At 46.3% G+C, this 288358-nt stretch overlaps 13 protein-coding genes, 2 long non-coding RNA genes and 2 other non-coding genes across 40 annotated transcripts; 10 read left to right on the forward strand and 7 right to left on the reverse strand.

Moving 5' to 3' along the window:
- The first annotated feature begins 6457 nt into the window (after window positions 1-6457).
- LOC120897335 (F-box/LRR-repeat protein 7) lies at window positions 6458-76400 on the forward strand. 3 transcript variants are annotated; one of them, XM_040302163.1, is made up of 8 exons: window positions 6458-6549; window positions 8808-9308; window positions 44739-44811; window positions 72833-74019; window positions 74106-74599; window positions 74669-74929; window positions 75003-75182; window positions 75269-76400. In XM_040302163.1, exons 4-8 carry the CDS (start codon window positions 72959-72961, stop codon window positions 75802-75804), a joined length of 2532 nt encoding a protein of 843 aa, XP_040158097.1. In that variant the 5' UTR covers window positions 6458-6549; window positions 8808-9308; window positions 44739-44811; window positions 72833-72958; the 3' UTR covers window positions 75805-76400. The 3 variants fall into 3 exon arrangements, with proteins under 3 accessions (XP_040158097.1, XP_040158088.1, XP_040158105.1); XM_040302154.1 differs by having other exon boundaries at window positions 6464-6600; XM_040302171.1 differs by lacking the exon at window positions 6458-6549 and adding an exon at window positions 6607-6766.
- A 3464-nt stretch (window positions 76401-79864) lies between these two features.
- Window positions 79865-81267, forward strand: LOC120896089 (modifier of mdg4-like). Its single transcript, XM_040299939.1, has one exon. The coding sequence runs from the start codon at window positions 79977-79979 to the stop codon at window positions 80934-80936; it is 960 nt and encodes a 319-aa protein (XP_040155873.1). The 5' UTR covers window positions 79865-79976; the 3' UTR covers window positions 80937-81267.
- A 44-nt stretch (window positions 81268-81311) lies between these two features.
- LOC120896086 lies at window positions 81312-152356 on the reverse strand. 11 transcript variants are annotated; one of them, XM_040299931.1, is made up of 6 exons: window positions 136664-136741; window positions 121720-121885; window positions 117655-117706; window positions 105293-105536; window positions 83792-84092; window positions 81312-83709 (listed from the first exon to the last, which is right to left on the reverse strand). In XM_040299931.1, the coding sequence occupies exons 5-6, from the start codon at window positions 84073-84075 to the stop codon at window positions 81828-81830; spliced, it is 2166 nt and encodes a 721-aa protein (XP_040155865.1). In that variant the 5' UTR covers window positions 84076-84092; window positions 105293-105536; window positions 117655-117706; window positions 121720-121885; window positions 136664-136741; the 3' UTR covers window positions 81312-81827. The 11 variants fall into 11 exon arrangements, with proteins under 11 accessions (XP_040155865.1, XP_040155866.1, XP_040155863.1 ...); XM_040299932.1 differs by having other exon boundaries at window positions 117687-117706; window positions 136415-136707; XM_040299929.1 differs by having other exon boundaries at window positions 136415-136707.
- LOC120896090 (carbonic anhydrase 7) lies at window positions 97118-100170 on the forward strand. Its single transcript, XM_040299941.1, has 5 exons — window positions 97118-97651; window positions 98675-98890; window positions 98989-99142; window positions 99268-99622; window positions 99697-100170. Exons 1-5 carry the CDS (start codon window positions 97579-97581, stop codon window positions 99853-99855), a joined length of 957 nt encoding a protein of 318 aa, XP_040155875.1. The 5' UTR covers window positions 97118-97578; the 3' UTR covers window positions 99856-100170.
- LOC120896088 lies at window positions 100150-101533 on the reverse strand. The gene is made up of 2 exons (XM_040299938.1): window positions 101287-101533; window positions 100150-101219 (listed from the first exon to the last, which is right to left on the reverse strand). Exons 1-2 carry the CDS (start codon window positions 101400-101402, stop codon window positions 100244-100246), a joined length of 1092 nt encoding a protein of 363 aa, XP_040155872.1. The 5' UTR covers window positions 101403-101533; the 3' UTR covers window positions 100150-100243.
- LOC120896084 lies at window positions 108296-115617 on the forward strand. The gene is made up of 6 exons (XM_040299917.1): window positions 108296-108560; window positions 108639-111098; window positions 111165-111294; window positions 111369-113249; window positions 113325-113539; window positions 113622-115617. Exons 1-6 carry the CDS (start codon window positions 108507-108509, stop codon window positions 115461-115463), a joined length of 6582 nt encoding a protein of 2193 aa, XP_040155851.1. The 5' UTR covers window positions 108296-108506; the 3' UTR covers window positions 115464-115617.
- LOC120896085 (disheveled-associated activator of morphogenesis 1) lies at window positions 146824-204609 on the forward strand. 6 transcript variants are annotated; one of them, XM_040299923.1, is made up of 10 exons: window positions 146824-147189; window positions 148788-149108; window positions 191007-191366; window positions 197578-199665; window positions 200183-200319; window positions 200395-200556; window positions 200631-201191; window positions 201265-201436; window positions 201508-201643; window positions 204204-204609. In XM_040299923.1, exons 2-10 carry the CDS (start codon window positions 149061-149063, stop codon window positions 204287-204289), a joined length of 3750 nt encoding a protein of 1249 aa, XP_040155857.1. In that variant the 5' UTR covers window positions 146824-147189; window positions 148788-149060; the 3' UTR covers window positions 204290-204609. The 6 variants fall into 6 exon arrangements, with proteins under 6 accessions (XP_040155857.1, XP_040155853.1, XP_040155852.1 ...); XM_040299919.1 differs by lacking the exon at window positions 204204-204609 and having other exon boundaries at window positions 146825-147305; window positions 201508-203523; XM_040299918.1 differs by lacking the exon at window positions 204204-204609 and having other exon boundaries at window positions 146825-147189; window positions 201508-203523.
- LOC120896087 (poly(A) RNA polymerase, mitochondrial) lies at window positions 204097-206861 on the reverse strand. Its single transcript, XM_040299937.1, has 2 exons — window positions 206570-206861; window positions 204097-206493 (listed from the first exon to the last, which is right to left on the reverse strand). The coding sequence occupies exons 1-2, from the start codon at window positions 206703-206705 to the stop codon at window positions 204725-204727; spliced, it is 1905 nt and encodes a 634-aa protein (XP_040155871.1). The 5' UTR covers window positions 206706-206861; the 3' UTR covers window positions 204097-204724.
- A 296-nt stretch (window positions 206862-207157) lies between these two features.
- Window positions 207158-212898, forward strand: LOC120903823 (ESF1 homolog). Of its 2 annotated transcripts, XR_005739661.1 has the most exons (3): window positions 207158-208024; window positions 208097-211366; window positions 211462-212898. XR_005739661.1 is itself a non-coding variant. In XM_040313467.1 (2 exons), the coding sequence occupies exons 1-2, from the start codon at window positions 207272-207274 to the stop codon at window positions 209690-209692; spliced, it is 2349 nt and encodes a 782-aa protein (XP_040169401.1). In that variant the 5' UTR covers window positions 207158-207271; the 3' UTR covers window positions 209693-212898. The 2 variants fall into 2 exon arrangements, 1 of the variants encoding a protein (XP_040169401.1); XM_040313467.1 differs by having other exon boundaries at window positions 208097-212898.
- On the reverse strand, window positions 210022-211323 carry LOC120903834 (deoxyribonuclease-2-alpha). The gene is made up of 2 exons (XM_040313482.1): window positions 211171-211323; window positions 210022-211097 (listed from the first exon to the last, which is right to left on the reverse strand). Exons 1-2 carry the CDS (start codon window positions 211296-211298, stop codon window positions 210065-210067), a joined length of 1161 nt encoding a protein of 386 aa, XP_040169416.1. The 5' UTR covers window positions 211299-211323; the 3' UTR covers window positions 210022-210064.
- On the reverse strand, window positions 212855-221648 carry LOC120903813 (mitochondrial proton/calcium exchanger protein). Of its 2 annotated transcripts, none has more exons than XM_040313443.1 (6): window positions 221077-221648; window positions 215052-216898; window positions 214731-214976; window positions 214558-214662; window positions 214220-214477; window positions 212855-213766 (listed from the first exon to the last, which is right to left on the reverse strand). In XM_040313443.1, the coding sequence occupies exons 1-6, from the start codon at window positions 221141-221143 to the stop codon at window positions 213569-213571; spliced, it is 2721 nt and encodes a 906-aa protein (XP_040169377.1). In that variant the 5' UTR covers window positions 221144-221648; the 3' UTR covers window positions 212855-213568. The 2 variants fall into 2 exon arrangements, with proteins under 2 accessions (XP_040169377.1, XP_040169386.1); XM_040313452.1 differs by lacking the exon at window positions 221077-221648 and adding an exon at window positions 217092-217611.
- Window positions 221649-223459: 1811 nt separating this feature from the next.
- LOC120896596 lies at window positions 223460-226259 on the reverse strand. Its single transcript, XM_040300814.1, has 3 exons — window positions 225749-226259; window positions 224570-224927; window positions 223460-224479 (listed from the first exon to the last, which is right to left on the reverse strand). Exons 1-3 carry the CDS (start codon window positions 226036-226038, stop codon window positions 223577-223579), a joined length of 1551 nt encoding a protein of 516 aa, XP_040156748.1. The 5' UTR covers window positions 226039-226259; the 3' UTR covers window positions 223460-223576.
- Window positions 225102-225174, forward strand: Trnak-uuu. Its single transcript has one exon. It is a non-coding gene; the product is annotated as a tRNA-Lys (tRNA).
- Window positions 226260-228193: 1934 nt separating the features above from the next.
- On the forward strand, window positions 228194-228267 carry Trnan-guu. The gene has a single exon. It is a non-coding gene; the product is annotated as a tRNA-Asn (tRNA).
- Window positions 228268-228368: 101 nt separating this feature from the next.
- Window positions 228369-233814, reverse strand: LOC120894909 (zinc transporter ZIP13 homolog). Of its 5 annotated transcripts, none has more exons than XM_040297781.1 (4): window positions 233653-233814; window positions 230839-231561; window positions 229783-230316; window positions 228369-229693 (listed from the first exon to the last, which is right to left on the reverse strand). In XM_040297781.1, the coding sequence occupies exons 2-4, from the start codon at window positions 231059-231061 to the stop codon at window positions 229359-229361; spliced, it is 1092 nt and encodes a 363-aa protein (XP_040153715.1). In that variant the 5' UTR covers window positions 231062-231561; window positions 233653-233814; the 3' UTR covers window positions 228369-229358. The 5 variants fall into 5 exon arrangements, with proteins under 5 accessions (XP_040153715.1, XP_040153719.1, XP_040153716.1 ...); XM_040297785.1 differs by lacking the exon at window positions 233653-233814 and adding an exon at window positions 232501-232698; XM_040297782.1 differs by lacking the exon at window positions 233653-233814 and adding an exon at window positions 232278-232464.
- Window positions 233815-240455: 6641 nt separating this feature from the next.
- On the forward strand, window positions 240456-241526 carry LOC120895071. The gene is made up of 3 exons (XR_005738281.1): window positions 240456-240498; window positions 240889-241106; window positions 241312-241526. It is a non-coding gene; the product is annotated as an uncharacterized LOC120895071 (long non-coding RNA).
- A 25762-nt stretch (window positions 241527-267288) lies between these two features.
- LOC120895072 lies at window positions 267289-285539 on the forward strand. The gene is made up of 2 exons (XR_005738282.1): window positions 267289-267375; window positions 285287-285539. It is a non-coding gene; the product is annotated as an uncharacterized LOC120895072 (long non-coding RNA).
- The last annotated feature ends 2819 nt before the right edge of the window (window positions 285540-288358 follow it).

The following is a 288358-nucleotide window of genomic DNA, read 5'->3' on the forward strand; positions in this document are numbered from 1 at the left end:
CCCCGATCGGTGCTCATGTTACGGACAGCATGCATATGCACAAACACACGCACACATTCGCAGCGAGCCAACATTCCACTGCGGCGGATGGATGATTATGAGACTGGTGCAATGTCGCCCGGGAGAATACCACATCCCATCCGGTTTTTCGTTCTACCACCGATCGAGCGGATGGAATGTTTGCATGATCGCTAGAGGACGCTAGAAATCTGCACCATGAAGGCTGCCATATGTGTGCACATGTGTGAGGCTAGATTTGCAGAGTGATAAAATACCAGCTCGTTGTAAAAAGTAAAAGTTTATGAAAAGATTACAGAGACTAGACGGTTGAGAAACACGATGAAAGAAGCAGAAGTTCATGTTCGAAAAATCTATTCATTTTACAAATCTAGCAAAATTGCTAATTGTCTCGACCCATAAAGAAACGATACAGTTTTAGCATCGCTAGAACACGGCACAAATGCTAAGCGAATGGCAAAGGGGCGAAACGTCCCAGTCCGGGGAAGTGCCTTGTTTTGCAGGTTTTACATCTTTATTGAACACCGATTGGAACTGGCAGCAGCCTTACGCGATCGCAAAGCCGGGAACGCAAGCGTAAAACTTTTGCCGAGCTGCACCCCCCCCCCCCCTCCCACACCATCGAGTGTGTCGCTTCGCATCGTTTGTCTATTTATTTATTTGTTTTGCCTCATTGCCGTGTCAACTGCGCGGTATTCTCCCCGGATGATGGAGAGAAAAGGAAATCAGGAGAGCGTACGAAACGTACGAACTGGTTATTGCATAGGGCACCCCTGGTCCAGCTGGGAAGGGCGGTATTCGAGGGGGAAGAAAGCAAGCACAACACCCCGTGTTTGCTGGCAAAACCATTGGAGCCAGGTGTCAAAACAGCAACCAATTGCAAATGTGTCCAATGGTAATGGGCATAATATCGATTGCTTATGAGGTGTGCAGCAGCAGTGCCCTCCCCCCACAGTGATGACTCTCTTTTCGAGTGGGCTTCGAGTGGCCTTGCACAGGTAGCAAATGGGACGCAGCGCGCAGGATGAACATGGCATATTCCGATGCGTTGCGTTCGATTGCATCGCACAGACACAGACGACCGGTTTCCCGGAAGGGGTTAACATAATTATCTTCTCAATTAAAGAAAGCACTAGGCAGAGGCTGGCGCTGAAAATAACATTTGTTCTCTTGTTTTCTTTCCCTGCTTGCTGCACAGACAGGGCGCGTCGAGCTTTTCCGGGGTGTGTATTGGGTGGTACATTGTAATGTTCGCATAACACATAACATTTCCCGTGAGTTTGTAGTCTACTTTGTTGATGTTTGATTGATCGTTTGCGTTCAAATGCGTTTAAATCAGAGATCTCAAACTGATGGCCCGCGGGCCACAATTGGCTTGAGCCAAAAATTTATTTTAATTATTTGTTGAAGCATTTCTGCTTCTATAGTACTTGTCAGTCAATTCAAGACTCCAATTCAAGAGAATATGAAGAGATTTTCAACTTTACAGGGTTTTCTATGAATTGTCAGATCATGCATCATCATAAAACCTTGTCGATTTTTTTCCTACCTTCTCTCTATGCATCTATGCATAAAAAAGATAAGAATTGCAAAAACTGTTATATTCATAGAAAGAAAATCAAACATCGTCATTTTGATGAAACTGAGCTTTCAATTGCGCACAATTTTAGTAAAATGGTTAAAAATAAATGAAAATTATGTTATACCCTTTCCAATGAACAAATTTGCTAGCAACACATATTTGATAAACAATTCTTAAAATAATCAACATACGGTTTAGTTTCTTCTTCTTCTTTGGCTCAACAACCGTTGTCGATCAAGGCCTGCCTTTACCTCTTGTGGGTTTGGCTTTCAGTGACTTATTGATTAGCCATAGCAGGATAGTCAATCACGGTCCATGCGGGGCTTGAAACCATGACGGGCATGTTGTTAAGTCGTACGAGTTGACGACTGTCCTGTTAGACCGGCCTCGGTTTAGTTTCTATCTCATACAAAATTGTGAATGTCTTACTCATATGTATGTAGTTTAGGAAAGTCACTTTTTTTGCTAGGCCATCTATTAAGGCACTTGGCGACCAGTTAAGCAATTTCTATTAGAAAAAGACTTGTACAAATTAACAAAATCACTTAGCCAACATGAATTAAAAACGCAAGCTCTCATAATTTTTTGGCATATTATTTGGAAAAGATCAAACCCATCTTTAGCTATACTAATATTTCTGCAAAACCTTTAGAAATCAGATGAAATCAGACGTCAGCACAAACACGTGTTACTTTTGATAGAATGTTACAAACGATCTCCATCAGCCTCCCATCAAGGCATCCTAGCAAGACCAATGTGATTAGATAAACTATTGGTGGGATTACGACTCTGATTGCAGTAGCCAAAATGAATGCAGATTTCTATGGAGATTGGCAGGAAGGTAATAAAGGGTACTAAAGATTTGTATCCCAGCTTCCACTCCTCTGTAAAATGAAGATCTGAACAGGACTGAACGACCTGTTGTAACTTATGGACTTTAGACAGCATCAAAAGTATGAATTCAATACTTTAATTCCAGTTCAAATATATGGCCCGTGCTACAATTTCCAGTGGGATTTTGGCCCACTTTTGGTTGAGTGCAATGAGTTTGACATTGCTCGTTTAAATAATTCGCTACAAATCATGCAAAATGGTAACGACAGACATTACAGTATTGATCATAATACCTATTCATCGACACGAATTACAGTATAACGAAAACAACAGCGGTATAGCAAAAAAGGAAACATCACAACTAAAGTCTGACCTAGTAAAATGAAATGATAAAAGGTAATACAACCAAAAAACAAAAAAAAACATCTATTGTTTTCAAGTCAGCCAATCAACACCACCGGCTTGGCTCTCTCTCTGGCCAGAAACTACCAGTACCATCCAGTGGTAGGCGCAAATAACAAACATCCCGAAAACAACTCAAAACAACATGCACAACGACAACGACAGCATTAGCGTAAACAATCACCGATGTGACATCACATTCCTGTACCGACACTGGGTGAGATTACGCGGGGAAGAAGGTCTGTTAGGGGATGAATTTCCATCCGCCAGCATGGCGCGAGCGCGCGTGCGACAGGAAAAGAAGATGTTTATTAGTTTTATTGACCACCGTCGGGAGGGTACCGGCCACCTTAGCTCTCCTGCCCCGCGAATAGCCGGGACGGCAGGATTCCGATGTGTTCCCCCGGCCGGCCGGTCCATCGACATTATAGGAACGGGAAAAATGAATGGCAGTAAAAGAGCTAGAAAGAGAGACGAGATTAAAGCATACAAAGAGAGAGAGAGAGAGAGAGAGAGAGAAAGAGCGAGAGAGACCGAACAAAAATCGGACACTGGCGCAGTGATGCAGGACCGTTAGATTTTATTAGTTTGCAAATTGGAACCATCGGGACCCAGTGGCTCCGTATCAAACTGGTACAGATGGACGGAATTGGGCATTTGTCGCGCCATTTCTGCCATCTTCCATTCTTTCCGGGTTTTGCGGGAATTTAGAAATGTGTCTGGTGGCTGTTGTTTGCGTTGTTGCTAATCTCCCTAACGCTGGAAGGTGTGAAGTGTTTCGAGTGTTGCGGGAAACATTCGAACAATGCTTTTGTTTGATGGTTCAAAAGATTGAGCAAACCTTGCCAAAGAAGGGCCTCCCCCCGTCGCGTATGTGGGTCGTTGTTGCACTTTTATTTGTGTAGTTCGGGATAGTTATTTAGCACGGAATAACAAGTAGCAAAACAGACGAAAAGGAAGCATCGTTTCAGTAATCTTCATTGGATGAGAGTTTTGGTGCAATGAAGCTTAACATATGTGCTCCATTGCAGAATAAACTATAATTGTTCTTAGGAAATGAGCAGTATTTCTGTGGAATTAACTTGTTCAGGATATTGGTTTAGTTTGAAGTTATAACAAATAATAACGATGAAACAAAAAAAATCCTATAAATGCAATTCATCATCGTTTACCGGTACGAAAATGGATTGGTAATGGAAATACTTCTACATTCATAAATAGGCAAATGATGTGCCATTTTAGTATTGATAAAAGTACATACGATTGTTATTTGGGCAAGAAAAGTATAAATGAGTAAAATTATAGAAAAATACTGATAACAGGCACAGCATTTTACATGAACAGAAATTGAATCAATTGTATCTTTTATAAACCAATTTTGGTTCAAAGCTGCCTTAAGCGTTAAGATGAACAATAATAACTACAACAAAAACCACACGAACGCCAGAATAAGTGCAATAAATCATGAAATGCCATTGCATCACCGATAATCAAGTTTCCATTCTTTTCTGCTCACCGTCCAGCGAAAGCGAGTGAGAGAAAGAGAGAGGGGGAGAGTTTGTTCGTCCCCGGTACACTAAATCCCTTCCGCGCAATCAATTATCTATCGGGACAGATTCGATATAAACATGTCATTCGTCATCCATGATTCGTCAGACGCGCGGCAGGCACGGCCGCTCGACCACCTGACCCCCCACCAAAACCCGGTGCTGGAGTGTAGTGTTTAATTCACCGGGCAACGGGATGCACGCAACAGGCGGGATCCGTCGGACCCGTGTTTAGCTTGCCCACGTCGATGGCAGCAGGGCTAAAGAGAACCCCTTGCTGCTTGCTGATGAACGGTTATGCAAAACGAGCGGCCATCGATCGATCGATGCCATCCAACGGGAGCAAAACTACCGATCCGATCATCTCGTAGCAAGCGGACAGGCAAGACCGAGGGTTCGGGAAGCAAGCATCAGCCAAGAAAATGTGTCCCCTTCGTACTGCCACGCCGGCCATGGCTGTGGAGCGGGAAATGGTAGTTGCTGTCGTGTGAAAATAGCAACGACAACGACAACAACAACAACAAAATCATAACCCCCGCTAAGCGGTCACCTTCTTGAACGGGTGTGGAATGCCGTAGAACCGTGGTACCTACAGAAAACCAGCGTGTGGCGGGCATGATGAAGTGGGGAAACTCTTCGCTGTGCAGTATAAACCAGAGGGATGGCAGAATCTCAACACACACGCACACTTCCTGGCTGTTCGATATTCTCACCGGGAAAATTCGCCTCATAATAAGAAGGAAAACATCTCTTTCGCCATGAGTAGTACTGCCCGTGGACCGTATTCGGCATCCTTCCTGCTCTTGTGCCGCCGAGAGACGCGACGCGATAAAAATGTGTTCCAAAGAGATAAAACGAAAGGGACACCATGAGACAACGTGCCGTGCAAGCGACAGAGAGAGAGACACGGGTGCGTGCTGGGCAGTGTAGGTACAGCCTCTCCGCACATCATGCTGGCATGCTGGAAGCAGCAATAGCAGAGCATAGCACCACACAAACACCAGCAGACACACACCCCGTTGCACACGGAGCGCGGAGAAATCGCGAGAACGAACCGAAGCATAAACGCGAACCGCATTTAAAACCGCAAACACAAAGAACGCTGGTATGTGGCCAAGGCATCGCGCGGTGCGCAGCAGAGGTCACTCTCCTTGCCGATGTTTGGCTCGCGCGCTCCATCGTCAGCGTGCGGTGAGGCCGCGGGAAGCGGTATCGGCTGGAGAAAGGTTGGGCGAACGGTGCGGTTACGGTTACCGCGGTCACCCGCCGATCATCGCACCGTCCGAACCACCGCAGCGGACACGAAACCGTTTGTCAGGTGAGAAGAATGCTCTTTCTTTGGTGGAATATTTCCTGTTTATGGTACACATGTCGGGCGACGGAACCCGCTGCCCGAGCGCACGAGTGGTCCCGTTTGGTAGGTTTAACGTACAGCTTCAAAAATTTTACGTTGTAATATATCAATTGCATGGGTAGATAATTACATCCAGAAACATATCGATAAAAATAAGTTATGTAAATTTCTTTAATTTTATTAATTATTTATATTACTTCAAACCAACAGCAACAACAAACGTTGCATTCAAATACTACATTTTTATTTCAGAATCATTTAATTCCACGCTATTTCATAAAAAAATCTACATCCAGGTTCCTCGCTTACCGCCGTGCCAAGTCTTTTGATTTCACTTCGGTATCGCATCGCTCTCGGGGCTGCAAAACTGTGGTGCATGTGTGTGTGTGTGTGTGTGCGAATGTGTACTTCTTCGGCCATTCTTTTCCTTCCACCCCGGCCCGCAAACAGCCATGAAAACAAGTCAGAATGGGAAAAAGGAGATTGAGCGAAAAAACGAGCCCAACCAACCGAACGGCCAAGAGTGAAAAAAAAGATCCAGAGTGATCGCAACGGTATCCCGCTGTTGCTTGCAATGCTAGTTCGCTCTTTAAGGGAAGGAAGAGCGTGCGTGCGTGCGACGTGAGAGAATTATGCTACACGCTCACCAAGAGAGCGAGAGAGTGAGAGACAGAGAGGGAGTTCAGCATAGACTCCGTGATGGGACCGTGTTCCTTCAGTCGATCGTAGAAAGCTGATCCGCGAGCTTGTTCGGGGTATGCGTACGCGCTTCGTTTTTTTACCGTCTCGCCATACTTTTCGCCCCAAGTCTGGTTCGTATTGAAGCAAGTGAACGTTCGTTGCGAGAAACGGTGGTGTTATCGGTTTGTTCTTTTAAGATTTTATGAAACAAAAAACCTTACAGCTGCTTAGCCTAACTGACGGATGAAAAGAGTGTGTGTACCATGTGCAATCGAACAGATCGATCGAACATCAATTCATGCAGATCCAGCTGCGCAGCATCGCTGCAATGATGAACGGTTTCGTCCTGTAAGTGTATAGGCTTATGTTGGCGCGCGCGTGCGCCTGTGTGCGTGTGAGAGTAGGTTTATGTATGTCCAGTGGAACCCGACATCTCACTGCGCTTACGTATGCAAACGTGAGCGCGATCGAGTTAAAGTGCACGGGTGGGAATGTGTTCCGCGAGCCTGACATTGTACACCTTTCTCAATTATGTTTCGAAGAGCTACAGAACAAATGTACTGATGTACTTGCTTCTTAACATCAACACGCCCAACAGCTACATTGCGTAGAGTGAAGCATTTGTACCGTGTATTTGTGTGTGTGTGTGTGAGCGTATATCATCAGACCGCAATAGATCGTCGTCGATCGCGAAACACGTTCTATCGACCGATCCAGCGAGAAGCTGCGCTGTAGTGTGCGTTCCATGTTCGCGGTGTTTGTGCGTGTATGCGTTTATGAATATGTTTAAGTGTGTGCGAGTCTGTGTGTGTGTGTGTGGTCGTGTGTCAGTGGGTTTATTATTTCCCTTTCCCGTCACACCTGTGCGTGCGGTGCTTGCTTTCCGTGCCGCATTCCGATCGGAATGCTTCTGCCGTCCCGCTCCAGCATAAACCTGTCACCAAAAATAAAAATGAGGCAAAATTTGATGTGCACTCATCACGGTGGCGGTTGCAGATCTCCCGCAATGCTGCGGAATGCTGCGGATGGAACCCGAGCACACCGGACCAAGCAGATAATGGACACATACACACAGTGCGCTCTGCTCTGCCCGCTTACCATCCATCCAGCCAGCGCAAATCGGGGGGAATGATGCTTCGGGGATGCAGCAGGGCTTCTACGCTTTCACAACACAGCGCCGGACACTGATCGGGGGGTTGGGAAGGCGGAAGGATGGTTTTCAGTGTGCCGTTGCCGTGTGTGCGCATTAATACCGTTTCGCCAAACGACATGTCAACCGTACCCGAACAGCAAACAACTTTCTTCGTCGCTACGCCGTTCCGTGACCAGTGCTGCCGCGAGCTTTAGCAGCCTGATAAAGAGAGCTTTTAAGTAGAGAGAGGTTTAGGAATTATTTTATGATATCGTGATGCTTTGCATACTACAATTACTATAGATGCAACACATATTTTTCATTCAAATCCTATTCTATCAACGCTATGGGGAAAAAGATTCCATGTACATAGCTATAAGCTATCGATATCCCAAAAAGGAAATGTGTTTATCTTTCCTTCCCGGTGAAAATTATTCAGAATTGTCTAGCTGTGTTTGATACTATGATTTTGTATGCAACGTTTTCGCTTTTTCTTTAAAGAAATACCCTTTGGCCCTTTCTTCGTACATTCGAAAGCGCTCGATTTAAAGGATGAGAAAGAAAGCGAACGATCATGGTAGAGATCAGCTCCTGCGAGATGCTGCAAAAGAGCAAGCGGAGCGGTTGGAGAGATAAAGCGAGAAAGAGAACGGGCGATCGCGACACACTGACGGGAGCGATTAAAAAGAGAGATAGAGAGAGTAGTTGTGAAAGCAATCACCTGCAGCGAGTAAGAATGAGAGAAAGCTCAACATAGAGCTCCCGCTTCGACCGGGATTGCGCGTAGAAACAGACCGTGGTGCGTACGCGCCTGCTTTTCCTCCCCGAGTGTTTGTGCGTACCTGGACGTGCGATTGTATGTGTTTGCATGAGTGCTTTTAAGGGTTGAAACATGCGTTTGCTATGTGTTTGTACCATCCAACGAGCTTACATTCGTTTGACCCTGCGTGTATGTGTGTGTTGATTGTTTTTTTCCCTTCTGCTTCCTCCGAACGCGCAAAGAATTCCATACCCTGTGCGTATTTCTTTTATAGTTTTCTTCTGACTGGTTGCTCTCATGGTCAAGAAATAAATGCTTATTTGTACACTTTAGTGCGTAGCGAATTGTTTGTCTATAGTATTAGCACGTTGCAAATTAGTTTTATCTTCCATTATTAAATTCTTGTTGTAATGTGCAACTTGATTTCATTCTAATATTACAGCAAATAGTAGTATTTTTGTAATTTATCAAAAAATCCTATTCCATTCCCACTTTAGGTGATCGTGATCGGTTCTGTTAGAGCAAGCAAATATACAACCAGAAAACAGAAAATCCGCTGAAAAGTGCACCGTTTTGCAATAGTGCCACGCGTGTTTCAATTTGCATGTGAAGTTATGCAAATGTAAAAAAAGTAGCTGTGATCGGTTGGGCCAATCGTTCGAATTGGCCTCGTTCGTGTGCATTACCGTGTGCGTGTGTTTCGTATCTTTCGCCGAAGCTGGTGGTGAAAATTGATTGCCAAAAGTGTGCCCGTCGTGTTTGTATATTTAATTTTATGTATGAAAAAAAAATCAAATTATTCCACGCTGAAAATGAGGCTATAGTTACGTTGAATAAGTGTGTGTGTGTTAAGTGCTGCAGCAAAATTGTGTGATTGCACGTGTTTGATTGGCAGTTTTGTAGCGACGAATTCAGTGCTATAATACATTTTCAATCCCAATCCGAAAATCAACGTACACATCACAAAACTCAACGACCAAGCACAAGGCGGAGTATCGGTAAGAAGTGTTCAATTATTTTTACTTAACTTTAAACATCAACGTTGGATTATTTTGAAAATACTTTAAGAAAATCGTGCCTTCGAGCCACTTGCACAATATTCTACAAGGTATCACAACAGCCCAGCAGTATAATACTTCATCTATTATCCCTTACGTACTATTTACTATCAGCTCCAACGGTCGGTGTCCACCATCGCCTTCGCTCGCTCTCTCCTCGTGGGTGGCGACTGCTGCTGCTGCTGCACGAAGGAATTTCACCGCAAAACCAAATATATAACTGGCAATAGATGGCACACCACCCGATGAGTTTGAATAATTCCAGCCGCACTTACCCGTGGGGCGCGCGGCTTTTTTTCTTTCTCCATAAACCTGGAACCCAGCGGGAACAGAAGAACTGTGCACCTGAAATATTGCACAGTTGGGGGAAATCGGGCGTCTGTTGCCCAGCAGCTGCCCTGGGCAGCAAGGAGGTGCGCAATGTGTGTTTGTGTGTGTGAGCGCGCATTTGGATGAGCTTCTGTTGCCCACGCAGTGTGTCAAGTGTCAAATTTACAATAAATTGGTGAAGCTCTGTGGTGGCACAAATGGTAATTATACGCACCGTCGGACGTGCGGGGGGAGTTGGCGTATTAAATATGTTACTGTAGAACTATTAAACTCCCTGCTTGAGGTGGGGCAATGGAGGGAGGATGATGATTTGTGCTGCGCAATAAAAGTGTAAAACGCACAGTTTTGTAATTTAAATTGAATTTGCGTTGATATTTCAACTAAATCAACGATGCTATAAATACGAAGGGAAGATTGATACTCAGTTGCAAATAATCCAGTAAAATTAGTTAAGGAGAAAAAAGTTTTCTCTTTTCAGTTTTATAATTTTTAATCATTAAATCAAAGCAATTGATTTTTGAATTGTTCTTGCCCATTATATCAAAGACATTATTCATATTGAGTTTGACAACAAGAAACAATCTAGTTGGAAAAAAAGTCTGATCAGTTTAATTTTTGCTTTCCACTTCACCACCGCCGAATGCTACTCGATGCACAGTCAAAGGATTATTTGTTTTGCCTTGCCTTTCAACAGCCACCCCTTCTAGCATGGATTTATGCGCGATTGCCCGTCCCGGATGCGTGAAGAAGTGTGGCAAGAACTTTCAAGCCAGAATGCTACACGCACGCTGCCCCGGCGCGCTAAGCTCCCGCGACGCACTTCGGCGGTGTGGAACTTCCTTCCCAAAAACCCTTAATTGGGTGCGATAAAGTTAAAGGACATTGCAAACGGCAAAGTCAACTGGGTAGCAAGCAGCGAACAACAAGAACAACAAAAAAGCACACTCACACGAATCGATTCGATTCGGATGTTCAGCTTTAGCGCGCCACTGTGGGCCGCCGCCCTAAGAAATTAATTCCCTTTTCGTATGCTAGCGAAGCAAGTGTGAAGCATGGAAGGTTCTTAATTCTTCCGCTCACTTTTGGCACTGTTTTGGGCCGTGTGGCCGCATGTGGTCGGAGGAGCGCAGCCATGGGTATCCGCGGCTAAGCCGGGAGCGATTTCCTGTGCAAACCAAACCTGTGCGAGCGTTTTATTGCGACCGTTTGACACAAGCGAACGCTCCTTGGCAATTGATTTATATTCTGCTCGTGTTCGGTGCGTTGTGTGAAGTTAGCTGTGACAGACCCTCTTCTTTCCAGCGGCACCGATTTACAATTATTATCGAAAAGGGTGACAACCGCAATGGAAAGTTGAACGCAGCTTGCGACACAAAGCGACAAACCCGATTTGCACAAAACAAAAAACAAGTCAAACATATTTAATTATGAAATTATTGCCATTGTTTCAGCGTCAACCCACTACCTTGCACCGACAGCGTGTACTTGCTTACCGCCAATCGTGCGCGCGCCCCAATTGTTTACTTTCACCAGCACATTCTTGGTCCAAATCTTGACCTGCGAAAGTCATCCTCCATGCATGATGACTTGCCGCCGCACAGTTTGCCGGCTGCTTATCGATCCGGCGAAACGAAGGCCAGCCTCGTGCGCTGGTGGGGGGAATGGCCTCGCAAACAAAAGCACCAGCGTGTACACTAGCGGCGGCGGCGGCGGCGACGAATTGCATGATCACCAGGAGGGCGGCTTTGGGATGGGTAAACGTCCGGGAATGCTGGTACCAGTTCGGCATGAGATGGAGTGGCCCCTGCCCCTGCCGGCTGAGTGGAGATTAAGTGAAACAACAACAAAAAGAAGAAGACGAACCGATCACGGATTATTCTCGGTCGCCTTCGATGATCAAGCGGGATGTGCAGGGTTTTGTTAGCGTGGGGCGCGCACACACAAACGATCGCTTGCTACGGATTACGGTGAAAAGCGCTGTGACAGCGTAACAGCGGGGTTACGCGGGCGAGGCGGGGCAGGTTCGGTACACAGCGTGGACAGCGTGCAGCACAGGAAGCCGAATGCAGCTCACACGGCGGCATCGAACGGTTTGGCCTTTTGGGCAACATTGTTGCGCGCCCGTTCGGACGACAGGCCACGGTCAACGACGAACATGGCGTGTTCTGCATGTTGTATCTTCCCCTCCCGCGCTGTATTGTGCTTTCCTCTGTATTCTTCGTTTTGCTCACCAAATCCAGAAGTTGCCATCCTCTTCCTCCCACTCCTGCCCTCATCCGTTCGAGCGCGCGTGTGTGTGTGTGTATTGATCGATTTTCTTGCATCGCCGTATCGGTCTTCCGCACTGCCACTTTATCGTGGCAGAAATCGTTCTCCCCCGGGTTTGCAAGACAACATTCGTTTTTGACTATTTATGGATTATAATTTATGATCTCTCGCGAAAAAAACTGGAACGGTGGAACGGAGCGGTCGAACAGATAAGATGAACGGACCGATAAACGGATCGGAAGATGCTGTTTGCCGGGCTGAGCTCCGGATTGTTGCGCCGGTTAACTATTGACACTGAGAGCGGTGACGTGATAATGTAATTAGAAAAAAAAACTCCAGAATTTCTAGTAGGATGAGTGGACTGTTCTGCTATTGGAGCGGTTTATGATCTTCAATAGCTTTTTTGGAGTTGGAAGTTTGACGTTTACGTTAAATTACGTCAACACTTCATACAAACACAAGCGTCAAACTATCAAAAGTTTATAACAAGTTCGCAAATTCGTAGACAAAAAAATCATAAAAACAGAATACAAGCGTCTCGTATCATATAATCCAAAATATTACACCCACATCAAATCCAGCAAACCTAAAATGCATTAATCACACGATTATCCGATACAATGGTCGCTAGTCATCCTGCTTAATACACACAGATCGATTGCGCTTCGTCAGTTTTTTAAATTAAAGCGCTCAATAGCATCACTGGGGTACGACATTCATCCCGGTTGCCCAAACCGCGGACACACAATGCACCGCATTGTAACCATTTTACACCAAAGTCACCTTTCGGGCCGGAATCGGAATGACTTCATAAGCCACACGGTCGGCTGGAAGCCATACAGCGCAAAAAAACGACCCGTGTACCGGTATGAATCGCGATTCATTAGATTGCATTCAGAGTGCAACTCAGCGCGTAAGCATTGGCCACCATTAACCGAAATGCTTCATTACTTTGGGAGGCGTGTTGTAAGAAACCTTTTAGCCTAACCGCAACAAAAAAAGAAACTCAAACAACAGCTTCAGCTGGTCGGGAACAAGGAAACGCTTGTTTTCGGCACCGATTCAAACACACCACACACACACACCGGTGTACCGTCACCTCCCACGCCCGGTTTGGGATGGAGGTTGTCTTATTGCTTTCATTGGCTGGTACGTTTTGTTCAGCTGCGTGTTTTTTTTTTTTCTTCTGTTGCGCTTTAGTCCCGGCCAATCCTGACATCAATCAATCGAGCTGCACATTCGGTTTTGCATCAATCTGTTTCACGCACCTTTCGCTGGCGGGATTTTGGGCAATCGTTCATTTATCTGGGAGGATGACTCTTTGTGTGAAGCGCAAAACCGCACAGGAAGAAAGAAATAACAGTGCTGTGAGGATCGTCCTGCCGAGGATTAACGCAGCCAGTAAAACGGCCAATGCGGACGCACATGCCACATCCACCATGTGGACGGAATGTGGCTGTTACCTTCGTTTTTTTTCTCTTCTTTCCCGCGCAGCTTAATTTGCCTTCAAAATGGGTGAGAATTCCAACAGTGCAAATTTTGCAGCACTTCTTATTCATTTCATTGCCTCGCTTTTCCCACCAAATCAGTCAACTCATTCTGTGTGCGGGTTTTATTTTGCGCTATTCATTTCCTTACGGTCGGTCTCGGGTTCGTTGCTTTCGTCGAAAAATAAATGACCCGTCAAAGTTGCGGTGGTGCTTGCTTTCGGTGCGCAAACAGAACTGAGTCCTGCTCGCCGGTCCTGCCCGGTCGAATCCATCAGCCATCAAAATCACTTCAATCGCTAAAATTCAGAGCGCAAGCGTGCGTGCATCACACATTGCAAGCACGCACGCGCAAAGCGGAGGGTTAAAGAGGAGGGGGGAGCGGACGGCTTTTAACCTCTCCGTTATGCATTTTTGTGTCGGTGCCTATGTGTGTGTGTTTAAAGGGGTGGACAGGAAAATGCAAATGGCATTCGGTGGGCGAGAACGGCGAACTCATTACTCATAAGTCATTTGCAGCTGCATTCAAACTTTTGGGGGGTTGACCTGCTCACCATTCCGTTTCGGTTTGCGTGTCGATTGATCGAAGTTGTTGACGTGTGTGAGATAAAAAAAAAATGAATGCTATACACATGTGCGATTGGTACGGGGATCTGGTGTGGGCCAGCTTTTTTGTTTGGTATAATCATCTTCACCATCGCTTACTTTTGCTTTGTGATAGCGATCGCGGCGCGAGTTTGCGATCGTTGCCTTTAACTTTCTTGGTGGCTTAAAATGTTGCATTGCTCATGCGATTTGAACGCCAGCAATTTGAGAAAGAGATTACTCATACGGGCGGGGGAAAGATCCGTTGGACAGCAGGCCATGGGGTCCGTTCGTCTCTTTGGAAATTAAAAAACAATGATTTTATTTAAGGACGTTCACTCCATATTTTCTGAAAATTCGAATTCTTTTAATCTAAAATTTTACCGCTTATCTGAACACAACCAAACATAAATCATAACGGAAGTGAGTAGAAGCCCATGCACTCAGCGAGCGCGCGCGTGCTTAATTGCCACTCATCACGGTTATCAAACCAATGCATATGCCGATGACAGCTTATTGCGATACAAGCATTTTTGCCTCATCTTTCTGTGTCCTTTCCGTCGTTCGAAATCCTCGTCTCAGCGCGGGCAGATAACACAACGCATTAAACTTGTTTTGAGAGCAGTTTTTTTGTTCTTCGTCTGTGCGAACATCGGCGCATCGTGGTAAGGAAGGATTGTTTTTTTTTTGCTGCTTTTGTTGCCGTTGCCACTATTGACAACCAAAAACGCATGTTTTTCACCATTATTTTATGCAGTTGCATGCAATTTTAGTTCAAAACAGGGGGGAGGGGGGTTGAAGGTTGCGATGTACCCATGCAGCTGTGGGAACAAACAAGTTTTCTTTTGTAGCAATGTTCCCTTAGCGGTGGTATGTATTTTTTTTTGGAAATTGTTGCTGCTCTACTTCGCATAAGTAAATTTAAAAAATGGGAACAAAGAGGCAAATTAAAAACATTTGCATAAAAAAACACACACATTTATGCTTAATGGTTTGCAAATAGTCAATGATATAGTTCTTTGTGTCCATCTACACATTCAGACTTAAAAACGAATTGGAAAGAAGCTGAAATCCCAAAAGAACCGAACGGGACAAGGTTGCTTATCAGTTGCACGTACTTTTCTGCATTTTTTCTTCTCATGGTACGCATTCCAGCATATATAAGCAGCTCACGCAACAACCTTCACTTGTCCCGAAACTTCCCTCGAGGTTAGAAGGTGTTGGCCGGTGCAATCGAAACGAAACAAGCGAATGCTATAAAAAGATGCTTCTGTTTAAAAGAAAAGTGTGCAAAACAGCAATACCCCATTGCACGTAGCACAGGTCAACCACATTCGAACGGCCACGGCATACGGCTAGCGGTACAAAAGGCGTGAGGCGTTGTGTAAAGTGTAACAGTTTAAAGAAGCAGCAGCACAACAAAAGGGGATGCACTTTTGCACCGACGCCCGTATACCGTATACGCCGTTAGATTGTTTCTCGTTGCTGCTGGATGTGTGCGGGATGGAGCTAAATGCGGAGCGAGAGGCGAAAAAGGAAAGCAAACATTTATATGTACGGACCCCGATCAATAATTAACAGTTATTGGGTGAGGTAATTTTAAGCAGCCTGCTAATGGGTTGTTGCAGGTTGTTTTTCCTTTCCTTTTGTTTTGCGCGCGTCGAGAAGAAGGAAGTGGGCTGCGCTCGTGTTTTTTTTCGTGGTACATAAATGTGGCTTATGTTACCCAAAAAGTGGAACATATCAATCGAAAGCAATTATTTCTTCTCCCCGCTAGGTGTCTTTTATGCTTACTGCAAGTGATCGTGCTCGAGCGTAAAATTTGTAGCCAATTTTATATGGACCAATATCATCTAGCGGAGCTATTTGGGAGTAAGATGTGTTGCAAAAGATATACACAGTGGACTTTGTACCAACCTTCCCTATTTGCATGCGATCGTAACGTAAGTCAGTAAGTCAGCGCGCCTTCTGCATGACATCGGAAACCGTAGCGGCTTATTGCCCTGCCACAGCAGCTGCTTGTGTTGCTGAAGTTGATCGTGAACATTGTATCACTCGACAACGAACAATTGAAATGTTGGCTGGCGCTTTTAATGGTGAAGGAAATGAAAGTGGTCGGAAAAAGTAAAAGTGAAACACTGAGCTCTTCAAACGATACGCTGATTTGGGCCCGTTGAGTGGGAAACAACTGGAAGAAGTGGAATACAAAACTCTATGTTGGGACCCAATTTTGCCAGTTAGGCAATGGTGGACTAAGAAATAATTCAATTTTAATTGTTTAAAAAAATCTAAATTGCAGTTATTTTTTCTTTATAACATAAGAAATCTATAATTTACCAATAAGAACAACAAGCGTTCTACATCTATTGATTTGAATAGTTAAATCTTCAGTATTTATGAAAGCCAAAAACGAGATTGCCTCACATACTTGCTTATGAAACTGCATCGAGGCACTCGTTTCTAATTAAACTATTTACATTCAGGACCACCTCGCTCCCATCCACACCCGCAGGCCATCCTTTGCCAACAATCGTGACAATAGAAAACATAGAAAACAGCTTACCAATCCCCGCATCAGAATCCCTTCCCTCATCCGAACCCAGGCCAAACCCAGCTGCATTCTGCCTGCAGCAGAAAGGGGAAATAATATGCAATTAAGCTTGATTTTGGGTCACGAAAAAGAATAATGAAACTTGGGCGAAAACTATCGGAGAAATAGGTACAGTACCGAACGCCACTTTTGCCGTTCAATAAGCAGCAGCAGCAGCAAGCCAAAGAGTACGGCATGGAAGCCCTAATGTTGCACCAGTGTTTGCAAAGTTTCAAATTTTCTAACCCTTTCGGCTACATTTTCCCCTCTCTCTCTCTCTGCGCTGCATGCGTTCAAAAATCCACAGCTAATCACGAACCGACTGCACCGTGGCTAGGTTTGAAGCTTTATGCCAGCGGTAAAGTAAATACCTTGCATCACCACTCGCCCAGGCACACATTTACCATGCCGGGGTCCCCCCACCGCGCACCAACAAAAAAGGGGCTTGGCGTCATGAATTTGTCAGCGTGTCATGTATGGTACGCTGCCTAATGCTAATTAAGAGTGGCTTCGATTTGTGCCGCCGTTCTGGCCCGTCTGTTTCTAGTCGCAGGAAGAATTTCACAAGCAACGGCCACAGTGGACGGAGCTCATGACGATCGAAACAAATTGCTTGAAGGTGCTTGAATATGATTATAATTCGAGCAATGACGAGAGAGAGAGCGAGTAAAAAACCCCGCAACAACAACGCAAAACATCGAATCGCTGTCGATGCTGTCGAATCGAATAAGGAATGAAAAATGCGAGAAAAAAGTGTTTAAATTAATATTCATTTTTTGCGGCCTTCTCGTATTGCACCGTTTCACAAAGCCGGTGAGCTGTGGCCCCAGAAAAAGCTGATTCGCGTGACCCGGTTACCTGTTCGTTTATGGGTTTTTATGGACTTCAAACATATTGATAGAAAAAAAACGATTAAACTGGTGCAAAAATAAAATGTTCTTTAAATTATGTGATTATTCTCCTAATAAAACATGCGGAAAAATGTCCTCCTAGCCATTGGTTACATGGGCCGCACTTCAAACTACGACAAAAGAGATTTGTCAATAAAGGCATTCCGGCTGGTCGTGTGCAAAAACTGTTCAAAACTTATGCAACATCCTACGGAGCGCCACCAGCCTCCTAGACAAACGTACACAAAAGATCGCGATCGTGATAGATGGGAGGCAGCCCCATTGCGATCCCTTTCCTTTTGCAGGGTACGCTGCGAGAAACTGATCCTTCGCACCAGACCGTCCAGCCACCGATCCCATGCTGCCCATTGCGACCTCTCGTTCGTCCCACCAAACCGTGCGGCGATGATCTTTTTCAGCTCGCGCTAAGGTCTCCGGGGCCGCCGGTTCAACCAATGTTTATTTTGCCTAGTTTAATATTTATGTTGTTTGCTTTACTGTAGCGAACGTTGAGGAATTTAGGAATTTTACCACCACCACCACCACCACCGTTGGCGGGGCGGTTGGTACGAAAAATTGAAAACCTTTCATCCAGCGAATGCTAAAAAGCGACGATCGGGGAACGGTTTTGACGATCGATAGAAAACACACTACAGCGGGGCTGTTTTATTCATATCTCTCTTTTTCTCCCACCCTTTTTCTCTCTTGCTACCATCACCCATTTAGGGTGGCTCAATGGTACAACAGCCCTCCAATGAAATGGCAATCACTCGACTCGGTTTCCTCTTGCGCCGCAGCAAATAATGATGTTTGCTTTTAATGAAAACGAACACCATCCACCACTGATCGCCCACACACACAAACACTGTTACGTCGCTGGCCCGTCCCGGTCTAGCCCAGACGATCTAATGTGTCTATTTTCTGCACCCGATACGCCGTCTCTCGAAGCTGCAGCATTATGCTTTGCTCGCAAACTTTCGCTTTTCGCGGGAGTTTCGCGCAGTCCTGCTAGCGCGCGTTACTTATGCAACGAAAAGTTTGTCAGACTTTTAGCCTTTAGCCCTCCCTTCTCAATCGTCACCGAACCGGGATACTACTGCGCGGGATTCGGCCCGGTAGCTCCTTTGCATTCTCCTCCCTCGGCAGACACACGATCGGGGACACCACGATCGCCTCCCCGCTGTCGCCCGTTGACGGTTGCTTGTCAGGCGAGCTAATTGGACGGCATTTTCGCGTACACATATGCCTTTCAGAGCCTGTCCCCGGGGCGGTTCAATGAAATGATTATCTTAATTCGCTACATCAGCCCCGCCTTGGAGAGAAGAAGGGTAGAGACGCAAGGAGTGTGAACAGGGTAGAGTACATTAGGGCTCTAAATGGGACCCCACAATTTCCGATGTGGCTACGGGTTTTCTATCAATTAAATTAACTCGCGAAATCAGCTGTTGTTGCCACAAAAGGGTGGGGAGCAGCTAATCAGTAGACTTGTTTTTTTTCTCTCGCACTCGTATCACATGTGAGAGGTTTAACAGCTCGCTATCGGATAGCAAAGAAATGCAATGAAAACCGCATTTGATCACAGCGACTACTTCATGGCAACGAAGCATCATTTTTGCATATAATGTACATTAAATAAAATTATTTTTTAGGCTAGATCTATCATTAAAGGTTAACGATTGTGTTCTGAGCCGATTGAAATGTCTTTGAGCATTTCTATATAAATAAAGATCATCAACAAAACAACAAAAAAAGAAAACACCACCTTACACCACATCAACTGTCCCGAGTTGAATTCCCCCATTCACTTGATGGAAGCTTTCCCAAAGGTCGGCTGCTAAGTTTTCCGACTCGTGTCTTGCTTTCCCTTGTCAAAGCGATCTCAGCCAAGAAGCGAAGTTCGGGGTTGAAATTGTAACAACATCATACTACGGGCCACCCTAATCATCAGATTGTCACAGTGTGTGCGACCGCCCGGCGCACAACCTTTTCCGACCTTTTCCTATTAGCATTAGCTTAGCCCGACCTCGTTTCCTCCCCCCATGCTTCGCCTTGCCTTTTCCTGTTTCCTCCATTTCCTCTTCGCTCCGCTAAACCAATTCCCCCACCTAACCCCGCCGCGCGTGTGGAATAACTTCATCAAATAGACTCGTAACGCTCACTTATCCGGTCAATTTTCGCTTCTTTGACGCGGAGCGTCTTCCACCATCAGGGTTCGTTTCCCGTCCTGCTTTGGCGCCCTGGCTTTGGCATTTCAAAAGGCCACACACACACACATACACCAGTAACCTCCACACTACCATCTGTGAATGCATTCCGGCCTGCTGGCGCGGGCGCGTTACGATCACAGCGACATTTATGTTGCCGCGTTATGCAAATAAACCGTGGGGAGGCGGCATACAAGCTCGGGCGCGCCGTGTGCGACTGGCTCGAGTGCCGCTGTACTTGGGAGCGGCGCAACATAAACAAGACGCTTCCTTTGCAAACACCATCAACCGGTCCCTTCCGGTTTCCGGTTTGCAAAAAGAAATAGAAGAGCATCGGCAACAAAAAAAAGCTGAAACGAAACGTAAAACGATCCCAACACCATCGGGCGCCTTTCTTCAACTTTCGCCCCTCGCAACCTTCCTCATTTTCACCTGAAGTAAAAGGTTTCCTGTACAAGGGATGGTATGGCTGCAGCCGTGTGTGTGTGTGCGGCTCATCTAGGAAACCATAAAAATTTGTTCACCCTTCTGCCACTCGGCAGGTAAAGTGGAAACGCCGGAAGAGAATGTTGTTAACTTTTATATTTGACCGATTAGGCCCCAAAAGAGTTTACTTTTTTCTTTTTTTTGTTTTGCTTTTGCGCTTGACACAAGTCGGGAGAATGAGAGGGTGAGTTCGTTTATTTTTACCTCCTTCTCTGCTCCACGTTACCCCCAACTTTTGCCTTTGGCGCTTGATGACGCTCGTCCAACCGAAATCGAATCAAATGCATCATGTTCGCACCGCATTAAGTGCTAATGTGTGCCGTTCCATTACACAGCGTCCGGTTTGCCGTTGTTTTTACTCGTTGGCCGGGTTAGTTTGTTTTTAATTTCAGCACCCTAAACAGTTTGCTTTTACTTTCATTTTGCTGTCGGTGTGTTTTAGTTGTTTTTTGTTTCTCTCTGTCGTCTTCAAAGCGTGTATGTCAGAGATGCGTTTTTTGGAAGGTTGCATAGCGAAACCCCGACTTACCGCACTAAAACCGACCGCCCAAGAAGTGAGCGACTAAGACGACCGAAAACACTTTCACCCCAACCAAATCAAATGCCATCAGAAAGGGGGTAGAGTATGGCCCAGCAGATTTCCGGCTGGTGAAGAATTTTTCATTTAAAATCAACATTAGCAACAAAAAGCCAGGCAAAAAAGTGGGATAACAAAAAAATCCCTCACCCGACTAAACACACACAATCACCTATCGCAAGGTGTAGCTTGAGATTCCCAACCAGTGCATCATCATCATCGCCATCATTGGCCGGCATGGGGCCAGCGTGAGCAAATAAAGTGTGGATAGCGATAGCGCGTGAGCCTTTCTATTTTGCCACCCGTAGCCACCGCGCATTGAGGGGTGTGGCCTGGTTTGGAAAGTAAAATAAAGCATCTAAAATCACCTGTTAGGATAGGTTTTTATGTGTGCTTTTGGCCACTTATGTCAACACTGGGTTCGGGAGCCGTTTTACCGCTATCCCTAAGCAAGGGTTTTAGTTCGCGCTCCGGCTCAAAGTCTGGTGAAGTGATTTCTAGTATCTGATCACGGAGCCTGATAGTAATGAGTGGATTTATGTAAGTAAATTATGTAAAGAATCGAAAAGGGATGGTGATGAATGATTTGATTGGTGAAAAAAAGGGAGAGTGCAACTGAAAGGTATATTTTAAAATTGTAAGTGCCTTTCTAATCATAGTAAAAGAATTATTTTTGTCCTTGTTTTTAGCAGGTTGTTTGGGCTATTTTAATAGCAAGGCAAAACTACATGAGCCATTGTGGGATACAGTGGTTTTATGCAGTCTTTTTTCTTGTTGCAATATCATTTATTTTGATACATTATTATCATTATAACCTTTCGATCGGATAATGCTGGCACCTGCGGACCCTGCGGTTATTATAAAAAAAAAGATTGCAAACATTTCTACACATTCAACCAGTTCAAATGTTAAACTTCACATGAGTTAAGCATTTAGTACGCCGTTTTTTTTAACACAAAATGATTGAGATGGAAATTAGATATGATTTGGAGATTTTTTAAGATTCACTCTCTAAAGTGTAAAATCAATCGTCGTGTGCCTTTAGTCGTTGCTCTGCCCAGTTCCATTGTAAAACAAGCGCAATCGTGTTCCCTCCTTTACAGTTACAGCATTTGTGAGCAATATTAATGTCATTTAAATCCCTGTGCATCTTGATCACTATCAGCTCGCTACAACCACGATATGTCGCTTTAATTACAACGTACGAAGCAATTCCCGCCAAGCCAAGGCCAAGGCCCATTCCCAGGATTCTAGCCTGCAAACTATCTGCGGAATGTTGCCGCCGCGTGCATGTGCTCTGCAACGTTGTAAATAACGTTTAAATTAGAGCGTGATAATCGTTAAAACTGAAGCTTTTGCAATGAGAAAATAAACCCCATCGAAGCCCAAAGCCGTCGGCACACCCGCAAGAGTGTGCACACGGTCGTTCCCGAGCCGACCGATATTAAAAAGCTCGCGCCAGCAAGACGAGCACTCGCACACAATCAACACAACACAACATGCACTTCTAGGCATCTTCGTCTCGCCTGTGTATGCACACGCATCGTTGGCAATTTTATGAGCTCATAATCCATCCCCCCGTTCCCTGCCAATATCCTTTACCGGCGGGAGCGGGCGGTAGAAGGGTGGTGTTGACGCTTTCGCAGCATTGAAACGGTTCCGTCCCATAGTGCTGATACCAATTCCTACCAGCCCACGCACAACCGCTGCCCCATGCACGCTGCCGGTGTTGGTTGCTGGCCCAAGCAAAACAGCCGTTGCAACGGGTGTCGGAGAGGAAATGAATCGGGACAGGGACAAAAAAAAACACACACACAACTAAGCGCAAGCGAATGAAGCTGCCATTGCGAAAGAGATTTATTGTGTTGCCCCGCACAGGGAAGAAGGACGGAAATCCTAGCACTGCAGCAGTGGGCAATGTAGACGCGGCGCAGAATGCGACCGACCAGATGGTCAGTTATTGAAATGTTTGCCCTACAAACTCACCCCCGTGCCCGCTGGTGGTGGTCAGCGGATGATGAAATTAAAAAAGCATGGCAGTAGTGCATGGGATTTGATAAAGTCAAGCCCACTGCGTGAACGTAACAGTGAACGTAACGAGTTCGGGATGGGCTTGAAACACTTACATTTATTAAAATTTCTGTTTGAGTTAGATGTACGCACAGCAAAGAAAACATGAGGATTAATTAAAAGATGTATTTTAAGCACAGTAAAGTCTCACATCATGGTTCAAAGCGTGTGAAGACATCTCTCACACATGCCTCGCTGGGGGGATGAAACACAAAACAAAAAGTGTCATCGATAGGCAAAAACCAGCAAATAACATTCCAATGTCCCTCTGTTTCCCCGGGACTGAAACAAACCATTTATCATGCGATCGAAACGACCGAATCGATAAGCCATTAGTCAGACGGTGCCGCGACCGCGGGGTGGTCCGGGTGTGTAGCAAACCAAATCGCCCGCCATGATGCGTAGGCCAGCGCGAATTAAGTAGTAACCAATAGACCTCACACCTTGGTCCAGTGAAGGGGCTGGCACCACCTTTACCCCGCAACAGCAGATCGTTCGCTGTTCGTGCATCACACATACATACATACACACACTCCTACCCTGTGGCGGATCTGCGCCAAGAGCAGCTTCATGGTTCGATCCGAAAGCGATCCGTAAAAGAAAAACCTTCGAAACGCAAATATAAATAAATAAATAAGCTTGAGTTCGAAAATGAAATGTGCCCCTGCGTTCGATCGCCGGATCGTCGTTGGAAACGGGTCAGTCTTGGGATTACACCCACACCAGTAGGAATCTCATCGCGTGTGTATGTGTGTATATCCACATGCCTACAGCATCCAGTTCCCAAGACGCGATCACGTTCAAACACCCAAAGCTCTTTTAATGCTTCATGGGTGGAGTTGGTCGGATTTGTGAGTTTGTTTTCTTCTTCTAAGCTTAGCGTGTCTCATTTCATTGATTGCTCAATAATGTGTGCAGTCCTCCAGCAGTGTATGACAGTACAGGGACAGATGACACTCATCACCGGCTAGGTGTGCAATTGATAACTAAATAGACGCGACTGATGGAACCTTTTAGCTCGGCTTGGCCACACCCTTGGCTATAGAACCTCTGCTCCAACCGTAGAGTAGCTTAACGACCTCCAGCGCGTTTTGCATGCCTCGCTAGCACACTGCACCCAATAATCGACCCCAGGTTCCAATCGAACGCGAATGATTAACGGCACGGTGATTAGGGAGCAATTTTCCAAATCCTATCGAAGCTCATTGTTGACCAGTTATTACTGTTATTGACGCCCATTAGTCACAGGAAAAACGACCCTACCCCTGTCGTCCTCTGCCGTTCGATTTGCTTCTTCGCTTCTTGCCCTTATTCTCCCCCCGCAGGTGCCATCGCAACCTGCAAACACTAGCATGAACATATTGATCGAATAACGACGATAGTCAATCGGAGTAATGAATCGATAGGCCGGCTCATCGAATGGATAGACGCACCATTCGGCACATGGAAGGACACGACGGCCCGGGGTCTGTTGACTCCCGGGGACACATTCGCACGGGTGGTAAGCGAGCGAGCGTGGTCGAGGGTGGCCAGAATTGACATATGAGAAGAATTTCAATATTTCTTTTCCATGCGCATTAAAGCTCACACACAACGCAGGCAGCGACACTCTGTCCCTTTCTGGTGGTCCCCGTAAAATATGACTTCATATCGTAGCTTGCAGACTGTAGCTTAGGGTTCCATGGGTGCGAGATAGCTAGCTCACTCCTGTCACAAGTTAATAATGCGGTTGCGGTGGTGTTGGAAAGGGTGCAACAGCAGCAGCTGTTTTGCTGTGGCTATAAGCCCGCAACCGGCCCACCGGTGGGTCCGGGTTCGTTATGATTAGTTGGTGACTTCATTCGATTCGATCATCGGGAATCGATGAACGGTAGTGAAATTCCAATGGGAAAGCTCCACGCCAGCGGCTGAAAGCTAATGCATCGCACGATCGATTGCTAAACTGGGTTTAGAAAAAAATTATTTTAATGAGTGTGTTCATTCGTAATACAGCGACTGATGAGTGTTATTAATTCCGGTAAGCGATGGATTTTTAATGCGCATTGGATATGCTGGGTTAAGAGAGATCAAATGAATACCTATGTTTACTGATTAGTTTTATTTGATCGATACAAATCTGACTTATTTAATTTGAAATAATTTCGAATTCTGGTGTTTGTTTTTTTCTTTCTTGGTCAATGTGCTTATTTCTCACAGGAAATGTTTCACAAAGTTACGAGATTGAAGTAAGCGGAGCATACCGCCCATAAAAAGGCCCATACAGGCGTTCAAAACCAACACGCCACAGTACGCATCCAGGAAACTGGTTAATTTATTCCCACCTTTCCCACCCCTACAAAGGTCCAAAACCAAACCAATGGAAAAGAAAAAAAATTCCACTAAAAAAGCGGGATGGAATCCGCGTACAATCCACTGACCATCGTGGTGAAATTTGGAAGTCATCGATAGGTTTCGATTAAAAGTGGAAGAATGTTGGTGGACAGTCATCGCGCGCTTCACTGTCCGGAGCGACGCACAGCGACGAACCTCAACGTTTGCCACAGCACAAACCGACGATGGGACAGAGCATGAAGAAGAGCGGGTGACGAGGGGCGATCGGAATCACACGATACAACTTTAACGAAATAAAACACACTCATACAACAAATCGGATAACGGACTCGGGAAAGAAGTGCCCAAGCGATCGCTGCGGGAAATGCGGCAACACTGGCCGAGGGTAGGGGAGAGCCGGGGACCAAACTAATAAAGCCTAATAAAAAGACACCTTTCGGGAAGATTAGGTTACCCACCCGGGGACCGGTTCCGTGCGCAAACGGCGAAAGCTTCTTGATTTTCTCCCATTCTCCCCTCCCCCCCTAGCTGCTCGCACCGTACACGATCTCTCATCTTCACTGCTCGTTTGATGCGAGGGGCCTAAAGTCTGGAGAGACAAATAGGAAGGTAAAGAGCGAACGTGAGCGATCTTCACCCAAGGGATGCTGTGCTGTCGCGAACGGAAGTGCACTCTCGCGATCAGTTCGCACTCGTCACTCGGGATCGCTAGGCCGGGACGGACTCCTTGGAAGGAATGGTAGGAAAACGGGAAGCGGCGAAGAAAACTGTTTTGATCGAGTGCCAATCCGGTTCGATCGCACTGATCCGGAGCGGTCGCTCGCGATGCTGGGGGGAGAGGGATCATGGGACATGACACTTACACACGTTTAGCACCGCCCGATCGGGAAGTCCATTTCTCAAGAGCATTCGCGTTCGTTTCGTACCGCCTGCCCCTTCTGGGACGGTTTTCTCCCAAGCGATCAGCGATTGGTGCGTCGTGTATGGTTGGGCAGCGGCACTTACAACTTGAGGTTACTGAGCTGAAATTTGGAATTGATGTTTGATGGTTCATTTATTAAAGCACAAATCCACGAAAGACAATGGATCACAAAAATGACGCTTGAACTATTGAAACTTAAGTAGGATAAATAAATAAAATTATTCTGTTTCCAGAATTAAGATATACATGAGTCTGCCAGTGTCTTTAATAATTTCAACTTAGAAAGATTTCAGAAATTCAATGCCCGTAACGGTTATGCATTCCTTTACGGCACCTCAAAACTACGAAGTCGTTCAATTAGAAGCAAATGAAATTCAATTGCTTATTAGTATACATATTATCGCGTGGGGTCGATTTTTCACGTTTCATTAGCCAACACACAACAGGCAATATAAAAAAGCTCCTAAATGATTCCCTCTGCTCACCGTCCCTCCTTCAAATGCTGCAAAACTTCGACAACGCAGCGAGAGAAAATGCAAAAGCTGGCCTACTCTGACCGACGAATTCACACATTTGCACCTTGTTCACACCTTTGGCACCATTCGGAACATGTGGCGCTAAAACTCAGTCAATAAACGCTTCATTCAGCCGGGTCGTCGCGAAAGTGTTGGCACGCGATTTTGGAACACGTGTGTGTGTGATTTCCGCCTGGCTTCGAATGGCTTCTCGAAGTGTACAATATTGCCTTGATAACGATGTCAACTTTTTTGTTCAACGCGAGAAGCGGTCTTATCGATCACGTAATCAAGTACGGGCGACGTTGCACAAATGCACTCTTGTTGGCGTCATTGTAAAGCGAAAAAACACACACAAGCACATGTATGATAATATGATAAAAAATGAGAAGGAAAGATCCCGTTTGCTTCCCCGCTTCCGCGACATGCCAAAACGCGTGCGATAATCGACCGACTGCCACCAGGTTTGATCTTTTATGTTCGCTGTCGCAATTTTTCCCTCCCTAATTGACACCAAGCTTCAGTGTTAGAATTGGTGGACAACAGCAAAAAAAAAAAGGTTTGCTCTCAATCAACATGTTGTCGGGGTTGTTTTTTTCTATAAGTTAATCATTAACGAACCCCCGCGCTTTGCATATATTGCCAGTGCCTTTGCTAGCTGCTAGATTGCGCCGCTTCTCTCGTAACCACATCGGTCAAAGGCAGCGCAAGCCTACACAGTACAGCTGGTAACACACCGCACACATGGCGTTGCTGCTCGCGTATCGGGCCAGTAATTTTGCCATTCCTCCCCGAGGGCAGAAAAGCATATGGATGGCAGGCAGGCAAGTCATCAATGCGGCGTCGAGCTGGATCGGTTTCTGTCTCGACCTGAACTGTCGCTCGATGCAACAATGTTGCTGTACCATCGTTGCCGGCGCAAGTGAAGAGAAGATAAGGGAAAACTGGGTACGGGAGGGAGAGAATAAAAAAATGCTCTACCGCCTTCAAACACATCCCGCCTATGCCAGGGCATACATTCGGTCTTTAATTGAAATAATATCGGTTTTGCGAACGAAGAAGCAGAGAGACGGTTACGATAGAAGAGCGTATGTTTTACGTGTGCAAAGTAAACAGAGTCAATGTCGCTTTTTTTAAACTGAAGTACACGTCAAAATACTCCCAAGTGCTTGCTGTCAGTGTTTGTGACGGACAAACATTCTCCCAATGGGAATTGGGATCCAGCACTTGGTGGAATAATTGTGCATTCCATTGGGGTTAACGCTTGGTAAGTGAAAAATGGGATTTTTTGTATTTTTATTTTTTGCTCTATCCGCAACATGATAATCGTTGTACTATGGAAACTTGAGAGTAACAAATGAAGACAAACAAGTAAATTTAAAAAAAATTTAAATCCATTAACAGCAATACAAATGACATACTGCGCTTAATTAATAGTAAATTGTTGTTAAACATAAAAAAATGTTATGTTAAATGTAAATGTTAATAAACATAAACATAAACATAAATGACTTTCCCCTAAGAGCCAATAGGAATTGCTGGATTACTTAATTCGTATAAGATCACAGGTCTAAGGGGCTGGTCTCGTGGTACAGTCGTCAACTCGTGCGACTTAATAACATTCCCGTCATGCGTTTAAGCCCAGATTAGATGGTGTCCCCTATTAGTAGTACGTAATAAATAAGTCACTGGAAGCCAAGCTCACAAGTAGTACAGGCAGGCCCTTAACCAAACAATGGTAGTTGAGCCAAAGAAGAAGAAGGAAAAGATGGGATGAGATCACAGTTTCAAATGCATTTTTTTGTTATTGATTATTGGTTTGCAATCAGCGATTATTATGTAATTTTTTAAGGGGTTTTTAGCATCTTGTTCCATTCAGAATAGCCAGAAAAATTAGCATCAATCCGAAACCGTGAAACGTTTCTAACGCGATACACCAATAAACATAAAGCTAGTTGACAATTGTTTAGCACCATTCTTTCTTAGTCCTCACGATAATTGAATACTCAACCGTTTCATTCGCTTGCACTCTATCAGAGTTAATATTCAGGATCTTCTCACGCTCTCACGGCACAAACCGTTACCGCTTCCAGGAAGAGTAAAATCCAGCATGACGCTTCACACCGTGCCTACCTCACCACCCTTAACCAAACCTTGCGAAACCGTTTTCTATGTGCATTGTTGCAGCAGCACTTGTCAAGCGGTACCCCAAACACGTTCCCGGCTTGGCCGAATAATTTCGCCGAATGCGACGTGGCCGTGCATATTTTGTCTCATTAAAACGGACAGCCCCAGACCAGACGCCGCATTCGTGAGCCGGCAACCGCACGCTGAGTGACGGGAGGTGACACATTTCCTCCTGCGTCAGTCCCCGTGCCCTTTAAGAAGCTGAAGCGCTTCGAGCATCAAACGTCTTTGAGCTTCACCTTTTCGGGGATGAAAAGAGTGTGTGCGTGTGTCCACCCACTTCTCGTTATTTTCTTCTCGACCTTTCCCTTTCCCTTGGGTGTCGTGATGCAGGTTCATCTCTTTCGTCTTCTTTATTTTTGCGATGGAATGTGCTTTTGCGTAGGTGCGCACTCTTCCCTTGCGTATGCATATTTGTGTGAGTGTGTGTGTTGCGTCTTCAGTTTGAGGCCAATCCCGTTGGAACGGGGTAAGATTTAAACCGCCTGCCGGCGGCACATACCAAACGTTCCGTGTGTTTCACATACCCGTCGGTAGGATTTTGTTGGCCGGAGGGAACACGCTGCCATCCTGCAGTGTGAAGTTGTGCAAAAGTTTTTCTTGTACTGCTCCGCCCGGAAGTACCCTGCGATGGGGAGGTTACGTCTGATGGTGCACGTTTAAAGCATTAGAACCGTTCCTGCCCGCAGTACGAGGCTCTATCGCTAGCAATTACACTCCAATCGTACAGCTGATGTTTTCTGACCCCACAGCGCTGCGAAGCAATCCTTCTTTACGGGTACCTTTCACGCCGGCAAATGCACAATTCCAGCCCGCCGGCCAACGCATTGCACATGCGAACGGCACCGATCAAGAGGGTGCCCAAAACGAAGGTGGGAAACAGCAAAGCGAACCAAGTGTAAACTGCCGGTGCAATGTTAATGATTTGCTGCCGCATACAATGTTGTGACCGCAGTAGATCGATCGATCGTACCACGGGGTGTGTGGCGGTGAAGCGAACCACGACACAACGGCGAAGAAGAAACAGAACCCCAGATGGGGAAACATAGATACTCGAATGATGGCCGCAATGGTGACTGCTGGTGCTGGTGCCGGTGAGTACTTACATTCCAATTGCAGCCATCATCACCGGGTGTGTTCTGCAATACGCAATCCCGAGAATGATCCACCATGCGGCACCGGCGGAAAACGGAAGCTGATCGTAGCCCACCTTGCCCGCCAGTTGTTGCCGGTTGTGGTTGTGGTTTGTATGTGTGTTTTTTTTTTGTCTTTACCTTGCTCTGTGTCTCACATTGTCTCTTACCATGCTGGCCTTGCAGTGGACTCCGATTGGTCAAAGTGGTGACTATTTCCCACATGTCGCTCGGAATGGCTACCGGACTGGAAATGTCGTCCACCGAGACCGAACGCGTTGATGAGACCTCTACGCGGTCTGTTGTGTGCTCGTGTTTATGCTTTCTCAGTGGCTGCAGTTTGCGACACTGTTTACAATGTTGCTCCCGGCAAACATGTGCATCGACATGGATGTAATAATGAGCCTCATCTGGTCAGGTAGCACTGGGTTGTTCGCCGCACGAACAGGAATGGGTGTAAATTGATTCAGTTGCAGCAGTAACGATACTGGTGGCATTGGTATTACAACTCGTGCTTGCTCCAGAAACGTCATTTGGGAAATCACAGATTAAATTAGCTGCACTTCTTGAAGAAGTCTGCTCAATCGCACCTGCACCGTGGCAGCATTGAATGCTGGGGTGGGCAGCTCTAATCACAGCATAAAAAGTAACATCGCCACCGGGGAATATTGAATTGTCTCTCAGCAGGTATATCAGAAGTGAGGCATAGAATCGTCTTTGATTTATACAGGTGCACCTAAGGTTACAGACTGTACGCGTTAGACTTTACTACGGGGTGACAAGTCTGGATAGGATGTGTCTCTTGAAGTTGTGTACCAATCGTATTGGGACTATGTGCGTCAAGAAAACTAAACTAAACTGAGATACTTTATTTTCAACTTATCAAATGGAGGCCCTAACATCTTGATTTGAAGAATAAAAAAATATCGTATCATAAAATAATATTTTACAAAGATAATTCCAAAGCAGTGCTACTTACAAGCCTTATGTTTGTGCCATAAATTACTTCCTGCAAGTGCAAAGGACGGTAACTTGCATTCCAACTGTCACACTCTACCGGCTTACTCAATGCAGAAGAATACTTTATTTCAACTGACATCATTTGCTGTCACCTGCTGCAACCCTGTTCCTCGCTTCAAGGGGGAAACGAATTCGAAATGGACGGTAACTGTGCAAAGAGCTATTTAGCTGACGGAGTAAGTAAGGGTTGCAGCGCGAATTGGCACCTGTGCCTACGCTATGTTCATCACTTTCTCTTAATCATAAAACCCAGCCCCACTGGGCTCGTACACAACAAACCGTGCAACTGTGCCCGATTCCCATCCCCAGAAATATCAAGAGACAAAGCGGGTGAGCGTTGGTGGTTTCATCTCATCTCGACCACTTTAAACACTACCTTAGAAAAGACACATTAGGAAAAATGCGGATCGCACCGCGGTATGGCGTGGAATGCGGGGGACACATTTTCTCACCTACCTTCGATGTGAGATTGGGCATTGCAGTGCAATGATCATGCTCGGAAAAGAGGTGCATAATTATTACGTTTCACTGCGCACATGTGCACATCGTACCCATTTCCATATGCTTCGGGAAGCTGTGTGAAGTTGAGTGGTTGAGTGATTGAAGAGGTTTCATTTTCGGTTAATGGTTTGATAGCAGAGAGGGAGGAATAGAGAGATAATGAAAGGGAAAATTTTGTTGGGAAATTGGATTACTATGGGATTTTATAGGTTCGTAAAGTCCGTGACGTCAATTGATGTTTAATTGACGATAATATTGATCAAACTGACATTCCCATATGACGTTTGCCAACTGATTCTGTGAATGTGTTAGTGTCGCATAGATTTGTTTGATTGAGTTTTTCTTTTTATGTTTAATTTATTTAAATTTACATTATTACGGCTTAGGCCGTATTTTCATAATTTTTATTTTTTGTTACCATTAATATATTTCAGTAATTTAGTAACTTGCATCAAATAATAAATGGACCCGAGCCTCATTTTCATAACCCTCCAAAGCTACATTTTCTCACAGCGACCTTTCTGTTAAATTAAACATAAACGGTTATTATAGCTTAAGCTTATTTAAAGCTCATTTACCGCCGGTCGTAGCTCGTATCATTTTCCCGTTCGTTTCACATACACACACACACACACACACATACAACAAACAGGAAAACCCTTCCTTGTGAACAACCAAAACCATGCACCATGCACGACCGTAACAATATCGTTAACTGATCTGAAAAGTAACACGTTTTATTTTTCTTACACGTCAGTCGCTCGTACCACGCTGCCTTCCATCCCAATTACGTGATCGACCGTTGGGGGCTGTGTTAATGAAATTTTACGACCCACCGGGCGGAATAACGCTTCACAGAGTTCTTTTTGTTGTTGTTGTTGTACTCTCCCACTCCTGCTTCCCTGATAGCTGGTGCTGGTGTCCACGTTCTCGGCCACACTTTGGTGCGGAGGATCTCTCTTCAACTCTTCAACCACCACCATCATCCATCGAAGACGTCGTGAGCAAATATTTACTTTATTACCGTACCCACCCAACTGCCGGGGCCCGGAACACCCTTCCCGCGTGTGTCGCGCTTGCTGTTTGACTCACATCGCAGCACTTCTCACCCATTCACCCATCACCCCTCGAGAGCACGAGAAAACAATCTGAGTGGACCTTAATCATAGCACTTAAAATTAAGGCTATTTATTTAAACGACATAAGGCGTCTTTATGGAGCGACCCCGGCAGTGTGGCGAAACTTACCACACTTCATAAATTTAATATTTTTATTACACACGACTCCGGCGCTCTGGAGGCCCCGGATGGAGGGGGGTGGTTGATGATCAGATCGTCCGCGTTCTTGGGATGCGAGCTCCTTGAGCGCACTTAGGTCATCATCGGAAAGCTCAGAAAAGCTAACGAGAAAACAAAAAGGAATGGATACACTGTGTACAGTGGTACAACCGCAGGCCCGATGTCTAGCTTTAGCGCAAGGCTTAAGTGCATCCATTTTGCCACTTTCGTGGCGACCAAACGCACTCCAACAACGGCCAAACGGGGGTTCCGCGCAGCAGAAACAGTTCCAGAAAAGGAACGGATGAATGGCGAATTATCGAGCGGATAGTCAAGTTACCAGCACCGATCAACTGCAGCAACAATTCTCACTGCACTCTTTCACAGGTTAAGTTAATGATTAAATTGAAGGCTCGCACACACACATACCACCATCACAACCACCTCCACTGCGGCCGCTCGCAACGGGGTCCAGTGTTGCCTTTTTCGAGTGCGCCATGCGCGTTTGCAATGGTTCTTTGTTTAATTCGTGCTACATCGTGCTTCCTCATTCCTCAGTGCTCCCTTTGCCTTACAACCGCCTTACGCCTTGAGTGCGAGATGATCAGAATGCACCGATTGGCCGACCGTAGTTAAGAAACCCGCACCACGATCGACAACTGTGCAGAGGACGCTGTGCGGAGGGTGAAGTGGGCAATAAGACTAATAAAATTATTTCTTGCCACCAAGCACCCCACACCAATTGGAATAAACGAGACCTGGGCAAAGCCTGCCACCGGTTTGTGTTCGATCAAGGAACGTTCCTTTTTTTTTATTTGAAGATTGCAAGCGACTAAAAAGGTTTGCAGCGGTAAGGGTACACAAATTATACTCTAGTTTATGCGAAATTTTATTCGCAAACAGTATAATTTAGATGTAGACACATTTCAATCAAAAAATTCAGTTTCCAAAAGCTGAAACAAATGCCCTGCAATGTTACCAAAAACGAATGAGAAACGAGGCCTCGCTACTCGCTTTATTACACATCAAGCACCCGCACATGCTTTCGTTCACAGCTGGCCCAATCTTGGCCAACATTCCCGGACCACTCGTGCCTGAGCACGCATTGCCTTTTCAGTTTCACCCCATCACGGGTTAAAGCATCTCACCCGATACAAACGAACACTGGCTCTCCATCACCTTCCAAAGCATTTCCTTCGCACGGAAGTGACCACTTTACTAACGACCGGTTCAATGGTTTTGTGGTAGTGATCGAGGCGCACCCGGAGCAGAAATTCCAGTAGCGGCAAACGCATCCTCATCGCAAGTTGTTCGCTTTTGGAGCAAACGTTTCACTTGGGTGCTTTCCTCGCAGCATCACTTGGGTGGTTGTTTTTTTTCGTTTTTGGTTTTTGATTTCTTTCTTTTGGACCAATCTTTCAACCTCGCCTTCTTCCGCCAGTTTGACTATTTTGATTTTCCCGAGCTTTTGCCGTTGGAGCTCCACGGGCAAGCACTGATGTACCTCTGGTAGGATATCGTTGGTGGTAGAATCATCGGCCACAACAACATCAACAACAACAAAACGCCACACATTTGCTACGCAGCTGTACCCCTCCCCAGTGTGCCGCCTTCCACTCATACTAATTGGGTTGCTAATTAACACATATTTGTTTCCTCATCGGCGGCCAACGTTTGCGCCACCAAACCGTTCAGTCAATTCAGTTCACTCGCGTTCGAACGGGTGCAAAACTGTGCTGGCTTTTCTCGTTCACTGTGCCCTCAGCCGGTTGGTTCGATTTTTGGAACAGTGCGCATTTGTTTGGTGTGCGTTTGTTTTCGGGCCACCGCTAGGCGTAGAAAAGTGAGGAAAAACCAGTGCGGACGAGAGCAGGAGGGCAACATCGTACCGTCACGCAAACGCTTAGATTTGAATGCCAGTGAAACGCGATTTCGTGGCTCGTGCACACACCTAACGACCTAACGAAATGGGTAGAAAATATTTCGAGGAAACAGCTACATTAAGCGCCAGTTTCTAACGTGCTTTATTTTGCACTAAACAAGAAGCAGAGAGAAAACACGAGATTAGTCAGCATTTGGTTCTGATTTGTAGTGCAATACTGATACATACTGGGGGTCTTTAACGATACTAGCCAGCTTTTTTACATGGAGTTTGGCAGTTGGAGGCTGAAATCATGTCTACACTCCATACAAAACCACACACAAAACTAGCCAGCAATTTTTAGCCTAGATTATTTCAGCATCAAAGCTGGAATCAGATTCTCGATAACATGTCAAAACAAGATCGTGTTTTTCATTTATCTCAAGGTGCATTAAAGAGATCAGGTGGTGGAATCTAGAATCAAAGTTTAAGCTAAACTAAACTAAATATGAACGTCACTTTTTTATTAGACGGGTAAAAACTTTTGCTGAAAAAGGCTTTCTGGTAACTTCACAAATATACAAAAAACTCTTAAAATCTTCATTCGGAAGGAGAAGCGAAAAAAACAACCTTCTAAATACATTACATTACACCAGTTCATTAAACCCACATATATAGCTGCTCCACAACTGCTATACAACCAAAAAGCTGATAAGCTGAAACTTCAGCTTAAAAATTGCCAGTAAATCGATAATTTCCATGATTTTATGAATGTTTATAGACATGATATTTATTAATTAACGATAAATCTTTAGTAGATACAATCATTTAATTCAAGCATAGCTTTAAATAGGTATGAATCCTTTGAGTCGTTTAGATTTAAAATGCATATCATGATACAAATATACAAAAAACTCTTAAAATCTTCATTCGGAAGGAGAAGCGAAAAAAACAACCTTCTAAATACATTACATTACACCAGTTCATTAAACCCACATATATAGCTGCTCCACAACTGCTATACAACCAAAAAGCTGATAAGCTGAAACTTCAGCTTAAAAGGAAAAGGGGCCCATTGCCAGTAAATCGATAATTTCCATGATTTTATGAATGTTTATAGACATGATATTTATTAATTAACGATAAATCTTTAGTAGATACAATCATTTAATTCAAGCATAGCTTTAAATAGGTATGAATCCTTTGAGTCGTTTAGATTTAAAATGCATATCATGATACAAATAACTCATTTATAATGATTCATACTATACAATCTCTAAATCTACTTATATCACAACACAAGTATATCTACATAGTACCACCTCTCGAGTTAGTCATCTCATACCCTAGAGGCCTTTCCTAATTGTGTGTGAAACTGCAGCCAAACTGTGCAAGCCCCCCTCGAATGCAATCAAATCACACTGGTGTCTAATTTGGATCGCCAAGATGTCCCGCGGAGACGAAAACAGAGTCAGAGTCTGTCAGTGTGGGACAGCTGTCAGGGCCTTACCAAACATACAGCCAGCTAATCAAATGACACTCTCTCTCTTTCTCTCTCTCTCTCATTGCGGCCCAAAACGATCAAGACCATTGCGGCCAAACTGAACTCCACACAGGCACACACGGTAGAGCAAGCATAACTTCAGTCAATTACTGCCACCATATCGCTCCAATGCGCTCCAACCTCTTCAACCCAAAAAAAAAAGCGAGGAGTGCCGCCTCCTCCGTCGTACAGATCAATCACTATCACTACTGCATCGGTTGCCGATATGCCGCAGTCACCCATCTATCCTAAGCGCGTACTTGCGCTTGCGTAAGCATCGCCGCAAACGTAACCCGTGTCTGCACAGTCTTCAGGCGTTTGAAGCTTTGCTACGCACAGCCAAAGTACACGAGCGATTGATTGGCACGCAAGGCTTCCGTTTCTAGGTGCGCTCGGGTGGCGCGCTGCTGAGAAAATGGCCCCAAACGTCGTTCCAAAACCGTTCCAGCCGCCGGCGGCACGCCGAAACTGAATCGGTTCAGCTTTCCCTGTGCGCCCCCCTGCTGCATGCGGTGCCCTACAGAACGCCGCCAACACAAACCGCTGGCCGTGTATGCGGCCGAAGGGCTTCGCTTCCAAAAACTCGCCCGAACAGCTGGACTGCGTGCAGCGTACAAGCATCCTACGGCCCGACGGCGAGTTTGCGCGAGCCGCGATGAATTCATGCTGTGCAATGGTCCATAAATCTCCCGGCATTGCCCTTTCCCCGGCCGCGGCGCTGTCGCTAACTGCGCTCGGCCATGCGTAGGCAGGGAACGTACCCGGCTACGGCGGCGTATATCATGTTTGACACTGCATCCCGGGCCCCGGTCCCGCCGTGCCGTGCAGCTGTGCCGGCTGCTCCCGCAGCGGTCGTAACGCTGCAACGAGCACCGTACGCGGTACGAAACCCGTTGTGGTATGCGCGAACCACTTACTAGACGCTCCAAATTTAAGCAACGCTGTCATTTGCTTCTGCTGATTTTGACGATAATAAGATTTTGCATCGCTGGTACGGGGCCGTACGGGTAGGGAATTATAGATCGCGCTGATATGCGGTTTACACCACCGGGCGGCCCCCTCCTCTCCGACCGTGCCGAGGCCGACCCGAGCCGACGAATCGTTCCAGTTACGGCAGCGACAATTGTACGAATTTTCATACCCGATTGCATTCGATGTGCGAAAGCGGGAAGCGTTCGCGTTTCTTCCCCGGCTAAGCCAACAAACAGCTGCAACGCGGAACGCGGCGTTGTGTGCATTTCCTACCGTCGTCCCGAGCTGGTGACGCTTGATCACTCGATCGTTCCATTTTCGCTCGCGAGTTGACACCAATTCCACCAGTTTCCCCCCAGAGCAGCAGCAGCAGCAGCCGTGGCAGTTCGAATCGGAGTTCCGAATCTCTTGGCCATGTTTGACACTCCGTTCCCATTGTATGTGTACGGGGCCGGAGAGCTTGAAGCGAATGTGCGCATTTCAATTTCAAACCGGCGATAAAGCGCTCGAAGGTGTTGCAAGGAATGTACACCGTCACTCACATACCCACATACAAACACACACACATACACACTGATCGCTGGTCTAGAAAGGTGCACTCGCAGTGATACGACAAAACTAGCCGCCGGGAGCTAGCCTGCAAGGCGATAGAAATTCCATTAGTTCGATTTAATGCTCTTTTCCCCTTTTTGATGGCACAACGAACAGCAAGAGCGCTGCAGCGTTACTTTCGGAAAAAAGTACACCAACACAGGCAGCCGCATTTTACGCTCACCGTATCAGGAGACGGTATTTGCTATGCATAAACGATTGTTTACGCATTGCCACGGTTTTGTGTGTGCTTTCATTAAAGCACTGAAGAAAAATTCAATCATTGTGTGTTACATTGCGTGCTACTTTCATTGTAATACTTAAGACACTTAAGGCACGCTCAAGCGCAGATTTAATGGTAATCAACATTGTACGGGTTTAATTGTATCATGCCATATCAACACACACACACTTGTCTGGCAGGAGTAATTTAACGCGAGAGCTTTGACATTCTTTTTACATTCCATGAAATGTTTCACAGCCAGCCAGGTAAATCTTTCAAAAAGCAGCTGTAGATAATGTCACTTTCAACACCGCTGCTCTTCAACAAATGGTACGACAATCTGCCAAGTGTCAATTGCACCACATGTGACCTTTTTTATTCGGCACACACAGCATCAACTACTGCAATGGTGGATCTCGGTTTCGTTCGTTCGTCTGATGTGGCTTTGCGCAGCTAGACACCATCGCACTCAGGATCTTTAATACAACCTTAACCTCCTTTTGAGCTGCGCTGTTTGTAGCCCTATTAGTAGCTTCACGGGGAATGTGCTGAAATTAAATCTAACCGCAAACCGCCAATGTGAGGAAAATGTCACTTTGCAGGCAAAAATTATGCAGACTTGCAAAGTACGGTTACTGCATCTGAGGTACTGGTAGAGCTTCTGAGAGGACGCATTAGCTTATGGAGCTTTGTAAGGAAGGTGCCACATAATTGGAGGATTGAGTTTGTGATAAAATGGGATTTGATAAAAAATCTTGGAAATATTTCTTAAGTTGTAAATATATTAAATTGTTTCAGATATTTCCACAAAATAATTGTACTTTTTTATGAAAACCCTTGCCACTCTAAATATCAATGAATTCGTGAGAACCCCTTAACAAGAACAAGTCCAGTTTTGGCTTGTTAAAGCATTTCAAAAGACAAAAAAAACTTTCGCTGCTTTTTTTTCGGTGTTGTTTGCTGTAATTCCCCCCAAAAACCGTGATGTTAATTACCCTTGCAACGGGGAAGCTTAGTCGCATGAAGAAGCGCTCTTCAAACCATCCCTCTGTTAGTTTGGGCTAATTCATTCCCGATCATTGCTAATCATAGCTTATCATCCATCACACCCTCTCTGCAGGCGCTAGCGTCGAGTGTCATATCTTTGCTGTGAAATCTACGCTTTGCGCATTCATTACGGTGTAACAAAACGCCTAAACCGGGAACGGGTACAGTCCACCAAAAACGCTAGCGCACTTCTACTCGTTTTTGTTACCGATGGGTATACGAGAAAAAAATAATGCTAGGCTCAGAGCAAAGCAAAGAAGGGTGTATACAACACAATTGGGTAATTAAATTAATTCAATCAAATTTTTCACCAACCGTTGGCAGCTCCGCCTAGTGGTTTGCTTGACTTAGTTACTGACGAGAGCAAAGAGCTACACACTTTGCGGGTTTATGAGTGTCACTCCACAAACGGTGCGATTGACCATTGCGATAAGTCACACTGCTTAGCATTGAAATAGAATTTTCATTCATAGTTCGAGAATAGTTTCCTAAAAAAAATAAGATCATTGTTTTAGTATTAGCAAGTTGGGCTCAAGCAAAAAATAAATAGAAAACAGTATTCCCAACTCGAAACAGTCATTTGATATTCATTTGATAACAGACTAGCTGAGCTCCCTGCGTTCGGTGGTGAGAAAAATTGCTCATTAAAACAAGAAGCTATGTCCAAGTTGAATTCCATTCCTTCCTGAGCCTCGTTACAGTTCCCATGTGACTTATGAAGAGTTTCAAAACACATCTTTCAAAAACATTTTACAAAAACACAATTCAGAGTTTTACCAGCAAAAAATCCAAAAAGCTACCAACATAAACCAATGACACGTAATACTGGCCCGAAATTTTCACTGGACGAAAAGCACCACCAGTGTGGTGCTGTTGGTAATTAATTTCATTAGCACTCCCACCAGCAATGATTTATCGCGTATTTACGCCAAACGCAAATGACACCGGCAACTCCGCGCGGCAAATCCAACATTCCTTTCGGTTGGTAAGATCTTGGGAATCTTGGGCATACGCTGCACCCGTCTGATCGCTATCACGTTAAACGCGGATCCAACTCTAAACAGTGACCTGAAGAAAATCGTCGGATCGTTGCGTTGGACTGACCCAACAATCAAACCGATGGGCACAGCGCTTACACTCATGAATGATACCCCAGCGTTTGGGGTGTGAGAGCTTTCAAGTATCATTTTGAGCCTTTTGAGCGCTTAATGTGGGGAAGATTTCTCAACTGGCCTACCAACTTCAATGGATCGAGCAGATAAGCAGCAGAGCGGTTTAACGAAGGTCGGGATGGGATTAAAAAAATGTCACCAAATATATGGAGAGGGGAGGCAGTGGAGCCTTCAAATTTGATATCCATGGCCACCGCGAACGGCGAAAAAGACACTGTTACCAAAACCATACAGCGCCAGCGGCGGTCTTGACAGCGATGACAGTGACGTTTTGAGTTATGGCGCACTTTTCAACTTCCATTACGCGCACCGCCTCGCCTCGGAATAACGCTCGGAGCGACCCTGGAAGGTTGGTTTCCATCGCTTACCCAATGCGCACCCATTCCGCATAGAAAGAATGCGACTGCGTCGCTTTAAATAAAACATTCGGTCGCAGAAAAAAAGAGCATCCAACATTAACCAGCAAACAAATAACAACGCAAAGTGTCACACATATTTTACCCCAACCGTGCCAGTAGTCCTCTCCTTTCGGAAGCTTCAGCTGTTTCTTACGAACAAAAAAAAACCCCAGTAACGGGTAAGCGAAGACATTAGGATTGCGTTAATGCTGAAAAGAAACGCTTTCGTTCCATTCCGTTTGCTGGTGCTGCTGTGCTCTCTTTGTACGATACCAACGGTTTCATCGTGCTGTGGTATCTTTATTTCATGCATTTAATGTGATGGGCCCTGTACATCTCCCCTCCCGCAAGTGCAGTTCTCAAGAGCGAACCCACACACAAAAAAAAACAAAACAAACCGAAAACTCAAGCCAAAATTGCTTACTTAATGCAAATGATTCACCGATAATAAATTGTCGACCATAAATTAACAACCAAGGGTCCGGAGAGGAGGCCGGAAGGCGTTATTGCGACGGGGCAGAATACAAGCGTTGCAAAACACAACACACACACACACAAACACAAGGGGAAACAAAAATGTAAAACCAAACCTACGGCACAAAAATATTAGGGAGAAACCGGAAGCACCCGAATGAAGACATGAAAGTTTTTCCTAAGGTGTTTGTGGTTGTTATTGTTAAAGGTGGTCTCGCCCTCCCTCCCGTCTCGTGGGGGACACGATTCCTTCAAACAGATTTTGCTACCGCTTATCGTGATCGAAAGCTGGGAATGAACCCTCCCTTTGGCTACCCATGGCTTGACCACAGCCGACCGTTCTGGGTCGTTTTGCAGAAGTTTTTTGTTGTTGTTGTCGTTTCGCGTAGTGCAAGTGGCCTGAAAAAGTCCCATGGCCTGTCCGATATCTGTATTATTCACTCGCCGCCGCCTAAACGCCTCCCAAACGGAACGTCATTTTCGGTGAGCTGTCAAAATGGTTTATTTATTTGAGATAATTGGATTAATTTCGTGGTCAAAGTCAACTGTATGATCGGGCCGTCGCTATCTGCTCGATGGCAATGGTGTGGCAGTGGTCAACAGACCTGGGCTGTAACAATAATACTTTTTTTAAATGTTTCTATCTTGCACGTTGGGCGTAAAATGTATATTTTTGCTGATGGTTTGTATTACGTTTTCGTTAAAATGCTTGCAGAATTTTAAACCGCAATAATGTAAAGAGCTGGGATAAAAAAAAAACCTTAGTTGTGTTTGAGCAAGAATGGTCGATGTTGAGAACTTAAATGATATTCCCTCCTTCCGGGGATTAATTCAGGATAAACGCACCCGATGCACAGATGAAAAATAAACTGTTTTAAAAACAAATTAGCAATGTACATGAGGGAGGATTAACATTTAAATAAGTAACACGTTAACGCGGCAATTCAAAAACTGACCCTGCATGTTTTACATAATTTGAAGCAAAAAAATAATTAATTACCAACAGAACGGTTTCCACTTTCGATCCGCGCTTATCAAACGAAATGTATGCAAAACCTGCCCCTAAAAGACACATCTACACCCTTCCCCTCTTTCACCTCCTTGCCCCACCACATTGGCGCAAATGGGAAACATTCCATTCCCGTACGAAGGTGGCTGAGTTGCTATTATGCCGGCCAACCGAGCGCCCAGGCCAGCGCCCGAGTGCGAAGACACCGAAAGAATGTTGATGAGCACTATAAAAGGATAATGACAGTAGCGTGACATTTTCAAATCGCAAACGCATAATTATGTTGCCAGGTGGGGTGGATATACCTTCTTTTTTTGTATCTCCCTATCTCCCTGCTGGTCCTACCACGCGCAGTGCATCGGGACGATCGCCGGGACGCGGATTGGCAAGTGTGCCTGAGTTGTCACGAAGATGGGACTTTTTCCCAGGTTGTGTTCGATTATTTTCGTCCTCTTTGAGGGTAGGAGGGTGAGCTGACCCGGTCGGGAACTTTTGAGCAGGAGCCGGGATGAGCCTCCGCGTGCCATTCGCACGCAGAGACAATTCATTTTTCACCCATTTTCAACGGCGACATTCGTCCACCCGGGAGCTGCCGGGCCAGCTCCTTCCACTCACCAATGCGATTATGATCACAGATCGTCAGACATATCGCTGTAGCTGGAGAGCCGGGGAGGAAATCGACTACATCAACCCGCGCAGACCATTTGCCAACACATTACGCCTAAGCTGATCGTACTTGTCGGCGGCAGCCACACACGGAGAGAGAGAAAGAGAGCGAGGGACAAACCACGGCAGCACTGCGACAAAACAAACAAAAAGCACGAAACCGCGGGAGTACTAGCAAGCCCGGACGGAAAACAAAAGCATTGTGCATCAATTCACTATCACGCCCGGCCCGGCCCGGTCCCGTTTCCCCACAAACGAGAGCCGCCAAACGCACCACCGGCGTTGCGGCCGGGAAACAAAAACCCGCGATACCGTGTGCGCCCGCGTCCTGGAGCATCCTTTGAAGCCCCCGTGAAACGCGAACCGCGTGCGAATGCGACGATGCAACGATCGGAACTAAAAAGCCGCCACATGCCGCCCAACTGCGGCGCGGTGAATCTGTCAACCCGACAGGGTGCGCGCGCGCGAGCGCAAGCGCACGCCCTTTATGCTCGGTGTGTTTCGCCTTTGCGCGATCCTTTGCCTGGTTTGACGGACGAAACGGAAAGCAAACGGAGCCAAACACAACGGGCGTACGTACGCGCGTGAGCGCTCGCGTAAAACAGACAAACAAACAAAAAAAAAACGACCGCCGAGAGCAGCCCTGGGTGCGCGCTGCAACGCCCTGGGACGAACTGCATTCAACCTTCACGATCATTTGTCAAATTGTCAATTTGATAGGATAATTTACGATCGAGTCCGGTAGGGCCGATGGGACGACGACCACAACGCACTGGCCACAGACGCAGTGTGTGCGTGTGTGAGTGTGTGCGTTCAAGGGTCCAAACTTGGGGACGTGCACATTTCGGTACTGCGATCGATTGTGCCATGTTTGCAGCGGAAGTTTTCCACCCGCTTCCAACGGGAGAGCTTTATGTCGAAAGGCTCCCAGCATTTTAAATGAATGACGCTCTAACCAGGGAGCGACTTTTCCAGCAAACTGAAAGCCTAAAGATCGTGCGCTTGTAATTAAGCTGGAGATCGCTGGCTCGTTTCGAACGCCACGCTGGAGCAGAGTAAATAAATCCCTTGTTTTTTTTTGTGTGTTTCTTTTTCTAAACACCCATCATGAATAGACGCGAGTGCGAGCAATTCAATTTCCGATGCCGACGTGCGTCCGCGCGTACGCTGGCTGATGGTCCGTACGTCGGCTTCTTTATAGTTGACCGCATCGTTAAGTGCAGTTCCTTATTCGGTAACCTTTTGCCGCTGAGGAGAGTTCTTTATTCTACGTTTTTCACGTTGTCGCGTTGACATTGGGGTTCTATCGGTAGTAAAGCGGGAAGTTTCTTTTGTGCCCTTTCCTTACTTTAAGGGAAAAAGACAGCAGAATAAATAGATAACTATTTTGCACGTTACTAAACCCGGCAGAAAGGAAGTGAAAGATGTGGCTCAAAATTTGCCCAGCTTTTGGGGTTTTAGCTTTAAGGTACCAATGTCGCTTTTTGTATAATTTGAACGAAGGTCTCTTGAAATCATAATAAACCTACGAGAACTCGAACTCGACTTAAGAACGTTTATCAATAGCAGCTTAAGGAAATAACTTAAAGATGCCCAGTGAGAGACTGCTTGTGTGTTTTATTCCTATAGACTTATTAATGATTCGTAGCGACATTAATCATGATTTGCTACCAGGAAAACAACCACACACAACCATAAGTCTAATTTTCGAATAAACCACACGCCCGCGCACATCTAATTTATGTAGATTTCCACCCCAAAAAGTAATAAAGTAGTTTTCTTGCATAATATAGCTCCACTTCCACCACTCCAATCGAAACGCAATAAATCAGCCCAAAATCCATAACGGAAAGTCGCGAGGGGACACCGCGACAAGAGCATTATGTTTCACCTCGGCACAATAAACTAAACAGTCCTCAGTTTGGAGGGCCAAACATCTTGTCCACAACTAAATCATTCGCCCCAATTCTTCACATCTAATTCTCACTATCTTAATACTGCCCGGACTGCCATTTATTTTCCCATTTCCTTTCTTCCACAGACACACGCCTGCATCGATCCGCAGCTCCCGGAACAAGCGCCCAAACGATCACGATGATGTTCAACTGCTATCGGTAAGTTTTCAATTCCGCCGCCATCACGGCTGCGCTAGCGGAAAACGGTGCCAAGATTTAAATGATTTATTCCTTGTTTTTGGCGTTCCAAAAAGGGAAACGTAACAACCAAAACATTCACCTCCCCTATTGTGAGCATCAAATTGTTGCAAAATCTTACCAACATGGACAACAAGAGCAGAACGCACCCATCTTTTCACATCCGTTACACTGTCAGTGAACTGCACGAATATGCTGCTGTTTTCAAACATTTGCCACCGTTAAGATTAGGGGCTATTAATGCATACAGAAGCAGCAGCTTCCACGAACCTTTAATCGAGCAAAAGGTTACGCTTCCGGGGTCAAACGGTAGCCAAGCAGAAAAAAAGCAAAAAAGGGTTAAGATAATTGTTCTTACGCTCAACCTGCCACTGAACTTTCGATTCAGCAAAATATCAAAATTCCCGTTGCGAGCTAGTGTTTTTGTTTGTCCGAATTGATCAAACGCTAAGGCTATTTGTCGAATTCTCTCGATCACATCGTTTAAATCAGCTCTTAATGCTCGCTAATAGGGCTTTAATCCGATTTAATGACTCGCAAGCTTGTGGCAGCATGGGAGTGGAATTACTAATTTTGCGTACCGGTCCGCATTCGCGCCAACGCTTTGCAGCGCGTGCGTTATTATCGTTAGGGGTGGGGTTCGTAAGGGTTAAGTACGATTTTCCGGGGACTGTAAATGCGTTTCCGTCTTTGGGCGTGCCTCCATTGAACGATTCGAAATTGTGAAACGCTGTGCAAAATGAATGAATCAAAAAAAGGAACATCACAAATAACGTTTTCAGTTTGTTGTCTCGCGTCCAAAATGGTAATAGGGAGGTTCGATGTGTTGCTTACACGATCACACGATCTGTGTTTTGAAAACATCTGCATCGGAGATCCGTGCAAATTGCAGCGGCATTTTATCATGCTTTCGTAATTGTTCAATGACCAATTCAACCGTTGTAATAAGAGGTGATCATCATTTTCTTAAACCTGGACTGGAAATCACAAGCTTCACAGGGCCGCCCGTTCCGTCTGCATTAGTTGTGCTTGCGTTTTGTGGAGATATAATTGCAAATCAATCCAACCAGAAGGAGTACGGAGTTTGGGGGCGCTTCCTGTTGGGTCCAATCGGTTGCTGCCTGTGCCGAAGACAAATGTGTAGTAAACTACTCGTGGTAATTAAGTTCAATGTACGCTTGAACGTTTGATTGGTAATTGGTTAAGATTGGTAACGTACAACATGTGTAGTTGCGTAACTGAAGAAACCAGTTGATTTTGATTTCATATTGCATTGCATTCAACAACACAGAATATGAATCATTCATGTTTTCATGAGTATGTAGTAATGGAAAACAACAAATGCATCTCTTAAAACACCACCAGTTCATCCAGTGTATGGGCTCTTCTCTAAATGGTTTATTTTCTGTACAGCAGATTTAAATCATTATGCGCCACCAGGTGGCAAAAATAATACCTTCTCCTGTCGTTAACTGTTTTGAGCAACTCGGAAAACCTAATCATTCTATCGTCAGCTTCTTTCCCCTGTCAAACCATCACACTAAACATCTTCGTTGCGTGAGTTACACAAAGAGCGTTAGCAAATCAATTTCAATCGCACACAACGATCACCATCTGTCTCGAGAGTAAAGAGCAAAACAAAGAGCACAGTAAAAATCACATCGCAACCCTAAAAAGCATAAACACATTACGCGGCAAACACACACACACACACACACAATCGACAGTTCGAGGGCTGCGATGATAATTGCAATGACCCAAATGGAGTGTGCTTTGCGTTTGAGGCCTTTGTGCCCCAGCCAGCTCATCTTAATTCTCCGCACCCGATAAGCATCAAGCACTGTGACTGCGACTAATGCTATCATATTTCGATTGTGTCCCATTCTGCGACCCACAATGCTATATATTTATAGATGGGGGAACAATAATGGGGATGCAATAAAAAGAAAACGATGAGCAATTTCATCAAATTGCCATTCAGGGGAAGTAATTCCTCCCGGTAGAATTGGGAAAGGGTAGTGGTGAAGAATAAACATACCAACAAAAAAGCTGTAAAAGCACACTTTCCTGCTCTCATTGGATGGTTCCACTGGTATTGACAAATCCTAAATCGATTAAAAAACGGCACCTTACCTTCCCATTTTCCTTCCTATTTCTGGAAGCTTTGCCAAGTGGAGGCAATTGGCGAAGGTAACGAGTCACGACTGTTTGTATGTGTGTGAGAGAGACTTTAGGAGAGAGGCGTGATTGAACTTATCGGCCAAATCAAGATGTAATTGTTCATCAAGATAAAACCCTGTCCTTTTTTTGTTTTCTTGCGCAGAAGATTGTTTTTTTTTTTGTTTCTTCAGCGAACCAAAGAAGTCTGCAAAACAAAAACAAAACATAATAACGAGGTTAAGATGATTATCGTACCCGCTTACAGTTATGTGTCCTCTCGATGGTTGCGCGCTTTGTTCAGAGAACAGTACGAACAGTACAGCCCCCGTTTTGAGCCGTTGTGAGATGGTGTGCACCGTTTATCCCCTGCTTTATTATTACAATCCGCTAATCGTACGAACCAGCGGATGCGTTTATTTGGCGGAGAGCTCATTTTCCAAACGACATTTTCAACCCCCGTTGTTTGTTTGCTTGATTTAAATCACTCTGCGCTGTTTCGCCATAAAATCTACAACCATAACTCTCATGCATCTTTACAACGGCCATCTCAACGGTTTCCGAAAACGAAATAAAGCTTGTCGGACAAACAAACGTCCGTGCATCATCATCGCACCGGTGAAAGTGAATCATTTCCATTGCACGGTCGTTATGGTTGTGGTGTAAACTGTGCTGCTTGAAGCAAACCAGCATGTGCGAGTAGTTTTACTCTTAGAGTTGGGTATGCTGCACCAAAATGAGCCGTACCGTTCGCCATAAGTTCCCACGATTATAACTTAGTGGTTTCGCCTGGTTGTTTGCCATTCGTATACGGTAGGTACGGTTTTGTTTATTACTTGCATTTTTGTTTGCAGTCCACTTGAAAGTAAAATGACCGTACTACCGATTCCGATGTGGTGTGTGAAATGACGCCATTGCTGAGAAAAAAACTTTTATTTCAGCTTCTGTTGTCAAGGTCAACTTAGGGATGCAAATACATGAACGAGATATAAATAAAAAAGAGAGATTATTTAAATCCAGTTTAATTGCAATTGTTTCCGCATGTCGCATTCTTTGTTAAAATTCGTTTGTTTATTATGACTGGTCTGTTTATTCGGGTTCATCGCTTACTGTCACTTCCAAAGAATTTTTCTCACTACACCACATCGTTCAAATCTAAGGGTTTTTTTAAATACAAATTTAAATATAATCTTTGTCTACATCATGTCACACACAGCACGACACACAAAAGGCAAACATTACTGGGCCGAGACCCAGAGAAAGCGTGCAAGAAACAACACATTGTTGAACCATCTAGCAAATGGTTCACGATTTGCGGGAGGAGAACGGAAAAAAGCCCACGGTGTCTTCCGCTTCTACGGTTCCGATAAATTACCAACCGTTCGCGCCCGAATAGGCCATTTGAAGATAGCTGGGTCACCGTAAAATAAGACCTTACCTGTAGGTGCGCGAGCCTCCTACCCAAAGCCCGACAGAGCGCGATAGGCCGCCGCGCACAGCTAAACTATTAAGTGCAATTATCGGGGAATAAAAATCGGTTAGAAAATTGCGCGCGACCAGCACACCAACGGCACCCTTCTTGGAAGGCATTAGTGGCATTGGCTGAGGAAATAGGTAACAAAAAAGCACACACACACACACACACAAATCGAAGCCAAATTGATAGAATCAAAATGGCTTCACATCACGAACTTCACGCGACGCGCCATATTGCAACGAAAGCGCTGATAATTTCGGAAGGTCTGAAGCAGCGAACCACTGAGAACCAGCGTACCTGGGGAACGTTTCGGTTCGAAAAGTTTCGAACACGCAACCACACCGCTTGACCGTGCGATGGGGCAAATGTTGTGCACAAAACCGTTCAAAGGCTATCTATCGCGCGTGGTGATTTACTTCTAATCGAGGTTGGAGTGGAAAGTTGTTCGAGGGTTCGAGTTTATTGCCGAAAAGGATGGTAGAAACAATCGAAAAGATTATAAGCTGCATTTCGATGTTGCTAGCATGGGGTGTAGTGTAGCGTGCTTGATTGATAAAAAAGAAACGATTGACAACTTCCTGGAGAAAACGGCTTTGAGACATTTAGTATTTCCTTTTTTCAATTTTACTATGCGATTATGGCGCTCAGTCACGACAAGGGGGGACAAGCTGCATTGAAGTTTTTGTTGAGTACCACTCATACAATAGAACAAAAATCAGCGAGGACTACCATTTATAGTTTTGCCTTCAATCCCACCGTGAACAAAAAATAAACAATTTATTGTTGCAAAAAAAAGTCCCTGACTTATGTAAAAAACACACAAAACCACCCCACACGACCGCTGGCCATGATACCATGACATTTCTTGGTAAACTTTCACAGCAATTGCTTTCTTCTGCAGGAGATTAGCGTCGGCCGCTGGTTGTTAATCCGCCGCGGTGCATTACTGATATCCAGCTCGCCCTTGACTACAGCACTACACACCACCTTTCTCCATCGCTGTAGTCGACTGCGTATGAGAGATGATGTCATATCTCGTGGCAAATAATCCCTATTTTCAGTACCGGATTGTATCCCTACGCACGAATGGTTACCGAATCGCGAGCCAGTTCCATCAGACTCACAGCGACTGCACCTGTGTAAGGATTTATCAATGCCCTAAGAAGAACCGGGCTGCGTATGCGGTAACACTCGCAGCACACCGGCACAGAATACTGCCAACAATAATAACAACAGACGACGGCACCAACTGACAAACACAAAGAGCAAAGCGAAGGAACCCGTACAAAAACGGCACAAAAAAGATCCCCTGCTAAATCACTGTCATAAAGGATCCTTCCCCTCGTGCACGATCCTCGAGGAACGTCAGAATTGGAGTGGCGTTCGCAGAGGAGACGGCAAAAAAAAAACACGGGGCGCGATACAGCGAAGGACAGCGAAAAATATACCACCCGGTTCGAAAGCGTACCGAACCACACCGTTCGCTTGTTTGTTGGCGTTACTCCTTTTGTTCTCTTGCTTCTTTTGCTCTTCCTCTTTACCGCTCGCATACGAAACATTTCTACCAACTTGTCACAAAATATTTTGCATTTTCCTTCGTTTTTAATCCTCTTATATAATGCCATCAATGCCGATAGGTATGTTTTTCGGCATGCCTGGTGCCGAGGAAACGAAAGCTATTACGAAGCAATTTGCAAGAATCGGTCAGCCAACAGTAGAGGCGGCAGAGGGGGGCGACCTTCACCAAAAAGGGTTGGAAAACTGAAGAACAAATACTGAGAAACTACAAAATTCCCTTCGGTATGATGCCTAGGCATGGACCAATGTTCTCCCATGTGCCGCCGCCCAACAGAAAACAATCGGGGACAATTCGGAACAGTCAATCTCCGCACTTCCCACTGGGAGATACGCGACATATTTCGGCGAGCAGTAAATTATCGACCTAACAACAAAGGACAATCAACAGGCCATCAACCGAAAACTACAAATATTTGAACAATCGCGTTCCTTATGGAGAGTACCATCAGTGGTCCTACGAGGACACACCAACCTGCAGTCAGCACACTCCCGGAGCATGCGGTAATTATACCAGCGCTTCCGTGGAACATCGTCGACGCAGTTGCTTCTAATTACATTGACTCAATCAAACGACTGTCCACCCGTCCACACACACTGACTCATGCTCTTGTTCAATAATTGGACAAAACTCCCCATTTTCCGGCGAACAAGCAGAAACTCAACATGATTGATTCGCATGAATTCATTAAAACGCTCAAACCCCGGTGCACTTCTGGATGCTTTTACTTTACAACATGTCATGGCCGTTCATTTCCACACGTTCATGCTTGGCGATTGTGCGAAGCTGAAAAGCGTTCGGTCAAGCGATACTGCTTTTGGATTCCACGGGCGTGGTTTGCAGCACAGCACACCCCAGCGCAAGGAATCGCAATGGGAGCAAGTGAACATGGAAGCACCCACCGACTGCAATGTCAAAAGTGCGTCCACCGTGGGTTAAGCAACAACTTAATTAGTTCCAAATAGTTTGTACACGAGATGGTAGCATTGTATGATTGGCCCATTGCAACGAACCAATCGGGAAGGGCTACGACAACATTCAGCAGGGATGTACCAGAAGGATCGACCGATCGCGAGTGTCATTCCTGGTAAATGCGCATCCCGCATCCGTCTGGTGTTGCGACCGGTCCGAGTGGTAATGTGGAGCAATTATTGTGGCACACTGGGAACAGGCTGACAAACTGATCCACCATTTAGCAAGTGAGAACGGTGCAATGATGCCAAAAAATTCGGCAAGATCCCGAATTGACAACATTCCTACCGCTGGGGTTTCGATCAACCTGATCGACCGCCTCCTTGAGGGTTGAGACCATGGAGGATCTCCTAATTAACGATCGTATCTCAATTACTCATCATGGATCAAGTCTGGTGGCGACGAACTTATAGAAAGCTGGAACTTAAAGTAAACTGAGCCACATAAACGGTCGCCTCAAATTCATCATATGCCAGTGATCATTACATTGCCCATGGCGTCCTGATCCAGATACCATGGCAAAGAAGGGAACATGAGATTTACGGTAGTTTGTGTGCGCATATCTCAACAAAACCCTTTTGCCGCTCTCACCTCCGAACAAGCTGAAACAGGCTTCCTGGGAACATATCGATCATCTCGAGTTAAGACTCCCGAAACAACCAGTTTTGAATTTTTGCCTAGCAGAAGCCTCTTAACTGGAGCAGCATACACACACACGAGCGCGCGCGTTGAAATGGAGCTACCATTTCCCGTCCCCCCAAAACAAAGCAGAAAACGATCGTAATTATTCATGGCAAATGAGAATTAACGAGAATTAAAATATTTCAGATACTCACCCTCTCTCTCGCCGTAGCGTTCAGAAATTTATTAAATTTCCATTTAGTAAGAGGGAACGCACTATAGTGAGCTCTGCCGGTAACATTTCTCCTACATTTCTTGCCCGCTACAAAAGGGCCCGTTTGAATATTATTGGTTCGCCGAAAACGATACCACGTGAGGTACAGCATTCATCCGTATTGCATATTGACTACCGGTCCATTCCAGCACAATACAGAAAGAAACTGGGAGCCCTTGTTGCATGCACACACTTACAGGCATACGTGCGCGAAACAGATGGCCACATGTCAATCTGTCAGATTATGTTACCCCCGATTTGTTTCTCGGTAGAAGGCCCCGGCTGTCGGATAAGGCTCGCTGCAAGAGAGTCCGCGGCAATGATCGATTCACAGACTGCGCACGGGAGGAAAGGATGTGAAGTGTTTTGCACGCGCGCGCGTCCGCGTACGGGAGCCTTTCGGTTCGTAGTTTGTGCTGTGCAGGGGTCGCCATGGCAAGATCCCTTCGAGCCGCACTCTTTCCGTCGGTCCAAATTTTGACAGCCGGGACACCCAATTGGGATGTGAACGCGGGTGGAATGTGGCTTTACAACTCCACTCCAACGGTTTCGACTGCCGGATGTTTTCGTGGTCTGCATGTTGTTCTCTTTGCTTACCGACGCTTATAACCGGTACTTCAAGCCAGTGCTGCTGTTGCTGATGTTGGTGGAGTGTAAGATTTCATCCGGCTTCAAGATAACAATCAAAAACGTTTGTTTGATCTGTTAATTATTGATTCGGTACAAACTTGCAAACCAGGTCCTGTGTTTGTGTGGAATTGGGATAGGAGACGTGGATACTATAGACGGGTTAGACGTTGTTTGCCAATTCGGAATAACTCTTAGATGCTTTAAAGGAAAGATTAGAGTAGATAGCTTCGTTTTCAATACACATCTAGATTTGTACCCACTTGTTACTTCACACAACTGACAAAACCCAAACTTTTGAGACCCAAAGACTAACGGATAGCTTCTTGTAAGATCAACAAAACATCGAATATGATCACTCGTTCGCCAACTGCATCGATCGTCGAATGCATCACATACCTTCACACATACACACACACACACACGGTTCATCATACAATGACTTCCACTACTTTTTCTTCTTCCCATTTTCCCCATTGATGTGACGGACCGAGAGAGAGTCCTCTCGGGTACCTGTTTTCTGAATTCGGAGTCGGGTCCGAATTTCTGCGCTTGAGGCATGCGGGGAAGCAAGGAAACTGGAACGGTTCTACCTCACGCTTTTTTGGTCACGTTTGCCAAATCGTTTCCAGTGAGCAGCAGCAACAGCAGGGACAACCGGGGATAATGCAGAATGTGGTGTGGCCTTCCATTCCTACGCTACCGTGAGCGCAACGCAACTGATTGAGTTTGTCATCTTGACTCATATCTCATATCGAAGATTTTGATTGCCAATCTGATTGTTCGGTTTGCTGGCTGCCATTTCTTCCACCGGGCGAACCGGTTCGGCTTTGGACTGCGGCTTTTGGGGGGGGGGGCTGTGGTTGCCCCTTTTTTGATTCGCGTCTTATTCACACACACACATCAGTACTGCAGTACAGACATTCTGAACCGGCTTCGCATTTGCGGTGATTGAGGGTTATGTTACGGTTTGTGCGGTTGCTATTTTGGTGACATTCCCCCATCCTCCCCCAAAGCCCATTGTGTTGCTTCGTTTGGAACTGTTACCTGTAACTGACTGGCCTTTTCGGGAGCAGCCCAGAGAGGGACGGTACAAACACATTCTTCCCTCAAGTTGATGGATAAAGAAACTAACTTTCTTGCTTATCCTTTGATTAACAAACATCGCGTCATTCACTGTGCGGGCTGTCGTTTATCCGTTTCTTCCGGTGTGTCGTTCACCGTTTCATCAGCAGCACATACACATTTTCCCCGTTCGAGTTGCTCTTCTCACTCTATAGGGAATTAGGTGAAACTTCTTGGGGACGGAAAACAAACTTTTAGCATTGGAAGTTGCGATTGATTTACTCTCCCAATGGTATTGCATCATATATACGCTTCTTAAGTCATAAGTCATGACTACGATGTTGCATGTTGAATACTAATATCAATTTAAGCTTTGTATTTTAATACAAAAGATAGATATCAATGTGTTTGTTTCATCATTCGTATCCTGATTTAGTAAGAGTAAGAGATAATATTGACGTTCTGCTTTAGTATAACTTCAAACAGTTATAATATCGAAAGATCAAACGTAAAATTTTCATTTTATCCCCACAACTGAATGAAGAAAAGCCGACGGTTTCCTTTTAACTTCGCAAAGAACCTTCAAACACCCCTCAGACACCTTGACAAAGATAAATAATACCATCGATGTAAGACTGCACACTGCTCGGCCGATAAGTATAGGATAAACATTAGAGGATCATCCCTCGGGCAGCATGTGTAAACACACTTTTCGCTCGTAGTATGCAAATTGTGCACGGCCGAACAAAACACGGCTCATCAGGCGTTTGGGGCGTTTGGGGCGTTTCAACCCACTCCGGATGCTAAGCAGTGGCTTTCCCGCCCAAGATGGCGGCCGTGCCTGATACGGCCTTATGATGCCCTAGGACAAAAGCTTTCCCGAGAAACACCCCTCTCCCGATCCCGACCATAGCGAAGATGACGGACCGAGGGCAGCGGAACCGCATTCCATCACAATCCAAACCGAACGGAACGGAGCGGAGCGGCTGCAAGTAGTAACAAGTGTACAGCCCGACGAATGGGGCAGGACACCACATACCTTAGGCACGGGAAGGACCGGCAGGAAAGAAGGAGGGAATGGCCCTGCCGCTGTGTTCCGTATGCAGGACGCATATTAGCACCGCGAGCTAATGTGGGTTTTTATTAATGAATTTTTGATATCCATGCAAGGTTCCCGGCCGACCGATGCGACCGTGCGGCCATGATGGTTGTTGTTCTATTTTCTCTCTTCTCCTTGACAGTCTTTTTGTTGTGCCCCCAGGGCAGACACATTTGTTCGATCGCGAAATAGCGAAATAGCTTCGTTGTGCAAAACCGTACATGATCGGTCAATCGATCTTCCTAGAGAGGGCCGGAAATGTACAGGAATCGAGGTACTGATATAATTACTGTATACATTATAGCTGTACCGAATGGGGCACATTACATTATTTAGTAAATTATTTAGTGTAATTGCTTGATGGTTATGTAAAAAAACACAACAACTTCAGAATTCATAAAGCAGCCTTTATGTCTGTAGGATCTTCCTTGCGAAAGAGACGAATTATTCTCTAAATAAAATTGATGCAATGAAAAGTACATACACATACACACACACCCAGTTGCGAATTAATTTCAGTTTTGTACAATTACACATTTTTACCCCGTTCCGCAAAGGTTCTTAATAAAGATCGCATCATACGCGGTGCGCGGCATTACCATTCCCGGAGCGAGTGGAAAATAAAGCCCACAACACACCAAGCGCACCCGGGAAAGCACTGGGCGAATTGCAGCAGCACAGCGCTCCGAGCGCACTCACGATCGTGGTCGACGACGACGGACCTTGGACAAACCGTCCGGCCGTCCCTTCCCCCGCGTATGCCAACTATGGGTTCCCAGCCTTGCCCATGTCGCCGTCCCTATAGCGACTGCATTCCTGTACGTCCCGCGTGCAGACAATGGACACCCCGAGAGCCCTTCCCGGACGGCAGCGAACGAGTAAGAGCGGGCTTGGCAAGATCTCGCGCGAATCTCGCACGCTAACTGTTCCATTTGTTAGCCCAGCCATGTATGAGTTTTTATGTGCGTGCTTTGTCAACCGCCAGCGGGCTGAGAGGCGTAAATGGCCTCCTTTTTTTTTGCTTGTGCAAGTGGTTTACGTGCATTCCGCGTGCTGCCGTGCACTCTCCACGCTAGGTAATGGCGTTGTCTCGGTACTAGCAGGATAGGTGATATCGCAGGAGGAGGAGGAGCAGGAGGAGGCTGCTGATGGAACAATAATTTCATATCAATTATCAGTCGATGGCACAAAAGCGGGGCTATGAGGAGGAGGTAGCTGCTATTGCACCTCACCACGATTGCTGAAGGGCAATCCTAGTTGGGTGGAGGGGAGGCTAAGGCTAATTAGTAGAGCGCGTTGCGTACCGCGAGGGGTACGAAGCAGAACTGGCCACGCCAAGAATTGAGACGGATCGGTCTCGGTAAGGAAGCGGCCGTAGAATCAGCATTCCAGCGCACGCGTCATCTTCTCGACTTCCGCCAGTGCCAGGGCCGGATGTCCATTTTGGGCCCGGAGAGTTCCTGTCGTCAGGGGGCTCTCGGTTGATGGTCCACTAAAAATGAAGACCTTCTCTCAGCCCGTTGATGCCATTAGGAAGACGTCGGAGCGTCGGAGCACATTGTTGTTACGAGCCTTTATTTGGAACTCAATAGAATTGTGCCCGGACGAGCGAAACTGTGCGCGCTGTGGAGGGAAAGAATTGAATGCCTTTGTCCACAGCTGTTATAATTAGAAACGAATCATTACGGTAATTGGCTTTGATTGGTCCATATGCTAGTTAATTAAATCTAATTCATTATCAGATGGCAAAATATTACCAAAGAATGTGGTTTGCCATTGAAGATCTTCAGGTCCAAAGTAGCAGAGCTAAGCTGTCTTCTATAGAATTGGTTGGAATTTTGCACTTCGTAGAGTGTTGTCATCTTATTCCATTAAATACACGACCTTAAAGACAACTCGTCCCCCAAACACCATAAACTTTGATCAGTACTTTACTAGCTGAAGCATAGGTTAGATACAAGAGGTACAACATACCATCTAACAATGTCAGACATCGCGTGCCTGGGAAAGCGAGCGTCATAAAACCATCCTGCTGAAAGGTTCTGATGCCCTCGGGGAACGGGGGAATACGATGCAGCCAATCCAGCATCATACTCCAAGCCACGCCAACTCCCATACAAAATCCATAAGTTACCTACATTCTGCGGGCATCTGTGGTCACACTCCCGCTGGTCCATGCTGGCGAAAGCATCGAAGACACCTCCGGGCGGTATGATATACGTGTATGGATGTGTTTTTGTGTGCAGATATATCCACCTCAACACATCACGTTATCCACCGTGACATTCCCCACCCGGGTGCGGTGCGGTGTAGAGAGGTATGTTTCGATAAGTAATAATTTCCCACCAGACCCTTACCCCCATGCGACAATGCCATGCGGTGGGAAGAGGGTGACCACGGGGACAACCTTTCACCGAACCACCGGCATTTCGATCGAGATCGGTTGATGCGTTACGGCGGCGAGATGATCATGCCCCGAGATCGTTCGCGGGATCTCTCCTGACACGAGTTTCGGCGGGATTTGGATTTCGGGGAGTTTGTTCGTTTCTCTCATCCGACCCCCATTCACCGTATCAAAAAAAAAGGCACACTGGGAGACAGCAATTCCGCCCCGGAGCTATGTAGCGAGAGTCCATTCGGATCGAGCGTCTTAATCTTCCACCGGCATCGGGGCGCGCACACGATCTTGGACGCATTTCTTTGTTTTCCTTTCCTTCCCGAGCGACTGCACCACCACAACACGCGGGCAGGGAGAAAGCCCTGCCCGCGGGACGGGGTTAAAGGAATTCCCGCGAAAGCGAACCGAAAGCGGAGGAAATATTTGTTCACCCGTGGCCTGCTTTTTGGGGTTTGTTTGTCGTTGCGCCTTTGCGTTTCCAACGAGATCTGTTTAGAGTGAAGAGACGGTGGGTTTTGTTTTTAGATCATTCTAAGGTGCAACTACATCACAAACACAACTAGCAGCAGGTCTCTTGCTGGCTCAAGACGGCAAACGCATCCTCCCTCCGATGAGCAATGGGTTCGTGCAATTCCCAGAACCTGGAGGATGTTCTTTCCCATCTCCAAACTAACATCCGGACCACGAGACCACGGCATCGTACTGGCGCGCCGAAAAGGAACGCGCAGAGAAGCAATAAAACGCTCACAAATTTGTCAAAACAATTTCAAACACCGCCCCCAGAGCGAGAGAGCTCGGTTGGAAGACACCGCGGAACAGGTGAAACCCTTGTTGTTGCCTCTCTACCGCCAGCGTCATTCTAACAAGCACACAACGAACGAACAACAACAAAAAAACACAGAAAGCAAACCAAAGCGTGCGATCCTTTGTCGATCGTCGTCGACGTCCGCAGGAAAGGATCTCGGCAAGCGAAAGGTGTTTCCCCCGACGGGGAGAAGCAATGGAGAACAAACACAACACGGTAAGGTATAACAACAACAAAAAACCTTCAAGAACGTGGTATTTTAATATCCGCCCTAAAACCGTACAACCAAACCGTTCTTGTTTCGGAATGAAGGAACGGAACGGTGAAGGTGGAAATCGCGGGCCGTGTGGTTTGATGATAGTTGGCGTTTCCGTTGTTTTGCACCGAACCTGCCCGCGACTCAGGGTGGATTATTGTTTTGTGCCTCTTTTGTGATGCTGGTCGGCCTTTTCTGTTGTTGTTGGTATTGCTTCCTCGCGCAAACGTGTCATTTTTGCATCAAAAATCAACATCTCAACCTTTATCATGAGAGCCTACCTGGTGCAAAGGCGAAGAAGCGTTGCCCTTCTTCTTCGTGTCTGTGCATCAAAGCTGCTGCTGCTGCTACTACACCGTCTCCTGTCAGTTGAGAACTACGTCCAGCTGTCATTCTGTGGCGGACTTAGTACAAACCCGAACAGCGCAAAAGAGCAGAACAATGACACACCGTCACCGGCAGCGTGTGTGATGACTGCGCAGCAGCACGGTACCATCGACGCTGACGGTGATGATGATGACGATGATGGCTGCCGTCGTTCTCTCGGTACGAGTCGAAACCCGTTCAAATGACATCTGATCCGAATCTTTGCGAAATATCGTTCGCAGCAAGGCATAAACAACAACCGGGCAAACAAGTAATGGCCCCTTTGGATCACGGCGTTGCAAACCGTCTTCAGGCAAGGCGAGGATGAAAAGCCACAGAATGGGAGATGCAATTTACCATACGCAACCAGCAGTATCGCAGTAACCACCGCACACAGATTTCGCTTTGGATGGCCTGGAAGAGGGGACGGACCACCACAATGGACACAGTTTGTAGGCAAACGAGAAACAAGTAAGCAACTGAGCGCAATATCTTTGGGCGTCCTTTTTGTAGACGGTCCTTACGAATATCGGATTTGTCCAAAGTGTGTGGAATTCGGCGCACGCTCTTGACAGACACGGGAAGCGACGAACTTCCCACACCTTTCGCCCAACGGGCGCGCAAACGAAACTCGCTCAGTATGGAGGAAATGTCATTGGATGTCAAGGCGGATCCAATTTGTCTCTCCGGCTACGAAAAGCTTGCGCCAAAGATGTGTTGATGATCGTCACATCATCCACCTGGAAACTTGCGCTATAACATGCAGTATAAGGATTTTTTGGACACCGAACGGGGCTGGTAGTGCCGCTGACAAGCAGGGTGACAACTTGTTCCATAAGATGGGTTTGGGGATTAACTCTCAGCATGTTGGCTTCTTTTTCTTTTAAATGGTACAACAATTGCAACGAGTTTATAGTCTATTTTTGTACTTGACACAACTATACAACACTCAAAAAACAAAACAAAAAACTCCCAAAAATCACACCAGAGGGGCTATTATGCTGGTGGTTGGGTTTTTGCGTGTCTCACTAATTTCCTGCGATTTGCAGCCATTTTTCTTGCGCGCGTTTATGTCGTTAACTTTAATGCCAGTCCGGTGATACAGGCCCCGTTGTGGGCATGTGTTTTTGGTTCCGTTTATGCTTTTTTGCGCATTAAAAAAAAGCTGAACATGATCCGTGCGATGATTCGGCGGCTAAGAACGATACGGACGGCTCTCCTCTGTGGTATTCCGCGCTAAAAGGAAATGTTTATGGTAGGCAAAACTCAGCAGTCCCGGGCCGTAACGACCGCGTGTATCGTCGGTGCAACAAGCAGCAGCCAACCGGGCACAACAATCACACCCGGAGGGCGATCACGATGATGCTGCTGCTGCTGCTGCTGCTGGTGCCCTTGCTGCTACGAAACAAAAATCGGACAAATCACATCGATGCGGCAGATAAATCGCTCACCGTGTTTCACGTTTGTGTGCACGCGGGGTTTTGCATGCGCGCGGAGATTTTGCCAGGAGACGCACACCGAAAAAGGAAAACAATATTTTAACTCCCAAAAAAAACGAAGCAAAACACCTTGAAATGACCCGTTCATCATGGAAGCATCGCAGAGCACTGGTGTCCACAAATGGTGGACGCATGAATGAATGAATGATGAAAGCGATCGACTGAACCAACATCTCCTTCGCCCTGCTACCTTCCCCCCAAAATTCCACTGCATTCGGTTTTGGTGGATAGCTTAAGGCAAACTCCCAGCATTCGCTTGGGTTTACGGAGGGAAAAGAGTAGTAAGGGATGTACGATGGGAAAATAATAATGTTCCTGTTCCGAACTTATCGGCAGCCATCGTACCGGTCGTGCGATAGAGAAGACCTGGTCCTGGTCGACATGCAAACATTATTCCTACAAAAGGCCGTCCCGGTCGTCAGCTTCGCAATGACTGAGTTTTAGCTTCAAATCGAGGCCGTGAACGTCCTTCGGGATGATGTGATATTTCAACGGCAGCGCCATTCATCATCAGCAGTGCACGTCCCTCACCAACACGCTTGACTGCGGACGTAATCGCAACGGCAGCGGCAGATGGCATCGAAGCACGTAAATCGCTCACTGCGTACAAGCAACACAAGTGGTACTGCAAAACTTATCCCATCCAAGAAGCCGGAACATACAGGTACATCCATCAGGGCACGCGTATCGCGCTCACTTAATCTACATACATTCCGTAACCGCCGAGTGCGCCACCAAAGCAAGCCAGCTTCCCGTGGCTCTAAACCTCTCGCAGCTCGCGTTCACAAACATTCCGATCCAATGGGAAGGGGCGAACCCTACAAGCATAAACGCATAAAGCAGCGTATATTATTATAATTATTCTACCATATTATACGATTATTACCAATGTGACAACGCGTCGCTTTCGGTTGTCCATCGGCACCCACGTGGAAGACGAATGGGTGTGTCCGACCACGACCAGCGTTCTCCAATTTCCGTGTGTGTGTGTGTGTGTGTGTTTGTCGCTGCCAGCACCGCACCACACCACGCAGGATGTGCGAAAACCGATCCCACTTGCTCGCGCCAGCAAGGGGTAGCCCATAAACTATGCGCCTTAAGCGTGCTGGCGCGCCGATCTTAGATTAGGTATCGCATTCTATCGCACCAACCATCCGACCGACCGTAGCAAGAGGCAAGGCCAGCGTCAGTTTGGAAACTATCAATCGACAAACTCCGCTTTGCTACATTTAGCACACACACACAGCCCGTCGAGGAGGTAATTTTGTTTTGCAAAATATTGCAACGGTACGATCACCGGTAAGTGTGTTTGACGGAGTTCTCTCGGAACAAAAAACGATCGGAAGAGATCAAGTTGTACCGTGGGCCGGCACTGGATGATTAGCATCGCACGTCAACGCAGCTTGTTGACATCCAGCTGCTGACATTTAGTGGATGGGCCCCACGTTTGCCTAGTCTGTCCTAAATAGCCGCTGCTGCACCGGGCCTTGCTATAAAGTAGCAGACGAATGGCCGTAATCAAAAGATTTCCATCTGAAAAACATTCCTTTCAAATTGCATCAGCGACACGCACGATAACTAACGAAAATTAACACCACACACACACGCGCGTACGTCGAAGAACGGACTCGGGTAGGATGCCATTCCTTCTGCGCTTTCTTCTAAGACTTCAGCAACGAACAAAAAAAAAAACAAAAACTTTCTCGCCACTCGCGGAAGCTAACGCATCGTTTAGCCATCTCTATCGCAGATTAGTGCCATCAGTCACAATTTCGTTCCGCAAGAAAGCCCGCTGACGAAGGTGGAAGAAACCCTTTCCGGAGAGCCCCCACTCTGGTGGCGATGTTGGTAGTGCGCAAGAAGAAAAAGAAAAAGGCCCCGAGGTCAGTTACGGTCTCAATTTTTATCGTAATCACAGTACGGAGGTCCCCGCACGACCGCTCTCGCGCTACACTCTCTGTTACCTCTTGCCATTACAACAACGCACACAGCACAACACGCTCGGTGTCTCGATCCCTTTCCCTTGCACCATGGTCTGCACAAGGGTGTGCGGGATTCTAGTTCGTCCTGCTCCCTGCCCCCGCTCGAGAACATCGGCCACTTACAAGTGGTTTCGCGCGTTTCCCATTGAATTCGTGCGAAAAATGGAGCCCTCGGCCGGTCGACCGTGTAGTGCGCCGTCGTTGTGCCTCGTCGCAATTGGCATCCGCGGTGTAATGCACCAACAACACGGGTCGTCCCCGGCCCCGGTGCACTGGGTAGCTTCGCCTTGCACATCCCGGCTCAGCTCTATTACCTCACAGGGATGGGGCAGGAATCGAGGAGCATAATGCGGGCTTTTGCAACGGCAAACGTGCTGCGCAGCTGCGAACATACAGCAAGAGCATAAACACACACACTCACACACGGACTGGTGGCTTCTCGATCGGGCGAAAGATGGCCACAGTGCCCCCGGGCGGGCTCGTTCGAATCGTTCAAACGTTTCAACGTCCAACGCGTATCTGCTGCCTCGGTCGCAACTACACCCTTTTGCCTGTACGTCCGAGTTGATGTTTGTGCGGGTCCGGGAATCAACCGAAGTGTAGGGGGCAAGGATGGGCAAGGGGGGGGAGAGCAAAAGCAACGCGATGCGAGAGAAATGAGGTCGTATGCATGTGCATGCAAGTTCGCGTTGAGCACGAGAAAAACCGCTCGCTCGCTGGCTCGATCGCTCGCGGATGCGTAAGCGTTTTCTTCAACAATATTTGACGCCAGTATCCACTGTACCCATCTTAGTTCATCCGCAGGGTACGGAGGGGAGAAATAAAGAGAGAGGGAGAGGGGTCATGTATCGACGATCTTGCCCTGCAAATGCAAAGTGTTCGTTCTGTTCGACAGCGAGCTCCTATGTAAGCGATCTTCCATTGCCGATTACCGACAGTAGCTGGCAAGGCACAAGAGCGAAGGGCCGGCCCTAATGATGGAACAGGAACACAATTATCAGGTGGATGTAGTTTCTTGTGCTGCGACATAAAGGGAAGCGGCAAGCGAGGAAGCCTCATTTGATGGCCCTTTAGAAAGCCTTTCATCTAAAGTTGAATTGTTTATGATTCTAGCTATTTTATGTGAAATAACGCATCGGACACTTCGAGCACTCTCGTCCACTTTCAGTTCAATTAAAGATGCATCCGAGACCAAAGCACGGACCGAAATGCAGTAAACCTGTGAAGTGAATCTAAGTGACAGAAGAAGCAAAGGGATACGTCGTACAAGAGGTCTAAATGAACATTGAAAAGGATATGATTATGTTCAAGACAGCTCAGGATCAGTATAAAAATGTCAGTTCGTCACAAAACCCAATACGAATTAATTTCAGATAAATCAATCCAAAGTCCTTATCTCCCAGAAAACCTTCCTGCCATCACAAACCTTGGAATCTCTTGGAAACGGTTACTCGTTAATTCGATTACAACTTCAAAGTATTATCAAACATTATTCTCACAATCATTTTGCAGAACTACATGCTGGCTTTTTCAGAAACGAAATTTTTAAGAAACGAAATGCTCTGCAAGATCACCTTAATTGAGCGATATTGGTAACGATCGCATAGTACAACCACTAGCCACACCCAGGCCTTCTGTCGGCTTTTTCAAGAATGGAAATCCTACTTAGACATCAATTCCATAACCTTTTGACCCTCCCTGTGCTGCCGCTGCTAGGAGGAGTGGTTGCGCTACAATTTTGGTGCGGCCGGTGTTCTTCACATCTTCAAACGCCCGAGTCCCGATGCTTATCCGTCGCTCCAAGCCTCCAGAAATTCCACCTTCAGCAAAGAGCCCGTGGCGCAACCAGCACACCAGCAAAGCTCTCAACTAGGACAAATAGTAGTAATGCACCAGCCGAGCGCGTACCAATTCCTCAGTTGTTTTTTGCAATTTGCTAGCCACCATACCGTCAGCGATCGGCACGATCTCACCAACCGACCGATCCACCTGGCATGGTTGCTGGCAGGCAGGTAGTGTGAGTGGCGACCAGAATTGTTGGACATAAATCAAAAATTTGTTACACAAACTGCCCCGTTCCACATGAAACGGACGTGCGGCGGCCAGTTAGGATAGCTCAAGGGGAAAAGGGCAATTGCAGCGAGCGCACACAAACAGTGGAACTAGCGACAGGCAGCGGCACTGGCAACTAAAAACAACAACAAAATAACCCAGAACGAGAGCACCAGCCACTGCTGCTAGGGTGTACATCACATTTTTCACGCGCACCTTTGATCTGCTGCTGCTGCTGCAGTTTGCTGCCCTGGTACAGTTGCGCCGCCATATTGGGACGGTAGTGCTCTCTAGACTCTCCTCCCTAGGATCCCATTTTGGTTCGTCGCACCGATACCGGTACCGGAGCAATGTATATCGTGTGTGATTAGTACGATGGGGCTAGTCAGGCGGGAAGTGGATTATGAAGGAGTTGCCCGCCCGCCCGTTGCGCAATTGCCAATGCTCATTTGCATAAAATATTGAGCGAGACAAGTGGCGGCCAGGTTGGCAGCAGGATGGCATGCGCCTTCGGCACAATGGTGTGTTCGGTGGCTGGGCGTGAGTGATAAAGGAGATAGCGAGTTGGTACACTGAAACCAAACACTTCGACTTACGTCCACTCTGGGCAGTATAAAATGTTTCATTTTTGCTGCCTCCAATTTATCAGGTGATACTAATAGATGAGATATATTCTGCGACCTGTTTTTGTGTGTTCAACTTTTACGTACACCTTGCGATACATTTCTTGATGTAGTCTATCATGAGTACTGACCGAAAATGGCGATCGTTGCTTGACACAACACATAATCTCAGTGGTTATGCGTAGCAGCGACATGTTAGGTCACAAACACAATATCACTTTTTGAGTAGCTCATGCACAATTATATTAACACTAAGAATCTTACACACTAAAAGCCTTAAAAAAACCTAAACCACGTTAAAAGTTTCGTTGCATTATCTTTAGAACAGAACGTTGCAAACAACGGGCACTGTTTTGCAATCACTTTTCACTAGCTGTCATCAGCAACTTCCGCTATTGGCTGCCAGTAACTGGATACTCACTACACTCACTTAGTATCTCAAAACAGTTCGAAGTCGATTCTCTACTACTACATCGACATTAGTTTAGAACACCTGTAGCCAAAGTAGTAGGGCATAGCACGATCACAATAATACAAACTACGAGCGAATATTCCTTCGGGCCATTTTAGGGAAAGATCTCAAGCAATCGATCGGTCTCCGATACAGATCACACACATTTGATACGACAAAGTTCTAATCTGCTTTAACTTTATCTCAGTCTGATGTGCTCATTCACATGCTCGCAGGATCTTCTTCTTCTGCTTTGGCACAACAACCGATATCGGTCAAGGCATGCCTGTATCCAACTAGTGAAGTGAGCTTGGCTTACAGTGGCTTATTGTTACCATAGCAGGATAATCAGTCCTACGTATGGGGCACAGTCTATTCAGGGCTTGAGCCCACGATGGGCATGTTGTTAAGTCACACGAGTTGACGACGGTACCACCAGACCGGCCCGAACTATGCTCGCAGGATAGTAGATTTTATTATTCTTAAGATATCGCAAACACATGTTATTTGTATAGTTATCAATTCGCATATAAAGGACCACTTTTCCAAAAACAAATTTGATCTTCTAATAGAATCTGTTGTCACTTGCAGTGCAGCAAATATTGCTATAGATAGGCGGTACATCTGTTTACATATTCACATGGCCAAGTTATCATACGGAAATCGTAGGATAGGATGCTTGGTGACTATCACCAAATCTCTAAAATCAAACAAATATATTCTTGACATTGGTGGCTTCTGTTATCTTTAACATGAATGAATATTATTATTTGACACAAAGACCGCGTTTTTTGCAAAATAGGATAAGGCTATGATGATCTTACTAATAGTAGGATTCAAAGACAGTTCGTTGTGAAGTCTCGATTATAGTAAGATTTGATCCATGAAAATAGAAAAGTTCTTTCAGGTAAACATAGGCAAACAAATATCGAAGCATACAAGTTTTCCAATATTCAAAGGCATGGAACTTCACCACGAAACCGTAACTGTGTACATTAAGTAGGATTAAAAAAAACACAAACCACATCCGGAGTATCATTTCATCGACATTAATTGAACGTTTTCAGCGAGTCGGTACTTTCAGGCAGTTCTCGGTATTCATTATCGTGATTAAAATTTTAATTAACCCACCCTAGAAGTAATTGTACATCGAGGCAAAGAAAAACAAAAGCCAACCAACTCTATTGCCGTTCACTATTTCTGCCACACTAATTAGGCACACATCAAGAAGACCGATGTTTCATAGACACATTCTTAATGCGGAGGGTAAATACGCATAAGCGCCTCGAGCACTAAAGGCACTGGAAAAGGAAAAACCTCCATTTCACTTTAATCCACCTGACTATTTCGCTGGCAGAAAAAAGAAGGAATGAAACGCATCTTACCACCGGAACACCCCAATAATCCCGAGGGAAGATGCATTTAAATTCACATCTGCTGCCTCGTCCTCGTCGACCCTCCACAGCCCTATAATAGTGCAATTGCTACAGCTACCTTGGCACTACTTTTCCATTGTATTTCGTTCGGTTTCCCTGCCACACGCCGCAGGACAAGCGGCAAAACCGGCGGCCAGCGGTCCGATCTGCCAAATCACCCCACCCGATGGTATCCGGATCCGCCATTCGGATAACCGTTTGCCAGTTTCCTATCATCAGCCCGGTAGCGATAGTATCAACGGCCTTTCAGCGTATGATTACCCGATCGCTGTGTGATTCCTCCGGAATATTACTCAGCTCGGATATCGTGATGGGTTTGCCTGGAAGGGTCGCTCGGCTGCTAAGATCGCTTCATGTTCGCTCCAGCACCATACGCTTTTGACGAACGATCGCGAGCGAAGGTGGAATTTAATGTACACTACTCCTGCAACCTCGCCACAGCATATCTACGATCCGGGATACGATCAATCAATCCATACGGTGTTGGATGTTGGAAAATAAAAATAAATGGCCTATTCGGGCCCACGCGGGCATCACACACCGCACAGAAAGGCGGGGGATCAGGGATGAGCCCTTTATTCTGCTACCGCAGCTGCTACCGGTGATGTGATCGAGCGGACGGTAATTCAAGCCCGGAAGGTCCGAGCAACCACATTCCTTCGGCTGCGGACGATGATGATGATGATCCATCCGTATGATAAATTGTGCCCATCGAACGGCCTAATAAAAGGGGCATTAATCAGTGCACCATCCCCGGTTCTTCCATCCAGCAGCATGTTTGCTATGTTTGCAGTACGTATCCGCGTCAAAAGGGGGATTTATCGGCTGGCGGATTTGCTGTTCAATGTTCAGGACCGGTAGCAACAGTGCCGCAGCGTTTGTCTACGATTGTACTTCCCCTTTAACGGCGGAATCAACTCCCGCTCCGTGTAACCTTTCGCTACCTGATCGATTGCAAAGCGGATTTCGGTGCCGCTGGCAGACGGCCTTGCCCTGTGTCCCTATCAATGTCGGATCCGGTCCAGTGGATGAGCCCAGCTCAGCGACCCGTTGAAAACATTGTTGTCCCCTTAGGGGGCTCCCGATTCATCGTTGTTACCTGGCTGTAACTGTCCAGCGCGATCAGCGATCAACACGACGGCGAGCCAATGCAAATCCCTCCCAAGGCGCCTTAGCTGCACAGCTTTAGCAATTCAATTCTGGCGTTGTTTGTGCTGCATTGCGTGTAGGGACGCGCGTCCGCCGCATTCTATTATTGCACCTCTGATGCAATCCGCAACAAAGGAAAATCGATGTGCTCTCGCTCACAGCAGCGCTCAGTGCGAGCCCGCACCTTCACGCGGCTTGATGAATTATGAGACTGTTGGGTGGGTGTGAGTGGGTGAGAAAGGGGTAAGAAAGCTCCTTAATCCTTCCGCCCGGGGATGCGCTTGAACGCTCCCATCTGCCATTGCTACAATGTAGCGCGCAGCCAATGTGCTACAGCAAACGGTGGGATACAAGCTTCCTTCCCGTTTCTTAAGAGTCACCCACCCAAACCCCCCCCGCCTCCCACCCCGCCCCCTTCCAGACCGCCTGACGTGTTTATATCAAACTGACAACAGCCTACGCCAACGCACCCGCGCGCTGATTTGCGGCACGTAAAAATGCACATCGGAATGCACTACCGCCGGCCGGATCGATGGCTGCATCGCAAACCTCCTCCCGTTTTGCTTTCTTTCCCTACGGGCACCAACGCATCGATTCACGCCACGGCCATTTGTCGTTTGAATATTCATGCGAACCGATGGGGCAAAAGGGGAAGGAGCTCTGCAGAAGGAGCACGCGCGTGGTCTCCTGGTTCTTGTTTTTGTTTTTGTTTTTTTTTTTATCTTGTGCACCATTGCATCCAACCGTTACATACGCCTCCTCTTACACTGCCTTCCAGCGAGATTACAATCTACACACTGTCAAACGTTGTGCAATGGGCGGGCGGTGGCGGCGACGGCCTTCGCTGCGGGAATGCGCTAATAAAGTGCTTCGAAATCACAAATCTGCAGAAGGAGAGGGGAGATAGCGCGAGAGGAGAAGGGTAAAAAAGGAGGTTAAGTCGAAGGCATCTTCCCTTTGGGATCGCAAACACGTGGTATTTATGTGAAAATGGATACACTTTACATATTCAATGATCGTTGAGCTGGCGGGGTCGATTCGCGTGACGAATGAGTTAAAATCGATACACCCTTTTCTAATTGCATTGGAAGCTTAGGATTAGCAAAAAATCGATAAAGATCGTAGCTTCTTGCTTATTGATACATTGTATATTACTTGTCATAAATGTTCTATGGTGATTGAACCGACAATGAGATAATACAATGATATTCCCTTAATAAATAAAAAATATAAAAAAATATAATTCTACTGGGAATAGTATTAGTATAAGTATTAATAAAAAAACAACGACAAGTCATTTATAGTTTTACCGACGGCTGTTGTAAATCAAAAGCTTGCCTTTAAAATTGGCGATTTTTTTCATGTTCCACGAACATCGTTTGAAAAGTAAGTGTTTAAGCTTACTTGTAAAAATAAATCTACGACGGAATTTTAAAAAATAAATACGGAATTTTCGTCACGTCAGACGAACACATTCGTTGAGGCACGATTTTTACAATCTACCGACGATTTATATCAATTACTCCTCATTTTTCGCGACAAAATTATTGGAGTATAGCTTGTAGATTATGTTTCTCCAAAAAAATCGAAAATCTTCTGAAATTCGCCTGAAATCATCGCATTGAGTTTTGGCGCCATAGCTTACCGCTGCGTAGCCAGTGGACGCAATTTCTTCTTCTTGATATGTTTCTTCATGTTTGCCAGGTACTATTTTACTTTTTGGTCGGGTGCATCGTCCTCCACCAACGCAGCGTTCTTTAGAACTTGTTGTCGCTCAGAGATGTCGACCATTCGGAACTGGGCTTTCTTTCGAAGCTCTGATTGTTGCCGAATAGTGCCAAAATGTTGTAGAAGCCACAAATAGGCTTATGCGACGTCCACAAACTAACGCACGGAGTCGGTTTTAGACGCTACGGGGTGCCGTTCTTTGATCGCGTACGCTTTATAACGAAGTTTCTTCAATTTCATGGCATCACGGTTAGAGTTCGACTGATACAAATACCAAATTTTTGTCTGATGACTCATGGGATACTATTATTGAAAGTTCATTTAACGTTTCGTTAGTATGGGTGAAGATAAACCCATGAAAAATCGACCAATTTTGTCCATTTTTTGTGTGCAATCGTTAATATGAAAAATCAACATTGCGGATCTTATCAGGTCTTTTTGTAAAAGACGGTTGTTTCTAAGAAATCTTTTTAAAAAATGTCCTAGCTACAGTCAATTCTATGCCACTCATATTATAATTCAACTTTCTAACAGTATTCTCTCAGATATATAAGTCACTTGATAGGTTTCTCTATAGTAATAATTTGTATGTTATTTATTTAAATCAAAGTTATCGGGCAGTATGCCTAAATAACTTAATGCTTACAGAGTACAAGTTTAAATTATGGCCCTAGAACTAACTTGAATATGCTGACGCAGCTGACTAACGGATTGATTGAAATCTGCTGATAACCCTAACCTATTATACACATCAATCATTTTGAGCAGTGGATCATTGGCACCAAAACCAGTCGATCTAAAAGGGCTTCTTAGTCCCCAGGGAGAGGGGGAGTTATGGGATGCAACAGGGATTTTTATACTAACGTTTACTTCTAATGATAATAGGATTCTTAAGAGAATGCTTCGAAGAGCCTCGATCACTTAAAATGCGAATTATGTTTGCATAGTACATATTTTTTTACATGTGGTTCATTTTAATAACTGATTTTGAATCTGTGCAGTTGTTTTAAACATTTTTTAAACATCAATGTCTATTTAATAATATAAAACGCTCACTTACCTATTTACTGGACCAGACTCCGCCGCAGTGCTTCAAAAGATATCAAAAACATCATTTTCGTCGCGATCTTTGATCATTTTGACAAATCTCCCCATCAAACGCTGCCCAATGCTAAGGCAAATAATGTGTTGCATTGTTGAGGGATGGAGATATTCTGTAAAAAAAATAGCGAAGACCTGATAATTAGAGATTTTCTTTGAATGTGGTTCGCTGGCAACAATTTTATAAATAAAACAAAAAACATAGTCTATAGTACATCGAAAGCCAACTCTTGATCTATCCATTGATTCATTACAATTATTTGTCATGATTTTGTGCAATCATTACCAACCCCAAACGATAGTTCTCCGCAACTATCCACATACCATGCTGGTTGCAACAATTCACATGGAAAAAATTCAATCAAACGCACAATGCAATCGCTACTCATCTGAAATAGATCTCTTTTCGCCTTTGAATCAGACCATGTGCTGGAAGCAGAACAAATTTCCACCACTACCACGTCTACGTCTCCCCTTAGTACTGGGACCCGTTTTCTGCACTCGAACAGGTGAGCGGTGGCCAATGCACACCAAGATCGAGACCACTACCTGTCCGATCGTTAGTAGTAGTTAGATCGATAGATTGGATTAAAACGCAACAAAAAATGTAATGTACGATCAGCGCTCGATTGCACCTTGCAGCATGGGAATGCAAAATAATACACCTTACACCATTCGGCTCGGCACTTCGTCCAGCAAACCGTTGCATCCGTTCATCATCATCATCATCATCATCATCATCCTGTTCCAAAATGGCATGAAATGGTGCAACACCGCAGCAGCGTGTAGCATATCTGCCCGAGGGTAGAGATACGGACCGGGAGATACCGAACCCGCTCCGACCATCCGTCCATTCTGTCCGAAGAGGAAGCCAGCACTTATCGAAATCGGATCCGTTCGCCTGTTACCGACGGTCGGCGAAACGCTTAGAATGGCACAGCCCTCCCGGACGATGTGGTGTGCCGCCTTATTTCGGACGGCGAACTGCCCGCGAAGTTTGATCGATCGTCCGATGATGGACGGCGACACATCGTAAACGGTTTCGCGGTACCGAGCGGGGCTGAAATATCAAAGATCAGACCATCGGGCGAATCGGGCAAAAATCGGTGTGCGTTTCCGCCCTGACAGGCGTACCACCCGCTCCGGGCGTCGTTGCACAGGCCGTCGATGCTGCGCTGGCTGCAGTGCAATTGCAGTTTGTCGCACCGGCTGTGACCGTGAGTGACTGTCCGCGATGATTTACGATCGTGAGAGAGTTCTCGGATCACTCGGAGCCGCAGCGGGAACTAAACTTACGCAGCGAAATGTCAAGACGCGTTGCACGGTGAAGGAGGCAATTCCTTCCAGCACAGCAGAGCTTCACAGCACTCGTGCGATCTGTGCAATGTTTTGCGCAGTTTACACGAGCCCCCTCGATGGCTCGAATGGCCCCTGCCGTACAGTTGACACACTGGATCGGCGGCGGAGGCGGCGCCGCCGTGCTACCCTACCGGTAGGCATTGCAGATCTTGGTCCGCTGATTGCACCCTCCATTAATTCGTGAACTTAACGCGCGCAACACCAATTGCTGCAGAAGAAAAGGGAAAGACAACAACCGAGAGTGATGGAGGAGCTAGTTAAGACCGGGGCGTAATTTTCGTCCTCGTTAGTGTCGGACCATTTGACGCGCTACGCGGTACGGGAAGTTATATAAAAATTAAATGTAATTTCGGTTTGATGCTCACTCATTTTCAACCCATTTGTCTTCCGGGAAGCATTGCTTGATGAACGGTGGGTGCGTGTGTGTGTGTGCGTTGCATACAGGAATGTTTTAATTTTTATATCAGACCAACATCAGAGCAAGAGGGAAGCAATGTAGCACACACTAAGTGCACTTGTAATGCTACACGCACCCCGAGGATGATCATGATCCAGTCCAGCGAGCGTTACATTACATCCCTGCGAGCGTTGGGCGGGTAGGTGATGATGTGTTTGCGATTGCTGAAAGATAATTTGAATTTAATTAGCATTGTTTGCGAAAGTGCCGACCGTTAATCGTGCGTTCTCGGGAACATTTATGAATGATCATGCGTCTGACTAACTGCAGTGTTTGAGAATTAAAGGCAGTAAACGATTTGCGCTTGGTGAGCAATTCATCATCCCATTGATTATGGTAGAAAAGTCCTCACTAAACTGCGCCATTTAACTTAATAAATGCAAAAAACCTTTCCAAAACCATAAACCATTTCTTACCCTATTTTATTTCTTTTTTGTCTTTCTCCACCGTAGATAAGTATCATCCGCGTTCGGATGTTCCTATTCCCGGCCACGCGGAACACTAGCCAGTGCCGGCACGAATAGCGACACGCATCCAATCGGAGACGGGAACCACGGAGCAACCACAGCAACACAGCAATGACGCACCAGCAGCGACGAGTTGCACCGGTCGAGTGTCCGCTCGCATCGCTCGGGCGCAACACACCCTCGATGGACACCCGCCAGTACCATCATCCGCTCAGCTCGAGCCCGCTCGACCCGCAAGCCTACCAGATGTCCCGCAGCTCGCCCATCCTAACGCTGGACTCCGATCTGTACCCGTCCGATTGCGGCAAGCCCGACCAAGGCCCGCCGGACGGCCTCGTGCCAGACGGTGGCGGCGGTGGCAGTGGAGGCGGCGCTAACGGCAACGGATCGCTACTCTCCCGCAGCTCATCCTCGTCGCTCGATCAAACCGGTTCCTTTCTGCGGCAGGCACTGCCATTACCCCTACACCCACCGCCCACCAACGGGCATCACGGGCACCGGCGGGACTATCGGCCGGTGCGACCCCGCACTTACACCCCGATCGACGCACTGCTTACCAATACCTACCAGCAGCACCACCAGCGCCTCTCGCCGGTGCTGCGCGGTCCACCGGGAGGCAGCGGCGGTGGTGGTGGTGGTGGTGGCGGAGGAGGCGGCGGCGGAGGCTACCACCACCCGGACGAGCCACAGTCCGCGCTCGGCGGGCTGTCCGAAGCGGACCGGTACTTTCTCGAGGAGAAGATGGACGCGCTCTACATTCAAGGTGCCATCCGACGCAATGCCAACGCGACCCCGTCCAGCCTGACGCGCAACCAGTCGAGCAGCAGCAACAACACCGAGCGGTACTACCTCGAGAACGAAAACATTGACGCGATTTACAACTTCTGCCGGCGCAATGGTGGTGGTGGTGGCGGTGGGGGCATCGGACCACCGTCCGGTACGGTGGCGGCGCACAACGCACACAACGCCGCGTCCAAAGCGTCCTCCGCGGCACAGTCGCAGGTGGACTGTCTTGACTCGAGCTCGCCGCACCTGCTGCGCCGTGCATCCAGCCCGGAAACGAGCGGCTCGGACCGGTACCTGCTCGATCGGATACGCGGCTCGCCGGCGTTCCAGAGCCCCCGGGGGACCCACCTCAAAGCGGTCGGGTCGGCAGATTTCATCGACGGACGGTAAGCAGCCGCCGTGTGCGGGTGGCCGACCGACGGTACGCCATTACTCAGCCACTCAATTTTCCTCCGTTTTTCCTTTTCCCCAGAATTCCACTCACCAAATCGCAACACTACACCGACGGGCTGTCGCGCTATGGACGCTTCTCGCCCAACCTGGACCAGGGCTACCACACGCTCGTGTCGCCGTCCCCGTCTGGCCAGCAGCAGTCGACGATACCGGCCTCGTGGACCACGGGCGGCACGCACGGGTCGGGCGGTGGTGGCACCAACTCCACTTCGTCCAGCCACGGCAGTCCCGCACAAACGAACACACCCGTCGGGGGGAACGGGGGCAACGCGAACGGCAATGGACCGTGCGGGCGATCCATCGATGGGGCCACCATCCTGACCAGCCTGGGGAACGGGCACGGCACCAGCCTGTACCGGGCGGGACCACTGTTCGATCGAATGCCGGACGAGCTGATGGTGCGCATCTTCGAATGGCTGGACAGCAGCGAACTGTGCAATATTGCTCGCGTCTGCCGACGGTTCGAGTCCGTCATCTGGAATCCGGCGCTGTGGAAGATCATCAAGATCAAGGGTACGGCGAGTTAGCGAAGGCACTCTTCCCCACCCACTGTCGACTAATGCAAGCCGTTCTTACTTACAGGAGAGGAAAACAGTGGCGATCGTGCCATCAAAACCATCCTCCGAAGGCTCTGCGGTCAAACGCGCAACGGTGCCTGTCCGGGGGTGGAGCGTGTGCTGCTGGCCGACGGCTGCCGGCTGACGGACCGGGGGCTGCAGCTACTGTCGAGGCGCTGTCCGGAGATCACCCACCTGCAGATCCAGAACAGCGTTACCATCACGAACCAGGCCCTGTCGGATCTGGTGACCAAGTGTACAAACCTGCAACATCTAGACATTACAGGTACGTATTGCTACACTGGAAGAGCTGGAAGAGCCAGTTCCGATGCTAACGAGCTATCATCCACCTTTTGCAGGTTGTGCCCAAATAACGTGCATTAACATCAATCCGGGTCTCGAGCCGCCACGAAGGCTACTGCTGCAGTATCTCGACCTCACCGACTGTGCATCGATCTGTGACGCTGGCATCAAAGTGATCGCGCGCAACTGCCCCCTGCTGGTCTATCTGTACCTGCGACGGTGCATACAAGTAACAGGTATGGCGGCGCGGAAGCACCCGTTCAACCGCAAGTGGCCCGTTTTGCTAACTCTCCCAACTCTCGCTCTTCTCTCCAACTTCCAGATGCCGGCCTTAAGTTTATTCCAAATTTCTGCATCGCGCTGCGCGAGCTCAGCGTCTCGGACTGCACCAGCGTGACGGACTTTGGGCTGTACGAGCTGGCGAAGCTCGGTGCGACCCTGCGCTACCTCTCGGTGGCCAAGTGTGATCAGGTCTCGGACGCGGGGCTGAAGGTGATCGCCCGACGGTGCTACAAGCTGCGCTACCTGAACGCACGCGGCTGCGAAGCGGTCAGCGACGATTCGATCAACGTGCTGGCCCGCTCCTGTCCCCGGCTGCGGGCGCTCGACATCGGCAAGTGTGACGTGAGCGATGCGGGCCTGCGAGCGCTCGCCGAAAGCTGCCCGAACCTGAAGAAGCTAAGCCTGCGCAACTGCGACATGATCACGGACCGGGGTATCCAGTGCATCGCCTACTACTGCCGCGGGCTGCAGCAGCTCAACATCCAGGACTGTCAGATCTCGATCGAGGGCTACCGGGCGGTCAAGAAGTACTGCAAGCGGTGCATCATCGAGCACACCAATCCTGGGTTCTGCTAGCACGTTTGTGCGGGCCACGTTTTTAGTGCGACAAGTCGTTAGTTAATTGTTTTTTTTTTTATTTGTTTTACTGCTGATGTGAGTTGCGAAGAAGAAGAAAAGCATTTTAACAAACCGTTAGAGCTAGTTAGGAAGTGAGATAAGGGGGAAAAGAAACGAGTCCGTTTGCTTCACGTGCGCATACCCGAACGTTAGATGTTGATAGCTAATCTGATCCGTGTTGCCAAAAAAAAAAATATTAACGGACAAAACCAGCAATTACTGAGATTGACCATAGGCCGCCAATTCCCCTGGTGCGGACAGTCTGTCATGGGGCTAGGTGAGCGAATGAGTTGCGGTTTGCGGGTTTGCACAAGACGTTAGTTACACATTTAGGCAAAGCATTTTTTTTAATTGACACCTGGTACAGGAAGAAACATCGCACAGGTGTGATTGTGTGTTGCTGAGCTAGGCGTATACTGTACATGATCGAAATTCGGTTTATTTTATTGTTTTATATGGAAGAAATTTAGCAATCCGTTTAGAGCCTTTTTTTATTTATGTAAAAAATAAATGAATATACGATATTTATTAAATAAATTCAACCTGTGAAAATATTCTCGATGGTATTTGTTTTCTTCAAGTGGATTGTTTATAATCGGCCAATTTTTCGATGTAAAGAGCCATATTTTATCTAAAAAATCAAACAAACACACACATATTTAGACAAAAAAATTGCATTCGAATTATGAGCCGTACTTTGCCGGTCACTAGAGTTCACTAGGGCAATTTACATTGGCACTTTCGTAACTGCTCTGCTACTTAATACATCAGTTATGTTTTGTGTTGTTCCTTGCGATTGACTTCGTTGCTTATTCAAATCTAATCCAGTTTTCAACCATGTTCCATCCAATGGTTTATTTACATATTGCCCCGTTGTTGAATAATTTAATAGTTTATAGTTTAATAGTTTAATAGTTGAATAGTTTAAAATTAGTGTGACACAGACAGAGTAAATGCCATTTGGTCACGTGGTCACGTATTTACTAAATCGTATCTACTGAACTAGAAACTTCACGCAGTCCAGAGACAGATTGTTTGAAATGTCTCAAGAAATATTTGCTAGATGGAAATGTTGGAAATGGAACACATTCAGCTCGGTGCTGATTTTCATCAACTTTCCGTTCCCTCGGCATCACATATGCTGCTATACATATGGGTAGCGTAAATTTGTTCGCAATGTTTACTGCATCCCCAGCAAAAGACCAATAGCAGGCCCTGCCGCCGGCATACGGGAAAGTTTACTGCCATCGAACTGAACGTGTTAACGAAGAATTTGGCAATACGATTTTTCCACTACAATTTGCGATAAAATATCGCGACTAGACTTTGCGACAAAATATTAAAATCAACAATTTTGCGACTAGTATCGTGGACCGTGTGAAGTCTAGCCTGGTATCGAAATCGTTCACATTCACGGCCATCTGGTATCTGGTAACTCTGTAATAATTTAGACCACTTGTAAAATTTCTTTTCAGCATTGCTGCATTGCCAAAGGCTTTCTGTACTGAAAATTGGTTACGCAAACAAATGTTTTGCGAGTTCTTTGCGCAACAAATGTGACCACCGCGGAAAACGAAAAGGACACTCATAGCAGCTCATAAAATCAATCGTATTTCCTTTCCGGATGAATATTTTGACGTGTATCTTGACCGATTTTGGAAAATCAAAAACACATCTCTTTACATCAAACACATCAAACATTACTTTTTGGACACAGTAGTAAACTAGTTGGTATTTAAAAAAGACGAATTTTTCTTGTCCCCTTAAAGAAAATTAAAATTCCTGACGATATATAGAAAAAATGGGTAGGTATCATTTTTTTTTTTTTTCAATTGAAAGTTACCAATTATACCAAGTGCACCGATTATAGCAATATTATATCGTCAAAATACAGATTTCACTCCTGTATAAATAAGTATCAGGTATAATTTTTAAAATGTATATGTCTTCTTGCAGCCTAAAATGCATAGAACACCAGAATATTTTTTATTTTGACTCAGTGTTTATCGCAATAATACAACATTTCGTTTAAAAATTGAATCTCAAGGCACCAATGTTAGTTATACTGTTCCTAACAATTCGCCATAGCTGTACCAATTAAGGCTGTAAGCCAAAAACACGTGAATATTTACATCCGTTACAAATCCGTCCGATTTTAGTACGCAACTATTTAAAGAGAAAATGTTGTTCTCACTTACCTTAGTTCAGTTTGAACATTTAAATCATACACGGGTATCCAGTCGCAGGGTTGAAGGTTAATTGCACCGTCGATTTGTCTGGCATTTGGTTATAGCAAAAAGAAGACAACATAAATAATGAATAAAATAATTAAAAGCTGTCACTACTCATTTCATAGATACATATTTCATTCATTTCATGGATATTTGCAAATGTTTGAATAAAAAGTGCCATACCAAGCGAAAATTGTATGCTTTTGAACTTGATGTTATTCTTTCTGTTGTTCTTGTAAACAAAACAGTGACTGCTTGTATAGGAAATTCAAAGAGCTGGTACTAGCTTAGTGTGGCCCAAAAATGTTCGAACGATTGCTTATTGAGTATTATGCACTGGATTTTATAGCATAAATCATAAACATTTCATGCTAAACGCACTAAAACACATTTTCTCCACGACTTTGGTGCACAATTCGAAAACATACATTTCCCGCAAACTGTTGTCAACAAGCTCTTTGACAATTCAACATCCCAAGCAACACATTCCATCGCTTCCCAACGAACAAATTGACAATTACCGGTTCAACATCAAATAAAGATCATATAAGCGTCAAACCGGTTCTGATTTTCCAAACATTTCAATTATAGGGTAACTGTACCAGTTTTCGGCAGGCTAGTGCAGCAGTTTCACAAAAACTCCTCATATACCTAATTTTTTTTCATGAGAGTGATGTTAAATTGGTTGATAAACTATCGTAATATATTATGCTATTTTTGGCAGTTGGTTCCTATTTTCGCCAAGCTGTGTTCCTATTTTCGGCAACCAGAATATGGGTCAAAAATCAATTTTTTATCAATTTTCGGCAGTATTTAAAGTGAAACATAACTTGTTTATCGTGATCTTAACATGCCGAACAAGTTAGGATAAATTAAACAAGCACAAAATCTTTAATATACACCAAACAAACTTTCAACTTCCGGTTTTAGTTTTCTGGTTCTCTTAATCACAAAACATGCCGAACTATTGGCAGACAGCAAATCTGCCGAAAAATGCACAATTTATTTGATATCTTGGAAAATACGTAAGGAAATGGTGTGAAACGTCGTATTTCAATAACGAATGAGTATACTTTTATTACAAAATTGTGTTTTGTGACATTGTTTACCACTTTTGTGCTGAATTTCACGTTTTTAGCTACCCTTCCCAAAATAGGTACACTGCCGAAAACTGGTACTGTTACCATACTTGATGTTTTAAATTCGATGTACAGGCGGTCCCCGAGATACACGGTACCTCTTATACGCAGATTCGTAGATACGCGGATTTCTAAATTTGACAGTTTTTTGAGCAATTTATACTGATTTCACACATCCATTGTCAAATACCAAATAATTTCATTATTGATCGAATGTTAAAAACCATTTGAAAAGGTTAAAAATTGTTAAATTCAGTCCGAATCATATCAAATAATTAATTTGGTGGCTTAATCCACCCTTTATTTGCAAAATTACACGAAGATTAGTGATATTTTGTGGCCGTTTTTGGTCTCCATTTACCGTTAAAATAGATATAGAGCAACAACGTCGCCCGCGACAAAAAAAGTAGCTCATAATTTCACTCCGCGTAGATCAAAGTAGCTCATTTGGCCCAGTCAAGCTACACGCTTTTTGTTTAAGAACATAAAAAATTACTTATCAGAAATGTCGCGCGAGACGAGTAGCTCTGTTTGCAAAATTGAGCTACTTTTTTTGTTGTCGCTCTGTGTCTATTTGAACGGTAACCGTGTATCTTGGGGACCGCCTGTACAAAAGAGGGGTAGGAATATTTTATATTCTGTCAATAGGGTCATAGCTGTCAGAAAAAGAGCGGTCGAATAGTGCAATCGCTGTACACATCCAAAACAACACAAGCACAAAGCCGATAAAAAGTTATTTTTTGCAGGAAAACTAGGTAGGATGAGCCCGCAACCGTCTCTGCATTTGCGATGGAACAATTACAAAGCCTTCGTGACGGGAGCACTCGATTCGTTTCATCAACAAGATAACAAGATGCTGGATATAACGCTGTTTTGTGAGGGGCGCAAGATTCGCGCCCACAAGCTGCTGCTCGCCGCCTGTAGTGCCTACTTCAAGGAGCTGTTCGAGCTAGTTCCTTTGCAGCACAATCACATAATAATATGCTCAAACATTTCGCACGATGTCATGATGTCGCTGGTACAGTTTATGTACCTGGGCGAGGTGAACGTGCCCCAGGAGCATCTTGCAGAGTTTTTCCGTACCGCCGATAAGCTGTCCATCTGGGGACTGACATACGACCCGTCGGACCAGCCGGCGGCGACTGCGAGCGTCCAGCAGACATCTCAATGCGTTGCGGTGCAGGATCAAGCTAACACCACAACAAACAAGGTCGAACCTCCGAATCTTGTTGAGGCTGTACCGCTAATACAAACGCCTTTGGATACTAATATCGCCACGCAAATAACCGAATCGCGTCTATCAACCGTTTCAACTAGCAACCAACAAAAAGAGGATCGCTCACCTCAACCAGCTGACGATGGGCAACGTGAACACACGCCCAGCTATGCTCCGGTAAAGATCGAATCGTATTCGTCCGAAACAGATACTCCCAATGAGGACACTGAACCGCAGAAGGTTGTTGAGATACGCAAGAGGCGTACTTCCCGCAGGTCAACCTCTGTACCGCGGATGTCTAGCGTGTTACGTGCCGTACGAAAACCGCAGCTTTGTCGCAAATGCGGACGCAGATTCGGGTCCGTGTTTGCAATGAGACAACATTGGTATGCAAGGCATTTTCACTCATGGTGCCCTTATGAGTGTCCCGTGTGTATGGCTAGGTTTACGACCATACGGACGTTGTCACTGCATATCCTTCGATGCCATCTGTCTGCGCAGTAAGACACTGAAAGTTCTTTTTGCTTGGTTTGCTATATTTTTTATGGATTTTTTTTTTTCATTTTTAAATGAATGTACTGCACTATGATATGAAATTACTCACAATACACATCAAATGTGTACATTCCTTGAAGGAACTACGAAATGTTTGAATACGTTGATCGAAACATTGTTTAATAAACTGCAATATTTGTAATTTAATTCTCTACTTACTTAATTCCCCACCAGCTTCCGTGTATTGCGACAGGAACCACTCACTGTCTAGTTTATCTCCTGCAGACTGAACGTAACTGAAGGCTTACTTTGCCTTGGTAGCTTCCATAGCAACGACATTCAAGCGACGGGTTCTTTCACCTCACACACATCTTCCAGCCTCGATTAAATGTATTCTCTTTATTTTCCCTATTTCAAACTAGATCGGTGTGTTTCTATACAAAAAACGAGGATCGTTAGAGTGCACGATAAGTAAGAGGGCATTAAAATCATCTGTCCTTGCCCTCTCTACATCTCGACGGGGAGATATACAACTCCAGCTCCTTTTTCTATTGTCCCGTATCCGTAAAGCCTAGTTATTGGTCATACCCACCGCCGCCGCTGCTGCTGTGCAATGCGAAATCTGCCTTCTTAACTTCTTAACTAGTACCTGAAGCCACCCTCCTTTCCGTCCGTTCGCGGAAAGAAGAATAATAAATAAAACGTGTTAATTTAGTTCCTACATCTCATCTCTACTAAACGTACACACAAGGAAGGGATCTATACTATGTACACACGCTTGCTTGCGGAACCCCTCGAAGGAAGAGCTATTTGCATCCTTTTCCCGCCGTTTACTTTTACGCGTTTTTACAACCCCGGGCTCTCGATGCAGTCCGGAACGTTCACCGGAACACACCCCCTCTACGGCACGGTGACCGGTAGGAAGCGGCTAGGATCTCCCGCCCGTGGGTTGTACCGAATGATGACCTTGTTCGGCTCTTCGCCCACCTCCAGGAACGTGTTCCAGTCGTACAGGAAGTAGAACCCATTGCGGCGCGGTGGCGGCAGCGGTTCCTCATTCACGGGATCACCGGCCAGATCGGACGAGGGGAACGAGTCCTCCAGGGCAGCACTGCGGGCACTTTCCGTCGTCGTGCTGGTGCTGGTCGTGGTAGTGGGCTCGTTCGTTGTCGTCGTGTCTACCACCTCTGTGGCTTCCGTTGTCGCCGTTGGCTGCACCACCTGTTCGGTGTCATCGCTACCGCCTGCGTTCGAGTTAAGCTGCAAGCTAAACCGGGTCGGACTGTCGCTTTCCGTGACCGATGTTTCATCGTCCTTCGGTTGTACCTCTGCGGTAACCGTACTGGCGGTGGCCGGTTCCTGGCGCTTCTTGATCTCGTTCAGCCGTTCCCGTGCGTCCAAGCCTTCGAGCAGCGGATCCGGACCCTGGGCAAGCAGCGACGGGCTGAGATCGTAGTGCTTCGGGTTAAGCACGTCGAGCGAATCGTCCGTCAGCGTTGCATTCAGCTGCTCGAGCTGCTTCACCGTCTGCCACAGCTGCTCCAGCTTGCGGTAGTCTTCGTTGCTGACACGCAAATTGGCGGCCGATGGCGTTTGGTCGGCGGGTGGGTCCAGTTTGCGGGATGTTTTCTCACGCCGTCGAACCAATGGCGCTGGGGTGGTCGTTCCCGTCGATGCGGGTAAGCCCCCGGAGGGCTTCATCTGTATGCCGAGCGTGTCTAGCACGGACATTAGCTGGGGTGCGACCAGATCGGCATCGATGGACGGGACCGAGTTCATTACCATCGGTGGTTTTTGCGTTGGTTCCGGATGCATTGACTTTTTGTTACGAGCGCCCGGGCCTAGCAGACCGAAAGACTTGAGCAGTGCGTCCAGCTCTTCGTCTATTGGCTTAGCATCGTCACCATCGTCCGTGGAAGATCCGATCGATAGAGGCTTAAAGGCGACGTAGTCATCCGGCTTTACGTTCGCCTGTGTTAGTCCTCCCGTTTTAATCTCGATAGCGGGTTGTTTCGATTCCTCGACCGTAAAAGGTGTAGATTCTTCCACCTTCAACGGTTCGTGCAGGACCAGCGCCGATGGCTGAATGTCCACCAGACGTTCCGCGTGTGGCTGTGGACTATTCGCACTGGCATCGCTGTCCGCTTCCTTTAGCAAACCGAACGAACGCAGCAGCTCCTTCAGCTCCTGTGCCACCTTCGGATCATCCACATTGATCGCATTGTTCAGGGTGTCGTCAGCGGTTGCCGGTACGGCTGGAAGGGAAGGCGGTATCGTCGTCATCGTGGCGGGCAGTGGACGGAACGTTGGCGGCGTCGAAAGTTCCTCCGAGCTTTGGGTCAGTCCGATCGATGCAAGAAGATCGTTCACATTCTCCTTCCGGAAGGAGGCATCACGCATCCGCTCCGGGAGTGTCGGATGGAAGGTGGTTGGACGAGGAGTTGTAAATCGGATCGTCGTTACCGGGATGGCAGCGGTCGTGGTAATACGCGGTGGTACCGTTGGTGCCGTCGTGGTGGTGGTCGCTACAGATCTTGCCGGCGTCACCGGGAACGTATCGGTGGCGCCCGTTTTCATGTCTGGGGAAGCAGCCCCAACGATGCGCGTCACCGGTGGCCGGGTGTAGATTTTTTGCATATTTTCCGGCGACATATTGTTGGTGTGGTAGGGTAGCACCAACATAAGGGCACGCATGTGCTGGGCCCGATTATGGTCGCCGGCGCGGAGCGATTTGGCAAACTCTTCTCGTGTCACATTTTCAAACAGTTCCTCGATTTCTCCCCTAAAAGCAAAACAAAAGAAAATGGCGTTAATGAAGCGTCACGGAAGAAAGTATCCCGCCTGCCACCTTGTAGAAGCCTTACCTTGTTAGCCTGGGAAGCGAAGGATCGAGGGCCAAAAGTCGTTGCACTTCGGCGATCGTTTCGTGCACATCGTGCATGGCCTTCCGTGCCTGGTCGACGTCCAGATCGTTAACGTCCCGCGGGCGTATGACGCGGTGCAAATTGTAGGCAACGAAGTCGTTCCGCCTCGGCAGTCGGCGTAGGTTCTGTGGCAGGGGTCGCGGGTACGGCCATCCATCGGCCAGGGCTGCCAGCAGCAGTAGCAGCAACACTGGCAGCAGCGATGCAATCCGAGCGGACTGCATTTTCAGTGGATCCGTTCCTGTGAAGGAGTGGCGTAGAGACGAAGAGTGTAAGTAATGTATCAAAATACACTAAATAAACTAAATAATTTCCAGCAGGATATTAATGGATTACGGCATACATTCTTTTTGGGATAAAAGAATATCAACAAAGGTAACATGAATTTGCATTTCTAATCCATCGAGAAACTCAAAAGACATTTAAGAGACTAAACGAACTTGAAAATACGAGATTTACACTGTTATACCCGTCAAAACATCTTAACACTTAAAGTAGGGTGTATTCGCATAGACCTTGTCAGTAATGACATATAGGATTATTCTAGCCACCTTCTTCTTCTTCTTTGGCACAACAACCGATATCGGTCAAGGCATGCCTGTATCCAACTAGTGAAAGTGAGCTTGGCTTTCAGTGACTTATTGTTACCATAGCAGGATAGTTAGTCCTACGTATGGGGGCACGGTCTACTCGGGGCTTGAACCCATGACGGGCATAATGTTAAGTCGTACGAGTTGACGACTGTACCATGAGGCCGATTCTAGCCACCTATAACTTAAAATTTTACGAATAACCCGAATCTCAAATATCAGATCTACTCTTGTACCTTTCATCCTGCAGTGAAGAACTACGAGACTTACACAACACCTGGAAATATTGGTATCGTATGCATGCATCGTATATAATATATTACATGATCCAGTATCCGTGAGGATCATCTCTTTTCATAATTATTCCTAAACGGAGATTGAAACACCACAGCGGATATCCTACTGCTGAACTGAACTTTTACGAGCAATAAATCTTTAAAATAGAGGCGAATGGTTTAAATAACTGCAGAATAACGAAATACTTGTATCACACCGTAGACTGTAACCGATGTGTCAATAAATGGTACCGATAGGTACCGAGATCTGTCGGCTATTGACAAATAATTTAGAACCCATATGCCATTAGTCCAAACAAATTCGACATACACTTATCTGATGTAAATATCATGAAACAATCAGAGGTTTTTTTTCTAATTTTCCCGATCTACTTCAATTCAGGTAAAGATGTACAATCCAAATACGCAAAGCGTTATAACAATCAGGTTATTGAGTAGAGGTCAATCGATCGGAACCAATGTATAATTCGTGGAATATTGTTACAAAACAAATCAATAAATTACTTACTTACTTACTTACTTGTAAATATCATTATTATGCGGCTTTCCTATGTTGTTGTATGTTGTAGCCCAATGAAGGATTAATGGTCTTAAAAATGTATATAAAGTTTATGAGACCAAGATCAAACAGATCAATTCATTGATCTATGTTTAAGTGAATTACATTATTTCATGGGATTAACAATATAATTTTGATATTTACTGCAGAATATGCAGGAAATATGGGATAGGAAAAGACGAGGAAATATACACTAACCAGTTTCAAACATGAGGTGTGCCGAATACTGTTACCCGAAACATTGAAATCAGAAAACGCTGTGCACTCAAATAAATGACATGGAAATGATCTCTTCGCCACGGATCATTCTGGACAAAAAACCGAACAGTGAAGGAAATGCATTGTGCATTCGAGCTAAGATTAGATGTTGGTTAAGCCCAACATAATGCAGCGGAGAGTACAAGAGGGAACATTTTCTCTGCACCCTCTCTAACGTCTGGGTAGAGGAAGACAGACCATACATATAATACGGCCCAGCGGCTTTATTTGCAGTATTAGATAATAATAGCTGTGGTTGATATTTGATTTTTATTTATTAAAATTCAACAGATCGTAGACAGCCCCCGGGATACTGATACTGAATACTGATTCAGCAATCAATATAATTATTATAAGCTTTTTTGGGGGGTTTTCTAACAATAAAAAAATGTATCACAATATGTATCCTATACCATACAATTTGGAGCTTTAAATTTTACATTACGTGGGGTGCTTTTTTTGTCAACCACAAACCAATGCTCACAGTGGGTATGGAGAAATGGCGAATTACGCAAACCAAACTGTCTGTCTGTCCTCTTGCATTAGCTGCACAAACACAAATTCCATTCCTTAATGAGCCCCGTCGTATGCGTCGCGGGTGGGCGACATTTGATGGCAAAGTACCGTCCCCAACGACCAGGGGGGCTCTTGACACAATGCTTTCCCACATACTGTGGTCACCGAGGTTTTCGTGTCCAAGACCTCCGAGACAACATAAACCCATTGTGTGGGGGGTAACAAAACAAAACAAAAGTGAAATTGTAACTCAAAACCTAACACTTCAACACTGCCCGATGGTGTTGGAATTCGAAATTCGTGTGTTTCTCACCGTAGATTGCTCGTTTGGACAAAAGGTAGCGACACCCCCAGCAACGGATGAAACCAGCTGAAGAATTGAGAGGACGTTTTCGGGTGCTAGATTATTAAGGCCCCATTTGTTTCGCAATCTATATTGTATACAATTTGCACCGGCGAACCATAAAACGGCACTCACAAAAAAAAGCTGGCTCTCCTTACGTCAAAAGTGACGCAACACGGGGAACATCATCACACACAATCAACTGGAGGTTACCATCTTCCAAAAACACGTGCGGCCTCAAAACAGCAGCCTCGGTATAATATATCTTGCAAATAAATAACATCTTCCGGAACGTTGATAACCAACAAACACCCCCAATGTCGCTCGTCTTCCACTGTTGCAATAAATGCAGGTAATAAAATGAACAAACCATCCGGCTCGCCGTTATTTAATCTACATAAATTATGTTCCATTTTTACTTTCTAGCAACACTTGCTTCGGTGGCAACGGTGTGAAAGAGGTGGCAGCAGCGGCGGATTGGACCCGTCCACGATGGGTGTTTTCAATTTCTTCGGCCTATATCTTCCGCTCCCAAACTTATCCTACCGGGTGTATAAAAGAACTGAAACAAAGTCACCCTCTCTTCTGCCCACCGTTCCATTCCTCACCAATGCCTATTCTCTTCTGGTGTACATACAAACACACAATCGACACAAAAAATGTTACTTTTGCTTGTGCAGTCAAACGTGGTGCCCGTTGCTTTTCTACGTCTGGCCGAAGGAGACTCGATGCAACTGCAACGAAACAACATAAAACAACACCATTGCGCAATGCACAAATCGCAACACATTTCCCACCCGTTGGATCGATCCCCACCCGAGCGAGTGGCTTGGGGCGCGGCTGAACACGTGAAGGCGTTGCTGCCGAAGGTTACCCACCAGCCGTTTGTAAAAGTAGTTCACCAAAAAAAAAAAAACACACATGTGCTCGCCGGATCGTATCCAGCCCAAATCAAGGTGAATCGAAACGTTTCGGGCATGGGTGTAGAGAGTTCGATCGTCAAAGGCTGCAGCAGTTTGGTGTGATCGACATTTTTGAAGGAGATGAAACAAACGCCTATCAAACCGGGTTTCTAATTTGATTTAGCAAAACTGAATTCGCCGAAGAAGGTTGCCAGGGGTAACGGCTGCTTTGAAGGTTATAGCTTCATTCAAAAGAACGAAGATCACAGCTCGGTAAGTCTGGTTGTTTCTCGAACTAATGAAGTACGATCGTGTATCATGCTGCTAAGAATACAACGTTGCAAATGTTTTAAGCTAACGCAGTATAACAAGCAACCTCTTCGCTTTCTTTACATCAGCAATCATAATCGACCTACATCATCTGCGTCCTACCGATAATAGGTGTTAACTGTACAGGCAAAGCAAATTATTTCGCAGCACAGGATATGCAAAAAGCCTACAATCACGGGTTTGCATTCTGCAAATCGCTACACCACTTAGACCGTTATTTAATTTTAGCGCCACCTCCCCTTCACCGGAACCATTCCGTATCAATTCAATTCCGTTGTATCATTCGAAACGGATTGAGCGATCAATAAGTTATGAGGGAGCCAAGCCAAGGAAGCATGGTTGAAATATTGTAGGAAATTTTACATTTAAAATATGTGGACTGTTCGTTTCCAAATACTTGTGAGTAAGTTTAATAAAGTGTCTTTAGGATTGAAACAAAATGTGGAATAATAAATCACCGTAAATTTTCAATTTAATGAAAAATTCTCTTATTTCCAATGCAACTTAATATCATTTTTATTAAAATGTACTCACTTTTTGAGAATGTACAATCAAATTCCAAATTCTTGATTTCGCTTTAAATACAACATTTGTCAGTGTCATTTCACATAAATGCGGGAAATTCCTTCAAAATTCTTACTTGAAGTAATAATTCATATTAAAGTTATTAAACAACATTGATATTACATGGCAATGATTAAACGTTGCACATTCACCTCTTGGAGTTAAGAAGATTTTGTCTTTATCAATCACCTCACCAATTGATAAAGACAAAATCTTCTTAACTCCTTTTTTAAATTAATTATAATCATTAGAGCAGTAAATTGATCATGATCATAAACCAGTGCATATTTTGCGTTGAAAATGATGAATTCTATTTTAATCCGCTGTAATTTAACCACCAGTCCTCATTTTGCTCCCATTTCCCCTACATGTATTTGCAAACAGCAAAATATCGCATTATGCACTCACAAAAACTGTAATGTCCATTGCTTTTCGCACACTACACTACAGAGCTCCAAATCAATTCCATTTCACACGTGGGGAGGCATTTAGACAACAAATTGAGCACACAAACACACACACATACATCCACTCACACACGAACATCCTGCTCACGGAACGGCAGCAGCAAAAAATGGTTCAATTATGGGTTCGAGGGATGTGTTTTGTACAGTTTGATGCAGTCAAAAACTTACTTTCCCTTCCTGTAAGTGTTTTTTTGGGTAATGCTCGCTGCACAAATTGCGCTTAGTGAATCTTCGTCTTTATCAGTTAACGGGGGTTTTGTTGATGTTGTTATTGTACACGTGTGTTTACGGTGCTATCATTCAAATGCAACCAAAATAATCTGATCTGATGATTGCGACCCTTCAATCTACGCAAGTACTACTCTTGGCAAGTAATAACAACTTCACCTCTTTGTACCAATTTCTCTTGTTACTTCTTCAGAAATCAACACGAGAATGGCTCTTGAACACATATCCGATCTTTCACTCGCGATCACTCGTGATCGGTACACCTTGATAAGCTTGCGTTGCAATAAAAGATACACAGGTTATTGACAGGGCGGGCGTGCTAAACTTGTCCTGTCCTGGGCATCCGGAACGCAGCATACGCAGGTTCAATCGCTTTCCTTCCATAACGCTTTCTTCCCTATCACTGCACCTTGACTACCTGTTGATAGCACGCGATCTTCCTGCAACGACCAACAACTCCACCGTACTGTTATCAATCACCACAACTCGCTCTGCTCGCCACCACCGTCTGCGCCGCGCTGAGTCTTACGCTTCTATTACGTTAGGATCTTCCGCAACAACCGGCTTCGCCTGATGGCGTAATAGAGAAATTTCCCTCTCCCGTGGCAGCTTGCCGCCTTTTTTGCCAATAAAAAAACCTGTTCCAAACGGCGCTTGCCCATGAGCGAGCCATGAGTCAGGGGGATCTTCCACAGCCCAGCCTTGTACGACCGGTGTGTGAGTGAGTGTATGGATCCGGCACTGTTGCTACTCTTGCGTGGTGCTCAGGTGCTCTTAGTGGTTCTATTCCGGTTTGTTTTTTTGCACAAACACGCCACCACTCTTTCATCAACACAGCTGTGATGAGGTTGTAGCCTTCCGCGTGACTTTGAAGACTCAGTGTCACCAGCCTTCTGTGTTTTTGGTAGGGTCGTAAAGATCGTGTGGACATCTATTCCACGCATAATGGTCAATGTCTGCTACTTCTGTGCCGTCGCGGTAGGGGATTGATGATCGTTTCCAATTCCACGAATAGCCCATCGAATGAAAACATTAGCCGCGATCGCCGCGACCATTTCGAATTGCCGTGAAAGCCATGAATGGCTCGTGAACCATTTTGCCCGATATTTGCTTGCGTGCTTTCAAGGGTGAATTGGATTTGGCACGGATCTATTTTTTTGTTTTGCCTGTGCTGAATGACCAATACACACATTTCGTTACACTAATAATACTAGTCTCAGTGCCACCGGAATTAGCTTTATGCACACTTTCCCGAAGGCACCACACAACATCGGAAGCTTTGGTATACAAAGGTCATATTTGAACGGATATTCTACGGTAAATTGAGCATTTTTGGGGCGGACTTTGTTGTAAGTCTGCCACCTTTCTACATTTATCACACATAGAAGATCTACGTCTATCACATTTATTCACCTAAAATCTTTGACTGACAACCGTTTAAGACTCCCCTTAATTTGATATTTTGAATGGTCTTCAGTATTAGAGTAGTAGAATAGTAACTTCTATGAATTATTTGCCGAATGTTAGTACCTTTGGAGGTTGCTTATGTTCTTAATTGACTCTGCGAATCTTATATTTCATGGTGCTGAATGATCAATAATCAGTCAAAAATTCCAGATATCATCAAAATTTGGAAAAATGCATTTGGAATTTGGAAGGATACATAACATAACGGAACAGAAGGATATAGGCAAGTTTAATACATTCCAGTGAAACACTTCTACTACAAAAACTCATCAAACAGGAGGCTTTTTATTCCTCGAAACATTTGTAGTAAAAGCAAAATAATTAGTTCCGGAGTCGGCATAAATCTAATACAAAAGTGAAAACACAGAAAAATTGCAGAAATGTCTATAAATCACTCAACAATCAAATATCATAAATCATTATGTACACACACAAGCTATACCAATAACATTGTACTCCATTTACTCATTTTCCTATGTTTTACTGTTTCTGATAGTTGAAATAAAAGAATTTTCAATGTTTTTATTGCCTTCAATAGATGTTTCCTTTCGTATGTTATCAAATTTAAAACTAATATTCTATGCAGTAACGAAGAATAGCGACATTTTTACTGATTGTTCACGTGCAAACCAAAGAAGAAGCTATTTGTTTGCCCATAAGTGCTCCAAAAGGCCCCAAAGTTCGCAAGGTGTCTTTCTCATTGTTTAACGATGGCACATTAAAGTCGTATTTGCGCTTTTCAGCTAGTCCACACGATCCATACACGTAAGACAAAATGATATTTAAACCAAGTACTAAGATCATTCTTGCGCATGGAAATCATTCTCTACACGAGATAAGAACCAAGTACGAATGCACAGCACAAGGCGGCACCGTAAACAAGTTAAACTCATCTTTACATTCATTGGCCCTAATTTCCTACCATTTCCATTAAGAGACGATTGAACAATGGTCTGTGATTGTGATTTGCAACGGTTTCCACAGCGGAAAACATTACTCTCTACACTCCTTTGCCAAAGCAAACCCACTTCGACCACTCTATGTGTGCAAGGTAGTGGTCGAATGCATTTATTTGCAAAAAGCACATACAAACCATGGCTCAAAATTGAACATGTTTGATGAAAGCGACAGCAAAAAGAGAAATGCAACATCCCCAAATCTGTGTCACTCGAATCAACCGTATCCTCACACTCCACACGACGCTAAGTTTACGAGATCCAAGCGATGATCCGCAATATTGTCTTCCGCCAGCCATACAGCCCGTCATGTGCGCCACATATCTATCGCAAAATGATGCTAATCTGTTCGTCGCAGTTCATTGCCATCGTTGTCCCATCGGTGTGCAACGGGGAGATGCATCGTGCTGGAGTGCATCCCACATTATCACCGGTGCATTACCGTGCGGAGGCCACGGTCACGTGAGAAGACAATGGAGCAGTGTGTGTGTACCATTGTGCCGCCGTATGGCCGTTGTGACCGATAGGGCAGCCACGCCGCTGGCGGTTGCGTGAAGTATGCAATTAGGCAGCTTTCACTCGCGCCCTTACTTAACCCCGACCCCGGCACGTGAAGGGCATGGACACACGCAGCCATGTGTGGCGTGCTGCTGCTGCTGCTGCTACTAATAACAATAATAGTGACGAAGCCATCCAGTCATGCCGGCAGAGGAAAGTTCAAACAGTCCGCTATGCCGCCACACCGCAAGAGGGCGTTGAGACGTTGAGATTGTTCGTTGCTCGCTGTTTGGTGGGCACTTTTTCAACCCGATACTGACGGCAGCCGGTCGCCCCCTCCCCTCGCCAAATCATTGCAGTGCGTAAGCAACCGTGACCGCTTAAGATAAAAGCATTGACCAACGCACAGAAATCGGTGAACCGAACCAGGAGAGCTCTGCCGAACGGACAACCACCAGATGCCCGTCGTGGTGATGGCCCCTACCGTACGAGCCAAAACTTTCCCCTCCAAGTGGATATCACCGGGGGATGCGTTTTCTTTGTTGTGCTTTGCGAAATTTGACACTTTTTTCCCACTTTGGGTTGCTGATAGTGGCAGCCAGGTGAAACTCGGTACTCGGTGTTTCTTGTGAAGTTGCAAGCAAATTTTTAAAACTCTCAAACGGACGTCTCATGTGCCGCAGAAAACTATTACAGCCAAATTGACCTAAGCAACTGCATTGGATCAAACTGTGGATCACCAATCGGGCCAAAGACGATCAAAACAACAAAGGCGCCACTTGCACAGAGCTGTAGTACTAACCAACAAGACTCTAATAGCATCCTCACGAACTGGGGGTGAATAGATCATCATCAAAATATGTTGTTTTGTACCATTTTTTTAAGTCTCGTGACATGCTCTCAGTTTGGATCATGTCTATCGATCTACTTGTTGTGCGCAGTGATCAAAACAAGCATCTTTCGAACAAAAACACATAAAAAATTGATAGGAAATTGAAACAACAAAACACTGGTGAGTTGCGGAAGATGTCCAAGCCAACCAAGTTCACCTAAGGGGTGCTCTGCACGTGTTACGATCCCGGTCAAGAGGAACGCGTCACGATTTCGCACCATTCCATCTGCCCTGCTCACAGTGATGCAGGCTCGAAGTGATGGGCGGACGTTCCATAATTTTTCCATAACCAATAAACATAAAAGATCATGATCATACTGTTCTCAGCGAGTTTCTTAAAGTAAGACAGATGGCGCTACTATACAATGTGTACAGATGGCGCTATTGTTTATATTTGCTAACCTTATATTTGGTTTCCCAGTCACTATTGGCTATAGAGTACTGAGAAAGCAGATAGTATGGTTTAACTTAAAAATATTGTTGATGCAATATTGTTGAAAAAGGACACATCTAGGAGAAATTTACTGCAAAACTCTTATAAATGTTACTAAATGTTTTGATTCATTAATGTTTTAGGTTTATCCGAAAAGTCACAATATACATAAAACATATGTGTGCACAGTATTCATCAAATGAGCTGTTGTACAATTACTCCGCTGTCAAATTCTGACTAGAATTTGAGAAGCAATGCAATGCAATGAACATGTCCACCCATTGACCCATCGTGAGGAACCAGCCGGGAAACGATAGAAAAAGGGAAGTTTCAGCTCAACCTACACCCTTCACTGTATCTTCTTACCCCGGGCACGACACACGCAAACACTTGAAGGTGTAAATGAGGAAGTGCCAAATCATTATCACATGTGCTGTTCCGCTCCAGTATGAGTACATTGGGCGTTTTTTGGTTGGTGTTTGTTAGTGTTTTAGCTTTCGAGAACTTTCAAACCATGTTTCCAGACTTTATGAGAAAATTGAAGACACAAAGACATATATGCTTCACAAAAATTGAAGTTTGTATCGGATACGATTTGCTGTGGGAAGTGCCAGCACTCTTAAACGTTTCTTCCCGGTAACCTATACTTCCCTCCATGCTCTCTTCACCACGTGAGCCATTTCTGTGACGTTGTTAGCCGTGTTGTGTAGTAGTAATAGTGCAGGTGTTGGTTCTTATCCGTGAACCGTTAATTTTGCGGTAATGCTTTTATCAAACATAACGTACCGCCTCTCCATCTGAAGACGCTTTTTTAACCGCCAGATTCAATCACAAATTGCGGCAAACGATCTTCACTGTTCTCGTTTTCGCACCGTGCTCCACATCTAAATACGAGGGCGTGAAATGGGTCGCATGGACCGACCGAATGAGTGGCCGGACGAGTCGAAGCTTTTAATGCCATTATCGGTGCTAATCGGTAGCAACGAGCCGCGATCGGCGCTGTTTAATATCTGCTGCTGCTGCTGCTACTTCCAGGATCGGATTCCAGAAGCACGGCACGGGCTCGCTTGTTCTGATTTCCCGCGCCGGAAGTGGGTGCAGGTTCCTCTCTCCATGCCTCTAAAAATTGCGTTAGAAGTAAGGCGATTGAGCGAACTACTTCACTGATAGGTTTGCTGAACGAGCCGAGAACGCACCTATTAGCCTATATTTATAGCTCGATAATCGTGTGCGCGTGTTCCGTTGCTGCACCGAAATGCGTCAAAAACGGAAGGTGGAAATGGGAGTATAAACTGTTTAAATATTTCACCTTAAAATCTCGATCGCGTGTGTGTTTGTTTTGATGGTTTGGATTCTATGCGTTGTCCCGGTTCCGTTTTGTGGGTTCCGGCTACTTTGGCAGCCACCTTCTTTTTTAAGACCAATTTAAAACTACGCAATCCAGCACAGACACATTTGCGTTAAGTAGCCTGCGTAGATGAAGTAGATACGGATGGCTTTGGTGCGGATGATTATTCGCACAAGTATGCGCCGGTAAAGCACTTGTAACTATAATCAAATTAAAGCCATGGTTTGAGTGAGCTACTGCTACTGCTGCTACCGGTTATCTGTGTAGGGCCGGCGACCCGAACAAGCAGCTCCCGCTCCCTCATTCCACACACGTTCGGTAGTAAAGTTGTGATTTTTATGTCAGCATATTTCAACGAAAGTACACCCTCCAATCAGCATAATAATGAACGATCTCTACCTCGATCGCTGTACATACCGGGACCTGGGGAGGCCAATAATACATAGCGCGGGAGGTGTAGCGGAAGAGAAACAGTAACTAGGATTGGTGCTGGTGGCGTACGTCTTGTGATGGCGCCTGCTATCCCCACTACTTCGGATCGAATCCGTCGAATCTGTCTATTCAAATTAGCGCTCGGTAAGCTCAATTTGCCCATTTTATAAGGCGTGTATACCGTACACAAAACGGTCCTAGAATCGATAAAATATGTTAGTGGGCATCGGCGGCCCGTCCATCACGAAGATGCAATATAAATTACAGCCGTAATCATCGAAATATTTTACACCGCACCCAAGAGCCCTCTGGTTCCTTCGGCCGTACCTCGCGAATGTCTAGAGGCTCTCCAATATGGCACGAAACAAAAAGAAAAGAGAATGTATCGAGGGCTATACGCGGTTGAGGGAAAATCCCTACATAGCGGGAAGTTCACTCGGAGCGCTCATTTTCTTCGGAAATGAACGTTACCTTTAATGACCTTGGCAACAAGGGAAGTGGAGATCATACCCCACCAACATTACTAACTTCCTTGCTTCAATGATGCTCGGGTAAATCATCTGACGGAGACATTTTACAGCTGTCTACACTACACAACCCGGCACTACACCAACGAGACAACCTGTGTGTGTGTGTGTGTGGGGGGAATTTCGATCGTGCTGGAAAATAATGAAAACAGTGTGACGGTGAAACGAGGTGAAAAAGCTTCGACGACGACTTCCTCGGTGGCGAGTGTCGCGATTTCAATGATCGGGTAATTTACACCTATACCTTATGCCGTCGCAACGCCATGTTTGTCCCTCTCCCGGCTGCCCTTGGTAGATTGACTTCGTGAGCGGCACTTAATAACCCAGCAGCAGCTGCAGTCGACAAACCAGTAGCTGTTAGAATAACCCTCGCGTTGATTTTGTATGATGGTTGTTGAGTACTAAGCGGTACAAAACATCCAAAATTTAAGATTCTGAATGAAAAATTGGTCCCGTTAACTCGATCCTACACAAATTCTGCAATCACTGATCAGTTCAATTGAATGATCATGATTGATCGCCTTTGAAGACTAGGATCTGCCTTCAGGAAGGACAACATTCTTCAGGAGATCGAATTTTTCCTTTCAGCTTCCGTATCTTTCCATACTTAATAACGATGTTATGTTATGATTAGTCAATAACGTATTATTTTTAGGGTCCAGTAGTCACACAACTAATTCTGACTCCGAATATTGGTAGTGAAATTCATAGCATTATAGCGATCGTGCTAGACCGCCCCACACGATGTTTCAGATCGCTAACATATCTTGTCTACTATTAATTGATTTCTAAACACAAGCATAGGGGCTTGTATCATGTCAATGTGAAATCTGGTTAAAAACCCTATCAAATAAATGCACCATTTTAACGCCATTACAAATTCAACCTTTCTGTCCCAGATCGTTCGCTGCCTTATCACGTTCAAACTCCCATCAAGGGCTTCGGAAAGCAACCGAATTAGGTATGCTTCTTCCGCATCTGCGCAGGAGAGGATGACAGTGTCGCAACTCCCTCACTAAATGTCTCTTAAACAAAAGATAAGACGCACATTGATTTATGTCCATCCATCCATCGCTATCCTCCCTTCCTCAAAACCTAACACCCCCCCCCCCCCCCGCAAAAGGCACGCAACTCCAACCACAGGAGGTAATTAAAATTTGCCCATCGACACTCCACTGTTCCCTCCCCCTCCCTCCCGTTGCTCCCATCCCAATCAGCCTCGTTGAGATTTACACCGTCCTCAGGGCACATCGTACACGGGGTCCACCGCGCTAAACACGTTGCGCCGAGGCGCCGCACGTTTTCGAGCAATTAATGGTCAAAAATTCGCCCCAATCCGCCTATGGTAAGTAAGTCTGAGCAGGCCATCTTGGTACGGAATAATTCTTTACTTGCCCGCTGCCCACTGGCGTGGCATTCTCAAACCGTGGTGGCAAAATTTTAATGTCCATTCCGAAGACGTCCAACAAGGAAAAAGGGATAAAACCCAAGCGTACACGCATACACGCAAGGGAGCGCTCGCGCGCTCGCTTTAACACCTCCCCCATTATGGTGAGTGTCGGTTTGTGTCCACCCAGGTATTCTGCACGCATCGAGGCGAGCTGCTGCTCTTCTATGCACACGATTCTATAAAACACTATCAGTGGCGCGCCGAAGGTACCAGTTTGCGGTCGGGAATCGGTCGAGACAGACGCCGCCGGTACAGAGCGCTGTAGGATCGTGCACATTACAACAGACAGTCTGCTGCTGCTACTGCTGCTCTCTGTCATCTGTCGTCGAAGGTGCAATTGCGCTTTTCTGTGTGGGATTTTCGATAGTGTCCGGTGGTGGTCATCCCTTCCCATCGGTGCTCGCAGTATCGCCACGTGTGCTGCAGCCGCAATCGCAAACGCAATCCAGACTCGCGCAAAAGGAAGAAAAGCACGTTCCCGTTGCGTCCGAAGCTCAGTTGCGCGCGAACAGTTCTGTTGCAGTCCCACTCCAAACCGGTCGTTAAAAGCATCCTTTTTGTGAACTCTGAAATCGAAATCGTGCCTGCAAATAACGATCAGTGAGAGCTCGGCGCAAAGTGAAACAAGGGTTGGAAAGTGAAACATTACCATCGCTAAAAAGGTGTTCATCATGCAGTTGTCGATTGGATCGAGGTGCTGCCGGTCTGTTTCCTCGCTGCTGTTCGCGCTGCTGCTAATCGGCGGTAAGCTGTGATTCTAGATTAATTGCTAAAACATTGATAAGAAGCACACGTTCGATGGGAAGAGTGCACACTTGAGAGAGTGAAAGATTGCGGGACAACCTCTCGCCAGCGTGCGATTGTGTAAACGCACCTTCCCTCCTGCTAAATGTGAATAGGTGCTCTAATGCCGGGAGGATTACTAGAGCACTGCACTGGCTCTGGTTGGTTTTGGAGGGGCGTTTAACGGAAGGGTTTGCCAAACGGCCAGTAGTGCTCACATGCGCGCTCATCCACCGAAAGTCAGGCGTATCTGTTTTGCTGCTGCTGCTCACCGCGGAAGCAGTGACCTCTCGGCACACTTACACTAGGAGAGCCGCGGCCGCACAATTGCACCCATAGGTGTAGCAAAATAACACCGTAAACCAACCCCCCCCCCTTCCCGCCACAGGCGGCAGCCGAGTTTATCTAACTGCAAGCGAGCGGAGCACGTGGCCCGTGTTTTATGAGCGGTGATTCTCGGGTGCATCTCGAGAGGGGCAATCGTTTGCGGGCTGGCCGTTGTAAATGGTCACAGACTTTGCTAGAGGCCCGTATCATATCGTACTTGCGAGCTAAAACAGCAATAAGCACTCTTTTCGCTTTCGGTTGGAGGTGTGCTGTAACGTTAATGGCTACTCATATTTGCACATTACTATGTGACATCGTTTGAAATTGTTATCGTTCGTTTAATTTCCTCTAGTTTCACGAGTAGCTAAGTTAAAGTTGATTTGCTAACAAATAATCTGTTTCAAGTTGGTTCCTTTTGTACAAATGGTGTGGTTGTACATGATTGTTTAAACATGCTATCATCGTACAAGGTTTACGGAGGCAAAAGAGGGTTAAAGTACACGATCACGATGGCGTGGTTTGCCAATTTTGAATTTACAGCATCCCTCTATCTCTCTCTCTCTCCATTCACATTTAACATACATGAGTTCCGACACGCTAAGTGCCACAACCAATAACATTTCGCTATCGTTCGATGAACGTTTTCCTGCCCCACAGGCTGGTACGACGGTGCGGATGGGCATCGGTTCGGCTACTCGAAACCGGACCAGCGACGTTGGTCCAAAGCGCACCAAAGCTGCGCCGGCGCGCATCAGTCACCGATCGCGATCCATAGCCATCGGGCCGTCCCGCTGTACATGCCGGCGATCGAGCTGGTCGGATACAACAATCTCCTTCCGGGCCCGATGACCATCCACAACAATGGCCATTCCGGTAAGTATGCTGGCTGGGCGGAGGGCGCGCAAGTTCTTTCATTTACAGCCCCCTTTGCCTTTCTGTTTTCGCGCTCTGTCCCTTTTTCCGTCCCGCAGTGTCCCTCTCGATTCCGAAAACGGACCCAACGAGCGGCAAGCATCCGTACATCTTTGGCGGCAAGCTGGAGAACGAGTACGAGCTGGAAGGACTGCACTTTCACTGGGGCGACAAAAACAACCGTGGCGCAGAGCACGTACTCAACGATATCAGGTAGGTGTGCGCGTGTGTTTGTGCGAACCTTGTGCGCTCTTGCACCATCGCCTTCACCAACAGCACCAGACACTGCAGGCCGGAGAGATTTATTATGCATTTGTCCTTGTGCGACCGTTCGCTAGGTATCCGCTCGAGATGCACATCATACATCGGAACAAAAAGTACAAATCCGTCGGCGAGGCGCTGGGCTATTCCGACGGTCTTACGGTGCTGGGCTTTTTCTACCAGGTCACCGAGCAGGACGCACCCAGCATCAACACACTGGTGCGCTCGTTCGGCCAGATCGTCGACTACGACCATACGCTCCAGCTGAACCACACCTTCACCCTGCAGTCGCTGATCGACGGGATCGATCTGACGCGCTTCTACACGTACAAGGGTTCGCTCACGACGCCGCCCTGCTCCGAGGCGGTCACGTGGGTCGTCTTTCCCGATCTGCTCGAGCTTTCCGTCAACCAGATGAAGCGGTTTCGTACAGTGAGTGTTTCGCGGGCTGCAGTTTTAAAAAAGGAATCAAATTAAATCCATTTCATTTCGTTTCTTTCTTTTAGCTCGACACTGGCATTCACGGTTCGCCCATGGTTGATAACTATCGGGCGCTGCAACCGATCGGCAATCGGCGCGTTTTCGTGCGCAAGGTAAACTCACGCTACACCGGGCTGGACGTGTTCGAAGGCAGACACCACAGCAAATGGGACTGGGTGTACTAGGGCGGGGGATTGCTACCGCCCGGTGCCCGAACTTTTGGGTAGACGTCGCGATGACCTATTCGTTCGTGGCTGAAACATACCCGCAAATCCATTACACAACACCCCATGTGCCATCGTCCCGGACTATCGTTGAGAAGGGGACATCGCGAGAATTAAACCACGCGCTAAGAAACTACACTACTAGCCGGCTTCAACCTCGGTTTACAGCAGAAAATACTTTATGACTACTACACGAGAAGCATATGTTTGAAAAACGGGTTTAAAACAAGGCTGCAAACAAAGCGCGAGCATAAATTATTCATTCCAAAATCATAATTGTCAACACTTATTATTAGTAGGCTCACCAGTGCCGCATAAAGTATTTACAATCGATTTTAAGTTAACTGATTTATCGTTTCATGCCGTTTGTTCGCTCTCTAGTGTGGCCTACTGTTTTCTGATTAATGGTTGATTTTCGCAAAATTCGCTTGGAAACGTTTTTACGAGTATTCCGACTATCTTTGACCCCCGCTTGGCAGACGTTTGCGTTTTCATCATTGTACAGTGCGGAAGTATCTGCACTAAGGACTACCCTCCGATCGCCTGTCAAATCCTTCCCGGTGGACATTCTTCTCTGTTTCGCTGACGTAGGTGCAGTGATGGAAGAAGGTGCACCTAGCTGCTGTTTCCGGCGCATTTTCACGCCTATATTTGGCCCACTGTTGCTTCTCAGTACTGGAACGCCAACGTTAGATAGTTTGTTAAAATGTTGCATAAGTTTGTCCGATAGCAGGGTAACGTTTTCATTCAACCCTATGCTTAACAAGGCTTCTCGCGTTGACCTGACAACCGGAACATTGCCTTGAGTATGGCTAGCCGGCACAGCTTTTGGGGGTATAGCGATATGCTGCTTGATATTCTTCCCTAAACCTTCGTTCGATTTGGCGACACGGTTCTCCTTACCATTCTCACGGGACACTTTCGGCTCGCCTACGCCCATGAGCATCAGGTCAAGCCGTTTTCCGGTACCGTCTAGTGCTTCCATATTGTAAAGTTTCTGACGATCCGTTCCAACTAACCACTCCGGTAGCTTGGCAGCTGATGCTGGCTTTGGGTCTAGCTTCGTACCCAGTGAAATGCGCCACGAAGGACGTCCAGCGATGGTGCGCGTTTTGCACACCGTTTGCTCCTTGGCTTTGGTGACTACAGCCGGCTCTGACAGACTGAGCTTATTGAGGCCGCCACCGAGCAAATGGGTGGAAAATTTCGTTCCAAAAATGCAATTAAACAGTTGCTTGTCTATCACCTGAAACTCCTCCAAGCTGCAGTTCAAACTTTGCATTGCACACACTTCGTAAATGTCGTCCAACGTTTCACATCCAGCGCTGTAAATGGGTAGAGAGAATGTTGCACAATCTCGCCATCTTTTCTTGTTGTCAGTTTAGCACTTACGGTTCATTGTCCTGCGTGGGCATTAGAAGGCTGAACTGATTCGCCGGTACCGGCACGCTGAGGAACGCTTCGCGCAGGGAAATATAACTCGAAGAAATAAACGTTATATCTTTCATAATGGAAACTTTTGATCGACACCTTGCACTCTCGAAACATTTAATGGGGTGCGATTTCTGGTACCTGTGCCGTTCGGCGGTTTTTTAAACCACAGCTGATTGTTCTGACAGTTTGTTATTTGACAGCTCGTGTAGTGATGCATTAGGCGGTGGTCTATCAATGTATCGCATGCATGCTTGCTGTATGTCGATACATCAAAACAAGCAAATCTGATCTAATCGGTAGTACAGCGCTGCTCGAATGATGTCGCCAAATTTTATAACAAATGCAAGTTATTAATGCAAACAAATACGTCATACAAATTATTTGTGTGGATTTAAACATTTGTTTTAAATATGTAAATAAAATGACTGGTATTTTTCATTGAATTTTGGTCATTTAATTCAATCCAATATTTTTCCAATAACAAAATGATGAAACGTATTATTATGTCTCCAAAAACACCTTTAGAAAGACTTCAAAATATTGTACATGAATAGTGATTCGGGATCTTAACGCAAAAATGGAATATTATTATTTTACAATTATTATAATGAATTAACAGATGAGTCGATATGAGATTACCCTTCCGACCGTAGTATAGTTTTGGTTTTGCTAAACAAAATTATAGTTTCTTTACTTTAATCCACATTCGATGCGAATCTCATCCAACTTTTTTTTTAAGCCAACTACTCTCTTTTTCTTGCAAGCCAACTACATTCAGCGTAAGACATACCCTTACGCCTCCTCTTCCCTCTTCAATCTGATCGCATCACTAAACGTATTGCATATCCAAGGCCTCTTGTGTCATGATCGTCAACAATGCGGCCGGCTTTTTTTTGTTTGTCTCTGTACACCTAAAAGAGCTTCTTGCGCACGATTGCGTCATAGTGGTAAACGTCCGAACGGCGGTATCATCTCAACTTTTACGACGACTCCTTCAAACGAAAGCGTACCGAGCCGTCCAGCAATGCTTCATCTAATAGCAACCATTACGTCCCCCACCGCACTATTCATTTCGTGCCCTTTCTTGAACCATCCACATCTCGGAAGATTTTATGTAATTTTTATCAAATAGAGAGAAACAGTCTTCCACAAGCTTTTCAGATGTATCATGGATAAAAAATGAGGCTTGTACAGCTCGAATGACCACTAGCGGTGATTAGAGGGATGAATTATGTTAACGAGTTGTCAAGATGGTAAATTTATGGCTAGATTTAAGTTACTCAACATCTCTTTAACATTATCATTTAACGACGGCTCAAAGGTGCAGAAATAACAAAAAACCCGTATCTACTAAAATACTATTTACAAAATTAGACCACATTCAGCCGTAAATAGTGTTTGATTGAGTGGGACCAACCTCTTTTTTGCACACCAACAAAAAATAATAACTATTTTGAAGCAAACTAATTAAAACCTTCATATAGTTAGCAAACAGCCGATTAACGTTAATGATGCTGAGGCACGAAGCCTTTATCGGAATTCTTTTCTTTTCACTTTCAGAACCACACGATCGCTTTGTATGCTAATATATATCCAATTCCAATTGACACAGTTCCCACCCGGCCATAGACAATCTTGACCACAGACAACCACAACAACAGTAGCAGCAGCAGCATCAACGTTCTTGGCTCATTAACAATTCATCGCGTTCTAAAACACTACACCAAACCGCTAAGAACAAGATTCTCACTGCTCCTCCGGTTGCTCGTTGTCGATCGTCGAAAATATTTTGCGTGCGAATGGCTCATTTTTATGGCGAGCGGCAATTATGAAGACGTGTGATGAATTTGCATTACCACTACATTAAGGCGTGCGTACGAATTCTTTTCATCACATTCTTGACCCACATCAGCCTTAACCTCAGCGGTAACCGAGATCGGTAGATGTTTTCGCACCGAAGCTAGGTGTGATCAAGCGGTTGCTGCTCGATCGAGACTCGGTAGTGAAAACCATCATCCATAACATCGTTACCCTCTCTCCTATCGTTTCGAGGCGTACAAGACTGACCTTCTTTTTCGTTATTCAACTCCGGTCCATACCATGGTCCTGTGCACGCGTTCGAGAGCTCCACGCGTTGCAAAAGTGGCAAACGCGCGGTGCGCATTCGCGATTAAAGCAACGAAACAATAAAGTATCATCATTTCACCTCCTTTTACGGTAGTTGAGGTGGAGGTGAAGGAGTTACTAGCCAAGTACGTAATAAGTTTGCTTGTGTAGGGTATGCGCGTGTGTGTATGTTTGTGTTTAATAAAGTAACCCTCACACTGTGTAAAACGGTGTACTTTGAACGCCAAACCAATCCCACAGCTTCGTTTGCTTCCTTTTAATATGCATTAAGTAGACACATTAGCGTTTGATTAAATTTTAAATATTTTTTCCTCCTACAAACAACCAGTTAGCAAACAGATTGTGTTCGGTTTTAAATGCGTTTACCCATTCATCACGCTACCCCAAATGCCGCGGGTGTCCCGCGAAACCGCCACTGAGCCTTAGTCCTTCGGACAAGTCAAGGTAATTTACTTTCAACGACGGCCCCTCACCCGCCATCCAGCGGTCGGAATGAGACAGTTTCTTAGAGTGGTTCTTGTATAGGTGGTGGAACTCGAACGAACAAGGGTAACATTAGCAACCTTCCAGCGCCATCCGGGAGGACAACCGGTTGCTTAATAGTAGCTGCTTGCTACTAAGAGCTTGTACACACTTAAGCTGTTTACGGTGAAGCCTGGCAATAAATGCGCAATCGACCAACGACACCTCGGCTCGCTCGTATAACGTCTGACAAATTACAGTTTTAATTTAAAACTTCATATGCTAGACACAGGGTTCAGCTCATCACTAATGACACAGGCAACATTAAAACACACTCCAATACATGGGGCTTGCAAAAACTTTCATTGGTGCCAGCCGAAGAATGCCGTTGATCCGTGGTGAGAGGTGTTAGTTTACGTCTGTGCATATTCATCGCACAATTTGCAACGGTGAAATTTGGGACAAGCGCAGCGTGCTTAAGTGGTTTTGTTTATCTTGCTGCGATGATCCGAAAGAAACCGAAATCTACCACAATCGGGGTTTTTCCTTTTGCCGAATGGGTTTTTTTTTGGGGTGCGATTTTTTTATAATTATTTTTATTTTATTTTCTGGTTTCTATTTAAATTATTTCTACTTAAGCCGTAATTATCATGTCTAGTTTAATCTGCGATACTTTCTGCCAACTTTAAAAACATTGTTGACAAACTTTTTTCCTCCAATACTCGGGAGATGGATTAAATTGAAAACAAAAATAAATCCCTTTTAAGTGTCTTTCTCTTTTTCTTAACAAACCAGCTCCATACACCACACACTCCAGTGCAACACGAAATATCACCAAAAACATGGATCAAATTTGCTCCTACGAAAGTTTAGCGGAAAATAGACATAATTTGTTCGATTTTTTTTATTCGGAGCTGACCGAAGATGTGTGTTTTGTATGACAACATAGACAGAAAAAGAGTACAGAAGCTGATACACGGTTAGGCGTTAGGCATTAGCGCCTGCATGAAGGTGCTACAATCACCGAAACAATCTATTTTCTGATCTGAGATCGGTACTGTCTAATACTTGATCGTTTGATGCCAGAGATTGACCTGACACGACCAAACGACATAAAAAAGTTGTGTAGGAATTGTAGAACACCAATTCAAACCACATCTTTGGTTTGTTTTTAGAAACTCGAAGGGTATTAAGCTAACTTTAAATGACAACAAATATAATAAAAATCACGTGATACTAAAACATGTTTTTTTTATAAAAAGGCTTGAATTTCGCGCTGAAATGCTGCTGCTTCTTATCACATCTACTCAGGTTAACTATTACAAGCTAACTTTAAATTAAATTAAATTAAATTAAGAATAATGCTCCTACCTACCTTTGTAGTGTTGTTGTTCCAATGATCCCGTTTTCTCAACCACGATCTTCCAGTTCACTTGCGCACAACGATTGAAAATTTCATGTGCTTTCAATTTCTGCACTGGATCGAGATGAAGTGGTCAGCAACAAAATCAAAGCAAAAAAATAGAACAGCTCGAAGCAAGAAAACAGCAACAGAAAAAAATAAACACACACAAACAATCACGCAGTAAATTTACCACTAAAAATAACTACCACTGCCACTGGAGAAGGGAAAATTGAAGAAAAAATATATGATTGATTAGCACCCTTTTGTCACTAGCCACTGGAGGAAATGCACGGTCGAAAGCAAAGCACGGTGCTTTGCAGATGAGGACGAAATGCACACATACACACACGATACACTTTGGAACGAACGAAAGTTGTTCGAAAAAATTATCGCTTCACTTTCACAAAAAAGACACAACAGACACACCGGCGAGAAGCACACTCGACGCATTGGTTCGCTGATCACCGGCTGTGACCATTGGTGGACAGACACTTCGAACGCATTACTTTTGGGGTCATCCACAAGTAATGTCGATGAAATCCTTGTGGAAAGATAATCCGTTTTTACACTTAAAAAAACCGAAAAATTGCATCCGGTAACGGGTGAACGCAATGGCGTACGCGCAAATATGCGCAATGTTCGCGTAATCGATTGGCAAATGCACGTCGTCACATCGATGAAGTAACACGCCCCGGACCCCCACACACCACTAGTTACAGGTTTTTTACTGGGTCTTGCTGTACGCTACTCACTGCCTCGCCAGTCAATGGGCCAGCCAACGATCGGTGGGGACAAACTGAGCAACGACGCAGCAGGATCTTCATTCACTGACACATGAACCCTCGGGAAGGGCTACCGCAAACCACTTTATCTTTTCACTTTCAGTCTACCCCGGGACCTTTCGAGAAGCGGTGTCTGCCCATGCACACTGTTATTCACCGCGATCCTCGGGATTCCAGCGACCAAAAGGTAAACAACGCCCCAGCGACAACTTTCTCCGGCGTGGATAACTTGCTCGCGGATGCTCGACGCGGGAGCGGGAGCGGTACAGTCCGAGAAGAGGGGACAGATTAACGTACAAACCTGTGCCGCTGCTGGTGGATAAATGTTTGGTTTATCGCGCTTGACACCTCAAGGCTGTGCGTGCGAACTGCACGAAAGTCTAACACGAACAAAGTCGGAGTTGGTTGTGCGCGGCCGGTCCAAACTTCGTGCCGGTGCGGTGGCCGATCTCCTCGGTGGCCGCGCAATAATCCACCTCATCGTGCCGTTTCACTCCGTTCGCTGCACTGGGCGCACCTCTTTCACCGTCATTCGTCTACCATTCCTTTCACTCACGTTTCCGGAATGCAGTGCTCGATCTCCCCACCCGCCGTGGAGCATAAGATCACCTGTGGGGGGCTCCAGGGTAGCATAGGCTTATGCTAGTTATGTGAACACCGTGGGAGGGAATGGAAGGCCAGAAACACAGGTGCAATTAGCTGTAAGTGTGAGTGGGTATGGTGTGATAGACAAGGTAAAGTAGATGCATCCGGGACTTGAATGTGGTAAAGCATCGAACGAAACAGCTGACGAAAGGCAGTTGGATTGGAAACAGTCAATGTGATCTAAAGCCGCAATTGCATGCAAGCTTTATGCAAGTTCAGTTTTTCAAAACGGAGTTTTAATTTAAGTTTTGTAAGATAAAAATCAATGGGACTAGAGTAAAATTTTGGATAACTGAAAGCAAGATAAATGAGAAAACTAATTAGCAAAAAACCCAGTGTATTATGAAACATTTCTTTTTTGGGGATCCTCACTTACACACATTCCTCATTTCACACATTGAAAACGCAATTAACTATGATTTTCTGGCCAAAAGAACTTATAACCCAGGTTGGACGCAAGTCTTTAAATTGCATGCAAAAGTACTGAAAATTTTGCCCTGATTGATAAATAGAGCACGATGAAATGAAGTTGGTTTTAAATTTTAATGATTTAACATAAAATACGTTTAACGTAATCCGTGCTCCAATCCTGATGGTATTTTATTCATTTTGCATGCAATTTTAAGTCATGCGTGCAACCTGGGTTATACGTTATTTTTGGTATAAGTTCTTTTTTACCGATTTTCATGACTATATTTAATATTCTTATTCTACGAGTTGTCCTCTCCTGCACCTTCGATTTATTTACTGTTCATAAGAATCAGAGCAAATTTCTGAAACATTGTCCAATATTCGATTACAAGAACATTTATCTGTTCGCTTATTAACATTTCGCGTCTACATCATAAAAGCTGCATAAAAACCTAAACTGAATTGGCAGCTTGTATGAACGTAGTTTCTTACTTCCCTTTTATACAGAACTGACTTCTATATAATAAGCTATCAATTTAAATGTACATTACTATTAGCTACCACATAATTGTTGTTAAAATTTAGGAATAAGTAAAACAGTACAGAAAATGGTGTAATGGTCAAACATTGACGAATGTTGCTGTTGTTATTGTTGAAATTTCATTTTATTTTTCACTTTAGTACATAAACATAGGATTTACCAGATTTAGCAGTAGCTTTTCAACGCGGTCATTGAAAATAGTGCCTTGAGGCAGTTTAAATCGTTTTATAAATGAGTGTTTGGAGAAGAATGCTCTATAAAAATACGTAAACATCGACGAATGGAAAATGGATAATTTCAAGTTAAATTCAAGTTTCAAATTAAAAATATAAACTCAATTTGTTCAAGTAATACATTAGTCACACCCAAACTTTTAAAATTTAATTTATTTATTATTACAAAATCTAAAACCTTCTTTTACAACAAGGATTAATAAATAAGTGTACGATCCTGCCTTCCATTCTCTGCACCATAGTGCATCGCGATACCGTATTGCATACATTTAGGCGCTAAGCTCCGTAACGGCCATTTGCATTCGGATTGCGTAGTGTTAGTGGCCAGTGCCTTTTATTCACTCTCGCCAGTTCACCTAGCTCAGTATTCATAAGCATTCGGCTAAGTACACCTTCACCAGCAGATTCTGTGGCTATTTCCTCTTCCAGTATCGTCGTGTGCACATTATCGTATCGTCATCCCACAGTTAAAGTTTTATCGTAATCATGGTGCCATCGGTTTGAGTGCGTTCGGTTGAAATATTTTAATTCGTATCCTACAAACACATGTTTTATGCAAAACCGTGCCCAACATGCAGTGTAGCTCGTTTCTAGTGCTTTCCTTTGTGCTCTCTATTGAGCTGGTGGTAATAACCTTTAACAAAGCGTCCTGCAACCCCGTACCGCTTCCTAACCACGTGTTCTCACTTTCCCCGCTTTACTAGCTTGTAGTGCATAGTGATGGGGAAAAAAATCCGCTCGATCCACAGGGCCAAATGCGAGGGCCGGCCACCTTTCCGAAACAGGAACCTCACAACACAACGCACGATTCCGCGACGGAATCAGCTACCCCTTCCGCGTACGAACTAAAGCGCCAACAGTTGCTAGAACATCCGGACGGGTTCGACGAGGCGGAGCTGAAACCGCTGCGCGAAACACACATCAACGTGCTGCACGAAGCGATCGATGCGAAGCTGATCGATCCAAGCTTCATCCGTACGTTGGGCGCCGTTTCGGAACCGCCGAAGGTGCACGATACCACCCGGGATACGCTTTCGATACGGTCCATCGAGGAGGACGTTAACTTTACGCTCGGCGAGCGGGTAGTGCGCTGGAAGACGATGAGTGCGATCAACGTCGATCGGCACGTGGTCGTGGGGCTAACGGCGGCCAGTGCGGTGGTGCTGCTGGAGCGCGACGGCCAGTACGTCCTGAGCCAGGAGCTGCTGCTCGAGTCGGCCCCGATTGCCTTCGAGGTGTTAAGCTTCTGGGACACGGAGCATGCGTCAGCGGTCGGGTGTGTGGTCATATCGATGGGCAACTTTCTCGTCTGGTACACGCTGCGCGAACAGTCGGAGTACAAGCTGGAGGAGGAATGGCGCTGGCCGCTGCACAAAACAATTACGCAAATTAAATTCTTTCGCCAGAAGGAGGTTGATGCGCTGCTGCTGATAGGTCGGCATCCGAATCGGCACGAGTCGGTGTCGGCCACCGTGTACGAGTTTTCCTTCAACGATCGACAGTTTTGGTTGATGCAGAAGCTCGGCCTAAAGCATCCCTGCACATCGGTAGGGCTAGTGGCCGCCGGGGAAGAGTATTTGGTTGCGTTTCCGCAGAATACGACCGTAGAGCTGTACACGTTCCGTGTCGGGGATCAGAACCGTAGAAAGTTTAAGGCCGTAGGTAACTACAGCTCGGAAGCGCTCCGCTCGGTGTACGCCTTTCAAATAGGACGCTACGCGTACGTTGCTATCAGCGGCAAAACGCCGGCCGTTTTGCGCTACAAGCGGGGTAAGTTTTACGAGCAGAAGATCCCCACCGAGGCACTGGAGATAGTGGAAGCGTTCTTTGAGATACCGGCCCGAACGTACCGGGACGATATGGTGCTGCTGGTGCAGCATCGTATGATTTTTGCCACGCACGAAATACAGCGCCTGGAAGCGCTCGTGTGGAACGGTGTGTCGTTCGACCTGGCCACCAACATACCGTGCATGGTAGGGAACGAGGTGATCGACAACGAGGTCAGCTGCATGCTGGATCTCGACCGCACGGACGGGTTGTTCGGTGCGACGATAGCGCAGCGCGGCAAATCCATATCGATCATTGTGCCGCGCCACGAGGCACACTCCAGTCTGTACCGCATGTCGATCGAGTTGCTGTCCGGGGAGCATCCGATTTTGATGAAAATTCAAGAAATCCAGGAAACGATGGACGCGTTCACGAAGATAATCGACTACCAGAATGCGGTGATTGAGCAGGCCCAGTCGTACGTTGAGCTGATGGAAAGCGATCCGGTAGTGCTGAAGCGCCAGAACCTTAGCTCAGTCGATACGCCGCTGGTGCGCTTTGCGGAGGATTTCGATCTGGCCGGGGTGAAAATGACGATCGGACAAAACAGCTGGCGCGAGGCAGACTTGCAGGCCGATCTGACCGCCACTGTTAAAACGGTGCAGGACGTCGAGCTGAGTGTGGATGCAATGCTGTCCGAGTTGCAGTACAGCGTGCGGCGGGATGCCCGCTCGCACGATCTTCAAATCAACGGTACGGTACAGGTGACGGGACGGCTGTATATCGACGGGGCGCTGCACGCGGACGATATGTACATACAGCGCTTTGAACAGCCACGCATGGACCATCTCGTACGGTTCGGTCGCGATGTGCACGGCCAGGAGGTACCGACGATGCAAGAGCTACACCTGAAGGAGTTGAACGTGGAGCAGCTTCAGTTCGATCGTTTCAATGGCATACCGGCGGAAGAGCTACTGTACGACGTTGACGGCAAGGTGGTGCTCGATGGGGAGCTCGTCCTCGGCGGTGATCTCTACACAAACACCGTGCTGCTTCCCGAGGGAGGCACAGTGAATGGGATCGATCTAAGCGAGGCGTTGATTTACTTCAACTGCAAAAATAGACGTTGGCGGAACCTGACGCTCGATTCGCTGGAAGTCATCGACGATGTGCAGGTGGCGAACAAAGTCAACGGGGCCCGCATCAATCTGCAGGAAGCGGAAAGCTCGCTGCGCAATGCAATCGATGAGCATGGGCGTGTGCTGCGGTCAAAGGCTTTGCACATCGAGGGTGATCTAAGCTTCGAGCGCATCAACGGTGTCCCTTGGAAAACGTTTTACGATGGGCTCGTTTTTAAGGATCGACCGATGCGGCTTGGAATTCTTAATGTGGAAGGGGTGAGTTGGATTGAAATCATGTTCATTTCAATAGTGAGATGCATTTTTCTTACCTTTTATTTACAGAATGTGACGTTTGCAAGCCAAACAATGGTACAGTTCTTGAACAGATTACGCTTCCCGGAGGATTATGTGCTACGATCAGGACCGCGCGAATCGATCATTACTGGCCAGAAGTATTTCAAGGACTCTTTAAGTAAATAACGATCCATTTTTTCCTATATACGCTAAAATCGGATGCTTCTTACACTAATTTAACTCTTCTTCCAGCAATGGATGCGCTCGACATTGACGGTTTTGTGAACGGTATCAATCCGTTCGATTTCATCACACTACACGACGATCAGTATATCCCGGGCAATGTGACATTCGACTCACTCGAGATTGAAGAATCTCTCGATGTTCGCGGTGCCGTCCATGGCAAGCATATGGATAAATTTCTCGACAATCCATCCCTTCTCCAAACAAAGCTGCTGGAAGCGGCCTGCGAGTTTAACGAGGTAGTCGTTAACGGACCAATCTACGTCGATCAGCTCGATGGTTACGATCTGGACCACTTCCTGCAGAGCGTTGTGTACGTAGACGAACAGTACGTGGAAATTAACGCATCGAAACACTATCGCAGTCTACACTTTTACGAACCGATCCGGATCGAGTCGAACATGATCGGCGAGATACATCTGGACGAGCTGCTGACCAAGAGCACGGATCAGACGATCAACGTGAGCATGGTGCTGGGCAACGTGTTTTTCAACCGCGTACAGGTGCACGGCCTGTTCGGTGGCATCAACGTGACGGAGTGGGATACGAATTCGATCAAAATATTCGGCGACCAGCACACGCAGGCGACGCTAGAGTTCTGCCCTCAGTATTCCTTGCTGTACGCAAAGAACCTTGAGATAGTGGGAACCCTCAATGGTCAACCGCGGGCCGCGTTCTACGACATGGAGGAGGAAATCGTCTTCCGCGATCAATCCATCTACATGAGCGAACTGTACGCGAGCTACCTATCGCTTGCGGGCAGCGAGATCGATGGTCCCACGAACACGTTGAACGACGTCCACCTGCCCACGTTTGACGCGTACCGGTTCAGCTTAAGCCAACCGCAAACGATACAGCACGATGTGCTCGTCGACACACTGTACGTTAGTAACGCGTTTGCTGCACGTTACCTTAACGGCTTGGATGTAGTACGGCTCCAGGAGAATGTGGAGACGTACCTGAACGATGATTACATGCTCAGCGGTAGGCATGTGCTCGATACACTGCATATCGATGGAAGCGTCGAGATCGGTATACTGAATGGAGTTGATTTGACGCAGTTTCTGAACAACGTCATATGGTTGGACCGACCGAATGCTGTCCAGAGTGCATTGCACTTTTTGCATCCCTTGCACGTAGACGGAGATGTGTCGGTCGATGGAGCCTTGAATGAGATACCGTTTGTCACCTTCTTGAGCAACGTGGTGTACAGAACGGATGCGGCAGCGGTGGAGTTCACCGGATCAAAGCTGTTCACGCAAGGGTTCGATGTGGTGGGCGATCTGCACACACCAACCATCAACAATGTGCCGGTAAAGGATCTGGTGCTCAAAAATGAATCGATCACTTTTCCCGGCCGCGTGCTAACGACGGGCAGAGTGTACGTGAAAGAGATGATTGTCAGTGGCACCATCAACGGGAAGTCGTTCAAACCAATCGAAGCGTACTACGCGTACGATAACGCTACCGACACACACATCATCAAGGGTGATCTGCGTCTGCAAGGCCAGCAGACCATTCACAGCTTAGAGGCGTACGGTGGCTGGAATGAGCTGATGAATGTGACGCACAAGCTTGCATCGCTCATCCGCACGAACCAGGACTACTACTTCAAGGGGCATTACGTCCTGCAGGAGGAGGTTCATTTCAAGCATGGTTTTACGGTTGATTTCGTAAACGGGTACAATGTGTCGAACGTGCAGAACGAGATCGTATACTACGATCAGCAGGAACCGATCGTGTTTAGCGAACCAGTAGAGTTCTATGGAAATGTGTGGGGAGGACCATTGCATATTACGGGTGATTTGATTGGGAAAAATCTGATGGGCATTGATCCGGACACACTTTTGCAGCAAACGTTGCTGATAAACAAGGATTATGAGATTGTGGGTAAGTGTGAAGGAAGCATACATTTTGAACGACTAATTAATCTATTTTTTATTTTTCCTTTATAAAATCGTACAGATAAGATAGTGTTCCTTCCGGGAGCCTTCAAATGTAACCATCTAGTGGCTGCTTCTATCAATGGCCTACCGACGAGCGGACTAATTACCCTGCACACGGAACAAACGATCGACCAGCCAGTTTATGTGAAGCAAATCGTCATTCACCATCCTCTACAAGTGGAAGGTCTTGTGAATGGGCGAGATCTTCGCGTGGAACGAGCAAATACCGTCATGGTAATAGGAAGTTGCTTTCTTCCTCATCCAATCAATGAACAACATTGACCTTATCTCTCTCTCTCCCTCTCTTCAATTACAGCGTTACGGCGAACAAACGATCGACGCACCGTCAGTGTTCAACTCCATACGCGTGCTGAACAGTGCCACGCTGCCCAAGATTCTGAACGGTGTGCCGTTTGGCGAACCGGTACAGCTGACCGACGACATGACCATCTCGTCACCGTTAACGTTCTACAAAATTGCCGCCATCGATGTGTACACTAACGACACGGTCGGTGGGATCGATTTCGATCACTGGTACGAGCGCGCGCTCTGGACCGATGGGCGTGAGCATCAAACGTACTGGGGTAGGCTACGCTCTCGTAAATTCGTCTTCCGTGACAGCATCCACGGCAATGGTACGATCAACGGGTTGCCCATTAACGAGATCGTACGCAAGCTCCACTCCGAGAAACAGTTCGTCGAGGGTGAGCTGGCTAAACGTCGCGCCAACTATCGCGCCTCTTGTCGCGAAACGCAAGCCCTCATCAATGGTACGCAGAAGGGTGTGTACTTCTTTAACTACTTCGTGCAGCGGCAAACTATTCGCGTGCAGCAACCCATCCAGTCGTTCTGGACGTTCCAGCACCAGGGCAACCATTTCCTTGCGCTCAACTACGGCTGCGGTAGTAAGTTCTTCCAGTGGAACCCACAGGACCGAGTGTTCGTGGGACTGTTCAAGGCGCACACGGGGTACGTTTTTGAGTGGCAAACTGTGGCTGCGCAGGATGAGAAGCTTTATCTAGTAACGCGATCGGCACCGACGGATGAGCAGTGCAATGTGACGGGGCTGGCGATATGGGAGTTCCAGGGACTTTCGCTGGAGCTGGTGAAGGCCATGCCGGATAAGGATACCGATAGCTTGTTTGTAGATCCTTCCACCAGTGGACGGTTCTACGTCTTGGAGCGCACGACCGTGCTCGAGTATGATGTGACTGGTAAGGTGCAGGAAGAATGGGACCTGTCACGCATCTTTGAAGCAGCAAGCTTTGTACCGAGCTCACTTGGTGTTGGACTGGCTTTGGCCGATGGGAAACGAATTGCGGTTCTGTCTAGAGCCGAAGGCACCATCAAACCCTCACGCTCCAAGCGCTCACACGATGATCCACTCGTAAATCTGGCCCTGTTCGCCTCCCCCATAACGGTGTACAATCAAATGCAAAGGAACAGCTCGTACTACCGCACGGATGATACTCCGGACGAATACACGCAGGAGGTGTCGCTACTCACCCAACCCGATCCGCTGAACGAAATCGGAGCGATACAGGAAAGCAACGATACCGTCATAATAACGCGTCAAACACAAACGGACCTGATGGAACCTCTCGAACCACTACCCGAACCACGGATAGCCAAGGTAGTACCGCTCGGACGCATCAGCACCACGGAAAACAGCCACTTCCCTGACCCTGCCACCGGCGAACTGCTTACCTTCCACGTTGGTCTGCGGGGTGAAGCGCGCCGGCTACTAGTGGCAGTCACCGACACGGTCAACACGATCATCCAGGGCAACCACGACACGGTCCGCATCTACAGCGACATACTGCAGGGTCACCTGTTCCAGATCATATCCTGCCACCGGCCGGCACAGCTTGCGGTGCTAGAGGTTCGGGACGAAACGATACTGGCATTTGTGGAAAATCACCGCAAGGTACAACTCTACACGTACCGCGGCCGCAAAGGGTTCGTACACTGGAACAGCTTCAATCTGGCCTCGCCCGGTGTGCAGATGGCGAGTGTGCAGCTACCGCAAGCACCCTTTTTCAAATGCAACCTGCACTATCTAGCAATAGCGCTGAGCAGCAAGGAGCTAACGTTTCTCAAAGCCAAAACGCAGGGCGACTGTGGCATCAATCTACAGCTGGATTGCGGTACGGTGTAGCGGAGGTGGTGATTATGTTGAGGATGCTTATTTTGTTTTAGCTGTCAGTTTTGTTCTGTTCTGTACAACGAAGCGGAAGTTGTATTAGTAGATCTTGTGATTGTAAATGTAGTTTTTTTTTGTGCACGATAATAAACAGTATTTTTGTTATATATTTTTTGCGATTTTTTCCCGATCCGATTGGGAATCTGAATAAAACACATGAGATTGTCTGTCCTTTTGACGATTTGAACCCATGGTCAGTATTAAGCAAATCCGTGCTCTGGTTTTGCCTCAAGAATAGATCAAAATACCGAATTTAAAAACAGATTATTACTTATATAATTATTAACTAAAAAATACAACTTAACGGTTTGATTTTATAAATGTTATCAAACAATTTTGATAAGAATATATATTTATAAGTAAACGTTAATGAACGTTTATTGACCTTGCTGTGAATGTATTTATATTTAATGCAAAGAACACTATACACAGTGTGCATTTCCTCTTACAAGGCTGTACACTCCAATCAGCTCGGTTTTTAATAGAAGCAAAAACAAACCTTACAAATTGCAGCTACTTCAAGGGCACATCCCGTTCCGCTAAACACAATCAAAGATTACACCATTTGCCTCTTAACGTATGCTCATACATACGAATCTTGAGATGATGCGATGAAGCCGACAAACAAAGCCGACTCCGCATTCGATTTCCTCTAACGTCACTATCATCCGGAATGGCCATACGGAGCAATTGGGTGGGTAACGTCATCCATCCATGCCCCGGGATTGTCTCGTCCTGTCCGTCCGTACGCCACTATCTGAAGGCCTGCAGCTCTTATCAGGGCGATTGTCATTCAAACGGTATTGCCTGCCGGCGATAAGCGTACCGCCCTATGCACACATACGCAGACACAGACACACACACATATGCTGATAATACGGTGTGTGGTCTCCCGGTTCGCAGACGGAGCCGAAGAGCGAATCTCAATCCCTGCCGGGAGATTGCTTGCCCAGCCAGTCTGGCGCTCATGGTGCAAAGTGTTTCGGCATTGTGAGAACAGAACACCAAAGTCGGCCAACGGCTCACCATTCTCCTGAACTTTCCGAAAGGCCTGACAGTTCTCTCGCGCTTACCGTCAGGATCGGGGGTACGAGCTTTCCCCGTGTTGTGTGTGCATTGTTTCTGTCTGTTGTGATGTAAATCGCCGTGTGCGTGTGCAAAGGTGTGAAAAGATGCCTTGAGATAGCAAAGGCATTGTGACAATTGTTGTATGTAATATTTTCTACTATTCTGCTGTGTATGTGTTGTGGATATTGTGGAATCGTTTGCAAAGCTGCAAGGTTAGTACGGCAAAGTGATAAAGGTGATTTACCCCAAAGGATACAAGAGTAAACATTCATCCTGTATTCTGAAGTACCCAACGGGATGGGAGTTTTCTCCTGGATTGCACTCCCTGCATGCTTGCCGTATTATAGTTCAAGTGGCCACTCCGCATACAGATTCCACTTTATCGCCAGCTTCGTGGCCCATCCTTCATGACAAGCTTCGACTTCCGTCCCGCAAACAAGCAAAGCAAACACGGGCCCCAACAATGATAAGCTAATGCTGAAGAGGCCGGATGCCCTCTCCAACCTCCAACGAAAACCCCAAAAAAAAGCCCACCTTGTACTCATTAGTTCCAGACGGAAAGCGATCGATATGAGAAGAGGTGTGTGTATGTTGTTTCTCCCTTTTTTTTCTTCTTTGAAGGGGCTTTTGGCGAGCAACCATGACTACATCATTGTCAAGGCTGTCTAGCTGGCCTATGGGAGACGCAATTTGTGGTTGGCAAAAGTTTGCACGCCACACGATAACGTTTGGGACCCACCCAACAATTAAGCAAACGAAGAAGAAAAATAAACTAAAAACATTTATAGACACTTCTTCATGGGTGAAGTATAGCAAAATACAGCTGTTTTCAACACTCAGTTTGGGTATGCTTGGATCGACTATCCCTTCGGGGTCCTGTGTTTGACCATCAGTGGGGCGTGGTAACCTACCAAATAGGTTACTTCTCACCCCGAATTCCCTGTAGCATTCCTGCATAGCGTGGACACAACGTTTTTGACAGCTTTCAGTTCCACAGTTGACAGTGCCTTTGTAATGCCCGATGGCGGTTAGTGCGCATGTCGCTGTATAAGCCACGGATTTACGGAGCGGAACGTACCTTGAGTGTTATCCTTTGATAGCTCTACTCACCGTACCCGATACTCCTGCTCCTGAAATGAAATCAAGCGATGGAAGAGAGAAAGCGAAATTTAGTGCTTGTATTGGAGTGCGTGGTGTGATAGATTAGAATTAGTATGACTTTTCGGGGGTTTGTTTTGGTCGAAGAGCGGTCTAAAAAAAAGAAATTCCATTTGCTTTGTTTACAACCGTGTTGGTGCCAATTGTCAGGGCATATTATGAACATACTTTGCTATGTCCACAAACAGCTGACCTTTGGCTGAACGATTACCATTGTGTGGATCGAACATAACTGCACATTGTATCTCATTACATCAGAATAATAGTGTCCTCTACGCTCCAATAATTTCCATAAACACCTCCAGGCATTCACCTCCACCAAAGCAATAGAACAGCTGACCGGTTAACTTTCCCCCTTTTCGGTAATGCACCACACCACGGCTAACCATTTAACCCCGCGTCCCGATAGAACCGTTACCAAAACAGACCAAGCAAGCGACCGTTTTCCACCCGAACGCCTTCAGTGTCCTGTAGCAGCAGCAGCACCACAGCACGGCGACGTCGGTGGCGGCGGCACTTCCCAAATTCACCCCTATAATGGTTTTTGGGCATGAGGACACGTTCCCTAATTTTTGTTGCCCTTGTCTAACGTTAACCCTCCACACATGCGGTGCGTTATCCTTTTCGTTGGTCCCTTCCATTTGACGCTTTTGCTGCTTCCTTTGCTACTCTTGGTTGATCTCGACATACACAAACAAAAAACAAGGCAGGAGAGTGTGTAGGGCTTTGAAAAGAGCACGTTTCCAATTTTCCAAGTTGCCGAGCGCATGCAATGCAACGCACGCACATGTAGTTCAGAGAATGGCCACGGATAGAGCACGTTTTTGCTGAGAGCCTCACTGCACGCACTGAAGCGATAGGATGCAGGGTTTGCTAGGCACGTTTCTGAGGAAATTTAAGGGATATAATTAAGTAATTTAAAACCATTCTAAATCTTTTGTTTGTCTATCATTAGTTTGTTTCTCAAGCTATAAAGTTTATCAATTTCAATTTCAAATCTAATGGAAACGAAACTGTAACAACCTCAATGTTCGTTCTGCACCACAGCCAATCCCTCACAGCGCGAGTGCACAGATGGGCGATACAGCTGAGTCTTACCGCAATAATCTCACTTGCTGAAAGGGAGAAAAGAGAGTGAGAAAACACACACACAGCACACTGGGAGAGAACACACGATTTCTACGCATCCATGGCGCATGGAACCGGCTGCGAATGAGGGAAAAAGACTAGATTTTCCTCGGACCTCGCGCGACGCGGACGCGAGTCGGCATTTTGTCGGGTGCCGAAAATCCTACAATCGCGGTAATCGATACAGTTTGTGGCATAGTTTGCCGGTAGTTGTGCATATGGTTTCGTTATTTTTTTTTTTTGTGCAATGTGCAACTATAGGTTAGTGGTAAGAGAATTTCCTGAATGTGATTTTACCATATTCAGAATGGAATAAATCATTTTAAAGTTGAACAGATGTTTGTGGATTAGTTGAAGAAATTGTACTTCATTTTGCATGTGGTCTCTATCCGGAGTTGGGCATTATAAATTAGCCAGTGATTCTTTTGTTATGTGTATGAAATGATTAAAATGTTCTATTTAGTTAGTGGCGATGTGAACAGAGGAGAAAATGTGTATTGAAAATTGAACCAACTCTATCCACTATCGGAACCAAACACCCATAACAAGAAGGTGAGCATAGTGTGAGCGTTATAAATCTTCTCCAAGGGGAAAAATTGAACACGGTTGAGCAGCATATGAGCAGCAGCGCAGCAGCGAAGGTTGCACACACCCAGCTCGCCATAGCAGTCGGGAAACGGCCGTTTACCTTAGCGGAACTATGGCTATCTTCCTTTCTGGTACGTTTCTTTGCCGAACCATCCGTACGAGATGCATGCGTAGTACGCATGCGATACCAGAACGCCGCCACTCCTCCTTCGCTGTCACATGCTACATGCACAGTTTAGCAAATGCATCCAAACCCGAGAACGCTTGGGCGACAAGCGATACTTGAAGCTCAGCAGAAGAAGAACGAAAAAAAAACAAACCAACCTCCCCCATATTCAATGCAATACCACTCAACTGTGGCTCAAGTACATCGCGGAAGCGTTCTCAGTTCTATTGGGAACTTCCCGGCAGTTCCGGGGCTAGTCATCGAAACGAAATAGGAAACATTGATTGGAAACGAAAATGTCACACTCGCCGGCAGGCTCGAAGGGCGAGCTACACCGCGTGCGTAGCGTTAAGCTGATTATCGAGCCGTTCCACCAGATGGTCAGAGACCGGCGCATGAACGCACACACACACAGACAGGCATAAGCACTGTTTTGTGTGAAATTTGAAGCCAGACCGGCGGGATTAGGTTCAACATTAGAAGGGTCAGGATTGCAGGAGCGAAATGGTCACAGCGAACTGTTCGGAATACCTCTTAGAACGTGCTAGAATGATAGCCAATATATGAATGCGGGTGTTGGAATTGGATGGGCTGTACCATATTTGTTGCCATCACGCACACCCGAATGGATGAGAGGGTGGCGCACCCATTAACACAACACGAGCTAATACGATTCTTTACAAGCCACATCACTTTCTTATTGCCACCGCACCAATAAGGACATTGCTAATTCCCCCGTGTGGTCTGGGTTTCGGGCTATAAAATCTATGCTGAACGTAATCTGTAAACCCCCGGCGACATACGTTTTTCGGTGTGGTTTTGGTGATTTTGAGTTGATAGTTTAAGTAATCAAAAGACAAAAGGGTTTATGGTATTGTGGGAGTTGTAATTTCCAGGGCATGAATCACGAACATATCTCATATAGGATTTATAGTCCCTGTGTTATAGGCGAGGTATTAGGTTTATAAGGAATAAATCACCAGGGTTTCTTGAGGATATTTTATTGTCTGCTTGAACACTTGATTTAGAGCATCATGTCCGTCACACCCATGCAGGGCGTGTGTGATAATGACCACCCAGCCTAATGATATCATCGGGTGTGTAAACCGGACACAAACCTCCCACGAAGATGAAGAGCAGGCTCTTCAAGCTCTAGTTTACAATGTACTAGAAGTTGTAATTTGTTCAGAGCCCGGTAGGATGACTTCCGAGTGGAGTATCTGCAGTACGCTCTAATTTATTCATCTGTCGGTATTTTATTTCTAATTTTCTCATCCTCCAACGGTGACACTGCGCGTCATGGGACCACATTCTGCTGCAATCCCTTAAAGTGTGCAGCGGTAAACATTCCCTTCGCTACGCAACTCAACCCATGCCGGCCGGTTTGGTCGGTCATTGGCCGCTCCGAAACTCCCGCTGTGTCCGTGTGTCTGCATTTCATTTCCTTTGCCCACCTCTGCACATTGTAATTTATGGCAAATATCAAGGGAAAAACATCCACCCCGAATGGCGAAACAGGGTGTATTAATTACTCCTCGTTGCAGTAACGTGGACACACACACACAAACAAACACACCGTCTTAGAGCGAGCGGATAGTAAAGGGATGAAAATATCCTCGGACGTCTTCCCTTTCAGCCTCTCTCCCCTTTGCGGTGTTCCCCAAAAACGCCAGGGTACCATTTAACGCCACTGATCGATACGAGCAGAGCATAATTTGTTCAAACTTCGCGGTGCATTAGTTTCGCAATATTTAATGCCCCACGGCAAACCCCACCACATAACACCGTGGTCAACCGTTTCGGACGATCGATCGATCGGAGCGTATTTGTACAGTTGCATGAGGGGGCACGAGACGTGAAACGAGAACAGAACCGTTCCGTTACCATCTCTGCCCAGAAATCCCAGGTGGTCGATTCCGGTACCGGACACGGGTTGAGAAACGTGAAATTCTTAATACGTTCGTGTTTTGATACTCTCTCTCCCTTCGTCGCGTACTCGCTTGCATTCTAGGGAGCTGCTTTTTGTTTTATTCTGTTTCTTTCCCCCCTTCATATCTTTCTATCCCCGGAGGGACGTACGTTTCGGTTTATTTATTTATTTACCTTTCCGAAATCGTTCCTCGATTGCTTCACGACGACGTGTGGCCTGCCTGTATGCTACGGATGGGCGAGAGAGATATATGCTGTGGCACGATCCGGTCACAGCTGAAGCGCCCACAATCCATCTCAATTAGTCCGGAGCGCGAAACAGCGACCGACAGTCCAATATCTACCACACGTTGCGTTGGGATATAGGGAATCAATGTGAAAGAGCGCTTTAGAATGGTTTGTGTTTCGATAGGTAGCTTGTAGTAGAAGGAAACGTCTTTTAATGATATAATTATCAAGAAGAAATTGGCGATATAAATATTTATTAGGGTGTGCTTGAAGTAAGTATATTGATATAAGATTCATGCAGTTCACGCAGATATACCCAGAGAGCACCCAATCTTTTGGATTGAGAAGTTTTTGGAGAAAAAAGCAATTTTTGTAAAATATGGTTGGTTATTTTTAAAAGTAATTAAGTATTCCTAATTCAAACATCCTTAAAAGCAAAAATTCAAACAGCAAAAACTTGTATCGGTTGATCGGTTCTGTATCTGTTGATCGATAATTGTTTTCACACGTTGTATAGTTACTGTACCTCGCCACTACGTCCTCCCACTGATCATCCACAAAACCTTCGAGAGCGATCGCTCTAGAACTTCGTTTATTCCGCATTTAACATCTGTCAGCAGACGGAATAACGTCGCGGGGAATGGTAGTTTTAGTATAAACATTTCGCCACGTTCGTCTCGTCTTACCGGTACCGGGACCCGGCAAAAGCAATCCACCTTGGGCGAACTATCATTCACAGCTAATGTACACATTCGGCGGATGAAATGTAATTCTTTATGCAATTAATTCTACGTGTTAATGGCTCTTATAAGAGATGTGCCCAATGCCAAATTACCCATTAGTAGTGATCTCACGTTTACTACAACGAATCGTGATAATGGTACTGACCAAAGCAAATAAAAGCGTTTGTATCGTTTGCAACTCTCAAAGCCCTTAAAAAAACCCATCCGTCCAATGCACTTCTTCCTTTTGCTGCATTTCAAACCGTTTGCCATTCGAATTTATGACCTTAGTTTAATGGCACATTTTATTTGTCTGGCAGAAAGTGCACGGTTTTGCATTTCATTTCTACAAACCAACCGGCAACCAAGGTCCAGACCGAATCCAATAGGGACCTCCAAACCCAATGTCCGCACGTAAAGAAAAAGTGCAGCCAGAAACGTAACGTAAAGACGCGGCTTGATGAACACGATACCATTCTTATGCTAATCGTTCCGGCGCAAGTCACCCGAGAGTATGCCGCGTCCGATGATGCGTAGGAGCGTCCCCCAGACGCTTTCCGGTCAGACACGCATCCCGCCAGACGCCATTTAAAGGAGCGCCAGTTCTCGCGCTCCAAGCCTACCTAGTGGTGCCGCACGAAAGACGCTTCTCCAGTCCAGCCGATCGGTCCAGGGAAACGGGGCTGAACCGGAGAAGAACCGGACCTCCGAGTACACACACACATAACTGGACCAGCCCACATGTTCCACGCGGGCTCGGCTGGCTCGTCCTATCGTTCATTCCCTGGACGACGGTACAGAATGATGTCCCCCCACACGATGCTCTAGGCCCACGTATCACGATGTGCTACCTTTTGGACAGTGTTCGTGGAGAAGAATACAAAAACACCCGGCAATGGCACGAAAAAACGTGTTGACCGGGCGATAGCAAGCATGCTCTCGGGATGTAGCTGCCACAAGTCGGCAGTCGGCTTTCGTGACTCGTGACGGTTCGGCCACAATCTACGTACCGTGACTACTGCTCCCGTTCTATTCCCGTGGTTGGAGATCTCTACCGTTTGTTAAACCAATCTCTGCCACCCGTCCCGAGAACATCGCACTCGTGATAGTTTCATCAGTCAATTGACGGCAATTGAAAGTGCGCGGTTCGGTACCACGATACTCGTGGAGCGGTGTCCCCAGCCAACCATTTATGCCTCGGCTCGCCGATTCCACAGTTTCCGTCCTGTCCATGGGTGTGCATATATAGTTCGGTTTCCAGAAGCGCCATCATTCCGGCCAAACAGATCCGACGTGACTGATGCCTTCCAGTGTGACCTTGTATGACGAGGGGGGGGGGGGGAGGAGGGCCTGCATACATATATGCATACGACCAATGCCGCTGCACAGTTAATATTAATACTTTCTTTGCTTTATTTTCACACTCTCGTTCACAGCCTGCCGCGACCGAGTGTGTCTGCGACGTACATACCGGGAAGCGTCGATTAAGATCAGGATCGGAGGCAAAGGAATCCGTCTCGGTACGTCTGCGTGCACAGCAGTCAGATCTCTCACACTTCGAAGTGATTGGTTAGCACACTTCGAAAGATTCTCGCCGGGCTTCGCCCTTGCTCCAGTACGTACGAAGCCACGTAGCAAAGAGCAGCGAAAGTATGTAGCCGCTTCTCGAAACCGGGCAAAGTGTGTAGTAAAGTGTGCCAAAGTGGAAGATGCTAAAATAAGCCTAATTGATTATCCGCGGCACAGAATGCACCGTGGGAGTGGAGCCGTCAGTGGAGAGGCTGCGTGCTGGATCGTGCGCGATTTGTGTGCCCGTGTAGAGTGCTGGTGTTCAGTGAGCTGGGAGAGATGAGCGCCATGATCTTCCGCAAAAATTTACCATATTTAGTCTGTTACGCAAAGCGCCTATTTGTCAGTGTGTTAAAGTGTGTGCCATATTGCCGTAAAGCCTGCCCAATGCAGAGTGTGACCACCGTGCGGTGTGGGCTGTAACGTTCTGTGCATTTGTGGCGATCCAATAACCAGTGTTACCCAGTGTCCGATCGCTTCTTCTACTATTCTAGCATAGTGAGTGTGTGTGTCCATATCGGATATCAGCTTCATCCGCGACGTCATCCGAAGCGTTTTTTTTTTCTTACCAAAAGAGACGGTCCCAAACGCACACCAACTTCGCCGTGTTGGAGGCACGCGTCCATTTACACCACCGGACAGGGCGGGAGCACACTGGCAAGAAGAAGCCGGCAAGCAAAGCCAGTGGGCAGGTGAGTTGAACAAAATTTGATACGGATTGTTTACCCGTGATGCGTGTGTGTGTGTTTGTGTATGCTGTGCGCGGTGAAATTTGACGGTTTCAATTTTATGACGCGTATGCGCGCGGCCGTCCGGTGGGTGTGATGCCTCGCCGTGCTTTGTAAAGGCCTCCGCATTCCTTCCCTCTCCGGAGCCGGAGCCACTCTCCGAGCGAGGCGGGGTATTGTCGACCTTGATGAGATAGTCTAGTGTCTTGCAATTGAGGCCAGTAGTATGATTTGGTGGTGCGCCCGGGGAGCCTCAGCTAATTTAACGGGAAGGGCTCCGGTGCGGTGAGTTTAGCCACTCTTGGCGCGTCTAACGGCCAATGAAGCTTATGCTGTTGCTAGTTCAATGAATGAGAAATGAAGAAAATAGAGAGAAGAAAACCCCTACACACACACACATGGTCAAAAGTAGTGTAATGTACTAGCATTTCTTTGGACGGTGTTTAAGGGATGGCGCGGACAAGGAGAGGCACAATCAAACAACATAGCAGTGCGCAGAAGAGAGAAAGACTTTACAATGTGGAGAGTGGCAAAAAAGGCAACACAATCCTTTCTGTTTTCAGCCTCAGTGTTGATAATAGATCGGCGTACAATAACAAGTACTACTCACCTGCCATTGCTTTGGAAGCCGGGCCTGTGATGAGGCTTCTTTCTCTTTTTCTCTCTCTCTCTCGAACACATACACTCTATGTGCATAACGACCCTCTAACATATGTTCGCTGATCATGATTATTGGCGATGATGATGATGATCACTCTCAAGTGTAGATCCAAAGTGTGGTTGTGTGCGTGTGCGTGTGTGTGTGTGTAAGTGTATTTCTGTTTGCTTGCTGATATTATTTTCTCCTTGCACACTCTCCACCGACCCGGGGAGAAAGTGATCTTTTACGATCACCTACCCGCCCCTTTTTGTGTGCGATGATCGGCCGAAGCGCGCCCAGAACCCCAACCCGATCCGACCCCCCCCGCGCGCACACTTCAACGCGCGAAAGTTTTGCCAATTTTCGTACCAATAATTTGCGAAATTGCGCGTACGTTCTTTTCTTCTTTATCGATCCGGGGGCATGTGGAAGCCAGCCGCGTGGCACAACTGGCTGCTTCCGTTCCGTGGCCGTCTGCCACTCTGGCATATTCTGCTTTTTTATTGCTGTTGGAAGGGAAGAGTTCAAACTGCGGTGCATCGCGGCCTGCCGGCCAGTCTTTCCCGGGTGCTTGTGAGAGGTGGTGGGGTAATGAAATAATAACGATTGATTGATCGGTAGCAATGCCGTATCGTTTTCCGCATTGAAGGTTCACTTTTGTTTCGCGAACAAAGCGTGTGGAATTGGATTTTTTGTATTGCTGTTCGGGTTTGTTTGGCTGTTTGTCTTCAAAGGCGTGCGTTTGGTACATTCCCCTCACATGGTGTGGTTGTAAAATGTGCCATTTTTACGATCACCTTTCTATAAACTATAAGAGCCGTGTTTGATTGCCACCGTGTTGGTCGTGATGCCTCACTGAAACAAAGTAAATAGGATAAAGTTATTCAAATGTTGTATTTTGCAGAAAAAAAAAACGGAAGATGAGACTCAATTCACGGTTCCCCCTTCGGGGATCGGTCTGAAATCGCACCCAACGACGTACACGCATTCAGTAGCAATCTAAACAAAAAGCTGGAGCTCAGAACTGCTCGCTTGGATACAGCTTCCCGTGCGTCACGTCGTCTCGGCCAGTAATGTAAACACCGCTGACTCAACAGCGGTTCTTAATTTCAACAAAATGTTTCTGCGGAATTTCTAAACATTTTCAACTACTCACCACCAACACTTGCTGCTGTTTTGTTCGTTCTGCGTTTGAAAAGAGAATGCTATTGTTTTAAGTTGAATCGTCCGCCCGAGGTTCGTGCTAAACGGAATGACGATCAAAATACTATCCTTGGTAATCGCAAACACTTTTCCTCTCAGCCCCAAAAAATGAGCTGGCAAAATGCGGTGCCGTTGCCCGGTCAGTTTGAAATAGGCGTGCGGCGTGCAGATTGCATACCTCGCAGGCGCAACGCGCCGTCGGAACGGGTGATTTATGCGTCGTGCGGGCGATTAAGCGCCAAAATGGGGAGTTTTTTGTTTTTGCCGCAAAGCAGAAAGGTTTGCTTGCTACTCATTTCGAGTCCGTTTAGTATGCATAATGATTGCTGTATATCCCTAAATCCCTTAGCCATCCCTTGTGACAAGAGTATTTAAAATTAAAACCCCTTCACGCTGTAAGCAGTCCTTTTACCGCGTTTGACAAGGGCCAAAGTTTTACCTCGCAGTGGGTGGGCTTTGTTATAATGCAGAAGGGTTCGTATCTTCCACTTTGAATGCATATTTACATTCGATGAAATGCCCTCTGGTAAGCAATTGCTGTTGCGTGCCTGACTGGGAGTAAACTACTGCAAGCGAGAGCGGTGGAAAATATTGTTTATTATTTCTCTCTTCCAACATGACTCGCAATATTTATACCGAAAGTGCATTTTGCATCTATTAAAGTATACAAAAAAATAAACTTAAAAAACGAATGGTATGACTCATCCACACTTTCCACGTTTTCATGGTGCTCGTAGGTTAAAGTGGGTCGTATTTGTTTGCATTATTTGGTAGAATGGTGGTAGATACATGTATGCTTCTGCCTTTTCATGTACATTCAATTACAATCGATTGCATCAACCACAAGGGAACCGCTGGAGCTAGCTCGATGCAGTGTTTGTTTTTGCTCTCTGTTCTTTAAGGATTCTTCTCCGCTTTCCCTTATGTTGCTACCATAATACCATATGTAGCCAGAATCTACCGCGACGGAAAGTTAACCATAGTGTGCCAAAAAACGATACCAACGAGAGATTACGTGTTTACTTTACCCAAAAATGGTTCTTTTTTCCTTTCGCTGCTTTTCGGGACCGCTTCCAGGCTGATGGCAATGCGAAAAACTAAGATACACTGTAAACCAACCATCGCTCTAAGGTAAACAAACAGCACCATCTCTAAAAACCCTTCAATATTTCCGCTTTTAATTGCTTCATGTTTGTTTAGCGTATTGGTTTTACTTTTTATCTTCTTTCTCGCGCGGGCCGTTAGAAATGTCGTGCCCGAGAAACGTTTTCCCCCGTTCTTTTGGCTGTTGTTTTGTTTTTGCATACCTCGTACACGAAAAGGGGCAAACCCTTCCGAAAGGGTCCCAGCGAGAAAGAGACAACCGCGGTACCTTTTATACGTCTCGACAGGCACGTGCCACACACTGTGCGCTGAACAGCTGTTTCCGTAGGCTTAGTCCGTGTGCATGCAAGCTGAGACCCTGGGGTTCGCATCCTTTTAGGGACAATGATCGTTGAACTCGTCGCCGGCGACATTACAACAAATTGGATTACAATACCCCAAAAAGAAGCCGATGCGGGGTCTTTTGAATGGGTAGACTGGATTATAGGAGACCATTTTATGTGTCATAAATTGAAAAACTTTTAGCCGACATAGTGCTCGGTAAGGTCACCACACGGAAGGGTGTCGGAAGATGTACAGAGGGCAATAAATTAAATAGGAAGGCAATAAACATGCAGTAGATGACGGTCTGTTTTGTACGGATCAATTTAGAGCGAGGCAATCGGGCAGCAAAGAGGTTACACTGATTGGCATAACATTTATTCATGTACGAATGGGGTTTTATTGATAGTGCCCAAAATCGTTTAAAAAAATAAAAAGGAAACACGACGGGTGTCAATCATAATTTTACGCATTTACTATTAATTATTTTTATTTCTACACTATTGTGTTCTGTTACCAATTCCCCCTGTTCGGGACGGTACTGACGCAACAACGAAATAACAAAAGTACGCATATCAAACCCAGAATGTCATTCACCCCTAGCTGTGTAGTTGAAATATGGCGAGAGTTTCGAAAAAGAATGACGAAAAGGATAAAATATGTGTTAAAGAGGACAAATCATCGCCTCTCCTTCGCACTCGACCATTTTGGGACCGTTTCTGCACACCAGTTTGTGTTCGCTACCTCCTGAATGAGGTGAGATTTTCCACCATCCGCAAGGCCAATGACTTCAGAAAGAATAAAAATAGTTTCCCAGCCACACACCGGGGAAGCTTCGTGCCGTGATAAGGTTTGACTGCTGCTGCAGCATGTGGGGCGGTAAAGGGATATTTTCCCCCCTGAAGTCATGTTTGATTAATGCTCCATCTTTTCGAGTGAATGAACGAGCTGTAATAATTATGAAGCAAGCTAGAGAAGAATGTTTTGCCAAGGTGCGATCGAAAAAACAGGGGAAGTTTTTCCCTATTGTTGATGCGTAATTGTGACCCAGCAAACACAGACTTTTTCTTTTTTTCTCCTTTTCTATGTCATTTGTGCGAAACGGATGCTGGATTCTGGTGTTCTTACACTCCTGCGTTGTGTCACGTGCCCGCGAGCCTTATGAACGGTGCACAATCAAGAAAGCGAACTGCAGCACGTGCTAGCGAGAGCGTTCGTTTTCCGCAGCAGCAGCAGTAGCAACCATCAACGCTAGCCATACACCCTGGTCTGGCGGTAAGGATAATTGACATAGAGCCGCCGGTTTTTACGCTTCACCGGAGCAGACAATTGCTCCGAGCGTGGCGTGGATTCTTTTCTGCTTTGCTTTGCTTCTCCGAGTTGCAAGAGCAATTGCGGTGCATGAGCACACACAGGCACACACACACACACCGATGGGCATCATCATTCTTGCATCGACAGCAGAGCGCCACGCTTCCGAAAATGGTCACGCGTGTCTGCCGGAATGTAGTGTGCTCGAGTCCTGAATGAAAAGGGAAAATTGAAAATGATGAGCAAAAAAAAAACAAAACAAAAACGCTGCTCAGACGCTCAGCGTAAGGGATAAGGATGTGCCATCGCCCGGGACGGGTTCTTTTATGATGTGTTTTTCGATGTGAGATAGCAGACGACGGATAGGGCCAGCAGGGAAAGCAGCCGGGTTCTTTCTTTGCTGGTTTTAATATCGCCGACAGCGCATCTTTATTGCGTACCAAAATGGGGAATGTTAATGAAAGAGAAACGTTCTGCACAAGGGAAGAGAGAACGGAATGGGCTGCTAGCGTACAGGGGATGAGGGAACGTTGGGTTGGCTTTAGTTTGGTGTCACTTTTCAGAACAAAAGCAAGGAGAATATTGCCATCATTCGCACACGGCGGTGCAATTCGCGTTGACAAGCTCTTCCGACGGCAGTGCTCGAGGCAATGTCTGTGTGTTGGTGAGTGTTGGGGTGTTAATCATCTAATTTGACAAATTTTTAACATTTGTGGCTCGATCATTTGAAGTTTTCCTTTCGTTCGTTTCATTGAAATTAAAGGAACGGTTTAAGATATAATAGTGAACAGTTATTATATCATCTAAGTAACAAAATAGTATCACATTGTATGTCAAATTTGTTCGTTAGAATTGCACTTGTTTTACCAAAATCATCACTCCGACCGTCATTTCCAGCCTTTTTTTTAAACTAAGCCATTCCGTTTTCGCTTGTCACGATTGCGACAGTGCTGTGACGTTCACTTCAGCGTGCATCAGCGTAAAGCGTCAGTCAATGCCAGAATTTCGGAGGTCAATGTTGCATTCGCTCGTTCGAGAGGGCATGCTTTCACCACCTTCACTGAGAAAGTTCGATCGGAAACTATCGAAAACGGTGTGTGGACCACCGCCGAACACTACCAATCCCTTAATATACGAACGAACCTAAACCGGAAACCAGTGTCTGGGAGAGTGTCCATAAATCGATCGCGTTGGGGCGCAGGTGTGCTTGTGGCATCGATCCGTTCGCTATCGATCGTTCCGGCAGCACAACCGCCTTCAAGCATGAGATAGTGTTGTCATCGGCTACGCCACAACCAAACTAGCTAGTGAGCATTATAAACCTCACGAACTCTTCAGATTCCAACGCACGATGAATGGACTCCCCCAACGGCTCCCGGGATCAATCAGAGGACAACGCACTCGGCACATTGATGAATGAACATTTGTTTTCACCGATCGGAACGTGGAATCGATTAGCAAACAGTGTTGTGCTGCGTTTGGTTCGGATTTTAGATGTACTGCGCCGCTTGGTAGGAATTTCCATCTTTTCCCCCCGAGTTGAAAGGCCTGGCAGATGGGCCAGCTCAAATCGACTGCCATTGCCAGTCGGCGGCTACCAGCGGCCAAAGCTAAATTTAGCCATTTATTTCAGTTTACTACACAGTGAGCGTGCACTGCACTACTTCGGTGCCGGCCTTACACAGCTTGCTGTCGACCGAGCTTGCTTCCACTTGAGTGAAAAGTGTCGCCGCGGATGCTACACAGTCATAAACTGCTGCACCGCGGCTATAGCTGCCATGCCAGGGTTGACGTGAAGCAGAAGAGACTAAAAAACTAAACACACTGATAGAAGAAGAAAAAAAAACCAGACCCAAAAATGAACCAAAAAACAACAAGACGCTAATTCATAATGGGTTTTCCGCCCCGGGACCTATTAGAATATCTCAACAGAACAATTTCCATTTCCCCATTAAGAGACCGCGGGAACAGCTCCCCTCCGCCCATCGACAGACTCTTCTCCAGCATTTAGCATCCATGTGTTTCTCATTTGCGGAGTCATCGTTTTCCCGATCGGTGGAAAATATTCGAACAAGTGACACAATCCCGGCACCTGTCCGCCTGTGTGACCCGAAGATCAACAAAGCGCAATGATGTAGCGTTCGTAATAAATCGCTCATCGGTTTTGTAGCTGCCAGTGGTGCGTATGTTTGGAAGATGTCGTTTTTTTCTCTGCTCTTTTACGCAGCATTGATGTTTTGCGGTGGGGGGTTTTAATATTTTTTTGATTTACTGTGAGGGAAATATACAACCCGGAACGGAATGGCCAGTGTCGTTGGAATTGAAATGTATCGGTTCATTAACTGCAACGGAGGAATACAATGGTTGACATTCTCTGAATTTTAATTCAAGAAAAACATCGTAAAATATGATTTACGCGTTCAGATAGCGATAGGGGGCTGTTAGGGCGAATGTTAAGCATAGATTTAAATGCTTTTTAACTAGTTTACTTGCGGATGCCATTAATTCAACTAAATGAGTAATGTCACACTATACTATTATTAAAATAGTCCACACCATCTGTAAAGTAGTTTCCTAAACGTCTTCTAACGTCCTGTTGCTTCTTGCAGTCGATCCACAACCCTGTAGCGATCAGTACATATAACATCATTTTGTACAGAACACGCTGCAAACAAATCTTCCCAGCAGTTGCTCACATCAATGGCAATATTATTATTTTTTGTTTTTCCACTGTCTCGCCAGTTTGTCGTGTGGATGGTGCTGGTGATGATGCGCTGGAGAACCAGACGCGCTTCCAAGCCGGTTCTCGCAGGCCGCAGGAAACCACCGAGAACATCTACAACGAATGCATTTGAAGCACACACGTACAACACATCATCCGTCCCCATGCGACCCTCTTTTTTCGGAAGAATCGAACGTGTACACAGAGGGGGCCTGAAGGATGTTCTAGATCGTTACTCACAGCTCTGTCGTACAAAGTTTCGGCTCTCTTGTTCTGTCCGGTGTGTCCCCAGAATCTCACTCAGCCTCAGCTCTCTCGTTTTGCACTATCGCTCCAAAAATAATCAGACGTCAGACTCGCCAACGGCAAACACGCAGCATCCTCTCATTCTCTTGCGTTCTTTCGATCGGCTTGTTGCATGTTGTAGCGTGTGCCGCCAGCATCATCAGAAGCTGTCTTTCCCGCGGGACCCACACGCACGCACGCAGGAACTGTCAAACCGGGCGTTGGATGCGGACTCCGGTGGGAAGTTCCGTTCCGGTTGCTACAAATCGGTACACGCGGGGACAACCCACGGTTAACAGAGAGTTATCGCGAGAGTCGCGAGTTCGAACTCAACGCGTCGCGCCGGGAGTGTGAATCGTTGTGTCAGCGTGGCTGCATCTCGTCCCTCTAATTACAGGTCGGAAGAGGTTAAAGTGTCAAATTTGGGAAGATGCAAATTGTGCCGTGTCATTGCGCCGTGTTTCGGGGAGCAATTGGAGTAGAGTGATTGAGTACGTGTGTGTTCGAAACGTTTGATGGCATTGCCATACTCAGTGCATTGTGTAGAATTGTGCCATGTGACCATAGTGCTGTGTACTACCAGTAGGAGCCAACGCCTTGCTGATGACTGGGAGTAGTGAGCATGCGGTAAACTAATCAAAATGTGCATGTGAGACACTCGCGTAAAGTGAACCTCCACCGGCAATTCCCATTACGGTACCGATCGATAATTGCTGATGGACTCATGTTCACGAGCGCCGTTTTACAAATAGTGCACCGTCAATAAGTAGGAAAAAGCGTACGCTGTTTTTTTCACGTTGTCTTCGCACGGCAGATGCATCTTTACCCCTTCCCTGCACATGCTGCTGGGGCTGGGAAGAAAAATGACAGCACCATATAAACGGTACCGTCGGGCAGCATGGAAGAACAACTCATCGTTCCGTGCCCTATTGCGCATGCCGACCAAATCTGGAAATGTCAAATTCTTGTATTTACCATGAAGCGCACACCGAAGTACGAAAAGCTTTGTACTGCGAACCACAAGACAACACAAGAAGGGTACGTTACCGTGTATACAGTGGTGGAAGGATGATGTAAGCGGGCTGCACTTTGGAGGCGCCTTCTTGCAAGACGCTTATATTTTATGGGCCAATTGTTATTGTGCAGAAATTTGATTCCACCATCGAGCATCGTATAAGCGCGGTTGTGTGCCCTCTCTGCATATCTTACGGCTGTGACAAGCCGGTGGACTGTCACCGACAGGGCAAGGGCTTGGTCCGTGACGACTAGAGCTACAGCAGCGGAACGGGGGTTGACACTCACAACGGTGGTAGTCCCACGGGTTCCCCGGTTTAGAATTCAATTTGTTGGATGGGTGACGCTGAAAAACCAATCATCTTTTGTTTCGAGCAAAACGGCAAAACGAAGGCAAATGACACATATATGGGGAGGAGAATTTTTCTGTGTGCTTGCTATATCGCACTTAGCTGCATATTTATTCTACTGATGGTGCTTTGTTGCTTTGTTTCTAAACATGCTTATGCACTTACATAGCATAAGGATGTTAAATATATTCCCTTGAATGCTTCGTCTGTATGTTAACAGCGAAACAAACCTCATAAGCCGAATAAACCAACTACACGATGCTCCAAAGTGTTATTTAGGATTGCGGAAACACTTCAATTCTCGGATGGAGCTCGTGAGCACTAGAAAATGGATCACCAGTAGATAGCAAAGATGTTCCAATGGGAAGATCTCGGAACTGAAACGCAAATCTACGATCTCACGTTCACACCAAACGGATGTCGTCATCCAGTGTGCTTCCTCAGCCATTTCAGGGTGGTCCACTGGGTCTTCCGGGATGAATTAAGGGCATTGGATATGTTTTTCGATTCCCAAGGGAACTTGCTGATGAAAGAGCAACATTGAGGAAAGGTAAGGAACTTTTGAAATTAAAGAGCTCAAAGGAACACGATCGCAGCGGGATTGAGTTTGAAGGTGACGCATTTTCGTTACTCCTTGGACCACTGGTAAGTCCTATAAGATACACGAAATATCGCACAAACAATTTGTGATTGCTTTGGCGTGTGGCTTTGTGACATTCATGAGGAATTGAAATTATTACCACCAACCAATTCATCGCCAGCAACACAAGAAGCTCGTTTAACAAATTTGCACCGTCTGGATGGGCAACATTGTTTTCATTCCCTTTTCTCAGAGACACGGAACACCGGAACGTCACGTGACAGGGCGAGGGCATTGTGTAGAGTGTCATAAAACCGAAGGGTTTATGGAAACGCCTACATCACTTAACGTCACCCCGTGGCCCCCGGGAGGGTTTGACCGGCTGTCGGAGAACTTAATCCTCACAACTCGTCTTGGGCGATGCATGAGTTCTTCGCACAGTTACTGCAACCACTGTGTGCAGTTGTTAGTGCGACGAAACCAAGCGACAGACGGTGGACATTCTGACTCGTAACGCCTCGGGATTATGATCAAACTCATACAGCGATTTGTAACACGCAATCTCCGCATACTTGCGGCGCTTGTCGTCTTCTTCTTCGTACGAACGGAGCGCCAAAGACTGGTCGGCCAGTCAATTGGCAGAAATGGCTCTGTTCCGCTGGCACTCCCCACACCCAGCACAAGACGCCAGGCAGCGAAAGGAAGGAAGCAAAGCACACGCAGCCACAAAATCGTTACAAATTTGAATCCCGTCACGGATCGATTAGCGCTCAACGAAGCGTTGCGCCGCAGCACGGTTGCCGGGTAGTGGATTGTGTTGCTGTGCTGTGGCTGCTGATCTTGCAAAAGGCAGGCGCCTGCAGCTCCGGCAATCCACCACCGATCAGATCGCTCGCCTCCAGCCCCTGGCTCTTTCTCTCCGACTCAACATTCGGGGGGGACGCTCTCGGTTACGCTCCCCCGTCCAGTGAAGCAATTGGTGCAATTTACAATTTATCATCCTAACTGGCAAACCGTCAATGTTGATTTTCCCTTACAAACAACACATGCACACAAACACGTATCCCAATTGAATGCATGCCAAACACAACCGGATGATCTCTCAGTCTGGAACTGGTCGGACCGAGGGTAGGAGAACAAATTTATTGTAGTTTGGATTTTTTGAAAACAGATTTGACCATAACCATAACTTGCTGCTACCCTGTTGTCGCCGCCCAAGGAATCGCTACGATGGCGGATGTTGTACAAAGGGTGGCAATGGGGTTGGGGGGAGGGAAGTCTTACGCAACGATCCTATTGTTTTTATGTTTTATCCCTCCCTTCATCATCACACCTACGATTGGACTCAATTTGTGCTACTTGCCGCCCAGTTTTTTTTTCTAATCGCAACCGTCCCTTGCAGGTCACTGTGATGATGATCGTGCACACTGCGCATGATGTGAGCGCGATGTAACCGCACGGTGCAGCGATCTTCACTGCATTTGCATATTTATTCCCCTATGACCCGCCGGTAGTTAACATCGATCGTGGCGTGGCTTTGCCGCTTCTCTGCCGCCGTTTGCACGACACGTGCTTACAATCAGCGTAAAACCCACCTTTTCTTGGGCCGTTCCGGCGAGGTTGTTTTAATAAAAATTGCTTTCAATAAGCAGTGTCTTGGTTGGTGGGATGGTAACGCTGCGTAGCAAAGTCGTATAGTGGCTGAAAAGATTGACTATAAATGTAATGAAATGGGAGATGTTTCAACTGTGAGCAATGAAGTTACGATCGATATGTAATCGTGGTATAATTTCGACATGTATGAGCTGATGGATATTGCGCCATCCTCAAGTTAATCAAACTTAGAGTTTAGTAAATACATGTCGTGAAACAAGACATCAATATTTTCATTCGCGGATATTAGGGATGACGTATAACGTTTAGAAAATCTTCAAAACATTTTTTCATAGTTCATCTAATATGGTAAAGAAAGATTTGTGAGGAATTGAATGAATTTTGGAGAATATTTTTAAACAACATTTGTTCAACTAATTTAAAGAGGAAAAATTTCAAATTTTTTTATTGGTCACAGCTGTCAAAAAAGTATTCTCACCCGGATAAGCTACATGAAATAACACTCGTTGTAATAATTTGCCATCTAAGGTTCTGCTAGATCTTCATACTAATTCTTCCAGCTGAATCAACAAACAACGTCATAACTGCGATCGCAGACACGCACAACATTTCACGTCTGAGAACCTCTTCAAGAACGTTGAAGATTAAATCTGCTTTAACAGATGAATGTAGCTTCAAAAACTGTCTAATTATCTTCATTAAAATATAAATTGGTCGGCCCACTTACTGGCACGTTACTGGCACCGTTCGATCACACTTCCATGGTTGGCATTCACAGCACCAGACACTGCAAACACTGTTCCATTTCATTACCACCGAACAATCGGCCGCGTGTGTTTGAATGTGAAGTCACTAGTTGTTTTATTTCGTCGTTTCTAATTTTCATTTTTGTTCAACATCCGTTCCGTTACAAACATTTTTGTGCTGCGTACCTTGAAGCAAACAAACTAAACACTTTCGTTTCGATCACCGATCGCGTCTCCGTCCCCGAAAGCGATGACGGCGTGTGACGGGGTTTTAAGCAAATATACGTCACAAAGCTGGCAGCCAACGATGAAAATGGGAACTCTCTGCTCCACCCGTACAATATTGGTCCGTGGCCGTGAAGCCGTCCCCGTGTGCCCGTGACAGTCAGTGTACGCATTATCGAGAGTGCTCAATTTCACATCGACACACTCGATCGGTGTATGGACGCGGGGGGTTCGCATTTTGGGCTTCCTGCTTTTACGGCACATGGCACACTAAGATGACATGTCGGGGTTTTATTTTAACATCGAGACAAACCTCACTGCTCACTTCTGTGCCAAAGCGGGCCGCGTAGCAGTGTCAACGACACACGGTGGTGGAGCAAACAAAACAATTGTGTTTTCTTTCCCTGCTCGTTGGCTTTGACCCGCCTCGCACCTTGCCCTACGAGGTTTGTTTTTTGGGTAACTAATTTGTATGACATTCATGGTCACAGAGGCGGTGGGTTGGCGGAATAAATCAAACTTACCTCCCCGTCCACCCAAATCGATCGAGACGTTCCGATCGTCTCCGCACTTTCGCTTCGCCGACAATGATCACACATTAATATTCACCCAGTCGCGCTGGAGTCAAAACTAAACCATCACACCCCACGGACAGTACGCTGACTGTTTAGTTGTTCCGGGAACGGGTCGGTTTCCCCCCATTTCGATGGAGGAACAGGAGGGAAGGACGTGTAATTTGCATCCCATTGCACCCGCGGGAGACGCACCGCGTCCATTTGGCGGCCGACGAGCGGAATTTGTCGCTGCAATTAAATGTCAAGTGACATAGTTTGTTTCTTTCCTCTGGTTGTATGTGTCGTCTGTTGTTTTACAATTTCTTTTTCCTCGCTCCTCTCTTTATGGTTGGTTTGCTACACCAATCAGTAAGGTTGTGGTGACACGGTGGCCCAGTGCCGGTGGGGACATGTGATCGGTACCACACCCTACCCATAAATCAAGCTCCCATTAATTGCCAGTAAAACACGCCCGTTGGTTGGGGCGGAAGGTGGCGGTAAAGTGAGGCCGCAGCGGTCCATTTTGGGCACGATTAGCTCGATCATGATTTATGTTGGGCGCGCGCACGCGTTCCTTGAGCGAGGATATTTGGGATGAGAGAATTCCGTGAAATGTAGATACAGGCGCTTTCCACTTTCATGCAAGGTTTTTGTATTTGGTACTGTCATTCGATTGCTTTGGAAATTTAATTTTCGATGAAATTTGATGTTACTTTTTTATTGGATTTCTTGCACTGTAACTTAGAGCACAATATCATAGCTTAGAGCACAATATCATATCTAAATTTTTGATTTCGGAAGTATAAATATATTTATTACAAAATTAAATAAATTAAATAAAAAGCATACCATACATTTTTGAGGGGCAGAACAGGCAATCCAGCTTTTCCCATATGAGGCATAATACTCAAATGGCCTTGAAGAAGTGTTGACGCATTACGTACACACAAAGAACGGTTCTTCCATTTGCGCTTCCCCGTCCTAACTAATTGATGCATGTATTAAAAGAACATGATTTTCTACCTCTTACATGTCAAAATTAGTTCACCAAACATGAGCTTGTAAAGCCAATTGCAACACGATAGCAATGTCTGCAATGCAGCACTTTCTGGCATTAATAAATACGGAACATGCTTTCTTCCATGCACCGGTTGCGTTTCATTCAGTTTTAAAGATTCATAAACAGAGCGCTCCCTATTTATAGCCAGAATTCCATGCTTGTCAACATAAGGTTACATGCGCTACTATCCAAACAGAAGCCACGCTTCTCCAGTTTCGCATCATCCTGCTGCTCAGCTCAGACGATCCACATTAGCATAGTGATTCCACGCACAGCCCGAGCTAAATATGGACTCACAGAAGCATAAAAATATGACATGATACATCGATGACTTCACCTTAGCATTAGAGCAAACATGAGCTGCGACAGGAAACATGAGAGCAGAATGAAGGGAGACATTGAAAAATAACACTACAATGGCATACACTTCTGTACCATCGTTAATCGAACCATTTCAGCTCCAGGGTTGCTCCGTTAGATCGCTCTCCAATTGTCTTTTGGGGGGAACTGTTATCCCATCCAGTGAGTTTGCCTCGCTGCGGTTGAGGAGCCGCCAGTGTTGGTTGATCATATTCTTAGTATGTGTAAAGAATTACCCGCTTTTATAGTATTACTGCACTACCTTTCTTACCTTTCTTTGACACTTTGCATTGTAGCACCATTTTCTGTGCTCGCCGCGTTCCTGCGACTTCTATCTCCGCAAAATGTAGAACGGGAAATCAAAAGTGCACGCTAGCGCGTTGCAAGCATAATTCCGAAATGTCACGTTCCACTGACGCGGTCTGCCTCGGTAGCATTGGGTTGCAGTTAATGTGCATTTTCTCTCTTTCTCTCTCTCTCTCTCTCTCTCTCTCTCTCTCTCTCTCTCTCTCTCTCTCTCGTTTTCTGTCTGTGTGTCGGTCCATCTCTATCTGGCCTCTGGGGAGGATTATCAGAGCTGTGGGGTGGTAGATTAAAGAGAAAAAACCATCCCCTAGTAATGGGAGGCACGGCTGTGCTACGGGAAGTTGAAGCAAGGGTGCACAGAAAATAAAAGAACGACCGCAAATATGGGTGAACTGGTACGGACAAGAAAAAAAAAGAACACAAAACAAAACAACAAAACCATGGATGATCCCACTACATACAACGGTACGGTTGCATTCTTCTCGTTGTGATCTAGTTTGTTTATGCCTGCTCCCTCCCGGGTGTGCATCGCCCAAAAGGTTGCAGCGCCATAACGGGGTCATCGTTCCAGGGTAAGGCACACCACCCCCTTGAATAAATGTAACGGAATTGAACGTTAATAGGTTAAGCTGATTGTTATTTTTTAATCCAGTGAGAGTTTTCTATTTTCTGGTAGATTAAAAAGTTCTAAGTATTGCATAACAATGTTCAGAATTGTTCCATTTTAACCTATTCTATTACAATCTGTTCCATTGTTTAAGTTGATTTCATTTGTCTATACCTAATCTTCATTTGATTCTGTTGATCCCTGTTTAACTAATGTTATGTTTCTTTCCGCTTTACAGATTGCAGCTGTTAGAGGACTCTGTGCATGACTTCCTCAATTACTTCGCTGTACACAAGAGAGCGTCATATGATCTGGATGTTATCATTGTGGTTTACTTCACATTCGCGAATCGACCGTTGATCGCTTCACAATAAATTATATTATTGTCTATAAATTATAATTGTACACTATCGATACAGTTTTTGGTGATTTTGGTGAAGTTTTTGGTGATTTTTCAACATCTACGACATTGTGATTTTGCGATTGAAATTCAAATTAAAGTTGTGTTTTACGAAATGTTTATTTTAGGTTCTAGTCAAAAACACAATGATCGACAAGTGGCTCAAAAGCATGTGTGTGAACCAGTCGAAAGTTAAAATTTTGCATAGATACAGAACAGTGAAAAATAAGTGAAGAAAATATTGTACAAAGAGAACGTGTTGTACTACAACAAACCAGCGGGGGAAAAACCTTTTTGATTGGATACCGTGCAAACAAAAGGTAAGAAAAAATAACTAAAATAAGATCACTGTAAATCATTTACTGTAATTAATCGATTTCGTAACATCGAAATATAGCTAGGCCACAAAAAATACATCCATACGTATTGCAAACCTGTTGCAAAGTGTCACAGAAAAGAATATTATTTGCTGCATAATAGAGTTTTGCCATAGAAATACTGCAAAACGAACCGATCTCCAAAAAAAAGCTCTACGACTTAACCTTATCGTTTACTTCTCAATTTTTCCTTCACTGCATATAACATATCATGTGTCTGTTCACCTTTTGAACCTACGAGTAACAAAACCAACCATACCAACAAAAAAAAAAAAGCGAAATCCTTACGGACATTCGAAATGTGTTAAATCATCATCCAGATGATCCGCGTCCCCGTCGCTAATGGAGCTGGTGGGTCGTAAAAGTTTTTTGGCGTTCGGTACACCTTTCCCATTCGAACGCGCGGCCAGGCACCGGACATCCTGCTGTGCGATCGCTACCTTTTTGCACGACTGTGGAATTTCGATGATTATTTATGATTTTTCGATGCTTATTTGTACGCTGCCAGCTCGATATCTCGGCCTCGGACTGCTCTGGTGTATACTGGTGCTTTCTTTCTTTCCACACGCTCCGCCACGAGAGGTCGAGAGGATATGTTGACGTTGACTTTTGCTCTTATTTAAATCCTTTCGTTTGTAGCGGTCGAAATGTGTTTACAATCGGCCGACGGGCAAGGAGTGGGAATATTATAATAACAACAATCACACAGTCCAGAGAAATCGTGATGTGATGAGGGGCAATAAAATATATGAAAAAAGTCATTAAAGCAAAAAGTTGTGCGATGTTTTTCTTTTTTTCTTTTGGGTAGACGATTCAATCGTGAACTGTTTGTAAGACTCTCGTGAAAAAGGGAACTTCAAACTTGTTCGAATAACAATCAATAATGATAGAAGAGCTAAAGTAAACATTATCCATTCATTAAAGTCCACTATTGCTTGCTAGTTTAATTGCCTGAATTGCAGTTGAAAAATATGAGAAAAATGATTTTGTTTTGAAAATGTAATGATGTATTTTGGTTTTGCTTTGAAATCTTTATATCTTTTATGTTTACCAAAACAAATGTATGACTTCCTGGGCTTAATGCAATCATTCATAAAAATACATCATTAAATAAAGAAAGGCAAACGCATTCGCTGGGTTTGCTCGCATTCAATTCGTCACACCGTTCCCTTATATTCCTGGTCCGGTCATTTACTCAACACGATACCCCATCTGTGGTTGGCCGTTACGTTATGCTTTCAAATGCACATACCATTGCGGTGCGAAAGGACACGGATTGAATTATCTTAGAATGAACAGACAGATTCGTCCGTTACGCTCAAAACGACACATTTCCTGTCACTGCGCACCCAACTGATACGGCTGCCCACTGGAGCAAAGGCACTGAAGCTTGCGGGGACTGGTACGCGCGCCCTACAGTACAAGGTGCTCCGCTTTTTGGGTTTCGCTCAAAAGGATTTGGACGCAACTATACACCACGCCGGCCGTCCGGAGCAACCGGACACTCAATTAAACAGACGTACGTAGACGCAACGGGTTCGCAACAGCATTCGTTTTGCGAAAACTGCCAAACGTCATCTTTACGTAATCTCGCAAATGAGAGAAAGTCGCCCGGCCCCCACAGACTGGCGCGCGCCTCCTGCTCGGACGTTTCGCACCTCGCGACATCACCCTGCAAACGATCGGGATCAACCGCAGCCCACCAAGATGAATAAATTCCATCCCAAAGTGTACTTACCGGGCACCACCCTGGCGAGACAAGAGAGGAGAATGTGGGGAGCGATCGACCTGTTCCTGCTGGATCTCCAGCGTGCTGTGCTCGAGTAACAAACGTGGATATGTATTAAACTGGATCCCAGCACCGCTGGTCGCTGCAAATCTGCAATCTCATCCAAACGATCTAGGGACAGTCGTACGTTTTTTTTTGCACTGCCCAAACGAGTTTAAATAAAAAAGGAAGAGAAGAGGGACACGTTTTCGGTCGGCACCAATGACATCCATTTATCAAAATATTTACGATCGGTGTGTACGAGAGTGCGCGCGCGCGCGCGATCATTCGCCGTATCTAATGCGCAAGCACACACACACACACCTCATCTGACGGTCCGGCCAGACTTGGGAGTTACCTCGGACGGCTGTTTGAGATTTGTTAAACGATCGAGCTCTCCAAATCGTCGCACCGGGTCGACATTAGAGCGGCCAGGGCGGAATGTGCCCACGCACGCTGTGAATGTGAATGAATAAAAGCTTGGCCGGGTGGGATGGCCAACTGAGTGGAAGTTGGAAAGAGAAAACGGACCTAGCACCACCAGAAGGGATAGCAACAAAACAAAACAAACGGAGAGCTTTTGCATCGGACAGAGCCGCGAAAGAAAATCGCATCGAAATGCGCGATGAGATAACGGATCGGAAGAATTGATTTTGGACATGTCACTCGCGGGAGGAAGGAGAACCAAGGGACCGGTGCTGAACCCTGTGACAGGGGTTTGAAAGCGAAAGTCGCCTCGTTCTCCTCAACTGGTCCACTCCCGCAAGATCTCGCCGGGATCTGCGGGCGCAAAGTGCGACGATGACGCAGCCCGACGTCGGGATGGGAAACTGGTGAAAATAAACAAGCACCGGCACAGAACTGACCCATGCGCGGGTCGACATCCGATGTCGTGATCTGTAGAAATTAAGCGACAGGGCGAAGGATTTATATCCCGTGCAGCGCTGGAGGTGTCCTTTTCTCTTTGGCGTGTGAGCGAAACGTGCTGAAGGAGCACTGCTAGGAGAGGTAGGAGCAAAAAGAAGGAGGAGGTGGAGGAGAGAGAGAGGTCGTAGCCTGGAACGCAGAAATGATTTCAACTTTCGTTCGATTTGGCAAGTGACTGCATTCCAACACTGCTTGACAAGAGGACAGTTGGTCATTTTGAAATGCAATAATTGAATTTTGCATTTTGATTTGATGTGTTACATTGATAACTCATGATCAAACTAACGCTATGATATTAAATGCAGATGATTTTAAAACTAATGATTGTACAATAATTCACGACAATGATGAACATGATGTTCTAGTGCGTCAAAAGCCAATTTTGATCCCACATTTTTATTGCGTACAAAATTAACGTTTGATCATCAGGAAATCACTAAATGGAGCTGCCATTCGATAGAATATTTTCCAACAATTATACCTTTTTTTGTGCCACACTGTTCTCACACAGAGACACTAACTGCGCTCCCGTCATCGATGCACTTGTGCGAAGGGACAGCAAAGCGAGCAAAAAACAAAAACAAAAGGGAAACAAACAGCGACAAAAATACACCACCCGCTCGGGGAGAAAGTTTTCTCAAGTGTCCAGGCCGGGAGCTGTCCAGAAACCAACAAAACACACACACACATAGCCAGACATTCCCATACCAAAACCAAAATAAAAGAAATTCAACCAGACCTGACGTTTCGTCACGGTTGCTTTTGTGGCTTGTGGGGTTGCGTCCTTCCCCGGACGGCGATGAGTAGCTGCGGGAGTTTCTTCTGCTGCACTAGACGGGATGCCAGACATTTAAGGTGCAATCCCAAACCGGGAGATTTGTCTCAGTGCTGCATCGTAACAGTGTGCAGGTGATTATTTTTCTGCAATGAGCGCTCGCTGGCCGGCCTGCTGGTTGCCTTTCTTTCCCAAATTCACAAGACAATCCCAAGCAATGGGGCTAGAGCTACTGCTGCTGCTACTGCTGCTAGCCAGCATTTAAGTGACGACAGGAAGAAAATGCAATAAAACAAACACAGCAGACATAAAAATCATGGTGCATTTTGTTCGTGACCATTTGCCCCGGCCATTTGGCTGTATTCTGTGGTGGAGAATGTTTCGCTGCACATAAAGCTGGGCACGCTGGGTGATATTTGTTCGTGCTAACTACATTCCGAAGGAGAAGCGCAAACGTAAACGATCGACCACTGATGAGATCTTTTGGCTAGTTGATGTTCACTATCGAAAGAAAGCTATAAAATCGTAAAATCGTAACCATGTTTTCATTCGATTTGATGAGTTTTCGTGACACTTTACCGGTACACGATTTGAGTGCATTTTATAGGTTTTTTTGTTTCGAATTTCCTGTAGCATATTTGTAGCATGCTAAAAATGTCCAATCAATTTGTCTAATAAGGCTACAACAATACTTCTAGCGTTTGTTACGAAATTGTGATAAAATGGTGGTTTTCCGTTCGGATAAAAGCTAAATTTAAAATAATATGTTTGTTTTCTGTTACTTGTTGAAGTCTTTGGAACAAATAAGACCGATTATAACTACAGTCACTGTTTCTAACGTCGATGGTGTCAATGCATTGTAACATACAGTCCCTTAGGATGGTTTATTCAAAGGTTTGATTTTTCATTTCCTTCTAATAATTTCTTTTTTTTTTTCATAGTCCCATTTAATAGTACATGACGATTTCACATTTTTCGTTGATTTCCTTTTCTTCAAAAAGTAGACCATCATGAAATGCTCCATTAGTTTGCTCGATCGTCAAACTGTCGCCTTGTTCGGTGATGAATGTTTGTTGTGCTGTAAAGGTGACAAAAGAGCGGGATGATTTTAACGATGATAAATTCACCCTACAGTGTGTGTATCTTGGTCATGGCATCAATTTGATATCGCGGACATCGATGGAAATAACTCAATTTTGTGTTAGTGCTATGAATGTATTGTTTGTTTGCTCGTGTAAACGATGCATTGTTGTGTTGGGTCACTTATCTGATAGATGATATTTATCTATTTTCTGATTGTTTGCATTTTTTTTTTTGACAATCGGATTAACATGAGTAGTGAAATTCTTTTATAAGCCCATTTTTTCACCAATCCACTAAACTACAATGTCATGCCTTCTTTGCTGGGGAAATTAATTATCCATTTGCTGTAACGCGCCCTTGCCTTACCCGAAGAAGCAATTAATATTTCTTTCTCGCCCGCGTTGATGGCGCGTTGATGCAATCTGCAGCTCTGCTTGATGCATTGTCGTGATCGTGACACGATCGGCGTACACTTTACCCTTGCCGAAGCGGACGTCGCACTGCACGCATAACACTCAGCAAGTACAGGCGTTAACGAGTGTGTCACCAGATTTTACCAGATGCCGCATTTGCTACCTTCTTCCTCGAGCGATCCTTATCGGTCGTCTTTCACTTCACCGCCGGCCCCTGCTTCACTCTGCTACATTTCCTACCAATCATTCCTGCTTTGGGTCGCTGTAAGATGTGTTGTGTAAAAGACTTTCCATTTAACTCCGCTGCTGGGTCCGTACAAGCACTTGAGAAGTTGATGGGAAACGGTATCGGAGTTTTTTTTTTTTTCATTTTGAACACCAAAACTCTATCGTCTGTGTCGCGAGGTTAACTTCAAAGTCGATCATGGGATTGCGCTTCTCACGGTCACTGAGGTTTGGGACTGCGTGCATTAACAAGATCAAGCGAACGAAATAAACGAAAAAAAAGCAAAACAAATTTTATGCCGGTTGCAATCAATTGTGATCCAAGCTGTTGATGATACAAGCAAAGCATGCAATTAAATGCACTTACCACATAAACTCGAAGATATTTGACAGATATGTTATCTTTTTTTATTAAAAGAATGTGCACATGTGGTGACCAAAAGACCTGAAAACAAAAACATCCCTTTTTGTTTTTATTTCACAAGCAAAGTGAAGATTTGTTTATTTAACTTTTAGAGTTTTTGGATACAATACTAAATTCCTTGTCCAATTATTCATCCAGATTGTTACATATTGACTAACGTTTTGAATTGTTGCTTTCGCTTTTATTATACCTTTTTGTTTCTTAAATTGTTTGCTTTTTGCAACTTTGCATATTTATGTTGCTATTTTCTTTCATACTTGTCTACATTTATACACATTTGTGTTTAATTTTTGTACAATTTGTGTGATTTTTTTCTTTTATTAGACAGTTTTTACTTTTATTACAACTTTTTTGAGTACTTTTCCACGTTAATAATGATAAAGATAATCAAATCTCCAATTCCCTCCAAACGACGTGTAAATTGCACTTTAGCTGCAGATACTGCGTGAGTTCCACGTGCGAGATCACTTCTATTCGGCATCACCAGCAACCGCGAGAGTGAGTGCTGCCGTGGTGTGTTGATCGTGTACCGCAGTCTCTCCGCAGAGCCACGAGCGCTCGTTCACCTGTATACACCGCGGTGGCGCTTTGCACCACCCTCAGAGCACCAATCGGTGTGAGCGGTTTCGCGCGAACCTCTACGCCTCGAACCTAGTGCACAGGCAACACGCTCCGTGCGCAACATTCGGTTGTTTTCCGTTGCGCGGTTCGCATCGCAGAAGCGCAACCCTGCTCGCGGTTTCGGTTGTTTTGTTTTCGTTCGCAAACAGTACACATTTAACAGAATACCGCGTTCAGCAGTGAATTTATCGTACAGAGAAGCGAATCGTGCAGTCGTGTGAAAAAGACGTACTCCACACGATGCACCGGTAAAGTGCATTCACTTTCGGTATTATGGAAGGAGTGCACTAGAATATTCTGTGGTGTGATTGAGTTCAAATTGTTGTTATAATGTGAATGTAAAGTTCAGAGCATCGTGGTAACGTACTAAAAATTGCTAATGGTGAGCTTACACAACACGTTTCTAAACACGCGCTATGTTATCATCAGCTGGTCCCAGTGTCGAAAGACCATTTCCAAAACCGGTCACAGGAGAGCAGTGATTCCGGATACGCTACGGTAACAACCATCATGGGGTGGGCGCGAGATTTGCATCAATTTGCAAATCCGTTTCCCATGCAATCGATCGATCGGGACACGGTAACCTTCCAGCTCCGGTCAGCATCCAAAAGTGTCACGGGGTACGTGTGCGAGGGGAGTGCGAGTGATACGTGCATTCCATTTGATCCTTCGTCGAAGACAAGTGTTTTGATGAAATTTGAGACCACTTCAGTCGAAAGAAAGTTCAACCCACGGGGCACGGAGTACAACATACATGGTGGGACGTCGTCTAGCAGCTGATTTAACGTTGGCGCTAAGCTGTGTTTATGTGTGAGAGTGCGCGTGTGTGTGTATGTGATCAAAAATATAAAAAGAAGACGACGTGAAAAAAAAACGCATGAGCTTACATCTACATATAAATCGTATTACACCGGATCGGAACGAAAGTAAAAGTCCAAAACCGGAGCTAATCCTCCCTTCAGGCGCACCAGAGTCGCGCGCTCCCGCAAATGAGGGACCTCCGAAAAACCGGAATATCGAACCGGGTGGACGGATGGCGATGGTTTTTTTTTTTTCTTCTTTTTCTTGTAAGCTAGTGTGGTGTTGCGTCGTCTTGCTAGCTGGTGCGTATGTTGTTTCACGCTCCGAGTGAGACTCGGGCAGGTTTGGGGACCCTCATGCAAAAGGGCGTTAGCAGGCTCCGAATCTCAATAAAACACGCGGACACACAATCTAAATTAAGGAGCGTCGCACCAGTTACGGCCTGCTCTGCACAAGACATTGCGGGAGAGAGATTGCCTGTCGCTATTGTTTTGCCCGACACGGGCTGTTGTTGTGCTGTTATCGATAATCAATAGACGTCGTTTTGATCGTCATCATCTGGCAACTGTCAAAGCATCAAACCCTTACCCCGATGAGGTGGAAGGAAAACTGTTAAGTAATGGATGCGAGACAAGAAGCTCGATAGCTTTGAGTTTTTGGGCAAGTTTTCTGTCCACACCCAGTCCACCACGGGTGCTTTGGTGGCTGGTGCGTGCGCCCTTCAAAACCAAAGCTGCACACGAAACCGACGCCAGCGGTACAGCTTCCAAGCTGCAAGCCGTTTTCATGTAACTGTTGATGTCGTTATGAGTTTTGGGAAGTAAAACGGGTGCACAATGGATGGAAACAAAAGCCACCCAGGCCTTGATAAAAGGCGCGGTGCTGTATGGTACACTTTTTGTTCCGATTTTTAAGTAATGCTTTGCCAATTCCCAACCGGAAGCTGTGCCGTGTGATTATGTCAACGATCATTTTGGGTTGTTTTTTTGTACTCTCCTTTCCGTCTTGTGGTTCGGTATTGTTTTTTTTTTCGAAATGTTTTGTCCATATCAAAGCAGTATGGCTTGATCGTGCCATTACACGCGTTGCCTTTCGGGAAAAAGCTGCGGTGTTTAATTGTTAGATGCTTTCTTCGGTTTCCTGATTTCTCAAGCTCATTTTTCCGCCCATCTTGTGTAGGAGCGTAAGTGAACCAGTGAGTGTGCGCGGTAGTAAGTGTTTCGATTGAGTGAAGTTGAAACATAGTTTAGTTGCGCAGTAAAATCGTAATCTTAAGCACACACACAAAAAAAAGTGTAACAGTAGTAGCAGCGGTTTTGGTGGTTTTTCGGTGACTAGCAAACAGTGCATGTTTTGGGAAATAGAAATTCGTCACCCTTCTACGGCAGTAAGACGGTGCGCTGCAACATACATACATCGGCTGATCTAAGTTCAACGATAAACAGATTCGTCATGTGCAGCAAAAACAACTTCAACATTATAATGGAGAAAATTAATACGGTAGGTAGAACACGGGTTGGATTGGAAAAGCATCTTCATATAGTGTAAGATAGCTTAACTTCGTAGGTTATTAAGCGTATATATAACGCGGACATATCCGGCCTATACAGGCTTTTGAGACTTAATTCATTGCCACACGCAATCGGTCCCTTCCTTGCTACGGGGGGACGGGTCCATTCTAGGCTTGAACCAGTGACGGGCATGTTATTCAGTCGTTCGATTTCACGACTGTACCACGGGACCGCCTCAGAATCGATAATACATAGTGCAATAAAACGAATCTGGAAGCATAGGAGATGTTCTCATAAATCCCATTCTAAAATTAATAATTATATTTTCGATGTATATTCCATATTGATTATGCTTATTGCCATATGCTTATTGGAAAATTGATAAATTATTGTGAAACAGTTAAAAGGTCTTATATCAACCAGTCACATATATGCCACAACTAAAGAATGACACCAAACAATTGACGCAATAATATTTGCCTTTTTTGCCTCTTTCTAAATAAATCCGATTAATCCAAATCGAAATCATCGACCAATCACGGAAAATGAAAACAACCACGGAAACAAATCTATACCTGTTGATATACGCGAACAATCAATCCCATCCTGATCGATAAGCATCACTGTTGACCTTTTCCCACAGCTGCATTCGAGAACTAGCCAACGAACATAAAAACTCCTCGTCAAAAATCTTTTCGTGAGCGACATTACGTTGAACAAATTTTCATTCCCTTGTTGCTGGCGCGAAGCAGCTTCGATTCGCTCGCAAACGCTCCCTTCCAAAACACTTGTTCAACTGTAGCAATAGCACAAAAAATAAAGAGCAATTTCCGAGATTACAATCTCCAGCATGCACTCCACCACCACCACCAGGCGTAGAAGGTGGTTGGTATTCGTGCAAAAAGGTGGTGCCCGTTTACGTTCGATTGCATTGAAAAGTTCACCGCAATCTGTCCGCGACCGTGCATCTCGATCCCTTCCCAAAACGGGGATCGAAACCCACGAGTACCATGTTCTGGTGCCGACGAAACGAACAGCAAAAAAGAATTTAATTTTATATGGAAATCTTCCACCACGTGCACCGTGGGGCTTGGTACAGCGAATCGTAAGCAGCCCGCGTCAGCGAGTCGTCACAAATCCTGGATGCCGAAGTAACCGAACGCGTGGCTTGCGCTCGCAACGACAACGGGAGCAGAGGCGCGGAGAATACGCAACACCGAGGCAACGTCAACTGATCTGCGGATTGGCGTTGAATTCTTGCCACGGGGTGGTCGGGGCAATCACGGGGAAATGCCAACCGAACCCAACCCAAGCGGGTTTCGCGTTGCTTTGCCTGGCGGATGGAAAGCAACCGTTGACGAAATAAGGCGCACGAGCGCGCACACTCCCGCTAGAATGGTGGTTTTGTTACACCCCAGCCACGAAACACCTGTCATGAGGATCGCGAATGAGGCAAACAAAAAAAAAAGCCCACGATGTGGCGTTTCTCGTCCGTCTGTCTGTCTGCTCCGGTGGTAGCGATCGCGTATTGCGTTACTTTTGCCGCTACTTTTCTGGCGGTACATTTGTTGATGTGTTTTCCTGCAAGCGCCTCCAGGGATATACCGCTGCTGGGCTGCTTGCTACAGTTTGGTGCTGCTTGGTTCGCAGCTACTAGATAAAGAGTACAAAAAAAGCTCCTTGCCCGGTGCTTGGTGCCAGCTGCCCAAGCTGCCGTACTGTCATACACTCACGCACCGGATAAGAAAAACGAGAAGAATTGAAACGAGTTTACTATCAAAGATTCCGGTGCTGGTTGCAAACCATAACAAGCAGGGTAATTTATTGCGATCAATACCAATTGTATTGGCCGCCTGTGCTGCACAGAATGATACGATCCGGGTATTCTTTTTTGATAGTCACGGTGATCATACTCCAAAAGGCAACACTTGTTTTCCTTTTCGAGCATACATTTCTGTTTTGTTTCACATTTTCGCCCGTTCCATGCTTCTGTTTTCCCCGTGTAACGCTTGTAACGGAGCTTGCTGGGGGCTATTATCTGCAAAGCAAACGATCTCGATGATGTCGAAATGGGTGAGATTGTGCCGGGCGTGAGCGCAAGCGAGAAACCCCACCACCGTTGAATTAACGCCCCAAACCGTTAGTAATTTTCGTTGATTATTTGTTTTATCAACGCGAACCCCCCAAAAAGTTTCGAAACTTGCTACTCAGAGCTTGGTTTCCCGTTTTTCTCACCCAGCCGAAGTGTATTCTTTAACTAGTTTTTGCTGTCTCCCTGACCTATCTTGGCCAGATTGAATTTGCCAACTTTTATTTGCTTCAGTCCACCTTTGAAAAGCTTTGTCTTTTTTTTCCTTAAGCGTGCGCTAATGGACTCATATATATTTGGCCACTAAGCGTGAAGTACTTTCAAGTGTATTCTTTAACTAGTTTTTGCTGTCTCCCTGACCTATCTTGGCCAGATTGAATTTGCCAACTTTTTTATTTTTGTTTCAGCCCGCCTTTAACTTGAAAAGCTTTGTCTTTTTTTTCCTTAAGCGTGCGCTAATGGACTCATATATATTTGGCCACTAAGCGTGAAGTACTTTCAAGTGTCCAAGTTCCCGTTGGCGAGATCCCAAAATAGGGTTACACCGTTTCAGCAGACTTTAAGCATCTCTTCCGTGGCGGTACGCTTGTACGCGTCCTCCAGTGCTCTTCATCTGGGTGAAGAAAACTCCCGCCCGTAAGGCTGATAAACATGTTTTAGAAAACTCTATCTGCGTTGGAGCAAACATTTGATCGGAAGCATCTTGTAAGCGATGCTCACTTCCCTCGCTGTAACAAGAGAATGTGCATGGTAATGAGCAAACGGTAGAGCATTTGGTTTTGTTCGTCATAAAAACGGTAAAGAAACACTTATTTTTGGCTGCTGCTTTGTGAACGGTTTTGGGTTGCTCTCTTGTTTTGTTGTGCTTCCTGGTACCATCTATTGCAATGGCTTCAAATACTGATTTTTTGGTTTGTTTCCTAAATGTAGGTCACCACCGTGCAGCAGAGTGTATGCACCTGCCGCATCGGATGAATGAATATTTATTTCACGCTAACATTGAAGGCGTCACTAATTTGCTACCGTGACACAGTATTGGCGGAAGGACGGACGGCCAGCTAATTAAGCTCGAAAAAAAAACTCACCTGCCACAGCTTGATGAAAGATATTGCCAATGTGACACATTTGGAGCGCTCATAATGATCTGAAAGCATACAAAACAAAGAGATTCCAAAATTCAATCGTTATTCCGGTGTGTATTTTTGCCATAATTAAAAGCAAACAAGGAACTTGGTCAAGTTTCGATCCGTTCCTTTCTTCTTTTCCCCCTTCCCCTGTGAACCCCTGGTGGACTGTACTGTATATGCGCACATGGCAGCAAATTGTTATCGGAACAACCGGCAGTGCTGTGTGGTATGTACCTGCTGGGGAGCGCTGTCATAGTCGATGCTTCCGATACTCGATGAGCAAACTCGATTGCCACTCGGCCCGGAATTTCGTGCTTCGATAGTCACCGTACGAATGTGGACGATCGACGGTAGCAAATCCAACCGCCACAAACACATAGACACAAAAAAATAGTGCAACTCTTGCCTTCTTCCATTACTTCCTAATGCGTCACCGAAAACAGTGCTTCCTATTTCATTTGCTTCCATCGCACGATCGCGAACTGAATTCGATGTACCGAAGTGGGAAATGGAAGAGCAGGAAACAAAATCACCATTAACACCAGAACATTACTGGTACCATCCAACTTTAAGGAAAAGTGAAACATGTGTTACAGAAAACCAACCACCGGCACTTTCTTCTGGTAGTAAATGTTGCAATGTTCTTGAGCTGTTTCGCGGCCATTGATTTCCCTTGGGCCCACGTTGGTTCGTTTGTTGGCAACGGCAGGTGCAACACGGCGCGAAACAACGGCATGCCAAAATCCATTACCGGTTCAATGCGTGAAGGAGTAGGGAGAGGCTTTTTTCGTGATCATGCGCGAAAACATGATCAGAAGGTCGCTTAGCTTCGACCGGCTGGCTGTAAGCGGTTAAAGGCGATTTCGATAGCTTGAGTGATGTAGCGGATTGATGATTTAATTGGATGTGGAAGATGCTGATTGCATTTGTGTAGCGCGGCAAAATCGAGCATGTATATGGAGGAATGTTTTTTTTTTTTTGCACTGATGAAATGTTGAAGATTAAGATGATGATATGTATAACATAGGAAAAAAAAACGACAGTTTATGTTATTGTGCTCATGAGAAAAAACAACTTAGTAATATTTTAATATTATTTTTCTTTAAATTGCCAGCAAATTAATGAGTCTTTTATACTATCTTTCAGCTATAATACGCAGAGTTGAAATATTTGGCCAACATTTTTCCTCTAAACTCAAAGCTTGTCTGAAAACAAAATTGGCAATACAAATGAGAGACGGTTTCAAAAGTAGATGCTGTAAGCTAGCTTTCTCCTATCAGTTAATTTCACAAGCATGAAGGCTGATCGAGCGATGAAATGATGTTGAAAAGGTTTTACCGACATCTTGCTATTTCTTAACTTGAAATAGCATACGATTTTACCGTTTTGTTGGACATATTTATAAGCGAGAAGTTATGGAAAGACCATAATCTTACATTAGAGCCCTACAAAAATGAAACAAGAATTAAAGAATTCTCTTTACCTTTGCCAATTTCTATACAACCCTGTGACCCAATGTCACAAATTAGCCCTTTCAGAATATTTATTGTAACTATTGGATTCTGTTCTCAACAGCTAGCAAAATGCGCCCCATCGCAATTAGTTGCTTGTGTATCACCTTGTAATGAAAACTCAAACAAGCATCATTACCAACCATCCCACGACACAACACGACCGTAGAGAGCAATTTCCAACAAGAAGAAAACAGACCGCACAACCAATAACCGATCAATTAGAAGCATTTAGCACCGGATGAGCTTGTTTCGCTGGGCTGCAAATGTTTGCCATCGCTATCGGTTTGTCGGCTCGTTTCTTGAACGGTCAACTCACTTTTGGCTCTCCAGCTCCAGCTGAACCTACAACAGTGTGACCTCCCCCTATTCATACTCTTTCCACCTCTAACCTCTTGCATCACGACGTGTCCCCCGCTAGGGGGTTGTTGCTTTTGAGTGCCGAAGGACAGCGGTCACTCGTGGCGAAATTGGCCATCGCAATTAGGGTGCGCAGATGAAACACCATTGTCCGACGGGCAAGCAGCAAAGCGCTCGTACGGCCAACGATCATGAGGATGCTGGGGGGACGCACGGGTGAAACTTCCTTGAGAATTTCCTTTCGGAGGAAGTTGCCGTTCAATTGCTGGTTGGAAATTGCATATCCTACAATTAGAGCCAGTACTTGCGATCGGAACGTTCGGAAATGACGCATCCTCTCGAGCAGGGTTGCGATCATTGCGCTGAATATTTGTAGAATCGTAAAAATTATGTACAAATAAGTACTTGGGTGATGTTTGTTCGCATATTTAGAACCCAATGCACCTGCGTTGCGATTCGAAGATCACAATTAAAGCAATTAGAGAACTATATGCGATGCATTGTAGTGTACAAAATTGCTCCCAAAATGCTACATCAAATGGTACCGAGAGGGGCCAATTCATCGAAATTAAACCCGTCCAGCGTAAGCTGATCGGTTCGGACATTATAATTAATTTAATAAACTTAAACCCTCCACTAGCGCTAGCAACGCTTCACCAACGTTCACTTGCGTGAACGCATCACGTTCACTTCGCTGGGAACGGCCAAAGCCTGAATTTCATTAATTTCCAATGCTTTGTAAATTTATTAATTTTTTAAACCACCAGAAGCTTCCCACCAGAAGCAGATAGGAGGAAAACAACAACGAGTCATAGTTTTTGCTTTTCTTTTTTTCCTTCTCAACTATTTCCTTTTCGGTTGCCTCTCGCGCAAGCATTCTAGAATGGAAATTATTAAATCACTTCATCCAAAGCCCGATTGAAAACTGCCCATACCTTTTGTTGCCCCGTTTTAGGTGCCTCCGTTTCGAATCCCACGACAATCCGGTCTTCGGGTCCTCTGGAGGTCACCGAAAGGCTTTGCGAAGTAGGCGAAACCTTAGGCCGGTATTGGCAAACGGAATGTGACATTCGTTTCAGCCGTTGGAGTCGTTCACCTCGCACACTCGCACCGAAACGTGCATCAGCTAATGTGCACGAGTGTAGTGGCACAGGTAGGGGTGGGATATATACGCAACGCCAAAAAAAATAGCACCCCAACTAGAGTGGGAGCTTACGCGTGTGGCGTTTATGTGCAACACTGTGCAGCTTTCCACGCGGTAGCTAAGCGCATATGCTGGCTCCACTAGTTCGGGAAAGAAGTCGCCGATTTGGCGGTATCGACGATAGCGAATTGATTGCATTCGCTTTTCAGGCCGTCTTTTTTTTTTTGCTGTAAAGAGTTATGTTTCAATTCGTCGGCGGAAGGTGCTGCTTGCGGAATGCGTACGACCCTGAAGCTTAGCAACACACGTAAACTGCGTCTGTGGCAATTTTTGGTGGATTAGTGGAAGCAGCAAGAAATCCAAAGTACCCAAGCTGGTGACACATTTTGCTTCGTTTACACTAAAGAAGATTGATTTGTACTTGCGAAAAAATCGCTCTACAAGCTGAGCTTGGGAAAAATTAATTATTTGCGTTTTGCTTCATATACACACTTCCATATAATCGTTCCCATTCGTGTGTATTACTTTTCAAGGCGATTAAATTGCTTCTGTTACACTTCCCAAAGTTCAAAAGAAGCCACGAGCTACAGGTTAAACGTAAGCTTAATTACATTTACCAAGCCTCACTCGATGCTTTGGTCGCGTTAAACCTTCCGCTTTCACCGCGGTCGAAAGAAGTGTGCCTGCGTTAGGTGCAAAGAATAATGAGTAGGGCACCCCCCAAATATGCACCCACTAACATAGCACAGGAACGCACCGCCGTGCCACACGCCGGGTTCAGGTAGGAAAAATGGAACGGTAAGCCCAACCAGCCCCATTCAATCCATCCTCCACCTGTGCAACCCGGCAACGAATTTTTGCGTGAACAATAAAGAGTGGAGTAGAGGGTCAGAAGCAACAACAATAAAAAAAGAACCAAAATAGATCGCTCAAACTAATTTCGTACCCAGATTATGGGCCGGGAGGAAAAACAGGGGCACTTGCGCCGGAGTTATTTACGTGCGTTTATGAACGCATTCATCCCCAGCAGCCGGGAGAGGTTCGCTTCTTGCCATCTTCAACTTGCACGCGCTGTAGAAAAAAAGGTTATCGCTGACCTAATTCATTTGTGCTGTGTGGATAAAGATCATTATTTGTAATAATCCCACATATCCCCACCACCAACTGTTCCGATACTGAGACTCACCCGGGAGGCGCTCTGGATGAAGTGCTGGGTGCGTGTACCGCCAACCGAACGTAAAATGCACACGATTCATGTGTACCACCACGGCGAGAGGTCGACGGCGATGATAATGAGGCGATGTGCACGATAACTGTGAAGAGAGCGAGAGCATACGCCGCGCGCCATGCTGCGATAACGAGCGCAGCGTTGTTTTGAAAAATTGGTTTTCCGTCTGAATGGGCTGAAGGAGAATCATTTCTATCAGAAGTTTGAATTTTCACCACCACTTTACCATGTTGTGATCTGACCTCTCACCAGGTCATCCAAGAGTTCGGGAACAGGTTACGGCACGCGCAGCAAACAACCTTGCGTAATTCAATTACAAAGATAGCGATCGATGCATTCCTATCTGCCTGCCGAAAACCTGCTCCCTACAGTTTGTCTGAATGGGTCTCTGAAGCCGAAGTCTTAGGCCCACAACGCATCGCCGCTAAGTGTTCAGGCCTGTAATTCTGTTGTTCTATGCGCGCACGCGCCTATTACGCGCGGGAATTCACTTGGAACGAGCAGGAAGCTGACTTCGACGCATCGTTTTCGTTCACTAGAGCTACACGCCCTTTAAGACCCGCAGCAGTGATGGGCTGCTCTGATGAAGAAACCACTTTCCACACCGCACATTGTATGCAAAGTGCGAAGGGGCAGGTCCAAGATCTGAGTCCGAGACAGCGTTATGCTGACGAAACGAGATCCCACTTGTTTGTGTAAACCCCCGTTGTTCTGTATCGCGTTGGCATTTGCAGCTCTTGAAGAGAGCGCTAGTGCACAATACAGCCAATTCTAGACGCCCGATAGACGCTAACGCCTTCATTTCTCGCTCGTTGGGCAGCCCGTTGTTCAAAACGGGTTGTTTGTTAGTGTGTTTACTTGTTGGCAGGTTTCGTACCTACCACACCGACGAGGAGTGGCCGATCCCAGGGCAAACCACTGCCACCAAGTGGTTTGACAATTTCAAATCGTCCTCCCATCGGCTGGCATTAAAATTGAATCCCGGACGTCATAAATCATGGGCGATAATCCAAAACCCCAGCACAACGTCCCGCGAACGGTACCAATCATCAGCTAGCATCCCCTGTGCAAGTGCATCAGCGGTCTCTAATTAACGGAAACCGTTGCGCGCCGTGTACCGTGGACAACAAACAAATTGAGACGTTTATCGCAGGATTCTAGCACTGCCCACGTCAATTACCCGCAACAGTCCCCCGAGGGCTTTTCTATCCCACTACCCACACGAAACTCTCTCGAGCTGAAACTTTGGAGTGCTCGTAAGTATGGTTAGAAAACCTGCACACGAGTTTGCACCCTGCAACAAGCCATTCTAAAGTCATCCGGCGTTGGCGTTGATTTGTTCCAAGGTTTCCTGCCACCTTTATCGGTTCGGCTGTATCTGGTGTGTACAACAGGAAGTGGGACCCACATTTAAACGCCTCTAGAAATTGTCCCGAATGTCACCCTTAATGGTGGCACGATTTATGGCCTGAAACAAAACGGCTCCTCTTGAAGCAATCTCTTGCGGCGTGTTTTCTTCTTCCGATTGTCTCTTCTAATTTCGGGTTGGCGAAAACCAAAAAACCACACTAGACTTGCAGGCGCCACTAACCTCACAGACTGCTCTGGAGCATCTTACTTTCTTACCATTCTCAAACATGCCGCTCAGGTTTCGGGGTGAACACAAATTAGAAGCGGGAGAAATTCGACGACACGCTGCTTCCTGTTGTTTTGATTGAGTAATTTAGAGAGATCCCCTGTTGCCTTCCATCTCGCGGGGGTTTTGGGTGTGTAAAACACACACAACCACAACACTTCGTGTCAATTCTTGCACCGCTTTCGGTTCCATTCGTTGTGTGAGGCGGCAAATGTGCACTTACGGCTTGTCGCATCAATCAAGCCAGCGAAACCTGGGTGCTCTCGAAACGCCACGGAAATCCAAGGTAATTTCCATGGCAGATGACACCCGACACCTGAAGGTGAGCACTCTAGCGCTCACTAGACTTACTAAGAAGCGGATGGGAGAGAGAGATAGAGGAGTAGAGGAAGCTTTAATTAAAATCGCAACATTTTGACCATCGCCTATCCACCCTGAAGCGACACTCAAGCAGATGACACCGTGGTGTTGAGGCACCATCATCATCACCACGGTAAATAATGGAGTGAAAACATCAACCTCTAAGCCCAACCGTCCGACTCGGACTCGGATGCAATGAATGTACTTTTGCTTCCCGTTTCTCATCGCACACAGCTATTTTTTGGTAATCATTTGTTGATGGCAGGCAGGTTTTTTAAAAAATACTAATCGCCTTTACCTTCAGGGCTTAAAACACCGTTTCCGCTTAATTTCACCATTTTACCACTTTCTAACCATCTATTGCCTTTTTTTTCGCTCTTTTCTACAGGTAAGCAAAACATGGACCTTCGCATACAGCTGCCATAGAGATACTAAGACGCTTCCACGTAAGTCAACCATAACGGCTGGATATTCAACAGCAAAATGATCGTCATTTGACATGTCAGCTGGCTAAACACCAGCGCAACTTTTCAGCCCAAACTTTTCCCCAAAGCAAAAATCAATCAAAACTACCCCGAACTGGATCGAGGTCACTGGGTTAGTACGCTCTTATACCTTCCCAGAGGTTCATTTCCTTACCCTGCAGCTGAAATGAGATAGGTTTTTTTTTGTTGTTGTAGCAAATCAACTCATTTCCGTAACGGCCAATTCGTACCTTAGCGACCTTAGTGTAGCGGGCAATGATCGACAACTGTCATCGAGCAAATTTGAAATTTCTATTAAACGGTAAAACAAAACAAAAATCCAATTCTGCAGCAATTGATCGTTAGCAGACAAATTTTGTGTAAAGACAAGACGAGCTTTAACCATTGCCGTGGCGGGAGAAACGGCTTACAAACAGAAACGTCTTAATGGCACACCAATCAATCAGCAGGAGATTTACCATCGCAAAGGTTGTGTGTTGTGCTGGTGTGCCAACTACAAGCTCATCGCGTGCCACACACAACCCCCGACAGACAACTCCAACTGGACAAACAGAAAGAAAGCAAACCGCAACGGCATTTATTTACCCTACAACAAACGCGTGTTTGCCGACACATTCGTCGTTTGATGACCGATTCCGATTTTTTGGCACCTCGTTTCACACCTCCCACCCGTTGGTGTCGTCTGCTTCGTGTTTGCCTAAGCTCCCACGTCCATTTCATTAGCTACCAATTTCGCGGCGTGTCGCAAAGATGGACGAAAACACATTTTCTCCCATGTTTTTTTTTTGCTCTTTTCTCTTTCCCGGTGTGCTAGGGGTGTATTTTCTACGGGTGATTGTTTCGTTGCACGTGGGAAAGTATTGACGATCGTCGTTTCTCACCTTCCGCGTGCAAAACGCTGTGCTCAGTTGGTGATCGTGTTTGCCAATTCCGCGCACGAATGGTGGTGTCTTTTGCAAGGTGCCGGCAATGGGAAGGGTGTAAAATTGGGGCTCAACGTAGGAGGCTTATTTCGTTGGTAGGGTCGCGTGTGCGATCTTCATTAGGGCGTTGCAGTGCAGAACGTGAGCTAAAGCAATGAGTGGGTCAGTAGCTCCCAAGTGTACACAATACGAATGCTACCGGGTCACTGGGTGATATCCGATGCATTTTGTGAGCGCTTCAGAAATGGAGTTGAAAAGCATATCGAAGTCTGGTTTAATATGTCTGCTAATTGGTAACAGTTAATCTCTTTGTAAAGGTAATCAGTTTCACATCTGATTACCTCATACAACGGTCAATTGAATGATTTTGGTTGTTACGACACTGTGTTGGAAGGGTTTCGAAAGTTCGATTTAGTATGCCACATGTGTAACAACAGAATCTAACATGATATTATCGTTGGACCTCGAGTTACAATCTTTTTTGGGTTAATTAAACCTTGCAATGATTACTACTCTCACACCAAAGGGCTCAGATGCCGTAACAATGTGATTGTTGTTTGCTTATTATGTTGTCCCAACTAACGAGAAAATTAATGAATTTATTCATCGTAATGTTTTTTTTAATAACTCCATTTTCATGCACTAATAACAGACTCCGTTTTATTGCATCAATGTATCTTTCTTTAGTGTCTAACTATTTATCTTAACAATCAAACAATCCTGATCACACAAACAACCTTCGATAGCTTTACATGAATTCATTCTCAATGCAACGCGCGATCAAACACTTTACGGGTTATCGAAAGATTCACGGACACAAGCGACGAACCTGAATCGATGGTACGTGCCATCAGACTTTCAGCCTTCCAGGGACATGCAGACACCAGGGTTCTTGTGCTCGTAGACCACCACCGGATGAATCTGTTTGCCCCGCTGTGTGGCAAGGTCCTACTCCACAGCGGAATCCATCGATTTTACCGCACTCACATGGGTAGAGCAAAAATCGAAGATGTTTCATAATTGAACGTTCAACCGTGCATGGCCATGAATTTGGTTCGTCACTTCCGAATGCATGAGATGAGCGAGCTAAAACAAAACAGTATGCAGAGAGTGAAAAAAGCAGCAAAAATCGCTTCCCCCCATTGCACGCTGGCTGTTCTGTAATCCGTCACAATGACCACGAACGAAAAGCAGCATCGAGCACGTACACAACGCAGACGCACGGTGTAGATCGCGTTTTGCATTAAGATCGCTCCTGTGTCTTGTTGCTGTGTCTAGCGATGTTAAAGCGATACCCACGACCGGATGACGCTCTTTTTGGCTCGTGCTAAAAATGCTTTAAGTGGTGCGATCCCTTAAGTGATGGATCCGATCCGCACATCGTGCCCGTTGACGGGTGCCGCATTGACGGTCAAATAAAACCGGCGTGTAAAAAGTCGGATTTTTTGTCGGTCCTACAGCTTTGGGCTACACGGATGGATTAAGCTACTTTATTGTGTGATTTTTTGTATTTTTTGTTTTGTGGTGTCATTTGTAGTTAAAAGCTTCATCTTAAGGGGGCTGTTTTTTCACCTGAATTTCAAGTCTTTTTAGCACTCATGATACTGTTATAAGGTGTTGAAGCAAAACCCTTTTTTGCTTTGATGTTAATCTCTGTTTGGTAGCCCATTTATTGTTTGACGTTATGGTTTGTCACCAGATGTCCAGTCCATAGCTGTTACGAATTTGTTTGGAATAGCAAGCATATCACCAACATAATGACGTAGCATAGGGATACGGATTCTAATAAATAAAAAAAAACTTCACTATGCATGTTTCACAATCAAAATGTTTTCGTGGCCTTATCTTTCGTCACAAATTGATAAAACGTGTCTCGTTCAAAACCAAGCCTCCACTAGCCCGATCGGTCATCCCGGTGGAAAGTTCGGATATCCGTACATAAACACACAAACATGTACACATACACAGACACGATTCGGGTTCAGGGTGAACTTTCGAAACGGTTAGATTGTTGCCCCTTTGCCAGCCGTTGACCTTCCGGGCACGCGGATGTCTTCGGATGGGCGTCGGAATTTCTCTACCGGAGAAGATCACCCTACTACACACAGCATGGGCCGTTCAAAACGCGACCACAAACAAACGTGAGCAGGCAACTGATCTCCGCAAATATTTGGCGCCTTCCCTCCTCTTCTACTCCTTTCTCTTTCACGCTTGCATACGAAAGCGCTTGCCACTGGCCAGATTCAGAAGCGATGGGTTCACCGTCAACGAAAGCGAAATTCAGCCACCGAACCTGCCCGGTTCGGTCGCTGCATCTCTGTCACTTCCTCGGGCGTTTGGCTGGGTTCAAAGTTTTATTTTTAACTTCGCTCCTCTGGATCCTCACTCCTCACTAGCTCCAGGCTGTAGCAGCTCTTTTGGAAAGGAACCAGTTTTCCGGCACTGTCTCCATCGGCCTGACGCCACTGGTACGCCGTTACATGCAACATCTTCCCCGCGAGTGTGCCGTACAGGAAATGTAGGGGGTTTAATGTGTCGAACGGTTTTATGCTCTCTCGAGAGGATACATGCATGTGTGTTTTGTGCTCAGATGCTTTTTGTGTGTATGTGATACTATGTACAAAAAATAGGCATCAACTGTATGTAAAAGATAATAAATAAAATCACACAAAATAAACCTTTTCAAAACACAGCAGCGGCTTAATTGCACTTCATGCACTCTCCTGCTTTCGAACAGCTTGGGAAGGGAATGATAAGTAAACGAACGACAGATAAGCTGTTTCCTTCACTTTCACTCGCTATGCGACGAAGTAGCGTTATTTCACGGTGTCAATTACTATACTTTCCACGCTAGGGCTAGAATTATTGCACACTTCAGATGCATCAAGCCCGGGTGTATCAGCGTCATTCCCGTGTTTTTTTGCAACATTTCATCCGTCCCAGTTTGACTTCCACGTTCACTGCAGATGATTAACAGATACGATCTATCTCAATCAAAGCGTATCGCTTTGATATGATACACCACCACTCTAGAGGTCAGCTTCCAATCAACGCAACAGTAGATTGCGGCCACCAGCTTCACCAGCTGCCCTCTTAGCTGCGGGCAACCGGGCTCGTGAGCGCATTCCGGAGATTGTGAACGAATATCAAACATAAACAGACACACACACACACACACACACACACACACACACACACACACACACAGACACCCTTCAACAAAGGTGCAAAGCATTCTCCCGCGTGGAGATAGAGCAGTGTGTTGCATCCGTACCCCGGTAACCACAAAAAGGTAACGAAAGTGAAAGGTTGCCCAGCATTCGAGGGGAGAGTTCGTCTTTAATTGATTGAGCGTTTCTCGTATCGCCGCAGCGTGTTGCCGTTGGTGGTTTATTTTTCATCCCGCTGCAGCAGCGTTCCCGGTGCCCTGTGTGGGAACAGCTGACGAGCGTGCGTCACCAACGCTGAGGATCAGCCGCCGCCCGGGGGGAGGATTTCTCTAATTTAATTAGTGACTCCCGCGAACAACACACGCAGGTCCTAACGCGATTCCCTGTCTGTTCCCAGGAAACACTCCAATAGCTGAGCCCCTCGAAGCTGTTTCGGGGAGAAATTAATAAAAGCTTGTTCCACGGTTGTTTCGGCTTTGATGAAGGTCGTATTGGGATGGTGTAGGGCGCACAGTTCGCGCATCTAAACCATATCATCCGCCAAACGCATTCCTGTTGGCTTCCGCAATAACACCGCGCAGCCAATCTTACACACACACACACACACTCACACCCAACACTGTACCGCCAGTCGTGGAAGTGAAGGAGGCATTCACTGTGCCCTTCTGTTGTTAGTCGGTAGTGTCAGCCTCGTCCGTGATGCGGTGATTTCTTTCAATGCTAATCAACACGCCCCAACGATACCGATGCAGGGGAAAGTGACCACCGGATGAGAATGGCAAACGTCGCGAGCGCATTCACACACACACATAACTGAGGACCCACTAAGGAGAGTGTAGTGCGCCCCCGTTTCCCAGTCGGAAGAAAGTAATGCCGTAGGTACGGCTTCAGCAAGATGACGAACGCTGAGAAATTGGCAGTCCGAACGCCACCGATTTTCGTCCGGGAAGCGGAGCGGCTCGGATATCACTCCAGTACAAAAACCACGAATGGTCGTACACCTCTCTCTCCCTACCTTACTCCGCCCCAGTAAACCAAACGGGGAAGGGCATCAGCAGCAGCAGCAGCAGCTAGAAAAGCTTGATTGAGTGGCCGGGTGTGCTTTGTGTCACGAGGCGGCTTTCTTCTTGGGTGCAACATTGTGCACGATGATATCGTGTGTCTCGTGCACACGATGTCGCGAAGGGTAAGGGGAGGGATTTCCCCGACCCGAGCCTGGCATAATGGCAAAGCGAATAGTCGTCCGGTGATTTGATTGAGTGATACACTTTTCATAATTGACCACACGTACTGGCTGGCTGGCGTGTGTGTTTGCGGCTGTCTTCTCCGTTGCCAGGCTCAACGGCTCAACAACTGTGAAACACCGATGGCAGGTGAAAGCCAAGTCGTAGTATTCTGCTCGATCCTTTCGACTGGCTGAGCGCTACCAAAACCTCAGCATCAACTATACTGCAGGACAACAAACAGTCCTCCAAACGAAGTGCCGTGTGTCTGTGTGTCGAAGTCGGAACTTTGACGGAACGGTCACATTGTCGGTTGCCTAAATTGCCCTTTTGCTTTAATTGGCCATTTACATCCGGGGTTCGTTAAGCGATCCGCGGGTGAGATTTTGCGGTTGCGATTGAATTAAACGAACTAAACCGCGTCGCTGGACAAAGGGGATCGGGAATCGCCGGGAAAAAGCAGCGCTTTCTGGCGTGGGTTTGATAAAAAGACGCCATTGTGTGGACGACTCCATATCGCCAAAGGGACGGTTTTCATGATGAAAATAAAGAAATAACCCTCCTCATCGGTGAGAGTATTTGTCATTGAACATGAAATATTTACCACATCAGCCAACATACATATGACTTCGTCTAAAAAAAAGGGCAATACAAAGGCGAAGGATAAACTAAAGGACGCTTGCATACGGTCAACCAAAGAGTTATCAGGTCAACCAACCAACAAAACTTCCAACCAATTCCAGTGGTTTCCCTTGAATACCGCGTGGTTCTTCCTTATACAGGCATAAACTATCCCGCGATCAGCGCCTACAGCTTCTCGTACCGCCAGACCCTCATTAAACTAGCCCAAGGAATTCCGTACACCGGTGAGGAACTGCGCGCCACTCAATGTCAGCAACATTTCGCACTCTGGTATACTGCCACCCCTCCGGCTCCAATCGAATGCCGCTTGAGCTTCTGAAAACACTCATTACGTTTTGCGTTAATTTCTTCCATGCTGACACGGTCAATCGGCTTTTCAGATCTTAATGTGCAGTTACTTTCAATTTCACCCGTGCAACCCGTGCAGGGGGGATTACGGCACAGTTCATCTGATGATCTCACGAGACAATAAGCGGAACAGACTTAGGTGGTGGATGTGTTTTCAGTGGGGAACGTTTAAGTGTGCGCGCTACTCGGTCAAAGAATGGCCACTAGAGCAAAGGAATTCGTGAGCGTAGCAGTGCTGGGCATAGCTTTCTGAGCGGCCAACCTGTCACTTAGTCGTGATTAGAACCGGCGACTGCGCCACCTTACTTCCCGCGTCATACTACCCAAGACAACGTATTAGCATAGCAAAAGTAATTAGACAAATTGCTTACTATCGGCGGGTCGGTATCGATCCGATCGCTGATCTGATCGCCACTACCACCACTTCACGCCTGTCTCCGCGATCGTGAGGACACCGCTGGCCGTAGATCAAAGCAGGAAGCTGGATCGCGTACGTACAATCAGTGGCACCTCGAACGCGCCCGGAGCGACAAAGCGGCACTTTGTTGAATTCCAAATGAAAGAGATCCATTACCTGTCGCGCCTTATCGGACATTGCAATCGAATGTTTGACGCAGTGAGCAGACTCTGTAGTACGCTGGGTCCGCTTTTCGACAAGCAAAACATCTGCCATTCTGGTCTGTCTGTCGGTGTCCTTGCACCGGATTCGTGCACCAAACGAGTCGGCCTACGTCAAGGATGTTAAGTTTGGGAACATATTTTGGGCTCGTCCAAATCTGGTGGACGAATAAAAAAAAGGCGAGCACCAAAGCGATCTTTACTTTTCTCACGTTTTATGGACTAATTTGTCTGTCAAGGTCCATCGTTTTGGAAGGATTTGGGTCTTTGCGGTTTTGTTTGGCGGATTTTGTTTTTGTTTTTGCTAATGATGCTACAGGCCGATAGGCAGTTACAGCATTTAAATAGCAAATCTATTTGCCAGATTGTGTCGCTGTTTCTGCAAAAACGTGATCGCCGGTGTTTGGGGACTTTGTTTTAATTAAAATATTAATATGTTTCATTTTATCGGCCACGCGCGCCAACTGATAGACACAAATGTATCAATAAAGAATAGTTAACGCCTTTATTCACCCATGAATCCATTCCATTGCCTAAATGTTTCGCTCAAGCCATTTCACAATGCGAAAACGTTTCTGTAACGGTACAGCATGTGGCTGATGCTTTGAAAGATGCCTCTATCATCGTTTTGGGAGGGTTTTGTCTGCTTTGTATGCCGACCTTCCGGTGACGAAAGGCGTATCTTTCGCCGCTTTTCGCTCTGCGTGATGCATTTCAGCAAGCGTGATTCCAGCGAAAGAGAAGTAAGCGGCGGCGGCGTGAAAAGATGCAAAACATGTGGAGCAAAAAAACATCGACATCGGCGGTGAAAAGGGAAGCGAAAAGGGGGGAACCGTTTTTGTCACGACAGCAGCAACTCCCTACTACTTTACCCTATCGCTCGTCTAGACAGTACAAAACGGACCGGGAGGCTTAACCTACCGTCACGAAACTGGGTGCCGCCAGAGGGTTCACCGCGCGAACCACGATTAGTTGCAAGCGACGCTGTGGCGCCTCCGCATTATGGATGACTTACCGACTTAACACTGGGTAAGTCGGGAGAAGGACAAAAAACAAACCGCGTTAAGCAATATTTGACACATTAGCAAGTGCTTACGGACGGGCTTTGCAGAAAGTGTACTTAGCCGCTTGAACGAGACCGAGTGATGAAATAATAGGGCAAAGATTACAAATCGGTCGTGTGTAACGACGCAAAAGTTCATGTACGGGGGTGGGTTTTTTGTTGATTTTAAGTCGGCATGAGGAATGTCCTTGTCGTTTATGGCAACACATTTTATTAGTTTAAGCTGAGAGAATCCCACCGGCTGTCCTACTTCTAATCGCTCCAGGCACTTACCATCTTACGCATCTGGAACGGATTATTGCACCCGTTTATAACAACCAGCTCACGTATAATCTCGATCGCAACCACCAAGTCCCCTCACGAGAGATCATCACTTTCTTCACGCACATAACACATTTTATGGTTTTTACTACAGCAACCTCGTACCGAAAGCAACGCCCCAACCCGCCGTGCTCATTAGCAAACCCTCGACCGCTTCATTACGCGAGCGGCACGCGCATCGGGATGCAATAAAAATCGAGCCCTCGAGGCCCAATTTTGCGACGACGCTTCCAACCCGTCCGCGGCGTTAGGAAAATTGGCCGTTGCAAGGTGAAGCACCAACCAAAAAAGAGAAAAAAACACATGCAAAACGAGGTCAAACGTAACAGTTTCGGTGGAAGGTTTTTTTTCGCTGTAATAAAATTATGATTTCTCACACATGCTTTAATCCATGCAGTCTGTAGTGCGCTTTGCGAGGGGAGAGTGTATGCAAAATCGATCCTCCAAACCCTCCCGCTGCTAAGCCGTGTCCAATCGCTCATTAATTGAACCGTGAAGATGTCGTGCGGAATGGTTGTATAACCGTGAGAAATAATTAAATCGCATCACCCGGTACAGCCAAACCCATTGCGTTCAAGTGACATCAATTAGGTGCGTGGACGAGCAGGCGACGAACCCGCCCGCCTGCCGTGCGAACGATCGCTGCAAGATTCGGGTTCCTCCATCGATGACGATTATCGATTCCTCCCGCGGTTCAATCCGTGGCAGCATATTACAAACTTATCTAATCGCTCGGTCTAGGTGCAATAAAGTTTTCTGCTTTAAGGTGGGGACTTACTCAGTTGCGCAACAGTAGCTATTCCAGTCGAGATGTGAAACAGGGATAAGAAACACCAGGCGTGGAGGAGGTGAATTTCCATTTTCACTGATTGGTACATGTGAAACGGTGCAAGTACGTACGAGGTACAATGAACTGAGCGGGGTACCGTACCCGTAAAAGCCATAAGGGTGATCTATTGGTCGCGATCGTGGTCGCGAGTCTGTTTGCGAAATCAGACCGGGGAGTGTGTCCCGTCTGTCAATTGTTTCACGGCATTGCTGGTAGTCAAATTGGACGCTGGCTGGTGGCAATTAACCTTAAATTGCACGATCACTATCACACTCTCTCTCTCTCTCTGCGAGCAGGATTTGATCGGTTCACACGAACCGTGTGTCCCGCTTTGCAACTGGTGCAGCCAGGGGTGTGTCAGTGTGATGAACAAGGCTCCAAAATCTATGTTACTTCTCCTCGCGTTACTAACGCCGAGAGAATTCCATCATCACCTCTGCCCGCACTCCACACGAACGGGACGACGGTTGCAAAGAACGTGATGTTTGGGCATCCACCCACCGCCGTCCGCCACAATCCGCCGTGCGGTAGCGATTAGGTGTGGCGGCACACAACCTTCCACAGCCTGCGAACAACCTGCGCCGCGATCAGCATAACCTCGCTCAGGGTCAGCGACAGGGGGGCAGGCAAAAGGGGGTGGTTTGATTTTACATTTTCTTGCGCACAAAGTGTGGCAGGACGGGGAAGCACAACCAAGTGTCGATACTATTGTCTGCGTTTGCATTAGATTCGCGACGTCGGTGCGACAACCTCACACCGTGCCATATACACACGAGCCCTATTGTCGGTTTATCGATTGCGGTAGTCGATGCGTTAGGGTGGCGCACCGCGCGCAACGACCAACAAACAGCTCCACACCTCTACCCTCTTTCTGTAACAACTTAGAAACACAACAAAAAATACATGGTGCGAACTAAACGTACACACCACCGTGTACGGTGCACACTTTACACACACCGTTGACTGCCGCCGCCGCGAGGTATGTCGCTCGCGAGGCATTTTATTCCGCTTTCCGCCTTCGCGGTTTCGCGGGTGTATGTTTTCGTTTTACCGACCCGATGGTGGCTGCTTCCGAGCAATAAGTGGCTCTTGGGGAGGGGACCGATGGGGGCAATTAAAATCGACGCATGAATTATGAATCGTTAATCGGAGTGGTTGGAATTTCGATACGGATTCTCAGCCCGAGCGCGTTGATTTCCTACAGTGTACGATTTTTGGGCTGGTGAACTTGTAAAAGGTTCCATTGAGCATTTTTTTAGCCATTAACTCGACTGAACGATTGTTGATAGCTTGATGGATAGACATAGCTGATCCTTTTTTTACTATCCAACGATAAAAAGATCGCCACTAATTTGAATTAATTAATGGCTTATCGATGGCACGATGGCATAGCAAAATGTTTTTATTTCTTTATTTTTGGAAAATATATTCTAGTTGCCAATAATGATTAAAAAAAAAAAGATGAAAAATAATGTAATAGTGTTTTATTACAAACATTTCTAGCAATTATTAAAATAATATTAAGTTTTTGTGAAAAAGCAAGACATAAATAGAACATCAATAGCAAATACAGTCTCATAAAAATTAATCTATTGGTCTTACTCGAGCAAAGTTAAATAAAACCCGAATTACCCTCAACGAAGCGTATTACAACTCCCTTAACCAGGTAGCTGCCATGGTAACATAAAAATACCACATATCAATTCAACTGCAATAGATTGTACCAAAGAACGATATATTTACACACATCTCCCAGACCCCAACCGCCATATACTTGCAGTTTTGCTTTACAATTCCCTCCTCTTTCACCTTTGCTTCACAGCGCCAAAAGCGGGTCGTAAAATTTCCACTGTCAGCATGAGTCATAAATTAGCATAAATCGATAAATATAAGTCCACTGTGCTTCCCAACCACACTTTCTTTTTGCATCATAAATCATGCTTAAGTTAACCGGAGTGAAGACTAATGGGAGCCTGTGCCTCAGCCAGATGCCGATGCGGCCAGAGAAAATAACCAAAAAAAAGGTTTGCAATAAGCTACTTCCCTCAAACGGTTTTGGGGTGAGCGAGCGGTGGATTAACATTTTATGCACAGATCCGTACCGTTGCCGCTTTTCGAAGTACTGGATAGTTGAAGGGTACATCAAAGCATTCATTAGAATAATGAAATGAAGAGCTGCTAATAGGCTGAGTGCAATGCGATGTCAAGTACTCAGTACATCTTTGTTATGTAAATATTGCAGAGCTCACGTGGCTTTAGTTACGATGCTCCGGTTTCACTAAAAACTCACGCCAACACAGCAAACCGCCGATGTAGATGATGCAACGAGATGCAATTCAATCCCTCAGCCAAACCTCACCTCAAATACCTCAGCCTGTAACACAGGATACTTGAGTCAAACATTCTCAACAACAACAACCGCTTGCATGTAACAAAGTTCTGTTTGCTGTTTACACCGTTCAGAACGCGTTTCAGAACGTAAGCAATTCTAAGTGGACTTTCCAGCAGGAACAAAGCAACGCAATAACAACAACAAAAAACCCATCCACTCGATGACGTGTAGCTGACATAAGCTTTACACTACATCCTCCCTAGCGATGGCCCACGCCTCTCTCAAGGACGGTCATAACAAAAACCCACCCACCCCAAAAGAACGTTTAGAAATTCTCACACGCGTGCGGCACTATTGGCGGTGGTCGGTATTATTAGCACGCCAAAAATTCACTCAAGTGTGAAATCAACATCATCTGCAAAAAAAAAAAAAAAAAAAACGAAAGGATTTCAGATCGCCACTTCGAATGGATCAATTAAGCTGGGCACAAACCAGCTGAGCGTGATCGTGGTTCACACGTATGGGCGACTGACTGCCGGCTCCGAGTACGGAGAGACGGAAGACCGCACACAAAACCCTAAAGGCTCCCTTTTTGCGCCGTGACGCATCGCCATTAGAACACAGGTGAATGTAGCCGACCTTGGCGAAGGCGAGAGCGGCGGCTCGTTCTATGGCGGCTATGGCTTCGTCACGCGGCAAGTGGATAGAATGCAGCCCGGGGGTGTTTGCTCGAGCGCGTCTGCTGGTTAATGATTGATTTTTTTCCCAACTTCCAATGTCGCTACGCGGGACCACCGCCGCGCGTGGGTTCATCGCCGACGATTGCTTTGAAGGATGATTCTGCATGAATGGTTTGGAAAGGCGGAATGCTAAGATCGATTTTACAAAGCCCTTCAGGGAAATTCTGTGCCACGAAGTAGCTTTGCAGCTGGTAGCTTAAATCTAAAATCTAATTGTTTTACCCTATAGGCTATAGTTTTGATTCTAATCTGAACATAAAGCCGATTTAATATGATCACTGTTTGATACGCTAGCAATAATTTTGCTCCCTATACATCATACTGGAAATGAAGGCAAATTTTGGACAAAAATAATCAATTAAATAAATCAAATAAAAAAAAGTCATATAAAAACCATATTAGCCATTTAAAAAGAAGGACGAAATATATTTTATTAATTAAATACATATATTACCATACTTAAAAGATTTAAACCAGTAAAGCAGATTATAACTCCTAAGAATATAAGGAATAATGAGAAAAAAATACAAATTATCTCTTACTTGAATACGTACGTGAAGTACCAACAAATCAAAACACAAACACAAACGATGACAAATGCAGTTAAAATTATTAGAAAAATAAAACCATCACCATGAGCCAAGATCATGAGTCGGTCAACACACATTTGCTTCATGCTCATCTTTCTCCACACAAAAAAACACCACCACAGATAAGACAAATGTGCCGTAAAAAGGATTCATTATAGAGCGATTAGATCCACATAAACCCTTCCACGCGATATCGGCGAGGTAGTGGCGGCTAACAGAGGGAAAGTGTTTTTGCTTCAATTCCCACCACCACGGCACAAACAACCGTACCAGCGAGCACGATCGCCACGCAAGGAATCTCTTCCCGATCGATCCGTTGGCCGACCCCGACCGCTTCCCTTTTAATGCTTCATTAAAAGCAAATCATTGAATCAAATGATCTCCGTTCAACACCCCTATGACCACGACGACCAAGCGAAGAGTGTTTGCAGGGGATCCCTGTCGCTCGCAAGGAGTAATGGCCGTTGTTTTTCGCTTTCTTTCTCTCTTTCTCTTTCGTTTTTTTTTATTTCGCTCCGGTTATCCCCTTCAGGCGACCAGATTTTCCTCGTGAGGTTTGCGACGGGATCAACTCATCAACTTTTAATAGAGCTCCTGAGCTCCTGTGCTCTCCAGCTCACCTGCCCGTCGGGTTTGGCTAAAGTGTGCATGTGTGTGTGATCGATTAAAAGTCGATTTAGCCGGCCAACAACAGTTCGATCACAATTGACGCCACACCGACTTCTAATGTTGCGTTTTATTTCCTCCTTTTCAACCCTAATCGAGCGCGTAGCGGCACGGCAAGTAATGCGCTTGGGCGAGAAGCGTTTTCGGTTGCGGGTTGTTTACATCAGCGTTTCCTGCATTGTATAACACGCTAGAAGCATGTACCATGCAACTGTTTTCTTCTCTTCTACAGAACCACGAACACGAAAAGGAAATTTATGGAATTGATAGCATTTCTTCAAATCACAACCGGTTAAAACAGCTAACCCAGCAGTCAGCCACGGGGTCCTCCTGTGAAGTAAACAATTACAACTTTAGCTTGTGAGCGGTGGGATAGATATGTCTCCTTCGACACCATTACATAGTTCGTACTCAAGCAAACGAAACGTTGTTTCACAATCGCGCTCGAACGCCACGTTCAACCGGATGACACTTGAGACGAGATTGTCCTCCAGCCTGCCAGTGCCGGGAATGGTGATAAATTCCCGCGCCAATAACATAACACCGCGCTGCGCGTTCGCTGATTAGAGCGATCGGTTCCCCTCGTACGACCCCTCCCTCATTGCCTCGCACATGCACACCTTCGCCCGAAAAAAAGGGCTTTCTACACGATACGCGACACAACACGCGGAATTCGCCCAACGCCGAGTGGTGCGCCGAACGGGCCGCGTTGTTTTGGTGTGAAGCAATAAAGTGCGATAAATTATTATCCTCCCGCGAGCGATCCTCATCGATCCGCATTTTTCACTTCGCATCCCCTCTCACCCTTCCTCCTCCTCCTCCTCCTTTCCTCCAGCGATCTGCAAACGTGGTGTGAGCTCGTGGATCGGGAGGGATTTATCTTATTTCTCGCCTGTGTCATTTTACTTCGCTCTCTGATTTTCCTGCATCCAACCTGCACCGCCAGAGGAATGTTAAGCTTTACAGCACCGCACTTGTGACACACTTTTCCGTGGTGCGTCTTCCCAGTCCACCGTCCTTGCGTAGTGATGCTGTCCGGGTTTTTTTTGCTTTGCTTTTTCACCATTTTTCTCACTCACCTCACGCACCCTCGAAGCTCATCTGCTGCTTGTTTTGTGGGACGCTGGAACCGCAGACACGTTTGCGCTTACGCGACCACGCTCGTCCGCTGCGTGCTCTTGTGTACCCGAAAAAAACATGATGAAATTAATAGGCTCCGAACGCAGGCACCAAATGAGGCAGCAATTACGGCATCGACGAACACACGCACATGGTAGCACGCGTGTGTTTTAGGCTTGGAGGGGGGATGAAAAAACTTACCCAAAGAACTATCAAACACCAAACAGGCAAGTTTGTAAGGAAAAATCCCACTCTCTGCGGCACCTAACAGTATAATTCGTAAAACGATGCTCTTCACAGGTGGATTGAAATCGATGCTTCTCAAGCTGAACCCACCAGGCCTTGCTCTTGGCACTGGTACGGCGGTGCACGATCGTGGCAAATTTAAGCGTGCCAGTGGCATAATTTAATCATTTTTCCCCCCAGCTTATAACGCACCTTTTGCTGCTGCTGCTGCTGCATCGGCCACTGGGTAAACGGTTGGTTTCTCGCTAAACTGTGTTAGTGGGATTGTTTTGATTTTTTTATCCTTTTTTTACTTCAGCATCATCGTTTGGGGACGGGGTAAAAAACGGGTGGAAAATCGAATGCCATTGTAAAACTTTGCCCGGGGTGAGCGCCTCGTTTAGGAGATAGCAGATCTATGCTGCACGCTCGTCCCTCCTTCGCTAAACGCACCGGCCGGCAATTCGGAGAAGATTTATGCGGGTGATATTAAATAATCACCCAAAACCGTGTCACAGTGAAGCTACAGGCGCCAACAGGAGGGAAAGGGTGGCATAGAGGGGAAGTAACAGCATTGCGAAGAGGCTGCTGTATCGTGTATCGTTTGTCAACCGCCACACCGCTGGATGACAAATTGAATGAAAATCTTCTACGACACATTTTCGCCGCATGATCATGGTGGTGTGCATTGCGTACCGCGACCGAACGCACATTGCTTCACACATCGAACGAACGAATGAATGATGCATCTGTTTTTGGACGGAGCGTTTTTCGTGTTTCAGCTCGGCGTTCAAAGCCCAACCGACGGTCGAAATGTTACGAAAGATTTGCGTTGCATCACAGCGACGAACCCACTATTTTAAGACGTAAGGACTAAAAATTCTAAATTAATCATGTTTTTTTTTCTCTTTCTTCTGCTTGCAGGTAAGACGATTTCGCTTGGATGCTGGAAAATAATGTTTCGGATACAAATGGACAATCCCTCTTAGTCTACTAAGTATCTAGTAGTATCCTGTCTTTTATTATTTAATAATTGCGTATATTGAATCAAAACATTCTGACTCTTTTATGACACATTCGTTTGCGTTATTTTTTAAACGCAAACACAAAGAACGAGCGAGCGAGAAAAACAACCCCATTTCTCTGAAAAATATACCAGCCGACTCTCGTTAACCGCTCCCAATTGCAACAGGTGTTTTTGGATCCGTGCGACACGAACCGAGCAAATGCAAACAACTTCAGGCTACAGACCGATCAACAACGTCACCCTGCAAAAGCCCTCCAGGCGTTTCGTGTTTAGAGAAAGTAAAAGTACCTACCGAAACTGCCTAGGTTTGACGATCGTTCGGCTTGGAAACGGTGAACCGAGATGAGAAACGGGAAGGCTCTTGTAAATGGCTCGCTGCGAGATTAGTTAAATTAATTATTAGCTTAATTAATTGGTGCGTTTTAAATTTACGACCATGCGTATTGGACCACGCTACCCTCCGGGGAGCGCGAAAGGGGAGAAACTTAAATACAGTGGTTAGACAGTGTACGAGAAATGTGACTATCTAGAGCTATTCTATCAAGTATTTTGTAGACAGCGAAAAGAAATGCTGCAAACTCCAGTCTCTCTACGGTAAATGTTACATTCACCCTTTACAACGCACTCGATAGTGCAAATATTTGCAGCAGACCAACATAAAATCGCTTCATCATTGATCCATTCTGCACTTGTAGCAAATGTAGCATACACCTTTTCCCAGCGATAAAAAGACAACGAACTCGTTCAACCCGTGCCCGTTGCTCGAAGCTCAGTCAACATTTTGCCGCCAAAGGCCAAACGACTGTTGACGTCACGGTCGTAAGGCGTCAAAGCGAATTTCTTTTCCATCCAGCGCCGACAGACCGGAGCGCGGGGAAAACGAACCATTCATCACCGCCACCACCCGGCATGAAAAGTGAACCGGAATACGTACCGACAGACATGGCCGGTGGATATGATTTTTTTTTCTTTCTCCACACCGGAACATAGATGCGGGAGGGACAAAAAATCTTTCTATATAGACACACACATACTTATCAAAGCACCAGGAGGTCATCATCATTTCCCACCCGATGGTTCAACCAGGTGATTGATGGACGGTTTGTGCTCTTCTGCAACGATCACTTTCCTGCCCGTTCGCGTCTCAAAGATCCACTCCCAACCGTCGAAGGTGCATATGCATTTGCATCAATGCGCGTTGGAGTTGCTTAGAAGATGAAACAAAAAAAAACAACAACATTTCGCAATGCAATAAACGTTTGCGACCGAGGCGCAGATGGTGAAGCGAAAACCAATCTCGCCGGAATAAGCATTCGCTCAAGCGAGTGCAATTATTCGCAGTGCCGATGGATGCCTTTTGCCATCAGCCATTGCACCTAAATGCATTGTCATCATGGTCCCCTGGATGGAAAGTTCGTTCAACCGATCCTAGCCGGCGGCACTGATCCGATTAGACCGTGCCGGGGTACGATATGGCTTTGGTAAGGTAAGCGCTTTAAACTGATCGGCCCCCGTCCGGGTACCCCTCTCTCGTTAGGTTAAATAGCGTACGTACAACGCAGAACGATCGGTACCGATCGGTTTCCAGAGATTCCGGTGCGCTATCTGATCGACCGGTGCTGAAGATGATGCACCGTGGTTGCGGTGAGGGAAGGTTTGCAAATTGACAGTTTTAGTGCCGCATAAATAAAATCCAATTTCGATTGAAAACGAACGTCACTGATTGAGGTTCATTAAGGGGGAGCGCATTGATCCAATGTCGTTCTGTCCATTTTTTCCGCACAGAAATTCTTGAAGCACGTATTGGCAAACAACAAGCTGTCCTTGCTACAACAAGTTTTATGCAAAGGATGTTTTTTATTATGTAAAATCAATTACAGAGATTGAATAATCTCTATCAGCCGTCAAATTCATACTCAGATGAAAATAATTGTTATTTAACGCCATGATACGATAAGCTGAAGATACAACACTGACAACAACACGCATTACATTGGCAACACTCGTAAAAATCGTAGGAAAAAGTGCAAAAAAAAAAACGGCAAAATATTTTCTATTTTGCATTTAGCAACCTCGTTGCATATCTACCGCCTGCATCATGCAATTAGCAGTAAACATAACAAACAGGGGAAAAAAACACACCGAATCAAACACCGCTCAGTGAGCTCCACTGCAACAATGTGTTTGCAATTTTTCGTTCATTTAATTACTACCCTAAGCGGCACCCACTTGCGCCAACACAGGGGTGTGAGCGACAGCGAATGCAAAGTGCAAAAAAAATCGCAAAATTGCAAAAGGCTGCCCAAGCAACATGTTTCTATCAGTTGCGCGCGAAAACTGTTTGGCCGGGTAATTGACTCGACATTGTTGATGTTGTGGCTGGCCATATTCAAATTATGACACCACCACGATCAGTAACGCTTTCGTTTATCGGCCCGCTTTTACACAGGCACAACATGGTTTGGACATTTTTGGACACATTCTTCTTGTCCACTTGCCGCCTTGTTTTCTTTCCTTCGATAACGGGTGCTTTAGATTGGCTTTAGCGAAACCATTACATCATAATGTGTGTGTGTGTGTGTGTGGTTAAAGATTCCTGTGCAAAACCGACCGGCTCGAGTAGCTTCGCCCTAACTCAAGAGCATCACACATAATCGCTAGTAATGGGCCAAAAATGAGCCTTCGCTTAGCTGAAAATTCAAGCCCGGTTTGTGTGATTACCCGCACAGTGAACGAAAAAAAAAAACAACCAAAATACCGAAAAATATTACAACATCATAGAAACACGTCTACCGTGCATGCTTTCTCTATTCCCTGGAGACGGTGGTAGTAATGGTTCCTGGAGTAGCAGCGCCAATTTCACTTACGCTAAGCGCTGTTTAACAAAAGACTTTTACGGTGGGCAAGCGATGAACGGCTGGCGCTCAAATTATCCACTGCACCAGTAAATGATGTGGGAAATGTATGTCCAAAAGAGTTATGACTTACCCTAAAAGGTAGCATTCTTGTCGTCCACACACACGTACTAGCACACATAACCTAACTAATCGATCGGTTCCATCGTGGAGACACGCGTTGCGTATTCTTGTAACCAGGTGTAGCGGCCTTCAATTAATGGCATTGTTGAGATGGTTTTCCCTTCTATTAGGCTGTCGGTTTTTGTCCAAGAAGGAAGTTAAGCTGAGCGTGTTACATGTAAATGGCTTCGGTAATAATTTTCGGATCGCATATGGAGCGAGAAGCGAATTCTGGGAGCTACTGGTGTAGAAGCAGAAGTAAACATGACCACGTGTAAAAAAAACCCAAGCAATTATTTGCATCGAATGAGGGGAATTCGTCCAAGTCGTTAGGTAAAGAACAAACGGGCATTGTACATGACAGTGATTTATGGACCGATGAACAGCAACGAGTGATAAAACGATTCTCGTATGTCTTTTTTGTTTTGTTTTTTTTTTTTACTGTCGTCGAGGGTCATAATTGAAAGGGCTCTACAGCGAAAAACAATCAAAAAGATAGGCAAACATTGAAGAAGAAAAAAAAACATAAAATTTGTACTGTGCCATATGCGCCCATGTTTCCCATTGCTAACACGACCATTACACAAATTTCCTTTCAAGACAAACCTTGACAACAACAACCAACCGCCAAACACCTGAAATGTTGAAACAATCGAAATGATCCTGCAGTCGGTAATAAAATATAATCACTCCCTCCCCGTCCAATGGTATATTACAATCGTTAAGCATTTCGAAATCTGTTGCTGTAACGCTGCCCCGTGTTTATGCAAACCAGCCGAACCGAAAAAAAATAGAAAGCCCTCCAATATGCACCACGTCGCCCTATACCGCTGTGCTTTGCCTCGAAGGGCACACACGTTGGGCGCCATTTCAATTAATCACTAATCGTCTGCCTGCCAACAAACGCAACGACCGACCCGCGTCTTAATTACTACCCTCATCTTCATTACACTCTCGCAATGGTTCGGCAAATGAATGGTTACACGAGCTCGTATTCCCTATCCCTTCGATCAAACCTGCTACTTTCGGAGCGTGGCGTTGCTTGGAAGCACGAAACAAGTCGAATTTCTTCCAAGCACGAAATACGGCACTAACCAATGATATCTAATGAACCACCAAAGAAGATGGCTCATGCCAATCCGTCCACAACAATCAAATACAAATACTCGGTCGGATCGATTTTTACTACTGACCCACAATATCAGTACAATGCCTGTCAATGACCGTGCTCCGGATCCGGTTGCTTCAGTTTGCGCGTAAGTATTCAGAACACGTGCGCATCGATCGAATTTGCATACGGCGATGCGTACTTAGAGACACCTACTTAGACAGGGTCGCCGCTTTCGCGTGTCTACTGCGCAGCCGCATTCGGCAAAAAGGATGAATAATCCCCGTTCCAAAAACATTGGCATCCGGAGCGAACAGGTTATACACTACTGCACCTTAACACGCCTGTACGTGCTCGAGTGCAAGAGTGAAAGTAATTGTTCTCACCACACATTGGGAACTTCCCTCGGCAATTAGGATGCAAGCAAACGGGAGCCCAAAATAACTGTTGAACGAAGACAACCCGTGGTGGTGGTGGTGGTGTGCCCTTAAAAGTGATGGCAACTTTCGCCTAAACAACGACGCGCGTGTATCAACCATGGCGTCCCGATCGATCGGTCCCCGTTCTACTTAATCTCCCACTGTGGGCTCCTGTTTTAACGATGTAAAAGTAGTTTTACGCGCATGCTCCGTTTCACTGCGAACGGTTTACGCTTGTTTTTTGGGTGTACAACAGTGACAAGTAAAGCAGGTCACCAGATGATGGCAGTCGATACAGCAAGCAAAAAGGGGGAAATTTAACGAAATGCAACAAATCACTTTCATTTTACGGAGATCGATATAAATTACTCAATATTCTGTTTGAAAATGTATTACGAACGAACAGTGGCGTATAAATACTAACTTATACGCAGCATTTCTTAGCGTTCGATTGACCATAAACATAGCAATTATTCAGTATTCTGGTGAAATTAATGGAGACCACCCTAAGAGCAACTGTTCTTCACTGGAACCGAAACAATTTATTGCACATCTATATATATCAAACGTGCCTTCCTTAACCTTTCGTACATAAATATTCATTAGATGGTATATTGCACACCACATCATATAAATTGCACCATTGGTAACTCCAGCAACACGTCGTTGGTTTGAGTCATATGAAAAGTGGAAGCAAGATTCTTCAATTAATGTGTTCATGTGTTCAACTCATATGTTTTGTTGCTGCACGTCATTCAAATTGAGCGCTAAATAAGTAAATTGGTTTTAAAAATAATCTTCTACTAATCCCATCAATCAATTAGAATTTGTTTTCCAAAAATTTATTGACTTTTCTCTTAAATTTAATTTTTAGATTAATTTTTAATTAAAAAAAATTAAAAGAATAGCTTACTTAAATTTGCATTATTCTGTAATGAGCTTTTCCTTTCTATTTTCCGCTTTTTTGTTTTTTTTCATAACTTCCGCTTCAACAAGTTACATCTTGGCCCTCCCCTAGTTGCACTTGCATTCCGTTGCACTTGACGACAACCCATAAATAATGGATCGTCTCTCACATGCGGCTGTACCGTATTCGAGACAAAGCACTTAATTACTCTATCTCTACGAACACTGCTTGTCAAGCAGATGTCACTCGGAAGATTATGATCTATCAAGATAAATAGGTTTGTTCTTTTTACGATTCGTTTTACTGCACTTCAAGTGCACATTCTTCTACACCACGCTGGAAATTATTAATTCAATATTGTTAGGGCCGAATGAATGTCAACAAGAATGAAATGGCTGGCCATGGTTTTTTTGCAAAAGAAGGGGTAGTCTAGAGGAAAAAAGATATAACAAAGCAATTTCAACCACCAACTCAACTGCGATGGACCCAGCAAAGTAGGTCAATTCTTCATCCTCCTTCTAATTCAATGTCTTAACTGTTAACCAACCGGGCTAATGAGTGAATGCTGTGCCGGCTGCATCGTTCCGAAAAATTCATTATTTATTTGTTTTCGAATACCCGCTTTCCCACGCCCTCGAACCCGATTGGGCGCGTAGCTCTATTATGTGTAAATTTGCAAAAAAAAAAAAACAAGATTTTCATCACCAAGTTCAGCTTCACCGTTTTGTATCGTTTGTTTTGTTTCATTTATTTACCCTGTTCCGCATACAAAACGGTTACTACCAAACGATTCGATTAGCGCATTAGCACACGTCCACCATCACCACCCAAAATGCTCGATCGCTCCGATACAAAAGGCAAGGGATGAACAGCAGCAGTGTAAACGAAACATCTTCACGAATGAAGTGGAGAAAAGTAAACAAAATCCAAACCTCCAAACGAACTGCACGAATCTGGATGGTTTGCTGCTTGCGACTGCGTCGAAATTCCGTCCATCCAGTGTTTAGCATTAATTTCACCGTTCGATGCTCTTAATTGGGCGGCCATTACCAGGGCAGCCTCCCATGCCGCAATGAGCACTTGCGGGGTGGTTGGCTTCCCTTTCTATTGCCATCTCACGTTTCACGGGACCGTACCTCGAATCCTCCCAGCCAGCCACCAGTTTTTGGCAGACAAGTGAGAATTAAGTCAAACACTCATTCCCAATGGTTGCGATCGAGCCCGCGCACGTTACAGTGTCCATTCGCAGATGGTGAAAGAATCATCACCTGTTCCTTCTCTTCATGCCATCGTGCGCAAACGCTTGCCATCGATCGTTTTACCATTGGTGCAAGATCGCATGCTAATGGGTTTGTTACTGCTATGGCGCAAAACACTACCACAGCATCGTCTCGTGTGCGCGAAGCAAAGTCCACCCATCCGCCAGATCGTCTGATCCCGCCACTGGTCCCTGTGTTTATTGTGTGTGGAAATGGATTAAGAAATTTCACACCGCTCGCAGGTTAGTGTGGGCAGGCGGGCCGCGTAATGCATTTCACTTTTTGCTTACGATGGGAGGAAACATTGAACGAGAGAAATTTGTTCAATTCACTGCTCAATCGGCATCGATCGTCGTGAGAATTCCGGTTAATGTTTTTTTTCTTTCAATTAGCTCGAATTAGCAATAGTCAGATATTATGAAAGAAGCTACTATAAATAAAACTATACATGTAATCATTAAAAACAATAGATTTATACATCTACATTCCACTTACTAAAATATTAAAAAAAAAAAACTACGCACCTTTCAATACGCTTTCATCGCGTGCAAGCTGAACCCTTGTTATAAACCGATCGGTGGATTCCATTCCGGTGCCGCATTCCACCTCCAACTGTAGATAACGAGACCTCCTCCAACAAACCCATGGTGCGCAAAATTCCAATGTAGCTGCCCCACGGATTTGTTTACGTAACTGCCGTAAGAATAAGCGTGATATTTCTTCGCTTTAAAAATCCGAACCAAAGTAACACCGCACCACCGACGTCAACGGCCGATCGAAGCAGTGTGCTTGTAGGGAAATGTCAAAAAATTAATTTCACACGTCACGCGTTAAATGTTGAACGGAAAGCCGAGGGAAAGAAAGAGAGCTAAATGCAAAAGGGCGGAAGTGTTGAGGTGTTTAATCAAACCATGCCCCTCCGCCCTCTTCAACGAGCGGGAAGCCGCTACAGCCAGTTGAATGCCGGCGTGGGTGTGCAAGGTGTATAATTTCTCCTGCGAACTTGTTACACGTTTTCATTAAACTGTTAAATCGCTGCGATCTTTCGCGATGAAACTGAAATGTATACGTAATTTTGCAGCTGAGCTAAATATAAATACTAAAACACCTACCTCACCATACTAGGCCACTTAATAGGTCACTTACTAAAACCTTTAAGTTTTGATTACACGTGTCTTTAAGCTCTAGATAGTTGACGTTAATACACTGTTTGCCGTTTCTAAAATATAAATGAGAAGAGTTAATTTTTGTTTTGCTGTAAAACTGAAAGAGCGTAAGTTATCTATAAAAAGGAAATTACATCGATAGAATAAATCCTGTCATAAAATGAGGTCTTTAGGCCAAATCGTGTTCAATCTGCTCGATCCCAAAAGGCAAATGACAATTGTTTGGAAGAATGGTTCGTTTATTAGCGGTTACTCTCCTGTGCTTGTTATAGAACGTTGTCATTTGCTTTAAGCATTACTGGAACATCGGGAACATTACATCAACCACCAAACGTTAAAGGTTACAGATACCGGGATACTAAACTGAATCCAACAGCACAACAGTTTGCTATCCAACTGGATAACTCATTGACGCCGGCACACTATAGGAAATGTCAGAATTCAATGTAACTGACATTTCGCTTCTGGTGATAGCTGGAGCGCCCGAGGAGAACCGTTTCCGGGAACCAATCAACGTTCAACACCACATCTAATTGAATCACACCGAGCCACCTTCACACCGGCAGGCTGCCCGTAGCATCGATACAGCCCATGGACCCGAGAGTACCCCTCTAGTGCGATCATTTTTCTAGCACAAACCACGATCATGTAACGTAACTGACCTTTTAGTATCACGGGTTTCTTCGATTGCATTGAGCTCATTGCACAGGACACCACAGCCACAGGACGGAATGGAAGGTTTCAGCAAACGCATCGCGTCCGCGAGCACGCAACACATTAACGCACCTTGATTGTGGAGTAGTACCGATGCAAACCAAATTAGCTTCCGGCGCCACTCTAGCCCGGGCACGAGATCGCCTGGCCACTGGACACATTTGCATAGTCGGCTGCGCCCTAGTCGACGACACAGGAAAGTAACTTTACAGCAGCAGCAACAGCAGCAGCCAGTGCACTACTAGTTCTTTTTGCGAACTCTCCTCGCAATCCACCTCCGCTCGCCGTACGCTGTCGTCATCGTCGTCATTGGTCACGCTCAGCCGACAGTGCACTTGTTAGCAGTGCATTTAATTGGCTGTATTACGCGCGTCAGGCGACGGAGCCGGGCTGGAATGCTGGGACAGCAAACCTTCCTAACCGCAAACACTTTAATTCGAAACTCCTCGGCACTGTTTCGCGATTCGGTTGATAACGGTGGCGCACGTTTTTGGTCAACACTTTTCGTCCCAGCCCTCATTCATCGTTCGAGCGAGCCTCAGGCAACCATGCTAACGGTCAGTTGGCAAGCTGAACCGATTAATCGATTATCCGCCGGTCCGCCGGTTGGTGGTTTTGAGGTCCGGTCGCTCGGTACATACCACGCGATTCAAACCATTTACGCGTACCACCCTCTTGCTCATGCGCTATATATATATTGGCAAGTGCTTGGAAGGTTTCGTTTCGAAGCGATCGTACCAAAATTGCTTCCTGTTAGCCCTGCAAGAGTCAGCAGTATTTATAGCAGACCGTGATGAAATGAATTACCGTGCAGCGAGAGCAATACTTGGCGCAAACATTTAATTTAATTTGCTTTTCCAATATTTATGGTTCGCTTTGTAACGGACACTAACAATGAAATGCGAGCTGTTGTAAAAACATAAACTAACAACAATGTTTTATTGGGCTCGAGTTCAACTTTAACTCCAGAGTGAAATTATTCCAATCATGCTGTAATTACTTACCATAATGAAAGTAATTATTTTCACCACAAACGCAAGGACACACAACTGCTGCACAAATTATCCTACAAGAAAGAAACTAATTACTGTACCCGATCGAACCAACTCCTCATCCTTGTGCATTATGCTGACACAATTGCAGTTATTGCTATGCTGTCTATCGGTGTCGCTTCCTTCACGCACGAGATGGCAGCTCGCAGCGATCGCAACACATCACCTTCCCCACCATTCACGGCCAAGGTTGCCGCAGGCAGCAACACAGAGAGCCGAATGGTTCCATAATTTTCGGTGAAACTTTCTCACACTTTACCTTCATTTGCAATGTTCCCAAAAAAACAACATTTCCTTTCGCTCACCTTCGTATCAATTATCCTGACATGTATCTCACACCCGGGTTGGCGCGTTGACGGAAATTACCTCGCAGAATAATAACACAAAAAAGCAAAGGTCAACAAGAACGTCATCCAACGAAATTGAGTGTACAATATGATTGTACTGTTTGCTCTTTTTCCAATCACCCACACCTGATCGCAACACTTTCTATGGGCTGGTAAGAAAGGTTAAATCAATACAGACACCGCCGGTACAGCAGCAGCTGCCGCCGATCAGCACATACCCCCCAATCCGTAACCACTTTCGCTTTCGGACAGGTTGCTGCACAGAACGCCCTTTGCATTAAACAAAAAAACAACAACAACAGCAACACGACCCCCAACACCCTTTTCCGCAAACAACCTCCAACGTGCGTGCGTGGCCCCCGCGGACAGTGAAATGGAAAGTGCTAATTTTTAAAAATCGCACACTCATCGAATGGGGAGTGGCTCAATTTGTTAGTGGTTTTGGAATCGAAGGCGCATATGCTGCCAGCTCCCAACGCAACGGGTCACCTCCGTATAAGGATTGTAGGGGAAGTTAGCAATCCAGTGCCGCACAGCAAGTGCGCGTTAGAAGTGCGCGGAGCCCCATTACCTCATCAGCATACGCGCATCGTCGTCTGTGGTTGGTGGCCGGTGAGGTCAGCCGGCCGGTTAGGTTCCGCTGATTTACAGCGTACCACCCAAAAGCGGTGAACTTCAACCGATGGTCTGCATGAGAGGCAGTCGGATAGATAGTCGGACAGTGTACGGGCGGGATTTGTGTGGTGTGGCTTGATTGAATTTATTGGTTTTAATCATAGGTCTGCGGGATTGAGCTCAGGATCGAGTGTAACCGGAGGTCCCAAACCCCTTTTCAGGACAGGTAGTGAAAGTTGCAATCTAAGATGTGAAGATATGTTAGCGGCTGGAGATGGATATACGATATGAATTATTATTTGTGTGCAAACAACACAAACAGGTTGGCATTAATGGGATTACCAAAAAACAAAGCGTATACTAACGACTGAAACACACAGACAGTTCAGCAAACAAGTAAGATTTGTTTGCGATTTAATGACTTTATCGTGAAAAACTATACTTTCCATATTATAAGTTTTATTAGATTTTTCGAATGACTTCATACATGAAATGTCGATGTGTCGTCTTACTTAAGTATGAATAGGATGAAATGATTGTTCATACCAATTATGCTTGAAGAAGAAACTCTCAATAAGATCTTTCTGGTTCACTTTTAGAAGAACAAGCATTATGAGAACAAGCTATTATGTTTAGACCGTTTTCATATGAAGTTTTGAAGTTTTTAATGCAAGACACATACCATCTCTTCATTGACTTCAAATCCATATATGATAGCATAGCCAGGGCAAAACTAAAATATGCAATGAGCTCTTTTGAAACCCGGGTCCAACTGATAAGGCTAGTTAGAATGGCTATGACACTCTCAGAACCTTTTGCAACCACCGAAGGTCTACGCTAGAGTGGGCCATCCAGGACGCGAGAGTGGAGACTTCGAGAACCATCTTCTATAAGTCAACCCAGATCCTGGCATACGCTGATGATATAGACATCATTGGTATGCGGCGCTTCTATGCAGCAGAAGCCTACCAAAGGAACGAGCAGACGGCATGTAACCTCGGAATGCAGATAAACGAGGCAAAGACCAAACTGATTAAATCAGCAGCCTTACCGATAATAGCACCAATAATAATAATAATAATAATAATAATAAAAGTAATAATACCAATAGGTTAACTCACTTTTAAAGTTGTTCCAGAATTCACTTATCTCGGGTCAACCGAGATAGCACCTATATAGTACCGGTACTCACATACGCCTCTGAGACTTCCAAATGTCCGAATCTGACGAATAGGATCTCGTCCGGAGTCGCGTTCGAGAGGAAGATGCTCTGAAGCATTCTTGGCCCTATATGTGTGGAAGGACAATGGAGGAGCCGCTATAATGACGAGCTATACGAGATGTACGGCGACCTCACTGTCGTGCAGTGTATCAAGCTCGCCAGGTTTCGGTGGGCTGGCCATGTTGTACGCATGGAAATGGACTTCAAATCTAAGAGTATAAGAACTCTAAGAACCTTAATTCTTAGATCTAGAAATTAAAAATTCTTACAGGCCGATTAAAAAGTAATTAATGAAATTAATCCAAACTCCTCATAAAACATCTAAATTTCCTCATTTTAAAACAATTTAAATCAATATTTTTTAAACTACACAAACTGATCACGATCCGTTTAAATATCTTTGTTGCATTTCCTTTCACACTAAACAAATGCATGTACCTACATGTCGTGTTAATGACGTTTCGTCAAACCATCAGCAAATGTTGTTCTCCCATAGGGAACAGTTTTATTTAAACCAACCTAGTAATAGACGAACAAAGGTGATCTTCTTACCAGCTATCATCAAACAACTCTGGTGCATGTGATGCTTTTTTATAACGTCTGTTCCCTACCTTTATCTTTACTCTCAACCCACATCACATTCCACATTACTACATCGCCATTATCTTAATGATATCTTCCAATGGCGAGAACTTGAACTTGTTTGTCAAACAGATCTCCCTCACGTTCATGCAGCACACAATAATATACCGCATCCCAGATTGTTGTTGTTTGCCTTTCCCGGACGGTCGGGAGATAACGGTAGCCAAATAAACTCCAACCCATACAATTACCCTACGAACACCCTGCCTCCAGCTGCCATGTTTACACGGCCGGCAACTTTCCTAAGCCCCCATAGTCAGATCAGAAACCTGCAGCGGGCAGAAAATAGTGTCCGCGGTCACTCGTACACCACGACATTGTGCACAGGTCAGGTGTGCAGCCAACGGTTCCATTACACCGGAACCACAACCATCGAGCGGGCATAGGGTTTACTTTTCCACACTTTCCCCAATCAAGCGGGCAGAGCGTGCCCGGTTTGGCGATTGTTTGCAGAACACGCTTGCTCCCTCCCCCTCCATCGTCACCCTGTATTTATATAGGCAACCGGGTCAACAGCATGCACCTGAGTGCCCTTTAGCGGGTGACAAACTGTCTGTCTACCACACCAATGCATTGCACCAGCTCGTGCATTCCTACACGTCACGTGAAGGGTCATGTTGCACGCGAGGAAAGTTCCGCACCGGGCACTTCGTGCGGTCGAAGGTCAATGGTGAGTGGCCATCCGTACCAGCGAGTTGATGGAGACGTCTCTCTAACAACCAATACCCCGAGAGTTGAGGCTGAATTGAAGGATTTACGCAGAGGTGCGCCACAACCGCGTCACGGGGTACACACATCCTTCACAAAGGACAACCGGTGTGCGATCTTGCTTTTCGATGCGCGAGTCACAGCCTCCACTGTAGTCCCCTTTCCGTGCTTGCCAACGTGTTTGTGCTTACGGTGGGACGCTACCGATGGCATGTTTAGTGGCATGATTAATGATGCATTCTGCACCCGCAGTAGGTAACCACCTAGCGCAGTAGCGTAATGCTCTTGTTGACTTCCCACTCCAGACGGGGCACACCACTAATCTTTGCCAGCCCTAATCGCCCGCCACCGATCGCAGACTCGTTGCTTGCACGCTAATGGTTTCCTTATTCAGTCATCAGCGCGCGGTGCTCTGATTTTGTGGCAAAACAGCACACGTCACACGTTTTATGATTTTAAGCGGTAAGCGTTTGTGTAGTGCCCGCAGGGGGTGATCTCTGGGTGAGATCGCGAAAGCTTTAGATGCAAAATAGCTTCGGTGAAGGTTTGGCTGTCGATCGGTGTTAACGTGTCGGACATTGTTGCGAGCGGGCCGAAACAATGTGCGAACGGGGAAGTAATGAGTGCAGCCAATTAGGGAAGCTATGTTCAATTTACCGGCCTGACAGGTGGGTTTCCATGTTGCTACTGCTAAACGAGGCGATGATAATGCACATAAACGGGTGTATGGGTGTTTGGCGTATTAAAGAGAATGAAATGTTTAGATGAAGTGCTGGTACATGGTTACACGGATATGTCATTTTTTAATGTATTAAAAAGACAACCCAAAAAATAAATTACAAAATTCATCAATCGTCATCAATCATCATACTGTCCTTACCTGTATTTTCAAAAGCATATCTAAGGCGGAACGAAATACCAGGCAAATTTCGATAGTCCAATACTAACTGTGAGCATAAACGTATGGCTTAGTAGGTCTTAAGAAGCTCAACAATAATTTTAACTTAATTGTTTGATACTTTCGTTAATGTGACCTGACAAGGCAAATGTTTCGTACATTCTTAAAACGATTTTTTGCTCATAAAATCAACAGTCAGTTCGTATATCTTAATCTAACCGTTGATTGTACCCACAAGTCTCCTGAAGTAATTATTCGCATTCCAACCGATTGTTGACGCTTTTTTTTGCCGTTTCCTTCCCTTCAACCTACTTTGATTTTACCGAAGCACACATTTAGCACTGTTACATCACACTTCACAAACAAACAGAAAGACAAGGCCCCCGATCGTAAAAGGGCGCGCACATATATGTTCGTAATTCGTACGGGAGGCGCAAAAAGGAACGAGAGAAGAAGAAAAAATGCTTACGCGACACAAACCCACAACCTTTGCCACACGCCACAGTGTTCCTTCCCGTCAAGCGGAGAAATTCATCGAAAATAGAAAACAATGCTGAAATGTTCCCGAACCGTGTGCACGCATTTGTATGTGTGCTGACTCATCGATGATCTTCGACAGATGAAAAAGTTACTCCATCTTCTTTACCACATGTCACAATGCAAAGAGAAGGAAGAGTTCCCCGATCCAACGACGAAAAATGGGCTCCTCCAGCATCACCAGCAATTCCCAACCCAAACGACAAGCGCGCAACAATGAGCCACTTTCTTTGCGGGAGGCGCACCAGTGCTTTCTTAAGGGTGCGATCGTAAACGTGTAGACGAGGGGGGAAAAGCACACACACACATAACAAAGCCGTTACGCGACAGGTTTTGTTGTGCTGTGAGTTCAGCGGCACAGCGAATCTGGGGTCAACCGTTAAGATTCGCCGGGGCGCTCGGGAGAGAAAATGCGCGAAAAAAAAAATGGTACACAGTGACAACCCTGTCAATTCCATGCCTCATTCCAAACACACTCACACACACACACACACACATATATATGTGTATATGTCATTTTTCACATCAATTTTTGCGATCACATTACCGACCCCACGATTCCCCATTCCGCATCTGTGTTGCATCATTCAAATTACTGTCAAACGATTGATTTTGAGCAGCGAAAGTGGTCAACCACCAATCGCAGCGCGTTTTCGGCCGCTTTGGAAATGAACGATCGCGGTAACCCATCGAACGAAAGAAAAATAAAAACAAGGAAGAAAGAAAGTTCATAAGTTATGGAAAGTGAGGGTGTGAGGGCGAATGCGAAGAGGCTGGAAAGTTGTTTTTTTTTTTGATAAAAATACGGGCAACGGTCAGCAACAACAATAACACACCAAAAACTACACACTTCTCAAAGTCAGAGATCAAACCGCGCGTCCCCCAAAGAGCGCGATGCGTAAGACCCCCCCTGAGGGGACATGGGCTTGGGCCGGGCCGCGTAAGCATGCACATAATTAATGGGCCATTTGACCGCGGGCAGACGGGGGCCAATATTCGCACGATGCACCCTCGCCGTGCACGCTCCTCCTCCTCGCGGCTCCGGCCCCGGTGCGGTCAATAATGTCTTTTCTCCCACCGGAATCCGAACGAACCCGACCAAACGGATGTGCCGGATTTGCCGTACATTTGTGTGATTGTGAATGTTTATAAGCATTAGCCAGACACAACAACAACAAAAACGCTTTTTTACACTCTCAACCGTCACACAAATGTTGGCATAATTTGAAGGGAAGCCGTCGGAGATCTGTGGAGACGAGGATAGTTTCCTAAACGGCGTTGAATGGTTGCAGCAGCAAAAAACAGTACTTCAAAATTATGTAAACACATTCGTGAATTGTTTTGCCTTAAGTGGGCCCCCAAAGTGTCATGTATAACTCGATGGACATCCACTTATAATACTTTCATTAATTGTTTTTTACAAAAAATTCAACAAAAAAACCTTTCCAAAACGATCCTTACTAAACATACGACACCCTCTCTCTCTTATCTATCTTCCAGGGTATCCCGACGTGCCCGATCAATTTGGCCACGTTGCGGACGCGGCTGCCCGATCTCGGCAGCTGGAGTCTGCCCCACATATGCAAGGAGGCGGTGACAAACAGCGGCGGCACCACCACCACGCCGGAGGGCACATCCGGTAACTACAGCAGCAACATCACCGCCACGGCCGACGCCTTCTATCAGCCGACGACGGTGCCGGGGTCGCTACACACCGTCGTCCCGGCCAACGGTACGGCCGTCACCGTACAGCCGACCGCCCAGCAGCACTACCACCAGACGAATCTGCACAAACACTACAAGGCGCACAAGAAGATGCCAGCGTTCCGGGGCCGCCGGGGCTGGTGCGGCTGCCTGCAGGTAAGCACCGGTTGCATACGGGTCACATACGCTGTGTGTAACCTGTTTCTTGGTTAAGGACAAAAAACTCAACAACACAGAAGGGTAATAATAAAGAAAGATCCTTTGTGGCCACTGCTACACTGCAGTGCAAAATAGCAAAGAGTTTGTAGCTGTGCTGCCGCTAGGTTTGTGTTTCTATTGTCGATCGCATTAATCGATCTTGTACTAGTCACTGCACTTCAATCGAATGAAATATTTGTTTTTTAATGGTACACGATCCTCGCACAAAGGAAAGTTATTGAGCGTAAGAGTTTCGTCTGGTAAAAACCAATAGCAAAATTGAACACGTTTGAGGGTTCGTTGCTTACAAGAAATCTTTTGTTTTGCTGTATGTAAGGCTTAGCTTAAACAGGCTCAAAGTTGTTTTTGTAAGATTTAAGATAAGAAAACATAGTGCAGCACTCTCTAAAACTATACTAAAATAAGATACTGATCTACATACTATCATACTTAAGAAATGTGCTATTATTAGTCTATGTAGTGAAAGTGTGTCGCTTACACATAGCGTTTTTGTTCTGTCATGGTTAGGCAGAGCTTGATCTACTCCTCAATACTTTATGTCTAGCCCAAGCACACTTCGCAATTGTTTCTTGGTACCTTTAACTATGTGCTCCGTCCGGAAACAATGCAAGCTTATGATTTTAATCTCTGTTTTAACATGTTGAAAGATGTATTATAAAATCACGTCCCTTTGAAGGTTCGTCGCTTGTACGAAAGTCTTTTGTTTAAAATTGACAAAAAGCTTTTCCGTTGGTTTGAAGCCATACCCAAATCCTCCCTAACCCTGTTTTTTCCATCGAAAAACCATTGAAAATCTGTTACGAAACATCGTGTTTTAATGCAGTCTCTCTTCGTTGCCTACGATATTGGATCTAATTCGATTAAACTACCGTCATTCACTAACGATAATGTTACCCACAAACCACTGATCACAGCCGCAACATCACCCCGCCGCTCCCAAAGCCGATGGGTTAAATCACCGGTCCCGGTGTTGAATAAAACGTTTCGCGCCTTGTGCTTTCCCGCTTCGCACGAGCGCATGTGCGTTCGATTCATTCCTCCCGATGGAAAGCAACGCTGCCGCCAGCGTGAAAGAACTCCTGGGGCGCGAGAGGTTTAAGCTTACCAATAACCTACAATATACGTACAACAGCCACACCAAAGAGCGCCTTAAATTCGATCGATCGGTTCCGGATTTGCCGCGACGACGACGACGATGCGTCGCCAGCGGCCACCACCAGTAGATACTGCGTGCGACGGCCACCGACCTGTCGATTCGGTGTGGCGATCATTTATCAACACGTGTGTGTGCGCCGCACGCGCACCGCACCGTTACAGATCCGGGCAGGATGCAAACGCGCTGCAAACGGTGGACGAGAATTTCAAATACTTCCGCGTTTTCTGTGGAGCGGAGCACGGTGCGCTGTCACGCTGATGGAGAGGGGAAGTATTGGAATAAAATTTCAAAAACAGAACTGCTCCACCGGCGGTACATGGCGGGCTTCCCAAGCCACGATCGCTGTCGGGTTCAACCCCTTACAACCGATTGATTATATCAAGAGCATGCGGCGAACGATCGATAGAAGCAATTTATCATGATATCGAATATGTGCGCGATATGCACCGGCTATCGATCGTGCGTGCCCCTGCGGTCGTAGTCGGTGGTAGCCTCGCTACCACAGATGCCCGCAATCATAGTGTCGCGAGTGACTAACCGAAGCCCTTTCAATCCGTGTCGCGCGTGTTCGCTCTCTCCCACTCCCGCGCTCGAATCCTTGAGGAAAGAGTTTACTTCCCGTATTGAATGCATTTCAATTAATGCTACCACGATCGAACCTAAGGGAAGCGAACGAACCCTTCTCCACGGTCGATACTGCTCCAGTCGACCATGATTTATTATAACATTTTTGATCGTTGACTAACTGGCACATGATTTAGCGTCATAAAAGAACTGGCCATCCCTATGTTTTGCGAACCTTTCCAATAAAAACGCACCCAACGTACTTTCCCATGCCATGGTCATGAGTACGACACTCGGGCGCCTAAGATAAATGAGTGTTTATTGGTAATTAAATGGCACCCATGTACGATGACCATATCCGGAGCAGCTACGCCAAGCATCAAACCCGCAAGCACCACCAGAAGCATGATATAACGAGCGCTGTTAGAGCTAGTGCGACATTAACTGAAGATCATAAAATAAAAGCATGATTTAGTGAGTGAGCGCAATAGATAACCTTAGAGAGAGTGAAAAGGACATTTCCCCATCGATTGAGTTGATTGTATTTTATCGCAAAAAAGTGTAATAATAATTGTCGTCTGAAATTTGCAGTACAAATCCCTTCACACGTCCGTACGGAGCGGACCATCGATTGCAATTTTATTAAACCATAACAGTTTGGAATGGAAACATTCAACTCGAACGCCGAGAGAAGGACACTTTTGTGAATGTTAATTGCTATCAATCACAATATGGGCTACGAACAATAAACAGTCGTCAGAAATACTTTTATGGAAACAGATGATTTTATCATTAATCCGAAGGAAGTGCAGGATGTCACTTGATGAAGCAATGAGTTTAAATGTTTACCATTTCCTTCTTCCCACTATCCTTGGTTGATCGTTTCCACAATCACTCTCTTGCCCTGCCAATCTAGACATTCTTTTTACGAAATTACAAAAAAAGCAATTTATTGAGCAATTGCCTTTTTCCCAGTAAGGAAGCAGAGACACCACCAAAAAGTATGCCAAGATCAACAGACTGATTTTTTTTTGTTATTGCTCATCTGTTCGTTTGCATGCGGTACGCAAATTACGCCCCCAGCAGCAGAAGCATCACTCATAAAAGGTCTCATAAACTTCCATAATTGGCGAAATTGATCTCCGCGAGTCTCTCCACGGTCCCAAGGAGAGATAGAAGAAGAAAGGCCAACCCTGAACCCATTGATACGTGCACATCCTCCGGACAGATGCTCGCCGGACCCCAACGCACTCCCCCACCGTACTCTGTTCGTCCTTCGGTGCGTCGTGCGTCTTTGACACTGACATTCAGAGTCACGGTCTGAGCACTCGTCGGTCCATCTCGTCGCCTCTTAGGCTGAAATAGCGTTACGCTCGACGGAGCAATATTTTGACGAGCATTTATACTTTGCAATGCATATTCGAGCCGCCCGGTAATGGCACGAGAGGCACAATAAGGAAAACCCATCCTGCCATAATTTAGCCGCCAAAGGTGTTAATATGCTGCGAGGGGGTGGAGGTAATTTTTCAAGGTTTTGATTTTGTTTTTTTTGTTGTCCTCCTTACCTTATGGGCCTTTTATCGCGATTGTTTCGCACAGTGAAGTACGCGCCAACTACCTTCGGCGGTGTTGAGTCCTTCACCGTGCCTGGCATCGGCAGCATCACCCGCGGCATTGTGTAATTGGGCTTCGGTAACGAGCGGCGCAAAACCGGATTGCGCGCACCGGGCAGGACGATTGATTATGAGCAGTGGCTTTAATGTGTCCGATCGATCGTGCATTAGCATGCAGACGCATTAAGAAGAAGAAGAAGAAAACGACACGGTGTTAATGGTAATGTTATTCCTGGGAGAGTGCAGCCGTACGAGCAGGAGCGGTTTTGCATTTACGAATCGATGTGTGTTTCCTTTGCAGAGCGCTGAGGGTGACATAATTTATCGTGTACAGTAGAGTTTATTTCTCTGCTGCCCAATACGATCAGATGCAGAATGCGCATGATCGTATGATAAAAGCTAATGGGTGCGAGGGAACTCTATAGAAAGGAGAAGGGATAAGTAAAGCACAGTGATCATCGTTTTACGGATGTTATGTGTAGTAGCTCAGACTAATTTATGTGCGTTTTATTACACCTCTCAGTGATGGAGTGAGATATGGACTGGTAGTTATTATTGATCAACAGGAAACATAATCTTTTTACATGAAGATCAGATCGATGTTCTATTATTTATGACAAAGTTGTAGGTAAGACTTGGATAAGAGCTTCAAACTATATAATATTATTGAACTAACTATTGAAATGAACCGAAATCAAACGAGTTAATAAGTTGAATACATATCTTTTCGCCAGAACACATATATATTATAAAAAGGCATTCCAAAGACATATATATTATAAAAAGGCATTCCATTTGCTGAACAGAGCAATTACCAAAAACTCCAAACAAAACATCATTAAATGAGTGTCATTCCCTGCCCAATAAACCTTGAAAGTACCCCCATTAAGTATGCTACCATTAAGTACGTGCAAAAACTTGTTCACACCATCGCAATCAACATAGAGTCAAAGAAAAATCGTACAGCTTTATCACCAAAGCACAAGCAATCGCTACGGGGCCAGCATGCCAGACAGCTGTTACTACCCGCTCGCTGTCGGCTGTGGTAGATTTTAACATGCAATCTTTCACTTTTTTTTGCCTTCCCCAAAATCGGTGTCAATGACGGTCCCAGACCCGGTCCCAAACTTATCAAACTGCACAGAGCGCTTTAAAATCAATTCAGATGGGGAGTTTATCTTGCAAAATCAGCCATCGCTCGAAACAAGATCACAAGCTCAGGCTTAGTTTGCGTGGGAAATGAAATGGAATATTTGCAAGAAATCTGCTACCGCGCTTAGTTATTATAGTAAAGTGCTTCTTTTACTTATGCTGGTAGGGGATGCTTCTCACGCCTGCTGACCTTCGGACGATGTTGATAGTAGTAGCGTTGCTCCAGTGATACCGATTTGTAGTATCGTTTCTGCAACCAGACTCTATGCGACCTTTGCCCGACATTCCAAATAGCCACTGCCGATCGGTTTCATCCCAAAACTCTGCGCATCAAACGACAGCCCATCAAATGATGGGCACACGGTACCAAATCAATCATAATCTGCGGCCTAATGTTTCCTCTGCCGGTTTCTACCACCTCCCCAAAAAATGGACTATTTCCTTTCCTAAACGAACACATTAGCTGCCAAACGCTCACGTCATCAGATTCAGTTCAGTTCAGCATCACATTTCAAAGCATGATCATTCCGCATGATCTGACCTTTACCGACAGCCCACTGCCTCTTTCCAGGTCAACAGCAACCGGGAAGAAAGGCAACCATAAAGCACATTGGCACCGTACTTTGCTCTCTCAAGCAACGCAAAACAGTAATGCTTTCCGAGTACGCTCCGGCCATATCCGATTTCCGGCTTCAGTTGCTTGCTCAAATCCGGATCCATTCTTTCGCTTCGGCCCCAATTTCCTTGGTTCTTCAAACCACCCCCCAGACAGTGGGCAGAAGAGAGTAAAGGAGGTGAGGGGCAAACCGCAACGGATCGGATTGTAGGTGGAGTAAATTGAACAAATTGAATAATACCAATCATCCCGACCATGTTTAAATGGGAGCAAATGATCACGGTCTGGCGGTCGGGATCCGTTCGGTACCCATACACAGCAGAAGCCACGCGCTTTATGGTAAAAAAAAGGCAGCGCATCTAATAAATAAGGCTAACAACACATTATGGGCTCGGTAATTGAATCGAGCTCGGGCTGAGCAGGGTGCAATTGTTTGCCTAATTTGCACGGTTTTTCAGGGGAGCGAAAAGGGATTAAAGATTGTGCGAAAATTTTGGATGGGAAATTAATCGAACGTTCGGAACCCGCTGTGGTTTTCACGTTAAGGTGGTTGGCGTTTAAAGAAACTCTAAAGTTAGTCTTTTGTGGTGCGAGTTTGCACGGCGAGAATTTGCAATGTCATGTAATGAAAAGTTAGAAACAGAAAATTTGTAAATCAAGCGACGAACCTTGCATTGCAATTTTATAGTTTTTATAGCAACTTTACTAATTAATTAACTGTCAATTTAAATTCGCCACAATGATGGACCACTTGTGCTATCTTGATTATTTGATCAAAGCAACCTGGATTATGGTAGGCCAGTGCTTTAATCGTTTCGTCCAAAACACAAGTGTAGGGAGGTGTAGTTGGAAAAATTCTTTTCTTTTTTTTCATCCAGTATTTGTGATAAATTTCACTGGATGGAACTGCTTTTGAGATTAATACATTTTGTGGAGAAAATTTTTATGTTTATATTCTTTAAAAAAGTTCGCATCATATCAGTATCGCCACACAAGATTGACATAATGCTGATTTTTTCTCTCTTTTATTCCTTCTTCTCTCCACAGGATGACGAGCCACCCGAAATCTGTGTGGTGGAAGGTGTGTTCTCCCTGCAGACGCTCACACCCACCCAGCCGATGCCGGCGATCGACGAGCTCGACAGCAAGTTTGCCGAGCTGGTCGAGGAGCTCGACCTGACCGCACCGAACAAGGCGGCCATGATGAGCCTGCCGCCCCAGAAGAAGTGGCAAATCTACTGCTCGCGCAAAAGCCCCCTCGACAGCGGGCCCAACGGCACCCCGCTACAAACCGTACCGCCGTCGCCGGAACATTACATCGAGCGGCTCAAGGATATGGCGGTGCAGCTGAAAGCCTGCGCGCCGGACGAGTCGCCAACGCACGAGTACGGGCCGAAGATCGAATCGCAAACCGCCCTGTTCGATGCGCTCAAGACGGCACTGCGCACCTCGGCCCACAGCTTCGTGATACGCTTTATCGAGCTGCAGGGGCTGCCGGCCCTGCTCGAGCTGCTGCAGGCGCTCGACATACGGGTAGCGAACAGCCCGCTGCACACCAGCCTGATCGGGTGCATCAAGGCGCTCATGAACAACTCGACCGGCCGGTCCCATGTGCTCGCCCACCCGACCGGGATCGATACGATCGCCCGGTCGCTGGCGGCGGACAACATCAAGACGAAGATTGCCGCGCTGGAGATACTCGGTGCGGTCTGTCTCGTGCCGGGCGGCCACAAGAAGGTGCTGAACGCGATGCTCAACTACCAGGAGTATGCGGCCGAGCGGGCCCGCTTCCAGGGCATCGTGAACGATCTCGACCGCTCGACCGGCGCGTACCGGGACGATGTCAACCTCAAGACGGCGATCATGTCGTTCATCAACGCCGTGCTGAACTACGGCCCCGGGCAGGAGAATCTCGAGTTTCGGCTCCATCTGCGGTACGAGTTCCTGATGCTTGGCATCCAGCCCGTCATCGACAAGCTGCGCAAGCACGAGAACGACACGCTGAACCGCCATCTGGACTTCTTCGAGATGGTGCGCAACGAGGACGAGAAGGAGCTGGCGCGCAAGTTTGACCACGAGCACGTGGACACCAAGAGCGCGTCGGCCATGTTCGATCTGATCCGGCGCAAGCTGAGCCATTCGCCGGCCTACCCGCATCTGCTGTCGCTGCTGCAGCATATGCTGCTGCTGCCGCCGCCCACTACGGGCCCGAACGCGCAGCACTGGCTGCTGTTTGATCGGGTCGTGCAGCAGCTCGTGCTGCAGCACGAGGAACGCCCGGCCAGCGACTGTCTCGATCCGGACGCACCGGGCGCGGACAAGCGCTCCGAGACGGGTTCGGTGGCGTCGGCCTCGCTGAAGCTCCAGGACCCGGACGTGGCACCGCTCGCGATCGACGTGCGCAAGGTGGTGAAGCTGCTGGTGAAGGAGGAAGAGCTGGTGGCCGCCCGCACTCGGGCCGAGGATTTGGAGCGCGAGAACGCGGAAATAGTGGCGCGGCTGGCGAAGAAGGAGCAGGATCTGGACCACCGGACGCAGGAAAAGGAAGACCTCGAGACGGCGCTGGCGCGCATGCGCGAGCGGCTGGAGAAGGAAAGTGCCAACCACTCGCAGGCGGTCCAGCGTGCGCTCAATGCGGAGATGCGGGCCGAGGACCTGCAGCACCGGATCGTGAGCGAGCAGCAGGAGCGGCTCCGGCTCGAGCGGCTCGTCACCGAGGGCAGCATCCCGGACGACCAGAAGGTGGCGGGCCTGCAGGGTGCGAACTGCAACGGGCAGGCCACGTCACCGCCGCCTCCGCCGCCGCCCGCCTGCAAGCTGCCGCCGCCGCCGCCACCGCCCATGATGATGCCGGCCGCACCGCCGCCACCGCCCGCTCCGGGCGGTCTGCCGAAGGTGGCGCCGGCCGGCGGGCCCCAGGCACCGGCCGCTCCGAAGGCGCCCGAAGCGCCCAAGAAGAACGTACCGCAGCCGGCCAACCCGCTCAAGAGCTTCAACTGGTCCAAGCTGCCCGACAGCAAGCTGCAGGGCACGGTGTGGAGCGAGCTGGACGACACCAAGTGGTACAACAGCATCGAGCTCGAGTCGATCGATAAGCTGTTCTCCGCCTACCAAAAGAACGGTGTGGCGGTAAGTGTACGTGTGTGTGTATTTGTGTGGGAGTTTCAACTAGTGGTGAGAGCTCGGAATCGGACCTACCCGAGGAAAAAATCAGGATTGACTCCAGAAGTGGAATTGGATTAGTTCTCCGGAATGAGAATCAGTTCTTGAATTGACATACGAAGTTTCAGAAGCGAAATTAGTACCCACGAAGGAATCTCCATGAGAATGGATCGTTTACAAATACATTTAGATTCTTTGCGGCTATAAATACGTAGCATCATTGGACCCAAACGCCTATTCTTAGTCGAAACCGACTCCGTTTCAAAGCCAATTCTGATTTCGAAGCCAATTTCGGAACCGATTCCGGAGTCAATTCCAATTCCAGAGTCGTTTCCGATTCTGGAGCCGATTCCGGAATCGATTCTGGAAACTGATTCCGAACCTACTATCCGGAATCGATTCCCACGAAAATTTCATTTATCCCATCACTAGTTTCAACCTCATCAGCATGTTCTCTAATGTCGTATTTTATACTCCTGTCTGTGAACAGAATGATGGTTCCATCGAGGATCTTCGATTGATCGGGAAGAATAAGGCTAAGATTTTGTCGGTAATTGATGGACGACGGGCGCAGAACTGTACCATCCTCCTCAGCAAGCTCAAGATGACTGATGAGGAGATCTCCAAGTAAGTCAAATTCAAACATCACACGCTCATATCACACGAAAGGATCATCACTTAACAACTATTCCCAAATTCTAGGGCAATCTTGTCGATGGACTCCAACGAGCAGCTACCAATCGATATGGTAGAGCAACTCCTGAAGTTCACACCATCGGCCGAGGAGCGTGCCCTGCTGGACGAGCATTCCGAGGATATCGATTCCCTTGCACGTGCTGACCGGTTTCTCTACGAAATCTCAAAGTAAGTCCCAATCTCACGGAGACCCCTATTCCCATCATGTTCACATCATCTGTCACACCTTCCCCAATTCACAGGATACCTCACTACGAGCAGCGGTTGCGCAGCCTACACTACAAGAAGCGGTTCCAGGTGACCGTGAACGATCTCGCCCCGAGGATCGCCAGCGTAATGGAGGCCTCCCGCGAGGTCGCCCGCTCCCGCAAGCTGCGCAAGCTGCTTGAGCTCGTGCTGGCGCTCGGCAACTACATGAACCGTGGTGCCCGGGGCAATGCGTCCGGCTTCCGGTTGGCCTCGCTGAACCGGCTAGCGGACACCAAGTCCAGTGCGGCCAAGGGTACCACGCTGCTCCACTATCTGGTGCAGATCATCGAGAAGAAGTTCAAGGACATCCTGACGCTGGAGGAGGATCTGCCGCACGTGAAGGAAGCGTCCAAGGTGTCACTCGGCGAGATGGACAAGGACATTACGATGCTGCGGGCCGGGCTGGCCGAGGTGAACCGCGAGATCGAGTTCCACCGTAGCAGCGGTGCGTCCCAGCCGGGCGACCGGTTCCTGCCGGTGATGCGCGAATTCCACGCCCAGGCCTCGGTCCGGTTCGCCGAGCTGGAGGACCAGTTCCAGGACATGAAGACGAGGTACGGACGAGGCATGAGATTGATGGGGAAAAGCTTTACATATACCCCAATTAACATTTCTCTCTATTCCCAGGTTCGATCGTGCCGTTCGGCTCTTTGGTGAGGATGGTTCCGTCGTGCAGCCGGAAGAGTTCTTCGGCATCTTTGACGGCTTCCTGTCTGCCCTGATGGAAGCGAAGCAGGACAATGAGAACTTCCGGCGGCGCCAGGAGGAGGAGGAAAAGCGTGCCAAGCAGGAGGCCGAGGTAAGTGCCAAGCATTGAGCACCCAACCTACCGAAATTAACACGATCTTTCCCTCTCTATTTATGTTTCAGCTAAAGAAGCGCACGATCGAGCGAAAGTCCAAGGAGGGCCTGCTCAACTCGGTCGCCGGCAAGCTGGGCCTCAAGTCGAAGCACTCGAACGGCACGAACGGTGGGCCCGTCCCCGGGGCCGATCCCAACAACAAGGGTGAGTTCGACGACCTCATATCGGCACTCCGGACGGGTGACGTGTTCGGGGAGGATATGGCCAAATTTAAGCGCTCGCGCAAAACACGCCTCGGACCGAACGGGACCAACAATACGTCGCCACCACGCAGCCGGAACAGCATCGGGCGGGAGGACAGCCGCGAGCGCACCGGTGTGGCCAACAACCGGCGACAGTAGACATGTTTAGAATGACACCCCATCCTTTCCCTTTCCTTCCCATTCTCGCAACAACGCAATCCTTCCGGTAGCTGATGGAAAAGCAACGGCAAACCGGAATGGCCAGTAGATAAATCAATCCCGTTTACCGGTACCCAACACGAATGGTACACACACTGTAAGGAATGTTTGTCACTTGGTTGTATGTAGTTTTGTTGGTTCGCCAATTAAGCAGAGGGCCAAATTACACCGTGTACAGGGGTTCTCCTTAATCTCCCTTAAACCTACTTCTTTTGTGTCGTTTTGTGTATTTTCCACATTTGTACAGTTGCTTTGTGTAGTTAGTTTTAAGTTTGAGCTGCTCGATCACTCGACACACACACCACACACGGCGATCGTCAAGAGTGATCGATATATCGAGCACAACCTGTAAGGTCTTCCTTTTTTGTCGAAGATAGTCGCTACACGATCGCTATCTTACGTCCCACCCGCTTTCTGTCCCAGTCAATGACGCCATTTGCCCCAACGCCTCTCCCCAAATTCCACAAATTAATTTATTTTAATCCCTTTGCATCCAGCATTCCTACTGATTTTCTTGCTATGAACGCGTCTCGGGGGGGATTTACTTTAGGCCCAAAGCTTCTGTGAAGGAAGTATAGAATGTGCACAGGTTTTGAGGATGGGAAACTTTAGCGATTAATGTAAACGCAAAATTTACAACCACTGTAAAGTCTGCAAAAGATACGTTTTGGATAGAGAGAGAGAGTGTGTGTGTGCACAAAACCAACCAACTACTCATTTGTACGGACATTATTTGAATCGATACTCGATTGAGGGGAAGAAAAGTGAACATTAAAACAAGTCACAGAACACCTAAACTTCTCACTTTTGGACGTAACTTTACCCACATCCCACAGGACAAATGTTTAGATGTTTCCAGATTTTGTGAAGCAAAGCTTTTCAGTTTGGAAGCAAAGGTAGTGCGAGCATAAAGCAAAAGTTTACAACGATCGTGTTTAAAAAAAGAGTAAAGCTGCAACTATTTGGGTTTTTTTGTATTTGATCAACTATTGAATCCAACAACTTCCAGCGTTCCTTAATTCATACAACTTGCCCACTTTTCTTCAAAGGATTTCCCAAACATCAATAGCAATGTTGAACAACTTATTAGAATGTTTCTAAACCTCTTTTTTACAACATAGATGTTTGATCATTTTTAATCTAAACAGCAGCCAATTTTTAATTGTTTTAAAAATCCAGCTCTTTGGAAAACGTGGGTTTTTAAGTTTGTCAGTAGGATTGAAGCCAATCAACAAGCCCCTTCTAATTATAGAAAAATATTCCCAAAGCAATTGTTTACAAAAAAAAATCCGGAAAGCAGTAAACATATTTTAAGCAAAAGTAAAACGAGCAGTTCAAAAATGAAAAGAAACCAATTGGGGACAAACTTTTTGTCGTTTTCGGTAAAGGGTACCGAATGCTCGTAACGTTCGTACGCGCTCGTTTGGTAGAGAGACGTAAATAATACATTGCTCTTTTTAGCACATGTAGGAAGGTTTTATGAAAATGTAGGAGTAGAAAAGTGAAGAAAAAAAATAATCAAATTCCATCTAAATACACACATACATACCACCCACAGTCATCATGCAGGCACTAGTAGTAGAATGTAGCTAAATGCAAATACAGTGAGGCAGACATGTATAATCATTTGAATATTAAGTATCGGGAGCGACGTTCGTAGGATGAAGAGGAGAAGAAGCAAGCAAAGCGTATATATGTATGTAATTAGTTCTGATAGTGATCGTTTTAGTGTGAGTGTCTGTGTGTTTCGTGCGTCCTTAAAAACGTCCTTCAGGACGATCGCCGACGATGTTTGTTAGTAGTACGAGAGTTAGAATCTATTTTCCTTTTTTTTTTTCTTTTTGCTGCTCGATCGATCGGAGTGTTTCCTTTCCTAGCCTTTAGTCAGCGCTAGTAGATATATATAATGCGTGCTTGCGGGTGGCGTTTAGATAGACAACTGACCACCTAGCATCCTGCCACCATATGCTGGATGCTTCTGGGTGGCTATGAATTCGGTTCGGCACAAGCATGATCACCCATTCATTCACATCATTCACATTCTGTACATACGTATAATCCCGATTAGTTGTAGCGCATATTAATGACTAAAAACTAGTTCGTTTTAGTAGCAATGGCGGGAGGGTGTAAAACATGGGGAGGGAAAATTGACGAAACACAACCGAGAAACACGACCCACTTTTTGAATATTTTTTCTCTCTCCAAAACTTTGGAGTAACACGCTTTCGATGGCACGTTCATGTTTTGTGTCCTTTTTGTATATGTGTGCGCACACACGCAATGTGCACATATTTGTGGTTTAGGTTGCTTCACCATCCAGAAAAGGGCGACAATGATCTCCTCCTCCTCGGTGGATAGCTTCGAACGTAAAGCGACAAACATTTGTTAGCTGCGTATGTGTGTGTTGGATGACGCGGAAAAGAGGAAGCAAGCGTGAACATGAGGGTACGATTACGAAAATGTACGCAAACAACTCCGAAAGACGCAGAAAAGGGGCGGGAAATGTGTTGAGTGGAAATGGCCCACGTGGAAAGTGATGCTCTGGAATTCGCTCCCTCTTCACGCACACACACACGCGGTTTGTGGTGGTAGGTGGACACGTTAATTTTTCTAGTGATTGTGTGATGTTGGATCGATCGATGTGCACGTGAAACACGTTTTGCTCGAGTACGAAAAACTTGTATGAAATAAAGAAATCAAACTTAAAAAGACGTATTTTCTTCTCATCTGGATTTCCGCTAACTCGTTAGTGTGTCGTCACTCACTTTTATTAACCTTCCCCGCAAATCAACCTAACTCTTCTCGCCCCGACGCCCCTCCCCTATCACCGCCGTTTCGTGTTTCGCTTTAGCTTTACGCCCGTGCCTTCCATCGGGGAAGATGTCCTCGGTTCTACGCCGCCCGTTCGATTGCTGCTACCACCACCACCTCCCGCTCCCAGCTTGTGCAGTTCCGCCTTTGTCGCGCGCTGTATGGCCGCCACCTGGCTCTTAACGGCCGGGTTGCGATACTGTGTCGGTGCGTCCGCCGGCACCTCATCGAAGATGTCCTTCACATTCAGCAGCCGTTTGGTGAAGAACATCTGCGGCGTAATGCGCTCCTGCTGCTTCGGACCGAACAGGCTCACGAGACCCCACGGTTCGGTCGGTGCGCCCGTTTCCTTCCCGTGCGTTTCCAGCAGCCACACCGCATTGCGTACCTGCATCCGAAACAGCTCCGTCTCCTCGAGATTAACGTTCTTGCTCACGTTCAGCACCGTTTCCAGCGGGTTCACGATGTACATCGGGCTGTGGTCGGGTTTCAGTATAGTGGAGCCGAGGTTGAGACTGATTGCGCGCTGGCTGAAGTCAAACTGTGAGTAAAACTCGAAAAACTGCACCAACAGCTGCTCGAGCGTCGCCTCGTTCTCGCTACGGAACGAACCGTAGATGGAAGGATTTTTAAGGAACGTGTAGGCCCATTCGGTTTCACCCTCGCCGAACCGCGTGACCGGTGCGCTGGTTTGCGGTGGGCAGCTGGCACTGAGCTGAATCAGTCGGTTGATCGACGGTAGCACGGGGCGGGCCAGCTGCTGCAGAAAGTACATGACCAGCATGGTGAGCGAAAAGTTGGTAATCCAGTAGCCGGGCGTTTGATTCGTCAGCCCGACCGACTGTGCCCAGCGGCGAACGCAGAACGTGAGCGGACGGACCCGGGCGTCCAGCTGGCCGAACAGGTACAGCAGCTCGGACATGTACACGCCCGCCGTATTGTTCATGGTGAGGTCAATCTCCAGGTCCAAATGCTCGTGGTGGTACTTGACGATCGGCACCCGGGCCTTCAGTATCCGGCGCACACTGTTCACGCCCGGTAGAAACAGTTGCAGCACGTCACCGATCGATTCCAGCTGCCGCTGTACCTGCGTCCGCTCGTTCGGGTTGGTTGCTTTGGTGTGATACACGAGCCGCGAGTTTCGATCCGGCGGCTCCCCGGACCGGGAGTCCAGATCCATTATCACGTCCAGGTCGCAGCCCATCCGACCGTACCCGTTGACGGAGGAACCGAACGGATGCGCCACTGCCTGGGGGAACATTCCCTGCAGGGAAGATTCTAACTGTCGCACGGCTAGGAAGCGCAACCGTTTGCCGAGATCGTTCAACTTCGTAACGCGGTGCAGAACGGTCACCTGGTCGTCGATGCTTTCCGCTGCCGTCAGGAGCCCATTCAGTTCCGCCTCCTGTATCGGCTGGGTACCATCGATCAGGGCAAGCGACCGTTTCGGTTCCTCCTGGGCAATCAGCTTCGGTTTGGGGCCGGTGCGGAACCAGAGAAAAATTGACCGGGCCCGGACACCCGGTCGCTCGGTACTGAACACACCGGACTGCATGGCCGCATCCGCCTCGGCGGACGAGCCGAACTCGAGCAGTATATAATGGCAATCGCCATCCCCGTCGCCATCTACCCGGTAGTGGTGCGAGCTTTGGATTGTGCCAAACTGTGAGCAGTAGTGGTACAGCTCGTTGTACGATCGTTCCGAGCTCACCTGCACCAGTATGCTTTTTCTCGCTTCCGCACGGCGCGTGGAAAGCATTGTGTCGAACGTTCGCACATTGGCTACAACATATAAAAACAAACGAAAAATTAATGTGCAACTCTCCCTGTATATGCTTTGTATCCACGCTTGCATTACCACTGCAATGCCGTATCGGCCAGCATAAGGGTGATCGTTGTTGCCTCCCGGTCGGTGGCACTAGTATCTGCCGGATGTGACCATACCCGATGAGCGCTCGTTTGGAACGAGCTGTAGTGCGGTATATGTGAAGCATGGTGGCAGTGCTGGGCGGTTGATCGGCACTCTGGCTAAGAATCGGCCAACCGGCGAGCTAAAACCCTTATTTACACACTAAATTTTGCGAAACAACACAACTTTTCTGTTACATGATGTGTGTGTGTGTTTTCAACGACTTCTGTCAGAGCTGTCTGTTCCAATACAATCCACTGTCAGTGGTGGTGTTTTTAGGTTAGAAAACCCAACATTGCACTCCAAGTGGGGAGCACAGACATTCAAACGATAGTTTACCAACAATTCGATGCGATATTAATTCATAGTACATGCAATAACCATTATTTCATTATTACGCAACATATATCAGCTAAGAATATTTAAATAATAGAAGAAAATCATTTGATTTCTTAAACCCAGTTTTACAGTGTACCAGCATTGGGTTAGTTTTTTCACTGGGTTTTATTTACGTGCTCTGAACACTTCTGTCAAACCCGTCCATGCCGTATTGTTTACATTCGCGTTGCAGCAGCGTTTCTCGCGGTGACAATCATATGAAACCAGTGCATTTTATCATTCCTACCTAATTCGGTTCGTTTGTTAATCGCGATGAAGGACGCAAAGAAAAAATCCGGCCCCGCCGGCAAAGGTAAGGGTGATAAAACAGCTAAAAAACAAGCAAACAGCTCGACCCAGCAATCCAACGGCAACGGTAATGCGCCGAAGATGTGGGACGACGACCGGTTCGCCCATTTGATCAACAACCCGCGCTACCATGGCATGCCAAAGTCGAAGAAAACGGTCAAAATCGATAGCCGCTTCAAGGCCATGTTCGACGATGAGCGATTCAATCAGAAGGCCACGATGGATAAGTACGGCCGGAAGATTAAGAAAACGGACTCGGACTTGATGCGCAAGTTTTACCATCTCGATTCGGATGAGGAGAACGAAGAGGAAGCGGCCCGCGAGCGGGAACGGGAGGAGCGGGCGATGGAGGGTCGGGCCGGATCGGAATCGGATGAAGGAGCCGAAGGGTTGCAGCTAACGAAGGAGGAAAAGAAAGCGGGCCTGTCTGGCAAGGTGAAGGACCGGCTAAAGGATTTGGAGGTGGATTTTGCGCGTGGAGAAGGGTTGCTGGAATCTTCCTCGGACGACGACGATTCGGACGGTGATGAGGAGGAGGGACAGGATGTGTTCATTGAACACGTGTGGGGCGAGCTGGATGCGGAAGCGGAGCGCACGGAAGAATCCACCAGACGGTTGGCCGTCTGCCATATGGACTGGGACCGTATCCGGGCGGTGGATGTAATGGTGCTGCTGAGCTCATTTCTTCCCCCGGGTTCGGCCATCAAGAGTGTAACGGTAAGAATATGCACGGGGGGAAATTTATACACAAGAGAAATTTGTTGATTTTTTTTTCCGAATTTATCGTAGATTTACCCTTCGGAATATGGCAAACAGCGCATGAAGGAAGAGGAGGAACGTGGCCCGCAGGAGTTGACTGTCCGCACGATTGAAAACTCGGACGAAGAGGAGGAGGATGAAGAGGTACAAAAAGAACGGTTGCGCGAATATCAGCTTAATCGGCTAAAATATTACTATGCCGTCGTGGAGTGCGATTCGGTCGCAACGGCCGATAAGATCTACAAGGAGTGCGACGGCATCGAGTACGAAAGTACGGCCAACAAGCTAGACCTGCGTTTCATTCCAGACGATATGGAGTTTGACGATGCGCCGAAGGATCGCTGTACCGAGCTGCCGGAGGTGGGCAAGTACGTGCCGCGTATCTTCGGCACGGCCGCACTGCACCAGTCGAAGGTGGAGCTGACGTGGGACGAGAACGATCTCGACCGGAAGGAGTTCAACGAGAAGCTGCGGGACGGCAAGTGGGCAGATCTGCCCGAGGCCGAGCTGAAGAAGTATGTGGTGTGCTCGAGCAGCGACGAGGAGGGCGAAGATGAGGATGGTATGGGCAGTAGAAAATCCAAGCGTCCGGTCGTGCGAGTCGGACCCGCCGACAGTGACAGTGATTCTGGGGATGAGGAGAATGGCGACGGTACCGACTCGGACGGTGAACCGAAGGGAAGCCGTAAGGAGAAAATGATCGCAAAGTATCGTGCCCTGCTGAACGACATCAAAGAACAGGAGAGGGAGCAGGAAGAAGACAAGGTCGGCTTGGAGTTCAGCTGGAAGGTGAACGGGAAGGAGGAGGATGAAGAAAACAACGATCAGTCCGATGCCGAATCGGACGATGAACCCGCCAAGCCACCCAAGAACGATGTGAATCCGTTCGAGAAGATTCTGCAAAAGAAGAAGGAGAAAAACAAGCGTCGAAAGGAGCTGAAGAAGCGCCGGAAGCGCGGCGAACTGGATGGTTCGGGCGCGGAAGCCACCGAGGACGACAGCTCCGAGGACGATCTGCCGCACGGTGTCGATCTAAACGATCCATTCTTTGCGAGCGCTTTCGACGAGAAAGAGTTCGGCGTGGGTAAAAAGAAGCAGAAATCGAAACAGAAGGAGCGCGAAGCGATCAAGCGAGCCAAGGAGGAGGAGGAACGGGAGGCGGAGGAAAACGAACGGCGCCGGGCGGAGCTGGAGCTAATGCTGGACGATGGCGAGGACAATCGGGCACACTTTAATCTGCGCGCCATTCAGGAGCGTGAAATCGATCTACGCACGGTGTCGAAGTCCAAGCGGCGCGCCCTGCTGAAGAAGAGCCGGCGGGAGATCGAGGAGCAGCGAAATCGGAAGGCGGCAGCGGACGATTTTGAGGTGAACACGGAGGATCCCCGGTTCAGTGCGATCTACTCGAAGCCTGACTTCAGTATCGATCCGACGAATCCGGCGTTTAAGAAGACGAAAGCGATGGAGCGGCTGATCGAGACGAAGCTGCGCAAGCGCCAGCTGGCGGAGAACGATGTGAGGGAGGAGAATGGGAAGGTGGTGCAGCCGGTTGAGAAGGTGGCAAAGCGGGACGTCTCCACGACCATGCTGGTGAAGAGTATCAAGCGAAAGATAGGAAAGGCGTAATCAGGCAGGATTTAGTTGGGAACAGTTGGTGTTTGCATTTGTTCTAATAAATTCATTAAATAATAGATAAAGAAATGAGTTTGTTAGTGTTTTTGGAACCATAGACCGACATTAATTTACAATTATTGGGTATTAGTTTACGTACCTTTGTTCAAGCATGGCTGGAGTACGAGTCCTGTCGATTGTTGCTAGGGGATACTTTTATCCATGGCACACTACACTACAAGCAAGAGGCAAGCATGCAAGCAACTAAGATTCTACAGCACTTAAACAAACTAACACACTACTGCTACTTATGCTACACTACTGAGAGGCACTTTAAAACACGCTTACATATTAAAACACTTCCGTATATTTCTCCTACACAACGTACTACACTCGTTTCTTTCCCTTCGGACACGGTTCGACCTCATCGATCATGCCGCGATACAGTTCGGCCACCAGCTTCGACGACTGGCATACACTGCCACCACCACGCCGCTTCTGGTGCTCCTGCCTGTTAATGTCCCCGACACAAATCCATTCTTTCGCATCCTTCACTCCACCATCACCATCCGCACCACCTACTGCCCACTTCGAGTGATCTTTCAGCGTGGAAAACCGATCCTCCCGCCCAACAGACACTTCACGCACATTCAGCACACTATGCCTGCGCCGTCCGCCATCCGATGAGCAGTCACTCGGCAGATTGCCACTGCCGTGTTGCCAGCTTTCCACCATCAACCCCACATCCAGTGCCGGCGCAATCCAGTCCGCGTACAGCTCCTTCCCAAAGTGGCGACTTTTCGCGAACGTCACAAACTCAACACCGGCCTGGGATTGGATCGTCTGGGCGCTGTAAAACGGTGGCGACTTATCGACCGGTGCCATCTGGGCGGCACGCTGTAGTGTAGGAAAGCGGGCCGCCAATGCCGCTGGAACGCTCTTCGAATACACCGTCACCTCGTTGAACAGCAGCTGCCTAGCAACGGTTTCCATCTGCGTTGCGTTCAGCGAAATGCACAGGAAGCTTTGCCCGTACATCATGCCGGTGTGCGGGTAGCCGTAATCGGCCCCAATTGCCGGTGGAAATTTTGGGACGGAGTGAATCAACCAATAGCCTGCGGTACCGTCCGTACTGACGACACCCTTCGTGTGGCCACGCTCCATGTCGACCGGTGCGTTCGCGGGTTCATCGTTGTACATGATCGTGAAGACGGTGGACGGATGCCGGATGGAGGGTGTAATCGTGCGGCCGGGTGCACTTTCGGACTGGTTCACGCTGTACTGGGCAGTGTGCCATTGTAGCGGTGATCCTTTGGTGTGCTTTCCACCGACATCCTTCGACGATACAAACGTGTACCGCAACCCGTTGGTCGGGGAGTCACGCTCGGAAGACTCCTTCGGCAGCTTGTACAGGTAATACCTAGCGCGAAGAGGAAGAAGAAGGACATTAAAAAAGGAAGCAACACGAATTGAAAACGGAAGCATATATTTACCAATCAACCAATTCGCCCGTTTCCAAACGACAACCAAGGACATCGTCGGGCGGGGCAGAAGATTGACCGTAAGTGATCTTGGCCACTAGTAACACACCACCGAGACACAGCCACAAACGGAGCATCATTTCAGAAGAGCGTTCTTCCGCATCAAGTTAGCAAACAAAACTGCAGCAAGCGTCGCTTTTTGTTGCAGGTAAAGGATAAACTACACTGCGTCAAGCAAAATGCTGTACAGGTGAAGCGATTTGTTTATCCTTTTCTCTCTTTCACGCTTTCTCTATCTCGCAGCGATCACGCAGATGCCTATCGATTTTGAGTGATAAACAGAATGCAAATTGATCGAATTCTTTTAATGAAGTAAAAAATGAATTAAAAATAGAAAATATCGAGCAAATCTCTATTTAAAATGCTAATGCTATTTATATGTAATCTAGAGCAAGAATAAAAAAAAAGATCGTTACATACAATAATATCATGCAAAATCGTGGGCGGAATCAAGACCCAGTCCAAGAAGGTCAAGGTCAGCAACAGAGGCATTGGGCAAATCCGTGTAAAGTAATGGTGTATTCAGAATGGAGATAACAGCAAGATTGCTTGCCTGGGATATTCACCTTTACTTGATAAAGAACTGACGTGGGAATAGGACTAAATAAATGCAAAAACAAAGGTCGATATTGTAAGAAGGACAATAACTCATATTTTATGTATGAATTCCACTAAATTTCCTACACTATTTCCTGACATTTACTACTGGGTATGGTTTGTTTACTGGAACTGGAGATTTATTGGTTCGATCCCCAGACCAAGCCCAAATATCGTTCCGAATCCTAATCCGGAACAGTTCCAGGTACAGTTTTTTAAAATAAATGAGACCAGGAGCTATTTCTGGATCGAAATGGGATCTTGATCGGTTCCACGACCGGTATGGGTTCAGTATCAGGGCTAGGTCCTTTATGGGTTTACTTTCAGTTCCACGACTGATATGGATCCATGGGTAGTTCCAGGACCGGTATGGATTTAGTGTCAGTTCCAACTCCGGTATGGATTCAGTATCAGTTTCAGGACCTGTATGGGTTCAGGATAGGTTCTAGGACCAGTATGAGTTTCTAGGACCGGTATGGGTTCATGATCGGTTAGAGGGCAGGTATGGGTTCATGATAGGTTCCTGGATCGGTGTGGGTTCATGATAGGTTCTAGGGCCGGTATGGGTTCAGTATCAGTTCCAACACCATAATGTGTTCATGACATGTTCCAGGACCGGTATGAACAGTGTTGGTTCCTGGAACGTTTTGGGTTCAGCATCGGTTTCTGGACCTGGATAGGTTCAGTTGCGGTCCTGAAGGCAGTTCTTTAACCAGAAAAAAGTGATGTATTGGTGTCAGGACCAGTATGGGTTTGGTTTTGGTTTTAGGTCTCTTAAGAGGTGGTCATAAGTAACTTATTTTAATTGGTTTTCGAGACTTTTGTTGTCGTCCTACTCTTTACACTAAAAGGAATCTTTGAAATTTATTTGCGTAGCCCTGGCCAAATAAACTATATTAACAAAGTCGTCTCATGCATAAGAAGACAACCTCCACATGAGCATCACGCCGGCACCCTGTAGTCAAGCAAAATTAAATAGAAATTAAACACATATTTCGGATAGTCTCAAATAAAAACGACAAATCAAATTACAACGAAATAGTCACCATTAACATTTCTAATAAATTATCCATTTTTATTGTACATTTTGACTTATTTATGCGATCGGGTCGTTTGTTACAACGGTAAATTTGTTTTGGGTTTTGCTTCCGCACTCGGCTTTGTTGCATTTCCTACAGCACCAGCATTTGTGAGATGGATCCACCATACACACGTTTACAAAATTGTAATGTTTGGGGTATCGTCGTCGTCGTCTTCGTCATCGAGGTTGCCTTCGGTGTTAAGTTTTAAACCGTGTCTGCTGCAGACACTTTCAGCGACCTTCTGTAGGGCCACGAGAGGGAAAATGAAGAGGATCGAGGAAGCAGTAAAAAAAGGAAATGTATGCAGTAGTGCAGCTTGCTTTACAACAGGCAACAGGATTCTCTAAGCCTTGGGTAAACAGGTAGCTTCCGTAGTTGCTACAAGGCAGGAGCGTGTAAAGGAATTGCACTTCAACCTCTCACTGGGACGTGTGCACTTTTGCTTGATTTTCCTACAGGGAGGAGGGGGAAATGTTGGTTCGTGCTTGCCACTTTTCGTTGGACTCCTTTCGTTTGCTCTGTGTAACCGAAGGTCGCTTCTTTTGAAGAAGCTTTTTTTTTAAAGAAAACAATGTTCTTAACCGTTTGCTACAACCGCAAACGCAGCACAGCCCTGACGGAGTTACAATTAGCTCTAAAACTTTGCGGTTGTGTTGCGCTATTTGTTCGCTTCAAACCATTTTGTTCTTCGGTGGCCCCCCACCGGTGCTGCTCGCTTCTGCCCGGACCGCTGGACGATGTTGTGTCGGTGGCGGTACTACCTCCGCTGCCGCTGTGCCTGGTGCTCCATTAATACTGGCATTTTTCTTACGCTCCTCCACCACCTTTTGCAGTGCGTCCGCGTCGATAATCGCTGTACCGTCGTCGAGCTGCTGGGTGCGAGTAGAGGAGAGAAGGAATTCACCCAATGAAACAGGATGTGGACATCAGGGACCGCACATGCAAACATGCACACAACACACACACAGACAGGCAGACAGACAGACAGACGCCCGGTATGAAGCGCGAACCCTTAACCGGGCAAAGGGGGAAAATGAATGCGGGGCGTTTGCGTCTTAATGAAGGAAAGCTTAAGATCGTACGATCACAGGCAGCGTCACAACAGTCCTACTGATAGCGTCTCGTCAGCCTATTCAACACCGGCTCCCACCAACGGCAACGGAAACAAGAGGGGCAGAGAAGCATTGCGCACCTCAACGATCCGTGCCTCATTTCGGCGGCACTCCCGTCGACGAGGTAGGTGCTGGTGGTGGTGGTGGCGGGGATGATGAAGTCGATGAAGACGGTGACGGAGGTAGCTGGCGCATTGCATCAGAACTGACCTGCTTCGTCGGGTCCGTGGGGCTTGGCGGTGGCGCCAGCGAGCTTAGATCCGTAGCCTTATCCGTAAGCTCGAGCAGCTTTTCCTTCTCCTTTTCCTTCTGCTCCTTTTGCTTCTCTTTGGCTTCCAGGCTCTTGGTGAGCGCTTTCTCGATCTTGTCTTCCGCCTCCAGCTCCTCCTCCTTGTCCAGCAGATCGATCAGCTCGTCCACCTGTTTCGCGTTCAGCTTCACGTTCTCCTTGCCGATCGTTTCGATAACCTGATGGTGGGGCAAAAAATGGAAGATTATTAATAGCTGGAACGCTTACTCATTTTCAAACTGGCAGCTACGACACCTACCTTCAACACGTCCTCCACCTTAATCTGGCCATCCTGATCGTCATCAATTTTGCCGAGAATCTTAGAAATTTGATCTAACCGCGAATCGTCCGTGACGTTCTGGATCTGTAATTGGAGAAATTGTAATGTAGTTCTCCCTTCCCAGGTATATAACAGTTTCGCTTTCCCCTTACCTTCTTGATGGCCGACATTAGCTCGTCTATCCGCACCAGCTCCTCGTCGGCTGCCGGCGGTTTCTGCACCTCTTCGCTCTGCTCGGCCGCGTGCACCTTCTCCTTCAGCTGCTTCTCCTTGCGCTCCAGCTCCGTCAGCACCGTGTCCATGCGGTTGATCATCGAATTGACCTTCTTGAACAGCAGTTTCGCGGCACGCGATTCCTTCACCTGTACCTCTTCCTGATTGCTGGCAGCAGTGACAACCTGAAACCCCGATTCGTGTCAATTTATTTCCTTCACTTTTATGTGCTCTTCCCACCCCCACTGCACCACACTTACCTCCTGTAGCTCCTGCACATCCTCCTGATAGTCGGCAATCTCTTCCTTCAGGTCCCGGATCTCCTCCTTCTCCACCAGCAGCGACTTTTTGTCCTTGCTCAGCGTGCCCAGCGCATCGCCCAGCACCTCCAGATCTTTGCTCGAAATCTCCTCCACCGTGTGCGGCTGCGGAGGGATCTTGTCCAGCACGATCGTCGTTGCCGGTGCCGGGGCAAAGATAATCTCCGGCTGCTCCGGCACGACCGCACCCGGCTCGACCGTCTTGCCATCGGCCGTCAGGACCGGAGCGCCGTCGACCAGCTCCTGCTGCTCCTTTTGCTTTTCCTTCTCCTCCTCGCGCTCCTCCTTAATCTTGCGTTCCTCCTCCTTGATCACCTCGATCTTCGTCTTGTTGTCGATCTTACCCTCCCGCTCCCCGATGGCCGCCTTCGTGACAGTCGCCACCGAGTCGGGCAGGGACGAGATCGTCGCCTTCAGCTTATCGCCCGTGGTAATGTTCTCCGGCAGCACGAGCGCCCGGGACAGTAGCAGCAGCGACGGTGGCACCTTCTCGTTCAGGCTCAGATTGATCCACTCCTGCAGCTGCGACTTGAGCCGCTCCTCCGAGGCACCGTACGCACGCATACCGCGCGCCCGGCAGGCGGCCTGCAGCTCGGACAGGTTTAGCGACGCGATGCCCTCCTTCTGGATCGTGCGATCGTCCGCCGCCAGGTTGCGCAGCTTCAGGCGCAGCTGGAACCGCAGCAAGTTCGATGTGCCGATCGGTGACACCTCCAGCACGCGGCACAGCGCCTGCAGCTGCTGGCGGTTGAGCGAGTCGAGCGTAATTTCGTCCTCGAACAGTTTGGAAAACTTCAGTATCTCCTCGTTCGAGATGGTAAAGTTCTCCGTCGTCCGGATGCGGGTAAAGAACTCGCTAAAGTCCTTGGCCGCCTGCGACCGGTGCTCCTTGTTCTGGACCGCCATGTCGTCGAGCGTCTTCTGCAGGAACTTGGCCATCTCGATCTTCACCTTGAGGTTCTGCTTGATCTTGTCCTCCCGCTCGGTCGCGGTCTGGAAGGTGGAGGGCAGCATGCCCGGGAACAGCTTGATCGCGAGCGGCAGCAGCAGCTCCATAAACGGCACGATGATAAACACCGAGAACGGCACGAGCCGGAACAGATCGGAGGTCGTCCGGATGAGCAGCTTGTGCTCGCGGCGCGTCAACGTTTTCCCATTAAGTACGCGCCACAGCAGCTTCCGGCTAATGTTGATGTCGATGAACAGCAACCGAAAGCCGTGGTAGTAGTGCACCAGCTCGGCCCATATGCGCTGCTTCAGGGTTTTCTTCACAACCGGGGCGGCCGCGACAACGGCGGCCGCTGGTGGTGAGGTTTGCGATTGTGCGTCCGCGCTGGCACCGGTACTGGCACCGACCGGGGCGTTCGCTGCGCTCGCACCAAGGTCGGCAAGTACTTTCGACGTTGCTGCGGTCGGTGCTGCAGCAGCTCCGTTCGGTACGCCATTGGCGAGCTGCTGCTGTTGTTGCTGCTGCTGTTCTTTTTCTTTCTTTTTTAACGTTTGTACCGTGACTTCAACCTTGGACGACGGTTGATCGCCAAGCCAGCTAGTGGTATAAATGCATCTGATGCTCGGCGGACCCGGTAGCACTGTTCCACACCTGTACCCGAGCGCATCGAGCAGCGGCACACCGCCATCCTGCCGGACTCCGCCGGCCGGTGTCCAGGTTCTGCTGCCGGTGCTTCCGCTGAAGATCGTGTGCGGCTGCAGCAAGCTGTCGTACTGTGCGCTGATAAGCCCGATGGGTCGTTTCGTGCGATAGCTGACGAATCGTACCCGCACGTTGGCTGAAAGAAGAAATTAAATTTAATTATTAGAAGAGAAAAATCACAAAGAACAATATGATAAAAGATCATACATAAAAAATAAATAAAATTTAATAGAAAATTGCACCAAACTCAGGCTCAATGTCAGCTGATCCGATCGGCTTATCAAAGCCCTCTTTGCCGTGTTTATAATTCAAATAATTCAACACATTACCAAGATGCACCGGTACGGCAAAGTGACCCAAAACCAGCAGCGCCATCATTGCAGCCTCGCTCGGTTTGCAAAACCGCCACTACCAAAGCAAACACTCAAATCCGCCTTCGATCCAGATAAGATTGGATTGGTTCGGTTCGATTTGCTGATTTGCCGCACGTTTGGTAGTTTGATCCCCGAAGCACAACACATCCACACCGTCCACGGGGACTCACTAAGCACAGGTGAAAGTCCGAGCAAGAGCCACTGACGTCTTAACCTTCCTTGCTTAACCTTTGTGTCTGTTACCGTGAACTTCCTTGCTCTCGTTCGGTTTCGTTCGAAAGCGTTCCAAACAAAGGGAAAGATATTTTGAATTCGTTTTGGAAAGCAAGATTCCAGCACGCAGGTGTAATCTTCTCTCAATTCAACTGATCTTCCCTTGGTGCGGTAACACTATTTTTGCATATTGCTCTCGCGAAAGCGCCCCTACACCCGACGCGATTGATCGATCTTGACTGGGCGGTAGTGAGGATCGTGCCTGGCTACGCGGACCCTTTTTCGAGCCGTCGCTGCTGCCGTCGGTACGCCAACGGCTCTAGACAGTTGGACGACTTGGTCAGCGACCGGCCAGCGACGACTGTAGACACACACACACACACACACACACACGTATCGCGTTTATTTATAAGCCATGTTGGTATATGTTGTCAGGTCCTCATCGCCGTAACTGGTCAGAGCGGTTTGGTGGGAAGGAGAGAAGGAGAACTTTGAATCGGATATAGCTTGGGAAAATTAAGAGAATATGTGCAAGGCATACCTGTAAGTACACCAACACACACATACACACACACACTGATCTTTCCTTTTGTGTTTTTTTAATACTGTTTATGGATTTATTAATATGTTTTTACCTTTATGAAGAGACTTTTTTTTTGCCCGTGAAGCAAAACCAATCTCAAACAAGCTAAAATTATCCCCAGCCGGGATTGGTGTGACATTATTACGTTGCCTTTGTCAACCAAACCACGTTATCGCCGATATCTGCCACTGTCGGTCTTGCACTTAGATAAGAATTCAAAGACAAGGCCAGCAACGGGGCTGTGTGTTAATCGATTCTCAAAAACGCAACTAATGAGTGGAGTATTACAGAAACTTTCAGCTAAAAAAACGCGACACAACCACATTTCACGATCGCTTCCATTATAAGTAGCGTGTGAAAAATAAAGCAAATACGTTGGACGACGCTACCAAAACAGATGTGCGTCACCCGCGAGGCGGCATCATCTTTAACTCCCATTCCGGTCCACTTCTGTGTCCCGTTTTTGTAGACTATTTGCCGTTGTACTGCTGGGCCTTTCCATTTTCTGCCATCCCAAATTAACGTGCCATCAGGTTGTCAGTCAAATATGCTTGGTCCTGGTGTGGCCGGCACTTTGGTACGCCTAATGAAACCAAGACCAACCTTATATAGGTCAACAGTTCAACGTACTCGGTGCGCGAAAAGTAACACAATCGCGATCGTGCAGCAAGTGAAGAATTGTACGAACCGCAAGACACGATCAATGAATCGCCCTATAAAGAAAGCACATGGCAGGCACCATGTGCTTTCGCAACAACAAAAATCAGCACACATTGTGACACATCTTTGCGCTCACCCTCCCCAATCGAAGGTCAGGGATGATCGTTATGCTTGTAGGCTCGTGGGTTTGATTGGTCGCGATTTTACCCTCCTTTCTGGTGAACGATCAGCGCCCTCGTGTGCGGTAGGGAATGGAGCAGAACGTGCTGCTAGCACTGCAGCACGCAAGTGCGCATGTGTACGGGAGCCAAGTGGGAAGATAGCACGCGCCAACATCGTGCAAGAAGGGGCACACAAAATAAAAAAAGAAAAACGAGTCACCACTCCCGAGCCGCAAACACTTGCAACAGCTGATCGAGCGAACGATCGAGGGAATGTGTGTTGCTTGGGAAATTTCGCTCCGTGTGTGTGCGTGGGTATTGTGGGGAGGGTAAAATGATCCCGACCGTCGCAAGATGATGCTGTGCGCGCAAGAGAGCGCGCAAACACAGAAACTGCAAGTGGTTGCGACGCTGGGGCGCAGCAAAAAGAAAAGAAAAAAAACCCGGCCCCAATGGGATGACCCCCCACCCTCGTGGGGAATGCATGTATTGGTGCAAACGTGCCCAGTGGGGCCGATGTTTTACTTCTATCGCGATTAGAAAAGCGGGCACAACTCACAGATGATTGTCCCAGCCCCCCGACGAAGGGGGTTCTCGTTTGCACACACTCACACAAATTGCAATACGATGAGAGAGAAGCAACACAAAAAAACGGGCAAGATTAACAGGGAAGAAAGCATATGCTTGTGTGTGTGTGCATTTTGCAACGCCAAAGCGCAGCGGAAGAAAGAAACCATCATCAGCTGTTGATCATGATGATCGCCCGAATCAGTATGTATTGAAACCAGAACGGCTCTTTAAGCGGGAACCGCTTTTTTACCATTTCAATTGGCAAACGGTTGATTGATTGCTGCAAAGCGGGCCATGGTTTTTTCTTCGAGTTTGCCTTTTTTCTCTTCCTCCCGGTCCCCGCTTCAAGTGTGTTGGCTGGCATCCGCTCAACCATGGCAACACACGGGCAAAGATCAACGATGATTTGTTGTCTAAGAATACTTTGACTGTAATGTGTGTGTCATTTCAGATACATTCAAGCTTAGTGAGAAAAGAAAAGCCCTGCAAAATAGAAACAAATTCATTGTTGTGCTTTGTATAATTCAATTGATAATACTTTGTACCATTCAGTTAAGTAGCACAAAGGCATAAGCATTTGTGTGATGTTTTAACATTACCATTCATCATCGTGTTTTCCCTCACTATAATACACTGGCCACTGGTTTGTTCATTATCAATCAATCCGCAAGCATGAAACAAAGAGCAAACACACCCGTTACCAGCCACCTCCCGCTTACGGCCACGGCCATGGTCAACAATCCGGTTGGTGCTAGTGTTGCCGTTACGACCCCACCGGTCGCTCATTGGTATTGGTATCTCCTTGTAACGGGCATTTGCTTCTTCACGGTTTCCGCGATCATACGATCCCCCGCTAAAAAAGGCACAGATTCACGCCTTGTGTGCTGAACTTGCACTTAAACCGGTTTTTCTTCGGTCGCAAAGTTTTCCTGCTTCTCTTACTATCCCACTTTCCGCTGTGTTGTTGTTTCGAGGCCCACTTAGATGATGTTGCTTGTTTACTTTCCATGAGTAATCAAATCGCTCCAATCGAGCAGCTCCACGCTGGAGCAGCATTGCATCATCCAAATTCTTTTGATGACCCGCGGAACGGATTTCGGAAGGGATTTGGCAAGGTGAATCGAACATGATGGAATTTTGCATACTTTGCGTACAATAATTCGACCACGAGCATCCACGATCCACGTTGACACGTGTGGGATGAGGTGGGCAAAGTACATCCTGCCGTTCGCTGGGCGTTAGAAGGTGTAGTAGCGATTTACGCCAAGAACGCACCCCGAAACTTATGAACTTGACCGACTAGAGCCGCACACTCCCACAGCTGACGAAGCGCGGGGGGATGTGTATGTATGTGTGTGGTGGGCACGAGAGTGTGTGTGATTAACGCACTTGGGTTATTTTCGGTCGCGTCACTACTATCTATCGCTAGGGTCCGCGCGCGCACCCGCCCATGAAAACCTTCCCTCTTTCGGGCGACACCGATACCGAAGGGTGCTGCCACACGTGCCTCGTCACACACGCGTCAAAGGGCACCCCCGACCGGATGAGCGAAATGCGTCCAATTTTGTGCGTTGTTTCATTACGTAAACTTGTGCACGGGTTTAGAATGAGCCCGCACCGGTTATCTGCCAACATCGCGCCATGCTGCGGCCACATGGAGCACATTGTGGCGTTGTGTAGTGCGCCACAGCCGAAAAGGACCACAGACAAGGGAACGGGAGGCAGGGGAAGTTTATGCCGGACGACTACTTACGATGAACGTTGCGATAGCAGCGGTTCATGCCGAACAGCTGACTCTGGTTCCTTAGCAGCACACTCATCGTCACTCTCTACGCAGGATGCGCAATTTTTCCTCCAAATAAAAGTAAAACACTCTCAGCAGGAACAAAATACAACACTATTCACACACTTCGCCCTTCGGCACGGTTCCACACACGCACAAAACACGACGCACGATGGCTACCTTGAAATGCGACTCCGTAAATTTGGTACTCCCGCTGGTCGATTCGCAAACTCAAAAGCGGGGTAAGAGATGATTCTGACTCGGTAGAGCTTATTATTGCAACACCGCACGGGTAAGATTTCGATTTCCCAAATTCGGAACACAGCAGACCAACCCGCCCCGCTGGGACCGGTGTTTTGGGACACTTGGTTCAGTGCAGTCGTTGCTGCCGCTGGGTGGCGCCGCTTTCAACGATCCGTATTTTCGACGTCGAGACACTGTTCACCGTGGAGAGGGGAAATTTCCATCTCCAAAGTATCATCCGATACGGACCTTTGCTAAAAACCTGCTGCTGTATGCTGCCAAAGGGAGTGTGTGAAGGAAAAAAAAACAACAAAAGTAAAGAAATTGCCCTTTGACAATCAGCTCTGTTTGACAGCTGGGGTGCGTTGGCCGATTTACAACGGTGGTTCGAGTGCTCCCGACTGTGCGACTCGTTTGTCGGTGCACAGAAACGCTTGCCGTGTGGGGTTGGCGGTTGAGAATTTGAAAACATATGGTATAAATTTGTTCCGTGCAGATATGACCACGTGAGAGCAGATATGTTGATTGTTTTTATTGGCAAACAAAATGGGCAACAGCCCTGATGGGGACCGCTTTCCAGTCATCTGCTTGTAACGTCTTGTCGCGAAATCTATTCAAAAGACTTGGCCCAATTCCTTCTGACTTCGGCAGCAGCACAACAAGCATTGGCGCAGACGACGAGGTGCCCCCACCATCTCTGGATGAGATTGCCAGCGCCATTTAGCAGCTTAAGAGCAATAAACCGAGTGCTTCAAGATAGAGCCCGAGAGGCTTACCGTCGGAATGCATCAGAATTGCAATTCTTAATGTCACCTGTAAGATCCTGTCACAGATCCTGTTCTGCAGACTTACGCCCCTAGCTACAAATTTTGTCGGCAGCTACCAAGCTGGGTTTTTTGGAGGCAAATCCACTACCAAATTTTAACTCTACGGCAGATCCTCCAGAAGTGCCGAGAGCCCCAGACGTGTGAGGCGTACACCCGACTCAAACGCGAAGCAGCAAGAATTGGATTGAGAATCATTGCGATGAAGACGAAGTACCTGCTTGCCGAAGACTCAGATCATCTGGGAAGCAATGTATTAGTTGACGGCGTCAATTTTGAGGTAGTAAAGGAGTTCTGCTATCTCGGGACGGTCGTTAATTCGCTGAGATCCAGAAAACTTCGAGCCCGCACGAAATGTGATATATATTGCACATTGATTCGCCCGGTGGTCCTCTATGGGCCAGTGGCGGATTAAGGGTATCGGGGGCCTTAGGCGGTAAGACGAGTTGAGGCCCCATGGAAATGGTGTTTTAGAGGGGGGGCTAGTACTGGAACTGAACTTGCTGTAGGAAGATGGATCAGCTACGCATCCACTGGACCATCGTTGGCGGTGTGTTCGAGCATGGAGCGTGGAGGAGAAGGATGAACCACGAACTTGCTGAGCTGTACGGCGAATCGAGCATCCTGACGGTGGCGAAGGCTGGTAGGATACGATGGCTGGGGCATGTCATGAGGATGCCGGACTCATGCCCCACCAAGAAGGGCCAGGGATCGAGCATCCTGGAGAATGAATGTGGACCGGGCCATGTCACGACGACGTGCTCTATCGTGAGCAGGCAAACAAGAGAGAGAGAGATAGAGAGAGAGAGAGAGAGAGAGAGAGAGAGAGAGAGAGAGAGAGAGAGAAAGAGAGAGAGAGATTGTGTGTGAGAGTGAGATAGAAAGAGATAGAGAGAGAGAGAGAGAGAGAGAGAAAGAGAAATTTACGTTGCCACAATTCAGATTAAGCTGGTTCCTGGAAAATTCATTCTTCCTGGAAAGCTGAACTGGCCGTTGAAGTTGAACTGAGCGTAATGAAACGTGTACACATCGCATCAATTCAGATGGATTATGCACGAGTGTTACGAGCAGCTAGATGCCATACTTTTATCCCCACCAGAAAGATCAGCCACGTAAGGGAGGTCATCGAGCTTAGTGTGAGGTGGAACAGGAGAGATCTCAGAGATCTTCATGCAGGCAAAAAACGGGCAGTTGCAGCCTTGAACTGGGTATTATGAAGTTCTCATATCTTAACCATATTGCTCGTCTATAAATGGACCCAGATTATGATGATAAAACACGTCTGATATGTATCTCTTAACGCCATTGCCACTCAAATACGTTTATTTCAACTGCATTAAACCTACCTACTCTACGAGTACTTATATACAGATATATTTAAAGTCTACCCAAACATTAACTGTCTAGTTCGAGCTCCCGGAAATTGGCTGTCTACCGGCCGCAGGCGGTATTGCCCGCCCGAACGTCCAGTTAAGCCACGGAATCAAACGGGCGTAGTGTTTCTTTATCTGCGATCGTCGATTGTTGCGGGTCGGATCCACTTTCGGGGGCAATCGACGCCGGTTCCACGCGTCGTACCGGTTGGAGACGGATATCTCGGCCACCTCATCGTACTGGCCACCCCGGCCGGTTAGGTTGTACCGCTGCAGACGTTCAAACAGCCGCTGCTCCTTGCGATCGTACAGTACCGAGCTGGCGTTCAGTATCATTCCCAACTCCTGCGTCGACCAGTCTGTGCCTCCGATACGGATTTTATCCTCCCGCGCGGAAGTCCCATTTGTACCATCTGGCTCCGAAGAAACGGGAGTGGATGTGCTTGAGTTCACCGCCGCCGGCGGTAGTGACAGCTCTTCTACGTTTGTTTCCTCCTTCGTCGGATGCTGCCAATGATCCTCACTGTCGTGGGCCGTGTTCAGCACAATGTACTCGTGTAGCTTGTAGTCACCGCCGGTGGTGGTGTTGCCGGTATCGTTCACTGCCGGCGGCACGTGAATGTGCAGCACTGGTAGTATGATGCGCAGCGACATATTAACTTCCGGCTCGGTGAGGCTTAGATTGGCAAACGGATCGCTATCGGCCTTGTACTCATCCACCGTTCTACCGTTCCCATCGGTATCACTTTCATCGTCATCATCCTCCTCCTCGCTGTACGCTCGCACACCACCGTCGTGATCTTCCTCCTCCTCGGCGGGGTTGGAAAACTCGTCCGACGCATCGTCGTACGGTTTGGCGTCTTTCGTAGGGTCCGCTTTAACGTCCGACAGCTTCTCACCATCCGTCAGCGTAGAGTTGAGAAAGTTCTCCAACTTGGGTCCAAAGAAGCAAAAACGTAAATTATTAACAAATCGCCTTCATGTAGAAAACCCCCTTGAGACACCCCCCCTTCCCGAACCTACCTCACATTTGCCACACGGACGATCGTAAAAGGTGGACAGTACGGCCGCCTTTACGTACGCGTACTGTATCAGGCTCCAGGGCGGCTGTATGATGTACGACACCCGCGAGCAACGATCGATCACGTACACCTGGAACTCCCGCAGGCCAAACAGCGCAAACGTCCGGTTCTCGTTCAGGCGGTTCGGGTACGTGGTAAGATTGTATTCGCCCGCCAGCGTTTGGACGGCGGTGAGGAAGGTTGCAAAATCGTACTCCTCCAGCTCGTACGGTACACGGTGCAGTGAAGCACTGAGCAGAAACCGTACGTCGTTCCGGTACTCCGGCTGGCTGTGGAACGCCTGATATAGGTTGTAGTAGCTAGGCGAAGGGAGCAAAGAGAAGCAACAGGTGAGGTAGTGATAGAAGAAGGTTGCGAGTGTTTGTAAAAGGGTTTTGCATGATGGGGCACATCTTCACTGGGGGATGAAATGTATTCTTAGAAAAATCTCAGCATCTGAACTCGGATGGAAACGGACCCCTCCCTCTCCAGGAGCCCGGATAGCTCAGTCGGTAGAGCGTTGGACTTTTAATCCAACGGTCTGGGGTTCAAGTCCCCATTCGGGCGTGGGAAAAGTTCCTTTTTTATTTAAGTTTGCCGTAATTATCGGTAAGAAGCGGCTCAAGGCGCGAATAGTTTTGGTTTAATAAAACTCTACCGGAAGCGTTCAGTCATGTTCTGTTAACAACAGATAGTGGTGTAATTCTCTTCAAAGTTTGTCAAAATGATTTTTCTGATTTTTTGCTTCATCAAACATCCAAATGCATGTTATTCAATAATCCCCAAAATATGTCACAAGCACCACATATTAGATTTTGTCACATATATCTCACTTTTGTAAAGGATTTCACTTTATTATGAAAATGCTCAAATATCAAGCATTTCAACACTAATCACACATGGATAATTGGTTGTAAAACTTCAATTAATATACAATCATACTAAATGAGCTTAAAACATACAAAATTTACACCACACCAAGCCAGCTATCGTGCTATGTCGACTATGTCGACCACTTGCCTACACGTGCTCCGTGCACTATCACTACCGATCGAACTGTAGATTTCCACAAGGAACAGCCTTACACTATGTGCAGCAAACACCACGAACTATACACATCCGCACACACACACACACTTACTACTTGATCTGCTCCCGGTAGTCGATCTTGTTGTAGAAGATTGGATCCCGATCGGCAAAGATGCGCGGCGTTTGCACCGGTTTCGGCGGCGCCACATTGTACAGGACCGTGATTTTACCGAAAAAATCATCCGCCCCGTCAGCACCGAACTCGCGCACCAGCACTGGCCGATCCAGCATGCTGCACGTTTCCAACTCTTCGCTGATGCTCATCTCCTGCGCTATGGCCGCCGATCCACAGCACAAGATCAGCAGTCCCACGATCGCTTGGGATCGATCGATCAGCAACATTGTCGTGTGTGCTGGGGAAAACAAACTTAAATCCCACTTCTAAGAACTGCAACTGCAAGTATCACTCCCTGCCACACACATACGGCAGAGTAAAGCACTGTTTCTGTACGCTCGACAACACAACGTGCGCGATCCAATCGATCACTCGCTCGATCTGCAACTGAACGAGCGGCTCTGGAACTGGAGCGCGCGAACGTGTACTTCTCGCGCGTGTGGTGGCCAAAGAGGTATAATAGCATTGCGTCTGCGTCGCCACAACTCCCTCTTCTTCATTGGTGTTTTGGGTAGAGGTGTGGGGTAGGAGGAGATGGACCTTTCTCGCTCACGCACCCACAATCTTAGAGGATGCACACAAGGCGCGCCAGCGCGCTTAGACGGCTGGACACGGCGAATGGTTCCCTGCGTGTGCCGGCTTCTCCTCTTCTATGCGCATCGTTAAATCCCTAACGTGCCGTTTGCGAAGGGGGAGAGACATAGGGAAGGTGTGTATGTGTGGTATCTGATTTCTTTCCACTGGAATTTCCTGCGAAGCCGCCTATACGTGCGGGAGAAGGGAGCGAAGGTTTAGAACGGATCAGGTTACGCATCTGCAGCAACCACGTGTAGCGCTTGCGCGCGGGCGCTCGCGCTCGCGGAAGTATTTACGGCCGAATGGAATGACAACAGGGGGAGGATTTGTTGAGGTTGTTGATGGTTGGTCTTCTCCGTGGTCACACAACACCGGCATCCAATATATTTGTGTGTGCGTTATAAAAAGAATAAGAAACGGGGGTTTTCCTGGATTTTCGTGCTAAACAGCACTCGCAGTTCTCTGCACAAAACGGCGCAATACTTCAGTTGTTTTCGGTGCTGTGGAAATGGACTTTTCGTGAACAATCGTTCTTCTCCGAGGGTCGTAATCATCTTTGACCTCCGCCGGCCTGTGCCGTCTCTGTAATTGCAACGAATATGAGCCTCCAAAATTATCCTCTTTAATGAGAGAGCGCGGAAAACCGTGTTGTTGTGCCCTTATTTTCGACCCCTGTCCACTGTCTGTCTCTCTGCAGCCGAACGAATGAATGAAGTGTGTTTATGCAAGCGCCCAAGATGCTGCTGCATCGCGCGACGACAAATGCGCCGCAAGTACCATTGTTTTTCCACTCGCTTACCCCGATTCTCAGCGGAGATGAGTGCAGAAGGAAAACAAAACTATTAGCAACGAGAAAAGACACCCCCGGCAGCATCACCTGGCGGCTCACTCCCACACTCTGTGTGTTGTTACCTTTTGCACGGTGGTGTTGCACCATTTCAGTGGACGCAAGGGGGAGTACGATTGTATGTAAGTGCATCGTGCGAGTGCATTACCCTCAAACCCCACTCCACGCACAAGCGGGCGCTCTCGCTCTCTCGCTCTCGATCATTTGCCGTTATTAGTTCATGGAAAAAGTCAATTCGAACGATTAAAAACATTGCCGGGGTTTGCAGTGGTGGTGGGGTTGAAGACAGTTGGTGACGACCACCAATTGCTCTACGATTGGCTCATATGTGGACACGATGCTGCACTTGGGTCTATTTGCGAAGTAGGTTTCTCATATTGTTTTGCGTCGCACGAGTCTTTAATACCCTTGACTGGTGGAGAGGTGGAAGAAACTACGTGATCTAAAGAGCGTAGGAAACGAGGAGCAGGAGGAAATTGAGCCTAGTAAAACCGGACGAACTAATCATTTCCGCTAACGTAAACACTCACGTCTGAAATTGATAGAAAAGTCCTACCGGGAGATGCGATTGAATGCAAATCGAAAAAAAACCTTCTTTATCGGGGCCTCTTTATCGAACTTTGCGAAGCTGTGCCAGTAACATAGCTTCTTTTATCGACTTAGAAATTATTGGAAATTTTTAATTGCGACCGTACCGTTAGCACTCTCCACGATACCGCAAGCTTGCTGTAAACCCTGTTATGCTTCTGTTTTGAGTGTGTTATACGTGAACTGAAGCATTCGTTACACCGGATGATATTCATTAATATGGTATTCTTCGATAAATTACTTGATTATGCGGAAGTTATGATTTTAAACATAATTTTGAAACAAATATTTTAATATTTCTGCAACGTGTGATTGTCAGTTCAAGCGCGCAGCTGTAATTATATAGGGCTTTGAGCGCCTCCTCACACATCGCCTTCGTGGCGCAATCGGTTAGCGCGTTCGGCTGTTAACCGAAAGGTTGGTGGTTCGAGTCCACCCGGGGGCGGCGAAACTTTTTTTCTGATATACCCTTTTTTTCTATTCACCCAACAACTCAACAGAAAATTATGTTGCTGCAAACTATGGAAAGGAAAGAAACAACGGAGATTCCAAACACCTTCTCACATTGAGATGTAATTTATTTGACCTTGTTGTTTATATACTAACACAACAGCGTTAATCTTTCGCGTTGATTTCAAGTGATGTACACGTGCACGAAAGATTCTATCACAATCAATCTCCCCGGGGCGCGAAGTGTGTTTACTCCTATATTTCATCCATTATACAAATCGAGAAATGTTGGAATTTACAGATACACGTTACAGTAATAATTGCTTCACAGAAGGGGAGGATTGGTAGTTCGGTAAAAATTCAATCCGACTAGGTTGCTAGACACACACACACACCGTCTAACTACCATTCATTGAGTCTGTTTTGTTGCGCGTGAGAGGAGTGGTTTTTTGAATAAATTGCAAAGTATTACAAAGTTTGCTGAAGTAATTGTTTACTTTTATCGGAAAACGCTCCTCCGAAATCGGAAGACAACATCAATAATATAGTAACATATGGCATCGTCTAATTTCTTCGTGATTCGATCACACCGTGTCCCTGCTAGCCTATGCACGCACACACGCACGCACGTGTGTTGGAGTCCTATATTTGTTCCTTACTGCTATTAACTATAATTTCCAATCACGCCTGCCATTCTACGTATCTTACTCAATTAGCAACTAACTTAATTTTGAAAGACGGTTCAGAATCGTTCTCTCTTGGCGCTCTCTTTCAATGCATCATGATTTATATTTACATCGCTTGTTACCGTTCAGTATGGGAGGGAAAGGGTATTGTCTATTTCCCCTACCATCGTGTAGGTAGACAGTAGTAATCGTCAGCTTAACCTATCACATTATATCGTGCGTGTGATTTTGTAGCGTATAAGTTGTTTGTTACGGGACAGTTTAACAAATATCTATACAAAAATAAACGTACCGTTTCCGATGCGCAACGCAACAAACGAACCACGCACACCGTGTACTGTGTACTTGCCGCCGGAAACCAGCCAGCCTTGAAATGTACCTTGTACTGTTACCATAAACCCTAATGTTCCAGATAAATCGTCATGAACGCCATCAATCCGATGCCAAGCAGCAGGGCGGCAAACTGCTTGAACGATTCCCACGGGCTCGACTCGTCCAGCAGATCCGGCAGCACCGTCACGAGTGCAATGTGCAGAAAGCCACCGGCAGTGAACGGTGCAATCCAGGAGGTTTTTGCCTCCAGCGCCGTCGTAGCACCGCTACCACCAATCGCCACCAGCGCACCGAGCAAACCGGCCCCGGCGGTTAGAAGCTGCGCCTTGGCCGCATCCCAGCGGCTAAATCCGGACCGGAGCAGGATCGCAAAGTCGCCCACTTCGTGCGGAATTTCGTGCACTGGATGTGAAAGAGGGGAGGAGGAAAAAAAGCAAAACTATTAGACTTGACTCGTTGCAACCACCGGTTTTTCCACCGGCAAAACTTACACAAAATGGCAAACGTAGCCAGTAGGCCGTGCTGCAGCGAGACAAGGAACGAACCCGCCACCGCCAGCCCGTGCGTGAAGTTGTCGATCGAATTGGCCAGCAGATTCAGATATCCGGCCACCTTCTTGTGGCCCGCTTCGTCACGTGCCGACTCCCCGTTTCCTGCCAGGAAGCACCCGTTCGGTACGTCCTCGATGTCGCACGAACCCTTCCCATCGCCACCGCAGCCAACGAACCCTTCGGGCAGTTTGCCACCACTTCGGCGCAGCAGGCAGGTGGCGATTTCGACACATTTTGGCTGCGGGTTCTTTTCGTCCACGTTTGCATAGCCGGAAAAGATCTTTTCCACCATCGTGAAGAGCAGCAGACCGCCCAACACCCAGAGGCCGCTGCGCAGGGACGGATGTCCGTCGGCCGTCGGTCCGGCCGCAATCTCGTGCTCCCACGTTTCCGGCAGCAGATGCAGAAAGACATCGCCCAGCAGGCCACCCACGGCGAAGCTGAGCAGCAGTTTGAGGGTCTTTGATTCGGCCGCTAAAATGAAACAAAGAAAAGGCGATTAATGTAGGAAGGTGACAAAGCGCTGGTGATGGAGGGTAGTTTGCACATAAGCGGAAGGGATGATGATGATCTTGTTTGCTCACTGATCTCGTTTGCCAGATGGCACGTCGCTGTGTCTGCGATTGACGACGAGTTTGTGATGAATCAATAGAGATAGGGAACGCGCGCGCAACGGTAGCCGAGTGATACCGGTGAGTGTATGTGTGTATGTGTGTGTTTTTAGGGGCAATAAAGAATGTTCATACACTTGAAAGATCCCGATAAAATTGCCCAAGGGGCCATAAATTAATTTCTGTACGCTTCCTGCGGCACACTGGGTGCACTGATTGGTGAGACAAATAGGTATGTCATACAACAACGACATCACCATAGTAACGCGAATCGATACAGTAACAGCAAATGGATCTTATGAACCTGTTTTAAGCTTAGGTGCCTTGATCAAAAGCTGGATCGAAGCTTATTAATTAATTTATCAACATTTCAGAGCACACTTACGATCACTCAGTTCCGACTCCTTTCCACCTTTGGCCGGATCCGGGATGATAAACATCGGCAGTATGCCGGACAGTCCGATCAGTGCCGAACCGAGCAGCGAAAACACCCACGGCACGTAGCCGAACGAGACGATAAACTCCGGCACGAAGTGATTCATCTCCCGGTACAGATAGACGAGCGTTTCGTCCAGAAAGCTGCTGGTTACGTTCATCATCGTTGCCATTCTTCACTGCGACCGCTGGGGATCGGAGAGTATTTTTTCGTTACACTTCACACAAGTCTGCGGATGAACTGCTGCGCCCTTCTGATTACACTCGACGACGTGTGAACTCAAAGGGACTACAGTCCAACGCTTCCCATTCAGTGGATTAGGCGAACACAATAGCAATCAAGGCCCGCCGCCGTGTGCCTGGTTGCGTGATTTAGTACAAGATGCTCTGCTGTCACTGCAAATTTGGCTCTCTTGTGTGTTGCTTGTGCGGTTTGCAGCCTGCCTGCCTGCGTAGATTGGACACCCCCCGCCGGGTGCTGTCCGTTAAGAATATTTAGTCCGGTACGGTGGCGTTTGAAGGTTTTCTTCTTACTCAAACACTCGAAACTAATCGACCCTGAAGGAATTCCGAATCACAATTAGCAGCTTGGCGCGTCCGTTGGGGGTCTTGGCGTTTTGCTCTCCAGACCTTGAGATTGTTTTGGTGTTTTCGTTCTTAGCTATACATTCACCTGTAAAGGAGAGGGAGGCAAGAAAAAGAAAAACAGAATTCATTAGCAATGCAGTGTGTAAAAAAAAGGCGAACGAAAACATTTTGTAACCACACTACGAAGCAGACCTACTGGGTACAAAGGGAGAAGGGGGTAACAACAGCACCGACCGCGTCTTGTTAGGGCCGCTCGTTCTTCACTAATGACACAACCAGCTGATTTTGATGTCATTCTTATCGTCTCTCTAGCGGCAGCCAACATGTGTCCCTCGCGCGCGCTCTCTCTCTCTCTCCTCTTCTCTCTCCCGATTTACTCCTGCATCGCAGCAGATACATAGGAAACGCACACCACGGTCCGAAAAGGGGAATGATACATAGAAAATAGCACTTTACAGCACAACAACTGGGCAAACGGACAATGCAAACGAAAGTATTGATAAAGCAGCGCGCACTTTGTAAACCCTTCGGACGCTGTGCTCTGTGGATGGGAAGCAATTCTTATCCGTGTGGTGTTGTAGCATAACTCTCAGGTACAAGACACCCGTTGTTGTCATTGACGATGGCAATGCCTGCTAGAGATATGGGAAGGGGCAAAACGCGTAGTAACCTGAATCTTTCCGTTCAGTCCCCGGTTCGGGGCGCGATTCTTTTGTCATCCACTTTACGGCAGGCCGGGATGATGACCGGATCCGGCGTGTTTATCACTTCCTATCGTGACAGGATTGCAATATTGCTTACCATATCGCTGTTGCAGTCGTATTTGCGTGGACACTTACACACACGACACAACTAGCCTTCGAATATCGACTGATCCGCGAACCTAGGGATCGGCTTTTTGCTGGCCCTGTGTCGTGCTCGATCGCAGAACGTGTTTGTGCGGCCTTGGTCGGACGGGGGAAGAGAGAGAAAGGAAGAAAAAAAGTACGACAACCACACGGGATCAACCGCGAAGCGTACACACCTTTAGCGTGGTAGTGGTGTGTGAGCAGCGAGAAAACCATTTCTGCGCACGCAATTCAAACCATGTAAAACCGAGCCGCCGGTTTGTTCGCGCACACACACATACGCTTTAAACGCGCAACTGCGCACTTCAAAACCATTCGGACTGCTTGCTCTTCTGCCCACCGGCAAACCGACACCCTGGCCCGACGACGTCCAAATGGTTGCAACCGTATGGAAAGGGAAATCATTGCTAACTATCGCTCTGTGTGTGTCTGTGTCTGTGCGCGGGCCCGTGTCTCTTGTACACTCAGCAACCATGTGATCTCTTTGTTCGGCTCCAACCATCTGAAAACCATCTAGTCATCGGGCCCGCAGGGTTTGCTGTGTATGGGTGTGATGTGTATCCAAAGATGGTTTTCTACCCGTTTTCTATGCCCGCTGCTTATGACGCACCACACAGCGCACTGGGGTGAAATGAAGTGCTTTGGCGCGGTGGTTTTTTGCTACTGATAAGATGGTTTAACCGCACAACCATATTTGCACAGCAGCCAACCATCACGGCACAACCATTTGAACGCATTCCATGTAACCATTTTTGTTGTTGCTGCCGCTTATCGCTCTGACCGGTGCTTGGTGAGACTATTTTTCTGGAACCGAGAAAAGCGTGATGGTTGTAGGTGGTTTGCATGACTGCCGGGATGATAAGCCGCGCGGGAGAGTGCAATGTAATGCTATTTCGATGCGATTACAATAATGCGACGCTTGAACCGTTTGTGCTGTTCAACACAAATTGCACTGCTACCCATAGCTGTGTTGTTTTCATTCCGTTTGAAACCGGGGTTTGCCGTTACCTTAGTTTCCATATCGGTCGCTAACGTAGATCGGTATTCGTTCTGTGTGTTTAGCGAAACAAAACATGTTATCCTTGAACCTTCGTCGCTGACCCGTCGTCGTTCTTATTCGAGCGATTTTACAAATAAGGCTATTTACATTTGCCGCACAATAAGAAAAAAATGATTTTGTTTTTTTCAACGATGGTCGAACTACCACCGATCATGCGTTCTCGATCGAAGGAGAAAAATACGAGAAAACACAGCTTTTACGTAAACACGCGTCCAGTGCTAGCAGACCGGAAATAATAGAAACAATTGAACACACATGCACCACCTACCTTCCTAAACATTGGGCGTGATTTTCTCTTTCTGCACTGAAGCCTAGAAATGTTGAGCAATGTTTGCACGGACGGTCGGCTGCCACTTCCATGGAACGTTATTGCGACTGCACCTAGCCTGGTGCGAAAATGGTTTTTTATACAGAGAGAAGAAACGAATGGTTTGTTGTGACAGCACGGTCCAAAACAGCTGTGGGCGGATGAATTTTGACATGCGCGTTTGGATCCCCAAGTAACATACGGGCAAGTTTGCTCCCGAAATACGCAGTACAAGAAAATTTTAGATAAACGCCAAATTTAAAGTGTTGAATGTTTTTAAGTGAATAGTATTGATGTAACGAGTAGCACAATTTGAAAACATTTTATTAATGCAATTTCGAAATTAAAACAAAGTAAAAAATGTAGAAATATTTTTAAATATTCTCTCTAAGTGCCACAAATCCACTAAGGGCGGTGGCAACGCTTTTCGCATGCGATTTTATCGGACGGCCTGTCAAATTTTTATATAGGATTTGACAGATAACGTCGGACGACGAAATCGCACGTCCGACGTTATCTGTCAAATCCCATATAAATCTCGTCCGATAAAATCGCATCCGATCAGCGTTGCCACCGCCCTAAATGACCACCAAACGGCTTCTAAACGGCTCAATCTCTCAACCTAAAGTAAATCTAAGGCCGAAAATACACGGAACGGAATTTCGCGGCCGCGGTATTCCGCCTGCTGTCAAACCCATATAAAAGTGTCAACGGCAACTTTCCCAAACTGTCATATCCATACAATTTTCAACAAGCGGAATTCCGCGGCCGCGAAGTCCGTGTATTTTCGGCCTAAAAGACTTTGTTTAGCAGACGATGAACGACTTGTTGAGCGGAGTTATAACACAGTGGAATAAAAGAGGAGCAGAAACTAAACAATGAACTTGTATGTAATGTATTTTAAACTAGACTGACTATATTAAACATTTTCTAAAGACTACTATGATGTGTTCATTGCACACATGTTGCTTTCTCAACACTCCTCCTCAACGTGTGCCATGAAGCCCTAACATCTCCGTAAATTTTCTTTGTTTTGTTGCTCCTAGTGGTTTCGTTAGAATGTCCGCAACCATCTCTTCCGTGGGACAATATTCAAGCATCATTTTTCTAGATTCACACTGTTGTTTGACAAAGTGTTCTTTTGTTTCAATGTGTTTCGATCGACGATTGGTTCTATCAGAGTTGACGAAACAAATGCAACTCTGGTTATCCTCAAAGATTTTAACGGGGTTTTCAATATGTTCTCCTAAGTCTTTCATCAATCGAGTAAGCCACATTTGTTCTTGAGTAGCTTCACTTAAGGAAATATATTCTGATTCCATCGACGATAATGCAATGCTGGTTTGTTTGCGACTGGCCCATGACACAGCTCCACTAGCATAGAAAAACACATATCCGGTAGTCGATTTTCTTGTTATAGTATCACCTGCCCAGTCAGCATCAGAATAACCAATCAAATCGCTACCAGCTTTGTTGAAAGTGAGCTTAAAATGTTTAGTTGCTTTTAAATATCTTACAACACGCTTAGCCGCAACCCAGCATGATTCAGTAGGATTACTAACATTACGACCAAGTATTCCCGTACTTACAGCAATATCTGGTCGCGTACACACCGATATGTATAGAAGAGCACCAACTAGACTTCTATATTGAGTAGAGTCTTTCAAAATAGAGCTTGAGTCTTGCTGCTCAAAAATCCTTCATTCATCGGTGTTTTCGCAGTTTTGCTTCGCTCAATCCGAACTTACGAATCAATTTTTCAATGTAACCTTCGAGGCTAACGCTGTAGTTACCTTTTTCACATTTAACCTCCATTCCCAGAAAGTAACTAACTGGTCCCAGGTCCGTCATTTCGAAATGTTCGGTTAAAGCGTGATACACAGAATCAATGAGAGTCTCGTCCACACAACCGACTATCATATCATCCACGTACACTAAAATGTAGACTCTTTTCCATCTTCAGTTTTAATGTACAGACACTGATCAGCAGCACTTTGTTGAAAGCCAATCTCTAGCAGAACACCGTGCAGTTTCTGGTTCCAACATCGAGCTGATTGTTTCAGACCATAAATACTCTTTTCAATCGACAAACCAAATGCTCTTTGCCTTTTATCTCGTATCCAGGTGGTTGTCGCATAAAAACTCCTGATCTAGATCACCATATAAATAGGCCGTTTTAATATCTAAATGCCGTAATTTCATCTGTGTTTTAGAAGCTGTAGCGAGCATCAAACGAAATGTTGTATGGCTTGTGACCGGAGCAAATACTTGATCATAGTCTTCGCCAAATTGCTGAGAATAGCCTTGCGCCACTAGACGAGCTTTGTGTTTGATTACTTGTCCAGCTGCATTTCTCTTCAACTTAAAAATCCAGCGGCAACCAACAATCTTTCTGCCAGCAGGTAGCTCTACCAATGCATCCCATGTTCCATTTTCTTCGTGTGATTTCAGTTCATTTTCCATTGCCGATATCCATTTTTCGCGCGCTTCACAGACGAAAACTTCTTTCAAATTTCTGGGTTCTTCGTTAGGTTCAGAAGATCCCGCCATATAACTTTCTCCCTGAATCGAACAGGTGCGATGCCTTTTGTTGTTCGCGTGGACCTACGTACACTTTGATGCATTTCAATAGCCCCTGGTTCATCTGATAGTTCGCCATCAGATGCACTGTTGTATGGTGTAACATCAAGATCATCCACGGTATCGTTCATGTTCGATTCCCTAATGCAGGAGGATTCAGCAGAAGCCTCCATTTGAACAATGTTTTCTCTCGTGGTAGTTTCTTCTGCACGACATAATGAAGGAGTTGATCCAAGTGGCAGTACCACTACTCCTCCTGATGTCGTTGGTTTCGGTTTTGTTCTAATTTTCTCAACCTCGCATTGTTCTAAAAATTTTGCGTCACGACTAATGGTAATTGTTTTCGTCTCCAGGTTTACGAATCGATAGGCCTTCTGATTGTCCGCGTATCCGACGAACACCAACTTTTCAGCCTTTTATCCAACTTACGCCGTTTTTCTTTAGGAATGTGTACGAAAGCTTCTGAACCAAATACTCGAAGATGTTCATACGAAGGATTCTTTCCGTGCCACATTTCGTAAGGTGTCGATTCCAGTAAGGAGGATGGCAAGCGATTTTGTAAATAATTGGCAGTGGTGATCGCTTCACCCCAGAACACCTTGTCCATGTTCGATTCTGCCAACATGCATCTCATCATTTCAACGAGGTACCGGTTCTTACGTTCAGCCACGCCGTTTTGTTGTGGAGAATATGGGGCAGTTTGTTGATGCACGATGCCGTGATCTACAAAAATTCCTTTAAAGAATTGCTCCTGTACTCACCACCACCATCCGATCTGATGACTTTCGGATAGTGTCCAAACTGTGTTTTCATCATGGCGCAATATTCTCTGATCCGGTTTTCTGTCTCACACTTGTTTTGCAACAGGTAGATAATTGTATACCGACTAAAATCATCAACCAAAGTCATAAAATATCTGCTTCCTCGGGCTGTTGATACTTCAAACGGTCCTCCCAAGTCCGTATGTATCAGTTCGCCAACACCAGATGTCCTTGAAGATGAAGAATTTGGGAAAGGATCACGGCTCATCTTCCCTTCACAGCATGATCCACAAATGGATTTCACATGACATCGGTTGATGTTCAAGCCGCTTCCCAAATTGTTCCGCGCAATCTTCATTATGGCTTCTATGTCACGATGGCCAAATCGACGATGCCATAGGTGTATACAGGAAGCTTCATATCTACCAACATGGCTTGTTCAGTCTGTTTTAGATAATACAGACCACCTTTACGTTCACCAATCAGCAATACTTGTTTTCCTTTCAGGACACGACATCCATACCTATCGAAAAGCATTTCGAATCCATTATCGGTAATTTTACTTACAGATAATAGGTTTGTCGTCAAAGATGGTACATGACACACCTTGTCCAAGGAAACTTTCTTGCGTTTTCCGTTTCCATCCATGGAAAACAATTTGCAGCTTCCGACACCAGCTGACTTGATGGAATCTCCGTTCGCTAATGAAATCGAGGATTGCTTCGATTTATCTATTAATTTCAAAATAGACGTATCGTTCGTCATATGAGAAGTTGCACCAGAATCGAAACACCATGGCCCAGTTTCGTTTCCTTCTCCAATGAACAAACATACTTCCTCTCGATTGTCTTCATTAGCAACGTTGACGCTTTCACCATCTAGTTTACTGCAGCCCATTTTCTACAGTCTTTTCTTATGTGCCCATTCTTCTTGCAATAATGGCACTGTTTTTCCTTGTTGGTTGTTGGTTTCCTGTCCTTCCAAAATTTCGTGATGTTCTTTCCTCCAGATAGTAACGCTTTATCTTCATCTGCACCATCTGCTCGACGTCTTCCTTCATCCAACAATTTGCCATAATCCACCGTAAGATCTTCATCAGGCCTACTTTCCAAAGCCACGATCAAACCATCAAAGGATTTTGGCAAACTGGACAACATTAACGCGACAAAGGATGGATCTTTCATTTCTTCTCCCAGCGCAATTAAACGAAGTCGCAGAGAACATAGTTCTTTGAGATGGTTATCTCCACCTTCAGTCATTTTTGTGGCAAACATTTTTCGCATGACGTGTATTTTGCTGGACAAAGATGAACGCTCATGATAGCCTTTTAGGGCATCCCACATATCTTTCGATGAACTCGTTTGCATGACATGGATGAGTTGGCTGTCGTCCAACGACAGACCGATCAGTGCCCTAGCACGTTCATCATTCGCAATCCATGCAGCGTCGGGACTTGCTGGTTTCGAATCTTTCACGACAGTCAGCACCTTTTCCCTTGCTAACAAAAGTTCCATCTTGAATTTCCATATTGCGTAATTTTGATCGTTTAATTTTTCAATGGTGACGTGTGATTCAGACATGTTTCTAGATTTAAGTTTTCAGTGTTTCTTCAAGATTAAAATTTTCGATAAGTTATTACTTCAATATAACACAAACTTAACACTTGTTCGACAGTACTTCTGGGCCCATAACCTGTTGAGCGGAGTTATAACACAGTGGAATGAGAAACTAAACAATGAACTTGTATGTAATGTATTTTAAACTAGACTGACTATATTAAACATTTTCTAAAGACTACTATGATGTGTTCATTGCACACATGTTGCTTTCTCAACACGACTGATGCATTCTAAAACTAGCAAAAGCTGGTGGTGCCCTACCCGCAAATTTCCGTTAAATGCCTTCTAATCGCCTTGTAATCGCCGGCGAATTGAAAGCGATCAGCAGTGCATTTACCAGTAATTAAATGCCTTTGAAATATGTCAATGAAAAATTTCGCTTTTAATTTGAAAGTTGAAATTGCAACTGTCAAAAGAAAACCTTACAAGCGTATTCAGCACTGTACTGTTGTAGTGTTCCCAGATATGAGGGTGAGATTCGATAGCACGATTTACGTGTTATGTTCTCTTGCGTTAAGCTCTGAGCTATTTCACTTTATTAAAGATGGTCTGCATTATTCGATTGTTAAAGACCAACCCGTTGAAAGGTATTAATATATCAAACTCATTTCGATATCTCTAATAAAAGGAGAAATGAGATACATATTTCTTCGATCCTGATAATGAAGGGAAATTGTAATTATTATGTTTTTTAAAAAGGTATTATTTTCATTTTGCTTCACATAAATTTTGTTTGTATTAATTATAGCAAGAAAATATTAATTTAAAAAGAAATAAACACAGAAAAAAGATCATAAAAATCAGGATTTGAACACACGTTTTCTCGGTTCGGAACCAAAAGTGTTGTCACTGCTCTATTTGGCAGTTACATTAGTAGGGGTGCTAAACCAGTATATAAACAAGCTAAGATGGCGGCAAGCTATCTGTTCTCGTTTTATCAAAAAGTTGAAAGGTTTCGAAGAGTACCCGTTACAGCCGTGAAAGTTTCGGTTGAAATCTTTATTCGCCTTCTAAGGCGACTAACACCTTAAATGCCTTCTGAATGCCTTCAAAGCCGTTTAATGCTGGTAGGGTGCCATCTGTTGATGGGATACCCAACCAGTGGAGCGCTTTCCTCGCGCAAAAATCTATATGAATGTTCGTGTGGTCAGATACGTGGGTATCAACACCAACGACCATTACTGAAATCTCACTTGCTTCAGTGCTGGTGGGTTTACATTGGAGTTTAGTATTTAAGCAATCGTATCGCCGTTCTAGTTCTAGCTATACATAACTTCAATGCGAAACCATACAACAGTACAAAGGGAATGAGAAAGCTCTCCTCCAAGCGTGCAAGCTCCACTGGTTGGGTATCCCACAAACAGATGGCGCCACTAGCTTTTTGCTATTTTTAGAATGCATGAGTCGTTTGGCGTCTACTAAACGAAGTCTTTCTATATTCCGTTTAGTTCAGGTTGAGAGCTTGAACCGTGTAGAGCCCGTTTAGTGGTCGTTTAGTGGATTTGTGGAACTTGGGCAGCAACTTTCCCGAACTGTCATATTCATACATTTTTCAGTAAGCGGAATTCCGCGGCCGCGAAATTCCGGTCCGTGTATTTTTGACCTAAGATTGGTTTTCTCCAGGATTAGGTTGGTGTTAGCGCTGTATCGGGTTACCTGTCAAATCTCTCCGTCTTCCACCACATACACATTTTTACTCGCTTCTCGACACGTTCTCGCCGCGCTGTTGGTACGCGTGTTGACTGCTTTCAAAATGTTTGTTGGGTGCTGAGTTTCATTTTGACAGCTCAGAGGAGAGGTTCATATTTGCCGTTGTATTGAATGTAGTAAATTAGGGATTAGCTTCGGTAAATCTGAAAAATAATATTCGCAGCTATACTTTACCGTCTTGGGTGGTTATTAGGTGATATTGTGTAACGATGAGAAATAAATTAGCACAGTAGTTTAACCTTCAGTCATACGAAACTGCCAGCTACGATATCAGCTGATACGCTGTTCCTTCTCTTTAAATCCGCTTGTGTGGGGAGATGCTTGGTTTAAATGGCTCGCAGAACTCCAAACAGTGTATCAAAATGGAGGACTAGTTCGCGAACGGATGCTTGAGCAGTACTGTTTTGTGACCTATTAGTTAAGGCAGAAGATATCAGTGGACATAAGCATGTATACCGTAAACGAGTGTACGAACAATGCTCCTCCAATACTACAATAATCTGGAGGGACAGCTTTTTTTTTGCTAGCAATCTGTCAAAGTTGTCCAACGGTACCTCCAACTCGCGCCAATTTTGGGGGATGATGACACCGTCCGCCTTTTCTTCGATCGGCGGCATTCTTTAGCCATTGGACGTTCCTAGCTGCGTGTCGCGTTCAACAAGCCTTTTTCTTCAACCCTGCGCCGAAGGATTGCTCCGAGAGAGATGGTGCGTCGAAAGCCGTAAAACAATCGCAGCAATCACAGGTGAGCGTTAGGCAAGGCCCCATTGTTTACTAGCGATCGGCGACAGAGCCGCAAGCTTTGCCGGTGTGTTCTGTCGCATATCTTCCGGATGTTTGCATCACTTTATTAGCACTTTTTTTTGTCAATCGTTTTGTGGGATGCTTTCCACGTCCCTGTTACGCTCGTGCTCTGAAAACGGTATTGTTTCTTTTGTTATCATTTACAGCTAGTTTGTCCATCCTAGTCCGGGTCCGGTCGGAGAAGTGCTTTATCGCGTTCGTTCGCGTTTTCCTGCCTGCTAGTGTCGGAAGTCCGATTCGGAATTTAGTTTTTATTTCTATTGCACTGCAGCTGTGTATGGGCTAAGTATTTTTTTGGTAATTCAATTTTTTGTGAGAGTTCGTATCGCGAAGATGTCAACTAGCAGCAGCAGCAGTCGAGAACGGCGATAGTGTGCGAAAGTGTAGTGTGGTGTCCAGTGTGCTCGGCGAGGAAACCTCGGGCAGCGAGCCAAGCAGTGGTGAACAACCTCCGGCCCATACCAAAGAATGTACCATCCCGGACGAGGGAGAAGAACTCCCGGATGTGGAGGCCGCAGGCTGTACCTTCGAAACACCGACGACGGACAGAACGGTGTTCCGTTTGCGCAAGTGCTCGACCAAGATCTTTGGCCTGTCGCCCGTTTCGGAAATCTCGGCTGCACTGCAAGATTCCGGCCTGGGCACACCGCGAGCGGCACGGCACGCACATTCCCGGTCGGTCTGTTTGAGAAAAGGTACGTTGTGCTTATGCGTTGAGGATGTGAACGCACATTGCGTAGGTGTACTGAGCATAGTTTTAGATTTTAAACTAATATTTTTCTTCTATTCTTTATCATATTTTATATGTTTTTAAATTCGTGTTATCTACCTCGTTTTTACTATCTCTGAATATTACGGCGAAATAATTTTTCTATTTTATACAACACAAGGACATAAAACACATTCTTCGAAACCGCAAGCAATTGTTGGGACTACAGGCAGTTAAACATTCGATTGTGTGTTGCACAAATATTTGGAATCTTCTTTTTAAATATATAATTACCGATATATTACAGAATACGCGTAAACAATGCCTATATGCATTTCTTTATAATACACTGATAATTTGATTATGCAATCTAACGCCCTCGAACATGCTCATAACCAACAATCGAGTTTCCTACCATCCTGCAGGTTTCACTGCAACAGTGCCTAAAATTGCACGTCCCAGGAACGGTGGCACTAACCGTAACGAACATTTTTGTTTACATTTCCCAATGTTGCTCGGCAGTCAGTAGCACGAGTCCCGCCAACCCATTACGTTTTCCACCGTACCAGCCAGCCGGTGGGCTGTGGACGCATTAGCGCAGCTACGCCTGCGCTGGTCGCGTAGGACGACGTGCGCGGTCGCCGTGTCATCTGAAGGTTCGTTAAAAATAGACCACCCCTGCTGGCTGGATTTGTCGATTCCCGGTTGTGTTAAGTTTTCCAACCCATTCACGGGCAGTGCGTGCATGTGTTGGTGTGTGTTTGTGTGTGTAGGCAGCAGCTGCGAAACAGCGGAAAAGCCCTTTTTCCACGTTGTCTCGTTTGTACATGGAGGAAACATTTGATGCCAGATAGACAGTTTAATTGACACTGAAGTGAAGTAGTACCAGTTGGGCCGCATAACTGTTAGGATAACGGCTGATTGAACGGGTGGTAGAAAGGAATATGATTTTATCTGTTTTTCTCTCTATTGCTTAGTGCACTTTTGGATGTAATAGTTCAAATCGAATTGAATTAATTAATCATTTTATACCTTTAAATCCTATTAGATATCAAGATATTCCCCCGGCACGTCGCTTCCCAGACTTTCAAGGCATTCGGGATTTAATTAATTCTTGCGAATGCACTACGCGCCGTGCAGCAATGCAGTAGTTGCTCATTGTGCAAAATCCCTTTTGCTGGTGGTTCCTTTCTTCCTCCTGTCGGGGTGCGACCAAACGTACGAAGAAGCTTGTCACCACTCGTCACTCAGTCAGCGGCAGTCGTCTATGTCAGTCCAAAATCGGACGGAAGAAAATGCAAATTAACAGAATCCGGATCTTTGGGCGCCAAACTCCGGCTCGGGCAGATTTTACCGCGACCAAAATAAAAAAGGAAAACAGGCTAAGAAGGCAAGGATGGCACAAAGAGAGCGAGGAGGAAAAAAAAGGTTTAAATACCCTCCAAACGCGCGTATGTGTTGTGTGCCTTTGTTGGCAACAACGAATTGACTGGCCTTAGCGACAGAAACAACATAAAAAAACTATTCAAGAACTGCTCGCCACATCGGTATCTTGATTTTTCTCTTTTCCTATTACCTCAATCCTGGCCCGTTTTTATGCGCCACTTTTCCTTCCTTTCCTTGCAAGATGTTCAATCCCGGCCGCTGCTCTGATGACGACGATGGTCGTCGACTGGCGGCAAAATCCTGGCGCTAAGCACACATACACAGCACATTATTACCGGTTTTTTTTGCAAATCCCTGATGGCTTACGGCGGGCTATGGCAAGAGAGTCCCTTTAAATTTTCTTAAAGATCCCCGCACCCTTAGAGCCCTGCCCGGCGCCTTCAGCAAAGCCGGCCTGATTGCATTCAACGGCAATGCACGGCGAGAGCGGTCGCTGCTCCTATGTATATGTGTTTCGTGTGCTTCCTTCTGGTACATAGAAACCCCTTTTTCTTCCGGTTTTTGTGTGACAGCTCTTGAGCCCCTAGCCCAGTAGGTAGGAAGCCGTCAGGAGGAAAACGCGCGCGCGCGCTCGCCACATCCTCAACAGCCCGAGAGAGGAGGGCCGAGGGTTTGAAAATGCGCGCGCGGATCTATCCCAACGAAACCGGGGGGTTTTCCTTTGCACGGCAGGGAATGTACCGAAGGTCCTGCTACACTCGCACATGTTAGTGTGAGTATTTGGAACTGTGTGTGTGTGCGCGCGCGCTCGTACACGTTTTCTCCTGCAAGGCTCATTATGGGTACGCTCCAGTGACTTTTGCTGTGGAGGTCGTTCCGACACCATCCCATTCGCGCCGTTCGCGCTGTGCATGGGTGGCAAGGATGCAGTTAGATTGGTAGATGGCATTTTTGTGCTAGCACACACAATAATAGGCCCCCATTGCCATCGGTGCCTGATCGCCTTTATGTTTAATCATCAGTGTGTGTGTGTATGTGTCGCATAAATACATAATGGCTAGATGGAACTAGTTCAAGGCGCGCATTTTTTTTTTCTTTGGTTTGTTAGCGGTTTGCTGCTACAGGTACAATTTTTCGGTCTTCGGATACCGTCTCCGTCCGAAAGGGGCGAGACCCGCATTTTGATGCAGCTAGGAGGGACTGCTGGTGGGGTTTCCCTCGGGTTCCCGGTACGTTTAGGCGCGAAACCGTACTGTTGTTAAGCGCACGGGGAGAGGGAAGGGTTTTCGGTCGTCCCCTACGGTGAGGTATTTTGGCGGAAAATGAGTTTTGGCGCGCGCCTAAATTGTGTGCCATGTTGCAAAAAAGTTATTCCCTTTTGGTTGGATCATTTTATTTATTTAATGTGATTTAGCTCTCATAATTTGAGGACGATTTGGAAAACACTATGAGGTGCAATGCTGTTTGGAATTCACATTTCATGGTTGGCTTGCCTATGACTTACATGAAACTCGTTTTAGTAATTTAGTTAACAAAACATTCTATTACTCTGATTGAATGCAAAATTGTTTATTAATTCTATGGCCATTCTCTCTCTCTCTCTCTTACTCTCTCTCTCACTCTCGCTCTCAGACCTTTTCTCTCTGGCTCTCATTCTCTTACCCTATCTTGTTTCTTATCGTTGAAGGAATGCTTTGCAGCAGCAATAATTATTCCGCTTGGTGTACCATTTTTGTTCTGCCTTTGCCCCAGGACTCATGCGCTATGCCCGACTAAAAAGGGAACAATAACCACCTACCCTCGCGTGGTGGTGGCGCGATTTTTTCTTCCCCCGGTGGGCACAATGGCACTACCTCCTGGTACTCCCTTTTGGCGCTGTGCCATTGTTCTCGATTACAATCGTAATGATTCTCGACATTTGTTTAATTCGTTCCACTTTCGGCCACGGAGCACGAAAAATTACACGCTTTCTGTGCGCCATCCCACAATCAAATGCAAATGCACCGGAGACCGTCATAATAGCCTTCCTTGAAAAGAAGGGGCAATGGTAATTTTGAGTTTGAAGATTTTTCGTTTTTTGACACTCAAGTTTCAAGTGTCCAGTTTATTATAAATCCACTTTCTTTTGCAGTTTGCCAAGAAAGACGACGAACGCGTACCCGACCGTGTACACGCAGTCCTGCTACTACTGTATGGTCTGATCCATAAACCACGAACGTCTCTTGCACGGTTCGGTCCAATGGTGTGGTGGTTGGTTGGTGGTCGCTGGGAGGTTAGAATTGTTCATCCACCTGGTGCGGTGATGATCCGGGGGCCTTTGACCCGGTTTCGATGACGGGGGCTGCCCGGGGTTTAGCGTGGCGAGATCAAGAAGTCACACTGCTCTACCAAGTCAAACCGGAAACGTGTGTGCAGTACGACGATCGTGTGTGTGTGCCGTTCCATTTCCAGCTGGTGGAGGTGGGTTGCGGTTTATGCACCGTCCAAGGAGCTATACCATACTTTCATTCTGTGGCAGAGAGTGAGAGAGAGAAGGAGAGTGAGCGGGTGTCGGAAAGAGGAAGGATACGACGAAGGAAAGAAGGAAACGTACAGCGAAAAGGAGAAACGGGTATCATAAGACCCGGTACCGGTGGGTAACAGCCGGAACAAAAGATCGGCAAATCGGCAAAATTGCGAGCACGAGCCAAAATCTTGAAGAAAAATTTCTTCCTTCTTGTACGGGGCAGTAGCTTGGCGTAGTGAGGGAGGAGGAGGACCGTTATGGACGGGTAGGTGTTTGATGAAGTCTTATTGAATGCACTTTTCCCTTTGTGTTGTGTACATTGGAAAGCTGTTGTTGTGTAGGCTCTATTATATACCAACGCGCACTTTTAGGCGCTAAGGACATTTGCAGCATTGCTGCTGCTGCTGTTTGCCGCTGCTGCACTGTTTGGACGTAAGATTTATACCCTTGGATTGCACACAACTGTGGTGGTGGCACGAGCTAGAAACATTAATTGGGACCAGCTGTTTCGATCTTTGCAATAGAGCCGGGCCAATTATTGGTTCAGAAGTGCGCCTGTATCCATTGCGCAACAATGCGTGTGCTAAAAGTAATCTAGATTAATGGTGGAGAGTAATATTAACTTTTAATTTATATAGACTGTTAGTATGATGGTTTTAGTACGTACGAATGATCGCTGGAGTGATTGACGTTTAAATCTCTTGGGCGTTCGAGCCACTCCTATTAATATTGAACTTCCCATACTAAGGATTAATTTTGCTGCTATGCAAACGAACAGCCTTACACAACATTGACAGCCTTACATAAACTATTGTTGATTAATCAAATCGAAGGAAATTCCTTTTATCGTCTAAATGATATTTACTTTGGACAAAGTGGTTGTGATCGTGAGCTAAAAGATCAAACTGCATCAAAAATATGGTCATCCAAAACAATGCACTTATAAAATTAAAACTATGAGCAAATCCATCGATTGATCAAATGTTCTCTTTTGTAGCTGTTTTCCTCTTAACCGCCAACTTCATCATCCCTCAATGTGCGATTCGTTTGTCATCGAGACACGTAGGGCACGAACCAGAACTACCGCATGGTACAAGTGCTTGCAACCTGTTCGATCTAATACAAACACTTAAATTCTCATTTTGAACGCATAAAAAAGAACTCCACTAGACAACCAGACAAGTGAGAGGGCCGGCGCTCTAAAATAGTCGCAACAGCTCATCAGAGCACCACTTGGCTGGCACCCACCGGTCGATCGGTGTGCGGTGCTTGGCGCGTGCGCAAGTAGCCGTGAACCAGGGGCGGCGGGCATGAGGGGGAGAATCCAGCACATTTGTACGCTAATGACGATATGAATGAGTTTGATCCGTTTGCGCGTAGTTATTTTCCACACTTCCGCCTCACGCTCGCAGCTCTCTCTCTCGTCGTTTCAATATCTCGCACCGGCAAGTGTTTTATTTTTTACCTTTTCTCCTCGATGCTTTCCGCTCGACCAGCAACGCGCAGGACCTTCTGGTGGTGGGTTCATCCTTGAACGATTCCCCCTTTTCTTGTGGCTTTAGGTGCACCAATTTTCTCATCGAAGGGGAGGGAGGAAGAGGCGATGGGTTACAAACACACCGTGGTCAACAAAGCGTGATCGTCAGGACACGTGCCCCCGATAAGGCGATCGAAAGCGATCGTCCCGCGCAAAGGGGAATCCCCAAGGATCTTACACATCGAGCGCTCTGTCTCTCTGCGCTGGACTGGTTAGATATTCATGTATTCCGTTTTCCGAAAAGGAGTAATTTAGGTGGCACACACGGATGCCACTCCGTCGTAAGAAATGTATGGATGTTTGTAGCAAAAAAAAAGAAAAGAATGGAAAAGAAGGACCACAAAATATATGTACGCGGGCGGCTATTTTAGAATCAAGATAAGCGATGACTACCGTCTGGGGGCAAAAGTTCGAAGGATAATAAACCTAGCGGGAAGTTCCGTGTTGGTGGCAAACTGCGTTAGAGACCCGGACGGTGAATAAACTCTGTAACAACAAAATACAGAAAAGCATGTCGAGAGGGTCAAGTACACTTTTTCCTCCTTTTGGTGGGGCAAAAGTAAGATTCGCTCGTACCAGATGCAGTGTCTGATAGAGATGATTGTAGTAGAGCAAAGAAACAATGTAATATTAATTCCTATTCGATCCTTACCAACATTGTCCATCTGTTTGGCACGTGCGCACATGTGTGCGTAGTTCGCAAATGATGCGCCGGCTATAAAGCAATTAACTCATCCTTATCCTTCAGTGCCTCATGATCGCGTCATGGTCGGCGGGGTCCCGAACAGCCTTGAAGCATGTGTGGAGACTTTGAAGCTTATGAATAATTAAACACGCTGCGCCGCTACCGACCAAGTGTCCTGGCAGCAGCACAAGATGCCGCGCATTGCACTGCCCCAACAATGATCCTTGCGTTGTCTGACTCCGCTGTCTTTAGCATTGAAGACACCCTATGCGCTCATCTGAGGACACTTCGTTTCCTTCGACCTATTTTAAACTATTAGCCACAAAAAAGGGGTATTTGTATGTGTGTGTGTAAGTAAACAAAAAATTAAACACGGAAAATGGAAATAAAGCTACTTATGTTCCTTTTTCTCCCTCTGTTCGCTTACAGACCACGATCTCTCCCCCTCGATGCGCAAAGGGGTGTACGTACGGTTTTAGCGTGACCTCATGCGCTATCCCCGTCGAAAAAAGCGGTCGATGCACGGACGGTGGGGGCTGGATATTGTCCTGCACTACTACGCTCGCTCCGCTTAGCGTGTGTATCCTGCGCGCCATCCAGCCGGCGTCGTCGCGACACGGTATAGTTTTTTGTTGTTGTTGTTTCTCTCCCCCGGAGCGAAGGGTGTGTGTAGCGGGGTCGCAAAAAAAAAGGGAGCACAACGAGCCACAAACTGGGCGCGCAGGACACTTGGTGGTACGCTGGTTGTGTGGTGCTATAAAAGTGGTAGCGCCATTGCTGGCGCACACCGAGAGTAGGGAGACACAATGCGCACGCCAACGTGTGTGACCATATGTTGAGTTTTTTTTATTCGACAAAAGTCACGCGGGGGTACGTACGAAAGGTTCGCCCGCTGGTTCGCTGCATCAGGATCAGTCGCGCAACACACGAGTCCCTGTGCGCCGGCGGGGACTGTTCTGGCTTGTGCTTGAATCCTGGCGATCGGCTTTGCCCGCACTGCGCAACCATCGAGTACAGGTTGAGTGGGGTGGTCACTGTCGGTCGCTCGATGGTTTTGCTTCTTGCTGTGCGACAAGGGCGGGCAATGCTCTATATTGCTATGGAAAATAAAGGGTTACGAATAGAATGGTTGAATGGTCTGTGTTCTGATCGACCAGATGGACCCTTGAAATAGTGCACACCGTATTGAGCACCTTAAGAGTCGAGGGGGTTTGCACGATGTTGTAGAACAAGAGCAATCAATCGGTGCACGGAGAACTGCACTGGGTATTACGGTGCAAAATCAAGTACCGCACGCGCATTACTGTGTAAAAAATGAAGAAATTGATCATGTATCAAACATATAGTTATGTTTATAAGACTTAATATGTCCCTCGCATAACTATATATGATTACTTGTTATTAGAAAATTACCCAAAAATGGCGCGAAAATGTATAATTCATGCATTTGGGTGAATTTATATCCCTTACCAGAGTACGCTTGAGTGATCTTTAGGTTTGTGGTGTGTTTTCTTTCTTCTAAAAACCTGAAAACTTAATGAAAGACTGCGTCCTGGCAGCTTTGGGTGCTCTGCACACGCATTTTAATTCATTCTTACGCCCGACTCAAATTCTCTCCATCGCTCGCCACCACACGCACGGTTGATGACCCCGCCTGCTGCCGGTGGTGGATGGATTTTCCGTTAGACACGACGGAGGGTTCTAATTTTAATACATACATACCCTCCAAGTATTCTTACGCCACCCTAGAAAACGAACGATAACACGATGCCGTTTCCACTGCTCCTTGCCGGGAAGCGATCGCGATTGACAAAAACCAGAAACAGTGTGTTCGGTAGCTCTCGTTCTTATCATCTCTTTCAGCGCTTGGAAGAAGTGGCTCATGGTGGTACTGAATATGATGATGATGATGTTGGTTTTGTGCTTTCCGAAGATGAAAATGGAACAAATGGAATTGCATTTGGCGCGTGCTAAGATTTGTATCGTCGTAATGCCGACAGCGCAGCGGAGTGTCACGGAGTGAGGGCGAGGCGTGGTAAGGGGCCCCTTGCTTCACACAAGACACACAATGAAAGGAGTCGTCTCTGTGGCTCGTTCCAGTGTCGGCTCAATCGAGGGTGTGTGCGTGTGCGTCCTCCTTAAGCAAGCCCGGGCAAGGAAAAGCTGTCAGCTGTTCGTCGTCCTCGGAAGGGCACGCGCCAGAAATAAGTTTTCTTCACGCTTTCTTAGCGCTCGGCGCATGATCGTACGTTTGTGTGTGTATGTGTTGTGCGGTACGCATCGGTTGTGCCCGGTACGTACGCAAGGCGTGTAAGATAGGAAGTGAAATTTATTACAGTTTTGTTTTTGTCGGCCTTGTGACTGTGACTCTCCGGTAATGCCAAAATGCAGGGGTGTCCCCTAGGATATACACACCTTGGCACACAGCAGTAGGAGAGGAAATTGAGTAGCAAGCCGGCGACATATGTGCCCTGCAGCCGGGTGTGGCGGGAGTGTCCTCTTTGCGCAGAGAGCAATGAACCGAGAGGTTGTTCGTTTTTTGTTGTTGTTGTGTTGCATGGACTAGCACAAACCTCCTCTACCCCAAGTCAAATAGTCTTAGAAGCGATATTTTTTGGTAGAAAGGAGGTAATTCCTTTGCCGAGAATACAGCAGCTTCCGAGGAGTTAGGTTTTTTTTTCTCGTGTCTTTTGGTAAGAAAAATAATTCCTTGCCATTCCTTTGATTTGCTCGCATTTCGCCTCGTTTGTGTGCATCCAGTGTCCGATTGCGACAAAGTGTGCGCACTCACACACACAGCTTGCTCTGGCTGCTCCCTCCTACTGTTTCGCACTCGGCAGCACACTCTGTTCTTAATTTAATTGAATTGATTCGTTCAAGGCAACGCGCTGCACAATAACTGCATTGTGCGCATTAGGTGGTCATCATCGAGAAGCGGGCAGCTTTTTCGGGTTTTGGCGCCAAGGTGCCGTACTTGTGTGGCGTGCCGTAAGTGTGTACTGCTGGTTGTTGGTTGCATCGCTTGCCCATTGGAATAATGTTTTCTGTTTTTATTTTTAGATTGCATTGAGGAGGAGTCTGGTGTAAAAAACGAGGACATTCTTATGTGTCACCGAGTTGTGTGTTGGTTTTGAGTAAACGAGAGACCCCCTCGGTAAAGGTTAAAAACGTGCTCTGTTCGCTTGCAGAACAGAAACGTTGTGAGGAAACTTAGCACACGTAGCAGTACGTAAACATTGAACCTCAAACAGTCTGCGTTCCGGCACATGATGTTAAAATCCATGAAATTAGTCTTCGGGTCTAAGCACATTTCCCGCTGCCGGGCAAAGACGGCAAACGTGTTTGGTGTGCATCGTGTCGCACTCGCACCGTTTCCCGCCACTGCACACTGATCCTTCCTGCCAAACGGTTTAATCCTGGCTCCTTTGCCCCCGACACTTTCTTCTTCCGGTAAGGGGGAAAAAAAGGTAAAGACGGTAATAGTCATAAATCGGAAATAAATCTCCCGTTCCTGCTGCTGCTGCTGCTGTTGTACGGAGGAATACTCGTTTGCAGCCGTTTGCCGGGCACTGTACGGCGGGTACGGGTATGGTGCAAGGGATTTTTTGATCCGTGTCGTCTCCCCTCTCGTCGCTACCAAGAGTGACTGTTGTCGATGGATGTCAAATCAGGAGTTGGGAAAAACTGTCTTGAAAACCTTCGTCGTCGTCGCTCGTTTCTTGCTGCCTAAATCTCGGCACCTTCGGTTGCGATGGGATGCGTAATAACTCACCACCCCGAAACTTGGTTGGCTAGATGGGAAGCGAAAGGAAACGAAACCGTCACTCCTGTCTCGGGGGCTGCCCAGAGCTTGGAAATGCAGCCGATATTAAACACTGAATGTGTGCCAGTGACTGTGTGTGTGTGTGTGTGTGCGAGCATGTGTAGGAAGGGTATGTAATGTGGCACCGATGTGTTACTATTTCTGCTGTGCATAGCATTATCGAGCCAGAGGAGGGTCACCAGGATATGCAACTGTGCGGAGTGCATGGTGATGGTGGAACACTTTCAGGGAGCGTAATGCTTCGTTTCGATCCTCTCATGCTTTCCTGCGTGCCCCGTTTCTTACAGCTCTGACGATCGGTGCGATGATCTCGTACACACTCGCCGCATGTTTCCATTGTTTAATTAAATTTAGAAACATGCGGAAGAATGGGCTAGCAGCAGCAGCAGCCCCGGTAGCAGCAGCAATGCACAGAGTGGTGCGCAAGAGGCGCGCGGGCTTTTGAATTGTTACCAACAGGCGGCAACAAACAGCACTGCGTTTCCTTGTTTTGGGTTGCTTCTTGCCTCGAAAGTGCGCGTGTTTTGGCTGTGTAACATTTCGGTACTTTCGATTGGTGATTGGTTACCAATCAAACATTGAAAACATTGGAAAACTCAAGCACTGCTGAGCGTTCTCTCAAGGAGCAAGGACCAAGTAGAAGCGCGCACCATCGGATCGATTAGGGAGAGAGGGACGATTGTGTGCAGCTGCAGTTTGGCAGGGTGTAACGACCAAAACTGAAACAGTATCGATAGTTTCGTTCGATTTCTTGCAATGGGGGAGAGCGAGGGTACAAAAAAAAAGTAGAAATTTAACAAATTAACTGTACATAGAGGGTTTGCCCGGTCGAAGACATCTTGCAAAACATGTACAACTTTTTTTTCAAAGATATTTGCTTCCACGTCATACTTGACTCTCTTGACTAAACTTCTTGTTTTATGATGGAAAAAGAAAAAAAATCAAACTGTTTTGAGCGGGAAAGTCAATGACATTTGGAATGCTGTTCTGAAAGGCAAACACAGGAGGACCACCAAAAAAATAAAATCAGAACGTTTCTAAGCCACACACAACCTAATGAGCTGCGCTTGTACGTTGCTCTTGCAGTGGCGAACCACAATTCGGAAAGGAATTGGGGTTGCTTCAAGAAAAAAAAAGGCGAGCCAAAAAGCCCCGAAAAGAATTCTTCACGATAAAAACAATCTCATCACACTGCAAAAGAGAGAGAAAAAAACTGGATTGATTTTGGATCGCTGCTTCCCCATCATAGAAGATGGGCGAGGAGCAATTAAAAGCCAGGCTGCATCTTCCATTGAGCCGCGCGTCTTGGGACGCGGTGCAGAAAGCGCGAGCACACCCGCCAGCATCCCGAAAAATGGGTGGCGCTGTGGCACAAGAAGAGCCACACATTTAAATGCAGAACACAACGCCGAGAATCGCTGTGCTCTCCTCTCTTGCGCGCTGGGATGGGATTGTCAGCATTTAAACAGTAATGCGGAAAGTTATGGTTATTGCATCCTTTGCATAAAAACGACGATCGGAAGGCTTTTTTTTTGTTTGTGTTATTGTTGCTGGTGGATTATCTTACCGTTTTTTTATTTAATTTTAACCGGAGCATCATATCGGGACAGTAGGGGTACCATCTGTGTGACTGTGTGCGCGAACTGTTTGCCGCTCTCATTAAACTTAATTAGTTGCATATTAATGATTCTTTTAGTGAAAGGTTGTTGCTAGGTTCTTTGTTGCATGATGGGAGTGATTTTGAGACGAAGTTTTTTTTTTTCGTTTGTTCTTAATCTCACATACATACCTCTCGGCTCTCGTGTGACTTTTTCGTGATTCCTGCGGGTCGATGAAGTCGTTTGGTCGCGAACGAAATAAAATACAATAATTACTAGTGTGTTTTTCGTATTTTTTTTCTTCTTCCCGCGATAAGGCAACATGTGGGATAAGAGAGTGCATGGAGCAATGATTTCGAATGGGAATAGTCGTTAGAATATTTTATTGTTTAATTTAAAAGCACAGGGAAACGGAAAGCATTTTTTTGCTGGTGAAAACTTAACACATTCCTTTGTAGAGTGTGGTGAAGAAAAGTGCTTTTTCGTATCGGTGCTCCTGCAATAATATTTGTTCCTTGTCGTTGATACTTACTGCTTATTTTGTTTCAACACAAACGCTGCAGGCGCCAAGAAGAAGCACTCTACTGCACACAGACACAAACACACATACCACACCGCAGGACAAATTTCGCGCCCGTTCGATTAATTTCCCTTCGGGGTGCATTATTTCCCCCCCGCGGGGTTAGGATTCGAACGGCTTACGTACGCTGCCTGCTGCATCGCCGTTGCAGCGAAAGGCATCATCCAGAATTTTCACCCCTTTTCTTTGCTTGTTTGGGCTGACAAATCGAACTCGCAAAGATATTGCACCACGATAGTGTGCCGCGTCCCCGGGAGAAAGTGCGTGAAAGGGAAACCGTGTGCTGTAACGTAATGCCTTTATGCTAAGGGTGTTCGGTTCTAAAGATCCCTCCTTGAGCGAAGGATTTGCTTGCAGAAAGTAAACTTCGATACTGCCACCAACAGTAACAGCAACCAAGAAAAAACAGTACCTTCCTCGATCACTGATAGCAGAATCAAGGGTATGAATAAATTATCGACATGCTTTGTGCATTTCGTAACTACCCCGTGCGGTAGTTGCGACGAGCCCCTTAATTTATTGGCCGTAATTAATCCCACGGAATATCGATTAGAAGATAGCGCAGGCTCATTTCCCTTCTTTTCGGCAAACGATTCGGCCCAAAGAAAGCAAAAGCAAAGGGTACGCAAATGCGCCCGCCCAAGGCAGGAGGGAGGAGGACTCTTTCGCAAAGGATGTGTGGCGCGATATATAAAACATGGAAATTGCAACCAAACAAAGGATTCGGCTGGCTGCAGAAACTGAATTGGTGAATGGGTAATTCCAGCGCATCTATTCCCTTTTGGCGCACTGCTGTGCCCGCCACGCGGGACGGAGCGAGAGACAAATAGTGTGATAAAAGCGGCGAAGAATGGCATCCTGCAGGGTGTGAGACTATGCTAATGCTGGCTGTTGGTGCGCCCGTTTGTGCACACAACAATGGAAGCAAATTAACCGAAGCAAAGTGCAGTCTTAGGATCGGGTGGGGGTGGGGAAGGAGAATGTGCTTAGAGAAATGAGATGCAGTGGTAGCACAAAAAAAAGCGCGAAAGAAGGGGATGCGATTAGATGCGATTAGAAGAAGCTGGGGTGTGTGTGTTCCGTGTTGGTTGATTTGCGTGTGGAAAATCACGCCTGCCGCAGCCGCACGCAGCAGCCCGCAGCAGTATGTGGAATTAGTTTTGCCCGCCATGAATAGGCCCTAAGTCTGGTGTGCGTGTGTGTGTGTGCTGGGTATGGAAATTCGCTGAAATAGTTAATCAACAATCACTGTGTGTTTGTTATTGGGTGTTTGCAGAAGCATCTTAACGATTCCGTTGCTCGATCTTGGGTCGAAATCAAAAGTCAAAACAGTATGCCCAGCTGTGTGCTAATGGCGCCAATATCTCATGGGCGCCTGTATGGACCGAACGACCGTTTTCCCAATAGACAGATGCATCCTTCGTGTGCACGGCTGCGAAAAGCCATACGGCGCACCCTCGAGCTGAGAAACTCACTGCGCAAAATATTGCGCGCCTTCGATCGGCGGGATTGGGTGCGCTATCTCTGTGTGCGCTGTGGCCCCTTACCCGAACGCGCGGCCTCTCCCCGGATGATAGCGTTCCCTGGGATGGGACGATCCTTTCGGTTTCTTTTCTTTTTTGTTTCCTCCACCATTGATGAAGTGAATAGGACATTAATTTTTTCGGTTTTGCGCTCGAATCACGTCGACGCCGGGGAAGACGCTTTCGGTAAGATGCATCATCCTTGCTTCTGGTGCGTGGTGGTGTTAGTGGTGGAGGGAGGGATGATCATCAGGATCAATGATTTATCAAACGTCAATCGGGGGCTGCTCCGGGGGTAGGCTGAGGGTTGAGGTGAACGTATTTTTAGGCTCGAGTTCGTTTACCTGTGCAACGCAGGTCGCTGAACCAGGGGAGTTTCTAAGGATGGCTTCCCCGGGATAGCTTTGCGGGACGAAATTGGGTACGAAGGAAGAAACGTAAGAAAAAGTGGCTTACCGTAGCTGCATCCCAAGGCATGTAAGGACGAACGAGAAATGCATCCAAGGAAAATGCACGCAGAACAACAACTCTAACCCAAGGAAAAAAAAAGAACAAACTCATCCCGAAAAAGGGAAAGCCAACGGCAATTTAAGGAACCGTTACGGAGCGAATTTTCATTTTTATTACATCCCAGTGCAGTGAATCGTACGGCCAAAGAGAGAGACAGAGAGGGAGAGCGGGAATTTTCTTGACCAAGGACTGCATCCTCTAGTACCTCCGGGTGCGCCCAAGCACAAGCGTACGCGGAAGAAAGATTGTTTTGGATTAGTTGTACAATTAGGATCGTTGTCTTTGCCGATTTGCTCGGCCGATTATGTACGCCGTCGAGAAGGGCAGGAAGGGAAAGAAATTTGAATTAAGCTGCGCTTGTGATTTTGCTGCCCGTTCTCGGGATCCGCCGTGTCCCGAAGACCATCAACGTCACCGTGAGATGATGAGCGTGCGGAATGAGATAACACATAAATTATCAGAGCCTCTTACTGCAGGCGAGAGGTGTAGGGTAAAGATCTGCTTCGGCAGCTGGACGCAACGCTGCACAAGGATGCACACAGCTTCGTTCGTTTTGATGTCCCATTGCTGAGGCGGGGTGACGCATCGCCGTGTCTCGAGTACTAGCTCCGACCAATCCAAAGGTCCACCCAAATTACCTGGGAACCACTGTCCGCGAAGAGGACTCTTAATGATATGGAAATGGTTTAGAGGTGCATCTTAAGGACGTAATGCCCCCTTTGTCTAATGCTTACCGTTCTGGCCGAATGGCTGCAGCTGGGATGATGCGCGCCCCGGGCTTGCGTTGTGATGGGCTCTCGCGAGGTTCGCGCGCAACCAAACGTTCGCGGGTCCCACGAGGCCCATTTTCACCCGGGCAACCCTTTTTTGCTCGCCCGGCCCTTAAGGGAGCTGTGATTTATTTTTATTGCTAATCAAAATAAACCGTAATCTTGAAGAACAATGCCAGGTCCGATCGGTGAAAGACGCCGTAGTGGTAGCGTGCGCTCGCGCAAAAAAAAAAAACTGACCGCGGATCTGATCGCGGAGAAGGACCGCGCGCGCACCCTTTCGTGGAGGACAACGGCGAAAGGTCAGCGTAACGTCGATGTAAGTCAGTGACCCTTACCGGTTTCTTTCGCCTTCTGGGCGTCCTAGTAGCAAACCGTCCCTCTTGACTGGCCACTTCAATCTTTGGTTTTACGGTAGTGCCCCGAACCGACCGACCGACCGGACAGCGTCCAGCGATTGGTGGGCCAAAGGGGTCGGACCGCGAAGAAACGACACCGTGATGGTTGCCCTCAAGCGTAAAACAAACGAACTTTCTTCCTATTGTTTGACCGGCGTCTTGGTGTCCGGTGTGTATGTGTTAGCGTGCCCTTTCTTCGCATTATTATGCTCTGCTCACCATTCTTTACGGGTGTGTTGTTCTTGCGCTTTACGATTTATTTACCCGCGAAAGGCCGCACACGTAATGCATCCGCGGACAATGCATGCTGGCCGGCCATCTAACCGGCCTCTTCTACACACACACACACACGGTCAGTCCGCGGGCAGCGCGGAAATTAATGCATAATTAAACCGTCTGACCCTTAGGGTGCTCTGCGGCCATGTTCTTGGCCGACATTACTGGTCAAGACGGGGCGCGAAGGGGAGGGGGAGTGCTGCTGGGCTGAGGCGCGTTATCTCGGGGTTGAGAAATGTGAACCTACTTGACTCGCGGCCCTGGATTTGTGTCCGTTTTGGATAGTCTATTAGGCGGGTTTTATGCTCGTAAGCCCGGCCCAGGGATCGCGGGCACAAGCGCAGCACCGGTCAGCGAGGCCGCCTCCCCTTGCCCCCGGGGTGGTCGGTCGATGGGCAGGGCGTTAAGTGAATCTGTCATGCGCGAATGGAAGTGTATATGTGTATCTTCTCGGCAGGATCCGAAGAAAAAGGATCGTGGATTGGTGATAGAAATATGAATATGCTGTATATTGTGTTTGATTTGCCGAAGAGGAGGCCCTCTCTTTTTTAACACCTCGCTTCGAGAGGCTTTGCTGGGTGTGAGGCGTTTTGTTTCATTGTCTGAAGGTGCAATAAGTCTGCCGGTTTTTGTTTGAATGTAAAAGGATACGTTGCAGGGTGTGCGCGCGTTTGTAACGTGATGCGGACGCTACCGTTGGCGCGTTTAGTGTGTGGCAGCTATGGATGATAATATTGAATCAACATTTCAAATGTATGCGATATCAGACAATAGTGAGCCTATCTTGGATGTCGTAATGATTTCAATGCATCTATTGAAGCTAAGATATTCGATCGGTGATGGCTTTAGTGAAGGAAAAAAAAGTTGAATTTTGTGTCCTTATTGATTTTATGTTAATATCAAATAACCCAATTCTTTTTGGTATGTGAATGTTTACGAATTTGTAGCGTTAGGTAGTTCAACACGTTTGTCACCAAATGTTTTTCGAGACTAAGGTCTTATTATGGGCTCAGTAGCATCAATCTATTCCACCGATTCCGTGGTGTATTAATCAAGTGTACGGCATTAACAACATGCTCGTCCTGTGTTCAAATCTCAAATGAATAGAGCACTTACGTGTACGTTATGGTATGATCGCCAGAAGTTTCAAAGCCAGATCTAATCTTCAATTATCGATGAACAAACATGTCCAATCATCATCCTTGATATAATGTGTTACTTTACCTTCCCATTGAGAGAGTTTAAGAAGATATCCCAAAAACCTCAGACTATTTACTTGGTGGACTACTTCGAGGACTTCTTTTGGCTGAGAGCAAACCAATGAGGCTTGAATTAGAATTACAGCTTAATGAATAACTGATGACATCTCACGAACGACTCAAAACATTGCTCTCCATATTAAAATAATATTAAAAAATGACCTCATTGTTAATTCCAACCCAAACAACTCTAGTGCGAGAGGATGTATAGCCTAAGGCCATAGCCTACCAGGCTGGTTTTTGATCTTGAGCTATTTTACCACCGTGCTGGATGATAACACACTTAGTGACCTTGTTGACTACAATTTACGATACGGTCACATATGCGTATCTATAGAACTAGTATTCCTTTCCTTTGCGTGCATGATCTCCTCATGAGCAGATGGGCGCAATATGTGTGTAGATCCACAAATGACATCATTGCTTTATCAGCTACAAACAAACACGCACACACACATCAATGCAGGCCTGACGCCGGCCGGCTGGCGAAAAGATTAGCGCGAATTCTGTGGCGGAATGTTTACTCCTTCCCGTTTGTAGGTCAATTCTAACGGAAATTCGTGTTCGTCTTTGGTTGGCCGGGGTTTCAACCGTCGGCCGGAGTTGGCAGCGGAGCAGTAGCGGGTAAGGATGGTGAAGGTTAGGCGACGCCTAGCTGCTAGCCCGCTGTCGTGTGCCGATAAGCAAAGATGGGTAGCGCGATCGATGGGGGGGGGGGGCAGTCCCCATTCATACCATTCAGCGGAACACCATTCACGAAAGAAGCGCGAGATGGTTTGGGGGGGAAAAGATTAATGGTAACTTTTCGCGTTTGACTCTTATCAAAAACGGCTGCGCTGTGGGGAGCAGGGGTGTGGATTGTTGCAGCAGTTGAGATTGAATTCTTGACGAACCTCCCCATCCCCTCCCCTTGTGCAATGTATGCAAACTAGCAGCGAACGTTTGTGGCAAAGTGCAGGAGCCATTCTTTGCGTCTATGATAGTACCACCATGATAACCTTCGGGCAGTTGGAGCCATTACTTTTGGCGCGAGTTTTTCGCATCAAGCAAACGCCGTGTGCGTGCCTAACCTTCGCCCTCCCTCTGGTAATGATGCAATTGCGCGCGCAATCTGAGCATTCGTTGTTGTTGTTTTTTTCAACCGCTTTTAGGCTCAAAAAGGATTGGCAAACGTAATCTGGGCGGCGGCAGGATGTGTTTCAACGGTGCAACAATGTAGCGCAGTCAGTTGCAATCAGAAGTGTAATTACGTGTTTTTTTTGGGAGGCAATAAAAACAATCAAAGTTCACAGAAACAGAGCACACACAATCCAGCTCGGTGGAATCTGTGTGGTTTTGGACGCCAGGGCCGCTTCGGTGGGTTTTATTGGTCGCGCAGCCAGCCAAGAAGATGCTTTGCGATGGGAAGACGGCGCTGCTTACAGTTTTATTTTTTTGAAATTAAACGTTTGCCTGCCGTGTATCGTCTTGGGGGAAACTGATGTAATATCGTAAAGTAAGATTGTTTATGCACTGCTGCCGGCAGCACAAAGACACAGCCGCCGTTGAGTGACAAGAAGTTGAGCAATGAAAATGCGGTACCATGCGGAAGGGGAGTGTAAAGGAAAACGAAACCCAAAAAAACGCTACCCCTGATATGAGTCCGATTCTCCGGTGCAGTGTGGTACGGTAGTGAAACACTTCCTCCCCGATCTTACCGTGCGATGATGGCAAAAGGTAAGAAAAACGCTGTACACTCTTTTCACCCTCCGGTGCAGCCAGCATCCCGCGCTATGTCGCACCCCTGGCATTTTTTCCCTCTTCATCTTCTGTTTCCTCTCTACGCAAAGATCGGGCGCTTCTGCCAGGGATCGGGGGGTTTGGATTTGGTGCTTGTTGGGCGATGTAATTTGGTTTGGATCGTTTTAAATGCAGCCCGCCTGCCGTTGCGCTTCGCGCGATCTGTGCTTACACCAAGGGCTACAAACCGCGCTTAAGCGCAAGGACATTTTGTTCTGCATGTGTGCACTCTTCCGGATTGTAAAGAAAAGTGTTTAGATATTGTGTGTTAGAGAAAGCGAGAGAGAGAGAGAGATAGAGAGTAAGCAGCGTGAAAAGCGGTGCTTAGAATAATGATTGATAACATTATCATCGTCGCTATCTGAGCGTGGAAAGAAATGAAATCGTTTTTATGATGATACGAGCACACCCGAGCACTATCCGCACGGGGTCTTGGGAATACATTAAAGAAATCACAAGACGCAGGGCAGGAGAGTGAACAAAAAACCAACAACATTAAGAACCACTGTTAGCCTCCAGTCGCGCGTGTATTCGTTTAGATTTTCCCGCTGGCAGATCCCGGAACCCGGAAGGAAAACTATGTTTTGTCACCATCGACTTTTGTGCATAATGAAAGCGAGTAAGGAATCGTTGTTTTTTGTTTTTCATTTTAGGGATGCGATCGTTACGTTGAGAGAGGGTATAAGCTTTTTTTTTGTTCAGCAAGGAAATGGATATGTGTGTGCCGTTTTTTTCGTCTTCAAAGTACTATTTTATGCATGAGAAATGTTAGAGCACATAAAAAATCACACACAGAGGATGAAAATTAAAATTACCCGTATGCAGCTGAGGGGAGAGAGGGAGGGAGGGATCCGTTGGTGATAGTTGACAATTTGATGATACCAGTTTTGTGGAAGCCATCGGGTTTTGTTCGGAACCGTTGACAAAAGATTAATTACGACGGTGTGCTATCGGGGGCCACTTTTTGCTCCGCATGGTTGGTGTGTGCGGTTGACGGTAGAAGTAGGTTGGTTTTTTTTCGATACTCTTTGAAACTTGAAGTATTAAAAAAAGAAAAAAAAACTTTTTTATGTGAAAAATAACAAATTAAAAAAAAATTACAAAAAAAAAACTCCACAATGATTGAGGCGGATTTCCACTTTCCGGCTTTTGTCTCTATGCTCGTGCCCGGTTTTTCCTGTTGCTGCTGGGAAAAGCCCTCATCGCACAGAGAAAGAGGAGCTCGAAGTCCCCCCTCCCCCTTGTGATGCACAGGATGACCCGGTTGGTGCCCTCTTAGTACTACGGGATGGTGCATAAATTAAAATTTTCGAAATTAAAATAATCATACCCCCGATCCCGGTTCGATCTTGTTTTGTTTTTACCGAGCGAGGGAAGCAAAATGATGCTCTCCGATGAATCAAACCCGGTCCACACCTAGTCATCGTCAACGGCTGCAAGTTTCAGCTGGCAGCGCTTTTGTGCAGTTGCCATGATAGTGAAAATGTCGCTCGGTGTTTGTAGATTACGTAATTCGAGGAAAAGGAAATGAAGCATATTTATGAAACAAAACCCAAGAAAAAAAAAACAACAGCGCTCATCTACATCTTGATGGGAGAGGCTGGGTTGTTGATAAGGGAAGAGAAACGTGCCGCCCGAGGTACTTGCCGGGCGGCACTGAACCAAAGCCAACCTTTCGATTGCCGGATCTCGCCGGAACGGTGCCGTACCGTGGCGGTCGAGGTTAACTGGTTCTTCAGGTTGTTTGTTTGGACGTGCACTCCCGGGCGATCTTGCGTGTGTAGATGGTCATCTTGCGTCCGTCCTCCATTGTGGCCATTGTTTTTGAGCGATGCAACAGCGGGGCCCTCTCCGCAAGGGTGAAAACAATGCAGAGACTTATTAGATTTGCCACGGATAATTCATGCCTTCGCCGGACGGGGCGATGTTGGTTTTTCTTGTTTCTCGAGCGAGAGCTGCCGCACTACCATCTGCTTGAACTAGTTTTGATTAAGCGATCATATTGACCTTTGCCGTGACGTGACATCCTCTGTTTGCTGACGCATTTCTCAAGCATATTAGAAGCTCCCAGACACGGAGCGATGTTGTGAGGACAGTTATAACCGGGCAGGCTATACAGATTGCATCGGGGCCGGCAGCAGTAGGGGGGGTCCGGTTTGACCAGTTCTGGGAGAAGCGTTCCGGGCCGGGAGAGGACGATGCGCGATACACTAACCTTTTTGGGGTGGTGTGTTTGCCCGGTGATTGATGCTTAAGATGAGCGGACAAGAAATGAACCGGAACGGAACAGAAACCAACAAATTTAATAAAAAACTGAAATGTTCTAACGCTTTACTGATGACTGTAGGGGTTTGTTAATCACATCTGATAGGCAAAACGGTCAAAGAAACGGTTTAATGTCGTCTATTTCATCTCATTTATATAGATTAGATAGGACGTTGGGTTTTTTTTTCGAGGTTTGGTTTCCGGTGTACTGTTTCACTGGGTTTTTGGAGGAGAAAAAATGTTACTCATATGCGTTTTTTTCATACAACATCTACACAGTGTCTCATTGTACGTGAGCTGTTAATATTACGCACTGTTTGCAATGTCTCTTCTGTCGGAACGGTTTTTTTTTCGGGCAGTTTGCGAACGATTTTCTCACATTCTTCATCCATTTCGATCGATCATGTTTGCTCTCGGTGTAAGCAGGTTAGTTGTCCTGCGAGAGCATATTTGCTCACTGTATCTGTTTACAGCAGAACCCCCCTAGAACTCGCACCTTCATTTTTGGAAGGTGATAATGTGCCTAGACCACCAACCACACCGTTGTCGGCTAGATCAATATTTGCTTCGTGCGCGGCAGTTCGACGGTTGGGGATAGCTAGGAAAACGTGCATGAAAATTGCCGATGCCGGAAGTGAACGAAGTGTTTTGATTGTTTGCTGATGTATAAATTTTGATACGCACACTACACGCGCATTCGCACAAAGTTCAAGCGTGTCCTGTGCGTGTGTGTTACCCGTCGTCCCACCGTTACACGTGTTGCGCAACTCCAACGGTCAAAACGGTTGGTTGGGCGTTAACGCAATCGCACGCGCAATAGGACGAGTGGTGCGTTTAAATCATGGTTCCATCCTGTAGGCATTTGTCTACACCGGACAGCCGTTGAAGAAGTTCGTTGCGTTTGGAGAAGTCCGATCGGCCGAGCGTGAAAAAAGCGCCTGCAGTATGTTTGCCGTTGGGTTTCTGCCGCTTGTGGAGTCAGACCTCAGGCGCGCCAGTTTCATGTTGAACCTGCTGCAGTAATTGTACGATGCAGTGGGCACACACACACACATTAATAGGCAATGAAGGGGAGGACAAGTACAGCAAAAACCTATTCCTAGTCACAGTGATCCAGGGCCCAGCGCTAGCAGTGAGGCAATATGTTTGTCGTAGTCGTTGATGAACCTGCCTCATCTATCGGGAGGGATATGTTTTTTTTTCTTTCTCTACTTGTAGCTCAACAGGTTAGGTCGAATAATTGCTCCTCGTCAAGCAACACGGCTAAGGTGAGTGGAATGGAGTACTTCTTCCTTACCTTTGCCTGGGCAAACAACTCCCGCTCTCTTTCACCTCGATGAAGCCTTATGCCCGTGCTGTGCTCCACACCAACACTGCGCAACCCCTGAACCGGAGGGGAGAAAAATGGAAATAGCCTTACCGGAATTGTGCACGGAAGTGTGAAGAAGTGTGCCTACGGTCCTACTACGGCAAGGGAAGGGAAGAAATGAAACGAACCTGATCGTGCGCGCGCGGGACAAGGCAATGCCCCCGACCATCGTCAAACAGGTGCAACGCGGGGTCGGTACGGACTTTTTCAACGGTTTTTCCCGACCACTTTCGGCGGTCGGCTACAGGAAACGTCGTCCCGGTCGACGACGGTGTCTTGATTTGTTTCTCCCCTCCCTCTGTTGTTGTGGTTGAGGACACCGTTTTTGATCGTTTCTTACTTTGCTAGGAATCAGATCACTCCGCCCGGATATGACCGGCGAAGGTTGTTACTGGTAATTTAGCAACGGCGCAACTCACCGCTGCGCAGTTCCTGTCCGCTGCGGGAGGAACTTTTGAGACAGAGCAGCAACCTGTGAGTGTGTGTGCTGTAAGGCGTATCGCTTGCGATGCACACAACGAGCAACCGCCACGGTACCACGATATTTGCACGGTTCAAAGGACACCCACTGACAATGGAACGTTTTCTGAGTGTTTTTTTTTTTGTTTTGGGGTTTCGGTTTTTCTAACCTTACGTGCAGGAGGGATGGGCTTTTGTGAAGAGGATGGACATTCTTAGACGACGCGCTTTGTGTGTGGAGACGGTGTGTGACGGCGGTAAGGGAGGAAAACGACGTACCTTCTAGCGCTGCGCACGTGTTCAAATATGATCGGGAGCGCAGCGTTTTAACCGGAAGCGCGCTCGTTTTTAAATTCTTATGGAAATGAATATTTGGTGCGCACAAGAGGGCGAGGCTCTCGTGCCGTCGAGACATGTTTCGAGCGAGTTTATGACACGCGTGTGCCTACGCTCCTTACCTTCAGCAGAAGGGCAAAGGTCACAAATTGCGCTTTTTTATATGATCCTCTGTTTCTGGTTCTCTCACTCTTTCTTTCTGTCAGTTTGTATTAGTTTGTTTAGGCTTGAATAATAAAGCAAGGCCGTGCGTGTCTGGTGTGTTCTTCACTACAAGCCTTAGCGCCCTGCCGTCAAGTGTGCTGTTCGTTTGGGCCTATTTATTGCAGTTCAAATTTCGCAACCCCTGCAATCCTACCGAAGGCAGCACGTGTTGGACAAATGATGAACATATGCGTCTTGCGTCCTTATACATGTGTGTGGTGCTTGTTTTGTGTGTACTCATCATTCGTCTATTCGGAACCATTGTGCGATTTGCTGCTAAAGTTCGGCAAAGGAGATGGAAAGCACCGGAGCGACGAGTGCCTTTTGGGTATGATTTAATTGTATGCAGGACTGTGTATTTCGGGACATTAAAATGAATCCCATTTCCCTTTGATGTACTTCCTCGCTTCCAGGATCTTACTTCTCGGCGTATTTTCGGTCGACTGTACACATCCCACAAAAAAGTGCACATCGAAAGTGATGGCAAACGAAGATGTGTATTCATGTGATTCTGTTGAGATACGTTTCCTTCCGTTTTCGGTCGCTTTTACCGTCGACCTCAGTGCCGAGTCCCCCGGCAGTCGACTCCTTAACCCACAGTACGGAGCGGAAGTTTGCAAGATTCTAATAATGTGTAATCGGAAGTATACACTTTTCGGGCTGAGATCGTAGATCGGGGTATTTTTTGTTTGTGCTCTAGTGATCGGTACTGGTGGTAGGGTAAGACTGATGCTCATTTTGCGGGTAATGGGTATAATATTTTTCATCTCATAAGAGTTCAAAAGCGAAGTCTAACGAACTGAGATGGTGTGGTTTGACACGACACGAAAGCGCAAAATTGAACCTCAAAATCCAAAATTTACCCAAGCGAACGAAATACGAATATTTATTGAATTTGCAATCTCTACCACGTTTGCGGTTTGGTTGGTATAAAACAATCGTAACATAATTCTTGCACGATCTCATTTATTGGGAAGCGCAATCAATAGAGATGGATCGCATGTTCAATCGTCTGACCGCATAATTGTAAAATGGAGGTTATGTATAGTAAAATAAAGGATGAAAAGGTATGATCAGTTGCTAATTTTAAGTTATTCAAGGGTTCAAATAACCGGATATTTATCATTACTATTTTCTAGTTGATTTACATGTTTCATTCGCGTTGAAGTGCGCGTTAAAAACCCAAAAATAATAATTCCAATCACACGTATCGTTCAATATTGTATACAATTGGTCATAATTTAAAGTGAGTAAAATGACAAGGATCCCTTTGATATCCGAAAAGAACCCATTAATTTTATGATTAAGGCCTGAACCAGGGGTCTCCAAACATTTCAGTTCTCGGGCCTCGTTTTGCTAAGACAATACTTAAGGAATATATCGAATTTATATAGATTTCTATTGTTGAAGCTTAATTTACGACTTTAAAAATATAAATTAAAGGTTTAAAGAAAATGATCGAAATATTAGACTATTAATTTAATTATTTACAAATCCATTTCGCGCCGCATGTCCCTTCGCTGAACTATTATTATTATCTATTATAAAATAATTTAATATTGCGAATTGCAGTACCTTTTACTAGGTATTTAGAATTGATCTTAAATTAAACTCTTCAGAACTAATCCATTGCAAATATGTAAATTTTTAAGGTAAATGATTTTTTTCTAGTGCTCTCAGGTCTGAAAGATGAAAATATTACCAAAATATACCGTCTCTATGGGCTCTAGATAAGAGATAGCAGCTGCTAACACATGAAAGAAACGCTCTATGCTCTATGGATGTTATCTATAACTAAAAGAGGGGTATCGTATGCTAGTATGGTTATGATTGATTGAGGTGGATTCTCAGAATAACTTGATGTCCAAATAATGAACCTTACCAATAAAAATATAAAACCGCCATAATGTAGCCCTCCAGCAAAATGTGTTTCTCTAAACTTTAGCTTCCTCAAATACATATTAAATTCCCTCCAAATTTTAACTCGACTTTTGTCTGTTACTCTTTTCAATTCCCAGAAGGCAAATTTCAGCGCGTAGTCCAGGGAGAAAGCAAGTTGACGCCGTCTGGCAAACTTGTCTCCAGCCGTGGCCAGCAGCTTCCGAATGCTGACGAACGCTATCGAACGCTTGAAAACGCCGGCGGTAACAACAAAGACGACGACAGTACCGACCACCACTGGCAGAATCATTATCGGCAGCAGCAACAGGAGGAGGATGGTGATACATTGAACCGCAGGTAGGTGACAAATGGTCGCGCCGGATTGCATAAAAACTGCCCGCTCACCGTTTTGGCAATAGATGTTAGTGCGGCACAATTGTTTTTTTTTGTGTTTGCTAATGCCATCATCGATTGTTTTCAGCCGATATGCCGTGCAAATTCTTCGCCGTGATAATTAGGTGGCGCCACAGCGACACAAGACCTGCCGGGGACATACTGCAGGGACATGATCCCTTTTGTGTGTAGTTTTCCGTTGCTAGATGTTTTGTCGTTATCATTAGTTGCCAAAGAAAAAAAATCAGAACATCCTTACAATGAGAGTGACACTGAAAACAATGATTAACTGGAAGTCATTTTTCACATTTCTCGTTCGTATTCATGCTGAGATGGGTTCGCAACAAGTGCATGACGGACAAACACCCCGTGTACGTACAGCAACAATAACAAAAAAGGGACGTAAAGGATGTCCAACACAGCCAGTGCTGTGCGCGTATGCATCGATGGGAAAGCAATTGTATGTTAGATCTAGGGATCAACGATAAAAAAACGTCATCCTTTACTTCGGGTGTCTGCTTTGTGCACGATCACCACTGACTGCGTCGGCGTAAGGGGCATTTGGGATAGTAGTATGTTGCTTTTTTTTGCAATGTTTTCCACCGCCTCGGCGCTATCCTTCGTTTAAAAGGACCTTTTTGCCTGCTTTCTTCCATTGGCACGATCATTTATCATGTTTATCGATGGGTTTTGACAGCGGAGAATCCCTGGCGCGGTTGGGCAAAGGGACTAGATATCGTCCGTTACACTTGCAGTCGTGGATGGGCTTTTTAAAAATGGATCCGTTACGGTTGCATGGGTCTTTTTGGCGTGAGATTGACCTGCCAGCATAATGCTGAAAATAGTAATTAAAACGTGATTTCTGCAACTTTAAAGGGACTTCCTTTTTTCGGAGTTGCAACCAGCCTAAAGATAAAAATGCAACGGTGTTGCGCTTGTCCGTTCTATTGTTTGATGGTAGTGTTATTTTTTTACAGTGGCAAGAAAGGAACGATAACAGGTTAGCGGCAAAAGTGTAAGTACACGGTGTCTGATCTTTTGCAACTGCTAGAAATGTTCGTCTAAAAGTAGTAAGTGAAAAACGATGCAATTACATTTACAAGTGTGTATATGATCACTGTGCAACGTAAAATGTAAAAATCATGAAGTGAAATTGTGAGCACCTAGAAAGCACCGTGCGTAATGTGTAGGCAGTAGCGGAATAATGTACAATTTGTGCCACTTTACCATACCTAATGGGATATAATTTGCTGTTCTACGAAAAATACACTATGAGACCTACAAAATCATACACATCAACACAAATCGGTCACGCATTTCTAGCAAATTGCAAAGATCGATCAGTAACCAACCGACCGGTTTTTTTCTTTTTGAGTGCCGCCACGCCACAAGTTTCCCTTTAAACGTTCCGATGCATTGGGCATTTCTTTTTTTTTTTTACAGGAACATGTCCAGAATGCACCATGCCGGGCGTTTCGGGGTCCTAGAAATTAACGATGGTACGTGATTTGCAAAAAAAAAAAACGGCTGGCTTTCGAAAACAGACATGTAATTTCCTCCATCCCCTTGAAGATGCAATCGATTTTGTGTACGGATACATTCCGCGCGGCAGATCATGGCGCAGGAAAAAGTACACCCATGCCTTATTTTTTAACCATTTCAAGAATGGTTAATTACTAAGTTGCATTTTTGCAGCTAATAAAAAAGCTGTATTACCGTACCGCCAAAAGAAGTGTGTTTATAGCATCCTTCCGGCAATGGAGTGGTGTTATACGGTTTACGCTAAGGTGCAAACTGCACTGTGCGTTGCAAACGATCCGCACGCTCTTCAAGGATCTTACGGGGGTGAGAAAAGGGATGATTTCCTCGATACTGTTTTTTATTGCGCATCTCTATTGCTTCAATCCATGGCATGGTCGAATGTGTGACTTTGGGCTGCTTGCATAATTTACGCACAGCAGTGACTCGATCAGTTTTTATGGCTTTTCGATTTTTGGTACCGTGTCGTAAAATCACTGTGCCCGCCGACACTGGCAACTGGAGGGAATGTGCACCACCGATGCGATAGAATACCTCTCCGGCAGTACAATGTCGTTCTTCCTTCGCAGCGAGGACGCGCACCATGCGATGCGTTTCTCGCACTGTGCGGCCCAGGACTTGTGTGTGGGTCGTTCTCCCCGGGAAGAAAGCGCCACACCATAAATAATGGACCTGAACCTCCGGGCCCTCCTGCGACGTGCTTTTATTGCACGTCATATAGATAGCGAACGATTGAGCATTCCGGGAACTGTGAAGCCGGGCTTAATGCAGTGCGCGTGAGGTCTTATTGTTTGTGCAAAGCTGATGATGCTTATTTCAAATACAGGTTCTTGTAGAGTATTTCATATTGTCTATATGTTCCAACGTTGTAACGAGTTAAATAATGTGATTCATTTGATTTTCAGTAAGGTTTCTAAGACTCGTTATGTCCTCTTCGCTGACTGATCTAAATTTTTTAAATAAACAATCAATTACCGAGATAATCGTTTGAAGGACATTGTGGGACCTTTAATGGTGTCATTAGAGCTCAAGGTTTCCCGCAAATGACAGGATTGTTACTGCCATCATACCGTAACACAGGAGTACATTGTTTCTGAGGACAGGCTCGAGCAAAACTTTATTGCCTTTATAATGATCGTCATTGAACGAGTTAGAATTCACACTTTTGCATTATGCAAACACTTTATGAGAATATTTACTATGTTCTTATAGTGATCTAAATCAAAGCTTCATGAGTTAATTGTTCAAAATATTTCAAATGTTTAAAATAGTCAAATATAAAAGTTTTTATTTTACAAGATTTTTGTTAAAGTATTACGCAACTCGTCACTATTTTGCAGAAATTTAATACCGATTTCGGGGAAGCCAAATAAAAAAAAGGAACCAGCACAACAGGATATGCTGGTGGTCTACATCACTCAGCAATCAACCTGCTGGTATGTAACGGAAAACCGGGCGGAAAAGAGCGTAATTTGAGCTCGTTCACTGTCAAAATGGATTTGCATGACACCGGACACTCGTTCAGTTGGAGAGCCACTTGCTTTGCCTGTGTGTTGCGGTTTTTTGCCGACATACTTTGAAGGGCACATAGTACTGTCATATGGTGCGAAGTTTAAAGCTGTTGTTGTACGGGATACCGAGAATGATTTCAAACGGTTAAAAAAGATTCCATTTTTCATGGCACAATTTTAAATGTTTTCAAAAACAATCACCATCATTATAATTATGTCAGTTTCATTTCTGTGGCGGCAAAGACGAGACCATACATTCATAAATTAGTTTTTAAATATACTTTCCTCACCTAGATAACCTAGTGTGTAGTTTGTGCGCTAATGAGGACCTCCTGGCAATCGGGAGGAAGAGTCAATATTAGTTTTTGTCCAGATTCCCATGAAGACTTCAGGGAACCGATGGTCATTGGTTGGTAGAATAGTTTGTTGCCGGTGCCGTATGGCAAGCGAGGTTAAAACTCCACCGAAAGGCAAAAGAAAGGATGCGAGGTTTTAAATGCTGCTGCTGCGGATGCTCGTCGCTACCAACAGGTAATCGGAGCCAAATCGCCCCTTCCCATATGGTGTGGGTCCTTTCTACTGCTCTCTGTGATTAGCCGGTTCGCCAGACGCGTTCGATTAATTGGGTGTTAGATTTATGGATCCTAATGACCACCCACCCATACTCTCGGACGAGGTAATCCGAGAAGATCCTTTTGATTTTCGACCGATCGTCGTCGCAAGATCACCATCGATGAAAAGAGTCTTAATTTGCATTTTTTTTGTTCGTAAAATGCCTTTTCTCTTGAGGTTCGAATAATCACAACAGCATGTTGCACAGATATCGTATCTCTCCACACTGCGCATTGTCAGACCTTGTTTTGGAACCTTTTGCTTTCTTCGTTGATTTGCTTTTGGACACTTTTCCATATTGTGGAGTGTTTATGTTTTGCTATGCCTCAATGGAGCAACGATTACTTGCTTCTACCCTTCGATGTGTATTTTACCAGTTGGGAAGAAGGAAACTCTCATCGACGGCCCTATGGCGTACCCTATGGCGAAAATGAAGGAAAGTATGATGAAGTGGCCACTTGAGCTGCTTCAAGAAGGCGTACGATCGTCAACGATGGTGGCAGTTTTGGTCGGGCACCGTGCCAAGATGTTGATGTCCGTCCTGAAAGCATTCGGAAATTGTTTATGCGCATGGTTGAAGTGTAGTTGCAATCTCTGAAGGCGTTCGTAGATGTAGTAGTAATAGTAGTAGTAGAATCAGAAGGACCGATCAGGGGTTTACGGCATTAAACAGCATCCGACGTCCTGGGATGTGGATGACAAACGTAATTCATACTTTTGGCGCACAAATGCGGCGTCTGGGATCGTTGGTGACCCGTGTCATAACAGATTGCTCGATGTTCCATCGTTTGCAGATTAGATGTCTTATCACTACTTTGAACTGTGAGTGTCTGTGTATAACAATTACAGTCTCATTGTTTTAGTTGGTTGCTTTGAAATGTATATATCATCTAGATTCTAACAAGATATCTTCAAAACCTCCTAGATACCTAGATAGGTCCATTCGTGTCAGCAAGTTTCCTTTGCAGAAGATCCTACTGATCGTGATCACGAACAGGAAAAAGGATATCGGTATTCAACGTTGTTCATTCCTTTTCTCCCAGTTCTGGCTAGAACAACCGCTATTTTCACCTTGCCTATTGGATTTTTTGCCGCAATAACCAAAGGCCAAAAGCGTACAGGTACTTCGCATATAAGGTTTCCTTAGCCCTACTCTTCTCTCGATCAACGACCGTTTCACTTTCTTATTGGTATACCTGTTGCTCACTACAAAGCCATGCTGAAATGCACACATTCATGCCATTGTCTTGCCATTATGCTCGACCCGTTCCCGTCCCGTTGTGTCTATATCCGCCTACCAATTCACGTCATTCACCTGTGGGTCCTGTTGGAAAAGTGTGCGTGCGGTGAAAACGGTAAGGATCATGTAGAAGCGGTCGCGCTACCTGTTCTGTTCTGTCTGTGTTTTTGTTGCTGCTCCTGGCTTCGTCCTGCCAATACACACAAGTGTGTGTGTGTGCGTATTTCGTGCCCGTGCCAGCCAATACACACGGGATGAGGGGTGTGGATGTGATCGCAAACCGTTGGCCCCGTTTGTTGGTACGTGCGACGGTGTACGGTAGTGTGTGAAGATTGTGTGTGAAGCGGCGACCCAGCGTTTTCCAGCTTCCAGTGTGTCCCGCTCGCTCGCTCGCAACCTGTCGGCCAACGTCTAACAGGATTATAACAGGTATGCTTTAGCGATCGTTTTGTCTCTCTTTTATTAACAAGCTCCTGTTGTGCGTTCGCTCTTTGTCGCTCTTCCTTGCCCTAGGATGCAAAACCCCTACACAAGGGGGCACACAAGTATCTGCTGGACACGAGTCAATCTCTTCTCGGATGACGGTTGGGCGATGAGCCGTGAGAACGTGCGCTCCGGCAAAAGTGTGCGTTTTTATGATTTGTTGTTGTTGGTTTCTCTCCTTTTTTGTCCCGGTTTTTTTTCTTTCTGCTAAAGTCTAATCACCAGTGTTCACTTTTTCCTAACGAGAATTTTCGTTTGTTTATTGCCGAACCGTTTTTGGCCTGTTATCCTTTCAGGAGCGAACCGTGGGAGTAGTACGAACCGAGGAAGATGATGGTGATGTATTGGTACGAGCGGTGTTGGCGCGCTTTTTTAATATTCTGGCGCGAAAAAGCGGCGTCAGGTGGATTTTTGGTTTGTACGTGTTGGAAATCTGGTTGGAATGTGTTTTTTTCATTACATACCGAGGGCACAAGTGGAATCCGTGGGGTGTCGCTCTATTGAGATGAAATATTGTCTGACAGTTTATCAAACTGTTAATCCTATTTCTCGGGAAGCATTAAAAAGTATTGAATGTCCAATTAAGGACAATCCTTGGTTACAATAAAGTCCTCTAGACTAATAGGCAACGACGATGATCGATATTGGGATAACACGTTATGCTATGAAAAGTTATGACTAATATATATTGCAAGTAGGAATATTACTAAAAAATCATCATTATGTAAACTTTGTCTTGATGGATGAAGATATGTTGCATTTATACGGTTACCAAAGAGAACGGTCAGCTGCCTAGAATAAACATCGTTAAGAACTCATCCCTTCTAATAGATTTCGACTTCAATTATGAAAATAATGGCATTAGTGTTTATCTATCCGACGTACTGCCGTATATACGTGGAGGGATAGAGCATACTTCAGAGCTAATAGACAATCAGCTCCCGGTAAAGCTTCCAACATCTCGGACTTGGATGAATGGATCGCCCATCCCTACGAGGCCGCTGGGCAGCTGGCTCCGAAGTAAAAAACTAATTACCAGTTCTATATTCCCATATGCAAATTCATCGTGCGGTTGGGTTTTCATTGAACAGATTTGCACTTCCATTTACTCGAATCGTTTCGGTTGTCCGCCTTCTGTGCGATGAAATTAAAACCGCTCAGGTGTCCCTAGCAGGGACTTCCTTTCTTTTGCCAAAAGGTTCGAACGGTAGACACAGCAACAACAAAAAAGAAGGTAAATCTTATCAGTGGCTCCGAGAAGCACAGCTTATCTGTTAGGAAAAATAAACAACCTTCCAGATTAAGTCTTTGAGATCGTACCGACCAAGAGGAGCGAGAGGCTCGACTTGCTAGTTAGCTAGCTATATGCATTTTTTCCTCCCTTCCTAATCGATACCAGTGGTTAGAGATTGTTTTGGAAGCTGATTAGATGCTCAAACCGACGGTGCGGGAAGGATAAGAACGCTGGGTTCTTAGATATTTCATCATTGGTAAGGATTGTTTTGAAAAGACACACGAAAGTGCAACAATACAAAAAAATTAAGGAAGACTCCCCGTCGTTCCGAGAGTTTTAATCCTTCCTTTAGAAGGGAAAGAAATGGCCGAAAAAAGGACAAAACTTTTCTATACTTTTTTGCTTGAAAAAATCATTTTCTAAACAACACAGTACCACCGGAAAAAATGAACGGAATTACTGCCAACGGACATTGGTCAATCTTGGCTGTACGTACGCGTCCCCGATGTCGTGACAATATGCCGTACATGCTAACTGCTCATGCTGGCAGTGGTGTGGTCCTACGTGCTGCATGAATTTGAGCCGATCTATTTTGCGGATTGCATCTGTACGCAGGGCTTACCCGGGCTCAGGGGTTGTGCTTTTTTGTTCTACTAGGTTCGTCCTGGAACTGGAAAAGGGGGCTTCCTTGTTTGGGCGGTACGTGATCAAATTATGGCTACGTGATACGGGTACGGTTGTAATTTTGGACAGAGAGACCCGCTTTCGGGGATATGAATCTGTGCGCAAAGAGGTACATCGTGTATTACGCAGCAGGTTGCAAAGGTGTGCAGCACGTTTTGCCAGGAAAGAGCTCGGTTAGGGACATGCATAATGTAAAACGTTTCGTTAATGAATGAACGAGTAATTAATGGAATTGTTACATAATGAAAGGAAAAGGTTTTGCCGCGTTTTCTTTCTGTTTGTCGTGTTTCTAGATTTTTATGATCGTACTTAAACTTAATTCGAGATTCAAAAACTGCGCTAAATATGCAATTTATATTTTACCGATTTAAAATTTATTGTTATGTTGTTCGCATAAAAGGTGAACAATAACGCTGTGTTATTACTTTCCAAACATGGCTACATTCCGGCAACCCTTTACCGTTACACGGAGCATTCTCTCATTATTTGCGCCCTATAATCACGGATGCCCCATCCGGTGTCCAACTCTCCAGTAATTAGGGAGAGAAAAAACACACACACATTTGGGGCCGATTGAAGGGGTTAAGACCCGAGGCTACTACCCAAAACGATCCGGTTCTTTGGTTTCGCATCGGTCCAAAAACACATCCTTTCGTTTAATGAAGGAGTTTACGGGGTTCTTTGCCCTGTCTCTATCTCTCCGTAACTGCGCATGTATGTCATTTTGTCGAAAAAAAAGCTGAAGGTAATTAAATCAGCACCGCCGATAATTGTAAACTTTGTAAACCGGTTTTAGTTGGCTCCGGCTCCTAAGTGGCCCCGAATGAAGGGCCATGGGAAAACACATCACACACTGGTGGGAGCCAGCGTCCCGAAATCGCACAGCAGACGTCCCAAAAACCCAAGGGTTTACTGGTTTGCCGGACTGGAGAGCTGTACAAATATTGGACGGGAAAGGGGTTACACTGGGCATGCAAACACGCATCGTCAAACTGGACAAACGGGAATGTGGTGTCCGAGGCCGAGGGGAAGCACGCTTCAGCGGGGATTGCTTTTAGGAACATTCCTGTAAGAACATTCTCTCCAACTGGTCTGTAACACTGTCTTTGCCGTGCTCGTGTGGGATTTATTTTGCTTTTACGAACCTTCCAAAACTAACGATCGATCTACCCAGCGCCGAATGTTACCAAACCAATGTTTGTAAGGCGCAATGTTTTGGTTTTTTTTCTTTCGGGAAAGTCATATGTTTCCAAAGATGCGCTCTCCGTAGTAACACAATCCACAAACAGGAAGACGAACCTTCATCAAACAAGTGCATGGGAGAAAAAGGTTCGTGAGACATGGTTCCTCGGAATTCCCCTCGAACACCCGCAAGAATCGTTCGAAAACAAATCTTCCAAAAATTGGAACAAGTGTTTCGCATCAGCGGCAGTAGAACATAGAGACTCCCACAACAGACTCGCTTGAGGATTCCTCGGTTATTGTGTTGTATGGTGTTTTTTTTGCGACTGTCGTCATCATTCGCCCATGCCCGGGACTGTATTGAATCCCGCAGAAGTCATATGTTTTCGATCATATGATTATTTATTGTTCCGCTATCCCCTGGTCCTTCTTTTGCGCTGCATCCCGGGATGCGCTACACGAAGGTTTGAGCGATCGATGGGCAATTTGCCTTTTTTAAAAAGCGTTTCAAGAAAAGAAGGAACGTGAATGGGCAACTACTAAAGAGGCCGCAAAAAGGACCTTTTTGACTGTTATGCGTGCAGCAGTCACAAATTCCGACCTCACCCTATGGGCTGTCCCGCTCACACCGTGTTGATCCCCGTGCGTTTGCGAGGGTGGAAAGCACCGAAAGGAGAAGGAGAATTCCTTTTAAAATTTAAAAACCTCAAAACGTTTCGGGCATTTCATCATGTTCTTGCGTGTTTGTATCCTTCCCGCAATATCCTTTTCCTGCGGACTTTCTTCGGGCCTTTCGTGCCTTGAGACCCATTCTTCGAGAGCTTTGTGTGCCCACCTACACACGCCTGCCAAACCGGGTCAAAGGATTTCTGATCCTTCGAGGGAGATTGCAATGCAGTCGGTGTTGCTGTCGATGTCGATCGGGTTCCTGTTTGTTTTTCTTGGATGCATTTTTGGTATTCTTTCTCCCGAGATTCCTCAAGTGCATCTCGCATTTTGCGATCCATTCCGGGAACTGTATTCCAGTGAAGTGTTGTAATGTGTATCATTCTCAAACACGGAATGTCGCTATCGCCGTCATTGGCGGGTTTTCGTGAGCATGCTTTTTTTTGCCTTACATTTTACCGGGCTTTTTGGTTTGAGCCGTACTGTGCGACCGTTGGCCCTTTTTTGCGTTAGTAAATCATTCGAGATCTCATCGTGTGTTGCATATGGATTACACATGTTTGCCATTTGACGGAACGGAACGAAGATCGTCCTAGCTGGCGGCGGCAAGATGTGCTGGACAAGAGAAATGACACCCTATGCTCGGTATGGGATCATCCGGGCCGGATTCGAGTGGTTGTTGCAGAGAGACCGGCTCCAGTACAACCGAAGGCACACAGTCAGGCTTTTACCCCCCGGTGCGTTTCCGAAACGACAGAGTGATCGTTGCGAGACCGGAGCAGTCTAATTTGGGACGAAAATGATGATCCAGTATGATCTTCGCACGGAATGGATAATGTGTATGTGTACGGTTTCAGCCAACATGTGTCCGCCACAAGTGCCAGCAAAGAATTCAGACGTTAAGTGACAATAAAGACACCACCAAGACCAGAGGTTCTGAAAGTGCGCCCGGTTGTGTTTTATTGGGAATTCAAAATGACTAATCCGCTGAATATATTGTAGCATCTGAAATACCATTAAAAAACCTGTAGAAAAAAAAGATAAAAATGCAAGGAGCGTTTGTCTGGGAATTACTGAAGATTGCAACAAATTCAATTACTGCGTGCACGCGGTTGCATTAAATGCAAATGTTGGCCCTTCAAATGGGCCGCTGAAATTAATGATTGTATGTCGGGCCGAGTCCAAGCTTTAATTGAGCGGCGAATCTTTTCAGCCGCACATTGGGATCGGGTGCTGCGATCCTCAAGGTGCCGACAGAGGAGTGCCGACGAAAAAAAAGGCTATGAAACAATACCAAACATTGTGGTTGTGTTACCCAGCGTTACCGACAGTCGGTTTGCGGTCATTCATCATTCATCAGTGTACAGTGGCGATCGGTGAAAGAAAAACCCCTTTTTTCCCATCCATCATTGAACGGCAAGCGGCAGCAACAACATCGTTCGGTCAACAACGCGTGGACAGGGGACTCTTTGCAAAATCAAAGAACGCTGCGCCGAATAATCTCAATGCGTGTCCGTAGGACAACCGGACACTACTGTGCGTGGCGGGGCACTATAAAGGGTTTTTTTTTGGTGATGTGGTGGGTTCGACCGGGACCGATTCATTAATCGCCATCATTCATCGTTTGATGACTGGGCGAGAGCGCAAACGGAATCCTTTTGGGCCGATGGTGTCGGACTCATCCATCTTTTGAAGCGACAAAATTTGCATAAAACTCCCCGTTCGGGACAGAGCAAGAGGACTGGAAATAGGAGTGTGTGAGGAATTTTGGGACGGCATTGCTAGAACGGCCGGAAAAGGTGTGAAATTTTGCCCGGTATTCTTCGCTCGCAACGTAAGGTAGACTGGTTTGACGAAGGGCTCCGTGGTGGACCGGTGGCTAGGCTGACCGGTTGCAAATGGGCTACCGGTAGTACGGTTCGTTTCAGCACCGGACACACAATAGTTTGGCCGCCGGATAAGAATTTGGCTGCGAAATGGTTGTGTGGTTCTTGGGCGAAGGGGTTTCAATCGACATATCGTCATGGAACATCTGTTGACGGGATTGCTAATGTGTACAATGTTGTGTGGTACAGTGGAACGGTTTTTGTGTGTGGTTCTGCCAGCACTGTTACTTGGTGGCAATCTATTTCCGATCTTTTGGTGTGTTTACTTTAAATGGCTATCCGTGTTCTTATCGATGCCGAACGTTTGTGTACCTAATGGATTTCGGAAAAAAACTGTTCTCATCACACTTTTTTCCCCCAATCGGGTTGCTTAAAAAACCGTTCAAACTAGTTCTGGTATCTCATCGGGGGACGACCCTTAGCGTGAATTATGGACCTAATGGGCTTAGACGGCACCCGGTCCGGTTCATTAGAAAGTCATGACGGGATATGGTGGTGAAGGTGAGCAGGACAGGATAGATAAAACGGTTTGTGTATCGTGGCTCGCCAACCACACGCCACCGGACGCAAAACACATGGTCGGTCAACTGTTGGCGAATAGTAGGGAGTTTATGGATCGCTAGCAGCCCCGAGAAACCCGACAGGGTGGACAGAGCTGCGTTTGAGCTTTGTTTGAACTAACGGTCACTTTCTGTTGACGCGGTCGATGTTTATCAGTGGCGCGCGCGCACGCTCGCTCGTCTGCCAGCTGTTCCTGTATGGGAGAGGTTTTTTTTGGTTTAGGGAAAAAGGTGCATTATCACCCCGCGTTCGGCTCACGTCTTACGGCGATAAGGCGATTGTGGCTTATGATCTGTTGTATGTTGAAGTCTGGCGTGTGCGGCTAGCTTGAAGTGGAACTTGCCGATGACTTAGAATTCCAAGGACTTTTATTTAGATCAGGGGTCTCCAAACTGTGGCCCACGAGAGACTAAAATGCAACCCGCTAAAATTTAAATTTTGACTTCTCAAAGACTAAAATAGGAAACTGAAGCAAATGAATGTATTCAGTAAATATTTTCTGATCAAAACATGTTTTCAACGTTTATCCATTAGCTAAATGTAACTTCATGTGCGGACTCAGCACAAATGGATATTGGATTCTATCATCCAATATCCAGAACTGTAGTAAGGCTCTCGGCTAAATTCAGAATCATGCCGATTGACTCTGTCAGATCGAGCAAAACGCTCCATAAAAAGAGAGGATTTAACTCTTCCCGAACAACACGAAGCCACATTGTTGCAAATAGTAGCCGTTAGCATCGGATTTCTCTTCAGAATATTAAACAATATCTGATCCGGTGTTCCTCGACTAGCACTTTTGCAACCGTGGTCGTCCGGGTGTATGCATCTCCACCCCAAGAACTTGTTTTTGTTGCGTAATAGCCTTCAGCACTGCACAAAATTTGCTTGAAAATTCTTCTGATTTCTCAGGTGTGTTGTTTTTGTTAATTTTCTCTCCCACTTTTAACGGTAGTTAAGAACTTGCCCCTGCCCCCGATCACCGTTCATTGATAATTGGGTTGACCAAAGTTGGAAGTTATCAGTTATGTCGCATTATCGTCCGCGGGGTAGGATGTGAACACGTCGCCATCCAAGGGCTGATGGAGGGATCGCTCCCAGGTATGTGCTTCTCAGTAAGTCATGCCAAAGGAAACGAAACCGGTTGGCCATTCTTACAAAATCACCAATGTAACTGCCGATCGGAACGCCAATGCTCAGAACAGGAAATCGTTCATCGCCGCACAAAAGGTTCATCGAACTGGCCTGGCAGCAGCATCATCGACGTGAGGATGTGGCAGTGGCCGATCGATACCATGCGATGGGCCGGTATGTCCATCCTCGGAAAGGAGTGCGACGGGAGTTTTTTGGAAGAATGGGAGGGAGGGAAAAGGAGGAGAGGAGATGAAAGTTGGAGCCCTTTCAAACCTTGGAGCAGCGAGGAAGCAGTGCTTCCCCTTTGTTAGGGAAGGGAAGGAATCTCAGGCACGGGCAAATGAAAGATATCAGGTATATGATGACAGGAAGTCAGCAGACTTTGAACCTGTTTCGAACTGTTGTTGATGCTTACTTTGATGGAAAGGAAAGAATCGGCGATCCTCTGTGTATGGTGTGTGTTTGTTATTGTTGCTGTGTGGTTTCGCAGAGTGATCGCTTCGATCTTTCGAAGCTACAATTTGCGCTTCCCGCAACCCAGAAGGCCCTTGCCGCTGCTACTGTGGACGAATGTCGCTGGGAAGGGAACTGTGGAAAGCAGTGGAACTGGTTTCACCACCCAAAAGGGCAGTAGCCAAACGAGCGTACACTCACACAGCCGCACATGGAAGCTGTGTGCGAAGGGAGCAACATTTTGGAACGTTTTACGCAACGAACGGTAGGGACTGGGCTTGGTGTAAGTTACCTAATATGTCTTATTCCGTCCGAAGTGTAACAGAGTGTGTTCTTCGCTCTAGATTGTTACTTGCCTATTAAGGTTGTTTGCCTGTACTCCAGAGCCTTCTATCGGCACTTCCAGGCAGGAGGTCAGCTGACTTCAGAGACGATGTTGTTGTTGATTTTTCCACGTCCAAGCAAAACGTAAGTTTTGTTATTGTTTTTCGGCAAAACAGTTTTAAAGCTTTTTTTCTTAGAATATTTAAAGGGACACAAATTAAATAAGCAAACGTATTTTATGATGGTACGGCCTGTGTCGGAATGGTCAGGCTTTCGGCTTGAAACCATTGTAAAGTGTCCGACTTTGGATCTAGTGTTGAATGTGAAAACTGGACAGCAAAAAATGGACGGCAATATCCGGTTCTATTGTTGAAGTGGTTTATGACACCCCCGTATCGACCCACTGGAATCGTTGCGTGTACATCGTTTTATGATCGACAAAATCTGCAAAAAGCCGAAAAACCATTCTGCCGCACTGCCGTTCGTGGTGTCGGACGGGAAAGCGGATCCTATAGCATGGAAAAGATAACCGAATAGTTAGTTGGAATCATACAAAAAAAAAATGAAGAAGTAGAATTGCGTGTGTGCAGTTTTATGTCTACGTTTTGTTGTGTTTCGCTAAATGCGGTTCCCTCCAAACGTGCGGCCAATCCCGTACCGTCTCAAAACGATACATCAAACCGAAATAGGCTTCTCGGAAAATACTCGACCGAAGAAGCTTAATATGCACAACGGCATCCATGTCCGAAGAGTTCTGGGTGCAGTCTGCTCAAATCACGCTGCAAGATGGAGATTCGGCACAATACACAGGCTGTTCTGGAGCTGTATGGAGCTCTGCCGAGCCATGCATGTATCGGCTGCATGCTAATTAGTTGCATGCGTCGACGCATATCTGTTTTCTTGCTGGCAGGACCCGTTATACAGGACTATGCAAATACACATTCAACAAAGGTTGATCACTCGGGAATCATGCGCGAAGCGGTGGGTTGATAGCAAACTGGAGGGTAGGGAAATGTTTTGTCTGTGCGCTTCGGTACGACAACCTTACGTGCACAAGTCCCATACTAATAATGTTTGTCGCATTCTTTCTGGCTCCTGTGTGTGTGGGGGTAGCACCTTGCTGCGCTGATTGTTCCATCTTTGCATCAATCGATGTGAACAAACACCGACTCCCGGTGAAGATTGTTTGCTGTTCAGTGGAGAAGGTAAAAAGCAGGGAATACCGCCACCCGGTCGGCAGTTATCGGCACATTGTATCGTGGTGGGAAAGTTGTTGTACAATGCCGGGGATGTTGTTTCTGTGTCATTTGTGAAATATGGGGTAACAAAAAACAAGGACCCCATTTGAAGGGAAGACACGTACACTATTTCCGTGCACGATCCTTGGGAAGAGAGTGCATTCCTTTTTGGCGCGGTAGGATGCAGGAGGATCGCTTTGCTGGAATCGGTAGTCCTTCCAAGTAAAAATTCCGAACACACAACCGAATACCTGTCCCCCCTAAAAAGAAGCGATCACGGTGGCGGCAAATGGAATGAGAAGATCCGTTTCACGCCGTCCGAGAATTGAGGATCAGTTTTATCGAAGATCCTTTCGGAAGGATCACCATTCACCAAGAGTTGCTTGGTGTCTCAAGTGTCGGTATGTGTGCGTGTGTGTGTTTGTGCGCGTTTTTTAAAGACGCACAGAGGCCGGTGGTGGGCTCGCTGGAAGGTCCTTTAAGAGGATGTCTTTCGCAATGGTCTGCGCAGATGAATGGGAACATAGCGTCGAGAGCAGGAAGAACCTGCAAACGCGCAGCAGGACCCTTGGAATGTGCATTGAGCGTGTGATGGTGGTGATGTGTGCGGTAATCGCCTTTCTTTAAAGGTCCATCATGCCAGCTCGCAATTTGATAATGCGCCACTTCTATCATAATGCCGCTCTCCATTGTTGACCGGGATCGTGCTTTTTTATGTGCATGTGTGTGTGTGTATGTTTGTTATCCGTTTCATTGATGAATAAACATTCTTTTCCCATCGTTGGATTTCACAGGAGCAGCAACACTCAACATTGTTGGTGGTCAATTCGGATGTGATAAATAGAGGGAGGGGGGAAAACATAAAAGCATTTCACGAGAATTCTATTGCGTAGCTTGAAGATGGTTTAATAAACCATAACGTGTTTTACAAATACGCTCTTGTTGCGATACAATGCCGATGGTGGGAAGGTTGTCTCGACAATAGGACGGTTTCGGTCAGCTCCGTCAGCTGTCGGTTTGATACTGTTCAAGGCGACCTGTCTGTATCTGTCTAACGAACTCTATCCTTTATCGACCGACTCGGTCCGGCGACGGTGTCAGCAAATCTAAATTTAGAGATTGCCGTCACGGCGCTATGTGCATGTGCGCCTATGGAAACTAAACTGCACTTCGGTAACAATGTACCGTTGGCTTAACCGTCCAAGGATCCGTCACCGTTTCGGTTCCGGTAGCAGCTGATCCAGCTGATAGTGCAGCTCTCGGCTTTCAGCCAAAAACGCGACACATTCCTCATCCGTTATGTCGAGCCGCGAGGAATGTGCTAACGTTGGGTTGAGAACGAAAACGAACCGAATTTCTCGCACTTCTCTCGTATCTTGGCCACACGCCGTGGAGACAGACAGGTGTAAAACAGGGAAGTGCATGTGAGAGAGATGTAGGATACCAGCACGCCCCAGCTCAGTCGTAAGAACTGGTGGACTCTCCGGGTAGTGGCGAGACACTTTTGGTGGTGGCAAATTAAGAATGGCAACGGCTAGAAGTGTCCAGTTCGAAGTGAGTTCCTAGAATGAAACCGAACGAAGTTCGCGACATATACTGGGGGGGAGATGCAATGCTAGCCAGCCAGCCGGCCAGTCAGCCAGCCAGTTAGTCTGACCTTGCTAGTCTTGTCTTTAGCTGATCGGGCTGGATCGGTGCGTCTATTACTTTGCGACCTTCTCCTTGTGGGTGGAATGGGAGAGGTGTACCTGACATGGGAAGGTGGAGTTGGATCGTACGAGACACAAATAGCCTACAGGAATTGTGTCACGATGAGTTTTTTTTTCGTTGTTTCGGAGTTATCTTTGGTTATTTTTCTATTTACAAGTACATGAATAGGTATTGTAAAACTTAATTTATTGCTTAGTTATTTTCATTTTTTTATACATGATCAACATGCACAACATAATTTCAAGATGAAAATTAATCTCGTTTTAATTCATTTCTGAAAAAATATTAGAAATACTTTAACACAAAATATTTTGAAGAAGAATAGTAACTATAAACATATTTAAAAATGATGTTCTATGCTTCCATAAAGCTAATAATCAGCAGTCGAATAGCATTATGTGTTGCTTAAACATGAACTGTATCACTAGGAGGATACAGCATGCCCTAGCGCGTGTACTGGATTATTATTATTCGTCTATCATGTAAGACCGTGTGCAACCGGATGCTCCGGAGAATTTCTCAAGGCCAACCCAGAGCGCGGCTGAAGAAACGCTTCCGAGCGGCATGCGTCGGTTCAATTGCACTTTGTATGTTTTTAATTCCCCCTCGCCGCCTCTCGCTTATTATCTTCGTCTCAAACACGCAAGTACTTTTTCGGTGTTGTTATTGAGCGCATTACCATCTAACCATTCATCAGCTCCCGTTCGATCTGCTTTGAAGCAAGGTGAACGCCGACAGGAGAGATGGTACTTGTAATATTTCGAATGTTTCCCGCCCGTAGGGCAAAATGATAGGATTCGGCACTACAAAACACAAAGACTCGCAGTCATTGATTTCCCATCCAAACCATCGCTTGAGTACTTCTTGGGCGATCTTGACTGTTGTTTTTTGTGTGTGTGTGTAATCAGTAGCGCAAACCTCATCACACATGTGCCATAAAACCATCATCAACATGTTGTCGCTGGTCCGGTACAGTCGAACAAACTGGTCCCGCTGTGTGGCTGTGTAAGAATGCCGATAGCGGAGAAAGTATCCTGCGGGGGTGAAACGTCTGACAGAATGCGTTTACCTTTCTCCTACACCTTTCTGCAACCGCCCCTAGTTGATGGCACTGGTCGCGCAACTCTTTTGTGTTGCCATCCTTTTGAACGGGATATACCCCAGGAGCGAAGTGCATTTTTATGATGTTATGCAATAATCGTAATTTCACGCCCGCTTCAACTCGAGTGGACTCCCGACAGTGTGTCGATTATCACACCATGCCCAGGTGTGCTATACCGCCGAACGCGCGCTCCATGCTGCCCTTTGATTGTAAACGGGTAAAACGTAAAACTGTGTTCCTTGAAGCTATTCCTGAATTTCAGCAGCATGTGCGTGACTTATGTCTTTTTCTTCTTTCTTTCGTTCTTTCGTTTCAGGTATGTAAATCGCTCTTAACAGCAGGGAAGGATTGGTTCACATGAGCGCGCAGGAAAAATTATTACTGACTGTATACATCATTTGATTGAAATTTGAAAACCGCCGATTACTCGTCCGGGCGGAGGGTCCTCTGGATGTGAAAGATTGGTAAGATTTGTCGGAGCCCTCCGGTACCTTGCCGGGCAACACCGACCGATCGGGGTCTTTCTGGACGGGCTCGGGAAAAAGAAAACACTCATTAATCGGGCTTAATAAGCGTTCGAAAACCTGTTTTTTTATCCTCTTACATCGATGGGCGTACGGGCCACGGAGGAAGCAACGAACGCCAACAGAGGCTCGGTAAAATGTAATTTCTTACAGGAAAAAGTTCTAACTCTTCCTCCCGTGGCTTCTCGCCGCTCCATCCTGTCCAGCGGGATCGTCCAGTGCCCTAACCCAAGGCGAGACCCGTCTTCTCATGGTCCAAAGTTGCGCCCTTTGTGGCTTCTCTCACACTCTGGTGTTTCGTCTTTCACAAACACATCTTCGTTGGTGTGTGTGTGGATGTGTTTGGTTTGGCTTCAATTGTCTTCCCCGCCACCACCGCCTTCAGTCCTTTCGTCTGGTACCTGTTTACCGGGTTCTCCTGATGGATTCGAAATCTGTGTTCGTTCTGTGCCGTGCGTCAAATTTTCCATTACGATTCGTCATTGCAAGGAAGCAGACAGACAGGAATACTTCCAACGAAATCTTATTCGATTACGAGCCAATGTTCGGGGGCGAGGGTTAAAGATCATGTAAGCCCTTCGGTATGCGTGTGTGTGTGTGTGTGGGTGCTCTTCGACAGATTTATCTCGTTGTTGGAGGAAAAGGAATGGTGTAGCTTGTAGCTGGCAGTAAAGTAAGTTCAAGGTTAATGGGTTCTGCATTCAAATGTGATACAAGGCGCTAGTTTCCTTTTACCCCGCTTTCGATCTTGATCAATTAATGAAGAATTCGTATATCTTGCCCTAACTTGATTAACAGTTGGCTTTACATTCGAAATAGCTTTCCGTTCTAAAAGTTTTCTCTATCGCAGGAAGAAGATGAATAGTACAGTATAACCATTCCCTGTAATTGCTACAATAAAAATCCTTCAACAAATTTCCGTGAAGGTTCTCTTTCATTGAATGGAAGCTGAAACCAATTGTATCTATTTTCGAATGTGCCTAGCCTACCGAATTCCGTAACTACACATTCATCCTACGCCCTTGGTTGCGGTTCAGCTGTATTGCCCAATCACGTTGTAGCTGGATGTAAATGTTATGAGCTTGCTGTAAAAAACGACGAAAAAGCTCACCGTACCAACGATCCGGAAGTAGCCTTTGCGTGTTAAAAGGGTTTACGATCCACACGGCGTAGCAGGATGCCGCTGGTGAAGGTTTTGGACTATTCAACGTACGCCGGGGGGCAACGTAGGCGATCTTCAGCAGGAAGTTAGGTACGGCATAAGCTCGTTTTAATTTTCATCCCGAGGTGGTGTGGTGATGCTGGGCTCGGTTCCAAAAGGTAATTTAGGGTAAGGATTTTAGAACCATTGTTTCGTTTCATATGTGTGGCTTTTGGGAGTCATGGCAACTGGACGGTGAATTGCACTGTTTTGTGCAGCTTCCTTCCGGTGGACAAATGTAGGAATGCATACTTTTTTGTTTTGCTAAATATGTGAAGCAGATTCTTGGAATGCTAGATTTTTTTTGTAACTGGGTCACTCGATATAAAGGAAACTACAAGGTTAAAGCGTTTTTTTATACCAAAAAACGGAAGAGGCAGCAGGAATATATGACTTGTAACATTATTCTATTGTGTGCGAACTGTTGGCGAATACAATACCCTCCTAAGGAGTTACTAGAAGAATTTGCCATACTTTTGTAAAGAAAAGTTACATAATGTTTGACCTTGTTGTATACATAGCTTCTTGTGGGGGCCATCATATTTGGCTCCATAAAAGAGCTACAACGTCTTCTAATATAAGGATATAAGTGAGGCTCAACTTATATAATAAATTAATTTACCCCATCGAAACGAACTTTCTCACGATGTTGTGTCTCCTGCCGTGGGAGTATTTCGGTGACGGCACAAAGCAACAGCACCAACATCACCAAGTGATTCCATAAAACCATTCTTACTAACGACGGGTTCCCACCGCTCACCCGTTGGGGATACATAGAAAAATAACCCGTAAGGATGACAACAAACAGGTTCTGTCCTACGGTTTCGTTCGAGATTATCATGAATCATCGCGCGAGGACTAATTATGCTCCTTGGATCCCATCAAAAGGTCAGAGCGCGTTGTCCGAGGGAATGTTCAATCCTTTCCTCCTAGCAAAGGGGACGACGTTCGATTTCACTTATCATCCTACGACCCGCGCATTTCCATTTCCCCTTACTTCAAGCCTGAGCTACCTGTCGTTTGGGATAGACGTGGATGATGCAGTGCGATAGATCAAGAAGAATGCTACACGTTCGATGCGCTAACCGTGGTTTAGAATGTTATCTCATTTTTTTCACATTTACCTTGTCTGTCGTTGTGTGCCTGTTTCTCGGTCTGAGCTTCTAAAGCGCTTTAATGTGTTGGGTGTAATTAAAAACGTTAGTAATCCGTATCGTCGTCTTGGACGGCTAGGCTACAGCTCTTTCACATTGCTCGGGTACGGTACCGGGAGATCGGATCACAACACGCATTGCATTCAATCTCGGCGGTCCCCGGTCCCCGAGAGAACACGTGTGCGTAGACTTGTGAGCACTTGTTGTTGAGTTGCCCAAAACAACGCGCAACGCGGTGAAGCCAAGGGACGGGGATGATGCGCTGCGTAAATAATTTAATCAGTTAGCTCCTGCGGCCGTCTCCGCGTTGGCGTTGGATGTAATCCTATTTATCCTTCGGGAAAAAACGGGTTGTTGAAAGACTGACACACAAGGCACTGTCGGGCGAGGGTGAGATAGCGGGAAAGAATCCTTGCATTAGGCTATAAACCGGTTTTTTTTACGTCTTTAGGCTTCAGGTTTTGTTTTGTGGCTTACCTTTCGTAACCGTTCGCCGCCAACGCATACCG

The sequence above is a fragment of the Anopheles arabiensis genome, chromosome 2 (genome assembly GCF_016920715.1).
Source record: "Anopheles arabiensis isolate DONGOLA chromosome 2, AaraD3, whole genome shotgun sequence".
Lineage (NCBI taxonomy): Eukaryota > Metazoa > Arthropoda > Insecta > Diptera > Culicidae > Anopheles > Anopheles arabiensis.

Excerpts from the sequence above, each read along its gene's own strand:
- LOC120903813 (XM_040313443.1), bottom strand. The coding sequence starts at position 221,143 with ATGAGTGTGCTGCTAAGGAACCAGAGTCAGCTGTTCGGCATGAACCGC. Across the intron at positions 216,899-221,076 it reads CTGCTATCGCAACGTTCATC|CCAACGTGCGGGTACGATTC; the intron begins GTAAGTAGTCGT and ends TTCTTCTTTCAG. Across the intron at positions 214,977-215,051 it reads ATGTGCAGGAGCTACAGGAG|GTTGTCACTGCTGCCAGCAA; the intron begins GTAAGTGTGGTG and ends TCGGGGTTTCAG.
- LOC120896087 (XM_040299937.1), bottom strand. The coding sequence starts at position 206,705 with ATGCTTCACATATACCGCACTACAGCTCGTTCCAAACGAGCGCTCATC. Across the intron at positions 206,494-206,569 it reads GCCGATACGGCATTGCAGTG|CCAATGTGCGAACGTTCGAC; the intron begins GTAATGCAAGCG and ends TATATGTTGTAG.
- LOC120903823 (XM_040313467.1), top strand. The coding sequence starts at position 207,272 with ATGAAGGACGCAAAGAAAAAATCCGGCCCCGCCGGCAAAGGTAAGGGT. Across the intron at positions 208,025-208,096 it reads CGGCCATCAAGAGTGTAACG|ATTTACCCTTCGGAATATGG; the intron begins GTAAGAATATGC and ends AATTTATCGTAG.
- LOC120903834 (XM_040313482.1), bottom strand. The coding sequence starts at position 211,298 with ATGATGCTCCGTTTGTGGCTGTGTCTCGGTGGTGTGTTACTAGTGGCC. Across the intron at positions 211,098-211,170 it reads ACGGGCGAATTGGTTGATTG|GTATTACCTGTACAAGCTGC; the intron begins GTAAATATATGC and ends TCTTCGCGCTAG.
- LOC120896085 (XM_040299919.1), top strand. The coding sequence starts at position 149,061 with ATGTGCAGCAAAAACAACTTCAACATTATAATGGAGAAAATTAATACG. Across the intron at positions 191,367-197,577 it reads GCTGGTGCGGCTGCCTGCAG|GATGACGAGCCACCCGAAAT; the intron begins GTAAGCACCGGT and ends TTCTCTCCACAG. Across the intron at positions 200,557-200,630 it reads TTTCTCTACGAAATCTCAAA|GATACCTCACTACGAGCAGC; the intron begins GTAAGTCCCAAT and ends CCCAATTCACAG.
- LOC120897335 (XM_040302163.1), top strand. The coding sequence starts at position 72,959 with ATGACGCACCAGCAGCGACGAGTTGCACCGGTCGAGTGTCCGCTCGCA. Across the intron at positions 74,020-74,105 it reads GCAGATTTCATCGACGGACG|AATTCCACTCACCAAATCGC; the intron begins GTAAGCAGCCGC and ends CCTTTTCCCCAG. Across the intron at positions 74,930-75,002 it reads GCAACATCTAGACATTACAG|GTTGTGCCCAAATAACGTGC; the intron begins GTACGTATTGCT and ends CACCTTTTGCAG.
- LOC120896089 (XM_040299939.1), top strand. The coding sequence starts at position 79,977 with ATGAGCCCGCAACCGTCTCTGCATTTGCGATGGAACAATTACAAAGCC.
- LOC120894909 (XM_040297781.1), bottom strand. The coding sequence starts at position 231,061 with ATGGCAACGATGATGAACGTAACCAGCAGCTTTCTGGACGAAACGCTC. Across the intron at positions 230,317-230,838 it reads GGAGTCGGAACTGAGTGATC|CGGCCGAATCAAAGACCCTC; the intron begins GTAAGTGTGCTC and ends GTTTCATTTTAG. Across the intron at positions 229,694-229,782 it reads GGCTACGTTTGCCATTTTGT|TGCACGAAATTCCGCACGAA; the intron begins GTAAGTTTTGCC and ends TTTCACATCCAG.
- LOC120896084 (XM_040299917.1), top strand. The coding sequence starts at position 108,507 with ATGCAGTGTAGCTCGTTTCTAGTGCTTTCCTTTGTGCTCTCTATTGAG. Across the intron at positions 111,295-111,368 it reads GTATTTCAAGGACTCTTTAA|CAATGGATGCGCTCGACATT; the intron begins GTAAATAACGAT and ends CTCTTCTTCCAG. Across the intron at positions 113,250-113,324 it reads CAAGGATTATGAGATTGTGG|ATAAGATAGTGTTCCTTCCG; the intron begins GTAAGTGTGAAG and ends AAAATCGTACAG.
- LOC120896090 (XM_040299941.1), top strand. The coding sequence starts at position 97,579 with ATGCAGTTGTCGATTGGATCGAGGTGCTGCCGGTCTGTTTCCTCGCTG. Across the intron at positions 99,143-99,267 it reads CACGTACTCAACGATATCAG|GTATCCGCTCGAGATGCACA; the intron begins GTAGGTGTGCGC and ends ACCGTTCGCTAG. Across the intron at positions 99,623-99,696 it reads AGATGAAGCGGTTTCGTACA|CTCGACACTGGCATTCACGG; the intron begins GTGAGTGTTTCG and ends TCTTTCTTTTAG.
- LOC120896086 (XM_040299925.1), bottom strand. The coding sequence starts at position 152,346 with ATGAGCGCTCCAAATGTGTCACATTGGCAATATCTTTCATCAAGCTGT. Across the intron at positions 117,707-152,293 it reads CTTTCATCAAGCTGTGGCAG|GAGCAGGAGTATCGGGTACG; the intron begins GTGAGTTTTTTT and ends ATTTCATTTCAG. Across the intron at positions 83,710-83,791 it reads TCGCTTCCCAGGCTAACAAG|GGGAGAAATCGAGGAACTGT; the intron begins GTAAGGCTTCTA and ends TTTTGCTTTTAG.
- LOC120896596 (XM_040300814.1), bottom strand. The coding sequence starts at position 226,038 with ATGTTGCTGATCGATCGATCCCAAGCGATCGTGGGACTGCTGATCTTG. Across the intron at positions 224,928-225,748 it reads TACCGGGAGCAGATCAAGTA|CTACTACAACCTATATCAGG; the intron begins GTAAGTGTGTGT and ends CCCTTCGCCTAG. Across the intron at positions 224,480-224,569 it reads GTCCGTGTGGCAAATGTGAG|TTGGAGAACTTTCTCAACTC; the intron begins GTAGGTTCGGGA and ends TTTGGACCCAAG.
- LOC120896088 (XM_040299938.1), bottom strand. The coding sequence starts at position 101,402 with ATGAAAGATATAACGTTTATTTCTTCGAGTTATATTTCCCTGCGCGAA. Across the intron at positions 101,220-101,286 it reads CCCACGCAGGACAATGAACC|CGCTGGATGTGAAACGTTGG; the intron begins GTAAGTGCTAAA and ends ACCCATTTACAG.